The 231,424-nt window shown below is 39.4% G+C and overlaps 28 protein-coding genes, 2 long non-coding RNA genes, 6 other non-coding genes and 1 pseudogene across 56 annotated transcripts; 12 read left to right on the top strand and 25 right to left on the bottom strand.

Annotated features, from left to right (window-relative positions):
• The first annotated feature begins 4,528 nt into the window (after positions 1-4,528).
• Positions 4,529-16,857, top strand: LOC103997112 (uncharacterized). 2 transcript variants are annotated; one of them, XM_009418257.3, is made up of 14 exons: positions 4,529-4,887; positions 6,478-6,639; positions 8,939-9,004; positions 9,209-9,352; positions 9,481-9,594; positions 9,689-9,790; positions 9,863-10,048; positions 11,831-11,920; positions 12,012-12,146; positions 13,796-13,918; positions 14,266-14,351; positions 14,657-15,269; positions 15,389-15,466; positions 15,552-16,857. In XM_009418257.3, exons 1-14 carry the CDS (start codon positions 4,603-4,605, stop codon positions 16,596-16,598), a joined length of 3,231 nt encoding a protein of 1,076 aa, XP_009416532.2. In that variant the 5' UTR covers positions 4,529-4,602; the 3' UTR covers positions 16,599-16,857. The 2 variants fall into 2 exon arrangements, with proteins under 2 accessions (XP_009416532.2, XP_064938221.1); XM_065082149.1 differs by having other exon boundaries at positions 4,758-4,887; positions 6,485-6,639.
• Positions 16,858-17,035: 178 nt separating this feature from the next.
• LOC135592603 (pentatricopeptide repeat-containing protein At5g46100-like) lies at positions 17,036-18,623 on the bottom strand. Its single transcript, XM_065082150.1, has one exon. It carries the CDS (start codon positions 18,512-18,514, stop codon positions 17,063-17,065), a length of 1,452 nt encoding a protein of 483 aa, XP_064938222.1. The 5' UTR covers positions 18,515-18,623; the 3' UTR covers positions 17,036-17,062.
• Positions 18,624-22,628: 4,005 nt separating this feature from the next.
• Positions 22,629-36,791, top strand: LOC135592601 (homeobox-DDT domain protein RLT2-like). 4 transcript variants are annotated; one of them, XM_065082148.1, is made up of 19 exons: positions 22,629-23,218; positions 23,344-23,850; positions 24,376-24,449; positions 24,662-25,159; positions 25,245-25,334; positions 25,417-25,581; positions 25,659-25,881; positions 26,176-26,276; positions 26,517-26,603; positions 27,386-27,538; positions 27,638-27,793; positions 29,074-29,283; positions 29,350-30,033; positions 30,116-30,305; positions 30,387-30,646; positions 31,814-32,452; positions 32,556-32,660; positions 34,360-34,617; positions 35,509-36,791. In XM_065082148.1, the coding sequence occupies exons 1-19, from the start codon at positions 23,101-23,103 to the stop codon at positions 36,295-36,297; spliced, it is 5,307 nt and encodes a 1,768-aa protein (XP_064938220.1). In that variant the 5' UTR covers positions 22,629-23,100; the 3' UTR covers positions 36,298-36,791. The 4 variants fall into 4 exon arrangements, 3 of the variants coding, with proteins under 3 accessions (XP_064938220.1, XP_064938219.1, XP_064938218.1); XM_065082147.1 differs by having other exon boundaries at positions 30,116-30,314; XR_010479148.1 differs by having other exon boundaries at positions 22,630-23,218; positions 30,116-30,646; positions 35,509-36,418; positions 36,513-36,791.
• A 418-nt stretch (positions 36,792-37,209) lies between these two features.
• On the bottom strand, positions 37,210-38,464 carry LOC135594212 (signaling peptide TAXIMIN 2-like). The gene is made up of 3 exons (XM_065084619.1): positions 37,901-38,464; positions 37,662-37,816; positions 37,210-37,575 (listed from the first exon to the last, which is right to left on the bottom strand). Exons 1-2 carry the CDS (start codon positions 37,996-37,998, stop codon positions 37,693-37,695), a joined length of 222 nt encoding a protein of 73 aa, XP_064940691.1. The 5' UTR covers positions 37,999-38,464; the 3' UTR covers positions 37,210-37,575; positions 37,662-37,692.
• Positions 38,465-39,379: 915 nt separating this feature from the next.
• Positions 39,380-48,911, top strand: LOC135592600 (uncharacterized). Of its 2 annotated transcripts, none has more exons than XM_065082144.1 (13): positions 39,380-39,862; positions 41,087-41,199; positions 41,322-41,378; positions 41,846-41,941; positions 42,037-42,107; positions 44,257-44,299; positions 45,003-45,083; positions 45,165-45,224; positions 45,643-45,711; positions 46,475-46,572; positions 46,685-46,733; positions 46,817-46,861; positions 48,132-48,911. In XM_065082144.1, the coding sequence occupies exons 1-13, from the start codon at positions 39,538-39,540 to the stop codon at positions 48,600-48,602; spliced, it is 1,578 nt and encodes a 525-aa protein (XP_064938216.1). In that variant the 5' UTR covers positions 39,380-39,537; the 3' UTR covers positions 48,603-48,911. The 2 variants fall into 2 exon arrangements, with proteins under 2 accessions (XP_064938216.1, XP_064938217.1); XM_065082145.1 differs by having other exon boundaries at positions 39,381-39,862; positions 41,087-41,194.
• Positions 48,912-54,151: 5,240 nt separating this feature from the next.
• Positions 54,152-54,877, top strand: LOC135594477 (E3 ubiquitin-protein ligase ATL41-like). Its single transcript, XM_065084856.1, has one exon. It carries the CDS (start codon positions 54,152-54,154, stop codon positions 54,875-54,877), a length of 726 nt encoding a protein of 241 aa, XP_064940928.1.
• Positions 54,878-58,918: 4,041 nt separating this feature from the next.
• On the bottom strand, positions 58,919-63,157 carry LOC135592599 (uncharacterized). The gene is made up of 3 exons (XR_010479147.1): positions 62,989-63,157; positions 62,753-62,904; positions 58,919-59,253 (listed from the first exon to the last, which is right to left on the bottom strand). It is a non-coding gene; the product is annotated as an uncharacterized LOC135592599 (long non-coding RNA).
• A 1,049-nt stretch (positions 63,158-64,206) lies between these two features.
• LOC135592597 (basic leucine zipper 61-like) lies at positions 64,207-66,085 on the top strand. Its single transcript, XM_065082143.1, has 4 exons — positions 64,207-65,204; positions 65,296-65,386; positions 65,476-65,602; positions 65,782-66,085. Exons 1-4 carry the CDS (start codon positions 64,738-64,740, stop codon positions 65,907-65,909), a joined length of 813 nt encoding a protein of 270 aa, XP_064938215.1. The 5' UTR covers positions 64,207-64,737; the 3' UTR covers positions 65,910-66,085.
• A 142-nt stretch (positions 66,086-66,227) lies between these two features.
• On the bottom strand, positions 66,228-80,278 carry LOC135582173 (rRNA (cytosine-C(5))-methyltransferase NOP2C-like). 3 transcript variants are annotated; one of them, XR_010479146.1, is made up of 16 exons: positions 80,150-80,278; positions 79,910-80,052; positions 78,658-79,039; positions 77,133-77,280; positions 75,615-75,752; positions 75,292-75,354; positions 74,388-74,509; positions 73,087-73,327; positions 71,034-71,242; positions 68,815-68,915; positions 67,972-68,053; positions 67,710-67,774; positions 67,262-67,377; positions 66,727-67,162; positions 66,350-66,474; positions 66,228-66,270 (listed from the first exon to the last, which is right to left on the bottom strand). XR_010479146.1 is itself a non-coding variant. In XM_065082142.1 (15 exons), exons 1-14 carry the CDS (start codon positions 80,225-80,227, stop codon positions 67,263-67,265), a joined length of 1,821 nt encoding a protein of 606 aa, XP_064938214.1. In that variant the 5' UTR covers positions 80,228-80,278; the 3' UTR covers positions 66,563-67,162; position 67,262. The 3 variants fall into 3 exon arrangements, 2 of the variants coding, with proteins under 2 accessions (XP_064938214.1, XP_064938213.1); XM_065082142.1 differs by lacking the exons at positions 66,228-66,270; positions 66,350-66,474 and having other exon boundaries at positions 66,563-67,162; positions 78,658-78,849; positions 78,916-79,039; XM_065082141.1 differs by lacking the exons at positions 66,228-66,270; positions 66,350-66,474 and having other exon boundaries at positions 66,563-67,162.
• Positions 80,279-80,488: 210 nt separating this feature from the next.
• Positions 80,489-81,280, bottom strand: LOC103997102 (uncharacterized). Its single transcript, XM_009418245.3, has one exon. It carries the CDS (start codon positions 81,225-81,227, stop codon positions 80,589-80,591), a length of 639 nt encoding a protein of 212 aa, XP_009416520.3. The 5' UTR covers positions 81,228-81,280; the 3' UTR covers positions 80,489-80,588.
• Positions 81,281-83,514: 2,234 nt separating this feature from the next.
• LOC103997101 (phospho-N-acetylmuramoyl-pentapeptide-transferase homolog) lies at positions 83,515-95,855 on the bottom strand. Its single transcript, XM_009418243.3, has 8 exons — positions 95,522-95,855; positions 95,344-95,421; positions 95,022-95,245; positions 87,185-87,635; positions 86,990-87,054; positions 85,836-86,029; positions 84,446-84,654; positions 83,515-83,719 (listed from the first exon to the last, which is right to left on the bottom strand). Exons 1-8 carry the CDS (start codon positions 95,633-95,635, stop codon positions 83,537-83,539), a joined length of 1,518 nt encoding a protein of 505 aa, XP_009416518.2. The 5' UTR covers positions 95,636-95,855; the 3' UTR covers positions 83,515-83,536.
• A 5,662-nt stretch (positions 95,856-101,517) lies between these two features.
• On the top strand, positions 101,518-104,999 carry LOC135594476 (potassium channel KAT3-like). The gene is made up of 11 exons (XM_065084855.1): positions 101,518-101,881; positions 101,977-102,192; positions 102,328-102,483; positions 102,560-102,617; positions 102,700-103,017; positions 103,456-103,695; positions 103,785-103,883; positions 103,991-104,023; positions 104,107-104,292; positions 104,395-104,811; positions 104,994-104,999. The coding sequence occupies exons 1-11, from the start codon at positions 101,715-101,717 to the stop codon at positions 104,997-104,999; spliced, it is 1,896 nt and encodes a 631-aa protein (XP_064940927.1). The 5' UTR covers positions 101,518-101,714.
• Positions 105,000-105,005: 6 nt separating this feature from the next.
• On the top strand, positions 105,006-105,679 carry LOC135592596 (uncharacterized). The gene is made up of 2 exons (XR_010479144.1): positions 105,006-105,139; positions 105,363-105,679. It is a non-coding gene; the product is annotated as an uncharacterized LOC135592596 (long non-coding RNA).
• Positions 105,680-111,688: 6,009 nt separating this feature from the next.
• LOC103997097 (gibberellin 2-beta-dioxygenase 3) lies at positions 111,689-113,395 on the top strand. Its single transcript, XM_009418240.3, has 3 exons — positions 111,689-112,165; positions 112,293-112,638; positions 112,909-113,395. Exons 1-3 carry the CDS (start codon positions 111,762-111,764, stop codon positions 113,146-113,148), a joined length of 990 nt encoding a protein of 329 aa, XP_009416515.2. The 5' UTR covers positions 111,689-111,761; the 3' UTR covers positions 113,149-113,395.
• Positions 113,396-116,670: 3,275 nt separating this feature from the next.
• On the bottom strand, positions 116,671-120,384 carry LOC135592594 (interactor of constitutive active ROPs 1-like). Of its 3 annotated transcripts, none has more exons than XM_065082138.1 (4): positions 119,942-120,384; positions 119,738-119,831; positions 117,714-117,786; positions 116,671-117,637 (listed from the first exon to the last, which is right to left on the bottom strand). In XM_065082138.1, the coding sequence occupies exons 1-4, from the start codon at positions 120,012-120,014 to the stop codon at positions 116,837-116,839; spliced, it is 1,041 nt and encodes a 346-aa protein (XP_064938210.1). In that variant the 5' UTR covers positions 120,015-120,384; the 3' UTR covers positions 116,671-116,836. The 3 variants fall into 3 exon arrangements, with proteins under 3 accessions (XP_064938210.1, XP_064938212.1, XP_064938211.1); XM_065082140.1 differs by having other exon boundaries at positions 119,738-119,817; positions 119,942-120,381; XM_065082139.1 differs by having other exon boundaries at positions 116,671-117,786; positions 119,738-119,817; positions 119,942-120,381.
• A 4,277-nt stretch (positions 120,385-124,661) lies between these two features.
• On the bottom strand, positions 124,662-128,859 carry LOC103997095 (ubiquitin-conjugating enzyme E2 36). Of its 2 annotated transcripts, XM_009418238.3 has the most exons (8): positions 128,697-128,859; positions 128,479-128,506; positions 128,213-128,299; positions 127,310-127,368; positions 125,841-125,882; positions 125,694-125,767; positions 125,149-125,246; positions 124,662-125,004 (listed from the first exon to the last, which is right to left on the bottom strand). In XM_009418238.3, exons 1-8 carry the CDS (start codon positions 128,730-128,732, stop codon positions 124,967-124,969), a joined length of 462 nt encoding a protein of 153 aa, XP_009416513.1. In that variant the 5' UTR covers positions 128,733-128,859; the 3' UTR covers positions 124,662-124,966. The 2 variants fall into 2 exon arrangements, with proteins under 2 accessions (XP_009416513.1, XP_064938209.1); XM_065082137.1 differs by lacking the exon at positions 128,479-128,506 and having other exon boundaries at positions 128,697-128,820.
• A 787-nt stretch (positions 128,860-129,646) lies between these two features.
• On the bottom strand, positions 129,647-134,023 carry LOC103997094 (14-3-3 protein 9). 2 transcript variants are annotated; one of them, XM_009418236.3, is made up of 7 exons: positions 133,826-134,023; positions 133,416-133,722; positions 133,240-133,327; positions 131,883-131,992; positions 131,657-131,805; positions 130,106-130,167; positions 129,647-129,937 (listed from the first exon to the last, which is right to left on the bottom strand). In XM_009418236.3, exons 1-7 carry the CDS (start codon positions 133,896-133,898, stop codon positions 129,935-129,937), a joined length of 792 nt encoding a protein of 263 aa, XP_009416511.2. In that variant the 5' UTR covers positions 133,899-134,023; the 3' UTR covers positions 129,647-129,934. The 2 variants fall into 2 exon arrangements, with proteins under 2 accessions (XP_009416511.2, XP_009416512.2); XM_009418237.3 differs by having other exon boundaries at positions 130,106-130,164.
• A 2,535-nt stretch (positions 134,024-136,558) lies between these two features.
• On the bottom strand, positions 136,559-137,990 carry LOC103997093 (uncharacterized). Its single transcript, XR_010479143.1, has 2 exons — positions 137,326-137,990; positions 136,559-137,241 (listed from the first exon to the last, which is right to left on the bottom strand). It is a non-coding gene; the product is annotated as an uncharacterized LOC103997093 (transcript).
• A 290-nt stretch (positions 137,991-138,280) lies between these two features.
• On the bottom strand, positions 138,281-146,560 carry LOC103997092 (phosphoenolpyruvate carboxylase 2). The gene is made up of 10 exons (XM_009418234.2): positions 146,140-146,560; positions 145,179-145,570; positions 144,518-144,602; positions 144,122-144,344; positions 143,871-143,974; positions 143,657-143,744; positions 142,119-142,273; positions 140,902-141,900; positions 139,854-140,240; positions 138,281-139,152 (listed from the first exon to the last, which is right to left on the bottom strand). The coding sequence occupies exons 1-10, from the start codon at positions 146,299-146,301 to the stop codon at positions 138,856-138,858; spliced, it is 2,892 nt and encodes a 963-aa protein (XP_009416509.2). The 5' UTR covers positions 146,302-146,560; the 3' UTR covers positions 138,281-138,855.
• A 1,598-nt stretch (positions 146,561-148,158) lies between these two features.
• On the bottom strand, positions 148,159-152,986 carry LOC103997091 (trihelix transcription factor ENAP1). Its single transcript, XM_009418232.3, has 2 exons — positions 151,744-152,986; positions 148,159-148,460 (listed from the first exon to the last, which is right to left on the bottom strand). The coding sequence occupies exons 1-2, from the start codon at positions 152,624-152,626 to the stop codon at positions 148,447-148,449; spliced, it is 897 nt and encodes a 298-aa protein (XP_009416507.2). The 5' UTR covers positions 152,627-152,986; the 3' UTR covers positions 148,159-148,446.
• Positions 152,987-153,491: 505 nt separating this feature from the next.
• On the bottom strand, positions 153,492-154,686 carry LOC135592592 (uncharacterized; annotated as a pseudogene).
• A 767-nt stretch (positions 154,687-155,453) lies between these two features.
• On the top strand, positions 155,454-160,245 carry LOC103997090 (uncharacterized). 5 transcript variants are annotated; one of them, XR_010479142.1, is made up of 5 exons: positions 155,454-157,027; positions 157,115-157,975; positions 158,052-158,169; positions 159,842-159,897; positions 160,054-160,245. XR_010479142.1 is itself a non-coding variant. In XM_018818290.2 (3 exons), exons 1-3 carry the CDS (start codon positions 155,930-155,932, stop codon positions 158,088-158,090), a joined length of 1,998 nt encoding a protein of 665 aa, XP_018673835.2. In that variant the 5' UTR covers positions 155,454-155,929; the 3' UTR covers positions 158,091-158,505. The 5 variants fall into 5 exon arrangements, 1 of the variants encoding a protein (XP_018673835.2); XR_010479141.1 differs by having other exon boundaries at positions 159,842-160,245; XR_001975605.2 differs by lacking the exons at positions 159,842-159,897; positions 160,054-160,245 and adding an exon at positions 158,234-158,505.
• A 2,134-nt stretch (positions 160,246-162,379) lies between these two features.
• On the bottom strand, positions 162,380-166,485 carry LOC135592591 (CBL-interacting protein kinase 19-like). Its single transcript, XM_065082132.1, has 2 exons — positions 164,678-166,485; positions 162,380-162,731 (listed from the first exon to the last, which is right to left on the bottom strand). Exon 1 carries the CDS (start codon positions 166,113-166,115, stop codon positions 164,682-164,684), a length of 1,434 nt encoding a protein of 477 aa, XP_064938204.1. The 5' UTR covers positions 166,116-166,485; the 3' UTR covers positions 162,380-162,731; positions 164,678-164,681.
• A 5,708-nt stretch (positions 166,486-172,193) lies between these two features.
• On the top strand, positions 172,194-178,256 carry LOC135582138 (shaggy-related protein kinase eta). 4 transcript variants are annotated; one of them, XM_065082134.1, is made up of 12 exons: positions 172,194-172,561; positions 173,529-173,615; positions 173,708-173,767; positions 173,842-174,114; positions 174,189-174,263; positions 174,443-174,499; positions 175,769-175,909; positions 175,999-176,049; positions 176,137-176,232; positions 176,958-177,041; positions 177,227-177,328; positions 177,960-178,256. In XM_065082134.1, the coding sequence occupies exons 1-12, from the start codon at positions 172,448-172,450 to the stop codon at positions 178,053-178,055; spliced, it is 1,236 nt and encodes a 411-aa protein (XP_064938206.1). In that variant the 5' UTR covers positions 172,194-172,447; the 3' UTR covers positions 178,056-178,256. The 4 variants fall into 4 exon arrangements, with proteins under 4 accessions (XP_064938206.1, XP_064938207.1, XP_064938205.1 ...); XM_065082135.1 differs by having other exon boundaries at positions 174,189-174,267; positions 174,447-174,499; positions 177,943-178,256; XM_065082133.1 differs by having other exon boundaries at positions 172,196-172,561; positions 174,189-174,267; positions 174,447-174,499.
• Positions 178,257-178,737: 481 nt separating this feature from the next.
• TRNAY-GUA (transfer RNA tyrosine (anticodon GUA)) lies at positions 178,738-178,823 on the bottom strand. Its single transcript is given in 2 exon segments — positions 178,738-178,773; positions 178,787-178,823. It is a non-coding gene; the product is annotated as a tRNA-Tyr (tRNA).
• A 139-nt stretch (positions 178,824-178,962) lies between these two features.
• TRNAY-GUA (transfer RNA tyrosine (anticodon GUA)) lies at positions 178,963-179,048 on the bottom strand. Its single transcript is given in 2 exon segments — positions 178,963-178,998; positions 179,012-179,048. It is a non-coding gene; the product is annotated as a tRNA-Tyr (tRNA).
• Positions 179,049-179,187: 139 nt separating this feature from the next.
• On the bottom strand, positions 179,188-179,273 carry TRNAY-GUA (transfer RNA tyrosine (anticodon GUA)). The gene is given in 2 exon segments: positions 179,188-179,223; positions 179,237-179,273. It is a non-coding gene; the product is annotated as a tRNA-Tyr (tRNA).
• A 139-nt stretch (positions 179,274-179,412) lies between these two features.
• Positions 179,413-179,498, bottom strand: TRNAY-GUA (transfer RNA tyrosine (anticodon GUA)). The gene is given in 2 exon segments: positions 179,413-179,448; positions 179,462-179,498. It is a non-coding gene; the product is annotated as a tRNA-Tyr (tRNA).
• An 80-nt stretch (positions 179,499-179,578) lies between these two features.
• Positions 179,579-179,664, bottom strand: TRNAY-GUA (transfer RNA tyrosine (anticodon GUA)). The gene is given in 2 exon segments: positions 179,579-179,614; positions 179,628-179,664. It is a non-coding gene; the product is annotated as a tRNA-Tyr (tRNA).
• A 1,067-nt stretch (positions 179,665-180,731) lies between these two features.
• LOC135594211 (probable protein ABIL5) lies at positions 180,732-183,276 on the bottom strand. Its single transcript, XM_065084618.1, has 8 exons — positions 183,150-183,276; positions 182,981-183,063; positions 182,757-182,904; positions 182,270-182,369; positions 181,985-182,024; positions 181,690-181,817; positions 181,319-181,407; positions 180,732-180,975 (listed from the first exon to the last, which is right to left on the bottom strand). Exons 1-8 carry the CDS (start codon positions 183,258-183,260, stop codon positions 180,880-180,882), a joined length of 795 nt encoding a protein of 264 aa, XP_064940690.1. The 5' UTR covers positions 183,261-183,276; the 3' UTR covers positions 180,732-180,879.
• A 1,550-nt stretch (positions 183,277-184,826) lies between these two features.
• Positions 184,827-192,279, bottom strand: LOC135592589 (protein tesmin/TSO1-like CXC 5). Its single transcript, XM_065082131.1, has 8 exons — positions 191,832-192,279; positions 190,997-191,104; positions 189,142-189,319; positions 188,195-188,551; positions 187,756-187,850; positions 187,546-187,640; positions 185,653-186,054; positions 184,827-185,228 (listed from the first exon to the last, which is right to left on the bottom strand). The coding sequence occupies exons 1-8, from the start codon at positions 192,065-192,067 to the stop codon at positions 185,011-185,013; spliced, it is 1,689 nt and encodes a 562-aa protein (XP_064938203.1). The 5' UTR covers positions 192,068-192,279; the 3' UTR covers positions 184,827-185,010.
• Positions 192,280-194,413: 2,134 nt separating this feature from the next.
• LOC135594210 (rac-like GTP-binding protein 2) lies at positions 194,414-196,910 on the bottom strand. Its single transcript, XM_065084617.1, has 8 exons — positions 196,495-196,910; positions 196,158-196,245; positions 195,957-196,066; positions 195,548-195,611; positions 195,391-195,455; positions 195,229-195,294; positions 194,999-195,105; positions 194,414-194,666 (listed from the first exon to the last, which is right to left on the bottom strand). Exons 1-8 carry the CDS (start codon positions 196,591-196,593, stop codon positions 194,633-194,635), a joined length of 633 nt encoding a protein of 210 aa, XP_064940689.1. The 5' UTR covers positions 196,594-196,910; the 3' UTR covers positions 194,414-194,632.
• A 538-nt stretch (positions 196,911-197,448) lies between these two features.
• Positions 197,449-199,607, bottom strand: LOC135592588 (protein NRT1/ PTR FAMILY 1.2-like). Of its 2 annotated transcripts, XM_065082129.1 has the most exons (4): positions 199,468-199,607; positions 199,168-199,385; positions 198,551-199,101; positions 197,449-198,475 (listed from the first exon to the last, which is right to left on the bottom strand). In XM_065082129.1, the coding sequence occupies exons 1-4, from the start codon at positions 199,547-199,549 to the stop codon at positions 197,572-197,574; spliced, it is 1,755 nt and encodes a 584-aa protein (XP_064938201.1). In that variant the 5' UTR covers positions 199,550-199,607; the 3' UTR covers positions 197,449-197,571. The 2 variants fall into 2 exon arrangements, with proteins under 2 accessions (XP_064938201.1, XP_064938200.1); XM_065082128.1 differs by having other exon boundaries at positions 197,449-199,101.
• Positions 199,608-206,491: 6,884 nt separating this feature from the next.
• Positions 206,492-209,862, top strand: LOC135582131 (auxin-responsive protein IAA21-like). 2 transcript variants are annotated; one of them, XM_065082126.1, is made up of 5 exons: positions 206,492-207,043; positions 208,064-208,293; positions 208,576-208,717; positions 209,118-209,179; positions 209,501-209,862. In XM_065082126.1, exons 1-5 carry the CDS (start codon positions 206,691-206,693, stop codon positions 209,536-209,538), a joined length of 825 nt encoding a protein of 274 aa, XP_064938198.1. In that variant the 5' UTR covers positions 206,492-206,690; the 3' UTR covers positions 209,539-209,862. The 2 variants fall into 2 exon arrangements, with proteins under 2 accessions (XP_064938198.1, XP_064938199.1); XM_065082127.1 differs by having other exon boundaries at positions 206,498-207,043; positions 209,470-209,597.
• Positions 209,863-211,526: 1,664 nt separating this feature from the next.
• LOC135592586 (uncharacterized) lies at positions 211,527-214,418 on the bottom strand. The gene is made up of 4 exons (XM_065082125.1): positions 214,016-214,418; positions 213,179-213,623; positions 212,768-212,883; positions 211,527-212,091 (listed from the first exon to the last, which is right to left on the bottom strand). Exons 1-4 carry the CDS (start codon positions 214,332-214,334, stop codon positions 211,673-211,675), a joined length of 1,299 nt encoding a protein of 432 aa, XP_064938197.1. The 5' UTR covers positions 214,335-214,418; the 3' UTR covers positions 211,527-211,672.
• A 4,648-nt stretch (positions 214,419-219,066) lies between these two features.
• LOC135594209 (uncharacterized) lies at positions 219,067-220,431 on the top strand. The gene is made up of 4 exons (XM_065084616.1): positions 219,067-219,321; positions 219,591-219,658; positions 219,731-219,800; positions 219,874-220,431. Exons 1-4 carry the CDS (start codon positions 219,136-219,138, stop codon positions 219,967-219,969), a joined length of 420 nt encoding a protein of 139 aa, XP_064940688.1. The 5' UTR covers positions 219,067-219,135; the 3' UTR covers positions 219,970-220,431.
• Positions 220,432-222,781: 2,350 nt separating this feature from the next.
• Positions 222,782-225,740, bottom strand: LOC103997080 (mediator of RNA polymerase II transcription subunit 22a). The gene is made up of 4 exons (XM_009418221.3): positions 224,248-225,740; positions 224,109-224,174; positions 223,797-224,037; positions 222,782-223,307 (listed from the first exon to the last, which is right to left on the bottom strand). Exons 1-3 carry the CDS (start codon positions 224,401-224,403, stop codon positions 223,798-223,800), a joined length of 462 nt encoding a protein of 153 aa, XP_009416496.2. The 5' UTR covers positions 224,404-225,740; the 3' UTR covers positions 222,782-223,307; position 223,797.
• Between the last annotated feature and the right edge of the window lie 5,684 nt (positions 225,741-231,424).

Here is a 231,424-nt window from a genome sequence, read left to right as displayed (position 1 = left end):
GAACCTTCGGACTAGTGTTTCGGCCCCGCTGAGAACCCACGTCCTATTGGCCATCACCGGTGGGCCCCGCAGGTGAAGAGACGACAGCGATGGGGGCATCGAGGTGGGTATTAACGAAAGGTGGGCACTCGAAGGAGACACAAAAGAGTGGAGGTCGGAGAAACATGAACGCTGTTCTGAGTGCAGAACGGTGACTAGCGTCGAATGAGACATACGGATGACGCGTCACTTCGCTTCCTCACAGTGAATACGGCGTTCGCTGTTGAGTACAATGGGCGGCAACAGCGAGAGCGCCCACCGGATGACCCGGGGATGGCTTTCCTCGGGGGTGACGTCAGACTACATCTCGTCGTGGGTCCCCGGGTTACCTTGCATCGATCGGATAAGACTACATACATTAAAATAGAATTAGAAGTTAGATATGTGGCCATACGGTGGTGGTTGTGAAATAATGGTAGTGCAATTAATTTAATTAGTGAAATTTAAGTTTAATTACCAAACGTTTCCAAATGAAGCCATAATTCTCCCTAATTATCAATTAATTAGCAGTACGCAATATTTAACCGTAAGGTAGGAACATTAAAGATTAAATTAGATGAGTAATCTGCTTCCTTTGATTGGGTTACCCGTTCGCGTAACATACGAGCCGGCTCTACGAAACGGTCGTTGGGCGGCCCTCGGATGAGGACGAAGTCGTACGTAGCGGAGTGTGCGCGGCCGGTCAACCAACTCCGTCGACCAAAGATAGAAGAAAAAGACTAGCGATGGCGCGTTGCCCACGTAAGCTCACGTGGGGCCCTTCAAGAAGCGTGGCGCTCACGTCGTCGTCGCGACGCGCCTCGTGCGGGACCCACCGGCCATTCTCCGGCCAGGATGCGCCGAGCGAAAGAACCTGAGTGCATCTGACGGCGACGAGCTCGTCGGCCGTGGCCTATGGCTGCTCACGTCGTCACCAGCTCATCCACCGCATCCGGTAGGCGAGATCGGTCTGACGTCTCATTTGCCGACATCGACGCCCGTCCCCAGTCATCATGGAATTGTCCCCAATCCTCTCTCTCTCTCTCTCTCTCTCTCTCTCAATAACTCTCTAAACCTCTTCATCATACCATCTCTTTGGGCATGGCATCTTCATCCGCCAATATAACATAAAAGAAAATATTTTCTAAAAATAATTAAGTTTTTATCCTTGTAAAAATTCAATTCTTTTTTTGTCGAAAGAAAAAGTTGATTTAATTATTAATGTTTTTTTAAAAAATCATAAACTATAAATGTGCGTGAACGGAAGGTTCGATTAGTGCCATCACCTACCCAAAACAGCTTCGATCTCACAAGTGGGGGTTGGGGGGGGGGGGGGGGGGGGGGGGGAGGGACCCACCGTTAAAGATGCTCTCCAACCTCCCAAGAGAGCAAAAGCTTCTTATTACGTGTACGCATGCATACCGTTTTGGAGTCGAGTGGCGGAAAACTGTGGGGAGCTCCCGACGAGGGATTCCGCTTCCAATGGCTCTCATCGGAGCGAAAGAGTTGGGAGGAAGTCTCGGGAAGGGCGTACGAGAGGGCAAATGCGACGTCCGCATCGGTGTGCGGTGGCCGTCTTTTACCTTTATCTTATTGCGAGCAGACAGGAGCGAAGGCATAACTTGGAGACAACCGGATCGCACGTCACGCCGAGTCACGTGTGGGTTGGGTCACATGTGGATGCCACATGGTAGTACGTAACGAGGATGCTGATCTTTTTTATTTTTAGCTTGTAATTTGATGGGTGTTGAGAAATATTAATTCGCATCATCGATACGTCGTGACATAATCAACGGTGAAAAACGAACGACATGATCGATAATTAGATCATCTGTGCATCGATCTAAAATAACAATTCGAAAACATATTTCATTTGGACCCTAAAAATGATAAGACAATAAATATTTAATCATATCATAAAATATCGTTATTGTTCATTAAGATTACTTCGTTGGTTGTTCGATTACTGATTTGAGCATCGAGGGATTCATCTCGAAAAACCCATGTGACGTTGATTTTCATATAGATTAATCGTGGAATAAACATCCGAGTCCCTTCGCCTCTAAGTAAGCGTTCAAATCTTCCTTTTGATAGCATTAGGCTTTCTGGATATATAAGATCGAATTATCAACTTCTAAGGGCCAATTCAAGTGCGTTACATACTTTTGATATTTTTTTTTCTAGAGCAATAACACGTGCACAAAAATATTTTACCCGATTAGGATATCAAACACTTAATGTTTATTACATCATGAGAAAATGGATCATAGATGTTTTGTTTGCGTGATAACACATCAAACACTTTGGTATTTTTTGTCACATATCATGTTTTGCTTGACTATGACGCATCAAACACTTTGATGATTATGTTCATGGTGAATAAATCGTGTGCCGAGATATGTTTTACCAAATTAAAACACTTTAAAATTTTGGATATTGATATATTGTGAAAAGATATACTTTGCATCGTTGATTTCAGCTATAGTAATAAAGAGAGAGAGAGAGAGAGAGACTCGAGCATCACTCGAAATGGGATTATAAAGGCCTCTTCAAAAGGAATGAGGCTTGCAATTGGACCGAGCTCGCCCAAACGCCGGTCCGACCGCCTGGCCCGTAGCTAGTGAAGCTCGATCTTGGTGGGCCCATCTTTGGTGGACTTGGGCTCTATCTCGGGCCGAGTCTAGCTTGGGCTGGCCCACCAGGACTGGTGTTTTATTGATGTTGAGGCATGTGTGACTTGGAGAACATACATCACCATATTCTTGTCATCTTCTTGGTTGATGGTTGGCATGTGGATTCGAAGAATAGATCAGCTTGGAAGACGTGATCGACTTAAGGGCACGACTGACATAAAAGCGTAGAGGAGCTTACTATTTAGAGCTCTTTTTTATATTATCCATAATATCTTAAAAATTAATAAACTATTATTTTATTATTTATATTTTTAAATTTTTTTGCCTACGCTATTGTCATCAACTCTCCCTACCTCCTCTTCGATCTTCGGATTATCCCATTTCATCATTTATCTTTTTTTTCTATCATTTTACATCACTTTTGATGATTAAGAAAAGAAGAATAGGAAGAAAATAATAATAATAATAATAATAATAATAATAATTACAGATAAGGAGTGAGAAGATTTTAGTAAACTGAGTTATAAAATAATGACATATATGTCTATTTATAAAATTATAACTTATAAATATTAAAAACTATTAACATGAGATTATACATAAGTAAAAAGATATTGTAAATAATAATCGTCTTAGTAAATGATCATCTTGATGGAATTGAGTTATAAATTGGGGACATATCTGTCTATTTTATAAAATAATAATTTAGAAATATTAAATTATAAAATGATCGACTTTGGAGCACTACGGACAGAAAAAGGCATTACTCTTACTATTTAGAGCTTCTTTTTTATTATTCAAAATCTCTTAAAATTTAATGAAATAATATTTTACTTTTTATAACTAATTTAATTTTTTTTATTTTACGTAAAATAATATTTTATTATTTATAACTCATTTAATTTCGACTCTCCCTGCTTCCTCTTCAATCTTCAAACCATCTCATTTCATCCTCTAGTTTTCTATAATCTTACATTATATTTGTGATTAAGAAGAGGAGGAGGAGGAGAAGAAGATTTTAGTGAAATTGAGTTATAAATAAAAGTTGTTAACATGAGATTATAAATAACCAAAAATAGATTGTAAATAGTAATCTTTTTAGTAAATGATCACTTTGATAGAACTGAGTTATAAATAGAGGATATATTTATGTTATAAATGGTAACTTAGGAATATTAATAGTTATTAACATGAGATTATAAATAACTAAAAAATATTTTAAATTATAATTTTCTTAGTAAATAGTCACTTTGATCGAGACATAATCGTACTGATGATATTTGTACTTACGACATGACAAACCTGAAAATATGACTTACTCGTAAAAAATAGAGTCATTTTAAATATACAATCAAATCGAAGATAATTAAAATATTACTGACTCGAAGGTAAAAGATTTGATAATGCTCTAAATATACGTTAGACCAATCTAATGACATCGAGGGAGTGTCCAACTTAAGAACACCATCAACTTTAGAATGTGATCATATTAAAGATATAATTATTTTAAAGATATGATGAGAAAGTAATTATTTTGATTGAAATATCGGTCTTACAATGGTATTTACAAGTCAACTAAATTATGAGCACCTTCAAATCTATATATCAATCTAATTTAAGTGGACAAAAATAGACGTGACATCGGGAATCATACATGAATGATCTAAAACTTGGAACAAGCACGTAATTAGGTTCATTAATCTTGAATCTAAATCAATTTCAGAACGACGCTTGTGATCGATCGCTACGTTGGCCAATAAAGAACATTATATCGGGGGAAGTAACTAATACATGCCATTTATAACGGGCATTATAAACCGGTACGCCGCTTCGAAGAAACGCGACGTTGTGATATACGAATAGATGTGATACGAACACGAGACTCTCCGTCTTCTTCGTCGCGAAGAAAAGAGAGAGAGAGAGAGAGAGCAGTGGAGGCGAGAGAAGAAAGATGATGCAGTTGCTCGGTTTCCGCGGGGGATCGGCGGCCTCCTCCTCTTCGTCGTCGTCGAAGGAGGAGCCATCGCCAACATCCGACCCTCGGAACCCTAGCCCGAGTCTCGCGGCCGCTGCCTCCGGGCTCGGTCGGCCCATCCGCCTCGTATACTGCGACGAAAAGGGCAAGTTCCGGATGAACCCGGAGGCCGTCGCCGCCCTCCAGCTCGTCAAGGGCCCCATTGGCGTCATCTCCGTCTGCGGTCGAGCCCGCCAGGGCAAGAGCTTCATCCTCAATCAGGTGCGTATCTCCCAATTTCCTCCTGTAAACTTGTTCCTCCCCGCCGATCGACTGTAGGGTTTATTTTCTTTCAAGTTGGACCGGTTAAAGATGGCTAATTGATCGTTAATGTTGGTGATGCTTCCTTGTTCCAGTAGGTTATCCCCCTCGGGGAACTTCTAGAGGGATAGGCGTCCTGAGAATCTTGCTTTAGTTTGGTCGGAGCGATGACTTGTTTGGCTTCTCATGTGCAACTTTAATAGCCAAATGATGGTATCTGATGATAGGGTTTGCCAAAAACATGATACCCTAATGAAATAGTTGAAATGCGTTCAAATTCTCGTAGTGCAAATGAGGTTCTTGCTTTTGGGGAATACTACATGTTGTATAAAATCGTTACATGTGATAAGCCTTGAGAATGTCCCCGAAATTTCAGATATGCTAGGTCGATAACAAAGAAAGTAGTTGGTTTTGCAAAGATCCAAATGGGATGCTGATGAACCATTAAAGGATATTTGGATGAACAATAAGGTAAAACTGCTGGATGGAAAGGTAAGTTGACGAGCCAATAAGTGGTTGGTCCCTTGAAAAACTGTTTTTGAGAAATCTAGAAAGTTTAGCCAAGAAATTATGAGTGTCAGTTTGTTGCTATTTCAATTGTCCAGGGAGGTGTATTAGTTCATGTGGTGTAATTGACATAGGATCCATAAATCAGACACATACTGGTTTCTGCAGCTGGGCTTTGGCTTCATGACAAGAATAAATATGAAAATAACAGTGTCAATGATGACACCTAAAAAGCCTTTGTGTACTAAGATTCACAAGAAGGCCACATATTAGGATAATGGTCTGCTAGCAAGAATATTGGTTGCAGTGGTCTAGAGAAAGCAAATATTCTGAAATTGACCATTGGGAATATAAAGTGGATTTTGTTATTATAGGTCGACACAGTTCGAGCATAATATATGTATGTTTTTCTGGAATGCCCATGTCAAAGGGACCATAATTGGATTTGTTTTATCATTAGACCAAAAGCAGACACAATGCCACTATAGATTGGGAGGACATTGAAGCACGATAACATTTGGGGAGCAAGTGATTATTCTATAGAGTGTCAGTCATCCTAGACATTTATACAGAAAGATGGCAACATATGTAGCACAGATGCACAATATACCATTGTGCTTAAAAATTTCTCATGAACTATGTTTTGAGTTGATCTGTCTTTTGAGTATAGAGTTTGTTTCACCATTTCTCTGTCTTTTGGATCCTTCACTGCTTATCCTGCTTCCTTGGTCTATGTCCATAAAAGCTACAATGATTCTATTTTATGCATTAGATTTTTCTTCTCCTAACGTCATATCCAGTTTGTCATAACTCATTTACATATAAGGTCCTTTTACTTCTGCATTTTTAGTTTTAATCTTATATGCAGGAATCATGGATGATTTACTAATGTTTGTTTGCTTTGTCGAGTAAAAGATCACTGTAGTTTGATCCTGTATATTTTTTTAATTGCATTTAGTTTCTTATGATTTTTTCTGGGTTCTAAATTTATAACTTCTGTGTGATTGTTTTGTTTAAAAAATAACAATCATTTGTTGTTGGTAGCTTCTAGGGAGAAACAGTGGATTTCAAGTTGCTTCCACCCATCGACCTTGCACTAAAGGGCTTTGGATGTGGAGCGCACCATTAAAGCGTACTGCTCTTGATGGAACTGAATACAATCTTTTGCTACTGGACAGTGAAGGAATTGATGCCTATGATCAAACGGTTAGTTTGATCTCCTTGCCTTTTGCTCATTGTGATGTTTATATCTAGTTCATATGTACCTTATTCCTGAAAAAAGTACAAAATTTTCATTTGGTCTTTGTTGGCTTGCCATTAATGCTTAACAATTTATTTCTGATCTAAATTTGCTACATAAGTTATTAAAAGACTATAGCAATTGTACCCCTTTAAATTGACTAATTATCTCTTTTGATTTTGACGTTGCATTGCTCAGTGCTTCAACCTCATGGTAGTTTGAGAGGCGGCAGGGCTGCAATTAGGCTCATAGTTATCTTGAAAATTTTATGTTTGAAATTTTGGGTCTTATTTATGACCCTATATTTTTATTTTTGAATTATTTCGATCCTGCTCTCACCAATCCAGTCTTACTGATGTCGATCACATTATCCATGGTTGATTTTGATCTCAATATCAGTTCTGCTAATTTTGATTGTGACAATATAAGCCTTCATTAACATGTAACTTGTGGTTTTTTTGTGGAATGAGGATGAGGGGCAAAGGATGGTTATGGCAAATTTTAGTAATATCCACCAAAATTGGGAAATTTTCATTCAAATTTTACAGGAAGAGGCAAATAATGGTTATGCCTGTTGAAATGTTGAAACTCGTACCTCTCTCGACAAGTTAAATAACCGAGAAACATTCCTATGTTGAAAATCTACTCAAATTTCAGGCCAAAATTTACCCTTGTCTAAATTATGCAAAGATATTAAAGGATAAAAATATACCTTGATTGCTTCATTTTTTCCCTTTCTCCTCGACCCAGATCACGAAATCCTCTGTTGTGCATTTTGTACTCCTCTCTACTCCGTATTCACATTGTCTTCCCCTTTGATTGGACTGCTCTTTACAACTTCACCTAATTGGACTGCATGTCTGGCTTCTACATCTTTCTTTCATAACTGAACACCACATCCTTTTCCATTACATCTCCAACTCTTCTTTTCTCTCATAACATGCAGGCAGCAAAATCTTTCTAAGCAACATATCTGTTAGTCTGATGACAAACAACAAATTCCTAACAGTACTATTACATATTTGTTAATTTTCAGGTTCTTATAATATACAGAGTTTCAAGAATTTGAAGTACCTTTATTGGTGTTTTTCGAGGGATATGCATGTTAAATTCTCTCCATGATGTAAACCATGTAATAGTAGTGATGATGATACTAGGACCTGATTACCTGAATTTAATATAGATGCGATTCCAACATTGACCGAGACCCAAAATTTCATGAATTTGTATGAGTATAAATTTGGGCCATTCGACACTTTGGGTTTGGGTTTAAGAAAGTCCCCAAATCCAATCATATTATACTTAATTTGGTAATGACAAGTGCTTTTATTTTTTTAATTACAGAAATCTATAAAAAATTAACTGGTTTTGTATTTTTAGTGATTTCTCCGTCGGAGTTTTGGGGCATATTCAAGGTGTCTTTATGTTCTACTTATTGTGTCTCGCAATAATTTTCTTTTCTTCTGCATTCTCTGACATATTCAGTGTTTATTGCCTTTCAATCATTGCAAGTTTGTTTGACCTTTTTTTCTTCATAACTTGTGATTTTTACAACGTGGACTTGATACAAACTTCCATTTGAATTTCACTTAATTATGTCGCAAAAATGAATTAATTATTTTATTATTTTGCTCTTATCATTCGAACATATTTTGGGCCTTGTCCCATTCACATGTACGTGACCAGATTGAGACAACCCAATAATAAAATGTGCACGGTACAAGTCGAATATTGTACTGCTCAGGCTGGATTGAGATTTAGACTAGGTACCCAGCCTGATATATACATTCTGTTGCAGATAATTATCAACAAAAATTGGGGCCAAAGAGGTCCTTTTGTTACTTGGGTTTGGACTGTTGTTTTTTATTTTCTATAATATGTATGGATGAACAATTAAAGCAAAGGCTCCGGCGTGCATAAATCCAGACTTTATTAGGATATCTATGTAAATTGATACTGGGGAGGAACAAATATGTAATTAGCCAATCAAAGAAGATATATATGAAGAAAATTATCTTTTTTGGTGGACACCATTTCCATGTGCAGTAAGTATATTACAAGAACAGGGGCAACAAAGTTTTTTGGCATAATCTTGCTTTGTACATGTAAGGGTGGTTTTGTCTTAAAGCAATAAATGAAAATACTTTTATTGCCATGAACCTCTTGTAGCTTTCTTCTAGATTATGCATTTCTTCTTCCTTGCTATATGCACTAAATCTTTTGTTGACTTTGTCATATGGTTTGATTTTTTTTTGCTCTTGGCAGGGAACATATAGTACAAAGATATTCTCTCTCGCTGTTCTATTGTCAAGCTTGTTTGTCTATAACCAGGTAAAACTTGTGTTGCATTGAGTTCTATTTTACAAAATTTTGAATTAGAATAATCTAGAATAGGATTGGAAATTTAGAATCTGCTTAAGCTTGTCATTTGCGCTTGTGTAAACTTATCATTGTACCTCGTGCCATGTTGCTAATTGTTGACTAATTATACACTTAATGGTCATCTGTTTTTGTTTTTTCCTTTTGATTCTTCAGATGGGTGGTATTGATGAAGCTGCACTTGACCGTCTATCACTTGTCACTGAAATGACTAAACATATACGAGTCAGAGCCTCCGGTGGAAAGACCTCAGCATCTGAGCTTGGACAATTTTCTCCAGTATTTGTGTGGTTATTGAGGGTAATCGCATGTCATTATTTTTAATCTTATGCAGATGGTTTTCCTATTTCTTGTTGGTATTTAAATTTATCCTACTTAAGTCGATTGTATGTGGTCACCTAATTGATCAGAAAACAACTATTCCACAGGACTTCTATTTAGAATTAGCAGAGGATAATAGAAAGATCACTGCACGCGAGTATCTAGAAATAGCCTTGAGATCTATGCAAGGTGGAGGTAGAGATTTGTTAGCTAAGAATGAGGTTTGTTGCAGCCTACTGCCTGCTTAGTTACATTGACTCAGACCGCACCATTGCATGTATCAGTAATAAGCAACTTTTTTATTTCAATTGATAGATTCGAGAGTCGATTCGTGCTTTATTCCCTGATAGAGAATGTTTTACGCTTGTGCGGCCACTGAACAATGAAAATGATCTCCAACGTCTTGATCAAATCCCTGTGAGTATCCTTTCCACATATTATTTATCAGTTCAAATATACTTAAAATACTAATTTCTTTTTTTTATGCAGTTGGATAGATTAAGATCAGAATTTAGATCAGGCTTAGATGCATTAGTGAAATACATTTTCGAGCGGACCAGACCAAAACAAGTAGGTGCAACTGTAATGACAGGCCCCATTCTTGCTGGTATCACACAGTCATACTTGGATGCTATCAACAATGGTGCCGTGCCTACTATATCTTCTTCTTGGCAGGTTAGTCTTCTCGAGTATCAGAATATTGGTTGAGTTTTAAGTTAACGATGGCTAAATATTTATAATGTTTGGAAGCAACTCTTGATTGTGAGAGAATAATAGCTTTTCTGTGGAAGCATTGATTGTTTGGAGCCACATTTCATTGAATTAAATTTTTGCTACACAGAGCCTAGCAATGTATAGCTGTAAAAAGAAAACAAGAAAGTTTAATAATTTTGGACTTTTGGGTGGGGCTTCAGGAAAGCTGATATTTTCTTTGAATCTAGAGATATAGCAATACTATTTGTCTTCAATGTGCTCATTCCACAGATTGTAGTAATCAATCATGCTGTTTTTCTCTATAAATATCGCATTCATGTTAAAAGAAACAAATTGACTTAACTGCATATATTACTTCAGTGACTTAGTCATGACTAAGTTCTGAAGGCCCACTATTTCAATGTAGGCACTTTTAACCATGTGGCTGAAGATGCTTAAGCTTGTGCTACTATTAGTAAGGTCGTCTACTCTTATATGATAGTTATGTTTCCCCAATTCATATGTGGGATTAATTGGGGTGTCATAATCTTTCCAATTCAAATGCTCATGGTCTCATCAAGTTATCTTCACACAGCCTAAAATAGTTCACTAGTAAATTGCATGAGAGGCATATAACTAAGCAGTGACTTAGTTGTATCATGCTTTTTGATCTTTCCAATCTGGGACCATTCACTGCATGTAGTCCTGGGTTCATATACAGGTCACATTGATACATGGTATTTATTGGTCTAGCCAAGACCAATGTACGAAATGGTTTGATACGAGTAATACTTATTCTTTTTTTCTTTTTCAATGATAAAAAATGGTATGAGTTTTTATACTGCTCGAAATACCAATAGTGGATCAGTCTGGAAATGTGTTGAAAGTGGTATCCGATCAGTATTGAGAACCATGGCCTGATGGGTCTGTAGCAACATGACCTGAAATTCTTAAGCCCCTGTTGTTAGTAGTGAGCCCATCTAGCTTGCATAGTGTCACAACCTTCCCACTTCTGGTGTAGGACTACGCATCACAACCATTTCTGGTTCTGATTTGTTTTGTTCATTACTAACACCAGCTGTGCTAATTGCTAAATGATATTAATTACATTTCTCTGCTGATCGAATTTTACTTATTGAATGGTGTTTTATAATTTGATAATGTTATTCTGTTTATGTGGATATCGACAGGGTAGGTATTACTTGTGGTTGTTCCTTTTTTAGGTTAGAGAACCTTTTGCACTACATGTGTTTACTATTGAGGGGTTTATATTACCGTTCCCAGTCCCTTCCCTTCCCTATGCGGGAAAAAAAGGCAGAAAAAATAACAGAAAAATCACATTAAAGCGGTTGGTGTGGGTTGTTTGTGTGTGTGTGTGTGTGTTTTGCTTCCAGCTAAGTTAAGAAAACTGACTTCAAGTTAGCCTTTTTCTTCAAGTGTTCAGAAATAAAGGTTGATGTGAGTTAAGCACTTATGTGGAACTCGATGACTCTGGTGTGTATAATATTTAACTTGGAATCTAGATTATTGAATCATTCTTTTTCTCAACCAACATGTTGGCTTGGTAATAACAGTGAACTTGTTATATTCACTCTGAAGCTCTTTCATATTATGCCAAGTAGAGCACATCAAAGAATTAAAATAGAGTGTTTGATTGCTATTGTGAATTTTCTTGAAGTTCCCATTTTGTACCTTGTTGTGATTTGAGAGTCTCTTGAATTTTTATTGTGATTTGAGAGTCTCTTGACATTTTTGATCTTGCAGAGTGTTGAAGAAGCGGAATGTCGTAAAGCTTATGATGCTGCTGCTGAGATCTATAAGTCCTCCTTTGATCGCTCAAAGCCAGCAGAGGAGGTATAGAATATAAATCAATATCTTTCTTACTTGCTGTAAGAATACTTCATTGTCATCAGTTCTAATTGCACTGACTTTTTAAGTACTTTAGACTGTCTTAAGAGAAGCACATCAAGATGCTGTTGAAAAAGCTCTCAATGCATTCAATTCTTGTGCCGTGGGGAGTGGATTAGCACGTCAGAATTATGAGAAACTTTTGCTCAATTTTTTCAGAAAGACTTTTGAGGTGAGTGCCAATCTCGTTATTAAAATTGTTGGTCATTTAGTGGAGTAGATAGCAGCACCTTGTCTACCAACATTCTGTATTCTACTGTTTCTTTTTTTCAATGTATTTCCCACTGAGCTTTTTGCAATTTCTGCCTGTTCCATGACATATACCTATTGGAGTTTTCCTCATTCTCTTTGATTTGAGAGAATTGATGTAATGAATAGACCAAAATTCTATCAGCTGACCCTAAAGTTGTACTTCTATGATCAGTGAAAGTTGTTAATATCATTGGTGTCCTGTTCATCAATGGGAATTGCTAAGAGATGCAATTGAATTATTAGAGTATCTTCATGATTAGCTTGTGAAGAAAAGCATACAAACAGATATTTCCTGACTGCCATTCCATCTCTTTTCTAGTTCTTTATTATCCTTAATCCTTTGAAAAGTTGGTGTTAGTTTTAGTTTCAGCTAAAAGTAAAGAAAATCAGAGATATACACTATTTTGAGATGATATATGGTTACATGTGTATGTATTGTTATTTTATATATACTTTAGAGATAAAAAATCAAATGGAATATACTTACCATCATGCTATAGTTTTTGTGGTAATGTAGCTGGGTTGTCAAAAATCTTTTAGAAGATATTATAGTTGCAAGGGATGAAATTTCAGATTTATGATGTACAAATGACTAGTTGTAAATAATTATACAAGTAACACGATTACCAAATTTAAATTTTAAATTACTGTCTTTTTTTAATTGACCGATATCAGATGTTTGCATTTTTGTTAGATATGGAAGGTTCTTATACTTCTTGACATCACAATCCATAGGTTATTGATTAGACTCATCACTCATTAGGATGGCCCATTTTGCAGTTAAAAGAGATTAGCTTGTGTTAGAGTGTTGCCTCGAACAAGTTCTTCGCTATATGAGGTGGACAAGAAACCTCCGGAGAGCTACTATAAATACTGCTGAACTAATCTAACTTTATTAACAATAAAAAGGGAGAAAACAGTAGTCCCAATGTGAACCTTAAGTTCATAAAAGAATGTTTATTTCAGGGTTGCTAGTGCCTTGTAACTAATGTACTAAAATAATCTAGGATTGTCCATCAAATCACAGGCATATAGTCCCCCTGGCTGTCTCAGATAGGCTCAACAAACCCATCCATATGGACAGTGACTGTCCATATGGTCTGTATATTATCTGTAAGAATTGGACATCCTGGCCTCTTTGGATCAGAAGAAGGTTGCCTAGCCTTTCTTGCTTCTTTTGGTGCAGTCCTAGTGGAATTAGGGTGCTTGTTTTCTTCCAGTTTGCTGCAGGCTGCTGTAATCTATCGTATTTGCATTGGAACCTCTGCTAATTGGTTCAGGAGTCTCCTTTGATCTTGTTATGGCTGGTCAACAGCACGCTGCACATTTCCAAAGAAAAGACAGAGTAATTAGGCTCTAATAGGAAATTTGGTGGTCAAATTATTCTGCCATAATGTTTAAAAAATAAATACTAATTAAATGATTCATATGATTGGAAACTTCTAATGATCATTAAGTGATTTTAACCACTCAATAAATTGTGTGCCTATTGAGTGATTGTTATTTGTTCAAAAGCCTTCTTTTTTTGTGTTCGTTCTGATCGCTGATTGCTTTGCTACTGTTGTACAGGAGTACAAAAGGACTGCTTTCTTAGAAGCGGATTTGCAATGCTCTAAAGTAATCCAAAGCATGGAAACAAACTTACGAGCAGCTTGCCATGCTCCTGATGCCAAACTCAGTGATGTGATTCAGGTAAGCCAAATTGTCTTGGAACAAGCATGGAAACTTGACAATATAGTACACAAGAAGCAAAACATGTTTTGTTACATTACAGAAACATTTGTTTTGTCATAAGCATGGTCACTGTTGTCCTTGTTGGGCACATTATAGGTATTTTGTTTGCTAACCATCCTTCTCTTCAGTTCTGTTTATGCATTTAGATCTTGTCTTCTCTTGCGTTGTATGGTTCCATGTAGTTTCCGATGCCCTCACCATAATTTTTTTTGCCTAATAAGTTGGTCCATTATTAAACTAAAAGTTTTCCTTTATCTTTAAATATAATATGTGATGAGTGGTTGTTTACTTGGATGCCACTGCAGCTCTTGGACCGTTTGCTAGTTAACTTTGAGAGTTCTGCCCATGGTCCGGGAAAATGGAAAAAGTTGGCCACATTTCTGCAACAGAGGTTTGTCCTTTTCAACTCTTGCAATGTGGCATGTGTTTCAGAATATGATGTCAGAGTTTTAATGGTTTTCTAGCTTGTACCTGATCGCATTACTGGTTACATCAGGCTGGTTATATCGTCTTTTATCAAGTTCTTATAATTGTTACATAATTATTGTTTTAGTTCTACATGTAACAATCTTTACCTGATTCATTTTCATGTTGATCCATAGTATGGATCATGATGCAAGTCCTACAGTTCCAATTTTAGTTTAGATTACTGAAAATAAGTACAGTCACATTCAGTCTAGCCTCTTCCTTCTACAGTTTGGAGGGATCAATTTCAGACCTCTTCAGAAAGCAATTGAATCATGTTGAATCAGAAAGGAATTCTCTGAAGTCTAAATGCCGATTAAGTGAGGATAAATTGGCTTTGTTTATTAAGCAACTTGAGGCTAATGAAAAGCACAGATCTGAATATTTGAAACGCTATGAGGATGCTATCAGTGACAAGGAAAAGATCTCGAAAGATTACTCTGGTCGCATTGCTGATTTGCAGAGCAAATATAGCAAGTTAGAGGAACGCTGCTTGAGTTTATCAAATGCTTTGGAACTTGCTAAACATGAATCCTCTAATTGGAAAAATAAGTACAACGAGAGCATGGCGGATCAAAAGGCTGAGGAAGACAAGTTCAAAGCTCAAATTGCAGTTCTGGAAGCCAGGATAGGTGCTGCTGAAGGTAGGTTAGCTGCTGTTCGTGAACAGGTAGCATCCTCCCAGGAAGAAGCATCGGAGTGGAAGCGGAAATATGATGTAGCAGTTGGAGATGCTAAAACTGCTTTGGAGAGGGCAGCAGTAGCACAGGAACGCACTAATAAGAAGGTACAAGCCAGGGAAGATACTCTAAGAACTGAATTTGCTGAGCAACTAGCAACTAAGGTATTCCAAGTTCTCTGCATGTGTTTATGTGTCTATGATATATTTATCTGATATGTATATATATTTTCATCAGTATGCTTTTTATTCACAGTATCCTTTTGTTGACTATAATTATACAGGACAAAGAAATTATAAACTTGACTGCAAAGGTTGACCAGTCTGAGAATCAATCAAATAGTTTGCTTCTAAGATTGGAGGTAAGTTATGTCATCGAAGGTTGATTTTTTTTTTTTCTTATTGGAAATTGGTTGTTGTATTGTGCTAAAGGTTACTTACATGCAGGCTGCTGAGTCGGAACTGAAACGCCGGGAGTCTGAGTCTTCAGTTTTGAAAGATGAAATCCAAGGTTTACTAGAAAACTTGGATTCTGTTAAAACCATGGCCCAGACACATGAGAGACAAGTCAAAATTCTAGAACAAGAAAATAATCATCTCCAGGAGAAGTATCTTTCTGAAAGCAAGAAATTCGATGAAGCAGACAGGAGGTGCAAGGACGCAGAAAGGGATGCAAAGAAAGGAACTGAGTTGGCTGACACTGCTCGTGCAGAAGTAGTGGCAGCTCAGAAGGAGAAGAATGAAGCCCAAAGGTTGGCAATGGAAAGATTGGCATTTATTGAAAAAGCTGAGAGACAGGTTGAGAGCTTGGAAAGAGAGAGGAATAAGTTGATTGATGAAACTGAGGCGCTTCGTCGATCAGAAATCGATGCGATTGCAAAGGTTGCGTCACTTGAGCACAGAGTGGAAGAGCGAGAAAAGGAAATAGAGGAGATGTTGAGTGAGAACAACGAGCAGAGGTCCAACACAGTCCAAGTTTTGGAAAGTCTTCTGGCAACTGAACGAGCAGCTCGCGCAGAGGCCAATAAGAGGGCAGAGGCCTTGTCCCTGCAGCTACAACTAACTCAAGGCAAACTAGATTCTCTCCAACAGGAGCTGACGTCTATTCGGCTCAATGAAAGTGCACTTGATACCAAGATGAAGAGTGCTCGTGGGAAACGTCCGAGGGTGGATGACAACATAGGCACTGAGTCAGTCCATGATATGGACACTGGTGAAGAAGTTGCCAAGGGTAGAAAGCGATCCAAGAGTACCACAAGCCCGTTCAACTATTCTCAGATGGAAGATGGTGGTTCAGTTTTTAGAGGGGAACAAGATAATAATCAGAGTCAGGCAAATCAAGAATCTGAGACAGAAGATTACAGAAGGTTTACGGTTGTGAAGCTTAAACAAGAGCTTACAAAGTATGGATTCGGTGCACAATTGTTGGAGCTGAGGAATCCCAACAAAAAGGATATTATTGCATTGTACGAGAAGCATGTCCTTGGTAAGTAGCTGTTTGTCAACCCCCACAATATTTTTCTTATTTTGACCCTTTCAGTGTGATGTGCTTTCAGAAAAATTGCCTCTTAGCTTGCTTGATTCTTATTATTTATCTGTCAGATTTGGTGTAGATGTATCCTTAGAGGTAGATTCCACATCTTCCTTTTCCCCTTCATTCGAATGTAACACAGGTACTCATCTTAACAGACAACAATTAGTCTGAAAAATAGATGAGCCATGTTAACTACTGTCTCTACTGTCTGCTTTTTCACACGCTCAGTTGCACACTATTATTTTGGTCGAAAGAAGCTTTATGTACGGTTCACATTTAGAAGAATTCCTGTCAATAACGTTGAACTATTTATGTTCACTGTTTCACGACATACCTTATGGTATCCCAGACATGTACAATTTCCTGGCAGATAACTTGGTAGTGAGTGCATCGGATGTGACTCAAATTACTTTTTATTAAGACCTCAAAGAGCTACACCCACCACCAGCCCATCCAAGAAAACCTCAGCTGCTTCCCTCACATTTCTCCTTTCCCAGTAACCACCAATCACAACACCCCATGTCTCCCTGGTAGGAACGCAACCTTCAAGCAACATCTCGCTGACAACCCGTGCTGCCTTGTGCACATCTCCCTTCTTGCTGTAACAATCTACCAGATGATGGAATGTGTCCGGTTCAGTAGAAATACCCCTGCTCTTCATGCTCTGATGCACCCGTAAAGCCCTGCTTGAATCACCAACAGCGCACAACCCCACCACAACTGTGTTGTTAATCCTCACATGGAGATTCCAGGTGACGCGGTTCGGTGTGATCCCACTGAGCACCATCTCGTCGAGGTAATTTGCGGCTTCCTGGGCACGGCCAGACTCGCACAACCCATCGATGAGCTTGCCATACAATCCTACATCTGGCTTTTTCCCCTGCAGTCTCATCCTATCTAAGATCTCCAATGCCTCCCCAAGCCTTCCTTCTTTACACAGCCCATTAATCAGCGCAGAATAGGTGATGGCGTTCGGCTGGCATCGGTCCGAGACCATCCGATCCAGCAAAGTGACGGCCTTTAGCGACCGTCCGCCCTTGCAGAGGCCGTCGACCAATGAACTGTACGTGAACACATTCGGCTTAATCCCTATCTTAGTCATTTCGTCGAACATCTCTATTGCTTCGTCTAGCGAGCCAGAGCGGCACATCCCGTGGATCAAAGTAGTGTAGGTGACAACGGTCGGCGAGCAGTCCTTGTCACTCATTTCCTTCAACAGCTGCTTGGCTTCGCCGATCCTGCCATGCTTGCAGAGCCCGTCGATCACAGTGTTGTAACTGCAAGAATCGGGCGGACACCCGCGATCGGGCAGCCTGCGGAACACTCGGAGGGCCGCGTCCACGTCTGCGCCGCTGCCGGCGTCGGTGCAATGGGCCTTGAGGAGGACGTTGTAGGAGGCGACGGAGGGCGGGACGCCGGCTGCCCTCATGCCGGCGAAGAGGCGGCTAGCCAGGTCTAGGCGGTTGTGGGCGACGAGGACGGCGAGGAGGGCGGTGTAGGAGCGGTTGGAGGGCCGGAGGAGGAGGAGGCGGGGGGCGTCGTGGAAGAGGCGGAGGGCGTCGAGGGGGCGGCGGGCGCGGCCGTGGGCGCGTATGAGGGCAGCGAAGACGGGCTCCGGGGGCGGGTGGCCCAGCTCGGCGGGGACGCGGGCGAGGACCGAGAAGGCGGTGGGGAGGAGGCCGGCGGCGGCGAGGCGGGCGGACATGTGGGCGAAGGTGGCGGCGTCGTGGCGGAAGCCGGAGGGGTATTCGGCGGTGGCGGAGTCGAAGATGAGGAGGGCCTTGCGGACATCGGACTCGGCACGGATCAGCCGGAGGACCTGCGCGTTGGTGATCTCTTTCGTCCACCGGATGGCCGATGCTTGGCCGCGCGCCATCTGCTACGAATCCCCCACTTCGCTACGACGCACGCTCGGTATCACCTCTTTGCAACGAGTTTAAGACGATAGTCTTCTTTATATGTTAAATCATGCGACCAACACAAGTAAGGGGTAATTATATACTCCTCATATGTAGTTAGATCTAAATGATATTTTTTTTATATTTAAAAATTTTATATTAGAATCAACATAGATATATGAAATTGAAACATCTAATTTTTTTTATCCTAATATCATTAATGTTATCGATAAAAATATGAAAATAATTCATAAAAAAATAATTTTAATGTTCTAGTTAATTTTATGTTTTTTTGTCATATAACGATCGTTGCGTCGCTAAGGGTCCCAGATTATTGTTGTAAGTGAGAAGGAAGAACGGTGATGAAATGTGAGACAAACAAAGATTTACATCATCCTCTTCTTCCTCTTCTTTTATTATCGCTTTTCATCCTAATCTACCACAGTAACTCACAACAGTTGCTCGTGGTACAGCACTATCATCTGTTACTATTATAAAAATATAGAAATAATTTTTTTACCCATCATTCTTATACTTTCGTCTATAAAACTGATTATGTTAAGGTAAATAGAGCTATATTTTTTAGTTTCATAATTATAAGATTTTTAATATAATTTTTTTTTTAAATATAGAGATTGGGATGTTAAAAGGTTTAACTACATTGGCTAATATATAATTAATCCAAAAGTAACGTGCAATATATAAATATGTAACATTAATCATGTTATACCACATCCTTCGTATTAAATAATATTATTCATTATATGATGGTGTACTCTCTTCTTGGGTATGAGTGCTTTTATTCTATTCATAAGCTTATGACGATTGATGTAGTAGTATTTTTTCACATGTTATACACATTTATCCTATTAAGAAACTATCTCATCATCACATTTGATGACCTATTAATTATAAAAAATATTATAATATTATTGAGATGTATATTCATAAACAATTAAGTTTCATTTCATAGATAATAAAAATTAAAATAATTATTTAAGATAATATAAAAATATGTTTAGGATATCTATTGATATGGTAATAAGTATATGTGAAATGATTATATTTATTAAGTAGAGGAATATCTTAAAAAATTAATATAAACTATAAATAATAACTTAAATATTTTTAAATTAATAAAATATATATTTTTTTACGAATCTCAACGATAACAAAAGTTTCATTTAGTCGATTAGAAATAGTTTGAAACTCGACTTTGTTATTATTATTATAATATATATATATATATATATATATATATATATAAAACCTTAGCAATGATATAATATCATTAAGGCTGAATTCTTCGTAAATGTTTATGACTTTTTTTTGGGTGGTATAGCATCGCATATTTTAAAATTTCTCACATATTATTTTATTTTAAATGATCATTTTTCTGGTATCAATCATTGTCCTCTATCACATCTCTATCTTATCGACGACTCTCCTTTGCCTTATGCCGAGTAGTCTTGCCAATTGATCCTCGTTACCCATCGTGGTTGATCACAACCCTTATTGGTTATTCCCCTCCCTCCTCTTAATTGCTTGTGTCTTTATACATAAGTTGACAAATATGAGAGCGATAAGTCGAACGACTAAGCACGATTAGGACTAAGGTTGTGATATAAATTTTTTAAAATTACGAGAGCAAAGTAACGTTTTTGGTATATCTCATGACATTCTATAGGAAAAAAACTCAAAGTTATGATTTTTTTAGAATTCTTTTCACATATAATATCATGTATCATATTTATTTATTTATTTATTTATCTTTTGATTCGTGTGTGCATGTAGTTGAAATGATTTATAATGATAAAGCCATATGAATCAATATTCTATCATATAAATAATAAATGTGGTAAAAAAATGCTTAATATATGACACCAAATGTCTCATTTCTCGGCACCTTAATGAGCCAACGTCTCATTTTACAAAGACCGCTTCCAATTTGTATCACTCTCCACACTACCATATCATCACGTCAACAAAAACAAAAATAAAATGCATCATGTATACTAGCATATCATCACGTCAACAAAACAAAATGAAAATGATTCATACTTGGTATACGATACTTTGTATCGTGATGAACTCTTAGTAGCGCTTTTAATTTAGACTATTCATCTGATAATATACTCTCCATATCAACAAAAACTCAATGGGTCAATGCCTTTGAGAGTCAACTAGAAAACAATAGCTCGGATCTGATTTGGCCGCACAAATATATTTTTAGATGATAATACATATCGCGAAAAATATTTCTATGAGAGAGTCAATGATCAACATCTACGAATTGTTTGATATATATACATATATATATATATATATATATATGTACATATATATATATATATACATGTACATGTACATATATATATATATATGTACATATACATGTACATATATATATATATATGTACATGTACATATATATATATATATGTACATGTACATATATATATATATATGTACATGTACATATATATATATATATATATATATATATATACATATATATATATATATATATACATATATATATATATATATATATATATATATATATATATATATATATATATATATATATATATATATATATATATATATATATATATATATATATATATATATATATATATAAACAATCAAATGGTGGCAACTTTTGATTTGTATATTTTACATTTGACTGAACTCCCAATCATCGGAAACATTTGCAAACTAATTCATAATCCTTCAGCTAATTATCCAACTAAATCCAATTTATTAGGATCCAATTAGACTATCATTCGGTGCGATTGCTTAGATTTAACAATTTGAATTCTACATAATTGGCCATCGAATCATTTACTAAACTCCATCCAACATCTCTAACATTGGTAGCAAAAGCTTATTGTTAGCTTCGTATTCAAACTTTGGTATTTGGTTATTTGCCTTCATCTGATCGACACACATCAGATCACTCGCTTGAGTGTCTGTGTTAGATCTATGCTCAACACACAAGTCAATTGGATTCACCATGCGTTGAATTATAATATGTACTCAAGATGTGAATCCAATTGGATTCAATTGACTATAATATGTACGAAACAATGTATCCGATGAATTATATATCATAATTTTGGTGAGATATATACCAAAAACAATGAGCATCCCTATGCGATGCAACATCGTCTCTCTCTTTATTCCTCATTCATATCTTTCTTTTTCGTTTTGCATAGTCTTGATTTCATCCCAAATAAATTAATCAATAATCATAGTCTGCTTTGACTTACATTATTATTTTATTCAACTAAAATCGAATTAATTATCACATGCATCTATTTATTAATTATAACTAAATTAATTTCAGTTCCTAATATAATCTTATCAAATATTTGATGTATTAGCATGAAAATGAAGCACCGTGATGGCAACATGGTAGGGGGTGACCTCATATGTGGGATGATTCGAAGATTAAAGGAGACAAAGAGATAAACATATTATATATATGATAAATTCATGAAAAAAACTATTTTGAGAGATTTCCATACAACACTTTCATTTCTAAAAATTCCGACAAAACACCCATTCTTTTATAAAAAAAAAATTTACCCTTTATAGTTAGTACGATCGATAATCTTTCTCATCGTCTGTATCATCATCTTAGAAGAGAAAGCTTTGGATTATAAGTAAAAACATACCAGTAGCGGATAAGAAAGATCATCGATGATAAAGGAAAAAAAAAAAGATGATGATGAATTTTATAATATCATTAATTTAATAAAATTATAAATTTTATAAAAAAAGTGTTAACTAAAAGGTATTAAAAAATAAAGAATTATTTTCGAAAATTTACCCTATACAGAACAAATTTCCGAAAAAGGTTCATATATTCCTGCGCCACGTCACTGATGCGCAGGTAAACTTCGAGCGGCGCCAAAGTGGGTCCCAAACCGAGACCTCACCGAGACAGCGAGCACGCTCCGTACCGCACCGAGGGGTGTAACGGAAACAGACGCCACACGACACACCCGCCGAAATCACGCCCCCGAACCGAAACGAGCGCAAACAAAAGCAGCAGGCAATAACGGTGCGAAGAACAAAACTCAACCCCCCCACACCCCAAATCATAACCCCACGATCGCTCCCCTCCCTCCCTCTCTCTCTCTCGTTCGCTTTACGATCGCCTCATGTTTGATTATTCTTTCCCCCAAACAACAAAGAGAAAAAGGAGAGTACAGAACAGAAGACATGGGGGGTTCCATCTGTTCCACGCCAATCCCAAATCAAACTTGCATTTATTTCTCCCAATTCCCCGTCTTCTATTTATCTTTTATTCCATCTCTCGTGTTTCTCTTCTTATTATTATTCTCCCCCAAATCTCACCGCACATCGCTTCCTTTCTTTTCTGTTCTTCCTTTTTTCCACGGCTGCTTTTTATTTTTTTTCGGGTTTTCCTTCGCACCTTTTTTTGTTTTTCGGTTGCGTGCTATAAATTAATGCGAGGCGGAACGAATTAGTTTTATCTTTTGTTCTTCGCCTCCGTGGAAAGGAACCCTTTTGTTCGATCTAGGGTTAGGAGATGGAGGTCGGGGATGGAAAGCAGGAGACGCCGCCGCCGGCGGAGGGCGGAGACAAGCCGCCCAAACGCAAGATGAAGACCCCTTACCAATTGGAGATCCTCGAGAACACCTACACCGGTTTGTTTTATCCCACTTCGGGTTTCCGGGTCTCTGATCGGTCTCGGACGGGCGTCGATCGGTGTCGATATGTGATTTATATCGTTGTGATTCTTTTGTGTGTGTTTGTTCTTTTTTGGTGTCAGTGGAGGCGTATCCGTCGGAGGCGCTGCGGGCTGAGCTTTCGGTGAAGACTGGCCTCTCGGATCGGCAGCTCCAGATGTGGTTCTGTCATCGGAGGCTCAAGGACCGGAAGGTTCAGTCGGCGAGGAAACGGCGGAGGGAGGCGGATTCATTGCCGCCGACGCCACCGCCGCCGGTGCTGCCTCCCCAGAATGATATGTTGTCCTCGGAGTCCGGGGGCCTTGGGTTGAGCTCGAGCCCCTACGGTAGCAGCGGGGAGTCGAGGAGGGCAGTTACTAGGACGGCGGCGGCTGTCTCGAGGATTGGTACAGAGATGTCAGCTGTTGGAAGACGGTATTATGACGCCCTGTTGCCGCCTCCGCCAACTCACCTCGCCCATCTGGCCGTGATGGAGTGCCAGATACTTGCGTCGGTGGAAGCGCAGCTCGGGGAGCCACTGAGGCCGGATGGGCCGGTCCTCGGTGTTGAGTTTGATCCACTGCCACCTGGTGCTTTTGGGGTGCCAATAGGTATTACTAGACATGATTGTGATACCAAAATATCATCTTCTGCTATGGTCATGTTATCTTGTTGGTGCATATGTTATATATTTTTGCAACCAGCATTTTAGTTCTGGCATAGGTATTTTCACTGTCCTGAGTCGCTCCATTCCAAGTATTGGGGAGTTGCTGGAGCCAGAAGTGTGTACAGGTGATTTAGGTGGTGAAAAGGGTCTGAATAATAATAGTGCAGGTTAACATAACTATAATTTTGGGAGATGACTTGGAGTGGTGGTTGTGCCGGAGAATGTGAAATTGTAAACAAATGGTGGGCAAAAGATGTATCAGTGACCCAAAATATGGTTCTGATTATGCTGAGCTTTTCTGGATGGCACTTTTGTCGACTTCACCACATTAAGCGCCTCTTTCTCTATTGAAGCTTTTTCTTTGCTAAGTATCTGTGTGTTAGTAATTATGTTTAGTTATATATGCTTCGCCCATTGTCGTACTTTTCTTTAAATTCTGCTACTCATTCTTCTAAAAATTTTTCAACAGAGACACCAACTCAAGAACAGCAGCCTGTGTGGCCCCATGGTGGCCATATGTTTGAGAGACATGATACAAAGATGGTAAATATTTTTTGTCCCTTACTGTGGCCTAATGGAAGTCCTGTTGCAAATCGACACCAGTTCTTTACTTTTTTTGTGCCTTGTGATTTTTGACATCTAACTAGTTTTATTAAGTGTTGACCCTATATCGCAGTATAAATTTGATTTGTTCTTTACAGTATGGTCCTCCAGTGTTAACTTATACAATGGTTGTGAATCTTACTGCTTTGTAGGCATCAAGTTTCTTGTCTAGCATGGAACATCGTTTACCAAGTTCATCTAAAGGGAAGAGAAAAACTGCAGTAGGGGCTTCCCATACAGTGTGTCTGCAGATGGGTCCTAGAGCTCTTCATGAATATCAGTTTATCCCCAAGCAGCCAAGTGTCCGGTCAGAGGCACTTGACAGGGTCTCCCTGTCTCATTATCTTGAGTCTTCATCAGATGCTCCGAATACCAAGATGACATCTTTACCTTCAGGGGGAAGGTACTTGCATGTAAATGACCACGAGGGACCAAGCTATACTTTTCAAGGTCAAAATTTGAGTGCTGACCTCTTGACTCAAGAAGGCAGGCAACAAGCTTTTCCTTCGGTCTCAGTGGAGTATGACAATTCTCTTGACGGTAACTCCTTTCCAGATCCTGCAACTGATGCTCAGTTTGGTATGGGTGAAGTCCCTGGACTCGAAAACCCATATTTGTCATCTTATAGGAGATTGGACAGAAAACGTAAGGTATGTACAACACGTTAATCAGTGCAGCTTTGTGCTTAATTTTCTTCAGATAATTGTTGTGATAATGTATTTTTGCCATATGCAGAGTGATGAAGTAAGGATTGCTAAGGAGGTGGAAGCCCATGAGAAGCGGATTAGGAAGGAGATCGAGAAACAAGATATCTTGAGGCGAAAGGTGCTTCTTTATTGTTTAAACTTCAAAATTTCTCTTTGGTATGTTCAGTATCCAGTATTAAAACAAAATTATCAATCTTTAGAGAGAAGAACAAATGCAGAGGGAAATGGAGAGACATGAACGGGAAAGAAGAAAAGAAGAAGAACGGGTGATGCGTGAAAGGCAGCGGGAAGAAGAGAAGTTCCAACGTGAACAGAGGCGTGAAAATGAACGCAGGGAGAAGTTTTTGCTCAAGGAATCCTGTAGAGTAGGTTCCATAAAAATTGTTCTACCATTTTTTTCATGATTCAAATAGTTTGCTAAAACTTTTCTGGGTGAGCTCAGGCTGAGAAGCTGAGGCAGAAAGAAGAACTGAGACGTGAGAAGGAGGCAGCAAGACTGAAAGCTGCTCGTGAGAGAGCCACTGCCCGCAGAATCGCAAAGGAATATATGGAGCTTATTGAGGATGAGCGCTTGGAGTTGTTGGAGCTTGCTGCAGCAAATAAAGGATTCTCCTCGATCTTTGCTCTTGACAGTGAAACTTTGCAACAACTTGATTCATTCAGGAGTATGGTTCTCTTTACCTAATCAGTTTAGTTCTAGAAATCTGCATTATATGACTCATTGTTTCTTGTGTACATGATATTTCACAGTTTGTTAGTATGTGTTTCATTAATCGTAAAAAATCTACCTATATGATTCCGTGTTGGTTGAACTAGATATTGAGCAATTTGTTGGTAAATGTTGTAGAATTGCTACTGCAACAACTTTATTCTTGGATAACTTCATAGAAGTTGGTCATATTGAGTTTAATGTCCATTATGATAAAAAAAATAGTAAATTATGTAAGTTTTGACTGCAGGTAAGTTGACTGCATTTCCACCAAGTTCTGTAAGACTGAAAAGGCCGTTTGAGATTCAACCTTGGGCAGATTCTGACGAGAAGATAGCTAACCTTCTTATGGTGCATTTTCTACTCTTTTCATTTTTATAATCTGTTATCATTCCATTACAATGCTATATTTTCCCCTTGTGCTATATCTTCTGCATGGTTTGTGTTTTATCTGACAATTATGATTTTTCTGAAGTTTCAAGCTTATAGAATTCCCTTTTTTTTTTTTTTTTTTCATTTACTCCTTTCTATAATAGTTCCATTTTAAATTCCCCTAACACATCTACTTTATGCTGTTGGTTGGAATTTTAGGTTTGGAAGTTTTTAATCACTTTTGCTGATGTACTTGGTCTTTGGCCATTCACTCTTGATGAGTTTGTGCAATCTCTCCATGATTATGTGAGTGCTCTCATACTTTCACTTTATCTGAACCTAGAAATCTCATGTTCTGTATTTGGTGGAATAATTTTGTCTGGGAAATGCTATATATGACCTTGTATTGGAATTCTAGCTCTTGTGGGAGTCCAATCTGAGCTTATTTTTCATTTTCTGATGATTTCAGTTCTTGGACGAATAATTTTTTGGATAGTCAGAGCCATTCTCTTTATGTAAAACCAACTTTTTAGTGATTTGAATTTCTTTACAACAAACTTTTTAGCTTGGTCAGTATATCTGACTCACCAACTGCTTGTGGTCTTCTCCTGCCTGCCTTGTATGAATCTCACACACACTTTACATATTAATGAACTAAGATGGTTTATAGGAACTGGAATAATTGGGGGAGGACTTATATTTCAAAGCCTATGTGTTTGAAATGATGATAGATTGTAGAATTAGAAATAGCTAACACTATTTATTTGTGCAAGTGGTAGATACTCTGGTGAAATGAGGGAGACTGAGACTTCACTTTTCATAAATGCAATTTCATTGATATGTCTTGCCAGGAGCAAAAAAATAACAAAGTATGTACAGAGGATGAGAGTTAATAAATCTGCATCAACAATGTAGTTTGCTAAAAATTGTGGAAGTTTGATAACCAATAGCCTAAAAATCAGTCATATGGATTCAACTAAGCTGCAGATTCTGAAATGCTTATCATGCTAACCATGACCATTATAAAGAACCATGAGAATCAGCTTTACCTTTTCTCTTGTGCTGAAGATCTCCAATAATTTTCATAGGATTCAAGACTTCTGGGAGAAGTACACGTTGCTCTACTTAAATCCATCATCAAGGACATCGAGGATGTTGCGAGGACTCCTGCTAGCACACTTGGGGCTAGTCAAAGTTGCACTGTGAATCCAGGAGGTGGTCATCCACAGATTGTTGAGGGGGTGTGTGCTCTCTCACCTCAATTTCAAACTTTTTGAATACTGCTTTCTAGTTGTGACGTCGTTCATCTCATATACCCATGATCTGCTTACATTTGCTAGGCACATGCATGGGGTTTTAACATTCACAGTTGGCAGCGCTATTTGAATTACTTAACATGGCCTGAGATACTGCGACAATTTGCTTTATCGGCTGGATTTGGGCCACAACTGAAGAAAAGAAACGTGGAACGTGTACATTTCCGGAACGAGAATGAGGTGCCTATTTTGCTGCATGAACTTTGAAAATAAAATGCTACATCCATATAAGCTAATCACTATGTTTGATGGAGTTAGTTTGATTGTTGTTATTTCTATGACATTTGGTTCGTTCCCTAGATATTATTTTTTAAAATAATTTCCTTTCATTATATTTAGATGCAAGACATTGATCCTTCCAGATCCTGCATTGGTGGGAGTTTGCTGCATTGGATACTTTTTTTTTTTTTAATTTTTTTCCATTATATTAAAATGCTTACAAGGCACTATAACAAAGAAAATAAAGATTTGCAGATGTGCATGGAATTAATGAGATTCAATGTAGTAAAATACTGGAGTACTTAGTTTATTGGAAACAGATGGTTGAAGCATGTTTGACTTAAACTGGAAGAGCTTCCATAAACAGTTATTTTTCCTTCTGAAACCATTTTTTACATGGTCATGCTAGGCTTATGAGGAGGGACCTAAACAACTTATTTCTTTAAGTTTTTACTGCTTTAATGGCAGAGCAGGGAAGAACTCTTTAGTGCATATTTATTTCTTCATTTGTTTTCCTGCTGTCCTTTACACTGCTTGCCATAGCCAGTCATTGCCATTCTCGAGGACAAATTTCTGCTTGAGGTAGTTTGCAACATAGTTGGTGCAACAAACTTTCTGTTGTTTTGCAGTCAATTGCATCAGTTTTTTAGCTGCCCTTGGAGGTACAATAGTTATGACTGACCTGGTCTCACCTGGACTGCCAGCAGCCACGATGCACACTTGCTACCTGCCTCAGGTGGTCCTTTATCGTCTAGGAATTAGGAAGAAAAATTAGGCTTGTCTCATTTATTATTCGCCAAGTTCTGTTCTCTAATCCAAAATATAAATAACCTTCTTTGTTACTTCCAATCATGATATCTAGAAAATCCAAAAAAAAATCTTTTTTTGTTTGTTCTTATTCTAGTAAAAATATAACTGCTAAAATGTGTCTCTTTCCTTAAATTACTATGTATTAATGATGTAATTATATATGAAACTTTTTGCTTAAGGCATTGACTCTTTGATAATATACAATGTTATATATCCAATAGGTAATAATAGTTGAACATTTTGCTATTTGGTGAACTGTCTCTGTGGAAATATTAGCAGCTTATGCAGCTGGTACTTTTCTTATATGTTGTCACTTGTTTCTATTACCAAGCTCATGTTTTGGTTATCATTTGAGTAGTTTCACCGATCCAAAGATGCTATAGCAGTATCTTTGGTGTGACTAATAAAAGTGTTAAGCAATTTCTATTCAGGGTAATGATGGTGAGAACATTATTTCGACTTTACGGAATGGCTTGGCAGCTGAAAATGCTGTTGCTATATTGAAAGTAAGGGGATTTACTCATCGACGTAAATCTCGGCATCGTTTGACTCCTGGAACAGTCAAGTTTGCTGCTTTTCATGTTCTTTCTCTTGAGGGAAGCAAAGGCCTTACAATACTAGAAGTTGCAGATAAGATTCAGGTAAATGTGTTTTTTTAGTTTTGTTTCTTGTTCTTAATTTGCTTAAGCCACTTATGTCATCATCAGAAATCTGGATTAAGGGATCTAACCACAAGCAAGACACCAGAGGCATCTATTTCTGCAGCATTATCCCGAGACACAAAACTTTTTGAGAGAACTGCTCCTTCAACATATTGTGTAAGATCCCCTTACAGGAAAGATCCTGCTGATGCAGATGCTGTGATATCTGCTGCTCGGGAAAAGATACAAGTATTTCATAGTGCAATTTCAGACTCTGAGGAAGCTGAGAAGGATGCAGAAGATGTAGATGATGCTGAAAGAGATGAAGATTCAGAAGGTGATGCTGCTGCTGAACCTGAAGTTGATGATGGTGGCAGTGATGCAAAAGTGGATAAGCATGATCCTTTGACAAGCGAGTTAGAACATTCTAGGACCTTGAATTTGTTAGGAAAGGAAAAAGGGGGAGCAATTGTCAATGCGGGAAAAGGTCCTCAAATGCCTTCAGAGAACACGAAACCATTAAGCACTTCGGGTGTTCCCCAACTTCCTGACATCAATTTAAACTGCCGTGAAGCAGGCAATGGTGATATGGAGGACACAGAGATTGATGAAAGCAACTTTGGTGAACCATGGGTTCAGGGATTATCAGAAGGCGATTATTCTGAATTGACCGTGGAAGAGTGCCTAAATGCCCTTGTTGCTTTGGTAGGAGTGGCAACCGAAGGAAATTTGATACGCGCTATTCTTGAGGTACTAATGGGATAGTCTTGTGTCATGTTCTTTATTATTCCTTTTGTCTTGTCTTCATTGAACTGATCCAAGGACTTAACAGGAACGATTGGAAGCTGCAAATGCTCTGAAGAAACAAATGTGGGCAGAGGCACAGCTTGATAAAAGACGGTTTAGAGAAGAATATTCTAACAGATTACAAGGTACAGCTTTTGGTGGATATAAAGTCGAGGCAACTCTAACTTATGGTGCAGGAGAGGAAAGTCAAACTCCACTAGACGGTGTTGATAAGGGTAACAATGGTAATCTAGATGCAATTAGCAATGAGCAATTTCTTGAAACAAATCAGGTTAATCTTGGTAATATGTCTATAGGACAACAATTTACCAGTCCAGATGTTCTTCCAGTTCAACACTATGGATATGCTATTGAAAAGTCACGTTCCCAGTTGAAATCATTTATTGGTTACAAGGCAGAGCAACTCCATGTTTACCGGTCATTGCCCCTAGGTCAAGACCGCAGGCAAAATCGCTATTGGCAATTTACAACATCTTCTTCGCCAAATGATCCTGGTTCTGGGAGGATTTTTTTTGAATCCAAAGATTGCCATTGGCTGCTTATTGATTCAGAAGAGGTAGATGTGTCTCCAACTTCTTCTTTAATCGATAAATCCTTATGAAATTTCCTGACAAATGTAAGACCTTTTGTTATTTCATGAATCTGTGAAGCTATTGATGTAAGATATATACGTCTGGAACAGTTGATACAGCTATTATACACATTCTGCTACTTAGTGTACAAACACAAATGGGAAAATATTTTATCTTCAAAACTGAAACCCAATAAATAATTGCCATCAGCAATATATAGGTTCAGTTAAGTATCACAGATTGCATTGGTAGGGCAGCCTTGCAGTCCATACGAGATATGATTTATCAAGTATGCTGACATTCTGAAAAGAATCAATGATATTGGCAAAATTTTGTAGGTTGATACAATATTCACTTAGGTTTTGAATTTATATGTCTACCTAGTCTTTTGGATACCATGCATTAATTCCAGTTACAGGCACTGTAATAGATGAAGTTGCATATTAGATTGCTCGGGTGGTATAGTAGCTTCTAGGCCCAGGACAATCTCTTCTAAGATAGATTTAAGCTGGTTGAATTTTACGATTTACCAAAGATTTTCATTTTTTAGGATATCACTTGTTACTAACAGAGGAACTGATTAGCAAAGGTTAAATATTTATTCTTATTATTTTTTAAATAAGCAGAATATTATCCTTGTCTGTTTTGCTTTCTGGGAGATAAGAAAGGATCCAAAACTTTGGAAGTCAGACAAATTCAATAGTGAATAATATTTTCTAATTTTGGTCAAAAAGAGTATTATTTGCAATAGTTGGTGTATATAACTTTGATATAATAGCAAAGTTATTTTGGTCTAAAAATATCAAGATGGTGTGTAGTGTGTACAAGTTATTTGTTAAAAAAACCTTTTTTAACAAATAACTCCATGTTTACCTTTTTGTTAATTGTGTTTGTGCACTATCATTGTGCCCATTCTCCTTACATATTATTTTACACAAAAATAATTTTTTATTTTAAATTTTTTAATGAATTTCTAAGATTTCAATGTGATTGCAAAGAATCTTTTGATGCATGATTATATTCACCAGTTTATTTTTAGTGGCTTCTCTGTCTATACTGTCAGATAAATTTCAGTTTGGACATTACACTTATCAGTTTCAGAAGTTCTTTAAGGTCCTAATGACTGAGATTTTTGTCTTCATTGCATGCAGGCATTTGATGCTCTTTTAGCTACTCTAGATACACGTGGGATTAGGGAATCACATTTGCATTCCATGTTGCAAAGAATAGAGACAACTTTTAAAGAGGCAATCAGAAGGAATAAGAAAGCTTTCAAGTCCTCATTGTTAGTTAGAGATCATGTTAAAACAGTGCTGACCAGAACAGCATCAAGTCCAGACTGCAGTGTGGAACTTGACAGTCCTAGCAGTACCCTCTGTTGTCTTGCTTCTGATGGCTTGGAGAATTCAGCATCTTTCAGAATTGAACTTGGGCAGAATGAATTTGAGAAAAGTGCTGCTCTGAGGAGATACCAAGGTTTATTCAGATGGATGTGGAAGGAATGCTATAATCCTTGCATTTTATATGCAATGAAATATGGGAAGAAAAGATGCTCCGAGCTACTTCATACTTGTGATTCTTGCTTCCAGTCCTTTTTAGCTGAAGAAAAGCATTGCCCTTCTTGCCACAAGACATTCAAGACCTTTCATAACCCTGATGCAAATTTTGCAGAGCATGTGGCTCTGTGTGAACAGAAAAGAAAATCAGATCCTGGTTGGAAGCTCCAAGTCTCTGACTCCTCTCTTCCGATAGGGATTAGATTGTTGAAGGCACAGTTGTCCATGATTGAGGTAGGAAACCGTATTCAAGCCATAAATCTTTTTTACCTTCTTTTCATTTCACATCATTGAAACTGTTTTAATTTTGTTCTGCAAATTTTGCTAATTTTGACAGGTTTCAATTCCAGCAGAAGCTCTTCAGGCTTTTTGGACGGAGGGATATAGGAAATCCTGGGGTGTGAAATTGCACTCTTCATCATCTGCTGAGGAGCTATTTCAGGTATTGACATGTTTGATACATTATCAACATAATTGTTTTCCTCAGTAGAATATGACCAATTGGCCTTATATGTAGATCAAAACAAACAATTACATGAAACAATGACTTCTACAGTTCTATTAGTTCAATTTTTGTCATTGAAGCTCTATTTAAGTTATAATCTGCCTTTCTTTAGAAGTTGAACTTTAATAAACAATTTTTCCATTTGTCCCAAGTGAAGTAATGAATTGGTTGGTCATCGGTGCATATGATTTGGTATTGTGATTAATGAAAAGATAAGATTCTAAGTTCTCTTTTTTCATTGAACTGGAGTGAATTCTTACTGTTATAATCATTGTAAATGACCCTCGAAGTTGCTGAGAAGCAGAAGCATGAAACTTGTCTTTTTACAGAATTTCCAAAAAACTATGTTCACCATTGTGTTCTATGAAGCAGGGTCACTTCAAAATGCTTGTCATGTTCATGTTGTGTTCTGTGTGTCTGGTGTTTGTCTTCTTTAAAATCTATCATGTACTTGTGTTATCTACACCTATATTAACTTGATTATTCTATATATATATTCCACTAGTTCTGTCTGCATAAAGCTTCTCGATGTGTAAAATACCTGCAAATTATGTATTTTGGCCGGGCTTTTTAACTCGCTATTAGTGTGATAATGTCCTTTATGTTTTACATGTGCATCTGAAGTGTATTGTCAGTTATGCTTGTTAAGCTTATATATGATAGATTGTCTAAATTGTTCAAAAGATATCTTGTTGTATAAAACTATAATTCCAAAATCTATTGATTTATTGTTGTACCAAAGCCATGTCATGTTTTACTTTCTAGGGTTTGTCATGTTGACATGCTCACATGTCATGTCTTGACATTCTTTAGCTTTAAAGCTTTGCTTGTGCTATTAGTTTATTATACTGGGGTGAGATCCAACTGAGACCCTTAGCAAGATAGCACAGTGGTAGCATGTTGCCACTCCAAGCTGCTACTCCATTTAAACTTGATTATGAACCAATTCTGATCATTTGAGGGACCAAATTCATCAGACTGTTCTGTTGGGTCAAATCATCCTTTATCAACAGGGTGAAGGTTGGCCTTATTATCAGTACATTGAATGGAAGGATGGAAACTATTTTAGAAAGAGTGGTTTGTATTGTACAGTTTTGAGCATCGTATTCAGTGGACATGGGTTGACGCTCCCTGGTTGTATACTAGACTAGTAAATGCTTGAAGAATCTATAAACCTAGTTCATTCTTCATGTGGCCCCAGGCGCATTACATCCAAGGACAAGTAAGACTTGAAATAGAATGGGTTGTGATGATCTGGAGTTCTAACTTCAACTGAGACGGGCTAGATTCAGTTGAGCTGTTAATATCCACATCAATATTATTGATGTTCCTTACAGTGAAAATTCTGAAGGACAGGGCATCATGACTATGATTTTGCTTATCTGAGCATGGAGTTCTGATATTTTTTCTGTTGAAGCACATGAATCGTCATGTGGTGGGCTTGTTGCTTAAACAACTTGGTGCTGCCTGATTTTGAAATGCGGTATTCGTGGTGTCAAATCTTCTTTATCACATTTGTTTTAATTGTTGAATGTTATAATAATCTGCAGTGCACATTTGTTTTCTAGTCTCTATATGCTATTTTCTTAATGATAAAATTCAGAGCTTATCTATACCCTGTGTTGTCTGCTTTCAGATTCTGACTTTGTTGGAGGGTGCAATAAGAAGAGATTTTCTGTCATCAAATTTCGAAACAACAACTGAACTGCTGAGTTACAACACTCCTGGAGTTTATACTGACAATGGTGCTTCTCACTCGGGATCAGTTCCTGTACTACCATGGATGCCTGATACTTCAGCAGCTGTGGCGTTAAGGCTGTTAGATCTTGATTCTTCAATTTCTTATATGCTGCACCGGAAGCTGGAGTCTCATAAAGAAAAAGGAGACTGTACTGTAAGTTATCTTTCTCCCTTTCTTTTTTGTTATTTCTGGGAATTTTTTTATCTTAATCTGCAATCTTGATAATATGTGGACTTGAATGAGGGAAGAGTTACTGTTTCTGAACCATAGACTTTAGTTGGTAAAATGGAGCTTTATGTCCTGCCAACCATAAAACTTGGATTGTTTTTCAATTGTTTGATTCTCAGACATAAAATGTAAGGTCAATAAGTTACTTTAAGAGCGAGGAGAAAAATGTAATAAGTCTGTATTATGTGTATTTTTTCAATTAAATTAGACACTCTTCTTTATTTTCTCCATCTTAACCTTTTGTAATTATGTAGATATGATGTTGATAATCTGCTTATCAAAATGTGCTGAATGTTGATAATCCGCTGGTCTATATATTCTCTCTGGAGAAAATTTGTTCCTATTGAAGTCAACCTTTAATCTGTTGGATTTTTCCTTTGTCTATAATATGACATGTTAGGTTTAGTTTGCTATCATGGTTCCATTGCAGGTTATTCACTGGTCTCGTTTGCTTATACTTCTTTGTGATCATATTATCATTATCATTGTTCATGCATTGTAGTTGTTAAACAAACAATTATATGTCTGGACAAAAAATAATTTCAGTAACTTGATGTTCATGTGATCGAGAATGCTAAAAGAAATGGATATTTTAGTAACTAATAGGAAATGAATGTCTTACTATTCTATAGTCATGATTTTCATCTATTAACTTGTCAAGAAGATGCTATTTTCTTGTACCCAGAAAAAAATTGGTTGTGATGATGGAGGGAAAAAAATGTTATTATTATTTCTCTATCATTTGTTCTAAGTGGAAATTTTGTATCATTTTCCTGTCTTGGTTGCTTTTCATGGTTTTAAAACATCTTTCTGCAGAAACTTCAATCACGGTATGTCGTTGTCCACAAAATGCAAGAGGTAGAGCCAATGGACACAGCTGGATACGATGATCATGAAGGGAGGTGGCGTGATTCTGTTAGTGGATGCAGGGGTCGAGGCAGAGGCAGTGATGGTAAGAGAGGGCGGGGCCGTGGGCAAGGAGGGAGAAGGTTGAGAGGAAGTGGAAGCTCCTCAAGATCGGAGCTTAGGACCGAAAATATTGATAGTTTTGAGAAGGCCACAAGGAAGTACACCAGAAGAGGTCGTGGCCGTGGTCGAGGCTGTGGTCGAGGTCGTGGCCGTGGTCGCCGATCCAGTAGGCCTAGGCAAAGTTCGGAGAATTGGGTAGATACAGTTGATAAAGGTTCTCTTTTGGGCAGCTTTATAATTGCAAATACCAGCACTGATCAGGCTAGAATTGAGGTGTCCCCTGAGAGTGCAGGTGAAGAGTGGGCTATAGGTGAAACTGGAACGGCATATGTTGAAGATGATGCTAGTGCAGGTTCAGAATCCGAAGAAAATGGTCAAGCTTCAGGAGAAGATTATGATGATCAGGTAATATACTCTGCTAGGGATGACCATGCTGCCAGCAAGCCTGTAGGGCTAATTGATGATGAATCTGAAGGAGACAGGGAGAGGGATGAAGAGGGTGATGAGGATGATGTGGATTATGATGGGAACGACTTGGATGATCATATGGACGAGGATGAGATTGGAGACACTGCAGAGAGAAACACAGACGAAGATGATGGTGCATCATCATTTTCTTCGGAGTACAGTGATTAGGGGGACAAGACTTGTTGGGGCAGGGAGCAGTCCTGATACTGATTCAAAGCTTTCTCACAGACTTATATAACAAAATGCATCCACTGGAAAGAGTGATGGAGTTCACCATTGATTTTATCAGGCAGGTTCCTCAGGCCAAACTATTGGGTGACTGCACCATCCAAAAGTTCTTCATATAGTGTTTTAATATTCCATGGTTTTTTTTTTTCCTATAGAATTTTGCTTTTGTATCACCTCGAAGATCTTGACGTCAGGACCAACTTGGATTGACGGTTCAGCAAGGAAACAAGGGCGATCCCATTCCTACCATGGTGCTTTTTCGAATTTCATTATCTTGTACAAATGGTGACTATATACGTAGTTGATCCAATTTTTTCTTTTTTTCTTTCTTTTTGGGCCAAGTACAAGTGATCAGGCCATACAGCAACTGCTGGGACGTATGTATAACATGTGTATACAAGATACAAGCAAGTAAATGTCGTTGTTGGTAATTTTGACCTGGTGTTATGGAGCAGTTGCATACCTTCTGCTAACTTGTACTAACGTGGTATAAATCTGTTCCAGGTGGAGCACGCAAGTTCTCTTATAGTGTTATGACAAACTAAACATTGAGACCTGTGATTGATGTGTGGAGGAAGTGCCAATTCTAGTGTTGTGTCAAAGAGCGAAATTGGAGCTCTTTCAGTAGTTGGAGAATTAACATTATGTATACTTGAGGTTGTCCTCTGCGTCATCGACGTAACATTATGGAATCTGGAGCGCATTAAATAAACTTCTCCATGCTACGTCAGACAACAACCTTCTTAAGGATAAAGAAATCCAGTTAGTATTGCATGTAATTAAATAAACAGGCGGTATGTACACCAATCGGACTTAAAATTCTTCAGCGATCCAACCACATGTACGTCGTAGATATCTTCGTTGCAGCAGCAATCTTAAAACTAGTCGCACTCTCAAAGTCGGTCCTCGGATTGTGGCCCCAGCTCATTTTGGTACATATTTGATCTAAATAATTATGCTAGTATAATTTAGCTAGTACTGGTCATTCCTTTACGACGGTAAACATACAAGGAAGACACATGAACAATCAATCAGTCTGAACCCATGCATCTTACATACTGATATCTGATACCAAATACTTAAATCTTAGATTGCACAACCGGCGGCATCCATCACTGCTTCTCACAAATTCTATAATCCGAGTGTCGACGTAATCAGCTCATTGCCATGCAACAACACCACTTTTGAAGGCCAGCACTTTCCATATCGATCTCACACCTACACAGTATTCAACACTGATCAAATCAATCACAGAAGAAGACATTAAGAAGCAGCGTCCTTAGGAGACATGGATGGAGGCGTACGTATGAATATAGGCGACTCCAGAAAGAGCCGTTAGCAGGGAATCTGATCGACGAAGCACCGTATCACCGTGAAGGGCAGCTGTATGAGATCCATCGCCAGATTGGCCACGGCCGCGCAGCAGCAGCAGCACGGGCACACGCAGCTCAGCACCGACCTGAGATGCAAACACAAAGCGAAAGCCCTGAGAAGAGGCTTCTGAGAACACAAGGCATCGATGGTCGAAGGAGACGCCACCGACCCGACCAGCCAAACGGCGACCCCGACGATGGAAATGGCCAACGAGAGGACGGCGAACGGCAAGCCTATCAAGAACGCCAAAGGCCTGCACTCTTCCATGCCTTTCCTCCTTTCCCTCTCTCCCTCTCCCTCTTTTCTCTCTTCTTCTGTCCTCTGGGTGTCCTGTCCGTTGGTTCTCCTTAATTTCCTTCCGCCTCTCTAATCCCTCTCTCTCTTTCTATGGGGGTTGGTTTCTCCTTTATTTAGGAGTCGTCTTAGTGGAGGCACGTCTGACCCGCACTCGACCTGTATCTGGCTCGATCTTATCGGAATTGGATCGGAACGAGACCAGGAGATTATCCTAATCTGTTCCTGAAGAGGTTTCCAACGATATCGACGGCTGGTTTAGGAGCGCCAACCGCCGACGAATGAGTTATGGCTGTAGTCACGCTTATTTTTGGCCCTGGAAAGATTTCCTGCACCAGCTCGTGGAGACGACAGTGCCGGTCCGATGAGGCGCTCGGCGATCCTGGTGGGGCCAAGGCGCCGGCCCGGGCCTTGTGGAGGACGATCTAAGAATCGAACACCTTGGTCATGAGAGCGTGGCGGGGCGTCCCACTGTCGGTGTAAACATTTAAGCTATGGCCTCGGGGCCGACGCGACTTGGTTCGGACCAGAATGAAGGGAATCTTTCTGGGACGATCCTTGAGACCGCTGAAGACCGACTACGGTAGTTCGATCGCGAAGGGGTCACCGTTTCCTCCGGGAGGGGGCTCCTCGCCTGACCGTTTAGTGGGAAGCCTCCGTCTTCTCACCTGCACACAGGTCGAGTCAGGAGAGCTTGGCCCGACCCCTCTGACGATTAAGTTAGTTGATAGTCACAGGGGGTTTTTGTCTTTCTTTTCCTCCTTCTCCCTTTCCTCTAATAAACGCGAGGATGTTTATAGGGGAGGTTATCGTTACCTAATGTGCCCGCTTGTAGGGGCAGGATCGTACTCCTGGTAGTGTCTGACACCGGTTGGGGTTGGCGTGGCGTGCAAGGCCGGGCTCGCGCAGGATGCTAATGTGCCTCGGTCAGCGTTCCGATCCGTGTTGACCAGGTACTGTCAGGTTAACAGAGTCACGTGACGTCATCTGCGACAGCTGTCGTCAACCCGAGTCTAATCACCATTATTACCCTCATCACCCACCTCCGTGAACACCGACCTCTCTTCGCATCACCTGCTCCGACTTATTGTTGCGTCATCGGCACGTCCCCACCGAAACCCTAACCCCAGTGAGCAGGCAAAAACCGCGACCGCAAGGTTATTATATGTTATGGACCGACACTGTGTGCTTGCGTTCCATTTGTGTGCGTTATCTCGCGGAACAGCTTACGCCTCAACAACTCAAATAATATATATATATATATATATATATATATATGTATATATGTATATATATATATGTATATATATATGTATATATATATATGTATATATATATTGTCCGACCCGTCGTGGGGGGTCCTATTGCAGACGGTCCACTTCTTCTCTGATCGTACCCTAAAAGCCGGTGACACTAAGAGGGCGCCGAAGCCCTCCTTCCTCCCACGACCTCCGCCGAATCTCAAGTCTAACCCCTTTGGTTTCCTCGCCTTCGAAGAAAGCGGGCGTCGCAATGGAGGAGAGCGAGGGCTTCTTGTACGACACCTTCGGCACCCTCGGCTTCACCGTCGAGTCCGACCCCGACCTCGCCCAGTCGTATGAGGTTTTTCGGAACCACGTCACCTCGTCGGCCGACTCTTTCGCCGAGATCCCCGCCACCGACTACTTCTCCCTCGACGTGGCCACCGCTTCCCCTTCCGCGGACGAGCTCCCCGGGCCACTTGAGACCCCTCCGCCGGCCTCTGTGCCTCGGGGTGGTGACGGTGGCCGGGCCTCCGAGCTTGCTTGGTTTCGCTCCGGCAGCCGCTTCAAGAGCCCCATGCTTCAGCTCCACAAGGGTAAAGCCTCCTAACGTCTGAAAGGGCTAAGCCGGGGCTCTGCCTCGTATTTTTCTCTCACTTCGATTACGTTTTCCACTTTGAACTGATCGATCGAATTGTTTATTGCGCTTTTGTGTTTTTGTTTTTTCTTTGCTTCTGTTCTTTAACGGTTTTCTTGATCTTTCTTTCCTTGAACTTTCTGTTAATCGACTGGGGTTTTTTTTATGTTTCATGGTGAATTTTCGGATAACAAAATTTGATTCTGCTTAGTGTATATATTAAAATTCATGGAAGCTAGAAAGTATGACAAATAAATATCATGGGGTAATCGATTATTTTGTTTATGAATAGTAAAATTGCGATTTGAAGTGAATATTTTACTAGTCATAAATTCAATTGCCCATTTAATTAATGTTCAGAAGCCGTCAAAAAAAATTACGATGACAATGATTGCATAGTACTAAACTATATTTAATTCGGTTACATCCCTTTTCCTTTCTTCATATTTGATTTAATAACACATTTAGGAGTTCATTCACCGAAAAGAAAATACATGGCAGTTCACTACTGAAAAATCACTTCAGGAGTATTTTTACCAACATTGTCCTAATCCACTAGTTATCCATCAAACTAGGTAACCCAATCCCTATCATATTTCAGATGCCTCGGATTCAAATAATCAACAGTGGTCCCGTGGCAAAACGTCTTGTTTTTTGCAAATACTTAGAGGTCATGTCAATTGTCGGTTTTTCATCTTTTGGATTGACTAGCCATTATCAGATTTGGATATTTGTAGTTCCATATGCACATGCTTGTCTTTTGCACATTGCCTTGGACATTAAAATCATTAGATATCGTGCATGTGAACTATGTCAATCATCCCGGTTGCCTCCCGACATCAATAGGTACTGTGGTAGTATGTCTAACACATGATTATATCTGATAAGATTCAGTTGTAAAAACAAATTGTCATGATAGGTAGTTCAAAATTGATCTCTTGACCTTCTGTTTCATCTTGGAAATTTTGGTAGTTAATGATTCCAAGTTTCCAACTTTGTTTTGTGAAATGAATCTCTCTATATTGTGGGTATGGGTCATGTGTGTCTACAGGCTTTCAGTTTCTCGAGTAGGTCAATTGGGGTACCTAGCCTTCTGGTCTGTTTATTAACTCTGTCAGTTTTAGCATTATTTTTTATAATCTATGCCTGGAAAATTTATTTAAAGTTGTTCTGGTTGTTGCAGAGATCCTTGATTTTTGTCACTTCATCTCACCAACCCCAGACGAACAAGCCTCACGTAATGCTGCTGTGCAATGTATATTTGACATTGTCAAACATATCTGGCCACATTGTAAAGTATATTGATTTCGGTCCCTTTCCAGGCTGTAGTGTAGCTTGTAATTTGGTTCTTGTCTGAACATTGTATCTAGTTCTGGATATCTATTAATTGTTTCATTTTCATTTTTCTTGTTGTCTAGGTGGAAGTTTTTGGATCATTCAGGACAGGGCTCTACTTACCAACCAGTGACATTGATGCAAGTCTTTGACCTCCATAATTGCTTCTTCAGTGAATATCTTCTAATTTCTGATTGATTCCATATGGTGCTTCAGTGAATATCTTCAAATTACTTTAGTTGATTTGATATTTGAGGATCTTGTTCTTCACTTTTGGAAACACTTAGCTTCTTCAGGACTTGGTTTTCCTGAGATTAAATATCTGGCTGCATAAACTATCATCATAACTACCTCACACAATATTTTCTCCAATGGAGAGACTAATGCTTATATATCCTGGCCTAATTTATAACTGATAGTGATCATATTGCACACTTCATTTATTGATTATTATGTCCTCGAAAACCATATTAACTTTGTGGTGGATGATTTTTTTTTGTGAGAATATCATGTAAGCATGATACTTTTGAGTTTTGATGATAATGTGTGTAGGTTTGATGCATTTGGCGATAATATGTTTTTTGACTGCCTGTCTTAACCGTTGTAGGTTGTGATTTTGGAGTCAGAGGTGAAGACACCACAAATTGGTCTTTATGCTCTTGCTAGAGCATTATCTCAGAGAGGTGTTGTTATAAAAATGCAGGTAACAACTGTTACTAATACTTTTATTGGTTATTGTAGATTGAGTAGAGGTCTCAGTTCAGCATCATTACAAAAAATGTTTTGGTATTTCCTTAGGTTATAGCAAAGGCTCGTGTCCCAATTATAAAATTTGTGGAGAAGAGAAGTGGTATAGCTTTTGATATCAGGTTCAAGCTTCTCTTAGACTTATGATGTTTGAAGAGTTCTAAAATTTCGGCTTGCTGTTTTTCCTATTTCTTTTATGATCATATTTACTTGCATTTTGAAAGTTCTTGCCTTTGGTTATGACTGTTATCCGCTTTGTTAGTATGCTCTTTTTCATCAGTACTTATGACACTCTTTTCCTTACAAGTTGCAAATAGCTGGAGCATGAAAGAATGATATTTATCAATCAAAAGGAAACATAAATTTTTCTCATGTTTCACTGCAGCCTTTTTTTGGGTATGCTGTAAATCCTAGGGAAATTTACCAAGACAAGCGATTGGTTTTGAAAATGACCAAACAGAAACTCAGTTTGTAAAATTGCCAAGGGGTGCCTCATCTTGAGTGATGTTACAGTTTGCTTTTGTTTTTTGAGTTCTTTTTTTCTCCCTCATTTTTTATTTGACTAAAAAAAGGTGGCACTTAGGAGAAATGTGCACTGTTTGGTAATTTTTGATAACTGAAGGTCATGGTGATTATTTGGAAAACTAATCATCCTGGATCTTTAATGCCCCAATTATATTAAAAATTAATTAAAATGTTAAGCCATGCTAGCTTTATCCCTTTCTTAGACTGAATACGAGAAATGTCTTGGTGATGCCTACTGAGTTAGATTTATGTGCTTTTTAGAATAGATGTCAGATTTGCACTGTTGCACGTGTTGTGGTAAATGGATGTATCATATTGAAGCTGGGCCATGATGCAGACCTGATTTTGTCTTAATTATTAACTGGGAATTATAACAGAAGATTCATGTGAAATTATAAGTAATTAGTTGCTGATATGAAGTCTAGAAATGGAATGATATCATTTTTTTGTTATAGTTGTACAGCAAACTGATCTACCAATTTAAGTGAAAGAGAACTAATTGGTTCTTAAGATGGAGAATTTAGTACAGTTCAATGTTATTTGTGAGGAAGAAGTAAGAAATATTGATGGGATGGAGAAGTTTAAGATAATCTAAGACAGTATTCAAATTGCTCCTAGTTAGGATTTTCTGCTAGAGGCTTTCCTTGGATTAATGACAGGGTAGTCAACTAACTTGAATCAAGGAGGAAATAGTTATTGTAATAGTTCTATGCTATTTGTCACCACTCTGTGGTGAACTAATTCTGAAGGAGGTTTTGGATAGAAATTTTTTTGAAAGATGGCATCCCTGATTTTCTTAAGCGACAGAATTTCTTTGGTTTCTTGTCAATCCTTGACAGGAGAAACAATTCTCCTTATTTGCCATGATTTTTTATCATATATTGTTTTCAATCTAGACAAATTCAATTAGTCAGAAACTCTCATTTCTAGGTTAGTTTAAGCTTTAGCTGAGCTCAGCTTTTCTTCTTTTCCTAATGAACGATCCCGGTTCTTGGTAGATATGAGATGCCACTCAATGTAATTTCATCCCCTTGAATGCCTAGGATGTTTTTATGTCAAAACTTATTCCATGTGAAAGAAATCATCTACTAGTGTTAGAGAGTTAGGAAAAGCAAAATGGTTATAACAGAACATATGATTATGATCATTCTAAACTAAGATGATGCCATTTCTTGTCGTCCAGTATTTTGTTCATTTACTGCATATCATACACTACATATGACAGTTCTACATTTTTTATGGTCATTTCAACTTGATTTAAGTATAACTACATAAGCATAGCATTCTGCTATTTCCATCTTGTGGTTAACCATGCCATTTGTTGTGTGTCCAACTCAAGTCTGCTATCGTTATCATGATGAATCAACTATTGGTTTTTTTGCATCTAAAACTTGGTGCATTCATGTTTTAAGTTGTCACAATAGTGAACAATCTAATATTTTTTATACTAGAATTGCTCACCTTCGAATTCTTGTGGATTTCCACAACATTCTCAATGGTTCTTCTTGTTTTTGCTAGTATACATGTATTAGAATATGCATATCAGAGCTCAGATTTTTAATAGCACCGATCCCATTATTGTTTAGGATCTATTTTCAGATGTGTTATCATATATGTCAATTAAATTTTATGCCTCGAAGCCTAAATTATTTTCTATTTTACCAGTTGTAGTTGTTCCCCATTTCTTTTTCTCAATTATGGCAGACTAATACTGGAATTTTTTTTAAAATCTTGTTCTCCTTTCAGTTTTGATGTGGATAGTGGACCTAGGGCTGCTGATTTTATCAAGGTAATAGAATAGACTATTTACTTAAACATTATCTGTGTTTACTATTTATAATGAATGGATTTTTTGGTAAATCCTGCATATCTGTAACTGGAGGAGCGACTGAAGGGAAGAACTTTGGTTAGAGCAAAAGAAAATAGTTTGCATTTTTTGGTGTTTTATGTTGTTGATACCTAGAAACACTGGTTTGCCTGACAATAGGTAGCTATCGTGAGGAAGTTGGTACAGAATACATGAAGAAATTTAAGATCAAAATCTAGTGGCCAAGAGGTGCTTATTGCTTTATCATAGAGTTGTGTACCATTAGTTTATCTCATTGTTTTTTAACATGTAAGAGTGTGGTGTCAAAGTCGCTGTCAAAAGTTATTCTGGTACATCTAAAAACCTTTAGCGTCCTTAAGATATAATGTCTGAAGAATTCCTATTCTATCTGTTTGACTTGAGATTTAGGATGTCTTGAAGAAATTTTCAGGTCATCATTTTAGAGATAAATCTCCAGCTTCCTTTAGTTACATATTTCCTTTCTAACTGATAAAAAATTTAGCAATGAAAAAATTGCATGAACTACTAAACCAATCCATGTCCTCATTATGGACTATGTAGCTTAATGATGCGTTACAAACAGATAGCAGTCTTCCAGTGAATATTCATAGTCTTATATTGGAATCCATGTGTCGCATACTAAGCTTCTTGTTTGATCTTTCAGGCAGCTGTGCAAAAAATACCTCCATTACGACCATTGTGTATGGTTCTGAAAGTCTTTCTGCATCAAAGAGAACTGAATGAGGTTTTGTCTCATCACTGCCAGTCTTGCTCATTGGTTTTCAAAAGGCCCATGTCTTAAACACCTCTTTCGTACTGTTTGCAGGTTTATTCTGGTGGTATTGGTTCCTATGCACTTCTTGTGATGTTAATAGTATTTTTAGAGGTAAGGAGATGCTTTTATATAAAGAATGTGATGCTTTTTTTTGTTGCTATTTTGCTTGATCAGACGTGTGCTTGTGTGTGTGTTTTCCACAATTATTCTGGTTGTAATATAATTAGTTGACCATCACATTTTTAGAAGCTATCCTGTATTTAAGTTGAACGAACCTGATATATTATAATTCTCATATTCCTCTGTTCTTTTATAATAGATTTCTAAATTTTCATAAAGGAATTATCTGTATTTGTTCTATAATTTTGTTCTTTGTCACTCGACACAGACCATCCATTTTGTAGTTATACTTGCCCGTCATAGATAGAGACATTTACTTCTATAGCCCTGTCTTACTGTCATGTTAAATCCTTTCCAATATTTTGCTGCTGAAATTTTGTATTCCTGCATTGGGCATTCATGTTTGCAGATGCATTGGAGAGGACAAGATTCACGGGATTACCGCCAACCTAGGGAACACAATTTGGGTATTCTTTTGGTATAATTCTTGCTATTTTGTACTGTTAATGGGTTTTGTGAAACTTGCATTTTGATGAATTTTGAGGTCATGAATATGACAAACCTGGTACCAAAATTATTAGGAATGTAACATTGTTCCTTTCTAGATAAATTACACTAAGTACCATGTCTTTGTCCCTCTGGGAAGCAATGGATGGTTGCCTGAAAGATTTTGTCCACCTAAGAAATTTTTTCTAAGGTGGTAAAGAAAGTGAGCTACAAGGAGAGTGTCGTGTAATTGGGAGCTTCCTCCTCGGAGTATATCGAATGTAATTAAGAATGTATTTTATCTCGTAGGAAGAGAAGAAGAGGTTAATCAAGTTGTAGATTGGTTGGCAAATTGTGACAGGTCAAACAAAGTTGATAAGTTTAAAGAGGGAGATGTTTCTTGGATCTTGCTTCTTTAGTTATGCTCTAATGCCAGGGGTGATGCTTGTTCTTACCTCAGCTAATCTTTGCCCTTTGTTTTTTGGTTAAAAGAAATAAGCTCTACCAATCAGCAAAATTTAAGTATATTAATAAAGTGTAAAACTTTAGTGGGCATGTTTAATTTGATGACAAGCTTCAGAGAATGAGTATCCAAAATCTACCATCAGGCTGAATGAGACTACTACAATGTTGCAAAAGATTATATCGGATCTAGGCAGAAATGAATGCAAATGAGTACCAATGAATGAGAATGTTGTCATGATTTTCCCTATTTAACGTTTCCTTTCTCGTCTTTATTTCATGTTTCTTGGCAGGTTGGCTTCTTTGATTTTTTTGGGCGAAAATTAAACAGTTGGGATGTTGGTATATCTTGCAACTCCAAAAGTTTGTTTTTCGTAAAGAATGATAAAGGGTATGGTAAATTCTTTCAATAAAATGAAGTTATATCGGTGTAATTTTCTTCTTGCATAATTATAGTGTTAGATAATGTTTGTTGATCTTTTTTTCCCTCGTGTAATTTACAGATTTATGAACTTAGATAAACCGTATCTGCTCTCCATTGAGGATCCCCAGGTGTGGTTTTATCTGGTTTAATTTATGTTATTTGGTAAGGCCAGTTGTATTAATGAATATTTAATGCATTTTAATGTATTTAGGCACCGGACAATGACATTGGGAGGAACTCTTACAACTACTATAAAGCAAGTGTTCTCTACTTTACCTTGTCTCTTGATTTTTCGCTCTACAGCAATAATTCGGAATGCTTTGGTAATTTTTGTGCTGCACATTGAGAATCTTGCATCTCTGTCTAAGCTTTTGCTACATGTTTTACCTGTTTCTTTTAAATAGTTCATAGTGAATAGTGGTTCATTTGTGCTTTGAGTAGTTAGGGCACACCTAGTCCCATGATGTATTTTCATTAAAGTATTTCAAATGGCCACACTTTTGGCTAGCATTAGATGTTGGTTTTCTTGTTGCATTTTCGTGGGCATAGTTAAGACTGAGTACAGGCTTGAGAGTTTTACATCAATTAAGGGCAGATTCCTTTTTTTTTTCAGGTACTTTTTTGCTCTATTTTTGTACTTTTGAGTTTCTAATGGAGTTAAAAAATTATATCAGAGGCCTCAGATCTAATGGAGTGCAAATTGGATAAGAACTTAAGCATGTAAACATGGAGTGTCACATAATTGCATTTGTATCGAGTTGTATGAATTCCACTGAGAGCTTAGACTTGGCGTTATTTAGCTCCACATGTTTTGGCAATATGTGTGACCAATTAGCACACCCCACAGAACTCATGGTCAGTCCAATGCCTCTTCCTCTTGATGCTGCACATGGGGCATTAGATCAATTCCAAGGCACCTTATTAGCATATAGCAGTATTCTCGAGGGCACACATTCTGAGTACCTCCAACCTGTATCGCATCTTGACATTTGTACTTTATGAATGACAATGCATATAAACTGAAAAGCCACATCATCAAAGGAAATTTTATCTGCTATGCCTAAAATCCTATAAAATGAAATGTTCTTGATAGTTGTGCTTATGCATTACATGCTACAAAAATTTGACAAACTAGATGGCATGTGCGCCAAGACTTTTTTTGGTGTGTGATTATTGAGCACCTATATCATTGGATGATTTTATATTGGTTTTGGATATACACTGCATTGAGGGTTTTCCTAATCTACATGGTTGCATTGCTTGTATTGCTAAATTGCTAACATTATGACATTAAGTGAACATCGAAAAGGTCTTTCAATGTAAGTTTTAATCTAATCCAGACATAGAGCACTCATTCTTTATTGTCATATTATTCTGTTGCATGCTGTGTCAGTTTCGTAGATTTCTTTACTACCCTATTTCTGTGTATTTGTGTGCAGCTTATTCTAATTATCGAACACTGTCTGAGGCTTTTTAACAACGCTTAGTAACTCTGGCTAAACTTCCGATCATTTCAAATGCTGCAGGTTAGGTCTGCTTTTGCAATGGCTTATTCTACATTAACAGATGCCAAAGCCATCATGCGGTTGGGCCCACAAAGGAGCATTTTGGGAACTATAATTAGGCCAGATCCTCTGCTTCTAGATCGGAAAGGTGGAAACAGTGGACAACTCACCTTTAATAACGTACTCTCTGGGGCAGGTGAGCCGGTGGCTCAGCGGTTCGAGAATGGGGATGATGTTGTGTATAACTGGCAGTTGGTGGATGATGAACCCCTGCCCAGAGAGAAACTGAACGTCGAGGACGGCAGTGTGTTGTCTTCAAAGAGGATATCAAAGTCTAGGCGTAGATTAGGTAGGAGTGAAATGCCGGAAGTTTTTGATAGCAAGCATGAAGAGACGAGCATCGAGTGTGGAAGTGTAGTGAAGCGGATCAAGCATGGAAGTGTAGTGAAGCGGAGGAAAGGATCTCACCATAGAGATGTTTTTGGCAAATGATCCCCTTGAATGCTGAGTCCAGAGTTTTCAGGCATCACATGTTGCAGGTGTCAATACGGTTGCCTCGTTGGCAGAAGCATCTTAGCTGCTGCTCGTTAACGATTGGTCGGAGTTCATTAGATGGACAAAGTTCAATTAATCAGGGAAGCATCTTGCATCTTGCCATGTGGCAGCGCCACTTGGGAGAACTTTTTTATTTATTTATTTCTCAGTGTTTTTATTTCAGTGTTTATCAATTTGAACACGCAAGTGGTTGAAAGTTTTGGCCATGAAATAGAAAATGTGGTTGTTGGGTCATTATAAAATTAATTTTATTTATCCAAAAATCGTTCAGTGCTTTGTATGAGCAAAGACAATCTTCATTGTGTCATCATTTATTTTTCGTTTTCATAACGTGTATAAACAAGGATATCAAGTTTTCTATGGATAAAATTAATTATTATCGGCTTAATCATGGTTGAAGTTATGCCTTCCTAATGAAAAGATTGTCAAGAGCGGTGCTCGGGAAGGCGACCGTGGTGGCTTTTTACCTCCGCTGCCGATCCAGCAAGTGCTGGAGGCGCGTGGCCGGGGGATCATCACCGCCTCCGGTGCAAACCCCTCGGTGAAATCCTCGACAAGCCAGCCCATGATCTAGAGGGAGACTTTCTTGGACAGTTCTCTGGTCAGAGGAATGGTTGATTGGAGTGTTCTCATTCTTCTGGTCGAGAAATTCCATGCTTCAATGCTTTTCTTCTTCGGTGCAGCTGACTAATGTAACCTTTTTTATATTTTCATAAATCCGTAAAAGCAATCCCCCCCTTTTCGTCGAGAAAACAAGAGAATTATTTTATGCTGGCAGACATGAATAAAACCTTTCGTGCAATCCCCCTCGTCAGTCATAATGCTTTCGTGTTCATAAAAGACCAGTGGGTCTGCTATCGCGTGCAGTCACTCGTTTCGTAATGTTGCATAAACACCCATTGAGTTTACTGTGTTCCAAATAAATCAACCTTCGTTCTCAAACAAAAGTCATCTCTTCATTTCTCTGAATTTGCCACAGAGTTGGAGTGGGGGGGAGCGACGTGAGTAGTGCGGGTGAAAGGAAGAGGGAGGGACCGGGAGGACCAGATCCGCACCACCACCGTTAGCCCGCTTGAGCTCTCGTCGTCTTTCTGCTTTCAAAAATTATATTGAGCACATATCGATTATAAAAATCTCAATATAATTTTTAAAATATAAAATCGAAATATCGAAATAATTAATTATAAAAATAAAATATAATTAGCCGTACAATAATACCCATAAATAACGAAAGAAATCAGCAAACGATCAACCAGACCTTTGAAGACGTGGGAAACAACGACGAGAGCTCAAGCGGGCTAACGGTGGTGGTGCGGATCTGGTCCTCCCGGTATCTCCCTCTTCCTCTCACCCGCACTCATCACCTCGCTCCCCCACTCCAACTCCCAAATCGAGCTTCGCCCTCCGGTCACGCCCTCCGCCGTGTTCTCAGCCCCGTGTTCGCAGTCACCGACACAATGCAGCAGCCGTGCTTCCTCGGTGCACACGAACCCGACGCATAGGAGCAAGCATAGCGCAAGTTTGATCCCCATCGCCATGCCACGCCCTACGAGTAAGAGACAATGAATCAACGCCATCTCCATCGATATTTAAGAGAAACATTTGCGCAATTAAATTCCATTCTTTTGCAGCGTCTTCTGATGGGTCATACTTATGACTTAATACAGTGGCCGCGAACAAAGATCCCCCACATTGTAGCTGTCGGATGACCTCTCGGCATGGCAGGAGCCATCTGATGCCTCTTCACAGGCTGCTTCGATTGCCACTAATGAGCTCGAAGGTGCCGTCGATAACGCCACCCCGCCGCATGCCAAACTGCCTACGCACGATGGCCGCTGATCATTTGCCTCACCAGCACACCTACATGAATCAGCATGCTAATTGATGCGCAGAATTCAAAATGCGCACTCGAAACGCATGATCAGTTATTTTTGTAGCTGTTGGGTCCAAAACCTCAATTCGATCGGAACGGTACGGTGGCCACTAATTCACCCACCGATCCGTATAATAAAAACAACACCAACAAAGTCATAAGCCTTAATTATTTAGAATGGAATCAACTAATCACTGCAATCCACAAATTTCAAAACAAGTAAGATCAAGAAAGGCGTGATAGGAGATTAGAGCTCAATACATATTGGATTCCAAGATTTTTTTTTACTGGAAATTCCACCATAATTGTGGCCACTCCTAAAGAAGACAGCATAAACGGTGATCATGGATGCTAATCAAACGGCCAGCGTTTGTCAGAATCAGCCAATTATTGACCGAGATTGTACGTCAGACTAAATACCCCACACCGAGAGCGCGAAACATATCTGAAAGCTATGCATGCGTTGATGGAATCTTGAAGCGAATGCCGATTGATTCAGAGATGTCCCTATAGAAAAGGTGGATCTCGCGCAGGAGCCACTACCGGAATCCCTTGCGGAGAGACACGCCGGAATCCCTTGCGGCCGGGGCATTCTGAGCTCTTCTTTCCAGAGGGCTTACATCGTCGATCGCTTGGCGCGGCTGCGCAAGATGGGAGGCGGCGCCGATCTGGGGAGAAGGCAGGTTGCGGAAGAGGTGGGTGATGTCTTCGAGGGGCACCCGCCTCCTGCACTTCTGCAGCTTTCTGCACGGCTTGTCGAAGGAGACGCTCAAAGCACAGCAAGAAAGGGCGACCGGGGCTGTCGAGATCGAGGAAGGGGCGTTCTCCACGATTTGAGGGATGTGGAGGGCCATTGCCAGAGAGCAAGAGATGGATCGATGGATGGATGCGGGAGGCGACTTTTGGGGGGCCGAGCGGGGAGGAAGAGGAGAGGGGTATTTGTAGAGGCGGTGTAGGAGGGAAATTTGTATTCGAATATTGGATTTGTTTGGTAGTAGCGAAGCGAAAGGATTCGCAGTAGGTGAGTCCGACTCGGCTGAACCGGAACGGATGCGAGTGGAATTTCGAATCCCGAGTCGGCCCGCCACAGCAGCCTGCGCCACGGAGTCGCAGTTTCAAGTGCCATCTTCTCGCTCCCGCCATGGACCGCCACAAAATATGCGCCACAGGACATCAGGTAGGCACGTCATCCTGCCACGCGTCTTCGACGATGAGGTACGTTTCTCGAAGATTAAATCCCTTCTATTACATGAAGCTGAATACGGACATTCGTATTTGAAGTCTCAAAATATGTCGACAGCGACATTAATAGTTTAATATTATAATATAATTATTTATTTATTAACTTAACGATTAAGGTTCGAGTCATATAAACTATCTACAAATTATTTGTGGAATAGAATTTATATATCTATATATATTACCTTAATATGTAAAAACAATATTAATATTACAATCTATTAATTCCTCTTCTCGCATTTTGCATTTGGCTACTTAGATTTATAAAGTATAGCTGAGACAGAAAGATAATTTATTTTGTTATTTTATATGCTTACGTGACTCGTATTAGCTAAAATTATATTTCAATTAGATAGTGATAAACTTGTATCGATCGGTTCTAACGTCAAGTTATCTGTTTAACTAGCCAAAAATAATATTTTTTTTATTAATATTATTTCATATAAAGATTAAATCATTAAATGAGATATGATCTATCGATTTATATTTTTAACACTCCATCCGAAGAGGTTTGAACTGATCTGAGATAAACTTTTTCTTAATGCGTGACCTAATGTCAACTTAATTATTTGTACTAATGTCATTTGATCTAATGGGTTGGAGCCATGAAAAGCCAAATGCTCCGTGTCATGGCTCCGTTACCACTCTCTAATTGAAATGTCAACCTTCAATGACGCTAAATGTTCCGTTAAAAAGGTTGTTCAAGGACTTGATTCCCCAGAACGAGGAGGTGGTCCGGCTCAGGGATCAACTGACGCAGGCGGCAGCTGGTGCCTGCATAGAGGACAGAGACGACTGCTCTCCAGCCATCTGGTGAGACAGTCGCCATGGAAGACGTGCATGCACGGCATTCGCGTCACCTCCATTCCCCCTTCGAACTCCTCGAAGCATATCATGCAGCTGCTCTCTCGAACGTCGCCTCCTCCATCCTCGTACCTCAGCGCCTGCAGCTTCGCGATCGAATCCGACGAGGCTGGCACGCCGCCAAACCGTCCGTCCCCGCCGAGGCCGTAGTCGAAAGAATGTTCCTCCTCGCCCCAGACGTTGATGGACAATGCGTCGATCTCCATCTCGATCCCTCTGCCCGAGCCCAAGGCGAGCTCGACTAGGTCGTCGGATAAGGAGATGAAATCCTCCTCCACGAACTGAGCTACGGAGAAATCTCCACCGTATACGTTTATATGGGAGAGGAGTAAGGAGACGGCACGACGGCGAGATTCTTGGTGGAGCAACTCGCTGAGCTCGAACTGGAAGTAGCGGCAGGGGGAGGGTGGCTCCACCGTGACTCCCCCTCTGAAGAAGTGCAGCGCGGAGCAGCGGAGCTTGATCACCACCGGAACCGATGACCCGTGCGACGGTGGCAGCGCCTGCATCCCCTCCATTAAAGCAACGCTGGAAAACCAAAACACATCGGCAGTGTGAACCACCATCGTCGCCTTGCCTTCGCCTTCGCCTTCGCCTTCTCGTCGTGCTTCTTCTGTGTGCGTGTGTAGGGGAGCAGGCTTTAATAGACATAAATGCTTTCCGAATTCAAACAGGTTTAGGATATCCTGAGAGGCAATCCTAATTTACATCGGAGAAATAAGTGTCCGAGTTAGGGTCCGAAAAGGTGTAGCTGATGGACAGTTGCAGTGACATTACCCAAAGTTTTCGGTCAACATTTCTGTATATTTTTCTACCTTTACAATTGAACGCACTCGGATGATCTACCTTTCTTTATATTTCTGTCATTCGAGTTCTGGCATTAATGATTTTATACTGAATTGACATGTTTGTAGTATTTGGATTAGCCCGTAAGATGCAAAATGAGTGAAGGAATCGTTCCAAGCATGAACGATGATGTGATAGTGCCGAATGCACCCCACGCCACGGAAGGATGCATGACTCGCTACGTCGTTTACCGGCTATATGTTCGGTACATCGAGTCTACCCTCCCTAAAACTTCTCCTCCATCTATCTTTCCGTAAGGAATTTGGTCGAACATAAAAGCGAGCCGCCGTACGCTATCCATCGCTCTCGATCCACGTATACCAATTCGTTAAGAGTTCGCATCGTTTGCCACCGTCGCCCGTTCCGCCCTCCGCACGTCTCCTCTCTACTCCACGAATCACATCATACACGATTCTCCATTCCTCGATTAGTCTCCAATAATGTCATAAATTAGACTCGGTCAAAATGATCAGAAGACAATTCTGGTGCTTTGAAATATGAGAAGTTTCATAGAGAAGTTAGTCAACAAACTCATTATTTCTGTCGAAGTATTTAATTCAGATTTGGGTGGGTGTTAAGTTAGAATCTGCAACAAGGAGGCGAGCATTAGGAGGAGGACTCGGGCACCTCCACACCCGCCATAGCCACCACCAACAGGGCCGCCATGTCTAACAGCGTTCCCTCCCCCGAGTGGTTTGTCTACGACGAGAACAAGGACAGCTACGACCTCAACACAAGGATTCTGGCCACCGCCGTCATCTGCCTGACATCCGTTGTTGTCCTCGTTGTCTTCCTCCACCTCTACGTCCGCCACGTCCTCCTCCGCCGGCATCGCGCCAGCCTCCTCCTCCGCTTCTATGCGAACAACCCCGCCCACGACGATCCGGCCAACGTGGGGCTCGACCCCTCCGCCATCGCCGCCCTCCCGACGCATTCTTATCGAGTCATAATCAAGCAAGGAGAAGGCGGCGGCGGTAGCAAAGACGACGGGAGCTGCGCGGAGTGCGCCATTTGTTTGAGCGCCGTGGAGGAAGGGGAGACGGTGAGGACGCTGCCCAGCTGCAAGCACCTGTTCCACGTCGGCTGCATCGACATGTGGCTGGGCTCCCACTCCACCTGCCCGGTGTGTCGCACGGCGGTGGAGCCTCCGCCGGCCGCCACACCCGACGTCAGCGAGCCATCCACCGTTCCACCTCCAAGAGCGGCGTCGCAGGACTCCTCGGGAGCCGCTGCGGCTGCGGCGTCCCAGGAAGGCTCCTCCTCGGGATCCAAGGACTCGGGATCGGCTTCCTCGCGATTGGGTTCGTCGTTCAGGAGGATGTTGAGTTGGGATAGGTCAACAGGGAGAAGAGCTCAAGGGGAAGCGATGGAAGACCTGGAGAGACAGTAAAAGCTTCTTAATTTTACCTCTCTTTTCTGGGTCGAATCTTTTTTTGCATCAACGGATAACTACTATTGGTGGGTGAGTGGGCCCTTCCAATATGAACCAGAGTCTCGAGTTTCAAAGTAGTTGGTATCACGACACGCCACGTTTCTCGTCCATGACTTGACTCACGTGGCACGGTTGTTACAATGTTGACTTGGTGGGAAGCCCGGTTGCCCCTTCCTCCACTGTCGTGATTGCGTACATTTCCAGTTGCGTCTCTCGCTTCGGGTTTACTTATTATGCTCGACGATGTTTAATGCAATAGGTTGTATTGTCTTTGGGGAGCACCACGCATTAAACCATCAACGAATGTGAAGATTAAAGCACATACTACCAAATATCAAGGCTTATCAAGTAGTTTGTACGTGCTAGACATGGAGAAACTTGTCACGTTGTACTTTGATTGCATCTGAATGTTGATGATGAAGCCCTTAACTCTCATATTATGTCAGCTTGAAAGTCAAACTGCTAGATGTTTCGATTAACTAATCCCGCTGTAACCCAACCTAACCTACGGACCAATCAAAATTATGTTCAGATTAGACTACGCTCCGGTTGGTTTAGGCTGACGGCCTGGTTCGCACATCAGGCAAATTAGAGTCAATGTGATTTGGGCTCCACACAGCTAAAATATTAGAAGTTGGGTTGTTCAGGCTACGTCGTGTCGGAGTCGAACACAAGACTCCAAAGACACGGCCTAATCCTACCCAATGTTAGGTCGGATTAGGAAGATTCTGCTTGCACTCAACTCTGATTGGTAGTCAAATCCTCTTGGTTGGGCGAGAGTTACTTGATTAGTCAGGATTTGAGTCACGAGGTACGTCGGGAGACGAAGCCCATGAACGGGGTTAATTATGAGTCAAATCGGCAGTTGAACACTTCGGTGCTTAATTCGGTGTTGGCATTTTCAATAGTTTTCGTTGGTTACGGTTCCGAGTGGCATGAATGTTTGTTTTGACGAGTGTTACGACCGGTGTTACGACGCTTGGTGTGTTGGTATCTTTGTTTATAGCGTTGGGGTGATGATCGACGTGGGATGTACGCGAGATGCGGTTATGGTTCCCCTCCCCCAATTCTCTGCTTCCGCTCACTTCTCTCCTTCCCTCCTCGCTGTTCCTCCTCCTCCAACAAACCATTGCTCCTCTCGCCGCCTCCTAACAAACATTGATCGCCGACGTCTCATCGTCGAACTCTCGCGACGGCGGCAGCTCGTTCAGGTTCGCTTTCTCTTACGTTTCCTTGATGCGGATTTGGTTGGTTTCTCGAATCCTGTGTTGTTCTTGGGGGCAGGGAGTGGACATCGGCAACAGGCGTTGCGGTTCCCCATTCTTGCCACCTACCGAATATCTCGCCCGAACTCTTGAAACCCCGCTTGAACCCCCAAGATCGGATGTATCGCGTCCGGATGTTCCCCCCGATGGCAGCATCTCGATCAGTTTCGCTTCCTCTTCCCTTTCTTGACTGTGATTTGGTGCGTTTCTTGAATCCCGAAATGTTCTTGGGAACCCAAGATCCGATGTATCGCGTCGGGATGCTCCCCCGATGGCAGCATCTCGATCAGTTTCGCCTCCTCTTCCCTTTCTTGACTGTGATTCGGTGGGTTTCTTGAATCCCGAGATGTTCTTGGGAGCATATATATTTGAGGACCAAGAAACGATGTAATTACGCCACTCGCTGCCTCCTGAAGGCCCATCGAAACCCTCGAAACCTCACCAGCATTAGGTTGATCAAATTTACTTTCTCTTCCCTGTTGAATATATCGGTTTCGTGAATTCTTACATGTTCTTGGAGCAGATATTTGAGGGACTGGTGCTTGCCAGGAAATGATACTGCCGGCTGTACGCGATGGCGATGAATCCGATAGAGGTTTGCGTTGATTGCCTGGACGTGGATCCGACCTGCCAGATGGATGCAGCATGAATAGTGTCTTCTTTGGAATCTTGTTGAAGGTAATCACATATTCTGTAATTTTATTGTCTAGGCAAATTTATTCTTGTGATGGATACTGGAGCTAGTCGTTCTAAAGCAGACCTTCAATGATAGAAGTGAAAGGCCATATATGTCGAAGAATTCGAGGGTGATTAGGTTAAGTTTTGTTGTCAAGTGGTCCACATTGGATTTGGCCGATCCAGTGATTAGCTATGAATTAAAGTCATGCTTCCGAGTGATCAGCATCTCTAGATTTGATGTGTTATAGGTCAGTATCAAAGAGCTTGTGATTTGTGCTATCACCCATTAATGCAGTGCTTGAACAAATTACTGATCATCTTTTGATTTCTGTTTTTCAGTAGTAAAATCATTATCCTTGACCTTAGCATCTGAAAAATAGATTACTAACCTTCTTTTATCATGTAAATGTACTTCATAGGTTATTATAATTAGTGTCAGACTGATATTTAAGACCATGTTTAATGTTGCCTAGGTTTGGTTGGGTCGATTATGTCGATCGACTGAAAATTTTTTGTTGTTCACAATAACAGAATACTAACCTGCTTCTATCATGTAAATGTGCTGCATAAGTTATTATAATTAATGTCAGACTGATGTTTAAGACCTTGGTTAAAGCTGCCTAGATCTGATTGGATCGATTAAGTCAATCGAGTTAGAACTTTCCTTGTTCACAGTTGATTACATGGATGATGATTTGGTAAAGATATTGGCACAAAACAGGCTTGCTAGGTTGGTGAATCAGGGCTGGCTTTGCTCAATATTTTTAAGATTTAGAATGGGTCAGTTCAGGATGAGCTTCACTTATCAGATTTAGGTTGTGTCCATCCTTGAACCTTGTAGACCCATATTGAATCGTAATGTCCATACCTCAGCTGCCTCCATAGACCGGTAAATGACCAGACTGCTTTGGAGAATGAAAACAGTTACTATGGTCTCTGGGATAAATATCCGAAAAGTCATTCATCGTGACAGCACAGCATTTCCAGAATTTATATGCAACTATGAAAAACAGAGACTTAGTTTCATTTACCCCAAAGAAGACCTTTGAGAAGAAAAGTAATGGTATGAGCAGGTATCATCCCAGGGGGTAATGAGATGTACAACTGTGATTCTTTGCATATTAAAAGTCTGTTTATGTTTGAGAAGAATATTCTATGTTACTATCATCTTTCATATTTAACTCAACATAGAAGCCACTTAACCATCTTATACCTGCTGATTTTTGTTGGTCTGAAGAACAATCAATGTTATACATTCCTTATTTTCGATCCACTTAACCAGATTTTTGTTGGTCTGAAGAACATTCAACGTTATATCCTCCTTATTTTCGATCATTTTCATGATCTTGATGTTATACCTTCCAGTTTGATGTTACAGCTGTTATCTTTGTTATAGGTTTTTTTAGCATATTTGCAGAGTTGATAAAGCGAACTGGCAAGGACAAGGCTTTTGAGCCTCATCCTGTCTGTGATCCGGGCTTTTGCTACGAGGGGAGAACTTGATATTGCCAAAAGGCTAAATGTAACGTAATCAGGTTTTGTTGGTTCAACTTCTCCTTTGGTTTAAGGAGGTACTGCTGAGCTTCTGATGGAGGCAATAAATGACCAGGTACTGACTCTTTCCTAAAACAAAGAATCTTTAAATTACTTTATTTCATTATTTCAGTTGAATGAACAAATATCACACGTGCATAGCGACTGTTGACAGGCAAAGCTTCATGAAGTCAGATAACACTTAATATAACGCTTCTTGATATGATATGAATTAATTTTAGAAAATATTTTTGAAGTATTAGAATTTCTATTTGATTTTACACAATTAATTATAATGCGGTGCTGGTAAAGAAAAGTAGATAAATTAGAAAGCGTATTTGTTTTCTCTTTAACTCTTCGTCCTTGACAAAAGGTATTTATGATACAAAACAATTAGAATAAAATCTTGACCTTTGTGTGATAATTCTAATATATTTTGATCATCCTAATAAACCGACCATCCACTTTGATCTAATATATTTTGGTTGTGGACTCATAAAACTATAATTATGATCATAAAATCTATCAAATAAACATTTAAAATTTGTGTATATATGTCAGAAATTTACAAAATGGCATTTCCATTTTTCCTTGAATCCAGAATGGTTTTTCCTGGATATTGAAAATGATGTATGAACAAGATGTTAATCGTAAATAATTCTGAAAAAAATTCAGCACAATCTGCGTTCTTTTTTATTGCTTTGCCTTCTTGACCAGAAAAAGTTTTGCTGCTGCAGATTGCACTCAACATCAAGCTTGTCACTTTCGAAAGGATGTCTCGAGTTCGTACGAAACAGCTACAACTCGAGTTCGTGGCTGGAAATTACGAACTCCAAAAAGCCGTGGCAGAGCTCACATCTGCAAAGATTGATAATTCAAATTCTCATTCGAGAAGTTTTTAAGAATAAACAATCTAAAACAATAAAAAACAAGAAGAAATTGACAGTTTTCGTTGGCAGTAAAGTTAGTGTATCTGTTGACCAGCAAACTCAGATGAAACTGACCCAACCAAACCAAAAGTCAGCATCTCCTCCAAAATATGTTGACCAGCAAACTCAGAAATTTTGTATGAAATTTCTTTTTATATCCTATAAGCCTTTAAGCAAAATTGTATCCTTTAAGCAAAACAATTAAAAAAAATGTGTAATCAAAATGATATTCCACATATCAAACAAAATTGTAACCGTGGTGGTTTTCTTTTTTAGCAGTCACTTAACAGAACTATGTTTACTTATTTATAAATTTAATGCAAAATGTCAAAAGCCATAGTACAAAATCATATTATGATAACACAAAATGAAATTATATAATTATGATAACACAAAACTATGAATTAACAGGGAAAAAAATGACAGCATAAAAAAATTTAAGCTCCAATTGACAGCAAACTAACCTTCTGTTCTACTTCAGGAATCAACCACAATTTTTGTTGGCACCAAGAGTGCAGAATAAACTGGTTGTTTTTTATCTAAGGTTGTTTGATTTAAACTGTCAGTCTCTTTCCCAATGCTCACATCCACTCATTTAAGACTAAATGTGTTATATTTATATATACTCTTTTTTAATTTGAACCATTTAAGACTAAATAAAATCGAATATCATTGCTAGTACACACTCCTAAAAGTGAACAGATACATTAAACTACGGATGCTTAATTATTTAATTAGCAAAGTCACCTGTTTTAAACTACGGATGCTTACTCTGAACCATGCTCTTCTTTCCCAGCATATTCTTCTTTTCGAAAAGTGAACACATACATCAAAAATAAGACTACATGTGTCTAATCAGTTCACATACATCAAACACATGCCACAATTTATTTGATCCAAGCAAATCAGAGTTTACAAAAGTTCTTTTCAACCATTTCTTATGGGCTTCAATGAGTTAATAATCTTTAACAATATTTTCCACAAACTCAAAACATTGCAGGTGTACACATTATTTAAACCATGGAAATCTTTTCTTTTTTTTTTAAGCATCCGGTCTCAGTGGTGCATGCATTTTAATTAAATTTCAAGCCCAGGTTTCCAAACATCAACTTGTTTCATCCACCAATATTAACTATGGGTAAACATCAAATGTTGCAAAAAGTAGATATTATCATCACTGAAACCTAAAATTGAAATTGTCGGCCAAGGACATCGACATCCAATAATTGCAACTTAGAACAATCATTTTTATAATTTTAGAAAAAAATTAAAATCAGTGAAACAGAGACATTAACAATTTCCTAAGTGCACAGCCAACAGACTTCATCTGGTTGAGAGAAGTTTGTTCTACAAAAGTTTATAAATTAGGTCTCCGATTTTGCTTCTAACACTGGCTTGCTGAATGAAATTCAATGCACAAAAAAAAGACAAATCAATTTAGAGGATGAGTCAGAGGCTCAGAGTTCGACCCAAACAACTTAATCCTATACGCTGGAGCGAACCGGTAATTTCAGTTGAATATATATATAATGTGTTACAGTAAAGTAAACATTGGAGGATGGCCACAGCTTACATCCACAATAAAAACAATAGCAAAACTGGAGCTCATTAACTTCAAATTCTTCATAATAGAATATCATACACTTAATTATTTTCTTATAAATTCCATGCAAAAGTAAACATATGAAGCCCTTTCCAGTCCTGGACATTTTTAAAGTCTCATAGAGAGGATGCATGTTGGAGATGCTAATTGTAAGAAAGATATCTGAAAAAAACCATCATAACTTAATATATGGCATTTAAAACATGGTCTCAAATACAAGTCAGTCTTTGTTTTCTTTTTTCTTTTAATATTTTTTCTTATAAAACTTGTCATCTATTAATTAGTACCTCAACCGGTGTAATAATGATGGTTAGTTAATAATCTTTAACAATATTTTCCACAAACTCAAAACATTGCAGGTGTACACATTATTTAAACCATGGAAATCTTTTCTTTTTTTTTTAAGCATCCGGTCTCAGTGGTGCATGCATTTTAATTAAATTTCAAGCCCAGGTTTCCAAACATCAACTTGTTTCATCCACCAATATTAACTATGGGTAAACATCAAATGTTGCAAAAAGTAGATATTATCATCACTGAAACCTAAAATTGAAATTGTCGGCCAAGGACATCGACATCCAATAATTGCAACTTAGAACAATCATTTTTATAATTTTAGAAAAAAATTAAAATCAGTGAAACAGAGACATTAACAATTTCCTAAGTGCACAGCCAACAGACTTCATCTGGTTGAGAGAAGTTTGTTCTACAAAAGTTTATAAATTAGGTCTCCGATTTTGCTTCTAACACTGGCTTGCTGAATGAAATTCAATGCACAAAAAAAAGACAAATCAATTTAGAGGATGAGTCAGAGGCTCAGAGTTCGACCCAAACAACTTAATCCTATACGCTGGAGCGAACCGGTAATTTCAGTTGAATATATATATAATGTGTTACAGTAAAGTAAACATTGGAGGATGGCCACAGCTTACATCCACAATAAAAACAATAGCAAAACTGGAGCTCATTAACTTCAAATTCTTCATAATAGAATATCATACACTTAATTATTTTCTTATAAATTCCATGCAAAAGTAAACATATGAAGCCCTTTCCAGTCCTGGACATTTTTAAAGTCTCATAGAGAGGATGCATGTTGGAGATGCTAATTGTAAGAAAGATATCTGAAAAAAACCATCATAACTTAATATATGGCATTTAAAACATGGTCTCAAATACAAGTCAGTCTTTGTTTTCTTTTTTCTTTTAATATTTTTTCTTATAAAACTTGTCATCTATTAATTAGTACCTCAACCGGTGTAATAATGTGTCGAGACCAGCACTTGATCAATATCTAAAACCATGCTTAAAACCGCTATAGTGTAATCAAAGTGGCTAGATATCAGGATCTTTTAGGTGATCACCAAGAAGAAAGACACAACCATTTGTCGATTTCACAACTAAAAGCCATTGGCATATATGTAGCCAAGAATGTCCAGTTTCCTCTTTAACATTCCTTTACTTGCATTTCATGAGTCTTTACCATCAAAAGACCAAACCAACAAGTCCGGGATCTCTTTTCTTCCTCTTGCATGTAACCAGATCTATCTATGTCAATACGCCTCGTCACCTCAATGCTGATGTATCAATCGAATTTCCTTCTAAGTGGTTTATCCCATAGCACTTCAAAGCATAGTAAAACAAAAACATAATAGAATACATTCCAGATCCCATAGCACGGAAAGTTAGTGGAGAAAACTAGAATCAAGAAACAGAGAAAAGATTGAACTCCACATAAATCTTTAGCAGGTGCAAAACGCAAACCACAAATGACACTAAGATTTCAACCCCAGGAAATAGAAGTATCGGGATCAAAAGAATTTACCGTGGGGAGGAGGATAATCCAAAGCCTCTGCCACTTGAAATGAGGCAAGACGATCTTGGAGTCCTCTGTGAGCTCCGATCTTGATCTATGCAAGGGTTACGATCATGGAGTCCTCGGTGACCGCGGCGAGCATATCTTCTCGGGATCCCATTCTGATCTACGCCAAAGAAGCAGACACATCACAGATCAAGAAGAGTCAAGAGATCAAGAAAGTGTTAGGGTTACGATGGATCGACCTTGAAGGGGATGGGCTTATCCAATTGGAGCCGGAAGGGAACGGCTCCGGTGGTGGTCTCCGCCTCAACCACTTCCCCTTCTTGAGATCGACGGAGATAACAGAAACGGCGGAAGCCGTTCTTGAGAGGTGAGGAAGGCAACAGGAGAGGGGGTTTCGGAGGACGTCATCGTTCGATGAGCCTTATATAGTGGCCGGGATTCGGATTGGGTTCTGCCAATGTCGGTTAAGTTATGGGTTTCGTACGACTCAACACACGAACGACCGGGTCCTTATCAGCGTTGTTCGAATTGAGCCCGATAAGGCTCCAATCTCGGCTGGCTTATGGCGCTGACGACCGAACGAGCGGATCCTTCCTTACCAGGGTGTCTGGGTTCGGGTTAAGCCCGATAAGGCTTGTGCCGGATCGGGTTCCTCCAATATATATATATATATATATACACACATACACGTGAAGTAAGCAAGCAAAAGGCAGAACAGCCGAGCAAATTGTCTTGTGTGTTGTCATTGTTTGATCTATAAACAACCCCCATTTCCAAGAACGCAGATTAGGTCTACAATACCATGCATCGGCAATCGACCATCATTACTGCATGATAATGGAACGGGACCCCAAACAGTGCTTCTGACAAACACCATGTTCATCTTGCTCAGAGCTGCTGTTCTGAACCAGTTTCTTTTTCACCTTCTCCTTCCTTACCTGTGACTTAGCGTTTAGATTCGACATAGTGGGGTTGTCCAGCCTCGTGTAGTGTTTCCTCTTTGCCCATTCTCGTCCACTTATCCCATTTAATTTCTTTTTGACCATATGGTGGAGATGGAGCCCAGATGTAGTGGAAGGTTTTCCCAAAGTATGAAAGATTTTGATGGCCACCTTTTCCCTTCACCTTGTCCATGTAAACTTCTCCATGCCACCAACTCGTTCATCCACATGCCTCTCTGACACACTGTGTACCGCCAGAATGGTTTACATGCATAATGGATTCTCCAGATCTTGGAACATCCAAGGATGCATTGTCTTCTATTCTTTATAGTGTTGAACCTGAGAGCGGGCGCAGATGGCCAACAAGACGGCCTGAAACTGCCAAAGAAAACCAGGGAGACGAGATAGAGATGCTGCTGTGATGGAGAAGGGAAGAAGAGGAAGGAGCGAGGGGACACAAAGGGCTGTTGCATGTGAGAGACACATTTAAGGAGGGCGTGCATGGCGAGCTGTGCACATGGGAAGGCATGATTGGGCTCGACGTCTACCACATGCTCCTGCTCTTCCATCATTTAGTTCCACTTCTGAAACAGCTCAACGTATTGAGAGTCGCTTAACGTGTGTAATGGGTATTTTGGTTTCATAGAGGTCCAAAATGTACGGTCACATCAGCACGTGGTGGTTGCTGATTCCCTAACTCGATTCAGCTACTGCTGCGACTTCCCTGCAACACCGTTGATCTCCAACTCCGTTCCATTCTCTCCCTTCTCTTCGGTTTCTTCTTCTCTCTCTAACAGCTGGTGCTAGCTGTCTTTCCTTCTCTTCCATTGTCATGTCACTTTCTCCTCCAAATCCTCCCCTCCTCCCCCAACCCAGCAGAGCTAACTTAACCTGTCACCACCACCTCCAACTCCATAACATAGCTCAAGCGAGAGAGAGAGAGAGAGAGAGAGAGAGAGAGAAAGACTCATTGTCTTAATGATGAGTGCTATCCTCAACAAGGTGATGTTATAGCTAGCAATCATTCGGTGCTATACATAGAGAGCAATGGCACAGCTCCCTCCAAAGATCCCCAACAACATGTACCCAAACTGGCCTAACCTTGCTCCGCTCCTGACAACCCCGCCGCCGCCACCAGCTCCTAGATCTCAACCCTCCTGGGTCGACGAGTTCCTCGACTTCTCCTCCGCCAAGCGCGGCCACCACCGCCGCTCCGTCAGCGACTCTATCGCCTTCCTCGAGCAGCCCCTCGCGGGCGAGGGAGGCGACTTCGACCGCCTAGACGACGACCAGCTCATGTGCATCTTCTCCGACGACGTGCCCCCGTCGTCTCTGTCGGGCGCCGTCCCGGCCTCCTCGTCGTCCACGCCGTCGGACCACAGCAGCATGAACGACGACAAACTGGCCGAGCAGCAGCCGAAGAACGAGTCGGAGGAGGCGCAGAGCGCGTGCAAGGCGGAGCCACAGCAGGCCGCGGGGACGGACACAGCCGTCGATCCCAAGAGGGTGAAGAGGTATGTAAATGCACCGATGCATTCACCCCATCTCGACTCTTACCGTGCTAGCCACGAACATTGACTGCTGCAACACATGCATCGAACTTAGGATCTTAGCGAACCGGCAGTCGGCGCAGAGGTCGCGGGTGAGGAAGCTTCAGTACATTTCGGAGCTGGAGCGCAGCGTGACGACGTTGCAGGTAGCTTTCTTCCTCGGAATTCTCAGTTTTCAGTTCTCGGAGTCTTCTGACTCGGATGGCATTTATCGACGCTGGGCGTGGAAACGAAGACCGAAGTCTCTGCGCTGTCTCCTCGGATCGCGTTCCTCGATCACCAACGGTCGCTTCTCACGCTGGGCAATAGCCACCTGAAGCAGCGCATTGCAGCATTGGCGCAGGACGGTATATTTAAGGACGGTAAGTTCTTGCTTCCTTGGTGTAAATGTGATTAGAATTCAACCCAACCGGAATGTAATTATTTGAGAGCCTCAAATAATTAGCAAAGTATGTTATATATATATATATATATATATATAACATACTTTGCTATATATTTTGATCTTTTATATAAAGCCTAAGTTATTTAAACACCGCAGCGCACCAAGAAGCGTTGAAGAAGGAGATCGAGAGACTTAGACAAGTCTATCATCAGCAAAATCTAAAGAAAATGGCACCTCCTTCGTCAGAACCAGCCATGAGCGCAGAAAAGGAGTTGCTCAGCTGACACAAAGCAGTGATCGCAGCGTGCATCGATTTGGAACCCCGAAGATGAAACCCTGAGGTTTTGGTGGTTCTGCAGGATCTTTTTCTTCTTTGTGCATCCCATTTGATCCATTGTTTTCCTCCTCTAATCAAAAAGAACAAAAACATGATGAAAGGCAAACAGATGAAGCCTTCGGATGTTGGAGCTGCCAGTGTTGCGAGGTTTGTGTCGGAGCGTGTGGTGTATAATTATTGAGCACTGTGATATGTTGATTGCATGTGTTGGAAACGTATGCTGGTCACTACTCGATCGATAAATCTGATGGTACCCAGATAAAAATAGTGACAACCGATGTTCTCGGAAGGAGGAACCCATAAGTTGTCTGCACATTCAACTCTCAGAATTATACTTTTATGTAATATTTAACAATGATATTTCCTCCCCAGACGAGAGTAACGTACCTGCAACGATTTGCTTAAAGCTGCTTTTAATTGAAGATGATACACATGCTTCGTTGGAAACTGTCTTCAGAATATACTATTCTTCCTGGTTTCAAGCTGCCGTAATGCACATGATCCCTCCGCAGCTATGCAAATAACGAAGATATTTATGTTCTTTTCCAAACTGATCAACAAATTAACTTGCACTTATTTCAACATAATTACTAGTTGAGATAAAAAAAAATTATCAATACATTATGTGGCATCCCGAATAATCTCTTTTGTTAGGTCAGAAGCCAATTCATGTCACAAGGAGCTTCTTAAAGTCAAAAAGAGACTACAAATGGAGAAATTGCGACTGAAAAAGAGAGAATTCTTATTGAAAATGTCCTACCAACCTGTGAGACATCCAGATGACAAATGAGTTGATGAGAGAATGAATACCATGTTTTGAGCTTCAGCTGCGGCAAGGATAGCGTTTTTATAGATCAAACTCATCCTGTGCGGCGAACAAAGATAGAAGTCGGAGCAAAATGAAAGATTTCAAGCATTGGTTCTGTTGCAGTGGTGCACTAGCGTCTCATACTGACATGGTACACAAGACCGTAATAGAAGAGAATCTGTGCATAGACGTCTGGTATATCTGGTGAGTTGACCTTCCTGGCATCGAGTTTCCCAGCAAAATTATCTCAGATTTAACTTACAAGTCAACTTGATCCGATGACCAAATATAATAAACTCTTTTTTGTTATCACAGAAGTTGTGCAAGCTGCACTGGTCTTATCCATTGGTGTGGATGCCCATGCTGCACATCTTACACACGGGTGATTGTTCCTGACAAGAAAGGAATAATCATTAGCGAAGCATATTTTTAACGAATAAAAATATGAGATGCTCTAGATGGAATTGTCTCACATGATGCTCTACATGTACCTTAGAAGTCTTTCTCACCAACAACAAATTTTGCGATAAAGAAACCAATGGTATCGAGCGAAGATGATGGATCGAACCTCTGGACAAGTTCAGATTCGTTTTCTGTTAGCCATTCCCTGTGAATGAAGAATTTCAGACCTAATTAGAAGCTGAAAAAATGTTTTATTAAAGTAAAACCATTTCAACTTCACAAGATATTTGCTGCATCTTCCAGGAATTGTGTGAAAAAGAAAAAAAAACACATTTCAATTTCACTTACAATGATGATGGTGGCAGGCAGACAAGGAAAACATATATCCATACTACTGGAATTTAGTCATTCAGATTATTCACTACCTCAGGTAACTGAATTTTATCAAAGCTAAAGAGCTAGTTTGCTGATCAAAATTTTTAACATGCAAATGATTTAGACAGAAATAGAGCAGAAGAGAACAGAGAAGAAACTTACTCAACATATTTCCCACCAAACAGATCACAACGGCCAACTATACCAGGTCCTCCAATTTTTGGGTGCTACAATTTAATTAAAAGAATCAATAAAGATATACGCACAATTATCAGAAGTGACTGGCACTCATTCGCCAACTAATAAGCAAGTTCATCAATGATAGCCAAAGGCTCTAAATAGTAACCCTTGTCAAAAGAAAATAGGAGAGTCTGAGACCATAGTTATAGTACACTAAAGAATTAATGCAAATACTGGATCTTACTTGTGATGCCAGAGAGAGAAATTTGTATTTATCTAGAGCATATCGAACCAAAGCTTCATTCTCCCCTGGGTTTATCGTACACCTATAAGAACAAAGATTAATGTTGACAGCAGAATTTGAAATATTGCTCACTGCATTTAAAAAGAGCATTACAACACCTTGTACTGAAAATAATGATTTGATAACCCCGACAAATATTTAAAATATTTCAAACAAATATTGCTGCAAACAGTGATCATATGGATATCAAGAAAAGGGAAAAAAAGAAAAATAATCTCAAAGTTATTAGTATTGGGAACACTATAATATCTGAAAGAAAAAGGGGTCTAGGAAAGGTGTCAGGATCTGAACTATCTCATGCCTAGAATAGACAAATACTTGACATTTGCCATTATCCCACCATCATAGCATCATCAGCATCATTGCCACATAATCCTTGGGAATAAGAAACAAAGATGTAAATTATTCTCCATTATATAGCTGAAGCATTAGTTGGCTGATAATGGAATATTTTAAAAATCAGCAATATGGCCCGTGTTAGACAAGAAAGTTCACTTATAATATACAGCTAGCCGCTGGTCTATACACTTTTAATCAATGGGGTAATATTGATATGTGTTGTAGTTTCTTAATAGCATGATTTTCCTAGCAGAGTCTATAAATGAGAAAGGTTTTATACACATAATTTTTCCACTAATTGACAATATGATAATTTTTTTATAGCTAGAAGTTTAACATGCTAAAATTTGCTTAAAGGTTTTATCTTGAGATCCAGAAATCTTTTTTGGTAAAAAAACCACAGCAGTCATTGCCAAGTAGGATATTAAAGAAAAAACTACTCACGTAGAATATACTATCACTCCTCCAGGACGAACAAGTTGTACAGCTTGGTCAAACATCCTCCTCTGATACTTTCCATGATTTCTTAAAGATTCCATGGTCTCCTGGCATTATAAATCATGTCAAGACTTACTCTGAAAACAAAAACATAAGAAAATCAACAAAAACTATGTTTCATGGATAATTTGCAGTTTTATCTTAGCATTTGCAGCTCCGCCTATGTGTCTCTTACAAAAATTCTCATCATCTTAGAGATATGCCACTGTTTGCCACGGAAACTATCCTGACCCAGTCACATGTTGCAATATATTCCTAGCACACCATGGTTGTTGATGTCATTAAATTTATGACCCAAGAATATCATGGACAACCATTTGTGGATAATTGAAATTAATTCTAGCTCATATTTCCAAGTACTTCCATGAATCATTTTTAAGTTGTCCTGATAATTTTCAGTACATGAAATTGAGCAGATGAAAAGTCAATAACCCCACCCATTGGATCAACTGAATGGATTTATGGTGATGACACAAGAATCTTGATGTTAAGTATACAAGTAGATCAAGAATAAGAAAATATCAAATAAATGGACAGCAATGTAATAATGCAAGAAGGCAATGTAATAACTTTTCAAAAAAAGATGCCTCCTTATCTTTTTTTTAGCACTTGAGAATATGCCTCCTTATCCTTAGCACTTACAATTATTTCTCCCCTAATTAATGAGAGAAAGGTAACATTTAACTTATATTGAGATGACAACATAAACTAACAAGAGATCAGTGAGAGAAAAGATAAAAACAAATTATAAAGCAAAGTTCGTCGTATCAGCTGATTCTAATATGAAACGATGTACCATGCAAGGCCGCCTCAATATTAATTGATTCATTGCTCCTATCAGCTGAATTGAGTGGACCTGAGCACGGTTGGCTGATTTTGCTAATTTAAGCTCATGCTTAAGGAAAAAACAGGACAAAAGAGTGAAAAGGCGCCAAAAGAAGCACATGGCAGCAATAGGACACGAAGGAGACAGTGGAGGAAAGGTAAAATGGCATATAATTGTAAATCTAAAACAAAGGAGATGTTGGTATTATTTAATTTGCATTTGCTGCAACTATCGGATATCATCTACGATCACTATTGCAATATTCACTGTCTACCGAAAATAATCTAGTGGAGATAAAGGATCAGTTGGAAGAAAAACTAAGCACCTATTCTGGTATATCAGGAGGCATAAAGTATAAGGAATAAGAACAGCACTTCTCCCAGTGCAGAATACTGAATCATCTCATCCAGTTATGAAAGCAGTCTATGTCATTGTATGGAGAAGAAAAACTTTTGCATGGGTACCAGAAAGTAAAAAATGATCTATTTTCCAACATGTTAAACACAGCAAAAGTTGCTTATATCTTCAACTTTAATAATGAGTGAATATAATTTGAGAGTTAAGACATTGAATAAGAAGAAAAATACAGTGAAAACCATGACATTTTGTGATTTATGTAACAACGACAAGGAAAGTCTGGTGAATGAAGCTTCAGCTATTGCAGAGGACTACGAGAGACAATGTCCGTGACCTTATAACCCAGGTTACTAAGGAGCAACCTTACCACAGTGCGTTCCAGCATCACAATAGAATTTTCCCATAAATCTACAAAATATCAGTAATAGATCCAAAACATACGACCAATACAAAGTATAAACTAAAGAATTAATCATCTCATGCCCTAGAGGAACTGAAGTGAAAAGACCAATTAATCATTCTTGACACCAAGAAAAGATAAAAGGTATCTTATGTCAAATTATCAAACTGTGGTTATATGTCTGATTTTCTTTAGTATGGCTGTATAGTAGAATACCACAAATTGTAAGCACCTCAGTTACTCAGATGCCATTATATTCTAGAAACTATGATCTTAATTAGGAGTCTAACTGAGATGCCCCTTACCAACGATAAAAGACTGGTGTTTTGACACCAAAAATCACCAGACAAAATGGTAAGATAAAAAAAAGAAAATTACTACTAGTATGTAGCTAGGATTCTGTTTCATGCTGTGCCTTATCATGGAACTTCTACCACATTGAAGATACTGATAAGTCTCAGAGCCCATTTCTATGTGGTCACAACCACAGTAGAACATAAATAATAGACCCAAAGCTGCGTAAGTGGGATCAAGCTTGCTGAAGCAGCAATTCTCTGATATAGCATTTACTGAAAATCTTACCTCCCCAGCAAACAGTCGAGGTCTCAAGCCCAGGGCAGAACATGGAGCGTCAAGAAGAACACGATCAAAACTGTTAGGCATGAAGCCTTTTGAAGTTTCCACCCTACCACCCAAGGACTGATTTCTTCCTGGTCCATTTCTCTGTCGTGGTGCATTCTTCCTTTTGGCAGCATTGCTGAGATGTCTTCCATCTGTCTTTCCATTACTGACTACAAAATAAAATTGATTTGGTTATAAATGTTAGATGGAAATGAGGTCTGTTAACTATGGTCATTGGAAATCTATTGATGACAATTTATAAGTTCAGCAAGTAGAACCACACTAGCCCATTGGTCTAAAAACACACACACCGTACATAAATGAGTTAAAAAACAGTACTTGAACAATTTGGATTACCAACAAAGATCTTTTTTCAGCCATTGAACTTTTTTTCTGATAGCATCTTTAGATGACTATATAAATAATATTTTCTTTTACCATTTCAACTAATTCTGTTTTAGCCTTCAGCTTCCTCTCCAAATATCTCTAATCTGAATCATTTCACCTAGCCTTCTCCTATGGAATTTACAAGACTTATATGGGCACATAGGAAGCACCTTATACAATTCCCTTCATTTAATTCTTGGTATTAACAGTAATTTTTCATGTACACAATTAACAAAGCATGTATATCCTATAAGAACCATTCAGATTCAAACCACTAATGCGACTTTGGTTGCATAAAAACAAGAACCACCTAATGGTAGGAAATGAACATCATCAAGTGATTGATCAAAATGCTCAATTTTCTTGTAAAAATTTGCAACAAAGAACAAGAATCTGCTCCAGTAATCTAGCAAGCTAAAATATATTTAGAATAACTGAAAAATGGGAGTGTTTGTTGCTAACTATCATCATAAGTCCACCTATTATTACCAAGGACTACAATACCCAATGATACCGCCCGTATTGAGCGGTACCGTTGATCTAGCCCTGTATCAGACGATACGGGGCTGTATCGGGCAGTAACGGTCGAAAATTCGACCGTTACCGCCCGAAATAGGTCGGTAAAAGTCGATTTCTACCGTCGCTGCCCGCTACCGGGTGGTATCAGCCTGGCTACGGTGAGGGAAGAAGAAGCGTCAAGGGAGAAGAGGGATACCGGGTGGTATCCGGCGCCGCCCTCCCTCAACAATCCCGATCCAGAAGATAACAAAGATGCAACAGCTCGACTTCTTCTTCGCTACGTTCTTGGCCGAAGGCTGGAGACGTCTGCGGCCTTTGATGTCTTCACCGAACGTCGCAGATGAGGAGAAGACCGTGTTCTTCTCCTCGTCTGATGCAACGAGAAGAAAAGGAGGCAACGTTGCCGAGGCAACGTTGCCGAGGCAACAAACGCCTCTTTCTTTATTTTTTTATATTATTTTTATATTTTTTATATATTAATTTTTATATTATATATATACGTATCGAGCGGTATGCCCTATGTACCGCTCGGTATGCTCGTACCATACCGTACCGAGCAAAGCTCAATACGCCGGTACGTTACGAAATTATGAACCATGATTATTACCTGCATGCACAGAACACGAGTCACATCAGCAAGAAACAGTGTTGCATTTCTTGTGTGATTCCAAAGCAATCCAGCTCACCAACTGAACAATTTAAGAGCAAGTTCACACTAAGGGTGTTTAGCAAGCAAGAAGCATACACAACAACCAAGATAACACATGGAGGAATATACAGTCTGTCCTCTGGGCAGATATCACCAGTAAACAGGCTAAAGAGGATATCCAAATGCCAGAGAAGATGATACGATGCTCAAAAGGTAAGTATTTTCCTCATTGTTTGCCCTTTAGATTTTTCACATCTAAAACCAGATTGTGTTTTCCTTGGTATATAAAATCATTCAGAAGATATTTACATTAAAGATCAATAAATAACACAAGTAGCTCTTTCTTAGACCACAATCATGAACAATGAATAATTCTCCATGCATATAGCTGATGACTTGTGCACATGTTGGAAAACAAAAGAACAAGCTCCTATGCCTTACGTGTTTGATAGTTTTTACCTGTTTCTGATGGTGTAGCATTGATGCTGCATTTTTCCATCTCAATGTTGATCTTAACATCTGTAGAAAAACTAGATAAGCATGAATTTACTGCTGCAATGTCTGGTTCATCATTGTTGGAATCTGTTTTCTCAGAATACAACATTCCATTAGTCCTTTGCACAGATTTAAGTGCATCTAGCTTATATGCCTTTATACAAGTTAAATCCATCTCAGCAGCCAATTTCAAAACATCCATTACCTGAAAGCAATATATGCATGTTATGCTTGGAGATACTATTGATTACAAATATATCGAAAGAGAGGATACAAGGAAAGGTTAGCTTACGAAATCAACAGGTACCATAAAATACATGATATGCAATGATGTACGGCAGTCATCCTTACACTATCATCTAATGGAGGTAAAAATCTGCCCATTTGGAACTCTGTTGATAGGTCAATCAGTTCTAGTATATAACAAATATAGCTCAGTTATATCCTCATGTTGGCTGTCAAACAAACACAGATTGTTCCATTAAAATCATTGGCAGATCCTAGCCAATAATCATAAGTAATAAGGTCCATGCTAGCTATCATTGGTGTGAGCTCCTTGAACCACAAGGAATTGTCTGATTGGGCCCTGCACGGTTCAGAATAGACCCCAAAGGCATCTCTAGAAGAAGAGTCACCTTTGACCCTTTATTAGGGCTTGGTTCCAACCAATATAGCAACCAAATATAGTCTTATGAGGCCCCTGGATTGGGAGCCAGGCCTCTTCTAACCTATATTTTTTAACATCTTGGTAACCTCCATATATGCTACGAAAGGAGTTATATGGCAAGTTAACCAACAAGATGTCACAACACACAATAGTTACTCAATTACTCACTTACTCCCTTACAAAACAAAAAAAGAAGGCATAATCAGTCCATGTGGGTCCCACCATTATGGGTCTGAGGAGGGTTAATGTTTGGAGTCTTACATCTAAATATAGAGAAGAGTTTCCATTTTCATGACTCGAACCCAATGTCCTCCCTTATGCAACAGATTAAAGAAAAAACCTCTAAGGAGCAGCAAGGGCACGAGGACCCCGGCACTGCAGGGTCCAAGAGATTTAGATTTTGGTGTCCACATACGTGTTTCTATGATCTAATCTATGATGGCCAAGTTGCCACTGAACTAAGTTCATGAACTCGAATATAAACCCTTTTGTGAATGGTTCCAATGCAGGCTTATCTACAGTACCAGGTTGCTACTAGACATGGTCTAAACTGAAATCAATAGTTAATGGTTCAAGAATTAAAAAAAACAGATTTTACCTTATTATGAGATCTATCAGTAGCAACAACCTCTCCGTTGTCCCTCATAAGAATTGCAATCGCAGTCGTTTTCCCTCCAGGAGCAGCACACATATCCAAAATTCTTTCACCTTCTCTGGGATCTAAGAAACAGAAACATTATCTCAGAAGACTTAGAATTAAGGTATCCAACAACACAGGCACTATAAGAAATATCATAAAATACAAAATATAGTAAATATGTAATAACCAGAGACAATGTGTTGAACCATAAACATAAATAATTTGAAGTAACTCATAATATACTGTTGCCATCTGGCTATCATGACTCCTTCCAAAAAGAATGAAAAATTGCTACTTTAATTTATTTCGGCACCATTAAGAAATCCATAGGTAACATATGCAAACACTTAACTCCATAGGAAATGAAAATTTCAAAATTGATTGCAGCAAAACAGATTATTTTTGTACATATTTCATCTGCAATTTTTTAGAAAACCAACCAAGTTATAACAATCATTCCAATACGTACTATAATGCATCAAACAGATAAAGGTTACACAAATAAATAAATAAACCATCGGGTAGCTTTAAAAAGAAACATCATCCATACATAAGATATTGCATGAAACTTAATAATATCTAAGAGACAAATTACTATTTTAATAAGGAACTATATTTCTATTTTGATTACGCTATCTTCAGCCAGTAATAGATACTTAATATAATATATCTTCACAGTGAAATGCTTATTTAGAGAAATGCAGTCAACCCAGTATATGCACTTGAAGAAAATTATCTAGGAAAAAAAAATCAACAACACAAAATATGTTAGTAAAAACTAAAATAATTATAAAAATGCGAAATTAACACACAAAAAAAAAAAGCAAAGAGGAAGCATTGACAAACTTGACATTATTCATACCTAGGACATAAGCTGTAACGATGCTGGGCAAGTTTTGAAGAAAGATTTCGCCCTCAAGTACATCTAGCAAGAGAGATAGACAATCAAAGTCACTAAAAAATTTATGCTTCATACATAGGCAGTTAAGTCAAAAAATTGTGCTTCAGATATGAGCAGTTATATTTACTGCTGGATAGGGAAATTTTAAGTTTTTGATCATGTAGAAAGACTGCCAGATGAAATCCAATATTCTGATAAAATGCTAAATGACATAAGCTTAGAAGATAAGAAAGTTAGCTGCTAAAGAAACATTATACAAAAGTTTCATCACTGTGAATGCATACCATAAAAGGATGGAAGCTTGTATACCCTGTTAGTCATCTCCACAGCAATCCCTTCAGAAACACGGAACATAGAAGCCCTTGACAATGAAGTAGTACCTTGACCAATATACAGGCCATTTCTTTCATGATAATGGGGATCTATCATATTTTTATTGGCAATGAATTAGAGTCGATTTGAAGCATTAATGGCATCTTGAAGAAAAATACAACTAAAAACAGTAAAATTACAAGCCTAAACCATTAGAAAGAGAAAATCAACAAGTGCATAATGAAGTTCACTAAAATTTATTAGGTCTCCAGTTCAAGTCAATCCCTGGAGCAAGTTCCAGATTTGCTGAAAGAACTATTTTCCCAGGAGAAAAGGAAGCCTACAAAATTATGTACCCCTGACCAAGTGTTAAATTTAGTTTGCTGTTATCCTTCATTAGAGCCAAGACAATTAATCAGAAACAAAACAATAGCATCAAAGCGCTTTATAGAGTCTTGGCTCTTGGCTTGCATAATGCATATTATCATTAAAGCCAATAAAACAAGAAGATAAGACAAAAAGGATGTCCTAACAAAGAGAATATTTGCAATTATTTCTAAAGTTCAATCTATAAGTATTATTCGGATGCTAAGATCAGACCAACAAGAGAACCAAGTAAAAAATCTTTCTTTCCTTAAAATAAGAAATGGATTTGGCATGCACTTAGCAACATTGTTGTTGCTTTGGAAACATTGATGACAAACAAGTGTCTACGATTGATTCGGTCAAACAAAATACTAAGTTCAGACCCTATATCCTGAGCCCACTGAGGTCTTATTTCTGATTGGTTATGGCAAGAAAAGGCTGATCAAACTGCATCTCGATTTTCCATGATGCCTCATAATTACATATGGCCTGTCAAACCAAGATTTTTTTTTCAAAAAACCAAGAATGATAATAATAACATGGGACAATTTCTAGATGAATGAAGCGGGCCCACAATTTGGCACAATTATGCATCTGAAGCTATAGGCAACTTCCGCAACACTCCCAAACACAGAATAACTAACAGAGCTCTGACGCCTAGATTTTTTTATTTGTTGTTACGTAGAACAAGGAAAATGTGTTTTGACATTGTCCATTAGAAAATAACTAACAATTAGAGACATCTTCATCTATATGTAAAGAAAAGAATGTGGGCACTGAACAAAAGATATGCTTTTAGCATATTATGTTAAAGAATAAGTTTACGATTAAAAAGTAATTTATTAAATTCCAAAATAAACAAATCAAGGATTTTAAAACTGGTCCAAACACAGTTTCAGCAACCCATCAAATTGGTAAGGTATTGATGTACTGGTCATATCTAGCTTGCACCACTGGTATCATTTAATAAATAATAAAAATAATTCAAATTAATGGCATTTTGCTAGTATCAAGCTATACATTTCAACATTACTACTTGGTCAGGCCAGTAAATACCAGCCAATACATGCTGGTTTGACCAGTATCTAAAGCTTTGCTTTAAACTATCAAAAGATAGAGCTTACCTGATTCCAACCCTTGTAGGACAGTACCACGTGTAAAACCAACACCCCATCCACCATCAGACATACGCTGCTCAACAGCTACTGAGACTGCAATTACATCCCCTTTTTCAACATGTGCACTGCAAGCCAGAACACCAGGGACATATACCTGTGGATAAACCATTATACTCCAACTGCTTGAATTCATAAATTTCCTATAAAGTACATTTCGATTCCAAACCATCACAAACTTTGAAATGCTTTAAACAAAGGAGGGCTGCAGCCAAGTATGGGAATTTCAGAACTAGAGTAAGCATTAAGTACATCTAAAATGTGCAAAGCACGAGGGAAAATACATCTGAGTTGAAACAGATTTATCATAGGCTGCATAACCCACCAACATATTATAACATTATTACCAGCAATCAGTTTTAGCAAAGAAGTGATCGCTAGATGAGTAACTTGAAGAGAAAAAGACAAAGTTCTATCCAGTAAAGATGGCCTAGAAAATTCAAAGGTAAAGAATTTTAAAACATTGAATCTGTTGTCCAATATGAAAAGGAAAAAAAAAACAGTACATAGAACTACACTAAAACATGGAGTGGCCGATGGGAATTACTTAACATGCATGTGAAATCATACGTGAATTGGCAGTGAAAAAACAACAATTCCAAAAAGTTAATTTGGCACAGATGAATATCTAAAGCTGCATTTCGAGAAATTAGTGATTAGGATGGTACTGATCACAGTATCCAAGAGAAAAATCAATTGACGTGGCTCATTTATGTACAAAGAATATCTGTAAATCCATCTGTACAAAAAGATTAATTTACTAGAGGAGAAAGTAAAGATGGAGATAGAATGCAAAAGAATCACTAGGTCTTTGGATCAATGAGGAGATACAATAAAAAAACATGACGATGGCAGATGGGAAAGATCAAGTTTGTTACAACTTCGGAAAAGGGGATAGGATATCATACTGGCTTGTGAAGCATGTCATCAAGAATAGTTTCACCTGCAAGTTCCTCATTTAAAGTTCAACTACAGAACAAACCAATAAGTACCCATATGTAGATCGAGTAGAAATTAAATATCAGAAACCATCACCAATAATCAAGTAATACCCCTGATCATTGAAAAACCCTAGCAGTGTAGCTGAAGCTGGCTAAAAGAGTTGGCTTGACCAATAAGTATAAATATACAAATATAAAACAAGTAAAAATTTTCAAATAAAGTATAAATTTCTCAGACCACCACGACCGAAGTTGAATTAGAACTTACACATGTTGAACAGATACCAGAGGAAGAATCAACAGGAAATGGAGAGAGCTAACAAGATATAGGAGGAACAGAATCACAAGTAATAAAGAACATGAAGCAGATTGTGGTTACAATTCTTGAAAGAGTAAAAAACCATTTTAATGCAATGAACATCATGATTTAACACTGATAGAATGAAAGCAATTAAACAAGTAATACATATGACAAATTATTAATTGACAAGAACAAGCACATTGCTAACACTGCAACCATATTCAGAAAGTACCTGTGCTCCACGAAGAACTGCCTCAGCACATTTGCGACTCACAATTACTTCTTTCATGGGTTGGCAAGGTTGAATACCATACTGAAGCATATGTGGTCCCGAACCTTTAACAAACACAACATTATCAAGACCAGGATAAGGACACTTACAAATGGAAGGGCTTTCTGATGTTCCAATAGGAGTATCATTATCCTGAAGCAACCTTGAGTCAATCACATTACGGATAGAAGAATCCAACAAACTTCCTTCTTTTGGTACCTCATCTCCTTCAGCAGCATTTTCAAGCCTTTTCTCATTGAGAATGGCAATTAGCTTCCTTATAACTGCCTCACTTGTAGATTTCAGAGTATTCACACGAATGCAAGAGTAGGAAGAAGGGTGCCTAAACAAAATAAACTGTCAGTTGTTCATCTTCTGAAGAAGTATTATGCCTAGTCGAGCACAAGACCAGTAATAATGAAGAAAAAATAATGTCCAAACGTATCAAGATGACTATAAAAAAAGCGCACAGGGAAACTCCAAAGAACTTGGAGACATATTAAAGCACAAGTTCTCAAGTGTTAAGCATAAAGGGGAACTAATCTGCCAGGAGATCTTTGTAGTATTAAAGAATCAGTAGAACTCTCTACAAGATCAAAAACAAAAGGGCATGTCTCTCACATTTGCAACTCCTCTCATGATGATACGGGCAACCCTACTAATCAAGCAGGCTTCCTGGTGGCGAGAAATGACACCATATTCTAACACCGGAATACATAAGATAGTGACTAATAATGAAGGCAGTTGTTGAAATGAATCGAGTGAAAAATCTCCTTGAAATATGTTAATAAATTTCTCCAAACCAGATGAAGGCAGATGTGATCACTCTAAAAGAAACTGGCATTATGTAAAGGAAAATCTCAGAGTGAATGCTCATAGAAAAGATCTAACGTAATCATATTCTACCTAGCAACCTTCAATTACATAAAACCCACGGGAAATAGAGAAGAATGGAAGATAATACTAATTCTGAAACAAATAAGTTACAAGAAAGACATGGTCTAACGGTATCAAGATTCAAGATAATTGGTCATTGTAAAGGACACACAAGAACAAAATCTTCCTTTACTAATCAATCTTGAACTAGGGTTGCTAGTTTGGCATGTGATTGACAATCGCCTCGGGTTTATAATATCGTGCATTCCAATATCCCTACACAACTGTATGCTCGGAAAGCGCAGGGAGATGATATGGAAGGAGACGAAGAAGTTACGTTAGGGATTTGGAGATCCGGGGGAAGTGGTCTGCTCCGTAGGCCGCGTTAAAGTACTCCTCGACTTCTGGGTTCCATCGAAGTGTGGGGTTGTAGATGTAACGCTCCGGCGGCGGAAGAGAAAAAGATGAAGGAGAATCCATCTGGAAGGAAACTACATCTTCTTGACCGCCATCGATCGAAGAAAGAATACAAGAAGAAGAAGAGAGAAACGAGTAGGATTTGAGGACAGCGAGAAACCTGGAGAGAGGGGGCGGCGCTTGTCAGGTTCCGGCGGCGAAGGAGCAACGGCGAGGAAGCGGCCCTCGCTTTCTTCATTCAAAAGGGAAACCGACAAGGCTTTCTTGATTGCGCCTGCGTATTAGGGCTTTTCTTTTGTTGGGCCAAATGGGCCCGATAATTGAAAGCCCATTTTTTATTCACAACATTTCCCTAAGCTATCGAGAATAATCTCCTGACCGTTCGATGCGAGTGAATGGTTCAGATTTTTGCTAGCGATTAAAAGTCCATCGTTTTATCGAAAATGATCTCCTAACCGTCCGATGCGATTGAATAGTTGCTTTGTTATACCAAAACGACTGCAAAATAGGAGACGACCCCTTCTGATTTATTTGCTACTCTGCTGTAATGTAAGACATATACATATGGTTTTACATGTACGTAAGAGTCTAACTCGTCTTTACTCCCACAGGGATGTGTACTGCTCGCTGTAGTACGAAGTCGAGTGACATCTTGCTTCGCCATGACCCACCACCCCGACCTGGTCGCTGATGCACTCGTCGGCATACCAATCGACCAGGTCACTGCATGGAGATCCCACGCCCGCCGCCTCCATCTCCACCCAGCCAAAGGGGTCCTCGACGAGGTACGTCGACGACGTCGAGCAGCCATGGCTGTCAGGACCTGATAGAATGTCGTCCAGTCTGCAGTCCTCGCAGTCCTCGTGGTGGTGACCCGACTCCAGCATCGTATCGCCATTGCTGCAACCCGCTACCGAACCGGCGGCGGCGGCGGCAGCAGCGGAGATCTCGGCTTCGAGAGACCGGATCACCGGCCCGAGCCTGTCGTCGTCGGCCTCTTCCCCGTGTTTGTCGTCCGACAGCTCCATCTGAAGGGTGCCATCGATCTCCGTCAGCACGTCCAACGTTGCATCGTCAAGGGCCGCCTCCCACGGCTCTCTATCACCGGCTGCTTCCATATGAGCACAGAAGGATGAGAAAGGAGATGAGGCGAGCCTGCTGGTGATGACATGACAAGGTTCCATTAGGTTATATAATGCTTGTAGTGGAAGCGTCATGGATAACTTCGCCAGTGGCATGCCTAAAGTGATGACCACCTAACTCGCTCGCTACCCCTCCCTCTCTCTCTCTCTCTCTCTCTCTCTCTCTCTCCCATGCGGAGAGATGGATGGAGAGCCTGACTCACCAATCCAACCGGCCTTTCCAGCTAAGCTAAAGCATAGGTGGGTTTCGGAGCACATGAAACATGAGTAGCAGGCATCATGAGGCACAGACATAAACGAGTACGTGGGGCTCAGCGAATGAATAGATAAGAAAGAGGATGCAGCGCTCTTCTTCAGAACAGTCAATGATTCGAAAGAAATCATATAAGAAAAGGGGCAAAGTGTTTTCAAGAGAATATGGATAAGATTGTTGAGTTGCTGCATGGAAAAAAATATGGCAGTCATTTTATCTTGAGTTGTGACTGCACCCAACATAACAACAGCACATGAAGATGTTGGGAGGGTGGGGGGAGTTGAGGACATGTTCCAATGTCCTACGCATCTCTGAGAGATGAGACATGAACCCACCACCATCCCATTCACAGCCGCCCATTTGGGAGTCTCCATCACATGCGGCTCGCTCGTCTACTGTCATACTTGCGTAGTCAAGTGACTGCTCTCATCTCGGTGATGAAACAGTATGAGTTGAAAGCCCTGCATGAAGCGTCAACACATTTAGCATGATAGTTTGCCCGATGTGATGTGGATGCAATTATGATCAGAATCATGGCATACAACATAATTAGGAGCAATCATAGCTGCAGATCTCGAAAGAAAACTTCCATTCAACACCGATTTAAAAACACGTTGAGCATTAGAAAGGATGTAAAAAATAAAGACGTCATGTCCTTTTCCTGACTGCAAAACGTATTACTTGGAACAAAAAAAAAAAACAACAACAAATTTAGCAGTACTGTGGTAGTGGTTGGTTGCTTTGATAGCTTTTCATCCTATTAGATAGGAAGGCATATTAGAACAGTTGATCCTTGCTGTGTGATTAAGTAAATTATAGGTCCAAATGAGTGGTAGATGCGGTTACAGTAGTGGTTGGTGGAAGAGAATCCAACAGCTTAATCTAAGCGTTGTATCAGAACATCACCAAAGGAAGAAATTGAATTTGACAGTCAAATTTTAATTTGAGATGGGATAACAGGTTGTAACAAGGGATTGAAACAACTGATATGGTTCCTGGAGATTACATAAGCTTTCTCACCGGATTAAGCGTCGCGTCAAATCTTCTACCCTTTGCTTTTTCCTCTTTTATTGTTTCGTCGTCTTTATTTATTTATTTTTTTCTTTCTTTTTCATGAGATTATCTCTAACCATGTTCTTCAAAATAAGCATTTTTCTTTGTAACAACAGTTTCCTGTGACTCGAATTGATGTTGCACGTTTTGGTGCATGCTGAAGGGACTGTCCTTGCAAAACTCAAGAGTGGAAGAAGAATCAATCCTGTTTTTAAAGGTCAAAAAATAAAAAGGGGTCATGAAACAATTAACAGACATGAGCAGCGGGGGCCGACAACCATATATGACGGCCAGTTAACAACGACCAGCCGACAACGATGCGGAGTCGGCATCTTGGTCTGGAAGAATGCTATACCCCTTACCTGTTGTTTATGTTGTTTGGGAAAACACGCATCGCACTGCTACGAACGTGTCTGGATGCTGTCCCCACCGTAGATGCGCAGTTATCTAGCGAGTCTAAAATGTCAAAAGAGGCAAGTAAAGACAATACCACTTTGGACGCGGTCACATCAAGGATGCTGATTCTTCCAAATCCTGAATCAACAAGGCACAATAGCCGAGAAAGAATACAAAACTATTTGATTCAACGAATGGAGGAAAGGCAGCATTGCTTGGTGTTCGAAGGCCAGCTCAACTTTTGGGATGTGGTGAGCCCGCCAATGTTCAGCACACAGTTTCTGGGCAGCCCTGCTCTTGGCTTTCAGCATAACCAGCCAACGGCGACCGGATGGATGACCTTTACATCGTTGTGTAAGAGGTAAGTATTCACTCAAAGCTCACCACAATGTATCATCTTTACATCCACCAAGGATCAAAATGGATGACCTTTTGAAAAAGAAAATGTTTTAGCCAACTACTAGGCGAAATTATGTCATCCAATTATTTACAGGAGACAACCTCTGTGAATCTGCTTTTATCTCTTATCTGCATCTTGCCTACAAACTGATCTCTCCTCACTGCTCATTTTGAAATGGCCAGACAGGATTTGCTACAAAACTTGTCTAGTATAAAGGCCATCTTGGACCACATAGCTTACCATGAATTAGCTCTGAGCCAAAACAATTACAGATGACAAGATACCTGAAGAAAAATTTGCACTTCAAGCTGAAAATAATCCAACATATCCAGCAAAAATTGCCAAGATGAATGATAACACATATGCACCGGCAACAATTATTGGTTCACTAATTCCACACAATTCAAAGTGATGGTGGATAGGTGCCATCAGAAAGATGCGCCTTCTAGTCCCATACAAGACTTCTGTGGCCTTCTTGAAGAGAACCTGCAGAAAATAACATGCTTAGAATGATGCAATAATTTAGAAACAGGCATGGGATGACAACAATGCTTTCCATCACTCTCAGAATGAAGGTATGTCCCCCGAGTGCAAGAAAGATACAGCATCGAATGCGGTCAAATGTCTACCGCTGGATATTTCCCAAGGAGAACTATCTTAACTGAGTTTGTTTATCATATGAAACTGTCATGATCTGACTGGCGAGGATCAGTTTATTTTTCTCATTGTAACAGGTTAATGTATTCAAGCTAAACATAGTTATTTCACTTGTGCTAGAAGAGAATTATAATGATGGCCCAAAATTAATATAGGCCTAAGTGATCTATTAAATTAGTATAGGCCTGAACAACATGGTCCAAAATGTTTAAATTGGCAGTAGTATACCTACCTAGCATCATAAACTAGCTCAAACCTTATCCCACTTGTAGTGTGTGACAAAACTTGTACTAGAAGAACAATGATATTTCATGAAGACATTAACACAATCTCCTCAAAACAGATAAAAGTGTTACATCCTTCTGTAAATAAGTAGATGAATCAAATCCTAGAGATGTTACGTTTAATGACAAACAGCACTAACAGGAAAAGATGTGGACAACATCAATGGGAGACAGCCATATACTAAAATCACAGGGCCATCGTATTCCATAACTATGCTAATATTGAGAGTTGATAATGCATCAGATAAACGTCAAGCTTAAATCAGCATACCTGCACTATGACTGATAGAACTTCCACCAAAAAGGTACCAGAAGCTATGAATAACGGAAAGAACATTCCTGACAAAGCAGCCATTGCAGCTAATGCACCGCCCAGTGCCAAAGATCCAGTGTCTCCCATAAAAATGGAAGCCTTGTATCTGTTATGAAATAGAAATCCTACACAGGCTCCAGCCATTGAAGATCCAAAAACTGCAAGATCTGTTGGGTGATGAAACAGTAAAAATATTGTTAGCTTTTTGGAACCTAATAAGAAGATAGTATTATAAAAATGGTCAATGCATGAGGCACCCACCAATGTGGACAAGAGGTGGGGTCATGACTTCTAACTTGAATCCTAGTCACTAAACTTGTAAAGAAGTAACCTCACAATTGAGTTATATTGAATTTAAATCCTCTAATCACAATCCAAACATGTTTTCACAAGTTGGCCAAATTGGCCCACTGGCTCAAAAACCCAAAAACAATGGATCTTTAAATACTTAGGTCGACTTGCTAAACCCACAATATTAGTAGTAGTAAGCCCATCAAACTTTATCAATGTAACTGACCTCCCTTTTCTATTTTCAGACTAACTGAGAAATCATACTCATAAGCTTGACGTCTTCATCAGGACCCAATAACAAACACATCCCTTACGTGGCATGTGAGGCTCATTATCCAGTGGTGGTTATGTCATCATTTCTACAGATAGCTCTTTCTTTCTTTGAGTCACTTACCATACACGCATACTACTAGGTCCTATTAGGTCCAGTCTAATATCAATTGTCATTGTCACAACCCAATCCGAAAAACCAAACCCACCAGTAAAAATATGATTATAGTGGGTCATCAAGCATGTGGCTAAACATATGTTGCAGGTATATAAGCCCATCAAGTCTTATAGACCAACATAGCCCACTTTCCGCTTTTGATATGGAGTTACCACATGTCTATTTGTTGAAGAAATCAAGTCATAGACATGAGAGCCAAATTGAATGTTAAATCAGCAGCTATGGTCTCATTTACGTGTAATGCTCTGTGGGCATATCTTTTTTAAGCGTTAATGTACAATAAAATGCAAGGTGCATTTATCAAAGAAAAAAAACAAGACACTAGAGCACTAACACTAGAAGTCTTAATTGCAAGTCGAACAAAAACTTCTCCTTGAGCTATAATTTATAGCAAGGGGGATTGATCAAGAGAACGAGCATGCACAACAATGACCATAAATTTGCATTGAAGAATATTGCATGCACCTGAACAATGTATATAGACAAAAATTTTGTATAAAATAGGTAGTACAGAATAGTATTACATTTGTTCACGAAAAGAGAGATATGCAAACTTCGGATAAGTGTCACAAACATCATTGACATTAAATTGCCAGTTATTATACTTACCAGGACATATTGCAAGGACAGCTACAGACATCCCTATAAAGGCCAATGCAGCGCACCCGCCAGCCAAGCCATCAAGTCCATCAGTCAAGTTAACACCGTTAGTCATTGAGGCAAAACAGAATACCGTCAATACTAGATAGAACTTCCCCAGATACATTATTCCCATTGGAGGAGGAAGAGGAACCAAAAATTTCCTTCAATCAAACATCAGGAAAGTAAAAAAAGAATCAGGATATACACTATATCTGACATAACAGGATGTGGTATTCATCATCACAAGGTTTGGGGAGAAAAGAACAAAAGAAGGATGTGTGAGGAATAAAGATATAGCAAAGGAAACAACCCTAGCTTCCTGCAAAAGTATCACTAGTGTCCATTTTGAAAGCAATCAAAATCCAATATCCATGCTATATGAGAAGCAAATAAGCACAGTGCAGCACAGAAGTTGTATCATGTTTGTTTGGAAAGAATTAGTTGCTTCAGAAGAAGAATAGATTAAATTTTATTCAATTGGTGGATGACATCTTAAACCACAACTCATAGACTTCACAACAGAACTCCTACCTTACAGAAGGGATATGATCTAAATTTTATCTCGATGATGGAGTATAAATGAAAGCAACTGACTATTCACAATTAACTTCATTCTTTCAAGATTCTTACAGCATGATGCTTGCTAAAAGAACCAGAAAATATGTAGATTATTATCATTTAGGATTCTCATATACAAGTTATTGTCTTCTTAAGTTACCCTCAATACCATCTCAAATGGTCAAACCATGCAACAAATCAGTAACACATCTGTATGTAAACCAAATCATTCTCCATCCACATCCATCAATATCAAAGTTTAAAGGAAGAATTAATAACATTGACAAGGAAACACAGATCTAAACAGGTGGGGTAGTGGATCGATGGAATATCATGCTATGACTAATTGTGCCAGTTGATTGGTTGAATTGGCCATATTTATTGCAGTTATCTATGATTTTTTTTGGGCATAACTGGACTAATTATAATCCCAGTTCTAATAATCTTATTAAATGCGAAAAGACTTTATGCAGTATAAGCAATAAGAGTAAGAAAAAGGGAAGTAATCAGATCATTGTTCACCACCCAAACATGATGATCTTGTTGGTTACAAGAAACTATACATGTTGTATGGTGTTGATATATGTGCCGAGTCCAACCAAAAGGAAAACCATGTTGCAGCAATTACCTGTCAACAGCCCCAACAAACATAATCAGATAAAAGCATCTGGGAACTGACATCATTTGTACACTATATATGATGCGTGTGATTTCTTTTGATGCAAAAGTCATACAAATATAGAGATGGAGAATTGTACCTGCAAACCTAATTTTGCCCAGCCTGGCAAGCCATAATTATGACTCTTAATACAACTTAGAAGATCATCAAGCAATCCAATTGCTGCAAATGCAATAGTGGCGACTGCTGCTCCAGAAACAGCAGTAGACCTTTCACCAGCTTTGATACTAGCAACAATGATACCGATAGGTATGAAAAATAACCCACCCATTGTTGGGGTTCCCCTTTTAGACGTATGAGAAGCTGGCCCTTCCTTCCGAAGGACCTGATGAATCCTCATGCTATCAACGATAGGGACAAAAATAAATCCAGCAAATGCTGACAAAGCTGCTGATAGTGTGAAAGGGTGTGTTAAGAAAAATGGTTCCAAGGGCATCCTCACAATCCGCCATGAACACCAATCAAAGAATAAAAGGAACACAAGCAGGAAAGCTACCAAACTCATGCTGATTAAAATTCCCTTTTGTGTTCTGACAATGGAAGAATCAACAAAACCAAAGTCAGCAATCGAGGAAAAGAGTGCTGTGGATGCCTATTCAGAATAAACAATTACTTTGATGCATTGGAAAAGATTTTTCTTGATAAAAGCATAGGAAATATTATACAAATATCTACATAAGTGTAAAGAATTTCATGTTGCCAAAGATAAACAAAAATATGGTGCTCATAAATGTTTTGTTTTGTTGTTTTTATTTTGGGCATTGTTTATGTCAAAAGTGTATGCAACTACTTACAATCCATCATCTAACTTTTAGATGTTCAGTTGTATCTTAAATTGTAAGCTATCATCAAATACTATTTGTTACGTCATGATGTGTGATTTCTTACTATGTAGGTCTTTTACATCACACAGCGTCTTAATGTATATTTACATTATATCATATTAATTTTCCTGTCAATTCTATTGAATCTTTTCAATTTTAATCATATGCCTATGCGCTAACTTTAGTGTATAAATGATGCAACCGTGCCCGACCTCACTGACAACCCCAACCAAAAAGAAACAAAAAACATGTTAGCTCCATTACTGCAAATCACTATATGTTCAGTTGGTTTGCAAGTAGAAAGTTGCTCACTTGAAATGCATATTTTGGGACAAAAGATGTGACACAAGAAATCATAAATTTATACTTTCTAGTATTTGCACCAATATAGTAGATGAAGATCATCAAGACACCTGGAGGTGAGAACCAAGAATGAGTACCAGGAAGAACATCCTTATAAGTGCATAAATAGTAAAATGCATAAAAGTTTATAAATTTTGCCATTTTCAGAGAAAAAATATAAAGGAAAAGGTGCACAAGAAATTACAAAAGTTTCATTTCTAGAAAAGGATCATTAGAGGAAATCAACAAAAGCATGCACAAATGTAATGTACAAAGTAGTCAATGAGAAGACATCCTAGTGATAAAGGCACAACATGCAGAGTAAAAAAGTCATAAGTTCTATAATAAATGTCACGTACGCATGTAATGTAATATTTGAATGGAACGAGTAGTTTTCTTTAGAAACCAAAAATGTGCACAAAACATTGCAAGTATTGTACTTATCATATATACTAAAGATGGCAATGCGACTCATGCTCATGGTACAGCCAAATATGGTCGGGTAACAAGTCAGGTGAAGTGAGGCACACCGAGTAGTTTGCTAAAAATAACTTGATGCCCAGTCTAAATGTCAAATAGAAGTAGTGAAAATAAATTGCATGCTACAAGATGTTATGATCTATAAAACAGATAATGCCTGTTATGGCAAATGTTGTAACGGTTATTATTAAATATCTTATTTAATAATAACGTAATCGTTCTTATTAAGATTCATAATTCATTATCATGAATTTCTTTATTTATTATGGTTTAAATGATTTCAGTTTCTTATTCTTTATGTATGAAACCGTTATTATTAAATTAAATATTTAATATCATTAAGTTCTTCATTATGGTCCAAACGTTACAAATTTGAATTAATTCTTGAACGTTATGAGTTGGTGATGATAAATGTTCTTGATGGGAGAACATCTATATATACATGAGGATTTTGGTCCCTTGGCTCAATCATCTCTTTGAAGCGAAAGGCTTTCTTACACCATCTAAAGCGAGAGTTCTGAGCCGAGAAGAACCAAAGTTCAAGAAGAAACCTCTGCAGAAATTCTTGGCGACAATGGCTGGAGGTACGCTATTTCGTTTCCGCATTAGTTTTATTGTGTTTCTATTACAATGATTTAGAAACACAAGTTGGCTTCATTAAAATTTCTTACATTTGGTATCAGAGCCGAATGACCTCTGCCTTGAAAAAGTTTTCATTTTTATGCCATGAAAATGATTTGATTTTGGTTTCTTCTTGGAAACTTCTTGATATATTTTATTGAAAATCATGAGGAAATATCATTTTCAACATTTTTAGTCGGTAAAATGCTCATATTATGTATGCATATTTAGTTATATTAAATTATGTTTATGAGCAAATTTTTTATGTTTAAAATGTCTAGTGATCCATATAATCTTAATTAATTAAGAATTAGCCACAGCATCCTTAATTAATTAAAATTATATATAAAGTTAAAATAAGGATCACATAAGTAACTAGACATCATATTGTGATTGATTATATTTCGTATAATAATTGTTATCCCACAGGATCTTTTATTATATTTAATATAATTAATCAGGATAAAATATCAGATTATTTTCATAATTTACCCACAGGGATTATGAATTGGAATATAATTTGATAGTTTTATCATAAAGATCATTTGAATCTATTTGAATTAAAAATTTAGCCCACAGGCAATTTTTATGTCATGAGATTCATATTTTTGGCATGTTTCACATTGGTAAAACATGTAATTTAGTCTATTAAGCTTCAAATTTTGACATAAGCATGTTTGATTTTATGCAGTTTCTCAAACTGTTAATTTCTCTGATATTCGATGTGATATTCCCGAACTTAGTGGTGATAACTATAAGATATGGAAGGAGAGGGTTCTCCTCCATTTAGGGTGGATGGATATTGATTATGCTATTAGAAAAGACGAACCACCTATAGTCATTGATACCAGCACTCTAACCGAGATCGCGTTATATGAGCGATGGGAGCGATCCAATCGGCTCAGCGTGATGTTTATCAAAACTAAGATAACTGCTGGCATACGTGGTTATGTTGACCAGCATGAAAATGTCCGAGAATTGCTAAAGGCTATCGATGAACAATTCATCACTTCGGATAAGGCACTAGCAAGCACCCTTATAATGAAATTTTCATCCCTTAGACTCACCAACATAAAGGGTGTGCGTGAGCACATAATGTAAATGCGAGATATTGCGGCTCAACTTAAGAAACTTGAGGTTAATATATCAGAATCCTTCCTGGTGCACTATATTCTGAACACCCTTCCACCTCAATATAGCCCTTTTAAAATTTCATACAATACACATAAGGACAAATGGTCAATTAATGAATTAATGACCATGTGTGTTCAAGAAGAAGAGAGGCTAGTAATGGAATTGGGTGAGAGTGCATTGATGGTAACCACTCGAGGGAAGAACAAAACTGACAAACATCAAGCCAATCAAAAAGCTTATCAGCAGGGAAAAGGTAAAATACCACCCCAAGCTGATATCAAGAAAGAAGCAAGGTGTTTCTTTTGTAAAAGAAAGGGACACATGAAGAAGGAATGTACGAAATTCCAACAATGGCTTGAAAAGAAAGGTAAACCAACCTCATATGTATGTTATGAATCTAATATGGTCAATGTTAATATTAACACCTGGTGGATTGACTCTGGATCAACAATCCATATTGCAAACTCTTTGCAGGGTATGCAAAACCTAAGGAAGCCAGTGGGAAGTGAGCAAAGCATCTTATCAGGAAATAAGATGGGCTCACATGTGGAAGCAATTGAAACATGCATTTTAACTTTAAGTAGTGCTTTTGTTTTAAAATTGGAAAGAACCTTTTATGTACCAAGTTTCTCACGAAACTTAATTTCTGTTTCCAGACTCGTACCATTTAGATATTCCTTTAATTTTAAAGACACATCATTTCGTTTATTATATAAATCTGATTGTGTTGGGAATGGTATTTTGTCTGACGGTCTTTACCGTATTTTATTACAAAATGATAATACTCAAGGTTCAATGCATGTTCACGCTGGCATTAAGAGGTGTAATATTAATGAGGACTCCTCTATATTATGGCATCGGAGATTAGGACATATCTCCATAGAGAGAATTAAAAGATTAGTTAAAGATGGGGTACTTAGTACTCTTGATTTTACTAATTTTAAGACTTGTGTGGACTGTATTAAAGGAAAACAGACCAATAAGTCCAAAATGGGTGCTAATGGGAGTTCAAACTTATTAGAAATAATTCATACTGATATATGTTGTCCAGACATGGACATACATGGTCAGAAATACTTCATCTCCTTTATAGATGATTACTCACGATATATGTATATATATTTGCTTCATAATAAAAATGAAGCATTGGATGCCTTCAAAGTCTTTAAGGCTGAAGTTAAGAACCAATGTGGTAAGCAAATTAAAATTGTGAGATCAGATAGGGGTGGAGAATATTATGGTAGATATACTGAAAATGGACAAGCACCTGGTCCTTTTGCTAAGTTTCTTCAAGAACATGGGATTATTGCCCAATACACTATGCCTGGTTCTCCAGACCAGAATGGTGTTGCAGAAAGAAGAAACCGAACATTATTGGACATGGTGCGGAGTATGCTTAGCAACTCCAATCTTCCTAAGTTCTTGTGGACTGAAGCATTAAAAACGGCTGTGTATATATTAAACCGAGTTCGAACCAAGGCTGTCCAAAAGACACCATTTGAACTATGGAAAGGTTGGAAACCAAGTTTGCGACATATGCGCGTTTGGGGATGTCCGTCTGAAGTTAGGATATATAATCCACAAGAGAAGAAACTGGACCCGAGGACTATTAGTGGGTATTTCATTGGATATGCCGAAAAGTCCAAAGGTTACAAGTTCTATTGTCCATCTCACACAACTAGGATTGTGGAATCAAGAAACGCTAAATTTCTTGAGGATGATGTGATTAGTGGGAGCGATCATTTCAGGAACATAGTTTCCGCACATGATCATATAGAATCTCAACCTTCCACATCAAATGATAGATTGGTTATAGTGCATAGCACTCCTCAAGTACAAACTAGTGCTGAACAACCAATCATTGAAATTCCACAAGTTGTTGATAGTATTCTAATAGATCAAGCAGTTCAGGAATTACAACAAGCTCCTGAACAACTAGTTGAACCACAAGTTCCTCAAGGAACCATTGGTACAACATTAAGAAGATCTACTAGAAATAAAAGATCAGCAATTCCTAGTGATTATGTTGTATATTTACAAGAATCTGACTATAATATTGGAGCCAAAAATGATCCTGAAACATTTTCACAAGCCATGAGTTGCAAAAGGTCAAATTTGTGGCATGATGCTATGAAAGAAGAGATGAATTTCATGATGAGCAATGGAGTCTGGGATCTTGTAGAGTTGCCTAATGAAGCAAAGGCCATTGGTTGTAAATGAGTCTTTAAAACTAAGAAAGATTCGTTAGGCAACATTGAGAGATACAAGGCAAGACTTGTTGCAAAGGGATTTACTCAAAAAAAGGGAATCGATTATACGGAGACATTTTCTCCTGTATCTAAGAAAGATTCTCTGCGTATTATTTTAGCATTAGTTGCTCATTTTGACCTTGAGTTGCAACAAATGGATGTGAAAACAGCATTTCTTAATGGAGATCTAGAGGAAGAGGTTTATATGAAACAACCTGAAGGTTTCTCCTCTAGTGTTGGTGAGCACTTGGTTTGCAAGCTTAGGAAGTCTATATACGGCTTAAAACAAGCCTCCCGCCAATGGTATTTTAAATTTCATGAAGTGATTTCTTCATTCGGATTTGTTGAAAATCTCATGGATCAATGCATATACCAGAAGGTTAGTGGGAGTAAAATATGTTTTCTTGTTTTATACGTAGATGATATTTTGCTTGCAACCAATGATAAGGATTTGCTGCATGAGGTGAAACAATTTCTTTCTAAAAATTTTGACATGAAGGATATGGGTGAAGCATCTTATGTCATTGGCATTAAGATCTATAGAGATAGACCTCGAGACATTTTAGGTCTATCACAAGAAACCTATATTGATAAACTTTTAGAAAGATTTCGGATGAAGGATTGTTCACCAAATGTTGCTCCCATTGTGAAAGGTGATAGGTTCAATTTGAACCAATGCCCAAAGAACAATTTTGAAAGGGAATCAATGAAAAACATCCCATATGCTTCTGTCGTAGGAAGCCTTATGTATGCTCAGGTCTGTACTAGACCTGATATTGCATTTATTGTGGGGATGCTAGGTCGATATCAGAGTAATCCAGGTATGGACCACTGGAGAGCTGCAAAGAAAGTGATGAGGTATCTACAAGGAACCAAAGATTACATGCTTATGTATAGACATACAGACAATCTGGATGTGATTGGTTACTCAGATTCAGACTTCGCCGGTTGTGTTGATTCTCGTAAATCAACATCAGGATATATTTTTATGATGGCCGGTGGAGCTATTTCTTGGAGAAGCGCTAAGCAGACCTTGACTGCTACTTCTACCATGAAAGCTGAGTTTGTCTCCTGCTTTGAGGCTACTTCACATGGTGTATGGCTTAAGAGTTTCATTTCTGGGCTTTTAGAATCATAGATTCTATTTCTAGGCCATTAAGAATTTTCTGTGACAATTCAGCTGCTGTCTTTATTGCTAAAAACAATAAAAGTGGAAGTCGAAGTAAACACATCGACATTAAGTATTTAGCCATAAGAGAACGTGTAAAAGAAAAGAAAGTGGTCATTGAGCACATTAGCACTGAATTGATGATTGCTGATCCTTTGACTAAAGGCATGCCACCTCTAAAATTCAAGGATCATGTAAAGAAAATGGGACTTAGTTCCACTTTGTAATGATATTGAAACTCTTATATATTGTGAAATTTTCTCATTTATGTGCATATTATTTTGAGAAAATAAATTGTTGTTGGACCAAGAATAAACATAAGGTTTATTCATAAAGTAATATTACCACATTAAGATTAAGAAACTAAATACATCGTGATACATGGATGATAATACTCGCTCTTAGAGGACTTATCGCTATGATTCATGTATTTATTTCTTAAGAAAGTTGTTCGAGAAAGATTAATTCAAATTATTAAGATAAACGTATGGACCAAGTGGGAGAATGTAACGGTTATTATTAAATATCTTATTTAATAATAACGTAATCGTTCTTATTAAGATTCATAATTCATTATCATGAATTTCTTTATTTATTATGGTTTAAATGATTTCAGTTTCTTATTCTTTATGTATGAAACCGTTATTATTAAATTAAATATTTAATATCATTAAGTTCTTCATTATGGTCCAAACGTTACAAATTTGAATTAATTCTTGAACGTTATGAGTTGGTGATGATAAATGTTCTTGATGGGAGAACATCTATATATACATGAGGATTTTGGTCCCTTGGCTCAATCATCTCTTTGAAGCGAAAGGCTTTCTTACACCATCTAAAGCGAGAGTTCTGAGCCGAGAAGAACCAAAGTTCAAGAAGAAACCTCTGCAGAAATTCTTGGCGACAATGGCTGGAGGTACGCTATTTCGTTTCCGCATTAGTTTTATTGTGTTTCTATTACAATGATTTAGAAACACAAGTTGGCTTCATTAAAATTTCTTACAAATGTATCTCCTGCCAATCCATTTGCCAACCATTAAAAACTTCAGAAGATTACTTCAAGAATTCGTTCCAGAGCTCTTAATCAGAAACACGCACCTTTTCTTCCTCCGCCCTCGAAGGGTTGCAAAACGGTGGGCGGCCACAGTTATAGAAGAATCGGGAGTTTCAAAACGTTCCTTGTTCGATCTCAATTCGACATCAGCGGTAGGTTGAACAATAAGGTCTGCGTCGCTGTCTTCGTCCTCGCTTGAAGCTAGATACGACGAATTCCCCCCGGAAACCCCGTTGCTGTCTTCCATAAGCGTGGGAAGGCCCGAATCCTGAAACGCAAATCAAGCATGGAAATAAGATTGGCCTTCGATTCAGGACGAAATAGAACCCTAAATTACCAATAAACGGAAGAAGAAATAGGAAAAACCTCATCAAAAGAGAAAGCAAACGGAACAAATGACCGTCGTAGCCAGCACCTCTGCCCATCGAATCTGAATCCACGTCGCTACACGAGAGAAAAAGCGGAAAATCGAATTCAGGAAGATTCAAACGAATCAATAGCTAAAAGCAATCAGAGACGAAATAGGCGAGCGCGGAATACTAACAGGAAAGATGGATGGGAAGCTGGCAGAAGAAATCCGCACTCTCGTCGACGCGGGCGAAGCGGAGATGCTTAGGGTTTGATGAAACCCGAGGAGGACGAGACGGGTAGAGCACATGAGGAGGATGGCACCGAGGAATCGATCGGAACGGAGCAATGGAGTCGAAAGGGGGCGGAGAAATAAATGACGTCGGGGTATTTATAGGCCAAAATAAAGTCCTCCGCATTTGCACCTCTCCGCAGCATCGAAAACGCAAAGCCGGAGCGAACAGCGACCTTCTTCTGTTGGCGACAAAGAGAGATACAAGTGACGCATCATCGAATGGACGGCGGCCCGCGGTTGATTTGATGTGTTCGGAATCGCTCGTCCGGTAATAACGTGAAATCCACGGGTCTCGCTTTCCTTCGCAGCGTGATCTGCGTTAAAGATCTGCAGGGATTAGGATTTTTTTTCTCGTGCTATCATCCGTCTGAATCAGATTTTCTATGGCCGTGCGGGTTTAGGGATTCGTTATATCAATTTAGCATTCTGATTCTTAGGTATAATTTTTTTATATTAATTTTTTATAATTATAAAATTAAAATATCTATGTCGAAATAGAAAAAATAATAATTTAAATATTTTAATTGATGATGATGATAAATAACATTTGTGATGATGGACGATGTATGTGAGGATAAGAAGAACGATGACAAAATATGTGGGTATCGTTGGGGGATGATATATGTAATTTTAATATTTTATCATCACGTCAATTGATGATGACGAATGATGTATATATATATATATATATATATATATATATCAGTAAAGTTACAAGTGACTATATTAGAATTAGATAACAAGAATAAATACAGAGTAATTCTTATCTCTCTTGTCTTTTCTCATCAACAATAATCACTCATGAGTCTCAATGATATCATCGTCCATCACTATAACGAATAAATTTTTATTTATTTATTTTTTAATATATTTTTATCGATAAGATCAATAATATTATGATAAATGAGTCTAGAGTTTCAGTTTAATAACTATAGTAATTTTAATATAAAAATTTAAAATATAAAAACAGAGATAGAACATCTAACTAATATGAAATTAGCTGGGAGTTTTGGCGATACAAGAAGGAAGAGAGATGATGATGGATTTTTTAGTGTCTGGCTACTGTGGCCTCGTGCTTGACTGTGTCACATCTATGATCCATGACATATGGCCGATATAATTGGATAGAATTAATTCTGAAACATAAATTACGAGAATATTATGTGACTGTGGGGAGTGACAAAGATTGCCTGGCAATGCAACCGGCGAAAAGGAAGTCAGACTGATCGAATCAGCCGAGTGGAGTTTCTTGGCTGACGTGTCCGGTCAAAGACGGACGGGAAACCAACGCACGTGGACCCCGATCGTCCCCGGTTCCCGCAAACTTTTAGGGGGTGATTCGGTCCGGCCGAGCAGAAGTGTCCGTTTTCAAGGAACTTTTGGGCCTCAGATGGATCCTACAAGTGGGCCCATTATGCGAAGCCCGCCGCAACCCGGTGTTACGGGTTGGAAACGTGCGTTCCATCGGTAGCTTTTGTTTCACTTTTGAACCCTTTCAGCAAAAAAACTAATATATTGACATTGTTGAATCACTTACTCGATGAATAACTGTTCCGTACTTATATTAAATTGCTTTTTTGGAGACAAATGGATAAGAGCAAAAACATGGAAGAAGTCGATTGAGACCACTCAAATTCCCAGCAAGTGCGTGCTTCAACGATGAAACATAATTTAGCTCAAGCTTGTTCGAGCTGGGGATGAGCAACCCAAAAAAAAAAGCGCTTCAAAAAAAAGAACGTGATTGCTATATTTGACCAACAAAAACAAGATTAAGTGATTCAGAGAACATGAAGTGCTCACACCGTCCACAAAAGAGAAGAGGGGCAGGACTTGACTTAGGAAGTTGACTTAGGAAGAACAGTCCCATTGTGCATAGTCGAAACAGAGTTGGGAATGCGCTTCAATTATTGCACGAACTAACCAAAATAAAGTTTCTAATGGAAGGTGAGTGAGTGACGCACCTGTCAAACTTAATGGCGACATTTTGTAGGGCTCCATGGACCACATGATAACTTGGGTCAGCTCCCCCACTTTACTTCCAAAATCACTCAAAAAGTGGAAAGATTAGATGCATCCTGTCATCTAGTTGAAGTCTTCTTCCCATAGTCAACAAAAAGAACCCAACTTCTCAGCGTTTGGATGGTCAAAAACCTGACTCCTCTTCTTGAGAACTCCTTCCTTGCGCTGTACCTGCTCTTTCCACTGCCCGATTCTTAAAGAAGTGGAAGAGCCAGAGCTGCTGGCATTGGCCCATGACAGAGAGAAGGCGACACAGATTTGGCATCGCACTGTATCGCAGTTCACTCACATTTGGCTCTCCGGTATCCACCGAGGCTGGCTTCACTCCATAATGCACCGTATAAGACTCGTAGCACAACTTGACAAGCACTGTGTTGGTGCTCCACTATGGCTCTTGGCCCAAGCACCAGTTACCATATCCAAATCACAGAACAACGATGGGGGTAAGACTCCGCACAAAACAGAACCGGGTGCGGCTCACCGACTCGATCCGTCTAAACGAACCGGTGAAGCTCGTCGTTTCTCGGTCCCGCTGTGGGTGGGGAAACCTTGAAATCTCGCCCCCACCGATACGGAGTCCAAGCTGGTGAGACGATCTTATCAGCTGACGCAACGAGACAAGAATGCCATGACGGAGCACATGTGCCATGTGGCCGACGCAGTGACATGGATGTTGTAGTCTTCTGCCATGGAGGTAAAACATTATATTAATCACAAATGCATAAGAAAATGGAGTAATAGAATAAATAGAGATGACACAAGACCATCCAATTAGAACTCATCTGCGAAGCTTCATGGTCGAGCTCCATTGTAGAAGGCCTGCGGAGACATCCACGGAGTCGTCCAATCAACAGCATTTCTAATTTTCATAAAGGAAGGAATCTCTCTGTTCGTAGTATATATTAATATCTGGGAATAGGAGAAAATGGCTCGAAGTGATATATGACTATCCTTGAAAATTTTCACGGGTGATGTGGTTTCCGACCACATAAAATAATGGCTTTTGTCCCTCTCATAAACTTGACAGGTCACTGTGGGATGCTGGGTGGGAGCCGGCATTACCTCACATGTGGTGGGCTCCGCAAGCCTGATCTGTGAAAGAACGCATAGGAAGAGAAAGCCCTTTGCACGCTTAGCCTTTTCTGATTGTTCTAGTGGTGAAGTGTCCAGTAGCTATCTGATGGTGAATGGTTGTCGCTGGGACACACCTGCCATGCATCTTGCTTGAGATACTTTGTAAGAGAATCAAGAATATCTGTATATACAAAGTGTCAGCATAAAATCTATAATCATGATAAAAAAAAAAAAATTATATTAAAATTAAAATCAAATAAAATTAGATATAATAATATTACGATACGTTGTATCTTTACAAGTGTCTCATCTTCTCTTATCTTCCTATCTTTTCACAGAATCATCTAGATTGATGAATTAGGGAGATTGAGAGAAAAACTTTAATCTCTCAACTGCATTCAGATGCGTCTTATTTAGTCCCTAAAGATCCTGTCTATTTATAAGCAAGAGCAGAGGGTTATGATAGGTTATTAGGAAAATTTCTCCCATAAATATTATCTCCAAAGAAATCCTATTTTAACATAATTTTTTTTTTCTATTAACCAATAATCATAATCAAAATCCAATCATATCTATAATATATCATACCTAATTAAATAGAACCACATAATAACAAAAGATTAAAACTTGAGAGATACCAAACTCAAGATCAATAGTGACGCCCTCCTGTCAAAGAAAGAAGTGCGTCGATTAGTTCCTTAGAACTATCTCATAATTGTGGTGTTAGTAGCATATGACTAAACAAAATCATGGTTAACCATCTCAGCATCTTGCAACTGAAACATGAAGCTTCCTGATGTACAAAAGCAATGCATGATAACGATGAACCAGACTCTTAGGTCAATGTAATCATGAAATATGTAAGAATCTGAACACATGATAAAGTTGTATCTCCAATAATTTTCGAAGAGGAAAACCACAAGCATCAAGATGGCTCGGGTGGGCAAAGCCTTACTTGCTGGACCACCTTGATCGGAGTCTTGCCCTTCTTTTACTGTCAGATAGACAACAACTGAAATAATTGATGATGCTGCACTTCATCACGCTACTGCACAAAAACGTATGCCCGAGGAAAGAGCAGCAGAAATGAAAACGTGTTGTTCATGATGAAGTTGAAACTGAATGATGAGGAAGAGCATTAGACCAGTAAAGTAACTAAACCTTGCAGCGGTTGTGACTTGTAATCAAATGCTTACCACTTACCACGATGTTCATCTCACACCATAATGACAGAGGACATAAAACAAAATGTTGAACAATAATATTCATTTTTGGAATAGATTATCCATCAACCAATGAACAATAACAAAAGAACCAATGGAGCAGTGGGCTAATCCTTAAGGTCATAGCACCACCTTTCAATTATGTGGTCCGGTTCGCTTGGAGGGACCCTGAGATGGGACATGAGAGGACGTGAGCTAACCAAAGAATTGAAGAGATCCCAATTTATTGCCCAGAGCATCAAAAAAATAAGGGACTTACACTAACTAGTGATGGAGGTTACAGCTAAAAGGATCAACCAACCAGTGTGTGGATCAGGGATCCTGAGATATGGCATTTGAGATGTATCCTCTATGGTAGCTTCTTGGATTGTCCAATTAGGAGAGGAAGTAGGGAACATAAAACTGTTGACATGGTCCAGAGCTCCATAGTGCTGCATGTGTGCTTGACCTGTGCAGGAAAGAACTCAAACAGTGCATATGAATGCTGTCGTCCGTCTGCTTTTGCCGATAGACAGAACATCCTCAACAATAGGCTGTGTGACTAGAATGGATGTCCTGTTCTTTACGCCTTAATCATCCAGTCATGGCACCCACCGCAAGTTTCGACACCCGAATCATTCTACATCATCCACACATTCATCATGAACAGATACATCTACCCGAAGACTGGATCACATGGTATTCATTGAGCAAAAATTCATCCGATAGGGTCGGGATTGAAGTTATGTGATAACCGGTTGCTGGCATATTACATTGGTTTCCTTTGAGTTGCTACATAAGCTGACTTCATCTTCAAAATGCTGAATCAATGAAGTGCTACCTACACATTCATCATGAACAGATACATCTACCCGAAGACTGGATCACATGGTATTCATTGAGCAAAAATTCATCCGATAGGGTCGGGATTGAAGTTATGTGATAACCGGTTGCTGGCATATTACATTGGTTTCCTTTGAGTTGCTACATAAGCTGACTTCATCTTCAAAATGCTGAATCAATGAAGTGCTACCTTGCATGGGATCACAAGTATGGATAGTGATCCATGGCCAATGCTAGAAAACAATAAAACTTGGCTAGGTTCAGTCTCTTCATCCTTCTGTTTGCCATCAGAATGCAACACCATAATGCCAAGAAGAATGACATGGTTCTTGGGGAAAAGTACACCAAGAAGAGAGAATATAGTCTTCCTGGTCAGAACCTTGTTTTGGTTATAACCATCCATCAGGATCAGATGAATAGCTCTACAGAATTTCTTGGCCACAACACATTGACTAGACATGCATAATCTGAAACAGTTGTACCACAGACATGATTAAGGAACCATAAAATGGCGATCACATTGTTAACGGAAGGTTTAAAAAGTGGAGTTATATTCCATAGTTGACACCACAGTGCCTCTATATGGTTCAGACAAACACTTTCCAGAGACTTTGAAGAATTCCATATAACAGACATGTAACTGAAGCCACCACACCACATACTTTGTAAGCTTCCCATAAGCCTCCACCCATTGTTTCCAGAAAATCAATGTCCTGACTTTGTAGATTCATCATGCAATCGTTTCTCTTTCCCCTAATGATTAGATCCAGGTAAACTCCTTTCTTATGCCCTTTTGCCATTTTCCTCATTTAACCCCTTGCCTTGCAGTTATCAATCAGCCCATTTAATCAAGGACATCGGATAGACAGCAACATTCACTACCTTGTATATATAAGACCACTCCCAAGTCCCAACCACTGAACATCAAACAACAAACGCATCACACTGCAACCATAATGTTCTCTTGCACGAACTACTTCCAGCACTTCTGCAGCAATGGCTTCCAATTGGAAAGCAAAGGATACAGTTTACATGATGACCTTTTGCCATCACTTGGAGCAACCATAAACCATAGAATCAAGCTCAGGAAGCACATTGTTTCGCCATATGATCCTCATTACAGGTATACTAACCCATCAGTCTCATTATTTTCTCACATTTTCATTTTTCAACAATCAAGCAGTTTATTTCTTCTCTCTTTTCACTATTTCTTCTTAGGCTATGGGAGATGTTTCTGATGGTCCTGGTTCTCTACTCAGCTTGGATCTGCCCATTTGAGTTTGCATTCCTACATTACTTGCCAAGCACAATGTTTCTTGTGGATAACATAGTCAATAGCTTCTTTGCAATTGACATTGCACTCACCTTCTTTGTTGCTTTCGTCGACCATAAATCCTATCTCCTTGTTGACGAACCAAAGAGAATAGCAGTCAGGTTAGCATTTGAACTATAATTTGTCTCCTATTTCTTCAAAAGTACTCATAAATATTTCATTATTTTGTATAATTTCTTCATAAGCCTTATAATGCTAAAGATGCTGTTTGAGCTTCATACAGTCTAACTTAACAGGTACCTATCCACATGGTTCATTTTTGATGCATGTTCAACATTTCCGTTCCAAACAATCAGCTTCTTCTTCAACAGACATGGTAATAGCCTTGGCTTCAAACTTCTAAGTATCCTCAGACTATGGCGTTTGCATCGTGTCGGTTCCTTGTTTGCCAGGTCTGTATCTTCTCCATATTGTAGTATATCTATCACCGATAAAAGAACGGAAATGACTTAGTTTTTCTTTCATCAGACTTGAGAAGGATATTCGGTTCAATTATTTCTGGACACGGTGTGCAAAGCTTTTCTCTGTAAGCTTCCAGCATATATTCACTTTATCTTGTCTCAAACAGCTGCACAAGTTCTTAGTACAATAACTTTTTTGTACTACAGGTAACTCTATTCGCAGTTCACTTTTCTGGATGCTTTTACTATATGATTGCCGATCGATACCCTGACCCAAAAAGAACCTGGATAGGTGCAGTGATACCAAACTTCAGGGAAGATAATCTGTGGATCAGATATGTAACAGCAATATACTGGTCAATTACAACACTAACGACTACAGGTTATGGTGACTTGCATGCTGAAAACACAAGAGAGATGCTATTTGATATTTTCTACATGTTCTTCAATCTGGGTTTGACAGCTTACCTCATTGGAAACATGACGAACCTTGTTGTCCATGGGACCAGTCGCACAAAAACCTTTGTATGTCCTTTTCTCTCCGAGATCATAACAGCTCACTTATTTTGCTATTCAGTAGTAGCCCCAAGACCTACTTATTTATTGGAATATGCAAATACAAATATATATTTTATACATCACGCATGCATCATGAATACTTGCGAGGTACCATTAGAATTCCATAGACCAAGAACATAAAACATGATGTCTGATTATCTAGTTGCCCAAGTCTTTCTGAGGGAACTAATCTTTGTTCACAGTTTCTGGCTTTTGCATTTTATCATAATAGAAAAAGGATTTCTGCTTGTTAAGTTTTATTTCATTAATAGGACAAAAATGCACAGTCATCTTGGCAAAGGGTTAAGAAAATTATTAAAACAATTTGAAGAACAATATGCCACAACTATTTTTAACAGAGGATTTGGATATCACATTCTCATAACTGTTCATTTTGAACTTCAGAGGGACACGTTTCAGGCTGCTTCCGAATTTGTATCAAGAAATAAGCTACCAAGACATGTAAAAGAACAAATGTTATCGCACATATGTTTAAAGTTCAAAACAGAGGAACTCAAACAGCAAGAGACTATTGAAGGCTTGCCAAAGGCTATTCGCTCAAGCATAGCTGAGTGTCTGTTCTATCCCATTGTTGAAAAAGTATACCTTTTTCAAGGGGCCTCCTTCAATCTCATTTTCCAGTTGGTGAGGCTTTTAATTCTAAGTGATCAATTTTAACCCTAGGCAGGTCAAAAATATGCATTGTGCTGATGAGATCATCGTTAAATTAATAGGTGACAGAAATGCAAGCTGACTATTTTCCACCAAAGGAAGACGTGATACTGCAGAATGAAGCTCTAACAGATCTATATATAATAGTATCAGGAGCAGTGGTTAGTACAACTGTCTCCATTGCACTGTATACTTCAGTCTGTCACATATTTGCTTGCAGGAATTCCCACAATTTACGACTATTTTTTTGGCTGACTTATTGTTGCAGGAGATGAGAGCATATGTGGATGGAGTGGAAAAAGTAAGACACATGGGAAGCATACCGATACCATCTAAGCATGTCAAATATTCATAATAAAAGGTTTGATCATTTACAATCTTCAGGTTCAAGGGAGGCTTATTGCAGGGGAAGTATTTGGGGAGATAGGAGTTCTATGTCATGTACCACAACCATTCACCATAAGAACCACTGAACTTGCACAAATCCTCAGACTGCAAAGTGCTGTATTTTTCAACATTATTCGAGAAAGCAGACAGGAAGCAACTATTGTCATGAGAAATCTTTTCCAGGTAAATCCAATAATTGACCAACATTGCTTAACTAAATAAATAAAATATTTCTCTTTTGTGGTAGAAATAGGAGCTGATGTTACTCTACATTATATCTTACAGAAGTTAAGGCTACATGAAAAATTATACCCTGGGACACTGCAAAAAGATCCAGGAGCGCTAATGAAGGAATGGCTTGCCACAGGACCTCTGAACACAAATGGGGAGCATGCACAAGGTGGAGATGATTATCAAGTTTGGAAGCTACATACACTAGAACAGATGGATGATGGAAACCTACTATACAAGGCAGAAAAGAATACGGATATCAGCACATTTAATGAGCTTCCAATTGGTCACACCAATCCAAAAGAAAACTATGCAGATCAAAAGAATAGGTTCCATAAGGCTGGATGGGAAGTACACAACGAAATCACCAGCATGTTCCTCGAACGAGATGCAAGTATAGGAAAAGTTGATAGTACCAGGTGGACCCAAAATGGTATGATTGAGAAACGTGAGAAAAAGGGTACATCTGAGGTTTTATCAAGTAATGGAAGTAAGAAGAAATTCACTGGAGTACATGAACAGGGATCTCTCAGAATGAAAGCATGTGATGGTGGAAACAACTTTAAGAACCATGGCAGCAGGGAAACGAGATTCTGGTATGGTTATTCTAATATCAGCAATATGTTGATAACTTCTTGTTCAGAAAATGGCAGCCATGATTCTGAGAACAATATCATGAAACAAACTAGCAAAAGAGTGATCATTCACATGCATTCTCAAAAGCAAAATCCAGCAAGACAGATAATTTCCAAGATGATAAACTTACCTAGCACTATGGAGGAGCTCCTCAGGATTGGTGGTAAGTATTTCCTTTTTACCCAATTTAAAGAAGAGCAAAATAATAACAAAAATCTACAACTGCTAGGAGAAAGGGGCTAGTATTAGTTTCAATATTATGTTGATTCATTTTGATAAACAGAAATAAAATGGACAAGTTTCAGAAAGAAACCTAAATTGTGAGACAGAAACAATTCATGTGTCATATACTTCACTGTTGTAATCATGTCTTGCAAAAGTTGCAGGTGAAAAGTTTGTGGGACATCATCCTACAAAAGTAATCAACGAAGAGAATGCAGAAATTGATGACATTAGCATTATTCATGATGGGGACCATTTATATCTCCTAGAGGTTTAAGAGTAACAACAGGACTGTCAGAGAGGCTATGTCCTAACCAAGATTTGAAGGCCAACACATCATTCCCTCACATTTGAATGTGTAAATTTGAATGTTGATGATAAACACTAGATCATGCCAGTCTACAATGACATTTTCTTTGATTCCAGAAACTAATTGGATGGCCAGTAATAGACTACATGAACTGTGCTTGGTTCTTGAACATGACCCCAGACCAAGAAAAATCATACCCAAAAAACAAAAACAAAATTATCAAATTTAACAGTAATTCAAATAAGATAAGTTACTTTTGGTCACTTCTGAATAAAGGCAAAACTTTTTATCCAAATATTTAACATCAGAGACTGGCACAAAAATATTCTAAGTGAAGACTATGAAGAAAGTCAATTAACAATTTCACATCATAAAATAATTGGAGCTCATCTAGAATTACAAAGGAACATTAGGATGCCTTGATCGTTAAACTGACTAGAAAAGCAGATTGATTACACGAGCACTTTACTGTCAACAAATTAACCAACATACACATATTAAATGCAAACTTTTCATTCAGATATTATAATGTTGTTGAAACTGCTGCAAATAAAATGCTGGGTGATTCCTACCTATATCATCATTCATGCATATGTCCACGCATGCATATGCTTGTATAGACATATAATATTCATATGTAGCCAACAACATCTACCGAATGCACAGCAGATCTAATTACAAATAATTGTATTATAAACATTATTTGGAGTTGGTTTCTTGTTATTAAATAATTAAGTTGATCAAGAGATAACTTTACACTTGAGAATGCGGGTGAAATGGTCATTAAAAAGCAGAAATATGTGCATGTAGTCACATACAATCATAGATCCATTATTATATTTATTAACAGATACACAGCAAATTCAAAGAGGACACAGTGACAGTCCACAATTACCCATTCTAAAGACAAAATTGGGTTCTGATATGATTTGATTAGGAGACATCCTTATATGTAATATACCAAATAGGCTAAGGCATAAATATGCTAATTAAAATTTTCAATAACAGAAGTTTAAGCTATTACACTATATATTAATTCCATATATTTAGCCTCTATATTCTGCAATAAATTTGTGTTGTAAGTCTTTATATTATTCAATATAGAAAAAAGAGTAACGGTTTTTGCTAATCTTAAATCGTTCCTTGAGATTTTTTTAAAAATGAAATTTAGTTATAGCAAAGTACCCTAAGAAACAAGGATAATGATAGTATAGCCGTAGTAAAGCATAAATATCTTTCCAACTGAATGACTTTGTTAAGGATTAGACTTCCTTCCTGGTCATGGATTAGACTTTGTTAAGGATTAGACTTCATGGTCATGTTCCTCTTGACTTTGTCAATCATTCTTCTATCTCAGTGACCTCCTTCCTGCACCATAGCTTGAATTGACTAGCGGTGCATGGAGCTTCTCTCATATATCACCAAACTGTTGGAACTTGAAGGGGGAAAAACCCAAATTCCTCTTCATTGTTCGGGATTTTAGTCCCACATCGGGATTGAGGGTTTTCTCCCTCCAAAAAAGCTAAGGAGTTTAGGACAATGCTTTCACACCTCCGGGTTCCTTTTCTAGACTCCCTATTTCAATTTCGACACATTTAAGATTTAATCGGAGGTTATTTTAGTATTATTACTCCAACACAAACAACTTCACATGATCTTTCCATAATTTTGATTGTTGAAGATCACAAATGCAGTTCAGAAACTTCACCAACAGGTTGGTTTAGTATAAGCTGCTTTAACAGTGAAGAATTCTTCCTTCAAAAGAGAAAAAAAGAGCTAAAATAAAAAAGTTCGGTCATATCTGGTTTAACATTTGATGAGGTGACAGATGTACGACTAACATAGTAAGCAATTATCAAGAAAAACTGAATTATCTAACTCAACAATTTGAATTTTACCTTTGGAACTTAAACTCTCGATGATTTTTCTTTCTTAAATTACTCATAGTAGTTAAGGCATGGATTGTTTACTATCACTCTGCCAAGCCAACAAGAAAACATTGATAAAATTGAATCATACGCAGTCCGTTTATGATTGAATGATAAAACATTTAGGTATATCTTACAAGAATAATTAAGACAGGATGGAGATTCACCGAGAGAAAGATGATTGTAACTTGGTCCATACGAATCAATTCTTGTTCTGTGATGTCTGCTGCTTTTAAGCAAAAATATTAAGAAGGACAATTGCCAGAATAAGCAAACTGAAAGAAAGCAAGGAGGAGAAAGAAATAAGCAACACACTGCGTAGAAACTTGCCATTGATTGCAGAAGAAAGTAACACAAATTTCTCACTTCCGAAACAGATTTCAATCAATCTAATGTACGAAGAAAAGCACAAATTCTACCAGGTATCAGAACAGCATTCGACAAAAGTTTCTAGATGGGGCATCGATTTGATTGCTTAAAGCCTACATAGAACATAAACCAGAGAACTCGTAGCAGCTCTACTTCTACAGCATTCACAAAAGCCAACCCTAACTCTGGATTCCAGATATTAACAAGAACATGTCGATGAATAACAAACGAATTGGTCGCAGAACATTTATCATGTAACGATTCAGATTCCGCACACGAACTCTGAGAACGCATAACAATTACCTCGAGTCTTGGGCGTCGCGATCGACCCCAGTTTCCGTTGCGAGTCGGGTCGAAGCCTTGTAGGATTTATATGCCTCTTCAAACGGACTTATCCCGCAACGAATCAACCCAATAGTGACTTTTATTGGGCGTCCTCTATTGGGTCGGTCCATTACTTGAGGATCTCGTGCAACGCCCGGACAAAATTGTTCTAAAACAAAGGCTAAGTTGGGATCTTTTCCAAGGTATCCTATGTTTAAACTGATGACATCATTCTGGTGGATCCCATCGATGTTACCAAGAAGGCAGGAAACACAATTTTCTATCTCACAAACACGTGGAGCCCAACGCAAGTGACACCTCGTCTCTCTCGAGGCCCGGGAATCATGTTTCCCGTGTGACGCGTGGCAGGCGATCTCCGCCCATCGTTACCTCCAGCCCAAAGTATTCAAACCCACTCGAGCGCCACGGCACGCTTCTTCTTCAACGATTAGTTCAACTGTCGTTTGCTCCTCCGTCGTACCACCACTGGATGCAAGCCACGCGTACAAGTATTAACGGCTACTTCACTCCACTTGGGGCGTTCGAAAGTTTTCGAACCTTCCCCTTACCCAACGGCTATTTCCTCCTCTCATCAATCAAAATGCCCCCCATCCTCTCTCTCTATAAATACCTCCCAAGCCTTCACACCATCCATCAGAAGCCGAGCCATCTCTCCCTCCCTGTCTCCCTCTTTCTGCCTCTAGTGTTGGTGAGAAATGGAAGCAGGAATGAAGCTGTCCTCGAAGGTGCCTCTGCTTCTCCTTCTACTCGTATCGGTCATAGTAATAGCCAGCGCGCAGGAAGCTCCGGCACCAGCACCGACCGCGGAGAGCGGATCGACTGCAGGAGTCCCGGGTCTCTGCGTGCTGGTTCTTACCACCATGGCTTCTCTATCCGCTGCCTTTGCTCGCTGAGTGCCATCATCTCATGGCCTATAATTCCAGTGATACCGCTGCGACTATACTATGGGCGGGGTTGTGTTTGGGTGTGTATGCGCTGCTCTGTGTATGAATTATTTGATCCTCGGATGTCATTTGGTTTAATGCAGATGATCTCAATCTCAAAATTAATACTCACATTGGAAGTTGGGCTTAGTCCAAGAAACATATTAAAAAGGTGATGGAGTCTCAGTTTCTACTTCCGCTTCCTTTCAATCAATTTAATGGAAGAAAGTAGCTAAACATCGATATACTTGATTGACCATGTTCATGGAAGTATCCTTCAAACTTTCTACAAAGGGTCATCTTTTCTTCCTGAATCAAGGTCTCGGTCTGCCAATATTGGCCAACTTCCATGTCCGGGCTGTCTACCACTAATGACTAACTCATTCGTGGGTCAACCTAAGCTTCAGAAAGTGCAATGCACTATAGCTTTTGAAGTCGATTCATATCCAGGCCACATCCATCCTCTTTTTGGGTCAAATCCTGCTGTCTCTCTCTATGCACTTGCTTGTATGTTGGAAGAAGATTTCGTTGTGATCGTGAAATGGATATCTTCCATGTCCACTGCAACTCGATCAGAGATTATCAAGCTATTCGTTGTTAGAGAACAGGAAAGAGAGTGAGGATATCTTCCATACAAGTGCATGGATATCTTCCAATAAGCTTTTGTTGTGACGTGAAATGGATATCTTCCATGTCCACTACAACTCTTATCAGAGATTCTCAGGCTATTTCGTTGTTAGAGAACGGGAAAGATGAAAAGAGACTGAGGTGGTGGTATTGTATCATCACTGACATCATCTCCAATAAGAAACAACTTTTGCATCGTTAACCGAGTGAACGAGTCTTCCGCCGATGATGCCCTACTTTTGCTAGATCCTTCTTAGTCACTAAATCCTTTTCTAATGCTTGTCCATAAGGTAGCTACAGGATGCCATGACTTCAGATTATGGCGAATGGTTGAGAAGACGTGCATCCAACGAAGACGAATTGGGTGATTGATTGCAACATGCAGTGAATGGAATGATTTGTGATGTTCAACGTTGCACATAGGAAAGACACGTACGAGAAGTAAAAGCAAAAGCATTGGAAGTAATTAGATACTTGACCACGCCACTTTCTGCTTCCTAAATCGCCTTTGGTTTAGGATTAAACAATAAATAATCGAACTAAATTCCCTCGATCTTCTTTATTTGAAGGCTAATCTAGCTTACAAAGTCCCGTGAATGAATGCTTCGTTGATATATTGTATTGTGAGCGTGCATGTTGCTGCTGTTCCTGGGGAGATTCCTGGTCAAACAAGAACAAACACCTTCCTCGTTCACTTTGACTTCGGCCCATAAAAGGCAGAAGAAGAGGATTAGAAGGAATACCATCCTACCCATGCATCCCACTGACGTACACCACCGTCGACGCTCAACCAGACCCTTCTCTGTCATCCATGTGGCCAATCACATTGACGCAGTTATCGCACCAAGTTGGTCCAATTAATCTACTGAAAGTTGTCGAGTGCCTCGATGTGTGTTGCCTATCTAGTGGTCTAGCGGACGACTTCGCCCTGTGATGGAGTTATCACACGACAACACTTACGTACCTAATTGATGCGAGAGAAGGCAATGATTCTTGTTGCCTCCAATAATCTACGTAAAAGGAAAGCCCGCTGCAGACTTCGTTGCGTGGAAGTCATTGCCATGCACGATGCGGGGTGGTCCCACTTTCTTCGAGACTCCCACTTGATAGCGATGCACGCTGTTGAGATCCTCACGTTGTGCTCTGCGCCGGACTCCATCACTGACTGGGGACACCCGTTCCATAAAAGAAGCTAGATTGACTTTGAATTCTATTAACGTTGTTGATCGATAGCTTTCCATGAGTATATGATGGAGTGTATATATGTAAGAGAGAGAGAGAGAGAGAGAGAGAGAGAGAGAGAAGAATCTTTTATAGATAGGAATTCCCTTCCCGTTCATACACACCCTTACTGATGTTTGGGAAGACGTACACTCATGTAGTTCTAGTTGTTTAATAGCTTTGACATGAACATTGGAACATTCCTTGCTCTATAGATCGACATCTCTCTCTCTCTCTCTCTCTCTCTCGGTGCCGGCCTTTACAGTGCCTTGGAAGAGGCACACGTGAACAGTTGGTAAGTTGACTGACACTCTAATTCCGTGTAATCCAATTTGCTAGCTTTTGACCACAAACACAGCGTTTTGTGGACATTAGATTCAACACCTAATCTTACCAACTGCATAAGCGTGTATTGAATTAGAACCCGGAGCTGGCGTGGCGATGGTTTTCAACAATGACAGGGTAAGAGAGTCGTGATTCCAAATCAAATGACAGTTGAGATGAATCCTTCAAACTACTATCAATTATATGATATTTATTTTTAATATGTAGACTTGGTATTTTTCATCTTTTCGTAAAATTGGTTTTGTGATGTTTACTAAATAGTTAACATAAATGAAAAATAGGAATAGGATGGAAATGGCTTTGCATGGAAATTGCACTCCAAACCCCCTGCTTGGATGTCACCTACCACTCCATGCAGGTGTGCAAGCCTGGTCTCGACAGGTGGTATCTTTTGGGCTATATAAAGAAAGCCAAGCAAACCCGCTCTCATGCAAACTTTTCCCCTGGTTCCAACTCGAACACCGTCCTCTGTTCTTCCTCTGTTCTCTCACCGCCATGGTGGTTTTAGCTAACCCGGCCCTCGATGAAATACCCCTCGTCAGGCCTCAGAAACACGGGGCTTTCTTCTCCGCCATCCCTGTCGTTGACCTGTCGAGGCCTTTCTCGGCAGAAGCTCTCGTCAAGGCCTGCGAAGACGTGGGTTTCGTCAAGGTCATCAACCACAACGTTCCCATGGACGTCGTGCAAAGGTTGGAGGCCGAGACTGTCAAGTTCTTCGAGATGCCCCAGGTGTTCAAGGAGACGTCCGGTCCTGCCGACCCTTTCGGCTATGGGAACAAGAGAATTGGTCCTAATGGTGATGTCGGCCTGGTGGAGTACCTGCTTTTTGGCATCACCTCCAAGCCCTTGTCATACACGTCAATGTCCTTCCTCGAAGAACCCTCAGCGTGCTTGTTCGGGTAAGAACAGCAAGGGTAAACGATGTTCTGTTTTCAGAGTATCTCTTTTTGATCTTATACGAACAAGACGACTAGTTGCCAAGCACTGTTTCCTGCTCTGGTTGTTGATCCATGGACCATATCGCAGCCCTGCTTTGAGCGAATACTTGGTAGCTGTGAAGAAGTTGGCTTCTGACGTGCTTGAACTGATAGCCGAAGGGCTAAAGATCGAACCAAGAGATCTTCTTAACGGGCTGGTGACGGATGAACAAAGTGATGGACTCTTTCGGCTGAATCACTATCCCAGATGCCCTCTGCTAGAAAGACTCGATCGCAGTTGGACCGGCTTCGGAGAGCACACAGACCCACAGATCATATCGGTCTTAAGATCGAACAACACCACAGGCCTGCAGATATCACTGAAGAATGGGAGCTGGGTCTCGGTCCCACCCGACCAGGAATCCTTCTTCATCGTCGTCGGTGACTGCCTACAGGTGAGAATCTATCATCCTGTCGCTTCAGTAAGGAAACAGCATTCACATCTATGTTGTGTAATCCAAGCCGGGTTTTGCTTCCTCCGGTGATCTTAGTTCCGTCTTTGCTTCGCTTCGGTAAGGAAACAGCATTCACATCTAGGTTGTGCAATCCAAGCGGGGTTTTGCTTACTCCGGAGAGCTTAGTTCCATCTTTGCTTGCTGTAACTCTGTGGTATCAGCAATATGACTGTAATTCTTGATAGCATCTCAACATGGCTGGCAATACAGGTTCTGACGAACGGGAGGTTCAAGAGTGTGAGGCACAGGGTGTTGGCCAACGGTTGCAAGTCCAGGGTCTCGATGATCTACTTCTTTGGGCCACCTCCCGCAGGGAAGATTGCACCATTGTCACAGCTGATGGGAGAGGGGGAGCAGAGCAAGTACAAGGAGTTCACATGGGCGGAGTACAAGAAGGCTGCCTATAAATCAAGGCTGGGGGACAACAGGCTCGGGCAGTTCGAGAAGTAGGAGGAGGCTACTGATGGCTCGCCGACGCATGCGGACTGCTGGCTTTCCTGCTCTTAGCTTTTTTAGTCGGTCAAAGGCGGACTGGCGTACATGACCTTCCTCTTCCCTCTTGCTTTTCTACCCAAATTTAGTAACAAAAATGTTCCCTTGTTTCTAAAGCCTTCTCATGTACAGAGAACCAACCTCCTCTCTCGCTATCTATCTAATATAGAAACAAAAATAAAGAAGAATTACTGTTCTCACCTAAGTATCGAGAGACTTGGAACACATTGTTTTATATGTTGTGAAGGGGAGATGAGTCGAATGAATCAATCAGATCTTGGAACAGCATGGTTAAGTCACCGATAAATGTGCCTATTTAAGGTACATATTGCCTTTACTCTCTCCATCTGTCTACATATCTGTCTCTATCTCTCCATCTCTGTCTGTCTATCTACCCATCCAGTCAAATTACTGACATAAAAGCTGGCAGTAGTGCCATGAAGCAGGCTATATATAAAAGAGGTGCAGTTGCCTCTCCACATGGCTCACGAGCGATGATCCTTGTGGGAGACAGGCGTCGTACAGGAACAAGGCATGGTTTCGCCTCCGGGGGATGCTGTGCAGCAGCAAGTCGGCCGGGGAGCCGCTGGGCCATGCTTAGACCAGACACCTCAATAAATATGGTGGTGGTTAGGGTTCAAAGGTTGAGGGAGCCCCCCCAAACCATTTATGAGACCTTCATTAACGCTCAGATCAAACTTAGCTCGAGGAGATGCAGATAAAACAGACCCTCACGACTTGTCGTCACCTCGAACAGCAATACAAATGCTGGTCTCACTTGATCAGCCCGATAGGCTTCATACTACTCTCTCCCATAAACACGTTATAGGGCTTGTGCTAGAGGCGAAGTGATCTCGCATGAGCTTTCTCCCACTCTACCTTCGATCTCCTAATTTCATGCAGCCAGTGGAAATGCATGAATAACGTATTTTGTTTCCATACAATCTTTGCGAGTGTTGGCCAATAATCAAAAGACTTCATGCAATGCCTTCTTAAATCTTAGTTAATGTTACGATCTGCTACGGTTTGCAGCTTCAAAACGCATCACAGAAGGTTTGACGAACGACATGAACAGTTGATCCACTTGCACCTCCAATTGCACCACAACATGTCAATAATTGTCTTTATTTTTTGATTGATTGCACTGGGTATAATAGTATTGAGCAGCAAGTTGCAATTCCAAACATTGATTGCGAGAGGAGATGCAGTATATAATCTGTAGCTTTCTTATCCATGAGACTAATGTGAAGCATGACCACCAATTACAATATCATATGACGAAATGTGAACTAATTCATTGCTCAGATCGAGCTACATTGCAATTTGATGTCTTTCCCTCGATTGCCCCAATCAATTTGCACACTGGTGGTCACATACACGTCTCCTATCCGCCTTTGTAAGCGTGTGACGTACCACAGTTTGCATGGATCGTAACATCCAGATCAATGTCGTCTGTAAATATTACTGTCTGCCACGAACCACAACTCATGCATGCAAGCTTCCAGTTGACCGCATAGGTGCATGCCTGGTTAATATTTGTATTTTTTTGGGGTGCTAAATCTCGTCGTTACAGATACAAATGTTAACTCAAGAGATCGATATTGCATGGCATAAACAACAGGCATGCACCAGCTATATATGCCTCGGATGGTAACTTCCATTGCTGAGAAAGAAGGGCCAAACTCGAAAGAAATCGCGTTCCATCTCTGCATCACAATAATTGGAGACAGGGTGGCTTGCCATGTCGAGGTACCTCCTTTTCATGCTGCAAATGCATTCGAGAACGTCAACCTCTGAATGCAATTGAAAGCACTCGAGTTGGTTGTGCAGTTTTTGACTTGCTGTGAACGAAGACTCGGCACAGTTCGCCTACGCTTGCTTGTCCTCCTCAACAAAGAATGAGCTCGATGTCATGCCCATGCTCACGTTTCTGTCCCCGAGAGCGACGGCCATGGTGCAGCGAGCAGTGGCTGAGCAATCACCCCGTCCTCCTCCTCCTCTGCTTTCAAAGGCGAGAATGTACTCAATGTCGTGCCCATGTTCACGTTCCTGTCGCCGAAAGGTACAGCCACGGTGAACCAGGAAATGGCCAAGCGATCGAACACCTCTATCTCTCTCACTCGCTTTACTGTATTCTCTCGGTCCAATACATGCGTGAGGATTGAAGAAACCAGTCGCTGTAGCCCGGGCAGCTTCGTGGCTGAAAAGATTCAAAGAGAGGGGAGGTGATGGGGTCGTAATTGGGACGGACGGCAGCCAATTGCAGGTTCCATTTTCACAGTGTGTTTGAACCTTCCTTTTTACCAACTTTTGCAGGTGGAGTGTCACCAAATTCTTTGACATGGAACGAGTGTTGTGATGGTGCCACGCCCAAGCCTTTAGAATAAGATGGTCGCAGGATCTGATTTGAGTATCGTGACCCCATTTATCGAAGGCCATCAAATATTCATATCAATATCCATTTTATTTGTTGTATTAACCAAAAATTAAAAATTAGGAAATGATTTAAATATGACAGAAGCAGCAGGGTGGAAGTATTATTTTAAGGGCGTATCAAAAAATTATTAGTAAACTTAATAAATTTAGTTGATAAAGATCTTGATAATTAATCGTAAGGTCGTATGTTTAAATCATGCATTCATCATTTATTTAAAAAAAAAGGATGAACTTTGTGACCTAATCAACATGGGGGCAGCTCAAATCCTGCTTTGGTCATTTTTTTTTACAAACAAAAATCAAATTAAAATATTAAATTAATTAATTTATTATTTGATTTTTTTTTTAACTTTTGAATCCCTTTCATCTCACACTCCTTTAGTTTTATCATGGACTTAGATTTGGATTTCACATGAATCATTGTAGGATGGGCCTTATAGCTTGATCCATATGAAGCTTGAAAGATCCACCAAAAGACCTCCATGACTTACTTTTGAAAAAAATATACATATAAAAATTAAAATAATAAATTAATTAGTTTAATATTTGATGTTTTAACTTTTGAATATCTTTCATCTCACACTCTTTAGTTTACCATATGGATTTGGATTTAGATTCCAGATGAATCATAAAAAAGATGCTTAAAAGATTTATTAAAATATATCTTAGAAGATTTTAATAGTTTATTGTAATGTTATGAACTTTAATCTTGCATTACTTACTTACCTTCGCCAAAAAAAAAATCAAAATTAAAGTGATAAATTGATCAATTTAATATTTGATTTTCTAGCATTTTGAATCTCTTTCATCTCTTAGTTTATCATGGACTTAGGATTTTGATTCTAGATAACTAATAAAATGATGGGCATTACGGCCTAATTCACATGAGGCATGAAAGATCCACTAAAATATATCTTAAAAAAATCACTAAAATATATCTTTAAAGATCCACTAAATATATCATATACATTTGTAAAAAAAAAGGGATATATATCAAAATTAAAATAATAAACTTTTGAAGCATTTTTATGAATCCAATCTCACAGCCCAAAACTTTTGAAGTAAAATAAATATGTAACCTATGCTTATCATTCGATCCATTTCAGTATTCAAATTAGACGTGTCTGAGAGATCACAATGGCTTGGTAGTATTTTACTTGGCTCAACAACAGCAACAGAACAAATCTAAAGACTAAACCATGAGCTGCAGTTAATCCATCCCACTTACTGGTTCTGCTTGCCTCTGCTGCGCCACCTTCTTCCACAGGTCGCCAAGCATTCCAAATCCGGCCGCCTTCCGTCTTCCTCCAACCACCCCATCCTCCTCCAATTCGCCTGCCATAAGCGGCCAACCCCATCGGACATACGCACCATGGTGTTTGTCCATGGCGGCTCCGTCCCCGGCAGCCAGCAATGCTGTTGCTGCCTCCGCCGCCTTTCGCCATTGCCCGGTTTGCACTCTCAGCTTCTTCATCTCCACCTCCAGTGCCGCCTTTGCTCCCGCCACTGCCGCCAACTGCTCCGCCAGGTGTGCTGCTTTTTTTTTGCTCCCCTCCAGCTCCTCTTCCATCGACCTTATCTTCACCTTCAGCTCCTCTTCCTTTCTTCGTGTAGCTACAGCGAGGTGTGCGTCATCTTCTTCACCTCTCCTCTCAAAGATCATACTCTCTTCCAGTATAAATGTCACTTCTTCCTCCTCCTCCTCCTCATGTTCGTTCTGCTCTTGGACTGGTTCGGTTGGCTCTACCACTTCGAGAACATCATCGTTCGGCTCCGGCTTCGACTCGGGCTCAGATGTCTGTTCGAGCACCAGGGAAAGAGGAAGCGTCTCTCTGTCTACCTCAGAGGTTCGGGTCACGGTAGAGACCTGCTTCTTGGCCTTCTCGAGAGCTTGTTCGGCATCAACCATGGCGACTTCAGCGGAGGCCAACCGGTCTCTGAACTTGTTGAGCTCTTCCTGAGCTCTGCCCACCTTGGTCTTCAGATCTGCCATCCTACTATCTTGCTTCCTCTGCAGGAGAAGAACATTTGGACAGAGAGAGGAAGTGCAACAGAATCGAGACTGATGAATGCAGGAGGACATATACCTCATCCTCCAGCTCGGGGCTGCGTTCGGCAACCATTCCGCGGACTTCCACCTCTTGCTTACAACAGCGTCGACTAAAAAGACATGATTAGAGCAACACCATCAGCATCAAGATGCGCGAAGACTAACAGGAGATGCACATTCCAGAGATCCAATTCAAACTTCGAAATCTACCAACAGATTGGAGATATGAGAAGCAGTTATGTAGCTGCCAGTGAGACTTGAGAGAGCGTCTTCTCCAGGTGGTCACCTCATAGGAACAGTAGTAGATCTGCACGTGAATGGCCATGCTCATAGGAAGGCCACCCGCAGTGATATCACGCGATGATCCGTGTTGTTGTGTGACGGGTTGACAAACCAAGGTGAGAACTTTGGATGTCAAGAAACAGGACAAAATGGTCTCAAATGATTGAATCGGTGACAGCTTTCGTGATTTCTTCTCGAATGACAATTGATGAATTATTAGGCCGGGTTCAATTTCACTCGAATCGGACATGACGAGTCTGAACCGATCGGACCAGCTTGATTTGGTCTTGATTGGCCTGAACCGATCGCAAATAGTCTGAATCGATAAAACCGGACCAAATTTGGCTTGGGCCAAACTCGATCGGCCTGAGCCGATCGTCGAGCCGGGGTCAATCTGGTCGAGTCGGACCCTGGTCCCGGCCCAGCATAACTATTTATCTTATGAATAATTGGACCAAACGACATAATATATCGTTATTTAAATAAATACAAAAAAGCATTAGGAAAAGGGAGTCGTTGACGGGTATAAATAGTTAAAGAGGTGGGCTTAGAAAAAGGTCAGGGATTTTTATTATTTATTATTTTTGTTTTTCATTTAAATTAGAAATAATTAGACGATACTTTATTTGTGGTATTAAGATAGGAAATATATGAAAAATATGTCAAATTGGACTATTAAAAGTCATAAAATAAATAAAAATAATAACACGCCGAGTTATATAGATTAATGCTCAAACCCTATAAATCGTATAATAATCCTTGAAAAAAACAATGACATACTTGTTCTTATACTATTTTAGGGATGTCGTTACTAAATTATAAACGGAGAGATGCTATTGAATGTAGGACAAGATTTTAAACAAATATCTCTAAAAATTAATTTTATTTTATGCTTGAAAGATCAATGATAGAAGCTATTTATTTATTAAAATAATTAATAAAAAAAATATATGAAGAAAAAAAATTTATACATAAATTTTATTGACTTAAAAAAATGAACGATAGGGTTCATAAAGATTTATTATGGTAGGTTTTAAAAAATATATATTCACTAATTATATTTATGTTATTAAAAATATGTATGATAATTTAGCTATCATTGTTAGAACATGAGGAGTGTGTTTATTGAATTTTTTATTAGCATAGGTAATGACATTAGGAGTCTTGTGCGATCATACCTTTCAACTTCTAAATAGTTGGGACTTATGATTTTATTGTTATTATTATTATAGAGAAGTTCCAAATAAAAGATAAATTATCCAAAAATTCTCCTATCAGAAGCTGTTTGTATGTGAGGAATTATATGATCTGCATAAACTTAGAGGTGCCTAATGGAAGTAATTGGCGGCATTAGAAGGGCAATATGGTCAGCCAGCTGAGAGCAGATCAATAATGAAGATCATGGAGCAGTGAAGGAATTGCATATAGAACCACACAACTTTCTCAATAGTTAACATGTTGATGCAACAATAACATACCGATCTTATGATGGTAATATTTATTTGAAGAAATCTATGATAATATCCCAGTTTATGCATTTATGCTGAAATGTTCAAGAGGTGATAATATGAATTCCCAGAATTCCAAAGGAAGAAAAAGAATGCAAAGGAAAAGGGTTAAAAGGTGATTTCATTCTGAGCTTCTCATAGAAGGATGCTTCGTAAGAAACACAGATTAAGGAGGAGAAGAATGATAGATAGATGTTAGTCATGAGAAAAGGATCGGTGAAAGCAAACGAAAAGAGAAAGGGGACACAGCAGCAGCATCAAGTCAACTCACCTCTCAAATGGATTTCCCGACGACGATTCCTCAAACCCTTCGGCCACTACTTCTCCTGCGACGACACTCTCCAACGGGAACTGCGAGCGAGCGGCTTAGTAGAGGAGAAGAAAGGCTTAGGAAGAAAGGAAGGAAGGAAGAGGAAACAGCAGAGGCAAAGAGTTGGGATCACCAAAACAATGGGATCCACTGCTGGTTACTTACTGAGAACAGTGATGAGTTCACTCATCCCTCGAGCAGCAGCAGCGGTGTAGAGAGTTAACCACCGTCTTCTCATACAAAGACGCTTGCTCTGTTATGCACCCACCGGGGTGGGTGTTGACTTCGATCCTACTCCGCTGCTTGAACCATGGTTTGCCATCTCCATCTCCGGTGCTAGTTTTGATTACTAGACATCAGCATGCGTCTTGCAGGTGATGGAATAAATATCGCTCAACTTGTGAATCACCAACTAAGATCCAGAGAGCGACGTGCATGAGAGGAGGGAGGATTCCCGTGAGTCAATAACTTAGAGCAGCATCAGCTCGTCGACGAGGAACGGCCTCCTTTCTTGCGCTCCACAATGTTAAAAAGCTGCGGTCTTTCATTAGTTGGAGCAGTTAGATCTGCATTTGCGGTGGGTGGTTGATGATGAGGTTTCTCCGGAGAAAGCTACCAAAAAGGTGGAGAGACAACTTTTATATCGACTGCTAGCTTAATATGACAAAACCTTTTTCCTGTCGAGTGGTGGAGTCCAGCTGAAAGAGTCATGGAGTAATGAAGCGTAGCGATCTTTGTTCCGTTCCTCTGCTTCTCGCATACCGTGGATCACTATATGTTGGAGAACAGTAGTGTGCGTGTCTAAACTTTGTTGTCCTCGAAGGAAGAAAGATTCGAAGAAGGTGGAGGCCAGATCAAGTCGAGACAAGAGGAAGCCTCGGCACATTGCAGTAACTCCTTTGGATCCACGATAAGGTCTTGCGACACACAACTGTGGCACGAACAAAACAGGGCAAAGGATGTCCGGATCGAAGCATAAACTATTGAAGGAGTTGTAGTCTCGAGAGTAGCACAGCATGTGATGACAGGGAACGACGGCCCTACTCGGCTGCTACTCGCGAGGCTGGCGCAGTACAACCACCCAAGGTCGGTACTGCCATGGAAGCGTCACCATGGCGCACCAACTAGTGATGATGATGATGTGAACCGTGGACTTCAGCATTAAAATCCCAAAAGAAATATTGCTGAGGATTGGAGCTTTGAAAAGGAGTCGGGACAGACGGCACATCCACCGAGATAGAGGATTATGGTACCGTGAGACGCATTATGCTGGATTAAATAACCTTTATGTCAAGATTGAAATACGAAAATAATCTTTAACAATGTATGTCTTTTGATGTTATCCGTTGAAAGATTTTTGTTCTGTTTGATCTACGAATATCATCTTTAATCTAAAATTACTGTAAGTATGTCTTTAATCCAAAATCATACTTTCAGTCCATCTTTTTATAAACGAGAGTAGAGAATCTACGATAAGATCTTAGGAGATTTTCTCCCAAGGTTATCTCTTAAGAAATCGTTCCGTAAGTGGACTTTTATTCTATTGACAAAAGTATTTCTACGAAACCCAATTAATTATATAATACATCTTGTTCAGTTATAAAGGGTCACAAAATCTAACAACAGCAGCCTAGCGTGACCTTCGCGAGTTACACTTTGCCTACGAGACTAGAGAGTTTTCCCCGAAGGAGGGAGGGCTCGTTGATCGCTGCTTGGATTCCATCTTAACTGCTTCATTATTGAAACATAACTAAGGAGAGAGGAAGGTACTTAGCAGTGAGCCTCTCGTGGGTCAAACAATGCACATCAAAGTGGGTCAAGAGCAACCATCAGATCCTAAAATCCCGAGGACTCTTTATCACCTGTGGTAGTGTTAACCGTCCGATATAAGGGTTTTCTTCACCTATAGATCACAGATATTTGTCCGACTCGTGTTTCACCTCGTAGGAGGAATCAGTAACTTCTTACCTATCACCTTTGACCGGATTTAAATGCAGCTCTCTCCGAGACTACTGTCATAGCATCCCATTTTGAGGTTCTTTGGCTCACAAGGGCTAATTACATATTTTAGTCATCATAGTTTTAAAAATACTATAAATAACTTTATTCATTTTTAATGACACCATCTGTTTCTTTGACCAAATACTCTACATGAGATATCACATACCGAATTGGTGATTAAATGAAAGATAAATCCTTTATTTCACTTGCAATTCGACGGTTGGCTTTGAATGGCACTACGTCAAATCTTCACTTTTGCCTCGAATATTCGCTCATCATGCAAACATCGACAAGGTTGACAGTCGAGGTGAGCGAGGCCATGAAGAATGTCGCGCGTGTAGGATCGAATCATGACCTCTTCTAAGAGATCGTCGTGCTTTTTGATATAGTCCGAGAGCGATCATTCAGAGGTGTACTTAGCCATGAGGGGCCTTAACGAAGATGTTAAAGTCGAGGTAGGAGACGATGTTGGGGTGGTGCAGATAAAAGAGGATGGCTTGTTCTCTTCTCATGAGAGCTCGACAGACTTGACGGAGAAGAGGTGTCCAGATGTACTGCCACCGAACCATCGGTAGCGGCTCCACTACAACTATCTCGCTTGCCATGGCCTCCCCCCTCCGGACACCTCTTCTCTGTCAAGTCCATCGAGCACACTCTCTCCGTTCTCTTGAGAAGAGAGCAGGTCATCCTCTCTTCTTTGCACCACCCCAACATCGTCTCCTACCTCGGCTTCAATGTCGTTGCCGAAGCCCCTCGTGATTAGGTCCTTCACCACCTCTTCTTGGAGTATACCTCCGAAGGATCACTCTCGGAAGGACTGTATCAAGAAGCACAACGACTACCTAGAAGGGGCCGTGGTCTGGTCCTACATGTGCACATCCTTCGTGTTCTCGCTCACTTCCGTTGCCAACCTTGTTGATGTCTACTTGTTGAGTAAAGATTTGGGACAGAAGTGAATTCAACGCAGGGCAAAGTCCACGTGGGTCCATTTGTAACCGATCACATATTTATGGGTGAAATGATAAATTTATCTTGTGCAGAGAATTTCATCAAAGATATAGATAGAGCAAATTATAACATTTTCAAAATTATGTAATTGGCTCAGCTCAAAACTTTCCTCTTTATAAAATATCATATATATTTGTTTAAGGTGATTTAATCTTTTTTTATTTGATTTATTTTTGTTTGGGTTCTAAAATCGATGGTCACTAGATTTAGGTTTATTTAAAATTATAAAAAAAATTGAATAAAATGATACAACAAGTTTGAAATTACATTGGGTCACAATAATTTTGAAAATACTATAATTTTGTTAATTTTTAATGTCTTTCTTTGTTGGAATCCTCTACATATGATATCACGTGCCAAATTGGTGATTAAGTGAAGGGCAAAACATTCATTTTACCTACAAACGAGCGGTTGGCTTTGAATGACGCCACATCAACTCTTCACTTCTGCATCGAATATTCACTCAACAAGCAGACATCGACAAGGTTGACGACGGAGGTGAGTGAGGCCATGAAGGATGTCGCGCACGTAGAACCAGATCACGACCTCTTCTAAGCAATCATCATATTTTTTGAACAGTCCAAGAGCGATTCTTTTAAGGTGTACTCCCAAAAGACACCGGTGATAGAGGACTCGGCCATGAAGGGCTTTGGCAATGCTGTTGAGGTGGTGCATGGAAGAGAGAATGGCCTATTCTCTTCTCATGAGAGCTCGAGGGACTTGCGGAGAAGAGGTGTTTGGAGGTGCCACCTCCGGACCATCGGTCGTGACTCCACCGGAACTATCTTGTTTGCCATGGTCTCCTCCGAATACCTCTTCTCCGTCAAGTATGTCAAGCTCTCTCCCCACTCTCCTGATAAGAGAGTAAGCCAAGCCTCCTCCTCTCTTCTCTACACCATCCTCTCGGCTTCGACGTAGTTGCCAAAGCCTCTCATTGTCAAGTCCTTTAACCCCTCTTTTTGGAACACTCCCGAAGGATCGCTCTCAAATTATATCAAGAAGCACGATGATTGCCTAGAAGAGGTCGTGATCCGATCTTATTTCGACATCCTTAATTGCCTTACTCACTTCCACTGCCAACTTTGTTAATATATGCTTGCTGAGTGAATATTTGAGGTAAGTGAAGATTCGATACAAGCCAAAGTCCACGCAAGGCCATTCAAAACCAATTACCCATTTGTGGGTGAAATGATAAGGTCTATCCTTTACCTAATCACCAAGACAACACAATATATCACATGCAAAGAATTTCATCAAAGAAATAGATGGCACAAATTACATATTTTTAAAATTATGAAGATCTAATATAATTTTTAAAAATCCAGAAACCAATGCTAAAAGGGGCAACTCCAAGGAAAAACATGTAATTAGCCCAACTCAAACTTTCCTCTTTATGGAATACCAAGCATATTCTTTTAAGGTGATTTATTTTTTTCCATTTGATTTAATTTTTTTAGGTTTTAAAACTGATGGTTACCAGATTTAGTTTTATTTAAAATAGTAAAAAACCTTCTGATAAATGATATAACAAGTCTGAAATATATTTATTTAAAGCAATAAAAAATTTTAAAAAATAATAAAATAGCATCATTCACGGTGAAAACTCTATACGGAAAACTTCATTACTGGAGACTATGGTTGGCAAGCGATCTACTTGGCTCATGCTACCAAGGGAATCATAAAGGATTGCCATAAAGCATTGGAGGTTGGAGAGATAATAGGATTTTTGCCATTTTGTTTGAGGGCTATAAAGAATTGCCGTACTGAGCTATTCATTTCAAATACAACTTAGATATCCAGTTAATGAAGCCGAAGGTCAGATATTTGATTATCCAATCACATGCTTATTAATTTGCTACTTATATGTTACCGTTCCTAACTACATAACAGCCATCATGATCCATGTTATATAATAACAGCAAGAGAGCGCAAAATGTGACAACATAAGTTACACGAACACAGTCAAGAAATTAAAGGGTATGGGCATAATAAAAACCCTGCTAGCTAGAAAGAGACGTAGGAATATAACTTCATGACATAAATATATGAAGAGGTACCTTCAACTCAAGAAAATGATATACACCCTGCGATATGACAGTGTGACGGCCACCCTTTTTAACTGTCAGCAGCCGGCGTTGGACAAATAAACTTAGACATGTTATTAGAACTGCCTGAAGAGTTTTATGCCCCACTAGCATAGAGACGTGTCCATTCTTTTGCTGCATTATCAGATACAGTCCATAAAAAGAACCATGGTGAGAAGCTTAATACAGAGTCAAGACAACCTGATTTTACTATTTGCTGGGAATAATTAAGAACAACAAAAGCAAGGCACAGATGCAACAATAAGAGCATAATCTTACCAGTTTCGACAGCTTCTGCTTCATTTGTCTTCCAATGTTTTGCAATGTTTTCTGAAAGAGGGTCATCTGGGTTTGGGGCACTAAGAAGTGCTTGTATGCTGAGCATGAAAAACAATAATCATGCAAGATTAGATAAAAGAAAAATAAAAATTATGCAAAAACTGCTATCATTTTCCAAGCTGAAAAAGACAATGATTCTTATCATGATTCTATCAAGATTTACAGCAACACTATTTTCTAGTTTGAAAAGAATAAATTTAATTTGTAACAATGTCCTTGTTAGAGCTTTTTCTTTTAATTTAATGCCAAGAAAGAGTGTCGAGCTTAATATGACAAGTCCGGATAAGTCAAAAGGAATTAGGAAATCCATCAGTTTTCCATGTTTATCACCTCTTGTTCAGTTGCAACAAGTAACTAGATTTATTAACAGCATATAAAGAAAGCCAAAGAGAATCAATTAAATCAAATTCTATTGCTATTTATTATTTGGGAATATAATAATATTCTAGTGGTGTAAACACAATCAATTAAAACAATCACATTACCTAAGTAGTACTGTTCGAATTTGGAGGGCTGGACTCCATTTGTCCTTTAAAATGTCAAGGCATATTCTTCCAAGCTGCAGATGAAACTCTTGGATTATAATTGTTTTTCTGTGAGAAAGATAAAAGGGAAGAAATGCAACGCCTTGCCTTGTCAATGTTGGGATGATAAATTTTGGTGAGAAAACGGACCTGTTTCAAACTCAATGAAAAAATAATAGACGGATTAGTTAGATAGATTAAAGAAGCACCGACAGACAAAGACTGTCAGGAGCATGAAACACCTATATACAGGTAGTATAATTTATGTTGTCCTGCCATGTTGTCACGGACAAACTTCTAAACAAGGTGTTTGATGTAATGCTTATGTATGTCCGTGTCGTTTGGCATGTTCATGCCTTGTACAAAATGTAAAGGGGCGGCCGAAGGCTTAATAGTCCCATTTTAGTTGGGTTGGTGGCCTCTTTAGGCTTGTAAATAAAGTTGTGTCATGTAGACACGTGCGAGAGCTTTTCGGTCTGTAATGGACCATTTTACCCTTTGTTGTGCCACTGTTCAGAGCTTGTAAAGTCTGTTTGTAATTTGCATTGTCTATGAAGTGTTTTTCGGACATGTCTGCTTGTGGATCCCGATTGAGGCGTTCTTTTTAACCCGTTCTCTCTTTGATTGGTCCTAAGGGACAATGGGAGGCTTCGGGGAGGCTGACCTTTGCGGACGGACGCGCGAGGGTGCCGCACGACTTAGGCAAAACCAGCTAAGTTCGTGTCAATGTGGCAAGAAGAAATAAAGCCCAGTGCCAAAAGAGGACAAGACTACAAAGATAATACATTTAAACAGAATAGATGATTTTGTAATCCGTGGTCATGGATGGCAGGAGAAAAATGAAACTAAAAAAAAAGAAAAATAAAATGTGGCTTTTGTTTGTAACTTATAGATCAACTTCAGAATTAAGACTAGTAAACTTCCAAGTTCCAACTACTATTTAGAACATTATATTTTAAAAAATAAAATATATGTGCTGAAAACATGAGTGCATATGCAAATAGAGGGAGAGAGGGAGGAAGGGGGAGGTAACGAAGAGGTGAAACTATCAGCTTCTTGGATGTCCATTTATTCATAACTCACAAGTTCAAACTTCCTACCAATCAAAATGTCAGCAGCAAAACACAAGGATGAGGAATTGATAGCTGGCCCTCATTTCAAGAACTTAAACTCAACCAGTAAAATTAGTTTCATAACACAGCAATATCAGCAAAGAGGATTTTCAGAATGCACCATTTATTTTTTTTCTTTTGAGCTTTTGGATTAGTTAGAATTTTGATGCAGTTCCTAAAGGCTTAGGAGTATGCATGCAGCCATAGTTTGGTAATTTTATACCAAAGCTTGCTGTAGAATAGTTTCAGCTTGGTGCTGTATTGAAAAAGCAAACCAAATAAGAGAAAAAAAACACTTGGACATTGGCGACTAATTAATTATACATAGATTATCAGCCTTCTGTTTTGGTTAAAGTGTGAATGAAAAACTTCCAAAAATGTAACCGAGAAAGAATATAGGAAAAGAACCAAGACAATCGCCTTACCATTACATGATGGGCATGACATTAGCTAGTGTTATCTTACCTTTGGGGCAGCCATTGGATATTCCTCAGGCAAAAACAACTCGAGCTTGAAAACCCCTCCTGTGTAAAGGTAAAAGAAAAATAAAGTGACTACTTCAGGACAGAATCCATAGAAGATCAAAATATTTATAAATATTTGCTAACAGAAAAGACCTTTTTTTTTTTTTTCAATTTATCGTCCTTAAATTATAAGCACAATTAGATAAATTAAATGCCCTGTGGTTTGAATTGTGAAATTGATAAGCTGTGCGGTAATGCAAATGCCAAGATGATATCCTAGTTTCATTCAAACCTTTCACTTCCGACTTCAACTCTAGATGCTACATGTCCTACATGGTATCACCCCTGGTACTAAGAATGGTGAGCTCTTAGAATATTGGTTCCAAATCCAAATCAGTTGGCATTAGAGATCATTCCTTAAAGATAATGGAGAAATTAGGTTTATGGGATATGGACTAATTGATTCATGTAGCCGACCCAAAATAGTTGAAACTTATGGCTTTGGTATAGTTGGATATGGACTAATTGATCTTGAATAATAAGAGTAATTTCAATTGATATCAGAGCAAAAGTACTTACAACAAATGAAATTACATGTAGAAAAAATCATTTGCAACTGAGACGGTTTCGCAAGATACACATCTATACACTGCAGTAAGTATTCATAAGCTAGACAAAGATTTAATCGCCAATATGCATCAACGAGAAAGCCAATGCCTATTTACAACTGCAGCCATACACAAGTGATTGGATACTTTACAACTCACACTCCATATCTCTAAGGCACGTTACTTCCATCAGTTTGAAAAAGAAGAAGGCGATAATCACCTAGCACTTATTTCTCATAAAATTATGCGTGAAAGATCAACAAAAGGATCCATGCTATCATTAGCAAAGTAGTCACCTTCATACGGAGACTGAGTTGGCCCAAGGATCATCACATTGAAGTAGCGCATGTTATCCTCGGACGGAGATGCACTTATGCCAGGAGCTGCCACAAACAAAGCAACGCATGAGCCAAAACCCTAACACAACAAGCAATCCCGGGATCGAAAACCTAAATCCAACACCCTGGTGTTCAAAATCTGACCACCTTGACTTGAAATTGAAGACCAAAAAACCAATTATAATGTGCAAGAAACATCCCAAAGAAGTAACACAAAATAGTACCTGGTTCGCTAAGAAGACGCTGCGTTTCCTGTCCGACCAAAAAGGATCAAGTAGCCAAGATGAGTTAAACCAAACCAGTAAGTTCCCAAGAGAAAAAGAGATCAAAACCCCATCTCTTCGTGGATCGGGATCTTGACAAATCGGAGAGTAGACGAAGAAAAAAATGAAGAAACCACGGTGACAAAATCGAATCAGAAGCTCTCCGATCGAGGGCTTACCTTGATGATCCGTCGAGGGAGGTTGCTGTTTGCCATCGGGACGATGATCTCTCTCTCTCTCTCTCTCTCTCTTACCGATCTAGACCTTCACTCTCGTATGGAAAGCCCCCGGCAAAAGAAAAAGGGCACGGCCTCATGTCGCTCGAGTGGAATGGCTTTATATATAGCCTTCTCTCCCGGCTAAAATTAATTTCTTCTTGTAGTATTCCAAAGTGGTTAATTTTTATAAACGTGAATAATAAAAATACTTGACCGTGTAATTCAAATTCGGTTCCGCGTGTAAACCTTTTTGGGCTTCTATGACTCTAGTAGAAGTTTCCGGAATCCTGGCAAATCTGTTGGAGTTGGCAGTTAACCACTCGAGCGGACACTGCTTGGCAATTGCTTAAATGACAAATTTGGAGAACATAAAAGTGAATCATATACAAGTAGTATGTAAAGATGGTCGGATAGGGTTGAGGGGGAGCATGCACCATTCTTTTACCAAAAAGTTTCAGCATCTCCCCTGCCAGCTTAGTGGACGAATCATCAGCAGGCACATGGCTTTCAGGTAGGATAGTAGTGGATGGCCACCGTGACAAAGTTCCTTCGCAGATCACATCGTCCAAGAGGAACCTTCCGGGATTCCTTCAAACGGTCAATCGATAGACCACCTGGGTAAGCAAGGAAGAGCAAGCGTTTCCCTACGCTACCAGCCAGCCCCTGTTTTGAGAAGGCTGTAACATGGGTTGCGAGTTTTATGCTCCTATGTGAAACACTAGGTAAGATGAACCTAAAATATCGACTCTGGTCTCCTACAACATGGAAAAGGTTGACCCACACAGAATAGGCACACATCCGCTTGACCCTGCACCTCGACATTGTTGAACAATGATACTATTGTCTCTTAGTGCATTATTACATTAATCTAGCGGAAGAAACTAAGGCAACAGATCCACCACAACTGATCATTGCAGAAAACAAAAAACATTGATTCAGCAACAGGGAACGCTCATGACATCACATCTCTTTAGGCAGCCACCAAACAGATCAAACACTATAACATGATAGTACCCGGACTAGACACGGAAGCAACAAGATCTTCAACCTCCAAGTTCAGATAAATTTCCTAATTCAAGTCGATTAAAATGAGTACAGGAACCAATAACAGATAATCTAAAAACTAGACCAACCGGAATTCAAATGATAAGAACAGCTTCCAAATAGTCATCCACTGGGCGTACCCAGTTCGGGCATCCTCACTGCAAAACATTTTTCAATATTGAAGGTTAGAATTCTTGGAATAATATCAGATTCAGCAGCAACTCATCTCATGCCCCTGAATAGTGCATATAACTATGCCATGGATGTGGTTTACCACGATGGTGCCGGGCAGGCACGAATTGAGATTAACATATACAGAAACCAACCTCTGCATCTTCGACTGCACCAGGCTTGCCATTACTTTCCTTTGTAGGATCTTCTATTGCTGCTTAAATCAGGGGAAAACATTAAAATTGATTTAGACTTTTCTGGATGAAACCCAACAAAGTCGTAAGCAAATACTGATGTGAAAAATTAAAATGGTTGCTTTAGTAATTTATTATACAAATTACCAAGAAACAAGCTCTGTTTAACCAATTATATCGTGTTTCATACAAGATTAAAGAGTGGAAAATTTGCAGGGTTCATAAATTATTCAATCTCCAAATAATGTTCAGCACATGACCCGAGCATGCAACACTTGGTTAAAAACTAACATTGCAGTGAAGAAAATGGTTCGGGTATATTTGGCTGTGGGAAAGCATAGGGAAAATTCCAGATTCAATCAAGCAGCCATATAGTCCAATTTGGTGGGGATTTTGCATGGTATTTAAAAAAAATAACTCCAGGATGTATCAACTCATACAAACTCAACTGCAATTTTCTTCTTTATTTCTCCCCAATCAATGGTTCATTTGTGACTTCAAATGCTAATCAAGTTGGAGTCTTGTAAGTTATAACATGTTATGATCCAGATGATGAATTAATTAGAACTCTTGAATTAGCTACCCAAGAACTCAATTATCTCTTACCAATCGTTTCATCCTCATCAGACCTCTTTCTGGGCTTTTTTTGTTACCACCTTTTAACTCTCTACATGTTGGCCTATGTCATATTATAACAACTACAAGCACGAACCCACCTCCATGAGAGCTTTGGATTACTACTCCTATGAAGTAGGACCATTGCTTGCATCACTATCACTCCATAATCAAGGGTATAATTCAAATTATTCTAAAAAACAAACAAGTATGATAAAAGAATCTAAAGTCCAACACAAGCAACATTCATTGTTTTAGAACATGAATCTTTTTAAGAGAATAACTAGGGATTTCAACAATCAAAGAAATAGCAAACCTTCTTCAGCGATATGATTGACACACAAGAACATAATGTTTGGAAACCAATTTCTTTGGTAATGACATATTAATACGTTTTAATGCTTGATAATAAAAATAAAAAGTTGAGATAATCTGAACCTAGATTAAGTTCTTTGCATTGCGTCGGAGGAATTTTTCACCTATAATGGGAATAGTTAAGCAACTAGCCACAACCAAACATGCCAATGTGGCCATCAGCCACAAAGTTGACAGATGCTGGATCAGAAACTAAGAAGCATATTTTATCCATTAAGGACAATCTCACAGCATATTTTGATCTTTTACAGTAACACTAGAGACAAGCAAGACATTGAGGCATCCATCAGTCCTAGACAATCCCAAGAATCTCTTGTGCACTTCTAAATTGAACCTAAGTCCATCTCAAGAATTTCTTATGCTCTTCTTATTCTAAATTGATTTAAGCTAAAGCCATATTACTACAAAGCTTTCCTTGCAAAAAGATAGCAAATCAATCAACTAAAACAAAATTAACCTATCCCAAAAGCATGTTCTTTCAGATGCCAGCAAAAATAACCTTTGTAATCAGTTAAATATTACCTCCATCTTCAGGGATGTCAGATGTCCATAAGGTAAGGTTATCCCTCAATAGTTGCATAATCAATGTGCTGTCCTTGTATGATTCTTCACTCAGTGTGTCAAGCTCAGAAATAGCTTCATCAAAGGCTTGTTTTGCAAGGTGGCAAGCCCTGAGTTTAGAGAAGTCATTTGAAGAATCAGATAATGAGCATACATCTAACGTGCTGTTCTATAGGATGTGGCATACCGTTCAGGTGAGTTCATGATCTCATAATAAAATACAGAGAAATTCAATGCTAATCCCAATCGAATTGGATGAGTAGGAGCGAGATCTGCCTCGGCTGTACTTGTGGCTGCCTGCAACGCGATACAGGTAATACTACTTCAGCAAAAAGAGACAAGCTTATTAGAGCAACATCAAATTCACTGGGCATAAGAAAAATAATCCAAAACATCCATGAGATCAAAAACTTCTCTCCTGCAAAGCAACATGAAACAATATAAAAAATAAAAGAAGACTTGAGAGGAAATACATAATACATATATGTCCTAAAGGGCAGTCCACGAGCCATAAAGCCATATTACAGCTGAGATGGTAGAACTTAATAATGTACTTCAGTGCAAACTTGTGCATGCATCAGATATACCTCCAACAGTTTAAAATCACAAATCTAGACTTCAAAAACCATGTGAATGTTTTTAACTACCCACAATTACCACCTCTGAAGCTCGCAAGAATTACACTGTGATAATTAGTTATATACGATAGAGAGGTACGTAGTTCCTGCTCCTCATTTAGCTCCATCAATTTAACCATAGTAATGAACATGAATTAACTGAAGACAAAATTTCAAACCCAAATGCAAATTTGAGCAACAACGACGACATATGCAAGCTTCAGTTTCTTGAATATAACAAGGTTAAATAGTAGTCATACCCTTCTGAGAAATTAAAATGTTACTGCAATCATCAACTACTGAAAGGGATCCAACAAGCAACTAACTACAAGTCCCTCAGATAAAAGAAATAATCCTCAGCCATCAATATCGCTAAAGAGAAAACAGAAAAGTGATTAATGTCGATCTTATTCAAAAATAGTGATATTTTTTAACCCTCTTGGTCCACAAGGAAAACAAAACACAAGGGAACCACCACAAAATATATAGGTAAAAAAAGAGTAAAGTCAGCCTGCGGCTGACAAGTTCATTAAAACATGATGTTTACATAGTAAATCATGATGAAGATAACAACTCGGTACCACTGTCTACTGTCATTCATTAATGTATAACTACTCTGTTTAAGCATGCATGTTGTAATCAATGCGAATGCGACGAATAACGGGAGCTTGAACTACTGCAAAATGAGCACACACAAGAATGATGTTATATTATCATGAGATATTCTGGTAAAAAATTCTGCTAAATTATCGGATAGAATCATACAATAACAACAGTTCTAATGGAAACGGAACAATGGTTTTGGAGGAAGCAGATTCTAATAATGCAAAATGCTTACTAATTGGAAATACAAATGTTCTCCAACGGGGCAGTCAAACCAAATCGTAAGATACAAATGTGGGAAAGGCAAATAAAAGAATCTTGGACCTGATACGCTGTTAGAGACTGTTCTGCTACTTCTTTCCTCTCATTCCCAGCCTTGAACTCCGCCAGGTAACGATAGTAATCGGCCTTCCTGCGATCGAACCATGACGTGACTTCAGACCAAAAAAGAACAGAAGGACCAGCAAAACAACATGTAGACGATTTCAGATCTGACTCACATCTTATAGTAGAATACAGAGGATTCCCCGGCCGACGACGAAGGGATGAGGTGCTCATCGATCAGGGTAACAATATCAGTGCAGATGTTCGAGAGCTCCAACTCCACCTTCTGCCGGTACTCCTTGATGTTCTTGACATGGTGCTCGTTCCCTCTCGACTCCTCTTTCTGCTCGATCGAAGAGAGGATCCTCCAGGAAGCCCTCCGTGCGCCGACCACGTTCTTGTAGCCCACCGAGAGCAGGTTCCTCTCCTCCACGGTGAGCTCCACGTCGAGCTTCGCGACCTTCTTCATCGCATCCACCATCTCTGCCACGAGCAACACGGATCGGATCGAGGGACGGCAAAATCCCTCACCATGGGAAGAGATGGGAACCCTACGGATCGAGATCAGAGGGAAGCAAACACATACCGTCGTAGCGCTCGGCTTGCTCTGCGAGCTTGGCGATGTAGACGAAGTTCTCGCGCTCCTTCTGCGACGCCATTTCCGATCCACTCGGGGCTCTTCCCCTCGATCTCTCCCTCCTCTCCCTTGATGCTCGCTTCGGTGTCGAGAAACCAACAGGAGGACAGGGGAGGAAAGGACGGCGATGAAGTGTCTGAGCAGGTGCGGCAGCGGGGCTATTTATGGCAATTGACAGCGGTAACTTTTAGGATTGACCGGGGGATGGGATCGGGATGGACGGATTAGTTGAACCAAATCCCGTATATGATTAAATAAGATAAGATAAAATAAAATAAAAAGTCATAATAATAAAAAGGTGTAAATTTTCCACAATTGCGAGGTAATTAAAATTTAAAATAAAAATCACAAATAAATTTACTAAAAAATCAAAATAAAAAAAATATATATGAAAAGGTGAAATCCCGAAAAGATCATTAGATTTGGTTTTTTTTTTCTTCCCACAAAGAGATTTGGTCTTCTTTGCTTTTTGTTCACAGAGAATTTTCTTTTGTTTTTACTTTTCAATTTTATCATATATGTTTTCCCCCCTTTTTTTTTTTACTTTGTTTGGCCCATTAGATTTGATCCATGGGTTCAATTCAATAAATTCCATATTGGTTCAAATAAGACTGAAAATACTACTAATAATGCATGCATTATTATTCCTCGTGTTGTTTTTTTCTTAGTTGAGCCCATAGATTAAATTAAAATTTTAGCTAAAATATTAAAAGCTTTAAAATAATTTAGAATACTTGTCAAAATTAATTTCAAGATAATTTAGTGTACCTTTCAATTTTAATATTATTTTGAAAATCAAATATGTATTAAACATTGTTTATAGGTTTTTATAATTTTTAATACGAATTCATGTTTTTCTGCTTTTTTTTTATGCTTCTTGGTTTTTGTTATTAAGAATACTTTGGCGAGAAAGGTAATCGGTTATAAGAAGGTGAATGGCCATATTTACATTGCTTCGAGTAGATGACTAATTACGTGTTACCTTGTATGCTTCAATCATATTAGTATTGCGATCCCTATTCTTAAAAAATTTATATTATGATCCTTATAGTTCTAAAAGTGAAATAAATAATCTCATTTATCTTAACATTATTAATTGTATTAACGAAAACACAACATGTGAGACTGGATTAATACAAAAATGATAGAAAAAATATAAATTTAATATATTTTTTTTCTGTTTTCAACAAGTGAGATATTAAAATTATCTTTTTATCGCTAAAATCGTTGAAAATGAATTAGATAATGAAATTATCTTCTTGCTTATCATTTTCATATCGATCCGACACGTGATGTCATGTATTGTATTTTTATTAATATAGCTGACGATGTTAGAAAAACAAGATTATTTACTTTATTTTTAAAATTATAAAAAAAAAATATAAAATTTTAAAGTACAGAAACTATGATATCAATCAAGTAAAAGAACGAATATATAATTAGCATTAGAGTAGAAGGGTTATCATTTCTTGAGGTTTATGATTGATTGGGAAAAAGCCTATGACGTGAGGTTGTTTAATAGAAGAAAGTCTTCCTAAAGGTGTCTCTCTCGTAGTTTGTGTATTTAGTTCGGACACTACATGACTTCTTCTTCCTACTTTGGTATAGTCTTAAACAGTCAACACACGCATGAATCATGTGTTAATAATACATGGATAAGTTCTTTTTGTGAGCCACCAAACTATAAAGTAGAGCAGCATCAGGCATCACTTATCTTTCTATGGTTCCACATTGTCTCTAAGAAACGTGTATGCATGGAGGTTATGGGGCAATCGAGGCTGCATGAGATTAAAGTATAATTGACCCATTGGAAAAATATCAGTGCACATCTTAGATGGGTTCGAACCCATACTGACTGAAACAACAAAATCATAACAAATGACACGACCACAATATCATAAGAATGCCAAAAATATTATTCTTGGTAGGAAAGCTTATGTTCCTCTTCAATGCAAGGCATGATGTTTATAGTTCCAGACTATGGCTTCATGCACTTGGATTCATGTTGTCATAACTGCGTATGCTTCTTATTTAATGGACGTATACGTGTATGAAATACTACTTTTGTCTGATCTATGGATTTTGTGCACGTACTCGAACACTCGACACCCATTTCATTCGTCAATGTCATATTCGGACGTTTGTGTTCGTGCAATAAGAGTTTCAATACAACTCTAACTCTCTGTCTTCTCACGTGCAAGCAAGTAGCGGATAGGCATGCCGTCAGTCATCATCCGACTAATTAAGGACGGCTTATATTAAATGCGCATGATGATGGTTGACGACAACAATTTTATGATCCAATCGTGCTGTACATAAATGACATTTCATGCGTGCATCATAAAAAGGAGCACTGTTAATGGCAGTCAAAGCAGATGACGCGTTTGTTTGGTCGGTCAACGAAGCTATCTATCTGTTCAAAGTTGACTTTATTGAAGGTACAGATGCAACTGTGATCGCTTTGCCGTCCACTACAGATTTGGCATATCAACAATTATGAGTCGAGTTGTTTCTGAGGTGTATGCAACTCCTTTTTGTTTCTCCTGTTGTTACGTGACATGGGAAAGGCTGGTCAACCTTTCCTTTGACCTTTTACTGGAAGGAAGAACTTGGTTGAGTCCTAAGCATCTTACTGAATTGTGAGATGGGCTTTGGTTAATGGTGAGTCTGTACAAAAGAAGCTTTTCATGGCGAAGTAAAGGAGATGTCCATTTCCACGGTTGGTTAAAAGATCACAAACATACAGACATCCTTTGGCTGTGGGAGCCGTACACTGTGACTCGAGGAGTAGATCCTCGAGAGTCAACGAGGTCCACGATTGTGCGTGCGGTCAACTATCGCCGGGGCCTCTGGTGTCAGGAGCCAGCGATCCATCGCCGCCGCCCCGTCAGAGTAGCCAGACGGCTGGCACACCAGGACGCAGACAGAAGGGATGGATGCGGTTGATGCGGCGGCGGAGGAGGCTCCTATGCGGTGTGCGGGGCGACCCCTCCGGCGGCCAGCGCCGACGGGAACGTTTCTGCGGAGGGTGCCGCCGGCTGTCCAGTAGCGGTGGCAGGCCTTGCAGAAGTGGCGCGGCTGGTTGACGTTGTAGTTGTTGAAGTAGCAGAACCTGGTCTCCTTGCTCTTGCACCTCGGGCACGGCAGCGCCGCCGCCTCTTCCTGCGCCTCCACCCGCTTCTCCTCTTCCTCCTTGGCTTGTCTGTCCCCCTTTTGGATCACCGTCCCGAAAAGTTTGAAGCTTACTGCTTCCTCTACTTCTGCCATCAGTTGGATTTGTTGTAGTGTTAGGCCGAGAGAGAGAGATAGAGTTGTAGTGTTTGGTTGAGAGGGATAGGGGGAGCAAGGAGAAGTGGAGAGCAATACTGCAGAGGTGACACATAAATGGTTATGGATTAGCCAAAGAAAGCAGAAAGAAGAGTACTCAAAAGAAAAGCAAAAGGAGTGACTTTGTCAAACAAGACTTGTAGTTTGGTGTGAGGGAATTGTTCTTCTCCATTCCCTTTGTAAGGTAATGGAATGGGCTTCTACTACATATAGAGGAAAGGGCTGTGTGGAATGGACATTTCCTGAGGGGGAATTTAAGATATCCGAAATGGGTATAACTCTGTTTTTGGCTTTTTATCTCGATCTTCGTCTGAAGACTATCTCCGATGACTTCTCGACGTCTTGTTATATCGATCTCATCTCATCTCATCCTATCTTGGTTAAACATGAGAGCTTACAATTGCATCATCGCAACACCTATGTATGACATGACCCTTTTTTGCGAGTTGTGACCAAGTCTTAGTTGGCTACGATCACCTCAGGAAGCGTGTTTAGCACAACTAGCCAGCTCAAAGGAAACATCCTATGGGCTTCTTCCCAACCTCCTTACTGGGTCGAGAACCAAAAAGTCGACAACCAGCAACCTCAACTTGAAAGGTGTATAGTGACTTATTCTGGAGTTTCTTTTGGAGAAAGAAAAAGTTGGGCAAAACATTTGAATAGTGTAAGACTGGGGATTATTAATATGGTTCCATTTGGACAAGCAAAAGCAAGATAAGTATGTGAAAAGTGCAAGTTGAGGAGTAGGGTAAGCAATTGCACTCGAGAACCATTGACTATAGGCATTTCTCACCTAGCAAAGTGCATCCAAGTGGTCATCCTCACAAGGGGATATGCATCTTGTGACAATCACCACATATTCTTCTTCACTCACACGATGGCTCCTGCAAATATGAAAGGGTGAGCAAAGGATAAGATCGAGTAGGGAGGAAAAGAGAGAGCAAATAAAACAAACAGGAATAGAATCAAAGTGTACTCGCAAAGAAAGGCTTTTTTAAGATGTTAATTATGATGAACGAGCACTTGTCACAATATAGAATCGAGCTTGGTTTTGATGAGAGAGAAGAGAAACACGGATTGAAGCATCAAGAAAACACATTTAGAGCAACTTCCTAAACCAGTTATCAATCAATACATAAAAGATAGGCAGCAACAACTACTCGTGAATACTGTGAACAGCTGACACAGGCAAAGCAGAAATATTCCAGTTATTCTAATCACAGTCTCTGACCAACTTAGAACGATGGCTTTAGTCCCTGGAGCACCTGTAAGGTGTAATGCAAGAGCGGAAGAATGAAAGTTAACAGAAACCTCAGTTCTGACATCATCCCAGGAAATGTATCAATCTGAGAAGCAGACCAAGAACATCTGATTAAATCATATAGACAAACAGTGCAACATATCAGAATGCCCCAGTGTGGAAGATTGGAAACATGAAAGCTCTTGGAGAGAATTAATTTTGCCATCAGCTTCCCGAACAAGGCTTATTTCTTGCCATTAGTAATCAGGTGGCAAAGCTGAAAGTGTTTCAGAACTACTGGTTGCTGTCTTCGGGAACCACAAAAGCAGCAACGCTGCCATGGCAAAAATTAGCTACATAAAATAACAGTAGTTTGCGATGCTTTATTGAGGAGATACGCAGAGCACATAATTCAACCAGTGTTCTGCAGTCCAGCAGCAATACCCTTCATCGTCAAAATGAGGGTGTCCTCTAACCCAGGGGCGTATTCGCTGCTTGGATTAAGCTTCACCAGTTCTGCAGCTGGTTTGCTGGACTCTGTTATCTCCTTTGAGAGATGAGGTCTCACAGTAACATGGTACGAAGGGTCTCTGATCCTCTTCAAAGTGTAAGCTTGGCAGGCATTCAAAGTTGTAATGTAGGCATCACGCAAGCGTAGTCTCTGCTTCAGATATGGATCCCCTTCTAAAAGATCTTTGTGACCAGCAACCTAGAATGAATAATTGCAGTAGCCTTTTCAGAACTAAGCATTTGAAAATTGATAACATAAACAATGAACTCGTAACCTTTTCTTGAAACATATTTCGAGATGATATTTCCCGAAAGGACGGACATATTAGTCATAACAGTCTCATATATGATAGTTATGCTTGAACACGCATATAAAGGGACTCTTAACTAAAGTTGACTATATAAAAGCACCTACGATCGTATAAGACATGCTGATAACAAGAGCAATCCAAGGATACTTTAGCAAACATTTGATGTGGTAGAATTACCGTGATCTCTTTCCTGGATGCTTGAAAGGAAAACTTACTTCGGTATGCTACCCAACCTTCCTCTAAAATGCATTCCATATATCTTTTTAATTCAAAGTTAAACTAATAAGAAGGATGACGTTAAAAGGAATTAAAAATCTTACTCCGAGTATAATTTCCCCTTGGTGTATTCGAAGTCATTAAGTATAACTGCTAATATTGGATAAAGTAATTTCCCTTTTTCTGAAAATATCATCTCACCATGGAAAATAAGCTTCAAACTGATGTATATTTAGTTGTAGATCAGATTGATTGGATGCATATAGATTAAAACCAACAATGACAATTTAAAGCAATCAAAACATCTTAACTTTTTGTAACAATCACAATGATCCGACTTGCAATTAAAATAAAGGTTGATGAGAGAATTTGCCTGAAGAAGAAGGCGCTTTGTTTCTTCATAGTTGGCTCTAAGTTGCTCCCCAAATTTCCACAAATCTTGAGAAACCAATAGTTTGTCATACAAAGCAGCAATTCCAGGATCTCCCTTAGCAAAAACCATCTCAACCAAATCAATTGTGACTCTGAAAAATGGCCATTTGTTGTACATCTCTTGAAGAGTATGAAGATTCCTGATATCTTTTTGCATAACATGCTTGAATGCTGCACCAAAACCAAGCCACACTGGTAGGTGAAACCGTGTTTGTGTCCATGCAAAGATCCATGGAATTGCACGTAGTGATTCGATGCCCCCGCTGGGCTTTCGTTTCGATGGCCTGCTGCCAATATTCATCCTACCATACTCCAGCTCAGGTGTAGCCTGAAAAATATAGCAGCAATTACAATATGAAGAGGGAGAAGAAAGGGGGGAGGTGTCCTATCAGGAGGATTGACAACTGAGGCCTCAGTCCATTAGGTAAAAGCTAATTATAGAAGCTTTAAATTGAAGATCAAAATTTTAGTAAACATCATCTAACAATTAAAGAACCCAAAACAAGCATCATGTAACCTGTGGACCTTTTTGTGTGTTCAATGAGCCAAAGACATACATGGAATGCAAAGGTATTTGCTAACTAAAATATGAAAATTAAAAATCAAAATCATTGATCTCATTCATAATCTTTCAAATAATACAAACACGGTACAACTTTTTTAATTTCTATATGTTAATTAAATATGCATGTACTTGTTAGTTGTTACAGAACAGCAGACGGATGATCTTTTTAATTCAAAAGATCTACAATGTCAATGATCATGTTCACCAGTCTTTGATACTCAATTTAGAGCCTCCACACACACATATACACACAAACAAAAAAGAAGTATCATTTCAAAGGTAGATGTAGTTTTTCCATAAAAGTATTGTCATGGTTATCCAGGTACTGAAACTATGGTGGGGAACTGTAATTTACACATGCTAGCTACAGGCTCAATGAATCATTTTTAAGGAATATTTCAAATAAAAAAGCTAGATTACTTACCAGGCGGAAATATTCAACAAAACGTGGTTCTCGGAAGACAATAGATCGATATTCCTCTGTGGCGACAACAGCCATTTCGTCCATCAAAGCCCGCCATTCTGGCTTTGGGGATATAGGGGGATGCATTCCATGCTCAAGAGTAGCAGCTGTGAAACGTTGGAGTGTCCTGAAGCACAAATGTTCTTCCCCAAAAGACTGCTCGATGACTTCACCTTGAACGGTAACCCGAAGAGACCCATGAACTGTGTCAGGTGGCTGAGATAGTATAGCAAGATGAGTAGGACCACCACCTCTTCCAACAGTTCCCCCACGCCCATGAAACATCATCAGTTTCACTCCATAATCCTTTGCAACTTTTATGAGCTCCTCTTGAGCTTTATATAACTGCCAAGCTGCAGAAAATCGCCCAGCATCCTTCCCTGAGTCCGAATATCCAATCATGACTTCCTGCTTCCCACAGATCCTGTTCTTGTACCAATCTATCGAGAAGAGTCGGGCTAAAGCTGCAGGAGCAGCCTCAAGATCTGCAAGTTTTTCAAACAATGGGACGACTCTCAATGGCTTTTTCACATGGCACTCACGTTGCAACAGCTCAACAGCCAAAACATCTGATGGAGCAGTCGCCATTGATATTATATAAGCCCCAAAGTTGTCCGAAGGAAGTTCTGCTATGACATGGAGAGTATCTAACACGTCAGAAATTTCATCAGTCTTGGGTAAGTCAGGGCCAAACAACGGGCGTTTTCCATTAAGTTCAGACAACAGCCATTCCTGGCGTTGCTCCTCAGGCCAGTCACGGTAGGAACCGATTCCCAGATGTTTAGTGATAGCATCAATAACATCAGTATGCCTGTCAGATTCTTGCCTAATATCAAGCCTGACAAGAGACAGACCAAAGGTCGACACTTGGCGCAAAAAGTCAAGAAGGCTACCATCAGCAATAGGCCTATCACCACAATCACAGAGTGACCTATAGCAGAGTTCAAGAGGCTCCAAAAACTGCAAAATGGCCAGTGAAAAATTAAAACAGACCATTAACAGGATGTAGCATAAATGCAGTGAAATATAAGTCCTCTTAGCCATATTCCAAGTCTTGTTTCCAGCAGATGTGTGGAACAAAATCTACTTCAAAAGATGAAGCTCCAGATACATCTTATAAGATAGAAAGATTCAACAACTCTATCAGAGATAAAATGAATACGGCTACATCACAATACCTCCTCCACATCAGTGAAAGTTGCTTCCTCAGGAATGTCAGAATATCCATTGGAAAGTAAATGGCGGGAGCGCTCACGTGTGTTGTATAATTTATCTCTCACGCCGCTGAGTATAACACGATAAGGCTCACTTGAAGGAACTTGCTTCCAGAACTCTGTGTTCGAAAGACAATGGAAAGTGAGTAACACATTAATTGATGTCCATATGTTTTTAAATTCATAAAAGCATTTGTCTCTAATATGATCAACATAAATGATATATGAGATCATTGTACAGAATCAAATATAAAGCCTTCGCTTGGACATATTAGCCATCGAATAAATGCAAATGGATTCTAAGCTACCAAAAAGGGCTCAGAGGAATAAATCAGTAAACTGTTAAGGTAGTATATACAATGTAGTTACTTGGAATGTTGAATATTCAAGATCAGTGTACAAATGCCAATACTGGGTTTGCCAATTAACCTTGCTTCATGGTAAATCCAACTTCTTCCCCCTCGCCTACTCATCTAGCTATCGCGTTGCCTCCGTCTTTGCCAACTCACAACAACTACAACCGAATGAGAACAATTTTAGTCTAAGCACCCTCCTCTATTGCATACCATACCCTTACATCTTGAATCATTCAATTCACTGGTAAGGATGATGAGAAGCAAACTAAATCTAAAGCTCATCAATTTTTCAGATGTTTGGGTTGACTTATATTAAACCCTCCATTTACATAATTTTTCATATGTTAGTGCTTATGTTGTTTTGAACTTTCCTTAAATGGATTCAAGTAGAAATGTTTGATACACATTTCATTTATAAGTTTAACAGTAATTCCTAATCGATCCACCCAATCATATATTTCCCGTCAAGTCAATATGCAAAAGAAAACCACTCATGACTCCTTGTAGATGATCTTGCTACAGGACAGCCTCAAAAGGACCTTGAACTTGCATGGCACAAATTCCCCTTTCATGTTTTACCATTATTTTTCCCTTTCTTACTTACCTTTGGTTCCTTCCTTTACAAATGTTGGCACATCTACTTTATCTAAACCACTAAAATTTCATGATGAGATCTTATCCATAAAAAAACAGTAATCAATTTGCTGGTAATTACGATTTCCTATTTTCGAAAGTAGATCGAGACATGTCTTGGATGTACGAAGAAAATCAAGACTTCATATGTTGTATTTATGAGCACCACATGCTATTAGGATCATTTTGGAGAAAATAAAGTGACATGCTAAATTACAGAAATTATGGGGAAAAACCATGCTTCAGAAGAAACGAAGAGATCATTGAGGGCAGCGGGAAACCCACCTAGGAACAGACCATAAGCAAACTCATTAAGATGCCTTGGATCTTCACAAATGATGCTGATTAAATTTGAATCTTGAAATATGATTTTAGTTCTTTTTTTTCAGATTTCTCAGAAAATGGAGCCAAGTCAACATATGTCAAACAAAATAAGTTACGAATACGGCTACAAGGAAATAGAAACTATGCATATCTAAAGCGTCAGACCATAACAAAGCAAAGTGAAGATACCTATATAGTGTTTTGCATCCTTTTTTGAGGAACGGTGTAGTTCATCTGCACGTACTTGCAGTTCTGTATTGCAGCGCCACATAGACAGCTACAAGAAAATATTAAGTCACTGATGTATAAATCAGGAAATCAACAATATCTAATATATAACTTTCTGATTCACAAGGATGCAAAGGAAATTTCCGATAACCACAATGAGGAAACAATTTAGTACCTCAAACATTAGATCCTCAATCTGTGAATAGTACAAATTTGCAGCCATCATTCTAGCCAACAAGCATACATCTCTTGTTACTTCTGGAGTAACTCTAGGATTTCCTGCATGCATAAAGAAGCATTATAACATTATAAGTATCCCTTTCTAATTACATAATTATGTATTTTGTGAAAAGAAAAAATGGTCCTAGATAAGTAATTATTAACCAAATGAAGGTTTTTTTTAGAAATAAGGGAGATGATCAATACCATCACGATCCCCACCCATCCAAGAAGAAAACTGAATAAGAGGGGCATTATAAGGCACACGTTCATTTATCCCAATGTTCTTCAATGCTGTATCAACACGACGTAAGAATTTAGGGACACCCTTCCATATGGTTTCATGGAAATAGCTCATCCCAGCCCGCATTTCATCTTGAGGCGTTGGAGGAGTTCTTCGGATTTCATCAGTCCTAAATGCTGCTTGAATCTACACAAAATCAAACCAATTGAAAAGCAGAACAGTAAGTACATAAGAGGAGTTGGAAAGGGAGTGATATTAGAATGCAGCTTCAGGCTCAAGGAAAAAAACAATTAGGATCTAGATTGATAATATGCAATGGTTCATGACTGAAATTAAGTGCACATGTTGTGAAGAATTACCTCTCTCTGAAGGGCCTCATCAAGCTCCTGCTTGTCGTCAGGGGTAATATCTTTGGCATACAACTGAGTTAAACAAGTCCTTATCCTGAATAAAATGTCCAGTATGAATAAAAAACTGTCCCTTTTTCAGAAGATGGCACCTATTCTTACATTACAATTCCATTTGCTGGTTAAAATTCCGGGGAATGGTACACAAAAGGCATCTCTAAGACTTTCAAAGAAACATCTATCAAATCTCTGCCTCTTAGAGACATTGTCAGGATTAAAACACAAGTATGTTACACTTGCAGAGAAATTTGTAAAGTACAATAGTTCTTTGATAATAAAAATTGTATATGTTGGAGATAGGAAGCAAATATTGTCCAGTTTTACCTGGGATAGTAAGGGCAAAAGAAACTGACATGTGCCCGAAAATGACTCACCTTCGATGCTGGTATGTATTGTTAAAGAAAGACTTATGTCAAAAAGAGTACAGGAAGAAAAGGAAAATGGGAAACCAAAAAAACATAAGAAAATGATTATGCATAATTTTCAGGTATTTATACCACAAACAGACCAGGTCAATCAATGCATCTACACCGGTAATTAAAAATTGAAAAAATTTAGAATTATATGTGCAGGAGGCATTTGGCAAGCAGATGATTATCAATAAATAGCAAACCTGGCATGCTTCTGAAGCAAGGATCTTCTGACTGACTGAGTTGGATGTGCAGTCAAAACCAGATCGACTGTCTGGTTTTTCAGAGCATCAAAAACCTCTTCTTTGGACTTCTTTAGCTGCATCACGAGACGCTTGAGTGTTTCTTCTATGTCAGATTCAGTAATTGCAGAATTTTCATCAGCAAAATCTCCTTTTTTTAGCTTGATCCTCCTACGATAGGCAATCTGCACCTCCTCAGCCAAGTTGGCCAAGTTAAGCATGTGTGAGAATGATTTGGTGACCACAATTGTGTCACCCGCATCCAAACTAGTCAGCACATTCCCCAGCTCCACCAGCTTCTCAGGATCATGCTTCCCTTCATATTCAGCAGACAGCTCATACAAATCTTGAACCTGACAGCATACGACAGCCCCGGGTTAACCAGTAGTTTCGATTTGCAAAAAATTAACAGTCAATTAGCTCCCTCAGAATTCAAGAAAGATGGCATCAAATAATGAAAGCAAAATATCAAAATTGAGAGAATAACAAAGCTAAGACGAGCTTCAAATCTTCGCGTCTAATAATTACTTAAAATCACGATCAAATGACAAGGATCACGACAATATCCTTGCGTGCATTGGAACTGGCATTAGCATTTCCCCAACATCAGCCAGACAAATCTTGAATCAAGCTAAATAAATTTATTTAGAAGTTAAAAATCAGATACAAAATCACTCGAAATTCAAAAAGTCAATCCACCAACCATTTAACGGAAAGGGAAAACAAGATCCGATTCCTCCACAAATAAATGACGGATCAACAAAAGTACCATCGGACACAATACTCATCAAGCCAGTCGACCCGACCAACGGCCGTTTCCCTCAGGAATCCTCTCATTTTATCGTTCACGTCAAATCCATGGCAAAGATCGAATGAAATTATGAAGGTCAGATAACAGCGAATAGGAGCAGAGTTCGTATACCGTTTCTCTGATATCACCGCCATGCAGATCTTGAAGGATGTCGAGGAACCGATCCAAAAGGAGGGCGTCGTACTCGACCAACTTGTCGTCCTCGGAGACCTTCCCGGGGGCGAGAAGCCTCATGTGGGCATCAATGGATGCCATCTTCTCCACTCGAGACATCGCCGCGACCAATCTATCAGAACCTCGGCTTCCTGTCAATAAACAACCGTAGATCTCCAAACAAATAGCCACGGGACAAGGAGCAACGATGGGCACGAGAAAGCCGCCTTCGAAGCCCTAGATTTCTTCTCCACTCTTCGAGAGGGGAGTGAGGAGAAGCCCGTGAAGGAAGAGCAGGGGAAGGGTGGGAGAAGGCGACGGCGTGGGCTTTCGCGGGGGTCTATTTATAATGAACGAACCACCTTTTGCTGTCTCTCCTCTACCGTTTCGTTGCCAGTTAGCTTTACTCGCTGTTTCCTCACGACGAAATCCTACGCGCGCTTTATACGCACCAGACACGTTTATTCTATCCTTTTACAGTTTGAATGATTTTCCAATATACATAATATATATTAATTAAAGAGATTTATATGGCACTATAAATTAAAAGTGGTATGTGATTTCTTGATTTGTGATAGTAGTTATGATGTAAGGTGATGGTGGATGGCATGCTCTCTTATCCGACCGACATCATGAAACATGGGGCGGCATGGTTTGATAGCTTATCATTCCTCTCATTAAATTACGTAGGGGTCGTTGTTCTCATCTCCGAAACATGTTGTCTTGATGATGCCAAGCTGCACTATACGATCGGTATTATTTATCATCACTATTTCCTCAAGTAGTGAAAACCACTCATTTGTTAGTCAACTGAGGTGGCGTCACTAGCGCAATAATGCAACAAAGAAAAGAAGGGAGGCGAATGGGAATCACAAGCGTGACTCATGATGTTTCACTTCTCGATAATTGGTCTAAATAATTATTATGATACTAAATCATATGCATTGGACCAACTCTTATTATTATTATTATTATTATTATTATCTAACCATCTCCGATGCCTATAGTGTTAAACTTCAAGAGCAGGTTTTCAGGTATCAGATTCCTTGCAGGAACAATAGGATATCATGAAGCTAAGGAACGTCTTATCAAAAGAAGCCAACTAGCATATGCTTTAATGTCTCTATTTCAAGGCTTGCAGATGCACCAAAGGAATTAAATATATGAAGGCAAAGCCAGCTTTTTTTGGTCTTTATACTTGCAGAAGGCAGGCAACGTTGACAAGCACCCTCTGCAGCATGGTCTCCACCGAAGCATCTATTGATTGCACTTGTTGTGCCACTTGGTTATTCTAATTGCACGGAAAAGATAGCAGCGGAAGACAACTTTTCTTCCCACCAGATTAGGAAATGGAAACTTCAATAGAAAATGTTTCTCGATGTGTGATGCAGAAGGCTCAGACAAAACAGGTGTAGCCAGAGAGATATGGCCAAACCCATGTTGTCTCATTATGATGGATGGATAGGTGATTCCACCAAACTTTAGATATTGATGATATGTGGCTCTAAATAAAAGGTCGAGGACAGCATTCCACATGAGTTTTGCTTTTCCCCGGGAATTGCTGCAACAGCATTTTGTTTAGTCAAGAGAGAGAGAGAGAGAGAGAGAGAGAGAGAGAAGCACACAATAGGTACATGATTGACGTAAAATAAGTGCAGGTGCATGTTGCTCCCACTACTTTAGCTCGAACGGGATCAGTGCATGAAAGAAGAGCAATTATATTAGTAGTTATATTTTGTGGCCTTGCTGCAATCATTAATTCAAACAGTCGAGACCAACGATAACATGAACATAACTAGACACATCATACTATGTCTTAGTATCAAAACTGAAGGAATTCCTCGATTGTTCATCCAAAAACAAGAAAGGAACAAGAAGAAGAATACGTTGAGATGTAGATGACTCACAGCCAGATTGGTGTAAAAGCAGCATCGAGCGAGCAACGATGACGAGCTTTGTGTTCATAACCCCATGCAATCATGCGAATAAGAATATTTATGTTCTGGAATCTCGACAGACACAATGTTTCACAATGCATCAACTTCTACCTCTTCTGCCACCTAACTAATGAAAGGGTTTTAGAGTCACTGATATTTGGGCCCACAAACAAAACACAATGGTGTCATGTCAACTTACAGAACCAGCTACTAACTCTTTAGGAATACTGGTAGTGTTATGTCAAACGTGTCATCCAATTCAGGATGAAGATGGAGTTGCATGGGTTCGGCATGCATCCAAGTAGTGGCACAACTCACTGACTGCGATCTACATGTAACCGTCTGCAACATGAGAAGTACAAGAAATATCAGATCAGAACCGCTGGTCAAGCAGAATTACAAGAAAGGAAAATCAATGAGAGCTCGGACTTTAATCAGTAATCATAACAATCTAAATCATTAAAAGACATGGTACAACAATGTTCTGTCTTATTTCTCTCAACATCAGGAAAACAATATACTTTTCTCAACATTGTATGACAAAATTTTGACAATTACAAGAAAAAACTAGGATTTTTCGAATTTGGAATCCAGCTCTCTCTTGGAGGCAGAATAAGCTGCCTGCAAAGCACGACACCGTTCTTTGGCAAGCAACAGCATGGGGAATTAATATTATACATTCTGTTACTCGAGATCTTGCAGAAACGTTTGGTTTGAGTCAACAATCATAAAGAACCATAGCTACTAAGAGAGTAAGAATGATGTCTTCTCAAATGTGTTGTATCCGAGATACATACATTACAACAGCAGGAACGATTTATCTAAATATTATAAGAATCTATGGACACAAAATAAAGTAAGGTGATTTGTTTACTAAAGTGAGCTAGACTGATAAATAAAAGTCATCAACATGTCCTTAACAGAGGACAACTCCCCCAACATATAGATATACAAAATATCATATAACTTAGAATGAGAAAATAAGAGACATGTTCAATTTTGTGATTTCCAAATATCACACTGATCAGTAAAGGAAATGCTACAGCTAAGATGCAGGCAGTGCATGGACAAAAATTCAAATACAAGTTGACAATAGTTTTATGGAGCAGTGGCGAAAAGTATAGGGCTAACTGAACCTATCCCTCTAAATCATAGCAAGAGACTTATTATATTGTTTAGCTCCACAAAGCTATTGCTGGCTATTGTATTATTTGGCTTCACAAAACTTTTGTGATGAATATGAAATTAAGTACGGTCTGCCTTGCTGGTTCACACCAATGTACCGACCAACCATTGGTACAATACATACCAACCTATACCAAGGTATCGACACACTGTACAATGAAATGTATTAACAGATCAGTATGTACCACCTATACCAGCCCTCTATCAGACCGGTATGTACCACGTATACCGGGCGGTACACTATGGTATAACGAACCTTGAAATTGAAAACCATGAAAATATTCCAAAGTAAGAAACCTCTACAAAAGTAAATGGGTATTGTGAAAGCATGGTAGAAATAACAATGCTACATTATTAAATAATGAGTTATTATTGCTTCGTAAGGCTAGAACCCTAGAACCACTTCACAGTATGCCTACATTAGGAGGAACATTGCAGGAACAGGTATTCAGCACAGAACCACATCCATCATGAACTAGTCTGTGTTGAAAGTCATGTTTATATTATGAGGTTTTAGATGAATACATCTAAAACAAGCTAGATACCAGCAGTTTTGGCTCTTGGTTAGGATTATAACAAGAAAAGGAGAGTTGCACAAACTTGCATTCAAGAAGTGGAGCTAATATTGGCAATCTAGGAAGAAGTTCTATAAAAGCATCCTATTGATCTGATTAATAGAATTTGCCACATAGTGAAGGCATGACAAGAAGCAGATACAACTCAGAAAAGCAACTATTCTAATTTCAAGTCCTAAGAATTCAATTATTGAATGCAGTTAAACCAACTGGGAGCCAGTTGACACATTTAGTAAACTGTTTACTGTGTTGATTGCATAGTCTAAACCAAAACATAAGAGGATTTATAATAGCAAAAAAATCCAAAAAAAAATCTAAATATAAACACTTGAAGAACAATGTCGTGGCCAAAAATCAAGGAGATAAGCTGAAAGAAGTGCAGGGTGCCTCCAGTTATTCACTCAAAATGCACTATTTCAGGTTGGCCCATGACAGATCAATTCATCAACAGAAATAACAGACCTTCATAGTCCTACTCAGGCTTAACCTGATATGCAAATTTCAATATTTTTCTCATCCAATGCAGATGGACTTTAAACTAATTAATCAGACAATTCCTCATAAGCATATACAGCAATACTGTTGGTGTGAATGTAAATTATATTGGTCTTGAAGCCATTTTATTATCATTGGTTCCAAATTGGACAAACCTAATCATGCCTCCTCATAGAACATACATATACATGTCTCAGAAAAATATGAGGGGAAAATTCATTTAAGATAGCAAACTTGATGAATCTTAGCTTCTTCTTTTCCTATAGTTCATTTTTTTTATCACAATCCAGTTCTATCTGACATCCATCATCTACATGTTACTAAAGAGATTGGCAATCAGAGACCAAGGTAGGCACTGAAAAAATTTAGCTGGAAATACACTCCAGTTTTGTTTAGCTCGTCAGATGGAAGGAAGCTAGAAATATGTTGATATGATTAAGCACATCAACAACAACCATGTACTTCTTACTATGGTGTATTTAACAAATTGTAGCCGACTATTTATCTCTTTGCTCTGTCATTTTTTGCAAATAAAAAAGCTCAGTTCGTAGAGACCAGCAAACATGACATTTGAATTATCAAATGCTCTTCTAAGAGTGCTTATGCAGCATAATGGCATGAATAAATCAAGTCTGCAGTTATAAAACTGAAGTAAAACATTTCTACATACAAATGCTGTTCTGCCATTCCGACTTGGAACTTTATAATCTCTTATCCAGCCTAAGAACAAGTAAATAATGTGGGTCTGTTGTCTTCTAAAGTCATTCTGAGTAACTTTAACCTCTCACTCACACCATTCTCAGCTCCAAACAAGAAGAAAAGACAATATGCTAAATCAGATTGTCCATGAATTTCGTCACTCCTTTACATTGTTGCCTTATCTTTCGATTCCTCCTAGCTCTGACCGACAATATCAGATTGCTAGAGGATACTACATATTTCATAAGATCAAATGAGAGCTTACTTAAAACTAGATATCTTATGACATCATATGCTAAATTGTGATAAGTTCAATCCTGTTACACTCATGCTAAAAGGTGAGTCGAGGGGCTTAAGTTGCTAACTTAATGAATTATATATGAAGATATCATGGATACAAAACGAACATAAGGCTAAAAGGAAAGCCAATCAATATGCATCAAGTGGTCTTCTTTCCATAATAGCTCCATCCCAAACTCATCCGTAGACAACCTTCACATATAACTAATGTGTCTTGACACAAACGACAATTAGAGGATCAAAAGAGAAATGGAATAAGAAAATACTCTTAATTAGCGAAAAAAAAACAAAATTGATTCACGATCTACCCTAGCAATCAAACAAGCAAGAATGGAAACAGGGTAAGAAGAGGAAAGATCCAGCTGGGTTACCAGTATCTGATCGCTTAGCACGCTTAATCTTTGCAAGCTGGACCTGTGAATCCATAAAGATCTGCATCCGCTGGAACTCCAGCTCCTTGGAGAACTCCATCCGCTTCTTCTCCAGCTCCATCATCTGCCGCTGCTTCGCACCCTCCACCCTCTCATACATCTCAGCGAACCTTTCTATCGCCCTCGCCAGCTCACGGATTCCATCTCCCTCCTTGTCCCGAGCCCTTCTCCAACCCCGTGCAGACCTGGATGACGAACCAGAAGGCGACCCCATATCGTCGTCCTCGTCATCGTCATCATCTTCTGCCGCTGCTGCAGCAGCGGCCGCCCGCCGAAAGATCGAGTCGTCCACGGAGAAGGCAGTGGCCGCCGGGCGCTTCTCCCTCAGGTCCAACGGCCGGACGGCCGCGGCGGCAGCAACCGGCAAGGGGAAACCCTTGCGGTGGTAGGGGAGTGGCACGGCTAGCGGAGGCGAGCGGGAAGGCTTCTTCGCCAGCGCAGCGGCGGCAGCGGCTGACGATCCGATGAGGGTGTCAAGGCGGGAGAAGAAGGGCCACTGGCTGGCGGCGGCAGCGAGGCCCCCTCCGGTGACGATCCGGGCCTTCTCGATCTTGTACTTTTTCTTGAGGGTGTCGATCCGATTCTTGCACTGGACGTCGGTGCGCGGCGGGCGGCGGCCGGACGCGCCGCGGCGAGAGTTGACAGCGTCAGCGACCTCCTGCCAATGCTTCTGGCGGAGGTTGCCGCGGTTGAGCTCTAGGTAGCGGTCGCCCCAGGCGTCCACCAGCTCCGATGTTTCGCCCTCGCTCCAGCAGTCCTCCCGGTACGGCAGCGCCGGGTTCGGCGGCCGCGACGGTGCCGTCTCCCTCCCCTCCATCATCATCGATCACCCAAATCTACCTCAGATCCAGCCCTAATCCCTGGCCTTCTCTATTTTTCTCTCCCCCTCCCTTGTCGTGTTGTCGACGGAAAGAGAGGAGGGGGAAAGGGGGCGAAATAAAAGAGGGGGTGAGAGAGAGCGGCGAGAAGGGGACGCCGGCTGGCGAGGGGTGGCACGTGAGGGGCATGCGAGGAAAGGGGGGGTTGGAAGTCGCCGGGGGGCGAGACGCGTGCGCCGACGTGTGAGGGGATGGCGTCAGTGATGGACGGGGCGCGGGGTCCATCGTGGCGACGGGGCATCACCGCCGTTGGTTTTGGGGGGCGGGCGCGGGTGTCGTTGACGGGGGAAATAATGGAGAGGGGCGGGCGGGCGGGGGACGGAAGAATTATTTTTCGGTCGCGGAGAGGAGGGGATAAGGACGAGGCACACCGGGGACAGGCGGTGGCGTACAAGATTACGCAATTACCCCCGGAAGAAGGGGAAGGAGACGGGAGGGAAGAGCGTCGACGACGCAGGAGACGGAGGGGGTAGAGTCGGAAACTGGGGGTTAGATGAACTCGAGAGCCTCGGTTGCGTCGCCTGTCGCCACGCGCACGCACGGAGAGAAGGTGGAGGGGCTTGAGCTGTTACTTTCTCGCCGTTCGTTGTGGGTGGGTTATGGGGTTGGTGAAGGGGGTGGGCGTTTGGTCCGGTCGTCGGCTTGTTTTGGGGTCGCGGACGACACCGCAGGAGGGAAAGGCGCGGAAAGCCACCGAAGAGAGACGAGACACGGGACATCAAGGACCAGCGGGCCCCACCGTTCTGAGACCGCACGTGAGCAACTGCTGCCATCTGTTATAAATGGTAGTTAATGAGTTCTTACATTATCCACATTCATTCTGACATAAGCAACTGCTTGGACACGCTTTTACCGGGCTAGTTTGGGTCTTCTAATTGCCTTTACTGTCAAAGCAATTGATCGTTCATGTCGGTCATCCATGAAGGAGATGGGAACGAAAGACGAACGTAAGAGAAGCCGAGTAAGTGTATCTTTCTATGGACAACTATCACCTCATGAAGAAGCCCAAAAAACGCTTGATGAAAGAGAGATAAGAAATTAAGCAAGAGAGCGGCATGTTTAGAGCTCATTTGAACCCTCAGAGACGCTGGCCAAGTGCAGTCGCCACATCCCAGCTCTTCCTCGCCGCAAGTCCCGATAGCTCGACACCTTCTCCGAAAGGATCTCCGACAGATACCTCTCGTTAAGAAGCACGGCCGTATCGGTTGCAGTCACATTACTCTCTCCTCTTTCTTCCTCCTCCTCCTCGTCGCCGTTGCATCAGACCGGGCCTTCTCCGGCGCCGGCAACGCCACAGGCACGAGAAAGTATATCTTCCCTCTCTCGAGATCAGCATTCGGCGGCAGTGTCATGACTTTCGGTGCTTCGACGCCGCCCAATAACGCCGAGAGCGGCGGCTTCCGGAGAACATTACTTCGGGAACGCCTGCATGATGTCACCTGCGGTAACCGCGCCGCTGATCTCCTACACGCGGCCGCTCACGTGCACGATCCGAATCACGTCGAGCGTGCCGCATGGGAGGATGCAGGAGACGCAGCACCTGATGGCGTCCCTCGTGACCATCTCAGTGTGTACTCTCCTCGCCCCTTCCTTCTCGACTGCCCTATAACTCCGTCTACGATTCAGTGCAGTAGAAAGCAGAGAAAGGAAGCCAGAAAGGAAAGAAATGGATGCGAGAGAGGTAATCCTTTTCATGGTTTCATAGTTGGAAGGATGAGCTTCGTGACTGTTCTTCTGCATTCATCGGTTAGTGCGAGTCCGGGATAAACCTCCTCTGACCAGTCTACAATGGTGCGCGGACGAAGACCGCTCACGTCGCTTGCTGCGTCTGCATGCTGAACATGGTCGGCAGCCACCGTGAGGACCGCAAAGCGACCGCATGAGGACCGCAAAACGTGCCGGCAAATGGACTGGCTCGAGTCGATATGTGGAGCAACGTCGGCCAACTCAGCCACCATGACAAATACAGCTTGTGCTTTTGGTCCCATGGATGTGGCCAAACCAATTCGTCGAACCCCTGCCGAGACACAGTAAATGATGAGTGAAAGGCTCTGTTTTAACCGTACGTGATCGACAAACGCTACGTTAAATTATGATCTGATCATGCTTTGAGATGCGTGGGCCGAATCTTGTGATGCCACCGCGTTCTTCGACCCGGAACACGGTTCGACCCAATAGCACGTGGTCCGGGCTGAGACGTTTGGGTAAGGCTCCTGAGGTTGACCCAACCACGGTAGGCAAACACGTAAACCTGAGAACTATTAATTGTCAACGGTCAACGGTGACCAGCAGCCCGCGACCGACAAGAGTAACTATACGATGACACGATTGCTTCATCCGACGCCGAGGTCCGCGTGATGTGCTCCTTTAATTGCCCTTCTATCATTAGCTCATATGCACCTTCTCAGCATATCGGATTTATTATAATATCATGATTTAATTTAATCTAGATTAAGGTATTCATTTATTAGATTAAATACAAATACTAAATCGGGTTCGAGACATATTGGTATACGGTTTAATTATTAAGCAAGAATGCACTTGGCTACGTTAATCTTTGACCAATAATTAATGACACTAGTTAACTTCTTAAGCAACATGCTGACACACGATCCGAAGACTATATTCTTGAAGCCAAACCATTCGTGGCACGAAAAAGGAAAGGCAGCTAACGCACGTCCTGTGGAATCCACCGACAGTAATTCACCCTCAGCGGTGGCACCAGAGGAGAGCCACGTAGGCTGAGAAGGGTTTGGGGATAGAAATGTGGGAAACGGAGTAGTGGGGCGGTCGTCTTCATCGCTACCAGAAGTTTACGATTAGTTCCACGAACACTTCACAGTAGATCGCTCACTTCCTCGATTTCTACCGGCAGCGCTTTCGGCTTGCTCGTTCTCGACGTGTCTCGTATAAGGAAGAGGTGGGAGAGAAGAAAGCCCATATTTCGCTTCCATCTCAAACAATTCCTCGCCCCCTTTCCCTTCTCCTTTTCTTTTCTTTCCCCCTCGTTGTCGAGTCCTGAACGATTCCTTCTCCCCTTTCGTCTTTTTTCTTTTGTTTCTTTTGATGTATGTTTGAGATTTGGGGAAGGAATTTTTGATGTTTTAGACGATTGCAAAGGTTATCTGATCTAGCGGACGGTTTCCTTGAAACAGCGGAATGATTTGGTGATAGTTTGGCCGCTCTGTTGGGGTAGGATCGATAGGGTGGAGAAGGATTAGGGTTCGGATACCGGTCGTTGCGTAGAGATGCTGAAGAATCTGATGGAGGACAAGAAGATCGACTTGGATGCCCCGCTCCTCTCCGTCCGGAGATTCTCAGCGGGAGCGGTGGCGGCGTCTTCTCCGACTCCGCCCGTATCCAATGGGGAGGAGGGCGATCAACGGCCTCCGCCGCCGAGAAGGTCGTCGTTGCCTTTCTATAAGTCGGATTTGAAGTCGGGCCCCGTGCGTGTCCCTGGCGTCGTCCCCTTCGTCTGGGAACAGACGCCCGGCCAGCCCAAGGACGGGTCGGTTCGCTCCTCCAATGTGAAACCTCTGGTGGCGCCAAAGCCGCCGCCTGGCAATAGCGTCCGAACTCGTAAAGCTGTGACCTTTGCCTCTGATTATGTCACTGCCAGATCCTCCGAGTCCCCTAAAGACGATCCTAAGATTGTAGAGGGAGAGAATGTGGACAAGGAAGAGAAGGTAGGGAAGAAGCCAGAACACCAGCCCGTTCTGGCGGTGGACAACCGCGAAGAAGAAGTAGAAGAATATGACGATGACAATGATGCCTTCTCCGATGCGCTTGATACGCTATCACGAACCGACTCCATGTTCATGAATTGCAGTGTCAGTGGCCTCAGTGGAGTCCCAGAAGCAGCCAAGCTCTCAGGCAGGTTTCCGAAGGACCCCCCAGTCCGGGACTTCATGTTGGAGAGGTTCTTGCCCGCTGCCCAGGCCATGGCTTGCGAATCACCTCAGTACGCCTTCAGGAAAGCAACTGCCCCTCCACGAGAGGCTATAAAGCCTGCCGATAGGGTCCTAATTAGCGATAATAGGAGGCCTGCTCCTATTCCTTACCAGAACAAGCCTGATTACGTACCGCATTATGCTAAGGAGCTAGAACAAGTGGATAGCTATGATGATGATGAGGAAGATGAGGAATACTATCAGGATGCTGGCAATTTGTCATCGAAAGCTTGTGGTTTGCTTCCAAAGTTTTGTTTAAAGAGTTCCTTTTGTCTTCTAAATCCTGTTCCAGTTATGAAGGTACAACGACACCTGCGCAGGCCACCAAGGGGGAGAACTGGAAACCCCCAGATAAGAAACATGCATCCCTTGTCTCATAGTCGAGTTGAAGAGGAGGTAAATTATTAGTATATATATGGGATTTCTTTTGAATTTTTTTTCACCTATTATTAATCATTGTGATTTTGCCATTTTCATGTTTAGCCTTCATGGGGAGCTGTTTTTAGGCACAAATTGGAGCAGGAACATCAAGCACAAGTGGCAGAACTGAGTAGATTCAGGAGTGAATCCGATTCCCTGACACCTGATGGCTCCTCTCCCTATCAACATTCAGTAACATCTCCTTATCAGAGTGAAGGCCCTCCAACATCACTTCATGAAGAGAAGGGTCCTCTTGGAGTTGTAAGCAGAGAAAGCAAGAGTAGTAAGGCTGATGGTTCTGATGTGGGTGAGAAAGTCGTTGAGGTCCACTGGGAAATAAATCATAGCAGCCGATTGGGTTCAGGCACCATGAGCCCTGCACTGGAGAAAACTCTTTATGTGGATGTAGAGAATAGGCTGGGATCTTCAGATTCAAAGTCAAGTTCTTTCAATACTGTCAAAGACACTAGAAGTATGACGAGCTCCGGTGAGGTTGGTACAGAAAGTAAGAGAATGGAAGAAAGTTTAGTTGCCAAAGTTCATGAAAGGGATGCATTGCATCCGGAAGTCTGCAATGTTGCTGAGCCTGTTTTACCTTTCACTTTAAAAAAATTGAATCATGGGTATATAAATGGTGATACTGACCTCAAACATGGTTACAAAGATAGTGATCCACCAAATCTGAAGAGTAACCAAAATCCTTTGCAGTCACTCCTGCCTCCACCATTGCCTAAATCACCATCTGAGTCCTGGCTCTCTCGTACATTGCCTTCTGTTGCATCAAAAAATCCAGCTCCCCAGTCATTACTAGGCATTCAACTTCATCCTAGGAAACAAACCTTGCATGTATCCTCAATTGATGTGATTCAAGAAACAACTATTAAACCTTCGAAACCACGACATCGCCAGATTCGGTTTGCTGAGGTATTCCTTTCTGAATAGATCTATATTTATGATCTAATTGAGATTTCATAATTGCTTAATCAGTCTATCCTTCTAGGTGTTGGCAAAACCTGAATCTCCAAAGTCAGAAATTTGAGTTGTGAACTTACTCTTACTCACACAAGCACACTCATGTTCTACTGCAACTGTGAACCCAGATGATGAGAAGCTAAAAGGTAAACATAATTTAATTTTGACTGGATGTTTCATTCCTTTATATTTAACTATTTATAGTTATAGGTGGCTTGGGCTCTTCTTGGCTCCCTTCGGTAATCTCAAGTGCACTTGCCATGTTGTTTCCCTGCTTATGCTGCATGTAATTTGAGCTATAGCTAGTTAGCAATATTTAATTTATTGCACAATTTAATGAAAATGATGACTCAGCAATTGTCTTTATCATAGGTTAATCAAATTGTACTATAGTGCAATAAGCATGTTGTTGTAAGTCAGTTGCAAGTTGCAACTGGGTGTACACATTATGAATGTAATGTAATATTATATGTTTTGATGGATTGATTGTGTATTATTAAGCATTCTATTGATAGACATATGATTTATTCTTTTCACCTTTGATGTAGACTATTTGCTCAGTAATGATGTGTGATGGAGAATTTTAATTTTTTGGCTGGTCAGTGTTAAAGAAATCTTATAGCTGATCATCACATATCAGTTGCCAAGAATCATGAACAATTCTTGGGCTTGCTTAAGCAACAGAAATAAGTACATTGTTTTGAACAATAACCCATGTTATCCATGATAGCAGATGCAAGTTCAAACGATCAGTTTCTTGGTAATTGGACATGCGTCAAGTATAACGTTTTTTATTTATAAGCTCTTGAGGATCCTTGGATATTTTGTCGGTTTTTTCAAATAGCAAATGCTTTGTAGACCATCAAGAAGAAAAAATGCGAAGGAAGATTGAGGTTTTAGTATGTGTTTTACGTCTATCTATGAGGGAATCTGTTCAGAGTCATACCAGGTTAGTATTATTTTTAGTACTAACCTGTAAGATGTCTTATGTTGTGGTTCACTAGAATTCTGAAAGAAAGCAGCACAAATTGTATATTGATGAAGTTTATGATCTCATATCTCATTTGACCACAAAGAGAGCCTGGTTTTTGGATGCATCATGCAGTCTGAATTAGATTCCATAAGCTTGCTGAAAGCCCTTCATTGTCAGATTTTTTGTAAGAGCTGCTTCTCATAGATTTTGTCTATGTAGACATGTTGCTAATGTACCAGCATCTTCCTTGTGTATCAGCTATATTTGCTCTGTGGATCTACGTATCAGTTCTGACCAGCCGATTAGACCTTAAATGTTTCTGTTGGACTGATGAATTGTATTTAGAAATAACATGATCATATATGATAAGAAGATATCAATTGGCCAATGGATGAATTCATGTCATCTGTCTCCTTGATGTTTCAAGGAACATCCAAGTAGCCGATACTAGGGTCAAGTGCATCTACATGAAAGAGTGCAAATGAAGGTAACACAAAAAGATTATACTCTATAGAGTAGCTCTTTAGATTCTGAAGAGGATGATTTCTAAAGCAAGGGAGTGACAATTAGGATTCATTATGCAATCAATGGTATTAATATGGATAAAATGTTTCTCTGGACCAATAGTTTGTCTCTTACGAAATTCTCCATTCAGTAAAAAAAAGAAAAACAGGTCGCAAGTTAGTATATTGTGCTGCAGTCTGGACTAGTATTGTTTACTTTCTTCAATTTTCATCTATTCTCTTGTATTCCATTTTATTTTTTATTCTTTTTGTGAATCTTGCAGTTTAGTGCTTATTTTCCCCTTTCATTTTTTAATGTTGGTAGCATTTGATTGTGGCTAGTGAAGGAGTTCCTTTCAAAGATACTGTGATGTTACAAATTTGAGCTGAGAAGGCAGGTGGGCTGCATGTCAAAGAAGATGTGCTTACCATTGTGGTTGTTATTTTATTAAAATTTTGATCAATTGTCTACAATTTGGTTTCCGTTTTCAGTTCAATGAGGCAGTTAAGTTTCCTTTTCTAAATTTTTCTTGGTTTCTTTAATTTCACATCAGGTCTTGGATCATAGAACAGATGAGCTAAAAGAAGGATTTTATGATTGGCATGATTAAGGGGTCATGATGTGTCAATGGTTTGTCTTTTGTTTGAGTGTAGAAAATGGCCTTAACAAAATAATAACTTAATTGGATGCATCGATCCAATTTCTTTTTTCAAGAATTTATATGCACTGGAAATGGTTTCTAGGAGATGAATCTTTTCTTCTGTTTTTCGAAAACAGACTCAACTGTTGGTTGGTGTGATGAAGCCATATCATCTAATTTTTGCTGTATTTTAAGTCAAGGATCAACCTTGTTGTGCTGCCCCATATGCAGTAGGTGCTCTCTGAGAAATTGTCATAGGGTGTGGTATCAGCCTGTTCAATGTAAGATTCAAGTTCTGCATGGACCAGTAACAGAAATGACATGGCACACCATAGGTGAGTGTACTACTGTGTCATGTGCAATTTTTGCAGCATCTGCCTGTGCCACGGTGAGGCAGTTCATGATTAAAATGATGTTACAATTGTGTCATCTCTTTAAAATGGATTGTCTGAGTTCAGTAAGGGACAACTGTTTGTAGATTAGTCATTACAAAATGTTGGATTTGTATTGATGAATTTGCTAGAGTAAATGATCTGATGGGCTGTATACTTATGCAGCTTCTGATGTTAACTACAATGCGATATATCAGTTACCTGATTATGAATTTGTTAGTTGTTCCTTGATCGGAAGGTGTTCCTAAAATAGTCCTATAATTATTCATTTAAGGTTGGTGCCTTAGAGGTATGTCAATGTTGGTTCTGTCTATGAGTTGAGAGGTTAGAGGCACTGAGGATGGGAAATGTTTTCCAAAGGCTTGACACAGAACTCCATCTTGAGTCTTGTGAAAACTGGTTTGAGTTAGTAAAAGAATTCTTTCAGCAACATCCCTATGCACAAGTCAGTCTAATATTGTTGTAGTGACCTCCTATTGCTACATATGGCAATATCATTAGGACAAACCATTATAATCATATTCTTTTCTGCCATTGTTCTATTTTCCACTTGATATAAATTAGCCACAAATCCAGTGACCTGTTGAATTAATATAAAAGCCTAGGCAGTGGTTGCAAAGATGAGTGGCCTTTCTGTGCAATGCATATGGCACTTCTATCTTGTCTCCATTTAGGTTGGATTTGATGTCAACTCTTTGTTTCTTCAGGTGAATATAGGGCAACCTTTTGTCATCATGGCAGATGTTTTTCTGAGCCAATTATGTCATGTCTCTTCCTGCAATCTTGTGGTTTCAGTTCCTTTAGAATAATACATTTGCAAGTTATCTAGAAAATTTCTGCTTGCAAAAAGGTGCTTCAATTTCTATATTGAAGCTCTAGGTTGACCTATACCCGCCACATATATTTCTTTCTTGAGGTGTGCATTCTGCAAGAACACTTCAGAGCAGCAGAGGTGTTTGATCATCAATTTCTGGTTTTGGTAGATATACTAGATGGACTGATTGTTCTATGCAAGTATTCTGAAGTTTGTTACTATTAAAAGTGAGATTGTGTCCGGATGTAGTGTCCTCGTGCCAGTTAGATATATAATGGTGGGCATGGGCATGCATGATTAGTGGAATATGAGGTTTGGTTCAATGGTCGGTGGAAGTCCATTGGCTGCTTGTGAGCATTAGGATTTTTATTCACATCATGCTTGTCAAGGGAAGACGTCTCACTTAAGTAATGCAGTGACATGAGACCTAACTTTGTCCTCTTTGATAGTTCCTTTGTCTACAGGTTTATTAGGTAGACGGGGCATTTCATCATTCGCATCACAAGCACCGAATCATGCGGATGGTGACGCATGGCATGTTTTCAGGTAAGCAGTATCAAGTCTTTTTGATGTAGTGTTTTCCCTGATTTGCCTGCTCTCGTAGGAAGTCCACTGGTCATGTGGGGGATGATTTGTTGCAGTTTGTCTGTCTTCTTCAATAATTCGGTAGTTGCTAATTTTTTGAGTCTTTAAATAAGAACATGAATTTTCATATGAAGTAATTCCAGCTGCAATTTGGTTCCTAAATCTTAAACAAAACAAATAACCAAAAGAAAATAATAATAATAATCAGTGTTCCCCTGTTGCTGTTTTCTTTTTCTTCAATGCATAGTGTATTAAGTTATTGGAGTTTATTTATTAGCCTTTTGTTTTTCCATGTCTTCAGATATATCTTATGTTTCTGTTTAATTTCTTAACCTTTTTTAAATATCTTATTCATGACATAGCTATCAGAAACTTGTTGTTGGTTCTTGTTTTTGACTTAGACAGCATGGAATTATATCCAAAGTAGACAAAAAGATGATACAATTATCAGATATAAAATCCTTACACTAAGAATACTTCGGATTTACATAGATTGATGCAATCAGCATTAATAGCAAAAGAAACACTCATTAAAAAAAGAATTATCAAGGCATTCTCCGCATATGAATGAATTAGAATTAGCATCACAAGGATTGATTATACCACATTATAACATCATACGAGTAGTATTCCCAAAGCTTGGTAGTTCTTTGATATGGAGAGCTCGTTCCGACGGGGTAACTCAAAATGGGTCACCTGAACGGCCTGTGCTCGAGTTCGAATGAATGGGTAACTCATAAAACCTCACCAGCTACACGCAACCCAAGCTCTGAGATTGAAAGGCCTTCAATAAACATTTCCTGAATATAACAGAATGAAGTTATTTAGAAGTCCGTAATTATCTAATATTAAATAGTAAGTTAAGAAGATGGGAAATAGTTGGATAAGAAGATAACATACACTGTCAGATTTATTTTCGAAGAAAAAAATCTATTGTAGACAAGAATGACACAGATACATTCTCCATACAACCTGTCACTTTGTTCTGATTCTTTCAGATGCACTCAAGCAACACAAAAGAATTATACTCTCGACACCAAGGAATCTATAGCAAGAGTATAATGATTTAATGGGTGTTTCTGATGGAATGAACTTCATACACTCATGCAATAACCCGTATGGCTCTCAAAAGTAAAATCTTTTAACTGAGATAAACTCTTTCTGCATATTTCCACTGCCTTAATGATGCATTTTGTCCACAAAAGAGCAGATAATATAAGCAAAAGGCCAACTGATCGGGGGCTGTTCTGTCTTTTGCTTGCTGAAGCAACTTGTTTAAGTAGCAATTGAATGTTATTACTTTTCTTGCTCATTTCCTATGCCAAGTTATACAATCACTACAAACATACAATCTCATTAAGACATTAATGTTGTACAAGTTGGAAGAAAAAAATTGTACTCTCTAACTTGTATGTTCAAAAATCCATAGGTCTACTAACTATATACAAAGTTCCCTCATTTAATTTAGAAATTGTGACACTCAAAATAACCAGTGTTGAACCTTTGAGAGGAATCCTGTGAGCCCAGCATAACTGTATAGCTCATAGCTTAAAAGAGTCATGAGATAAATGAAATAACTAGGACAGTTCAAATTATCAAGTCTAGAATGCAATCAAGTATTAACAATATATTCATTAAAAAAAACATAAGGAAATATAAACCCTATTTGAACAATCAAAATATGCACAAGTTTTCTCACTGGTTTGTGTTACCATGTTGTGCCTAAACACAAGAAAAGCCATGTGTTGCTTCTGAAAGAATAACCAGAAATATGTGTGATTAGGATGATGTTTCTTTTCCATTAATGTTATCATATCTGTGTAGTTGGGTCACAGAACAGAGTCACAATACTACATAAAAATCATGATAATGTTTAAGTGTGTGTTTCCTTGTCCACATGTGTCCTAGCATAATCACTAATGTCCAAGAAGAAACAACATTGAAGAGATGCCTTTTGCCAGGAACCTCTCCCTAATGTTTTAATAGAATACTGATTACTTTTCAGTTAAGAAACCATGTTTCTTGATGGTGGCAATGCATTTACTATGAATCTTTTTTTTTTTTTTTATCAACTTCAAAAGCTTGGAGCTTTTATTCTTTCATGTTTTCAATAACCAAAAACTCCCCAGATAACCACTTGAGTTTTGCATGTTCATGTAGCTACTTCTCATCCCCAGAACTACACTGGTTTTACCAATTCCAAGATTGTACTCATGTTAAGTCATAACCATTGGGAACAGTCTGGCTAAACAAAAGAAGTGGAATCTCTGAGCTCTAATACTTTATTGTGAAACCAAAATCAAATAAGATATTAAGCTAGCTTATTCATAAAATTCCAATTGATTTTCTAGGCTGTCATTTGGGATCTGCCATATGATTTACAAAGGACTTGTCCAATTACAAGGAAACTGAGTTCTTCAACTAAAGTATAGTTATAAAGTTAAATCATTTTGTTTTTGTTTTTTGGTGTGTGAAGAAATAAGTCACTATCTCAACAACCATAGAAAAGTTTAGAAAAATGAAAATGCACATGATATGATCACATATATAAGCTACAGATCCTGACTTTTATCATTTAAATTTAAAGGTACTCTGGTCATGCACATATTGCAGTTTCCTTCGTCTTTGTTTAATTTCTCACACTAAGATCAAGTTGAGACAGGAATCAAATGTAGTAGCAGAGTAAACAGCAAATCTGTGGGATCTACTGTAAAGAACGTTGTAAGTGAGAAGAAGAGGAATTTACCTTTTTAATTAGGGCACTGTTGAGAAGCAGCTTTGGTTGCGTGGATCGACTCGTAGACGAGGTGCCGCAACCCAGGTTTCAGCTCCTTGTTGCAGAACTCCTCGTATGCCTCCCTTTCTCCTGCTTTCTTCTTCACCTCGACCACTACAATTGATGGTGTGAGCTCGAATATCTCGGCTGCAATTGTCAATGGCCCCCTCTCCCCTTCTCTCGTGCCTTCCAAGCTCACTCGACAATCCTTCCTCCTCACTGTGAAACTCACCACCTTGGCGATCTCCTCCAACTTCGATATAATGATGGGTACGGGCTCCTTGGACAGGAACCTGGTCTCCTCCCCGGTCTCTTCGAACAACCCTGAGAGGTCGAATCCCCTGGAGAAGGATATTATGTCGAATGCATTGAGACTTGGCGGCCTCGGCATCCCCTGCCGCGCCGCCCGCCTGTCATCGGACAATGCCGAGGGGCAGGAGACAACCGAGCAGTCGGATTCGGTTTCCCACGCGGTTGTGGCTTCGCTCTGTTCATCGATCTGCAGCAGGGGATCGTCCAGGGTGTGTAGCTGGTCGTCGTCCATGTAGAATTGGACATGGCGGAAGCCTTTCTTGAACCACTTATCCTCCATGATCTCCGGGATCGTGATCCGGGTCCGGGAGTTGGTGTCGAGCAGGCGGCGTAGAAGCCGGACGAGGTCCTGCGAGAACCACCGCGGGCACCTGAAATCGCCTTTGTAGATCTTTCTGTACATCGCCACGATATTGCGGTCGTGGAACGGGAGGTATCCGGCCATCAACACGAAGAGGATAACGCCGCATGACCAGATGTCGACCTTGGAGCCGTCGTAGCCCCTCCTCGACAGCACTTCCGGCGCGACATACGCTGGTGTCCCGCAGAAGGTATGTAGCAGGCCGTCGCCGCCTCGGCTCTGCTCGGCGACGGCCGACAGCCCGAAGTCGGAGACCTTGAGGTCGCCGTTCTCGTCGACCAGCAGGTTCTCGGGCTTGAGGTCGCGGTGGAAGACGCCGCGGGCGTGGCAGAAGGCCACGGCGGAGATGAGCTGCTGGAAGTAGCGGCGGGCGGTGTCTTCCCGGAGCCGGCCCTTGGCGACGCGGGAGAAGAGCTCGCCGCCGCGGACGTACTCCATGACGAAGTAGATCTTGGTCTTGGTGGCCATGACCTCGAAGAGCTCCACGATGTAAGGGTGGCGAACGCGGCGGAGGATGGCGATCTCCCGCTTGATGTGCGCGACGAGCCCCCACCTGACGATCTTCTCCTTGTCAAGAGCCTTGATCGCCACGAGCTCGTCGGTGCGGACGTTGCGAGCGACGTAGACCTTGGCGAAGGTCCCGGCGCCGAGGAGCTTCCCCACCTCGAAGCGTCCGAGGAGGATCTTGGGCTCCTTCCTCGCCCGCTTATCCGGCTGGTTTCTGGCTGCTGCCATGGATACGGAGGCTCTGATCCTCCAATGGCGACCTCGAAGCTCTCTTCTTCCCTGTTTGTCTTGGGAGCTCGTACTCCGATGGGGAAAGGAATCTGGGGAGTAAAGCAAATAGAACAATAGAATGGGAAATGGGAAATGGTGGAAGTCGGGGGTGGTACATATAGAGGCGTTGGCGGTGACTTTGCGAGGGAGAAGAAGAAGGCGACGGCCGATTCGATTCGGAAGGGACGGAAAAGAAGCAGTCGTCGGACGCTCCTCGACGACCGTTAACGGCTCAATACTTGGTGCAAGCTTATTTCATCGCCGCACGAACATTTCCGTTGGACCCCACTGACGGGTGAGCACTGGGGGACGCGTGCGTAGGTTACGAGTGGCGGGAGGAGGTTAGTCTCGTCGTTGCTCAAGTCGTTGCTCGAGCAGTAACTAAAGTCGCGGGTGGCGCGAAACTCCACAAAGCCACGAAATCGTGGTCGACGTCTCCTTTTGCGGTGGAAGAGCTGAAGACGGTTAGGTAATTAGATTATTTTTATTGTGGGTTCAATTAATTTTTGTCCTTATCTATTTGATTAGATGAATTGGCCTCGACTCATTTGTGTTCTCTTTTCTTTATTTAATTATCCCTTATCTACTATTGAATGGAAATTGGATCTCAGGGTTGAATTTTTGTAGAGAAACATATAAATTATTTTGTGGATTGGATTATGGGATACAGAAGAAAAATATATTTTAATTTCATATTATACGTTACAATGTCCATGGATCATGTTCATGTGTTTTCTCGTATAATATTGAGGCACATCATCAAAATAGAGATGTCCTTGTAAAGGAGTTGACGAAGGATATGTTGATTGTAACTATTCAATTAGGTAAGATGCTATGATCCTATTTAATTAAGTAAAATATATTATAAATTTAATTAAATTAATTATTAGTCAATAGAAAGAAAGTCCTTGATTATTATGTATTAAATTTTTTATTTTATTATTTATAGGGTATGTGAATCTAAAAATATAAAAAGAATGATAAAAAAAGATGAGAAAACGAGTATAGTTCAATCGATATCTTTACAACTTTCGAACCCGATGATGATCCGTTTATATATCAGATAAATTTTTTTAATAATATTTAAAAATATCATCTTGAAAAAGTATGATAGGATCCATATAACTTTAGTAACTAAGATATTGAGGCACACCTCAAAATAGAGATGTCGACGAAGGATATGTTGATTGTGACACTATTCAATTAGGTAAGATAGTGTGATTCTATTCAATTAAGTAATATATATTATAAATATAATTAAAATAAGTATTAATTAATAGAAAAAATATATGATTATGTATTAAAGTTTCTATTTTATTATTTATAATGGTCTATGAATCATAAAAGAAGAATAAGAAGAATGATAAGAAAAGATGAATCTAATTCGATGGATATTTCGGACCGATGATGATGATGATCCATTTATATATCAAATAAATTTTTTAATAATATTAAAAAAAATATAATCTTCATTTTGATCTATCGTTATTTGATTTTTATACTGATAGATGCTTAATTCGTTAGAAAATATTTTATGTATCACAATTTATATGTTTTTCTAATAAATTAACTTTTTGAAATTTTTTTTTTCTTTCATGAAACTAGTTGGTTTGCAGAGAATTCCACATCTCATCAAGCTTTTATTAAATAGAAATGCCACTCTTATGACTCATACAATTTCTAGATGATCATGAAATGTCATCTGTCCATTTGTACAACATACTTTTATGAAAGATATTTCTGATAACATAGCAATTCATTACAACTACCGTCTTATTAGTTCAAATCCAGCTCATCTTTCGATTGCATTAATTAAAATCGAGTCAAACACAGATGAATACGACGAGCTTCCAATCGATAAGACTCGTTGCTTGTACATCGAGTATGATCAAATATAATACGCATTCGTTCTTCTCAAACGAAGTAGGTGACATCAATCTAATGTGGATCTGATTTGGCGTGACATAAATTATTAACCTCTTAATGTACCAAAATAATTCTCATTTCAATAGACGTGCAAAAACGTTGATGCGGTGGACACGCAAAGCTACAACAAATTGGCTGAAAAATGTAAAGAATATTAAGAGAAATAAAGCACGTACGACATGGTGGAAGAAACGATGTGAAGTTGACGGTGATCCGTTGATGTTGACTTCGCATCATCCACCTTTTATTTTTGGATAAGGTAGCATATACTCTCTAAATAAAATACACGTTATGTATTTGTACTTGTTGAATACGTGGATACCACGAGGATACACGTGTAAAAAAAGACTTCATAATTATTTTACAGTTCATAAATATTATATTTTTTTATAAACTATATGTTGAAAAAAAAAGTTGTTGGCTTATCAATTCAATATAATCTGGACTCGTATGTATAGGATTCTCTAAAGTACTTTTGATATGGAAACACCGAGAGTTCTGATTGAGTTCGAGAGAGATTTTATGATCCAATGTCCAAATTAGTAAACTGAAATATACAAGTGTAGATGGGAGTGGTAAAAAAAGAATCACGTTAGTATTTATGTGACTTTATAATACATTTGAAAAATATAAACACCAATTGACATTAGAGTAATTTAGATGATAATATTCCTTTAATTTTTTAGATATATATATTTTAGTTCAAGCTTAGTGTTGTTAAGTGTGGTTAGCAGTAAGCGACGGAGTCGATTAGGTCCGTTTTGATGCTTTTGTGGTTTTATCGGTTCAATCTTAGCTCGTTCGACATACAAGCGGACTCGGGTCATGTCTTGATGTCACTGTCGTATTCGGCTTCTCGGATTCTTATGGTGTTGGGTCCAATGCGAGATTGAATTGTGTTTGATTTGATCGATCGGATCTTGAATATTGACCCGATATCATTCATTGATGACCCGTTCGGAGATCGAACCGGTTTAGCTCGACCAAATGCTGAATTAGAACCCGAACCCGTCTCGATCCTCCTCGAGTCGATCGCACGCACGTCTTTTGTACTTGGGCGAGACGGAAGAGGAGGAAGAGAAGGATGATGAAGACGAGACGGCTTTGGAGGCGCCACGAGCGACATTGCGGCGATGGCATGAGTTACGAAACCCTTTGGAGCCCGGTCGCTCGGATCCCTACGCCGCCGCTTTCCGCGATGCTACGGTCTTCGCCCTTCCCCGTCATCTCCCTTTCTCCTCTGCCGGGCAGCAGCTGTGCATCGTGGATCACGCGGATGCTGAGACCGCCTACGTCAACCGAGCCGGAGGTGATGTTTAGGTTTCTTGATTTGTTCGTTTTTCAGTTCAAGATTCTTGAATCTGTTCAAGCAAATTAGCTATTCTCTCTGTCCGTGTTCTTGATTATGTTTCTATTTTGCCTATTCAATCACAATATTTTTTCTGGCTGCACATGGAATTGCTTTATCCTCTACATTATGGGCTTTGGGGATTCGGGTGGATTTGAAACTATACCTTTTCTTGATTCGTGAAACGTGGGACTTGACAGGATGATAAAAATCTTAAGCAGTGGTAGAATTGGCAGTTTTATGGTTGGAGCCGAGGTTAAAGTTCAGGAGCTTACTATTTAGAGCCCTTCTTTACTATTGACAACCTCTTACTATTCATAATCCTTTAAAAACTTAATAAAATAATATTTAATTATTTACAGCCTCTCTAATTCCGATTTTATCATTTTCTTTTTTTCCCTTCCCCAAATCCCCCATGATCACCACTTGTGCACCCTGCCGCTGATCGTCGCCTCCCAGCTCATGCTCCCCGTCGATCGATTGTTCCCCCCCCAGCCCGCGCTCGCTGTCCCTTGACACTGTCATATGAGGAAGAAGATGAGGAGGAGGAGGAAGAAGGAGAGGAGAAGAATAAGAGAGGGGGATGAAGAAGAGGGTATTTATGTCTAATGGGATTGACTACCCTTTCTACAACGAAGTATCTAAATTACCCTTTTTCTAATTTATGCAAAATCACCGCAAAGTTTCCTTTTCACATATTTTCCTGTCCAAATGAAGTATTTGATAGACATGTCAAAGTATTTGATAATTGAAAGATAAATATATGGTTATATAGGGTCGATTTAGGAGGCTAACTGTGTAAGGACAAGGAAATATGACAAAAAATATTGGGTATTAAGAAAGCTCCTGCTGTCTCATATTCCAAAATATTGACTATTAAGAAAGCACCCGTTGATAGAACACCGCCAGGACCTAGTCATGTATTATGCTGATGGATGTTATTGAATCTGTGACTGAAGTTGCTCCGGTTGAATGTGTTGATTAGCATAGTTGGTAAAGACTTTAACAGTTCATCTTTAGATCCTAGGCTCGAATCTCATATTTGTCACTTATCCTTTGTAAAAGAAAAAAAAAGAAAAGATTACTCAGGTTGAAGCTGCAAAAAATGATACTTAAAGCTGCAAAAGGGTGGTTCGTTAAGTAGGTTTCTTCATCTCCATCAGCTGAATGCCCTAAGGAGCTTCCTCGACCTAAGATTTACCTTTTCCAGTTTGCCTTTGTTACTTTTTTTTCTAGATAACTATTGAACCATATAATGTTAATGTCAGATTTCTTTATCGTTTTTATCCTGATATGTGCTACTATGTTGTGCCATTGGGCAAACTGTTGCTTACTGTTTGTCTAATATGCATAATAGCGCATGATGTCTGCAGTCATCCAATTGATAAATTGATGAAAGTTCAGTGTAATTTAGTACTGCATATATAATTTTGTTTATTTACTAGAAATATTTGTCTACTCAACAAAATGTTGTATTGATAGAAGTGACAAAGAGAAAGTGACTAGGAACATATATGAAGCAGCAGACCCATAATAATAAGGATGATTTTGATGACTATAAGGAATTTTTACATATCCTCCTGCATTCATGTAACTTTCTACAGTTTTTCACGTGTTTCTATCATCTCACTTTGTATCGTTTTATGGGGTTACTTCAGGAAAAGATAAACGAGTTCCTTGTGTATAAGAGGGCAGCAAAAAGTTTCAGAGCTGATTTGTGTAACAGGAAGGATTCTTTGGGACTTGCTTCACTAAAGATGTTTCTGACCCTCTTGGATATGACAAAAGTGACTAGGTTGATGAAATTGGTCATTGACAGTGCCTTTGATCTTTCATCCGTGCATAAGAAGGCTCTCTATTCTGAGTTGCAGACGGCAAAATAGAGGAGAAGCAGAGATAAAGAAGTCTGGTGTCAGAAAGTTTGACAAAAGATCATGACGCATTCAAAGTTACTGGAGATTTCGGAGAGGTGCTTGATCAATCTTCAACATTTATGGTCAAATCACTCCTATCAGTAGAAACAATCTTCAACGGTGAAACTTGTCTCTGTGCCATTGCTGATTCTTCCTACTTTTGATGGTCAAACAAGAAAGTTTAATATTCTCACTCTCTCTTTAGGAAATTTATGCCTGAGACCAATTTGTCGCTTTGCAGGAACAAATGTACTTCTTGTACCTCTCTTTTACCCAGTCTATTGGGCAGATACAGGTATTACAGCAAAGGGCAGTGCTCCATGTAGATGCCAAATGTTATAGCTACCCAAGATGATTGATGAAGATCTCCTTTAAAGTGCAAGATTCTTCAAGATGATTAATCAAGAGCTACCCAAGGTGACCGAAGAAGAGCTCCTCAAGCATAAGATTCTTAGTGTATAATCCTGGTGGTCTTCACTTTCATATGTTGTCTGGTGCCAACATGAGATGCAAATGTTTCATCTGCAGTCAGATCACCACCACTCCTACCTGTTGGGGGTATCCAAAGAGTCTGAACTTTATTATCGAGGCTGGACTGTACTAAATTTTGTTTTAGTTCTTAGTATACATTCGGCGTATCTCCCAATTTCCACAGTGGAATGCTTGTTGCAAGTATGGTTGGATTAGCTTATGAGCAGATAGGCTTCGGATGTTGGTGGTCGGACTTTTAGTCGGGTTTGACTGGAATCATAGCCCGACCCAATTTGTCCACGCAAATATTTCTATGCTGGTCAACACGTTGACCGTGTTCTTGCGATTACAACATTTTAGTAGATTTCTGATGATAAGAATAGTTGTGTTGGAAGTCTTGTTCAGGAAGGTTGGGTGGTGGTAGTGGCAAAATGTGTCATTCACATTTGTTCCTGTATGGAACTATAATGGCTTGAGAGAATCGTTGGAATTTTCCGTAGTCTGCTGCCTACGTTGGACCGTCTTAAGTGGCAACCAACCCAGGGAGGGAGAGCGAGAGAGAAAGAGAGAGAGAGAGAGAGGTGCAGATCATAAGATCGCCGATTCCCGTCTGCATCATAAAAGCGTCCCACATGGCTTCGCTGCCGCTGGGACCTCACCATCCCCCACCACCGCCCGGCCACGCCGCCGCCGCCGCCTCCCTGAACCTCGCGCCACCTCCCCGTACGGAATTGGCCGACAACAAGGTCTCCCCCTTCTCCCTCCCCCATCTAACCTCCTTTCCTCCTTTTACTTTGGGATTTCTTTGCAATCAGCGCAAAAGGCGATGTGCGCAGAAATTCCCTTCGTCGGAGCGGACCGCTATGGCATGTGGAGAGAATTCTTCGTGTTTTTGGATTTTCTGGGGATAATATCTGATCTTTTTCGGGGTTCTACTTGTTAGAGGATCTTTCAGTGTTGCTCTTGCGAATCTTGATGACAAATTAGGTTTCAGCTAGGCCGATAAATTAGTGGAATTCTTGTTATTTTCCCCCTCGTTATGTGGTCGGCGTTTTCTTGTTTTTCCTGTTAACAAGCTGCAAGATTTGTTCTTCTACTTCTGCTTTTTCGGCGGCGCTTTATTTGTTTCGTGTTTTCTGTGGATTTGTTGGTGTAATCACATTCGGGATTTTGTCTTCTGATCTTCTCCTTCTGAGCCCCTTATATGTTTTCTTTAGGGTTTAGAAAGTCTTCTTTCATGATTTACTGCTTGTATTATGGTTAGTGTTATTCCTCTGATTCTGTTCTTTCACGTGGAAAAATCCTTCTGTACCATTGATGTTCTTGATCGTCCGGTTGCTTGTTATTCGTACTGTCTATAGTTTGCTTGACTAGAATGTTTCTAATTTATTCCCACGAAACGCTTCTGTGGTGTTTTTCTTGTCTGATCTGCAAACTTTCACCTATTTGTTGATCTTTTTCAAGATCTTGCTTGTCCTTTCAGTTTTCCTTCACAGTCTTAACGTGCCTCCTTGTTGTAAGCTCGGCTGGCGCTTTTTGTCAGCATAGTCCCTGTACTTTTGTTCACGTTGGACATATCATATACATGTTGCCTGTTGGAATATGATTTTTCTTGCAATTAAATTTGCAGCTGCTTCGTTTTATTTATTTTCTTTTATATTAAATGAATTGTTAGCAGTTTCCATTTAACCAATTTCCAACAATTTAGCACAGCAAGCATCTGTTGTCGAGGGGAATGAACCAGTAACTGGTCATATCATCTCCACCACCATCGGAGGCAAGAATGGCGAACCAAAGCAGGTTAGAAGCCAAAGGCACTATGTATGATGATATACCAAGTGCGACTTGCTGTTTTAATTCACATGTTATGATGCCTTTTACTTGGCATGCAGACCCTTAGTTATATGGCAGAGCGTGTTGTGGGGACGGGCTCATTCGGAATTGTCTTCCAGGTTTTGTGTTAAGACATTTTTATAGATGTGGTACCAGTTTATGCTCTAGATTCAAATGTGGTTATTTGTGGCAGGCCAAATGTTTGGAAACGAGAGAAACAGTTGCAATAAAGAAGGTTTTACAGGACAAAAGATACAAAAATCGTGAACTTCAATTGATGCGCACAATGGCTCATCCAAATGTTATCTCTCTAAAGCATTGTTTCTTCTCATCCACAAGTAGAGATGAGCTTTTCCTTAACCTAGTTATGGAATATGTGCCTGAATCTCTTTATGGTGTCCTAAGGCATTATAGCAATGTGAATCAGAGGATGCCACTCATCTTTGTGAAGTTGTATACATATCAGGTATTTTTGCTGGTTTTCTTCCTTATATTTCTATATGATATTCATTCGAATGTTTAGTTGAATTATCTGTGCAGATATTTAGAGGTCTGGCTTATATCCATACTGTTCCAGGAGTTTGTCATAGAGATTTGAAGCCACAAAATATTCTCGTAGGTGTCCATTACTTAAACTATCGAGAAGCTGTTAAATTTTTTATTTTTTTGGTGAAACTGTCTTTTCTCTTTACATTCAATAGGTGTCCATAAGTTAAATTATTGAGAAGCTGTTATATTTGTTCTTTTTTTTGGGAAAAGTCTTTTCCTTTTACATTCAATTGTGCATTCTGCAGGTAGATCCCCTCACTCACCAAGTCAAGCTATGTGATTTTGGAAGTGCAAAAGTTCTGGTATGTTTTGCTTGTAACATAATTTATGGCTTTTTGCTTTTCAATTCTGGACATTTTTTGGTGTATCAAGTTGGTTAGGTAATTATGATTAGTGATGACCCCTCCTGATTGAAATATGCCTACCACCATTCCACATCTAAAATCTAACAATAAGAGAATGGATCCTTAAATGGTTAATCTTGTACCTGAAAAAAAAACTTGGTAACAGATGAGTTGCTTATGGGTTCCCCATTAAGTTGATGAAATGGAAATGCACCCAGAATTTTCTTAGTATGTATCAAGGTTTAGTTCTTTTAAGATACCTAAACAAAAATATGCAATTATCAGAGGAACACAAATGCCCAAAAATTAAGACAATTGGTGCTGTACTAAAACTTTCTTTTTCTGCCTAAGTCACACCTTTTCTTTTTTCCAGATGGAGAGGCATCATGTAAAATAAATGGATATGTGTTTCTAACTGTAAACTGATTGTGTAGGTCAACATAAGAATTCGGGGTCTTGAACTGTCTGAGTCATTCCAGTCTCCCACCCTGTACCATTGCCACTTAGTTTCATTCTGAAGGGGAACATGCATTTATTGAGTAATAATCAAGATGAGTAATCTTATATAACCATATGAATTGTTAAATCAACACTCTGCTTATTAGGTGGTATATTCTGAAGATCATTATGATGATATATCCATGAACATCTTGTCTGGCTATTGGATTTCGTACATAAACATTTTGAGTGTTTGATGCGGGTAACTTGAGTTCTTGTCCTTTGCTTTCTTCTTTCTAGCTGTTTTGAGATTGAAAAGAAACGTACAAGAAATATCTGCACTGGCTTCAGCAGATACTGCATTATTGTCATGGTTGTGTGAAATGATTAGATGAGGCATTGCATTTTCATGTTTCACCTCATACCAGATGTAGATGTTTTTAGCTTATATTTGTTTGTATTTCCCTTGGCATATTTTTTATTGTCAAGCAAATTAATTCTGTTGAAACTCTTGTGGGAGTAAGACTATGTATATTGACCCCCAAATTCCATTGGTGAGAGCTTGTATGTTGGATTGCCCTTTTTCAAATGGTTCCAGGTCAATCATGTAATGCCCCTTGCTTATTCCGGAATATAACGCTTAGCTTTAGAATTTCTGCAACACTTGTATATTCAACATTGTACTTAATTAGCAGAGTATCTTGCACTTATACAGTACTATTCTTGGATACATTCTTTTCTGGTTTCTAATGTCACCCTCATTTTCTGTTAATTGAACTCTTATACCAGGTTAAGGGTGAAGCAAACATATCTTACATTTGTTCTCGCTATTACCGTGCTCCAGAGCTTATTTTTGGCGCAACAGAATATACAACATCCATAGATATATGGTCAGCAGGTTGTGTTCTTGCTGAGTTACTACTTGGCCAGGTAAGCATTATTATAATCTAATGTCATATGACAAATTTTTTAAGATTGTAAATTTAATGTAGCATGACAGAATTTTAATCATTTGTCAGCCATTATTTCCTGGAGACAGTGCTGTCAATCAGCTTGTTGAGATAATCAAGGTTTGATTTCGTGGTCTGCATGGTTATTAACTAATTTGGGATTCTTCTGATCATGTGTAAAATAGGAGATGAGTTGCTTTTCTGTAGGTTCTTGGAACTCCAACCCGTGAGGAAATTCGGTGCATGAATCCTGGCTACACAGAGTTCAGATTTCCACAGATAAAAGCTCATCCATGGCATAAGGTAGGTTCACCCTTTTTCAAATGACTGTATGGCTTTATTTTGTGTAATCTATCTTATCGAATATCATGATATTCAGAACAAAGGTGCTAGCATATCACTATGGTTAAATTTTAACTTTGAATGAACTGTATGATTTGTGAGCTAGCTTTGCATTTCATCAATATTGATTTCTATATCACAGGATCAGCAGAAGTAAGCTAGCCAAGGCTGGAGAATCAGTTACAAGTCTTTGATCTCCTAGGCTATTCTGAAACTGTTTCAGAACCTTATGCAAATCTGGGCATTTCTTTGAGCATGCAGAACAACTATTTTGGTTATTTCCTATATTTTGAGTTTGCCAGAGATATGCATCATCCCTTGAATCCCATGCCAAAAACATTTCATAAGCTACTAAAATGTTTATTGGGCGCCCTTTAGATTGTAAAACTGTGGTTTTCCTCCTCTATATTTGACTTCAGCGAGATGCAAATGTATGGTTGGCATGTCTTTGCCAAATTAATTGGTCACGTAGCTACTATCATCTTTGTCCTGTATATCGAAGTCCGTCTTTGATCATGGAAAAATTGGCAACCATCCAACTTGGTTCAGTAGTTCACAGAGCCAAATAATTCAGATTCACCATCAACATTTCTTGAAAGCGTTCTCTATTGTCTTATTTAGACAGTTTGTTGCAACTGTGCATATTTAATGTAAGTGTTAGAACTATAATAAATTGTGATTTTCAGATTTTCCACAAGCGAATGCCGCCAGAAGCGATAGATCTTACGTCACGCCTCCTCCAATACTCCCCAAGTTTTCGTTGCACTGCAGTAAGTACTCCACTTCTAAGTTACAAAATAACTTACAGCTATCTACTGGATTAGAATTTAAACTGGATTATAATCGGATCTGGAAATTTGTAATTGTGAAATCCTTGATCATTTTGATACATGCATAGTAGAGCGAAGTTCCGTTGTTTTTTCTCTGCTCTTTCTCAACTTGATCTTTTGTCTAGTTGGAAGCATGCACCCATCCCTTCTTTGATGAACTGCGAGAACCCAATGCACGATTGCCAAATGGTCGCCCTCTTCCTCCTCTTTATAACTTTAAACAAGAAGTAAGCATCTAACTTTTTTGAATTCATGTCCATAATTTTTTTTTTCCCACGTGATACTTTTTTTCCTTCACTGAACATAATGCATAAAATGCTAAAAATAAAAAGAAATCTGAATGCTGCATATATTTGTTTTACATTTACATGTTACACACTGCACTATGTTGTATGTGCTTTGCTGTTTACAGCATAGATGCAACACCAATCTTTATATATCACATGTCATGCATGGATGCATTCACTTGTAGACACGGCGAGAAGTAATCTTTATATATCACACCGCATGCATGCAAGAAGGTATCTTCCAGTCATGTTCGGGTCTGATTGGTGATTGCATGGAAGAGTTATAATTTAGAAAAAATTTTGTTTCAACTGATGTGGAGTTTGTTAGCTTTGACAATTGGGAGTTTGATGAGGTGGAGAAATTTGGATTAATCTTCGATACCTGTGAAATTAATTTTTGTGGCCCATTGACATCGATGATATCGCTTGAAGGGATTGTAAGACAAGGGTTGGGATCCAAAACGACAGGAGACCTAGGGTTCTGGTTGTTTATCTGCAGATATTAGAAATTAAGCAATTTGAAAATGCATGAAACCGGTAGACATAATGGCCAGTTTTTTTATCTTCGCAGTTAGCTGGAGCATCACCAGATCTCATCAACAAGCTGATTCCAGAACATGCCAGGCGTCAATCTGGTTTCAGTTGCTTGCATATGGCTGGAACATGAGTTGGAAACACTGTTGCGGTGTTTTTTTTTTTTTCAGTAATGAAAATCTGGGGAAAAGATGAATCAGCATAGTGGGAACTGATGAAAGGTAGCTTATCTATTCAGTCTCGGGAACATGGATGTAATTTGATGGTGCTGGGTGTTGAGATGTATGACCGGTCACAAAGGTGTGGTTCAAGATTTCTCTGCGGTGTTTGGTCCTTTTTTCCTTGCAGCAGCTTGGTTCCTAGGCTATATATATTTTTCACTACGCCGGAGGATACATGCCGGTGTGTAAATGTGCTACCTACCTACCTACCTACCTACCTACCTACCTACCTAACCCAGTGTTTTGCGGGTGCGGAACTGGAAAAATCGGAAATCTACGTAACACGCTCATTAATACGGCTTTTGCTTCTTGCATGTCTCGTGTTTTTTTTTTTCTAACTTGGTGGTGGATGGTGTTTTTTTCTAACAATATTTTAAAAAAAAATCTAATAATATATAATCGAAATTATATAGATATTCTTTTGAACCGCTGGTAATCCGACCTGATGGTGTACGATGTTTTTTCCAACAATATTTAAAAAACATGTTCATCGGTACTAAAAGAAATATAAGACCAAATCCTATCTAAAAGCGATGATTAGAAAATTATATACTATATTAAACATACGATGTTAATAAAAAAGATTATAAAAACTCCGACCTGCCGGATTCGAACCAGCGACCTAAGGATTTATCTGCGACCACTACAGTCCTCCGCTCTACCAACTGAGCTAAGGTCGGTTGTTTTTTCCAACAATATTTAAAAAACATGTTCATCGGTACTAAAAGAAATATAAGACCAAATCCTATCTAAAAGCGATGATTAGAAAATTATATACTATATTAAACATACGATGTTAATAAAAAAGATTATAAAAACTCCGACCTGCCGGATTCGAACCAGCGACCTAAGGATTTATCTGCGACCACTACAGTCCTCCGCTCTACCAACTGAGCTAAGGTCGGTTGTTTTTTCCAACAATATTTAAAAAACATGTTCATCGGTACTAAAAGAAATATAAGACCAAATCCTATCTAAAAGCGATGATTAGAAAATTATATACTATATTAAACATACGATGTTAATAAAAAAGATTATAAAAACTCCGACCTGCCGGATTCGAACCAGCGACCTAAGGATTTATCTGCGACCACTACAGTCCTCCGCTCTACCAACTGAGCTAAGGTCGGTTGTTTTTTCCAACAATATTTAAAAAACATGTTCATCGGTACTAAAAGAAATATAAGACCAAATCCTATCTAAAAGCGATGATTAGAAAATTATATACTATATTAAACATACGATGTTAATAAAAAAGATTATAAAAACTCCGACCTACCGGATTCGAACCAGCGACCTAAGGATTTATCTGTGATCACTACAGTCCTCCGCTCTACCAACTGAACTAAGGTCGGTTGTTGAAATGTTTATCAATTTAATGATCATATATATATCTAAGGTAAACATACGATATTAATAAAAATACTATAAAAACTCCGACCTGCCGGATTCGAACCAGCGACCTAAGGATTTATCTGTGACCACTACAGTCCTCCGCTCTACCAACTGAGCTAAGGTCGGTTATTGAAATATTTATCAATTTAATAATCATATATAATATATATCGGAGGTAAGGGGTCCGCACATCAGTTTATATGGTGGTTCGGGTCTAATAACCTTTGAGCTTTTCCGGTTCAAATCCAAGAATCGTTCCCAGGAATCGAGAAATCCCCAGTCCTGGCGATGGTGCAGCCGGAGAAGATGAGGACCTCGACGTCTTCGCCTACGACATGGTTGCGGATCGTGTGGCCGACTTTGGACGGTGCCGGCAAACTCTGGGACGTCGTGTTGTTGGCGGACGGCGATCAAAGCTAAAGCTGGCCTTTGATGGCGTAGGAGAGCACGTCCATGACCCTTCCTCGTTTCGCAAGAAAATGGCTCCATTGCCAGGTAAAATCTTTGGAGATTGTCATTTAAGTAAAGATTGATAGTTAACATTTGACTATTCCTGACTTAAATAATCCTTTGTTGCAGAGAAAGAGTATGATAGATACATCAGTTTGTTGGACATAGATCTTGAATAGTTGACTATAGCTCAGTAAACATAGTTTGAATCATCAATTATACCTTCATGTTGTCTTCAGCCTGACATCTTAAGAATATGTATAAATTTTTTCATTGGATTATTGCACATCATTAAACAACTTGAACAGGTTATTCTCAGAATGCAATAAACTGAAATAAGTTACCAAGTTATATCATGGGGATTTGCTATATTTTGCCAATTCCATGTTTCATTTGGATTATTGAATTCCCAAATGATCTTTCTTTTGTCATTGCCAATGATGCCTAGTCAATATAGCCTGTTAATGAAGTTAAAAACAAAGGACTTCTACAACTTAGGTTCATCATTTACTCAAGTAGTTTTCTCCTCCTAGAGATTGCAAATAATGCTGAACTATGATTTACCTATAATGGATGGATGGCTCCAATGTACAATATTTTGGATCAACTTTCTTTGTTTTGGTGATGCGGAAAGGTCATATTAAAGGATTCTACAAACAAGAAATATGGTTAGAAGACCTGATTTTCTTGAGGATTTTTTAGCCACAACCCATCTGACACTTGACAAAATCAATGCCACAACCCATTCAAGATGCTAAACATTCACAACCTGTGTCACACTTAGAAGAACATAGGCAGCTGATGGCTTCTAATTAAATGCAAAATTATAGGACCACAAGTAAAATTGATGTTTAAATAAGGGATCGAGTAGCGATATCCATAATGCACTTTTTATATCTTTCTTTTATTAAATCGCAAGAATGACAAAAAGTTGTCTATTTGCACGGGCTTCTTTTTTTGATTGACACCTTCCAGCATATATAGATCCTGCATGGAATTCGACAATCATTATGAATATAACTTTGAGAAAACTGTATATCCTTCTTGTGGTAAACAAACATAACAACAACACAAACTAATCAAGCATAAGTCAGTTCTGCATGAAGATACAGTTCCTGCAAAATGTGTGCATTTGTTAGAGATGACTGGACATGGATTTCTCTGACTACATGAACACCATTTAGGCTCGATGTTTTCTGCATCTAAGTATTAAGCATGTACTAAATCTTGATCTAATAAACTACTTCCAGTTGTAGTTTATGAATTAGAAAATATTAGTTCTCGTTCTGAGGAGAAGCCATTGAACTGATAAAGGTGCTTATAGAATTACCTCTGACTTGCAACTAAATGAAGAATTACGTGGTTTTGAGAGCATGGATGGTCCTTCTAGAACTGGAACTGCTTTAGCAAGCTCTACTCCTGTCAGAAATAATCAAGTGCGTTAAGGTCACACCTTTGGAGGGAATTAACTTTAATGATATAACAAATGCTATTAGGAAAAGTAGGTAACTTAGTAGTCTGACTCTATGCTAGAGTGGCAAATTAATCAATTAACTCTGGAACTAGTATCAGAAATTTTGTGCAGGAGCTAAAACATGCTTTCAGGTCACCGAGATTTTCAAAACAAGTGAACGAGTCATTTCCTAGAGGTTAAAATGGGGAAACTAGCAGACCTGATATTTCACTAGATAGCTTACTTACCCGAAATCGTTCCATTGCTTGCCGGCATGAAATGAGTACCAGCTTGGGAACCCAAGAAATGTTCCGTCACTGATGAATGGTCTTTGGTGATAGGAACTTCAGCTGGTTGAGAATTTGTCCCCTCAGTCCTGTTTGTCTATATTGAATTAGATGCCATGCATGATAAAATATTGTTTAGAGCACACCAGGTTCGATACTAATGAGATGAACCTTGGGCCCTGTGCTCAAATTTCTCTTAAGAAAATAAAGAAAGGTATAACGAAATATAAACTAAGAGGAGGGAAACAAACACAACCTGGAGAGATCATCACTTGACTTCCCAATACACTGGGCCGCTGTTCCAAAGGAAGTATCAATAGATAAAGAGTGTGTGTCGAATCAATGAACAAAAGTAGGCTGTTTAATTATTTAATAGAAAACATTTTTTTCGGTAAGTTTAAGTAAATGAACTTTTCTTTTGTTATCCATTATGATACTATAAAACAATGTTTTTTTTTTCTGGTATATAGTAAAAATATTGAAAATCCTGTGTTTAAGTGTTAGAATTTGGGATCCATCTAACAAGGATAAAAGATGGTACCTGGTGAAACATAATGCTGGTGTTGTCGAGGGAACTTGATGCTTAGTTGCATGCTAGACAATTCGAGACTTGTAGCATAGTGTTGACAGGTGAGAAGTCTCTGTAGCCATGATGACCATTAGATGTGTATTTCATAAATTTTCCTCAAAGACATAACATTTCTTGACATAAAAGAAGAAGGCATACAGAATACAGTAGAAAAGTGTCTGCAAAAACAAAATTTCGACACTGCATAGTCTCAAGGAAATTATAAAAGCATGACATCATTGTATCATCTGTGTTAGACTACTACTACTGTTGTGATGTTTGGGCTGTTTCTTTTAAGTGTGTGTGTGTGTGTGTGTGTGTTTTAAGCCAATTCTTTGTCTCTGCTAAGCAAATCGAGAAAGATCCTCTTGCGTCATAAATGACCGCATCAAGGAAGATAGATCAACTACTACTAACAAGATGACCTCCTGTTTTGTTTTCCAGGGGGGAACAATCTGACCTGCTTCAAGCAATCAATCCTTTGCTCTGTCTGCACAACCACGGCATTGGCAAGGGGACTCTGCTCCAGCTTGGAGGAGACATTTCCTAAATGGTCGACGACTGCCACCATGGCTTCACATATATAGCTCTTTGTACCCTCCAAAATCCTACTCATGTCGCAACACAACATCACCAAAGAAGGTTCTTCTGTGGACTGAAAAGAAAGAGGGGGAAACAACTCACATTTTCTTGTGCTCGGACTTGGAAAACGCAGTCTCGCAGTAATCCGCTGCATGGTGGAGCTGTGAGCGCAGGTCCTTCAACTCCTGGAGTCAGCAACGTAAAAGGAGACTCACATTAACTGGAGCAATCTACGGGTGACACAAAGGAAGAGGAACGCAAGGTTCCGAACCAGTAGAGCATGGTGGAAACGCTCTTCCTCGCTCTCGTACTCCCTGTACTGAGTCGATGGCACTTTGGAAATGACGGTTGTCGACACCTTGGTATCTTTGCCTTCCTCCATCAACCTGTAAGGCGGCAGCAGCAGCAGCAACAGCAGCAGCAGATGGTGGATGCTTTGAGAAGAAGATGACGAGACGTTCCCAGTCGCGTGATCACTTACTTGCCTTCGAATCTATTTTCCACGAAGCTACGGACAAACAAGTCAAGTAAGTACCATATCACACCTCGATTTATGTGCACTTTTATCATAGTATCAGTGTATGATCGAGATTAATATATTCTCTACCACCACCATAGAGAAACATCAAACACTTGGCAACCTTCCATTTGGCCGCCCTCTAGTTGTGGTTGGTAGGGATAATTTGGACGTGGGGATGACAATGGGATGTACACTTGAATTCTTGTGCTAACGCATATTAACTATCAGTGTTTAAGCCTTCAATCACATGAATGATGAGGATGCAGATGACAGCACATTGTCCTTTGGAATTTGGACATCTGGAATGGGTCCATGAATTCCATTCAAACAAGCATGTCATTATTGTCCTTCATGTAATGGGTCCAGCAACCCCCATTTAAACCAGCATGTTCCCAAGCACTAACAAAATTTTGTTCTCCAGCTTTTTTGTCCCCCCTGCGGGATGGGGATGACCATTTTTTTTTCTTCTTTTTTTCCAATTCGGATTTGGATCTATCAAGGAATTTTTTTATAAAAAAAATCAAACTAAGAACTTGCTGATTGCAAAATTTTATGAGTCAAAATAGCTTGTGATGATATCATTAACCTTTTATATTAATAAATTAATAAAAGTAATTATGTTTCGATAATAATTATTAGATCGAATGTGTCAACTAGTTTGGCCGGTAAAAACATCGATAGTATATCGTAAAGTCCTGAGCTTCAATTTAGTTTTTGTCACTTATTTTTTTATTAATAATAATAATATTATTATTATTATTATTATTTATTATATCGAGCGAATGGCTAGATTGAAAAAAACCAAGAACTAAGATCTTCAATCAATTCGATTTTACAAATTAGATTGTTGATGCTACAAAAAGTGGGCTGACTTTTTTTGCTTTCTCTGCCCCATTTTTTTTCGTGATGTATTGGATGGATTCATTTAGATTGCGTCCTCCTTTTTCTTTTTTTTCTTAAATTGGATCCATCGAACCCTCTGGTTTTTTTTAAAAATATAAATAATATCTGTCTTCTCTATAAACGGATAAACCAGCCTGTATTTTAACCAAACTCGACGAGTTGTTTTGCTATTCCCAAAGCTTCTCCAGCAAGGTGTGGATCCCTATACTGATCGGTCCTCTGTCATGAGAAACCAGGCACAGAATATTTCTTAAACAGATACCTGAAATATAACAAATGGTCAAACATCAACAAAAATCATACCAATGATAATATGCCCAAACCAATGAGAGCATAAACCAAGAACTAATCCTGCCCATCTTGTGTTTTGGCTTGACATCGGTATGTTGAGAAATGACAATTACTACCGTAAGTTACAAGTGCACGCACTCCATGGACAGAAGGATCAATTTGTAGAGCAATTAGTGAAAGGCAAAATAATCACACAATAATCACCCATGCCACCTCCGATACACCATAGCACGATGGATAAAATATTTATAAATTGCACTTAAAATGAGTTAAAAAATTGTAAAGGATTCAGTCTACTGTAAATAATAGACTGAGTTACAGTATAAGCTTCCAGCAGCATATCCATGCTGTCAGAGTGTTAGAGAATTAATCAGAAATGAGTTCTGAGAGTAGCTATATTTTCTTTTCGCTTACTCGTTCACATCTCTGGTTTCTCAATCTTAGGTTTGATATCTCCATTCCCTATGATTTGTTGTTCAATCGGAGGATACTTATTAGAATTAGGGGGGACCAGTTTCACTGTCTGAGATTTCTCCGCGGCAGCCGGCACTGCACCTCTGGCAACACCATTTGGAGCTGATACCATATGACACGGCGACACTTCACACTTTGATGACATGGATGAGTATTTCTCTTCTGCATAAATCAGATAAGAATGTATTAGTGCCAGAATATGTAATGCAACAACACAAGGAAGCAGATTCTTGTAATCGACTTGGTCTGAATAAATAAAATCATTATAAGGTCTTTTTTTTTGTTATCCAGAGAAAATGTTTTCTCATTATGACACTAAGACTGCATGTGTCAGTTCGGTTCGGGAAAAAGACCCTTTTTCAACTCGTATATTCGCACATGACAATCCTTCGACTCATACTACCAGACACCCAAATCGGCTAACTGGAGGTAACTAACAGATCACACACATTTCAGAAATGAAGAAATACAGATGAAAGCACAAAATGTCCATGTATCTATCATCCTGAGATAACACAATCAATGGTACTTCAAATTAACTAAACATATTTGATAAAATAATAACTCATGGAAAAAAAATGTTTACCTTTCATTCGTCCATAGGTGACTAACTTGAGGAGATAGTCTCTGAACTCCGTTAATACACACCTCTCTTGCTCCGCATAGACTTCTGATGTGTTGTGGTTGTTGGAAGATCTTGGAGTTGTACCAGTAGCTTGAGATGTCATAAAAACCGTGTCTTGCTCATCACACAACAGTGCCAGTGTTCCAGGAGACATTGGCCTTCCACCCTTCTGTTCATCTCCACAGTCAGATTCAGACTCTTCCATGCTAGTCTTTTCTGCAGGAATTCCACTAGAATGCTCATCGACTGATGCTTTCTGCATATCAGCATCTTTCTGTCTCTGATCTATTTCTTGTTCTGATGGTACAAGAGAGCTTTCAACTTGGCTTTCCTTCTCTGCTAACTTCTCCTGAACTTTTCTGTCTGAATATTTAATTCAGAAAATAAATATATTAGAAACAAATGTTAATGAGTTAAATCAGTACTCAAAACATTAACAGACGAGGGCAGCATTCAGTGAACAAAAGCAGCATTAATAGTTAGCAAACGAAAATTTTTAGAGAGTAGAAATTTGTCAGTATCAAAATAGCTGAGGCCAAAAATTTTTGTTAGAGATCTCTTAGATTCTAATATTCATTAAACTCCAAATAATTAATTATTTACTAAAAATATTCTGCATGATATTGCAAGTGACATGGCATGCACATTTTCGAGAGAGTTCCATCCTATTTCTGCAACATTATGATTTAAATCTGCAATTATAAAAAATTACATCCCACACTCGAGTTATCCAAACTAACTAAATCCTGCCCTTTGTGACAAACTTCTGTTAGCCAAAAGGATAAGCTTATGAAATTATTTTACCATTTAAATGTTTACATTGACAATTCAAATAATAAAGATACTTCTTTCATAATTACAGATAAAATCTTCGTGCTGTTACTACCAGTGTCCTTTTTCCTTCCACTCTTCCCCCTCTTTCTCTGGCCCTCGTGTTTTCCTCCTCACTTCCACCAATCCACTTTGTCTTCATCTACCCAAATTGCTTTCACACATCATACAATCCATTTCCATGAGGCAGTCTACTTGTGTTCAGTGGCTTTTCAAGGAAGGCATTTAAATGGTGTTTTCCATAACTGAAAGCATTTAATGAAATATGAGGATATCTCATGTTGTTAACATGAGGGTAATTTCGTAATTCCATTGATCAAATCTCTTCGGCAAATATCAGATGGGAGGTGGAGCTTAATTAGTTTGGAAAATACAAGATGTTGCATGTAAACTCAGATAAGAAAAGGTCTGACTTGTTATTTTGGGGAGAACACGGCATGAAATGGGAATTTTCTACCGGTTACCACTGTTCTAGCAGCTACTCAATAAGCACATGCACAACCTTCCGTTTCCATGTGTTATCCATTCAATTAAATATTAGATATATACCTAAAGAACAATGACTTTCTGATGGTTGAATTCTTAGAAATAGGAGTAAAAATATTATGATGATTTCAAGACATATATTGGTTACTCAGTTTTCAGAAGCCACTAGTATGATCAGAATAAAGATATCAAAAGAATCAACATCAGTCCAGATGGTCAACATCTAGAAAATGTAAAGAAAGATAGGATCATAACCATTTGCTTTTACAGAGTCATCAGAAAAAAAAGATTATAATGAAAAAAAAATTTGAGATGGAATGAACAAGAAATATATGCTTCGAATTTGCTGCTTTATATATAAATATATTAAACACATTTCGTTATATTGGTTAACAATTTCTTGAGGTATGAAAGCTAAAAATGGAGGTGTTTGCAGGTATAGCTTTTTCTATTCTGTGAAACAATACTCCTCCAGTTGAGTCCCTTATTACAGTATATGCTATTGCAAACTGTCGATCTATATATTATCACACATACCAGCAAATGTCTTGGCAACCTCTCCAGATACCATCACCAAGAGCTTGCAGAGATCCCTAATGTGCTCCGGTTGGACTACGTCTGCTAGTAGAGACCTTCAGATGACCAACAGTAAGTTAAATCTTAATGCATAGAACACTACAGTTTAAAAGCTCTACATTCAAAATAGACCAAATAAAAGAATAAGAAAAGTGAAAGATAGATCTGTACCTGTAAGTGACCTTAGTAGATGCCATTGGAGCAGTATTAATAGCACTAGCTGCAGGAGTGGAAGCAGAACAAGAGGCTGGTGATGAAGTCCTAGCCTGATAAGTATAGGATGTTCCAGTAATGTTATTTCTTCAATGTCAAATAATAAAGCACAGATTGATCAATCACGTCAAATTTAAGTCAAAAGAGTTGTAATAGACTGTGGTTTCATCTCTTTCAATGCTTATAATCAAGTGAAAATGTCAAATTAGAAGAGCCTCTGTGACAAAGCAAATTAACGTAGATCTTGCATGTACAATAATCCAAAGTTGTCAAACTAACAATGCAATGCGGAATTATAAAGAGAATATTAAATTTTTTACTAATACTTTTATACAGATTTCAGGGAGATACCAAGTACAAAGTATTCTTTATAATGTTGTGCATATCAGAAAATTACCTGTGGAAGTTGTGTAAGCCTTTTAGTGGGTTGATCCTTTATTGATGCACCAAAGAAGAGCTCCTGGTTCTTCCTCTTCCTAGATGCTGAAGGAGACATGAATGCTGATGGGCCAATGGCCCCATTTAGGGATGCATTGGCTGCCTGCTGCATATAAAGAGCGCTTCCATGATCACCACGGAAGAGAGCCTTCCTCTCTTCACTCCCTTCGAAGTTCTTACAATCCATACATTTACAATTATCAGAACAGAGAATGTTGGCTTGGAAGCATTCACAGTATTTTTTTAGGCACCCAGACTTCTTACAATGGCATCCTTTATTATGTTTTCCCACCAAAGGAAGTTCTCCTGCCTCATCCTAACACATATAAGCATGTTGATATTAGAATTTGGCAAACAATTGCTATATATATATGTGTGTGTGTATTTATATGATGAAGTTCAGAGAATCTTGAACATTTATCTTTTCTTGTCATCACTTTAAACAATAATAATGAATTTTATAATAATAAAGATGATAGCTAGCTGGTTCAAAAATGTCAATATATACTAATCTAAACCTGAGATTCCATATAAGATATGCATATAAGGCAAAATATGAAACATGGAAATTACTAGGCATGGATATAAAGGATTTGTACCAGTTAAAGAGTCAGCAGCCAAATATTTAGTAATTATCATCAAGAGCAAGCAAGACAACACAAACATTTAAGATGCTTATACGCCATTGTGCTAAATTGATAACCAGTAGTTCTGCCAATTCCTTAGGAGATTTCAAATTCACCAAGATATGTCGTCACCGCAGGTCAGAATTGCTACAAGATATCATGTAAGACAGGATGACTAACTCAAAAAAAAAAGTGCCAGACATGCTTAATAGGCATGCACCTTGTGAAAGAAACCGAATAAGAAATCAGAATTTGTTTTAATAGAAGATTGAGTACATACCCTGCCATCCCGTGATGCATGTGGGCTACTGCCAATCTTAGGCCTAAAGGCATTAGGATTGCGCTCTAGAGTAGCTTCAACAGCCTCATGTCTCGCAGCTTCATTCTCAACATTGTTACAGCAGTTTGAACAGTTGCAGCCATCACAATAAACTCCCGATGCAAAGCACTCACAATACCTAAGTGTGCAATAATGAAAGAACATAAGTACAATGAGCAAGTTTAGGAAGAATATGAAAATACAGCCATATGATCGAGTACTTAATTGCAAAGCTAAGTTCAACACCGAATGACTGAATCAGTATGAATCTTTATAACCACAAAATTTGGTATACTTCACACTGACACTTCCATGTGAGCATTGAATGCTCTAGATGAATAATTGAAACAAGTCAATTCAAAATCGACATGAATTTTTCTACCAACTAATATTTGAATATTTCTTCACTGAGAATTTAATGTGATCATCCCTAGCATAGTCAACCAGCCTCTTGTTCTGTTGCATACTTGTAGTTGTGGAGCCAATAGGCAAAACACTTTCTTTATTCAGTGTGCAAAACAAGATTCACTTCAGAGAAGCAGGTAAATAACCAACTTTTTTCTGCTAGTGTAAGCCTTTTCAAGAATTAGCACAGAGAGCTTTTCCTCGCTTTTTCATTCATCATTACTCATTGTGACACTAATGATTAGCTTACTCTTGATTTTGAAACTTTAGATAGGGATAATGAATTTGACGGAATAATTCCATCAACCACCATTACATTAATTTCCTGAAAATCATTCATAAATCAGCTATTGCCATAGGTTTATCAGAAAACAAGCTATTGCCATCCCAAAGTTTGATTTGTGACAGTCCTATATGCTTGTACTTTTATATTTGACCAATCTTACAAACACAAACCCACTTGTATATGAAACTAGTATCAACCAAGTTATTCAACAACCAAATTGTATGTCTCAGTCATCAAAAGCATGTGTTGCATTAATATAATATCATAATTCCTGTACTTCCATAAGTTTAGGATGTCAATTTCTCACCGGAAGGAGTCGGACAGGAAAGTACTGTCCTTAATTCACCAAAGCTACAAGAGATTTGCTGTTAATTCCTATTGCAAAAAAAAAGAATCAAGTATGATATCCCAGGGTGTTATTGTTAATTCCTTTGGCAGCAAAAGAATCAAGTATGAAATTCCAGGGTAATGTAAAGGAAGGCTCTCATTTTCATATTAGGTTGCTGTTTAGGTAGTTCAACCATAAAGAATAAACTGTTCTGAAAGGAGCTATCCTCATGGACGGTGGTCTATTAGAGCTCACTTATGTTTTGCCATTTACCAACAGATGAGCAAGTTTTGAACTGGGAGCAAGTCTTTATGCCAACTTGATCATGCACTTGAAACTTTACAGTAGAGGCAACTGCAAAGACTGAGATTCTTTATTCATCTCCAGAAACATTTCGAGTCAAGATAACTGACTTTGGCAGATAACAACTGGTGCATGAAGTATTTGCAAAACTAAGATGCCTTATGAAACAATACTTCTTAGGAGTCTTCTAGAGGAGAGGGATTGAAGGATAATGGAAACAAGAATGCTAGTTCCTTATAATGATTATTACAGATTTCATAATTTTGGATCCTATTCTGCCAAGAGACACTGTTTATGGCATGTGACATCTGTCACGTGTGTATGCCTAGGATTATAGATGATATTGAAGAAATAAATGGCAAACAATTATTAGCACATCACAAGTAGCATGTATTTAGTGTGAAGTAATAATGCAATTAGTAACAGCATGGGGCACATATGATACTTCTAAGTAAGCTGACAAAAGTTACATAACAAAAGGTTATTTCACCTACAGCTTCAAGCATTTTGAGTGTTTGCAGTTGCAGTTCTTTTTTCTTGTTGGTGTACCATCTTTTGCATCATATAACAGTCGTGGTCGTGACTTGGGTGATTCTGTCTTGCTGAAATGGATCATAGTAAAATTGTGAGTCAATCCCTTGCAGTTAGTAAATATAACAAATGTAGACATCAAGTAAATACAAAAGCTTATCTACTGCCGAGTAATCCTCAAGAATGGTAACAGGTACATTACCACGATTCTTATGTCACTGTAAACAATCTGAATACAATTCTATAAGCAATAGATTCTCGGCATGTTCAATACCAGAGTACCTGAGAATAAATTTTGATGCATGACCGGGGCACATTTTACATATTAGTCACTGACAATTATGACAGACAAGAAGCAGAAGACCAAAAAGAAAGAGGAAATCTATTAAATTCAACCAATTGAAACACTAATCACATGAGGTAAAAATGCAATTTCCCTCTTCTAATATATCATCATTCTTGACAAGTTTCAATACAGGACGTCTCCAAGTATAACAAGATTTAAATTCGTAGTGTAAAGTGAAAGAGACTTAAAGGGCAAAACAACAACCGAAAATAGCAAAATAAAATCTTTCTTGGGTCATTTTCGAATTTGAAATGAGTTCAAAAACGGGGTCTCAAAATGAGAGCACAGCAGAAACATTTTCGCATAAAGAGGGAAAAGTCTCATGATGATGCCTTTGATATAAAAATTAGGAAAAATCTCAAAATCGATGCACCGAAACCTAACCTAAAATTTGAAAAGAGGTTGCCCGACTCCTAAAAGATTTCAAGAATCAGATAAAACCCGTTACTCACGCGGCTACGGCAATTGAGGAAATTGCGGGTCGCGATATTGGCAGAGAAGCCGGCACGGGCCGCGGCGGTGGCGGCGGCGGCTGCTGCGGTTGCTGCGGCGGATCGATAGACACCGATACAGCCGCGGAAGAGGAAGCTCCGCCGTAAGCCGCAGCCGTGAAATCCAGATGCCGGACGAGCTTTCTCGGAGGGAAATCAGACGGCGCCGATGCAGCCGGCTGACCGCTTTGCTCCATTGGAACCCGTCAATCGCCGATCCAAGAATCGATTCAAGAAGAACGCCAGAAATTTCCCTCCGAATTCCACCTCTTCTGGAGGAATCCGAACCCCCTATGGGTTCCGAACAAGTGGATACCGCCTCAGATCGGGCGTTCGAGAACTTCGAGGTCGCCGCTGAATCTGGGAACAAAGGAAAGGCCCGCGGCGGCGCGGATATCTCCAGCGTCGGAGAAGGAATCGAGCGGCGGCGACCTACCGAGAGGAGCGGCGGCGGCGGGAGATGGCCGAGGAGGAGGATGCGGGGTGGGATTCTTGTTGGGGTGAGGGAAAATTTTCGAGCACGAGGAGAGGAAGAGGGGGAGGGGAGGTGGAAACGAAAGCCTCTTCTCGTTCTCTCTCCCTCTCTGCTTTTGAAATCAAATTATAATATTTGACGGTCGGATCGGCGTCCATTAAAAGATCGGACGGCTGTGTCCTCTTGGAGAGATCAAGTGGTCCAAATTCATAGGGTTCGAGATGTGGGCCGTCCGATTGGATTGGGGACAGCCTTTCCGGTTTATTAATTGATAACTTGGGATGTTAATTTCAGATCAATTTATATCGTGCCAAATCGAATTCCATCGTATTGAATTTGACTAGCTTTAATCAGAGGATGTACATTAAATCTATTTAAGGAACATATTATTCATCTCCAGTCCGAGCCTGTCTCATCCACTTGATCTCAACAATTTCATTTGAACGTTCTTTTCACCATTCTGCAAATGTAATTAAGTATATACTCGTTGTGTATGTTATATATGTTTTTTGATGGACGTTTAAGTCAAGCTGTGGCCGATTGTGATGCAATGGATGAATCCTCACTCTATGGACGCTACGAACGCATCACACTGGATCACCGTCAGCGGTGGAGCCTACGCTTCGGACCAATCGTATGCGGTGTTCCAACTTCGTGTCACTCAGTGAGAGTCTTTTCTGCGGCAACAGATTATATATTGGATAAGACAGTCATCTATGACCGCTGGAGCCCACACGTGGGGCAAGCAACACTTTGATCTTGATCTTTATGCCTTTGTACTTAGTGGCCCCATAAAGGAACTGGGCCACTCTGGAGCCCACAAGTGGGACCCCGTTCCGCTGACGCATCAATAGCATTACCAATCATATGGTAATCTTTGAATATAATTCGTCATGCGCCATGTCAGCTTTATGCTTACGGTTGTAAAATCGCAAGTATTTGAGGTTGGTTATATTAATGTTTTTACATCATTAAATTTCATAAAATATAATATTTTTAGTTAAATTAAAAAAATATTTAATTTTTTTTATTTATAGTTTATAATAAGATTTTTTAAGTCCAATTATCAATATTATTATTTTATTATATCCTCAATTATCCTTTTATCATTGTTTCTTCATATCTCTCTCAATTAGTATCAGACGATCAAACCAATGATATAAAATTAATGTATGTCCTATATCATGATGACATAGGTCATGCAAGAGACTATCATGATTCAAAGGGTCATGAACTCAAGGGAATTTATTGGTCATGAAATTGTCTCGATTCTAGATTCCAACCCTGTACAACTCACTTTCTTGAGACAGCAAGCAGATTGCAGAAGCTGTAGATTCTCTTGTAAAGAAGTTTGAGATGGGGCCAATCTGCGAGACGTGATTGTGTAACTTGAGACTGCGTTGTCAATCTAAACCCTGCTGACTTTAGTCTTCCCAATGAAGACAATGCTTACATGCGAGGAAGTGAAGATCTTAGCTCAGACTCATCATGATGGTGAAGTAGCAGTTGGTAAAGCTCAGCGTTCTAAAGGCGCTATGGGAAGCACAGATGCTTTACATTTCAAGCTTTAAGCTCTTCTGCAGGAATTCGGCTGGCGGTCTGACCTATCTTTGGATGAATGTGTGATTGTATACATATGACCAAGAATGTGCTTTGCCTTTATCTGCCTTCGGCTGTGTCTTAAAATAGCTTTGAAAGCATGTGATGATGTTGATGGTGGAAAAGGTTCAGTAGTTTCAGGACTGAATCAGTTTTGTTTATTTTAAGCTGTTCGATGATGTTTCAATACAAGCAGGAAATATTATTGTAAGGGCAGAAGCGTACAAATGTTCTGACTGTAAGTGATAATGTATATATAGATGAGTTAACATGCATGACAAGTTGTATGTAATTTTGTTCTCAGTTTGTCATGTTGAATCTTCATATAATTAAAGCAAACTTTTGGGTATTGTGGCCAAGAGTGATACAATGGCATTGCACAGGGATTGCAGCTAACTTTTTAGATACTGCAGCTCTTTTTTGAAAGCCTACTTCCCATGTTTACTGAATTCTGGCATTAAACCAAGACTGTGGCTAATAAGAGATTAAAGTCTGCATCGAAAATGGCTAATAAGAGATTAACATTGCAATACTAAGTGTACAGATAATTCACTTGTTACGGAAACTAGAGATGAGCTGATTCCTTAGAAAAGCATGGGAACCTGCAGTTCCCTCTCTATCGACCCGAAGAACAATATTAGTCGGCACTTTCGGTGAACTCAAGACCAAGGTGAGTTTCTTGTCCATTCTAGGTAGTGCATGTGCCTCCACACACCAAGTTCCTGCAGAAGTATTCTGGGATCAATTGTGTTGCAGCACAAGGATGGCAAGAGGAAATCTATAGCGAGTATGTAAAATTTCTTGTAAGTGATGAAGGGTAGTATTATAACATTCGTCGAATTCTTTCATTTTGCTTAACAAGTAAATATTTGATGTGAATTAAATGAGCAAATGTGATTAACAGGGTTCCAGTGTTAGAAAAAACAAACATTTCTGAAGATGTTACTTTCAAGATCTAAGAGTTTGAGAAAAAGAATGGAATCGAATGTAGACACTAATGTATAATAACACAACCATTGATGAATGGACGAGGGATATGTAGTCAGCTACTTACGCCATTAGACAACCGGGGCTTCTTTTACTTTTCTTCTTGGCGACCTCCTTCCTTCGTGGAGGTTGAAGAACTACCTTGATTGCAGTATCAAAGACTGCCTTGATGTTCTAACCAATCCGAAGCAAAGAATAAGACACACAATTATTACTAAGTTATCATGGTTTACAAAAAAACATTGCAGCGGCAATAGTACCGACGACTAATAGTCTAGTATTTTCTGTTTGACACACCTGTTGAGTCTTAGAGCTGCACTCGATATATGCAGCAGCACCAATTTGTTTCCTGAGTTCTTCGCCCTGGAACGATGGCAATGTATTGTTTGGCCTCAAAACAAGCAATAAATTTCAGATGGAAGAAAGATGGTGCAAAAGCTCAATGCAAAATCTATGTACCTGAGCTGGAGTTATGGTAGTTGCACCTGGATGATCAGCAAGATATGCTTTGTCTTCGCGAAGATCTGTAGTTTATCAGATACCAAGGTGATTAATATTCTCAAAGAGCTAATTGCATACATCAATTAAGATGGTGGAACTCAAGATGGCTGCGAACCTAGTTTTGTTCCAACAAGAACAATAGGAATATTTGGTACGAAGCGGCGAAGCTCGGGCATCCACTGGTTAACAAAAGAACAATTACAAGTTTCGTGAATACACTAGTCGATTAGGAGTATCATTGCAACAACGAGTTCCTAAAGTTGTGAAACGAGGAATCAAAAGTCTGAAAACAAATCAAGTCACCATGATAATTCGATCCAGAGACCGATTAGAAAAATAAGATTATAGCTGTACTTATTCTTGAATAAAACATATACATAATCCAAATTTTAACATTCAAACAAAGAAACATAATTTGGATAAAAACAGGTAAAAGATAATTTTCAGCTCGAAGTTGCTAATAGGGCTACCAATGTCTGCAACTTAAATGTAAACGGAATGATGAATTGGCACTTAATTATAACCTTCTTGAGAACATTCTCATAGCTTGCCCTGCTAATTAGAGAGAAAGCCAAAACAAATATATCAGCCCCTCTATAGCTCAGTGGCCTCAATCTGCTGTAGTCTTCTTGTCCTGCAAAGGGAAGTGAAACCATATAGAGTCATTCAACAAAAATTTGCAGATCTAGTTGGAACAACTGAGGAGATGTGGAAGATCATGAAACCTGCAGTGTCCCACAATCCTAAGTTGACAATGCTGCCATCGACAGAGACATTAGCGCTGAAGTTATCAAACACAGTAGGGATGTAGTCCTGCAAAGAACCACAACATCACACAAAACCGGAACAGAATAACTACAGAAAGAAAAGAAAGGAAGTCTATGAATGAAGAACAAATGTAGAAGATCCTGATTCCTATTCTCTGGTTCTAAAGAGGGATACTGATACAGATCATTGACAAGAACAAAAATAAGAGAAATGAAGAAGAACAGAACAATCAGAATCAAGAGAGCAAAGGATGAAGCCTTGTGGTTGCTAAAGCAAAGGGGAAGTGATACATACAGTGGGGAACTTGTTGCTGGTGTAGCAGATGAGCATACAAGTCTTCCCCACAGCTCCATCCCCAACAGTCACACACTTGATGAACTTTGTGGCGCTCATCCTCGCTCCGGCTCCGGCTAGCTATCAGGTGGTGGTGGAGAGCAAAGAAGAAGAAGAAACACGCTATAAACGGAGGCAGACAGCGAGGAGGGAGTTGCTTCGCTTGGAAGGCAGGAGAAGCAAACCGATAAGGTAAAGGACAACAAGGGATGGCAGAAGAGCAGCAGGAGATAAGCTGTGGGCGAGAGGAGAGCTGCTGATCACGATCTTGGGAACTCGGGAAAGAAGAGGACAAGGGCAGTGGAGTTTTTGGTGCGAGCAGGAGATGAGATGTAGCTCTCGGAGTTACATTAGAAGCTGGTCTCCGGTCCTTTTTCTTCTTACGAGGCCACCCATTCTTTTACTTAAACATGCAACGAAACCGACATGTAAATCCAGTAATTCCAACGCGTGATCTATTTCCAAGTCACGACCGTGACACCGGTGCTCCACGAAAACACGGATTACCCTTCGTTGTACCCACTCGCCCATTGATTGGTATGAGGGATGCGTAGGAAACGAAGGTAACGAGGGAAGGCTCGGAGGTCTAGAAGCTTGCACGTCCTCTTCCACGACGAGGAAGTGGGATTCAATTTTCGAATCCGACGTCTCGGATCCGACCGTTTGGGTCGGGCGAGCCGCTGTTGTGGTTGCACCTGCAGCGTCTCTTTTCGCTGCACGAGCTCTGCTGACACGGTAATGAATCGCTGCGCTCACCGGGTTTGGTGCCGTCGCCACCAACCAAGTCAAATGGAGCACCGCCCACCTCGGCGGCGTACCCAATGCCCATGATGCCAGTCTCGAGCAGTAAACACGTTCTCATCGACATTGTTTGGCTTCGGGTGGTGCATTAAATAACTTGGCTGCAGCTTCATCTCCGCCACAAGATTTGGCGTTTATAGATGAAATGTTTTTTAGGTTGCTGACAGAAATCTAGCTCAATTAATAAGTTAAATGGATCTAATTTACGAGCGGTAAACACGTTTCTTTGGTTGCACATCAAACAGCGACTGGTACTTCTCTGGCAGAGTGCAGGTCTTGTTTCATCTGTGAGTCGTCGTCCCAGAACTTATCCTGTCCTTCCTCGCCATAAATTAGACTACAGGCCATGAAATAGAAGATGTTTACGATGCCAAGTAGTGTAAGAATCCAGTAGTAGTAGTCGAGGTGGCCCTTGTTGATGTTCCTGTCGAGCCAGCTCGCGCCACCATCTGCTCCACTGATCTTGTTGACGAGCGCCGTGATGACACTGCTCACCAAGTTCCCAAACCCCAGTCCAAGCGTCAACAGCGACACGGCAACGCTCGCCATGCTTCTGGGGAACTCGGAGTAGTAGAACTCGAGCTGCCCGATGAGGTTGAGGGCCTCTGCTAAACCAGTCAGGCAATTCTGTGGCACCAGCCACATGGCCGACATGTTCACCATCCCTTGTGGATCATCAGCGAGTCCTTGTTCGATGGCCCTTCTGCGGCGAGCGCCCTCCGTGACGGCCGCCGCCGCCGTGGCCATGCATGACAGTACCTGGCCGATTCCCATCCGCTGTCTGAGGCTGAACCCACGAGGTCTCCCCGTGATCTTCGACAGCGGGGGAACCACCAGCCGGTCGTAGATGGCCACCCAAAGCGTCAGAGTGATGATGGAGAACACAACGAAGGAGCCCGCCGGGATTTGGAACTTCGACCCGATGTGGCGGTCCATGGTGCCCGCTTGCAGCACCGGGAACGAGTACTGGCTGATGACAACGGCAACCATGATGCTGGACGACCAAATAGGCAGCACTCGCACCACCGACTTGAGGACTTCCACCTGCTCCACCGTGCACAAGTTCCAGGCGTTTGATGCTGTTCCGTCGGGATTCAGATCCTTCTCCTGATTTCTGATGACACAAGCTTTGTTCAAGAACCTGCAGAAGTTCCAGCGGATGATGCACGCATGCGTACTTCGGGTAATCATCAAAGTCTGATGATGAACGTGGTACCTCAGTTTCTTGGTTGGAACGGTGAGTTTGGAGCCCTTCTTGTTGTGGAACCGCACATGGTTGGTGTCCGGAGGCAAGAATATATGCCGGTTCTTGAGACTCACGACGATGACTTGTGCAAGTCCGGCTAAAATGCTTTTATTTGCCTTGAACTTGATGTAGAAAGGAGATCCCAGAAGAAACAGGGCTGCAGAGATTGCCATGAGCACGACAGGAACACCAAACCCGACCGCCCAGCCTTTGTGATCTTGCACGTACACGATGACCGTCACCGCGACGATGATGGAGATGCCGACCGACGCGTAGTACCAGTTGAAGAAGGTCTGCAGGGTCCTCTCGTTCTGAGGCGCGCCCTTCTGGTCCAATTGGTCCGCACCGAAGGCAAGAGAGCACGGCCGGACGCTACCTGATCCCACCGACATGACGGCGAAAGCGGCAAACAGGAAAGCGAGCTGCGACGAGGTGGGCGACGCGCAGTCGTCGTTCGCGTGGCCGCAAGAAGGAGGCTGCGCCCCAGGAACCACCGCTGTGAGCCAAAGAAGCGCCATGCCCTTGAACGAGAACGCGAGACATGGTTAATGCTGTTTCGTACGAGAAAGCCGAGATGATGGACTTACAATTAGGCTGACGAAGGACCCAATTGCGATCACTCGGAAACGACCAAGAAAAGAATCCGACAAAAAAGCCCCAAAGATCGGTGTGAAGTTGGATGCTGCTCCCCATATGAAGAGGACAATGGCACCAGCAGCAGGGGACATGTTATACGTCTTCGTCAGGTAGACGATCATGTTTGCATGGAGCCCAAAGCTCGCAACTTTCTCGAGGATCTCATTTGCTGCATGAGGAAAGCTGAAGTGTGAGAACTAGGAATCCATTTTGCTTCATACAAACTGTAGTGTGAAGGTAAGAACTCTTACCCATGATACATGGGAGAGTCTTTAGGCCACCCTTCCCCTTCAATGGCATTGGAGCTTCCTCCTCTGCTACAGGAGCTTGCATCTTTCTCTGCCCGGAGGAAGATAAACCAGTGGCGAATTACTCATATTGTGGAATATATAGGACTGCCGTCTGCAAAACCCGTCTTTCCCCTCTCTTTTCTCCATATAATATTGCACATATTGGATCTTTGTTGATTCATCCAGTCTCTAGAAATTCCACTGGGCGACCGAGGCGAGATGAGCAATGTTTTTGCCTCTACCGGGTGAACAAACCAAGAGAGACAAAAGTCTCTTAACTTGGGGTTCATCGCCTTGCAGGCATCAGGTTGATTTCTCGGACACAATAACAAACGAATCGAGTGACAACAAGATGCAGCATCAGACCCACAGTCGGGCAGCTCAATGATTCGTCCTGCAAAGCCATGGCAGACATGCAGTCTTCAGGTAACTGGACAGATTTCTAGCTTCTGACGCAGCATCAGATAACAATGAAATGAATTGGACGACGACTTCGACAGCATTCTCGACTGCCAAATTGGTGAACACGGCAGCAGCATGCTGGGATTGGAAAGATCCGCCTCCCGAAACAGCTCTGAAAGCTATGGACGGAAGTCCTCTGCTGCAAGCAGGCAACGAGTGCAACAGCTGCGCTCTCGATATCCAACGTGGTGGCGTTGAACTTGGAATGCAAAAAGTGCTTGCAGGCCATGTTGCTCAAGAGATTACCACTGCATCTCCTTGTCACCAACACCACCACAGGACTCCTCGGTAGGCATACGTAAAGTTGACACACCCTCTTCGACTTCAGGCCCTGTAAGTACAGAAACCCTGTGTTTCATCAACTCCTCAAACCCATGTTCATTCATTAAGATGAATGAAACAATCAAGTCTCGTATACCAATCATACCTCAAGCTGCTTTGAAAGTGCGTAGTACTTGTTGTCGACAGCAACCCAGAAGACATGTCTGACTTCCGGGACTCCATGGACAGGAAAGATCTCCTCTGGTTGGTACCAGACTCTGTTGAGGAGACTTCCATAGGCAACTCCAGTTTCAGTAACATTGCTGTATTCTCAGAAATCCAAGTAACCAAATTTCCTGGTATAGTCTCCGTTGGATTCCAGTCCTAACTCATCATTCGGTCCATCACCATAAAGCTGTTCCAGGAAATGTTCTTCTAAAACATTAGCACTCAAAAATAATGCTAGTTTACCAAGAATAGCTGATTGTAATGCATCAAGAAGGCATATTCTGCTTAGTAAAACCTCAACAATAAAATTAAATCTGATTCAACTAACAAAATAAAAAGAATTAATTTTAGAATTCACCCAAAATCATATTTTACAGTATCCTAAGAAATGATTCTAAACCTTCACGTAAGTGTGTGATTAAATTCATTCTCTTCCAAGGATAAGACAGATTCCTCTTTTACCGATACCACAGCATCATCAGAAAAAAAAAAACCCAGAAGAATAAAAAATATTCTTTATGGAAAATAAAAGAATCTTAAAAGTGAGAAGAGAAGTTTTTTTTTCTTTTTTGTATGTCAAAACAAGCGACAGATCCAAGAATCTATGATTGCTAGGTTATAATAATGATCATAATGCTAATATAACGTTGATGTATGATCATTGCCAATATCGTCAATTAAATCAAGAAAAAGTAACTGACATGATTAAAGAAATAATGGACACAATTAAAAAAAAAATTAATAAAATAATAAATAATAAATCTCTAAAATATTATGCAGCGCTTACTGCAAACAAAATTGAGATCATTAAGAATAATTTAGAAACACATGTATTTGCTTATCCTTTGAATAGGTTCAGCAGCAACTGAGTACTGAGACCAGCATTCAGCTGCACCAAGAATAAAAGTCAAAATAATAACTGGTTTGCGGAGAAGGGGAGTGTTCCCTACTGTGAGATGACTATTGTCATGGATGGCTTACGGATTGCTGCTAAGGATAAAGTCAGTATAATTCATGTTGAGTAAGACTTGGAGATACTAGCGTGGATCCTATGAAAGACAGTTCTCACTCCTTGGATAATAAGAAACTACATTGAAGATATCTGACATGTTCTCAGGGTTTTGATTCCTTTCTTGTATCTCATGTATATAAGGAAGGGGATGAGACTGCCAATTAGCTAGTAACATATGTTAGAATAACCAGAGAGATATTTTTTTAGAGAAGTGTGACCCTGTCAGCTGATCAGTTTTGTGCGTTTTGATCTACAGAGTTGTTTTCTGCAGCTTAGTTAAAAAAATTTTACTTTGCAAGAAAAACCAGTAAATGAGTGTTGAATGAGTGCAGAAACTTGATGTAATCTGCAAACTCATACCATGCTGAGTCCAGTCATTACGACTATCACCTTTTCCTTTCCAATACTTCCAAACCGGAATCTTCTACCTTCAAAAGCAACAAAATGGATGTCAACAGATGGATCAATCTGCAGAACATGGGGGACAGAATTTACGAGACAGTGAATAGGTATTCTCCTACTGAATCAAAGCATCCAAAAATACATGAACGCATGCATCATTTACTTGCCTGAAACATCCAAGTAAGGGAGCTGTGGATCCTGGACGAAGCCAGTGAGACTGCAGAAGAGGTGCCATCTCATAGGCACTGATGATCTTTACCTTTCTCGCTTTGCTCTTTGGTATTTCACCGTTCGACCTTCTTGTGCCGGTAGATATAAGCACGAGCAGAGCTCGGAGGAGGAGAATAATCTTGCAAGAATCCATCTTTTCCTCACAAGCAGCGGCGGCGGCGGTGGCACAATGGAAGCAGAGACCTGGAACCTTAAAGGATCAGGTTACTGATCCAAGCATGGACGATTTGGGGCGAGGTTAATGTAACGCATCAATCTGCAATGTCGTTTTCCCCTCTCTCTGGGGATGGGTTCGGTGTCTTTTTCTCGAGTTGCCCTCAAGAAGCTGCTGCCGCTCCTTTTTGTTCCCAGCACGCCGACGCCTTGCCCTTCTCATAGCGTCAGGTAACCTTTAAGTCGCCTGTTCACTTACAGAAGAATCCGCCGCCGGAAGCCATGGAACGCGCCGCGCATGATCAGGCAGCCTATGGATTCCAAGACCAAACTCGCTTGTCTCCGGCCTCACTAAAGCAGCCCGTGCGCATGGCTCCCGTTGTTAGCGTTGCGTTCGACGTGAGCTTATCAGGCGGACACACACACACACATGATCAGGAAGCCTATGGATTCCAAGACCCAACTCGCTTGTCTCCGGCCTCACTAAGCCCGTGGGCCGACAGCCGCGTACTCACCGCTGCGCATGGCTCCCTTTGTTAGCGTATATATATATATATATATATGAATGAGCCACATCTCATTGCTATAATAGCAGAAGATGGCACATATAATGAATCAAATAAATTCAACTCTATTGGCCAAACCGAACGACATGCATCATTTGTTTGCTTAAATTATTATTTTCACATGTCCAATCAAGCAAAATGCTGATGTAAAGCGACTATAATTTTAATTGGAAAATGATTTAGCATTACAGATTTAGGATACAAGAAGAAATTTCTGTTGCTTCTCTTCAAAATCCATCCAACAGACAATGGTAACCTCATCAGTCATGACACCATCTAAAAATGTGGCTGATTCAGTGACAATGGTCGGACGTGGACTTTTCAGTGAGTGTTGCCACAAGAAATGACACTTGAAGTAGACCTGCCAAAAGAAATCAGAGCAAAGAAACGAAGACAAATCGATCGGAGAGCAAAGTCAAAGGCAGGCAGGCAGGCAGGCCAGGAAGAACAAGAGAACAGAGTATATCGATCAGAAATCAAAGTCAACTTCAAAGTAATCAAATCCGTATACTAATACAGTAGCGACCTGCTACCAGTGAGTGTAGATGAAGGAACGGAACGAGACGAAATATGGAGGTATCTTGTCACATCATAGTTCTTGCAGCAACAAGGATTTGCCATGCATCAGTTCCGATACACCTTCTTTCTGGGAACTCCTTTTTTGCTCGTCTCGATAGAATCTTTCATGACTTTATCGTTGTTGTTTCAGAGCGGCGCAGAGAAAGAGAGAGAGAGAGAGAGGATTAGCTGGTTTTGTCCCTGCTGGGGGAGTGAGGTAGAGACCTTTGCAGGAACAAGCTGAGGCAAGGAAAATGTCAAATTACTGGAAGTAGTAGAGTAGAGCAGATGCAGAGCCGAAGCCCGTCTCTCCACAATCTGCAGCCTGTAAAAGATGACTAGCTTTCTCTCAGGTGTTGACCGAAACAGGCCAAGGATGTGGACTCCTCGGTAAGGTGAAGCCATCGGTTTCCCCACTGTTTCCGCCACTGGTGCTTGTTCTGACAACGAGTGGCATCAAGGAGCACAGACCTGAGCTCCGAATCGAGCCGAATCATACAGCAAAACCTTCAAGATCTTAGCTTTCAAACATTGGAAGGTTTCATAAACGTTCTCTGTGTTCTTGTTCTTGATTCTCTACTTGACGGTGTTGCCACTGCAGAGAGCCTCATGAACGCCTGCAGCTGCATCCTTCGTACAGGGATCCATGTGCAGTGGTTGGTGTCTCCATCTCGGTGGTTCTGCCTCGTACGTTTCTGGTTGAACACACTCGCTCTATCAAGCAGTGGCGATGTACTCTTTTGCTGTAATTGGTGTACTTTCTGCCGTAATTTCATCATGCTTTACGGTCTCGTTAAGTACCAATAAGTACGTGAAGTGCCACTTCTGAAGGTTTTGAGGTGCATTGCTACCTTTGCCGTGTTGTTTTCTGAACTGAAGTTTTATTTAGCAGTTTGATTAGCATTGACAGTCCCACTAAATTTTGATTAGATTATAACAAATTTATAGGATTCATCTAACACGTTCGACATGCCAAATACTTTTGACTATGCGGCTCGATTGATTAGACAACCATTAGCATGAATGATTTGGGAGCATATAAAGTATGGCAGTCTAACTCTCTCGAAAGGTGGTAGAGATCCCCCGTGCTCTATAGATGATGATGACGATGTTTGAGACCTTGGAATAATGACAGTCTGCATCTCCCTTAGTTACTGGTCTCCCAGGCGAAGACGACGACGACGACGACGATGATGATGAAGGTTGTGTTGGGTGTCGAGGTCACATCACCTGATGCATGGTTTAAGCCTCGGGTGGAGTATGATGGCACGTCGTACCAACAAAGCATTGTTTTCCGACCACTCCATTATCCTCGGAAGGTAATGGGCATATTGACTCTGCTGCTTAGTCAATATACACTTGTCTCAGAATCAATTAAGAGATAATTGACTCAAAAATCTTAATTATCGTTGGCAGTGGTGACGGATATTATTTTGGTGGTGGGTTGTGATTAGAACCACGGTATGGTATGACAAGCTTGGCAGGCAAAATGACAAGAACAGCCTCGAGGCAACAGCAAGCGGATCCATGGTAATGTACGGCCAAGATCCTCCGATGCCCCACCCGACGCCGGTGATCACCCACCCTCCTTCCCTCCCTCCCTCCCTCCCTCCCCCACCTACGTACTTGGCCATGCAATCACTGGATCCCAATAAAATCTGTCCGCTTCTATGCCGATTCGTTGATCATAGCCAACCCATCCATCCACACCGTTCACTAAAACTCGTCTCTCTCCTTCTCACATCCTCATGTGGGAATTACTGCGAAAAATATTCTATCTTTTTCTTTTTTGGGTTTTTGTTTATGGTGCTTACATCGAAAACAACATCTTTAGAAGAAGGAGCCATACCAACAGCAAACGAACAAAGAAAGAAACAGTGATCGAACTCAGGTGAACGCACATCGATCTCTGCATGTAAAGACAGATCCAGGTTGTGCTCGTGATTGATCTGCCAGTGCGTAAGTATGGTTGCACTGTCAACGCCGACTCCAACAGCGAAGGGAAGGGTGGGTGTGGCTCCCCCACCCAATACAGCTAGCGCGACGTCCCGAGACTCTCACATGATCGATCCACTGAATCCCTCTCGCCACTGTCCGTTTGTGCAGGATACGAATGGAACACTCCATCTACATGGTGACATTTTGGTGGGGTCTTCCTCTCCTCTCTTTATTAGGTCCCGGTACACGCATTCATCAGTCTCCGCTGCCGCCACCAGTTGGCCTCTTCATCCGTCCACTAAATTGCCTATTGAATCCAATGCGTCAAGACTGTAGCCAAGTCAAATCCAATAATATTATTGTGTATATTAGATAAATATTTTTGTTATTAAAAGAGCGAGGGGGAAATAAAACAATATTCCTTTCTTGGATTCCAGGCGGTCAAATTCCGGTCAACCGTACGCAGTCAATTGACCCTCGAAGCATTGCTGTCGCCGGCGGGATCCGAGTAGCGTCCGAACATGAACCCCACCAAGCCGCTTCCCCCTCTCCCCCCAAACAGCGACGGCCAGAATGCTCCTATCGTCTCTCGACAACCGACCTTCCGTGGCTTACTCGGCAGCACTCGACTGGAAAGCCCGCTGTCTCGTGCCGGGATGTCGTCCTCCGAGGCGTGAAGGAAAAGGGTGACGTGGCGAGATCAAGCGCACGCAGCAGGGGCTTTCCGCGGACGGCGAGCCGTTCGATGCTTCGAAAACACAATAATGACGGATGATGCAGGCGTGGGGTGGCCACCCGCAGGTGGTGTCGCCATCCCCACCCCTCCCCTCTGCGTATTAACTTCTCCTTTTCTCGGCATTGTAGTTAGGAAGGTGTCATTATTGACCCCAACATGACACTCGGCTGCTGGTAATGGTTTGGTGGCGAGAAGAGAAGTCACAGTCGGCACATATCTTGAGGCGCTGCTGCTGGAGCACGAGAGGTTCCCCAGATAAGAGAGAATACAGGAACAGTGAGGTTTACGGTGAGAAATGAGGAAAGAGACGTGGAGTTTTTGCTGGCAGCAATCCTGTCGGGAACTTTCAATCCCCTGTCGGTAGGTTTGCGGTCCCGACGCGTAAAGTCTTCCAACACCCAACCATTAAAAACCACGCAAATATCGCCTCCTCAATTCGCTTGTCATTATACTTCTCGTTTCTTCGTCGTTTTTGGCCTCGCCCATTGTTTCCCTCTCATGATTGCGTCGAGCTTAACTAAGTCTACTCAGCAAAAACAAGCACTTTTCTTGAGCGCTAGCTATACAAGGAGGAGGAGGAATCTTTGCCTGCTGCTCGCACGCCCGCCGCTGGCACTTCTTCTTCCATCTTCGTTCGATGACACCGCCGTTGGAGCACGACTACCTTGGCCTGCCGGAGAGCCCCGGCGAGGTCTCGGGCAACCTCAAGGACACGGAGCTCCGGCTTGGGCTCCCGGGCTCGGAGTCGCCCGAGAGATTCGATGGAGGGGGCGCCGGGCTGACGCTGGGGCTTCCCAAGAACTTCGTCTCCGGCGCCAAGAGGGGGTTCTCGGACGCCATCGACGGGCCCGACGCGTGGGTGCTTCCCGGGGTGAAGGGGTCTGAGGAAGAACGGGGGAAGGGCGGGGAGAAGGCCAATGGGAAGCTTTTGGGGCCGCCCAGCGTGGGGAAGGATGATGGTGGAGCGGCAAAGGTGGCGCCTTCGCCCAAGTAAGCCTGTTTTCGCTTTTTGGTAGCTGCCTTGGTAGATCACGGTGAACCAAATGCGCATGTTTTGCAGTTCTTCTTGTTCATTTTTGGGGCATTTGTGGCCGAGATGTTGCTGGTGAAGTTTGATAAGCCAAAGTTAGAATCTTTATCTATTCAATTAAGATTAGTTGTTCCTAATTGTTTTGATCCAGTAAATAAAAGCTTGCTATCGACTACTGCTATCTTTTTACATGTTGCAGCTTTGTTTGTCAATTTGGGTATGTGAATGCTGGTGTAGAACATAAATGCATGACTCGGATGCATTCACAAGTACCCAATCCTTAATGCTTCCTACGCAGAATTGACAACATAAAAAACATCTCTTGTGAGCCTTAGACTAGCAATTTCGGTGGTCTTGGTTTAGAACTATCCAAATAAGTTGGAACTATTGCAATGTTTTATGGTGCTTAAATCGAGATAGAACAGCTTCAACTGTGAAGTTATATCACACAATATGTCCTTTAATTCATTACATCTATTTCCACTGTCCATTATGTTCTGTTTTGATGTACAAGAAGTGTGTTGCCACTCATATAGTCATACGTCCGAGTGCTATGCCATGGAGTTTGGTTAGAAAGTGCTCAGGCTTATTGCTTATGTAACATAGTACCTCGACTCCTTCAGTATTGGTTATTTGTTGTTCCACTGTATTTTAGTGCATCAAAATCTGGCGCATTGTATGCTTTGATCTTCTTTTTTCCCAAGAAATTTCATGCTTACTAATCATCGTAGAATTTTTTTTCCTCTTGTTTCTTCTGCTAGATGAAGACTTTGTTTCCCGTTTTACCTTTGAAAAAAAAAATTCTTATATAGCTGTGTTATTTCCCGGCGAACTCTAGGCATTGATAACTCATGCCGCCCCATTTTTCGGCGTTGTGCAACCGTTGCTTGCCATCGTCTTGTCTGATGAGCTTCATGCTTTGATCAATGTCCTGGTCTCCCACTTTCTTCGGGATTGTCTAAGCATAATATGTGTCACAGGGCACAAGTTGTTGGTTGGCCACCTATCCGGAGTTACAGAAAGAATACAATGGCTGCAAACCCATCCAAGAACAAGGATGATGCCAAAGGGAAACAAGGGTTGGAATGCCTCTATGTCAAGGTCAGCATGGATGGAGCTCCATACCTTAGAAAAGTCGACCTCAAAACGTACTCCAACTATAAGGAGCTCTCGCTGGCTCTTGAGAAGATGTTTACTTGCTTTACCATCGGTAAGATCTTTTGGTTTATGATGCACACAGACTTAGCTTTTTCATCTTTGTGCTTTTCTTGGGAAAAAAAAGCCTCCCATTGCTTGCTATGTATCAGAATAGGATTCTTTAGCTTTAGTGATATTGACAGCATTTAACATTTTATCCCTAGCTTCTTTGTGATGTTAGAAACTAATAAAAAGACTTGTATCGAGTGATTCAACCATGTGCTTTATTTTTTGTTCTTAAATCACTATACATGACCAAAAGATTTTTCATATTTTTTGTATTTGTGGTTTTCAGGTCAGTGTGGTTCATATGGAATGACTGGCAGAGAGATACTGACCGAGGGTAGAGTCATGGATCTTCTTCAAGGATCTGAGTATGTTCTTACCTATGAGGACAAAGATGGTGATTGGATGCTTGTCGGCGATGTTCCCTGGGAGTAAGTAAAATGCTAAGCAGACTTATAAACTAATCTAGTTGTCAAAAAGGACAATTACCTCAAATGTGATTATGTCCTCCTTTTCAATTTCTTTCTCGGCGATAGTGTCTTAGAAAGTTAACATCCGCAGACCAAAACATTAGCCCTCAATAGGATCTTACAGTTGCAATAGTTCAACTTGTGAAACCAACGATGGCAAAGTGGAAGTAAGCATTATGCTTTCATACGACAGATTTATTATATGACAGATCCAATATATGGTTTGGATCATGTCGCATTGACTCACCTCTTCCTTCTTCCGCTATTTATCAGGCTGTTCTAGTTCAGTTTCTACCAATGATCATTAATGGAGACCTTTTTTTCTTATTTGACTACTGATTGTATGTGTTTGCCATCGCAGAATGTTTACTGATTCTTGTAGGAGGCTGAGGATTATGAAGGGTTCAGATGCAATTGGAATTGGTATGTGTGGATACCATTTTATTGTCTTGCAAATTTTCCTGCTATTAAGTTCTTCGTAAACAAATTGTTGATGAATCCACTCTTAGTGCTATCTTTTTCTCTTTATTGTCACAATTTCCTGATCGACACTGAGTTTCTTTTAAAGGCTTCCAAATATATGATCACTATAGTTTTCTTTTTTGACATAAAGGGACGTCTTTAAGCAAATGACCGATGTAGGCTAGTAGACCTACCGTCGAGTCTGTTGTCCTCTCCTTACATGATACTTACACAAATCCTTGTCACACCAGTTGTGTTTGATGGTGTGTAATATTGTTGCAGCCCCAAGGGCCATGGAGAAGTCCAAGAGCCGGAATTAGCAGCCGTTTCAGCCTCTTTCGGTTGGGTGCATGCAGACCAAATGGCTGCTAGTGGCCTGGAAGAGAACATGAAAGCTACATGTTATTATCGTTCTCTCGCTTTTATTGTGGTTTGTCATAGTGTAGTTTCACTTGTAGTTGACTTGATATTATCTGAGAGCCTTGCTGTTGGTAGATACTGTTGGTCTGTCGTCTGTCATCGAAGTTTTAGATGTGTGCTTGTCATTTTTCTTTAAACGTCTATGGATTGAGCTCTCTGTTTTATGTGTCGTCAGTGGCGTCCGAATCATATTGAAAAGCCTCATATGCAAATTTCCAGCTCTATGGTCTCTGTGTATCTGGTCGATCCGATGAAAGCTCAAACTTCTTGCAATTTTAATTTTAAGTGGGTTATTTCCTGAAAATGTCCTTTTTATGTACTTTTATTTTTCACTTTTTTTTATTTGGTGGTCCTATTTTTTTAATATAAATAATGTTCATCGTCATTTTCCCACCCTTCACCCAATCGTGAGGCCCTCTCACCTTTTGTCACATCGATCGTCAAGCCCTCCCCAATGCATCGCCTTTCCCTCGTCATCGTTATTTGACCCTCAGTTTCATAATTTTCATGAAAGGAGGTTATGAGGGTTGAGGGCAAGAAGGTGGTCACAATGGGGCTTCCTCTCTCTCCTTGTCAGGCATTGCTTGCGTGAGTCCACTCGTCACTTTGCCTCTTAAGTGTCGTCACCTTCGAATAGGAGAAGGCATAGAGGTGAAGAAGGATGACGAAGGGGAACTTGGTGGTGCAACCATAATGAAAAGAGGTAATATGGGTGCGTGAGGTTGGTGACGAATTGGGCGATTTAGATGGGACTATATTGGACAATGAAAGAGTAACCAACTTGTGACATGTAGCATAGGTTGGGTACCGAGTGGCATCGTATTATGCCCGAATGAACTTCATGGATTTCTAGTCAAAGAAGATCTATAATCCCAGCACTTAGACCATTGGTGACTACCACATGCAAGACGATGGTAGTAGCACTCAAGGGGGCGAATCGACAAGTGAATTCATGCGGGTAACACCTAACACGGTAGACCATGTGAGAGTAAAGGGAGGGGAAGCCCTATCGTGATCACCTCCTTCCCCTTAGCCTACTTTCTCACAACCCTTGCAGTATCCTCTCATGGAAACAACAAAATCAAGGGCTAGGCGAGATAATGAGGGAAGAGGAAAAAACAATACATGAGGAGGGCTCGACGATCGATAAGGTGAAAGAAACTAGACGATGGGAGATATTAGAAGTATTATAAAAAGTAAATGATACCAAATGAAAAAGATACTTATTATTCGTAACTCACTATTTACTATTCATGAACCCTTCCTATTAATAATCTTTTAAAAATAAAAAAATATTATTTTATTATTTATAACTCTAGTATTATCGATTTTATACTTGTTTTTTTTTTTTTTTAACTTTCTCACATCTCTTTATTTCATCTCGCTTAGGAGAAGAAAAAAATGAAGTATTTGCCTCTATTTGTAAATGGATAATTTATAAATATTAAAAATTTTATAAATGGGGTTATAGATAGTCAAGAAAGGATTGTAAATAAAAATCTCCATGAAAAAAAAAAAAATCCTTACACACCTAAACAGAGGGATGTTTTTCATAAACCGCAGATTTTAATTTAGTAGCCTCAAAAGTTTAGATGGAGAAACACTGGACACTTGATGTTTTGTCGAGTCTTTTCAGAAGCTCTGCTGGTGTTTACACACCTCTCACCTAATTTGCCTCTCCTGAGAGAGAGCCGGTTTAAGTAGGATTAAATCGTGTAAATGGTAAGATTCTTCGTCAGACTTGGATGAGAAGGTGGATCCTATATTTGTTCTACTATTTCCCACATAAAATATATATACAAAAAAAAAAAGGCAACCTAACCAAGGAGCAACAATTACCTTCCCGAGCACAATTCTATATACTCCAACCGGCATACTCCAGTGCAAATGCATCAAACACAACGAGCAAAGATATTTACACACTGTAAAGTTCTACAAGCGACAACTGCAAACCGAGTCACAATAGAGAAAACAGGTTAAAAGAGTCCCAAGTGCAGCGCATTGAAACGACACCTGACATTTTGCACATACGATCTAAGACGAGGCAGATATTTGAACGTATACCATTTGGGTATATCCATTGAACACTGAAGTTCCAAGTCTTGCCAGGCCGAGCCTTTGGAATAAGCCAAACCTTCCATCTTCGATTATTGGATCAGAAGCACGGGCAGGGTCATATCTGGTTTGGTGAGTGAGCGAGGGACCAGCAACTGGTGGGAGCTCCCAGTACACATCCAAGGCCGATTCCACAAACCTGCTGTTTTGAAAATGTTCGTCATAGGAGATTGCCTTGTTGCTATGGTTAAAATCATCTCTCATATAACCCCGAACACCCCACCATTCTTCATCACCGCCGCATAGTTCATCTCTGTCCACAGCCTTCTCCCAGAACTTCTTCCTTTTCATCCTTATTCGTGCTTCATCACTATCTCTGAAACAGCTATGCCCACCTCCTACATCAAACAAAGCGGAATATTGGCAAAAGTTGAAACTTTTCTGAGCTACTCTTATCAAAATACAAATACAAGAAGGAGAATGCTTTCAGTATCCAGAAATTAAAGACAAAACAGAGTTAACAGTTGAAACTTGAGTGCAAACCATCCCACATGTCGATCTTACAGTGCAGATTGACGGTAGAGAATATGGACGCATGGCAAGTTAGATATACATATCACTAAGATGTACAAAATCTACTTGAGTTTCCAGTGTCAAGTTTCATGATCCTGAAGATTATTATATAATCACAGAGAATGGAAAATTACTTTTGAAATGTTGTTTCATCGACCTAGTTAAAACTAAAGATGAGAAGACAATAATCTAAGGCACTAAATAACGCAACACTTGGTTCTTCTACAAAAAGAATCAAGGGGAAAAAAGAACAATTAAAACTTAAAGAAAGAGCATGGTTCTGTCCTAAAGCAAAAAAAAAAAATGACAGGTAGATACTTAGCTAATAACTTGGATAAGTTCATAACAAGGTAGATACTTATCCAAGCTGACGATGAGTTGGATGCATCACAGGGAGCAAGAATCTAGGTAACATTGATCATAAAAAAAAATACATGTATAGCAGCATGCAAGAATGCACATAAACAGGAATCACAGGATCAGGGATGTGAGCACTCGCACCTCTAATGTAGTCCTGATCACATATCTGTCTTAGTGAGTAATGGTCTCCGGTTCCAGTGTCATAGTTATCCTCAAATATAAGATGCAGGAAGCCAGCTTTTAAAGCCTGTTTCAATCTGTCCAAGCAATAACGAGAGCATCAATTAGATCTTTAATATCAGCTGTCAAAGAATAGAAGTTTGTCGATGTATCTCATACTCTTCTAAATCATCAATATTTCATGTTGATGAAGATTACCGGAAAGACTACAGTAAATGACAATAAAGAAGGTATAAATTCCTAAAATAAACAGAAATGTTAAAAGCACCATAAAAGAAAGTAAAATATATAGAAAGAGTAGTGTTCATGAATATATCCAGAGATGGATGAGCCCTTCAAAGTTAATCAAGAAGTATAGGGAGATTCTCTTACCTTTTCAGTTCATTCTGGTGATCATCAAAGAATACGAGAACCCTACTAAGATCAGAAATCCCATGTTTCTTCATCACGCTCGCCCAATCAACGCTGCCAAAATCCACAAAATCCTTCCCAGCAAAGTAGGTGCAGTTCCCATCAACGTAGGCTGGCCCCTTCTTCAAGTACTTCTCCGGGTGCCGGGGCGACAGCGATATTATCCGCGTCTCCGGCATGGCCTGCCGCAGGACCCACGTAGAGTGGCCCTTAAAGGCGCCACTTTCTATCATCAAATCTGGCTTAAGCCATCGCGCCATGAACCACAGACCGAAGCTGTGGTCGAACCCCATGCCGTACATGTTGTTCTTGATTGGACGAGTCTCGTAGATCGGCACGAACTCTTCCAAGCCTTTGAGCAAGTCCTTCCGAGTCCACTCTACTGCTTTCCCTTGTTTCGATCTGCCTTTTGCCAACAAACAAGAATTAAAAGACAATGCCATCGACCATCACATCACATGTAATGTAGTCCTTTCAATTCTACCGAGAAACTAGATCTAAAGACTGAAATCGCGGACGAGATTACTCGTAACCAGCTACATCCATTCAGAATCAAGATAGAGTAACACCAATCTTGCAAGAAAAGCAGATCGCCGCGATCCCATACAATTAAAGAACCAAGAAACCTTCACAAAGGCAAGTAACTCTCCAAGATCTTGGAAAACCCTAACCACTCTTCGGACTCCGAACAGTCAAAGATTTTATCAGATTTGTTTATATCAGAAGCGACCATCAAGAAACCAAAGCCTCCGAAGTCCCAAAGAACAACTGCGTGCGAAAAAGAACGAGAGGGCTTACACCAGGGCACGCCGAGGGATCCGAAATCGGAGGCGAGGCCGTCCAGGGTGGCCCCGAAGAGTGCGGTGCGGGCAAGGGAATCGTACGGCGAGACGCAGACGACGGGGCGCGAGATGAGAAAGGAGGCGGCGGTAGCGAGGAGGATGAGGAGGAAGATCAAGACGGCGGCGCACTGGCCGGAGAGGGCGGCACTCGCGTGCTTGGAGACCCTGGTGGCGAAGGGGGTGGTGTTCTTCCTCGTCTTCGACTCGTCGCCGTTCTCCTCGACCTCCTCGGGGTCCGGAGGGGACCGCCGAGACGACAGCACGCTCTCTTGCATTCCCCCTCTCCCGCTTTCCCAAACTCTTTCTGCGGGCACGACGCACACGGCGCGTATTCTTCTCTTCCCTACTTTGCTGTGCTCTGTGGAGTGAGGAACATAGCAGTTTACGGGACAAGTTTTTGGGCTTTAATGGGCTAGACGTGAGTAATAGAATATATTTGGGCCTAAATGGGCCATAATGGGCCGAATCAAGTTTTTCTTTATTTTGGATGAATTAAAGCCCTCATTTTGAAATCCTATATTCCTAAAACGTTCTAATTTTATTATTTTATAAAGTATTTTTAGATTAACAGAGATATTTATATACAAATACTTTTTTTTAAGGAACAATCATTCATTTTATAATACAAACTAATTATCGCCCTTGGTAGGATTTTAAATAAGTATTAATTATTTAGAAAAAAAGAACATATAAAAAAAATTGACTTCTATGTCGATCATAATATTTTTAATATGATTATAGTATTTTTATTATCTTCGCAAAATATTATAATTCTATACAATACAACTAGATCGATTAATCTTTTTATTCAATAAACTAAAAATATATATTATTAGATTATCAAAGCACAAAAAAAACTCTTCTAGCATCGAAGTGAAACAATAAAGCCAATTGAGATGCCAACTCCACTCTTAAAAAAATAGTTATTTTCTCTCCCGTAATCACTTCATTTTGTTTCCTACGAACAATAAGAGAACTTGGTAATAGAATGGATCGTAACCTTAGACGAATCCAATACAAAAAATAGGGGATTGTTTTCGAATACCCAATAGGCATTTTTAGGACTAAAGGAGAGAGAAAACACTGATGGAAAAATAATTAAAATAGCATCTCTATATATATATATATATATATATATATATATATTTGGTGAATCTTTACGCCGTGGTCGAGGTGTCAGCATGGCTTGGTCTAGTCCCAGATGCACAAAGTTGCCCATGTGAATGCTCGGGTCACATCAACGTTGGGTCGGGTTGGGTCCAAGTGTCGTCTCCTGAGTGCGGTTCTCCCTCGACAGGTTGTTGTTGCTTCATTGTCGATTCTTGCATAAAGGTCGAGGTCGGGAGGGGGATTTTCTGACTCGACGCATCTGAAGTTTAAGTCATTGTTGAGTGGAGTTAGGGGGAGTTGAGTGTTCGAACCCCCCCTGATCAAGGAGGGTTAGCTTTTATACCTGCATGGATGAGTTGGTTATACATGGTTAATTAATTGCGGTCGGCTTAAGCTTCTGTGCGAGCGCCAATCGACTTGTACGGATTGGCATCGCCTTAAGCTTTTTGGAACGACTATACCATGATGATGTAGAGAATGACGAGCAGCTGCCCGCCACATGTGTGCTACGCGTCACATCGGACTTGAAGGCTTGTCTAGGTCCACGTGGGCGATACCATATATATATATATATATATATATATATATATATATATATATATATATATATATATATATATATATATATAATTTCAAACCCCTACCGTAGACAACAACGTGATGTCGAAGCATATAAATTATACAACCTCGAAGAAAGTCATTCCTCGATGCTGTACAGTGGTAGAGCTGTTTACAATATACCTAACATACCGTACTAATCTGTTTGCTCGGACTATAACTATACATATAAATGTCGGTGCATTATTATGTAATCGAGTCTTTGAGATTTGAGTCTCATGTACGCATGTCATGAGATCATCAAAATGTCCTTCTCGCGACTCTTTCTATTACCATCGAACATTATAATATCTTTGTAGTCGTTTGCATCGCATACAATATAATATATTATGATGATCTTAATTTCTCCAACGTCACTGCATCTTCCATTGCTTCGACCTAGAACGTAGACATGCAACGCACCGAGATGGATGGAGACATCGTCGTACGTCGTGATGCACGCAATCACATCCATCACAAGCAATCACGCACCCCCCCCCCCCCCTACACTTAGTTCTAGCCAAGTATGTAGTTAATTGAAGATTGACATTAATCGATGGGTCGTCAACGACTTGGAATTCAATCGCGATCGATATTAATGAGCTATCAAATTGGGTCTACATAATGGAGCATGCCATCCACGTTCGCATTTTGATATGTTTGTCGACGCTTGTCTCCGTGTGGAGGAATCCACTCCCAAATTGCGTGTGTGTTTTGGACTCCTTTGAACGGTCCACATCTTTGAATCGACATCACATCACACATAGGAAGATCTCAAGATACTTATATATTGACCCAACGTTTATCTTAAGATCCTAAAAGCATACAAAATGCCCATACATAAACTCGGACCGATGATTTGTACAATAATATATTTAATCTTACGAGTGATTATTAGGTGAATATTATGGAATAACTAAGTGATTTAGGTATAATGATTGATTGATTGATTTGAAGGAATTAGATATTCTTTGAGACGAGGAATGCTTGTGGATCATCCGATTCGATCGGCATCATGTGGGCATAATCTTCATTCGGTGCTCAATGTCTCGTCTTTCCAACGCACCGAGATTTGATCCTCTTTAAAATTAGCCATTCATCACCTCATGTCATATAGAACATACAATAATGCATGTTGCTCTATTTCAATTGGCATCGTCGCCATGAGGTCAAAGGTCAAGCCGACCACTTTGTATCTGTTTTCCTATGGAAAATAAACATTAAATTCATATAACACACATTATATGAATATCGATAACGTAAATTAAATTCATATAATACACATTATATTTTATAAATAACAAGTTATGAGGATAAGATTTGATTCTTAAATCTTACTATCAAATAATTCAAGTTTTTATCAACTAAATTAGCTTGCGTTCTTGATAATAATTTGAATCGCAAAGGAACCATGACATGTAATTCTAGTCTCAATTAACTCGGCATTTTATGCTTCCACATGTAATGGTCATCCTCTCGGTATTGTATGAATGTATAATACACGCAAGTGATGATCATCTCCTCATAGTAATAGACTTTAGAAAGACCCAATGAATACCCTATACTTTATTATGGTAACCCACTGTGATGGTACGATTATAGAATCGAATTTAGCAAATTGAGAATCTAACTTTTTGATTTATTATGTGGAGAATCTCATGGCAAAGTTGATGTGAGGAAGAAAGATTTGTATACAAGTGGTATATCAGAGATCCAATTATCTTGAAAAGTATTAATGATTACAAAATTACCTATAAATTTAGAAAATCCTCCTCACATGTTCCATAGGCATAGATAGGCTGTATAGAATACAATATAAGCATTTAGTATTTTATTTAGTATTAGCAATAATTTAGTATGTTATTTAGTATTAGATGTCACCCAAGTGTGACATCTTAGAGGAAAGTGCTACACACACAATAACATGGTCTATATCATCCATCATGATGTTGGACCCAACCTTAATGTAATGCCCATTCATATATATTATATACTTTTAATATGTCTCGAAATTGAGTTAAATACGCTATGTAGTATTGGATGAAAAAATAATACTTAAAATTTTTGATAAATCATGATCGGTACGAATCTCATGAGAAATTATTAGAGGTTTTATTTTTAGGACTCTTCCGATAATTTATCGAGAATCTTTATGCTCGTATGTTCGATAAATAATAATATATCAAAATTGATTATATATAAACTTTTACCTCCCATTCTTTCTTACTTTTGTTATCGTTGAGAGAATTGTATCTTACACATTATATATAAATAACTAAAAGATTGTATATAATTTTTTTTATCTCTTCTATCAGCTAATTATTTATCGTTATTACCATATAGATAGTTATGGATCCTCCTAAATTGTTATTGCATCTTATCATACTAATCCAACTCATCATTGAAGGAAGCTCCTATCAAACACATTTACTAAAATTAGTGAATTGCTCATGAACACAAAATCATCAAAATTTTCCTGTAAAATCCAAATCAAAACATTCGCTTTCCATTCATGCGACATCTTAGATTCGATACGAGGAAATCCAATCCTCTATAAGATTTTCTTTTTACAATAAAAGTTTATCTTATCAAACGTCCGTATCTAATGAACCTCATCAAACGTGCATTAATTATATTTGTCTACAAGAAACCAAATTCATATACGGATTTAAGGATGTCAACGACGAACACCAAAGTATACCTCGTGATAGCAATTATTACTGCAACATTCCGTGTCTTCTTTTAATACAAATTTAATCCAAGTTTTCATTGGTTAAATGAGAAATATCTATTGATGACACATTTTTAAGGGAAAGAGAGATGGTGGCAAGATATCCTCTAATTTAAAATTTATTATATGCATTCTCAGAGAATGATTTATACCGAAAATTACTTAATATGACAAGATGTTAAATATGTGTTACACTATTTTAGTGGGTATCTACGTAAATATAGGAAGGAGATCCATTGCACCTTTTATTAGACACATCATTTGGTAAATCTATATTTTCTGTTGGAGAGAATCTAAGTTTGTAATTTGGGTGAGATAATAGCCTTTTGACATATCTATGAGTGTAGAATATATTTTCGGTGATTGGGTTTGGATACGACTATTGGTTAGGTGATCAAGAGACTATGGATCGAGAATAAAATAGTCGCGGGACACACAAGTAATGCACGGCAAAGCAAATAAGATCGCCCCGAATCCACATAAATATGAGCTTTCGACTCTTTAAATGCGTGTTGGCGACGCATCTTTTTCACTCTTGGACTCTTTGTTTGCTATTCTTCTTCCTCCTCCTGTCTTCTCTTCTTGTCGATAGAGGCGTGCTGTGGTTTAGGTTTGAAGAGTGGGGGGGGGGGGAGGGGATGGAGAGCAAGTCCTTAAGTTTGGGATTGGGAAGTGGAAGGTGTGGCTCCTCCAAGAGGGGCAGAAGGAGCAACTCGGAGAAGGCAAAGCGACCCCAAAGAGGACTTGGGGTGGCTCAACTGGAGAAGATCAGATTGCAAGGTCAACTGAACCAACATGTTTCGATCCACAATAATCTCTGCATGGTAATCTCGATATAGTCTTTTGTACTTTTCTTCAAGTATCTCTATTCACCTCTATCGGTCTCTCGTTAAACTATTATATCTTTTTGAAGATTCGGAGTAACAATCTATGTGTTTTCGGAATAAACTAAGAAAAAAAGTTAGATTTAGTAAATAAAAAATAAGAACAATTTATAGATTCATCGTATGTATGTTTTTAATCTTTGGATGGTGTTTTGTTTATAATCATTTATAGATGATTGCACTAGTAATTTCTATTATCACGGTTGTAGGAGGAATACGACGACGATGGAAAAAGAAATATTATCGATTGCGACGAACATTGGTTTGATACAATCCGGTGTGTGATCTATTTTGATTATATATTTTTTTCTATTTTTTTCAGTGATTTTACTATAGTCTCATCCGACAGGAGATCACGATCGAATGTACCTCTCGTGACGTTACCTCTGATCGAACAATTGCTCGAGCAGTCCATTAAGGTTGTCTTGATTTCTTTTAGTATCTCATTGTATTCTAAAATCTTTTCTGACGAAAGATTTATTTATCGTACAGGACTACTCGACGCAAAAGAAGCATTCGATCATCCACAAGTATGATCCAAATGAGGCCGTAGAAGAACTAGATTTGGAGCTTAAACTCTCACTCTAAATGCTTGCAAGACTTTTTTTGGACTTGTTCGTATTCCTTCCTATCAAAGTCTTGTTCGGCTTACCGAAATTATTTCCAACAAAAATGGCTTATTGCACCACAAATATGAATGTATTAGTCTCACAGAACGAGTGATGTTGTGGAGAGCACAGATGCAACGTTGAGTGCCGTAAGTAGGCACGATGTCTGTGAAGTGGAGGAAGCTTTCTCTGACTCGGTTAAGCGGCAGACAAAGGTGCAGTCAATCATTTGCTCCTTCTTTTAAGTTACCTTATCGAGTGAGGCCAGTAAGTGAGAGGTCAATTTACGAACAGTAAGAGCCTCGTGATACACTTGTAGGGTTTTAGGTGGTCTGCAGATAATGCACGCACAGTTCGTCTTGTTTGAGTCGTGTCATCGGTAGGACAGACTACTGGTTAACGTATATCTTTAACCTCGATCACTTACTTGATCAGCGTTTCATTCGCTCTCGTCGTCTTATCAATACTCTCTCTCTCTCTCTCTCTCTCTCTCTCTCTCTCTCTCCTTCACGCCGAGAAGAACACACGCAAAAAGGAGTCTTTTCTTAGATACTATAGATTGGATTATTCTGGAGACCTTTAGGAGTTTTTTCTTAGATACTTTAGATGAATTCTGTAGGAAGGATTAGTGCAGGTTGCTATCTTAACATCTTTAGGAGTTCCTATTTTGTGAAAAGAGTTTGACGTCGGCCATCCTATATAGCTTTTATACGATCTTGAAGTGTATTTAGAATAAAAGACCAAGTAACTATTTAGTAGATTACATCGATACTTTCACATATTAAGTAGGAGACTTTTTTTTTTTTTTTTCTCTCTCATGGGATCTTAATTATCAATGCTTAGAACCATCAAATTAAATGTGAATAATCTGATTATATACATATTTCAAATAAAATTTATCTTTTTCATATTACTATCTCTAGAGTCAATAATTTTCTATGAGGAATTATTGAATTCAATCATTTGCTAGTATTGATTAATTATTTTATACCCATATCGCATAAAGATATTCAAATTGGATAAGTGATCGATTTCTAGGTTTCGTCGTAAATATAAATGGTTACTTTTAATTATGTAAATCAATAATTCAAACCGCACTCAAAGGTAGAACATTTCCCATAATATAATTCAGTTTATTTTGAAGACGGAGATTATGCATTCAAGTAAGAAAAAAATCTCAGTGAATTAAGATATATTACTGTAAATAATCCATGAGTTTTTTTTTCTTTTTTTCTAGTGAATCTTTAGAGAAATGGTGAGAATTTTTTTTTCAATGTATATATGAGAGACAGCAGCATAAGGGGAATTTGTGTTTGAGCTGATTAACTCGATGAGTATGATGAAAAATTTAGTTTTCTTGTAAGAATGTCGAACCATATTAATTTTGTATTGATTTTCTCGTATATTACTTACTTATTGATCTTTTGATTTCTGTTTCTTTCTTCCCCAACATTATTCTTTTATCGTTTTCATGCAGGAAGTTTATGTCTATTGTTCATGTATTCTGAATCCTTTTATTATCTATTATATCGTCTTTTGCTCCATATCATGAGCATATATGCTGTTCCGGTAATCGTTCTATTGTTTCTTCTATACCTTACTAAAGGAGAACAACATCGATAAGCTCTATCATTTCCTTTGGTTTAGTCAATCAGCTCACATAGTACACATGTATCAGATGGATACTGACCATATAGACCAAGAGCTAACCCTGGTTACTTTGTGGAAGGAACATCATTAATCTTTGATGTTGATAGTACAACCTCTCGATGCACGTTTGTCGACGCTTTATCCATCATCTTAAAAGGTGAACTAGATTGGGATATGGAGCCCACTCCAAAAATCTTCTCCCTTCCCTCATAATTAACATTTAGTGCGTTGCACACGAGAGATTAAAAGCAATATCATCATGACACATCAGACAAGTGGATCATATGGTTTAGCATGATGATGTTAATAGTGATGCCCAAATGTTTCGACCGACTCCCCCTATTCGAGTAATGGTTGACTTTGCTAAATGTCAATTAGGATTGGAGACATCTATAAAAGAGCCTCAGGTATGTTGGGTCAAACCAAAAGAAAGGGAAAAAGGTGTTATGCAACAGTATGATAGGCACCCAAAGTTTGTAGATGCTTGAGCTTGTACAGTGAAACTCTCTTACCTTATAATGGAATATCAAGCTTCCACTGGTAGAGAAATGGAAAAAGTAATTCCTAGTATGAAGAAAAGAGAATATATGAACACCCGAAAACACAGGAAAGCCCATAAAAAGGACACTCTTATAAAGCTAAATGGTCGCAAACTTAAGAAATTTCATTCATGGAAGCATTCGAAATCTCTAAAAGCAAGTTTCGACAACACATGCAGAGATCGGAATGTTGATAAATCTACTCAGAAGCAACATCGAACAAGAAGATATGTGGCAATACGATCTTAACACACGAGAAACTCGTATCGCGGGAGTAACAGAACACCATCTCAATGTTGATAAACCTACTCAGAAGCAACATCGAACAAGAAGATATGTGGTAACACAATCTTAATACTGGAGAAACTCGTATCACCAGGAGTAACAAAACACTGTCTCGATGTTGATAAACCTACTCAAAAGCAACATTGAACAAGCAGATATGTGGAAAAACTATCTTAATACATGAGAAACTCGTCTCAACTTGCTCGCATGATGTGCTAAGTTAACTAGGTGATTTGGAAATCAATCATATGAGGTATTTCAAGTGGCACACATGCCCTCCTCCAAAACAGATGTATCATCAACATAAAGAACAAACAATTGACAGCAATTCACGTCGTTTCTGTGATTTAAAGAACAAACAACCTACCTCAACTTACATATTTTCCATCATCTTTTAGCCATATAATTAAATGTCTGTACCTACTGACTAGTGCTGTTTTGCATATCCCAATTCACATCATCTCAGTGATTTTACTGAACCAACCATCTGAGAACATCCGATAAGCTCGCCTATCTATATGGAGGCAGTCCTCCGAATCGCTGTGATGATCTAAGAACAATGAGAAACTATCAGGCCTTTCCATGACTTAGTCTCTGAACATTCTGAACAGGAGACTCGGATTATCCGACCAAACTATTATATCGGATCATGAGAGAAAGCAAACATCGATCAGAATATAAAGGACAGCATAATGATTTGTTGAAGTTGGTCATCCAATGGATATGGCAAGCATGCAACGAATTCGACCTTCCACCAAATTGTTGTCTTGCATGAAACATATTATCGCTTTAGGCTCTGATCCCAACTTACAATTCACTACAAACGTCTTGTGCAGTTTTCACTCTGCAGCCATGAAATAGAAAAATGATCTGTAAATCTACAAAATGTGCCAACTTTATCATATTGTGCTACATATGAATGTCTATCACATAGTCTGAAACTAAATGAAAGAATCATGTAATAAATGGACAAAAGGAAGATAAACTTTCCATAGCATTTCTTCTGAATTTTCAGAAATGAAACAAGATATGAATCAGAAATATGTTCCCCTGCTTTTTCAACAAATAATTCAGCTCTATACGAACAAACTATACCTTTTATTCACAGTCACAAGAAACAGTATATAAACTGGAACTGATCGTAGCATTTTGTTCATATACCAAACTGAGCCACATCAAGCATTCAAGCAAAATCCAAAACCAAGTGAAGACAACAAAGGCAGGGAGATAAAGGTGTTGCTTTGGACCTCATGAGCCACATCAAGCATTCAAGCAAAATCCAAAACCAAGTGAAGAAAACAAAGGCAGGGAGATAAAAGGTGTTGCTTCGGACCTCATGGGCCATCGCTTGGGCTCGTCCTCAGGACCGACGAGTAGTAGTGCGCCTCCAGCTCCTTGAGGCTGGCCGCGGCCTGCTCCCCGACCCTCTCAAGAAGCCGCTCCGAACCCTCCTCCAGCCGGTTGAATTCGGCGATCCGCCGGTCCACGTTCTCGTTCAGCGAGCCGAACCCCGAAAAGATCGCCGTCTGCTTCAGCTCCGACACCAGATTCCTCAACGACTCAGCCGCTTGAACCTGCCATCGAAATCTAACACGATGAAAACAAGAAATCGAACGGGAAGGAGCAGAGAAGAAGGGTTTCCGACCATCCTTGCGGCCCGGATCTCCATCTGGAACGCTTCCTGCGAGTTGCGAACCGGCGGGTCGTTGACCTAAAATCAAGAGGCCGAAGGGTGAGCGACAGATCGACAACAGGGGGATGATTACGGAACGAAAGATAGAAACCCTAGCGAGGTTGACGAGCTGATTAAAGTTGTCGACGATATTGGTCACGTCGGTGTCGGCCCTCTGCAGCAGGGTCTTCTGCTTCTGCGCCGCCGCGGCCGCTGCCGCCGCCGTCGGGCCGCCTCCTCCGCCGCCTCCTCCCGCGGCTTTGTTCATCCTTTTGGGTGGAAGGCTACTTGCGAACCGTCGCCCCACGCAAAGCTATATCACTATGACGGCCTATCATGGCCCAATTAATTGTCATTCCTATGTAAGGCCTATTAGCCCAATAACTATCGACATAAATATGATAAGCACGACAATTGAGGGTCATTAATGCCTCTATAAATCACATATAAAACATTCGTACGATTTCAGTGCAATTCATAATATATTCTGACACAGATCGAGAAACCATAGCGAGAAGTTTTTGATCGCAATTTGCATCTCCATTTCATGTCCTTTACAGCGCTAGATTCGCAACAAGCTCTGCTTCCCTCTGCAGCTCCCTGAGAACCTTCACGACCTCACCCAACACCGCCGCCGGCTCGTCGGACTCTCCCATGCCCACCATCGCAGCCAACACCTCAATCTTCTTCCTCACGGCCTCCACGTTAAGGAGATCGGCGATGGTGTCGTCATCACCGATCGTGGAGCCTTTTAGTGGATTAGGTGATCCTTCTTGTGCGAGTGGCTCGACTCCGTCGAGATTCTGAAGGTGGTGCCCTGTTTCCGGTGGGAAGGAGGTGAAGGCGCAGCCTGAGAGGTCGAGGAAGGCATATGTAGTTGCCGATGGTTCCATGGTCACAGGAGTGCTAGCAGAAGAGAGGAGAAATAGAGATAGAGAGTAAAAGCTAGTAGGAAAGTAATTAATGATACGTTTCAAGGCGGGCTTTTAGGAAGACATGGTGGACGACAGCTAATCTCTCCCTGTACTGAGCGAGAGGAAGAAGAAAGGGAATGGGACCGCAACATCGGCTGCTGAGAAGCTATATATATTAAGGTCCGGTAATGGAGGTTGATTCATCCATGTGGAAATCCAGCCACCGTTTCCGGGAAACATGTTCCCCGTTCGAGGGGATTTCCTCTGTGTTGCTGTTCCCAATGCGGGGTGTACGTGAAGGGGAGTAGCCACGAAGGGGGGCGAAGAAGGCGAGGCTTTGTGTTCTGGTGGCGGGGCACTCGAGTGGGTGAGCACGTACGTCAAACGACGGTCGAAGCCCGTGCTTCTCCGCGGGCCCGACGAAGAAGGCGAAAGGGGCGGGGCGCGTGCAGGCGGTGGCGGAGGAGGAGACACGGGTGAGTGGCGACGCACGCACGCACGCGAAGCCCGGTCTCTGCAAGAGTGTGCGACGGGGGGAGAGGGCGACGCGCGCGTGGGTGCGTTGGGAGGCCGCCGTGGAGAGAGGGTGTCGTACGACTGTTCCCTCTGCTGACCCCATTGACGCGCACCGAAGTCAAGAAAAGGTCGCGTGAGTTCCCCGTCTTCCCACTCCACTCTTCGTTCGACCTTCTTCTTCGTCTCCATGGCTGATGACCTCAACGTAGCATCATGCAATTACAACTCATCAGTGCTTTAAGAAGAGCGCATCATCTTGATTATGCTTTAAGATTAGTGCATCGTCTTGATTAGTGCTTTATGTCAATTGTGTCGAATAGTTATGACATTTTCATAACTATAATATACTATAATGCGGAATTTGAGGCTATAAAGAAATATTCCAATGGCCACCTATAACAATGCAACAACGAAGTGTTTGAAATGGTCACGGAAACAAAAAGGTCCAATGATGTTTTCACCTCGATCCACACACACAACGTTATCTTTAATTTGGACAAGGAAACAAAAAGATGCAATGATCTCTTATCCTTCCTCCTCATTCCAATAGCGATTGATTTGTCACGCTCGATCAAACCGAGTGAGGAAAAGGATCGAACGATGGCGAGAGATGTGCGATTTGATTTGAGGTTGCACCTGAGATCATAACAAGCTTCCATGGCCAAATCCAATAGCCACACAAATTACAAGTGCTTATCGGTAGCTTCTCCGAGCATCCGAGGTGATTAAACCGTGGAGTGCCTCCCCGATCCCCATCCCTTATCCTTCTCCTTCATCATTTCTTTTTTTGATAATTTCTTTTTTTATTATTAAAGCTTATAAATATATTATGTTCTTTAAAAATTTTAAATTATTATTAATTATTTCTATTTCCTCTCATCATCAAATTATTATTATTCATGAATGAAAATATTTAATTTTATATTATTTTCTATCAACTTCATACATCTAATATTTAGATTCATAAAATATGATTGATCGAATATTATCTTATAAAAAATTATTTTTATCAAATTAATATAAATACGATAACAACAAAATCATATGTTTCGATTATTTAGAATCGATTATATAGATCTTTTATCGTCATTGAGATATACAAAGAATCATATGTTTAGTTGGGTTCAAAGTATTTAAATTTTTATTTATAGTTTTTGTTAAGTCTTTTTACATCTTCTGATATATTTTTTTTTCGTATAACTAAAATTAATTATTTTATCTTTCATGACTTTCACATGCAAGATGAATAGATGGTAGAGTGCCCCTCCAACCCTCATCCCTTATCCTCCTCGTTCATGACTTTTCTCTTGCATAATAAATCGAGACAAAAAAAATTAAGAGTATATAAGACAAAGAATGATAGCTCCACCCGAGGGGATGCTTTCGATGTTTCCTTCTTTGTTATTAAAGTTTATAAATATGTTATGTTCTTTAAAATTTTAAATTATTATTAATGGTTTCTATTTCCTCTCGTTAATAAAAATATTTAATTTTATATTATTTTCTAATAACTTCATGCATCTAAGATTTAGATTCATAAAATATGATTGATCGAATGATTATTTTATAAAAAAATTATTTTTAAAAAATCAAATTAACCCTAAATATAAAAATAACAAAACCGTAAGTTTTAATTATTTAGAATTGATTACATGCCCTTATTGAGTTATGTAAAAATTCATATGTTTAGTGAATTTTATAATATTTAAATTCTTATTTATAGTTTCTATTAAAATCATTTTAGATGTTCCTTTACCTCTCGTAGTATAACTGACATCAATTATTTTATCTCTTTTAACTATTACATTTTTTTTTTCTAACCATTACATCGGAAGGTCTCCTCAGCATATGTTTATACTATCTTAAACAATTTTTTTCTCATATTATTCTTTATCAAAACGATACTTAATTGTTCACAAATAAATATTCTTTCTATCTTTTCTATTAATTTCATATATCTATCTCAACATTCTCATATTTGTATTACAAGTTTTTTGTGTATGTTTTTTTCTTAGTTATTCAACACTTAGATCTATAAAATATTGTTGGTCTCACAACTAACTTATATATTTTTTTTTTTAATCTCAAAGGTATCTAACAATTATATAAGACTTCTGATATCCCTTGTCATTTTAACCATCATATTTTTCACTCTATGAATAATAGCTTCATCGATCTCTTCATCTTGTTGAATGATTGATCCAAAATGTCTATAACTTTAACTTAAAGAGATTTTTTATCTATCTAATTTAATTATATTCTCTAATTTATTTTTAGATTATATAAAATTATATTATATATGTTCAGTCTTATTATTACTTAACTTATACTTACTTCAACTTGAGCTTCCGAGATAATATGATCGGTAAATAATATATACTATAGAGATTTATCATTTAAGTGACTAATAAATTTATTCGTGTGAAAAAATAACAACTTAATATGAATCTTTTAGGTTACCCAATAATCATATAGAAAAAGATATTATAATTTATTATGTAGCAAGGAATCTTTGAGGTACGGCAAATGGTATTTTGGGTCAATGCAACAACGATGTGTTTTAAATAGACACGGAAACAAAAAAGGTGCAACGACCTTTTCACTTCATTCCGACAACGTTGTGTTTTGATTTGGACAAGGAAATAAAAAGGATGCAATGATCATTTTAACCTCCTTTTCAACGGCGATGACCATATGTCATATAAATCGATATTTTGTATTTGGATTTCGATTTATACGACATATTTAGTGATTTTATTTTGTCTTGTTTTACTGATTGGGCTGTTTTGTTTGATTGTAGGCAAATATTTTTCATATATATTGAGACTTTGGTGTAATCAAACTAAAATCTATATAAAGTTCTAATGTCTCAATTAATTGGTTTGACTACATGAATAATTTGTAAAAGTATTAGTAATGATTTCTAGAATAATATTTTTTATCTCTTCTCTCAATTAATTATTCACAAATGAAAATATTTATTTATATATATATATATTATTTCTTGACATCTTTTCACATGCATCTCAATATTTCTTTTTAATCTTCTAAATATTCAGCTTTATAAAATATGATTGGCCAAATAATCATTTTATAAAAAAATTACTTTTATGGAATTGGTTTGTGTAGTAAATAAAATTGGACAAGATGTTTCCAAAAAACTGTTTTTAATATAGATAATCTTCCCACTATGATATATAGATAGCTCTCTAGAAAATAATAAATAATATTTATAAAAAATATAAATTTAATAAATAATATTATACTAAAATTTTATAGTCCTTTAGTCTTCAGCATATATGAGTTTATATAGACATGGAAAAGAAGGTAAAACTCTATTTCAATTGTGACGAATAGTTATGATATTTTTTAACATCGTGACACGTTAAATTAAAATTTTAAGTTATAAGTACTTTTCATAATCATTCCGCCTCATTCTTTTTCTTTTTTTTTATGCTAAATTTCTTGTATAGAACGAACTTTGGCACCCGATGATATATAAAACCAAGATTATAATATACTATAATGTGGAATTTGGGGCTATGAAGTAATATTCCAATGCCACCTATAACAATGCAACAACGATGTGTTTGAAATGGTCACGGAAACAAAAAGGTGGTGCAATGGTGTTTTCACCTCCATCCACACAACGCTATCTTTTATTTGGACAAGGAAACAAAAAGATGCAATGATCTCTTATCCTTCCTCCTCATTCCAACAGCGATTTGTCACGCTCAATCAAACCGAGTGAGGAAAAGGATCGAATGATGGCCGGAGATATGCGATTTGAGGTCACACCTGAGATCATAACAAGCTTCTCCAAGCATCCGAGGTGATTACACCGTGGAGTGCCTCTCCAACCCCCATCCCTTATCCTCCTCCTTCCTAACTTCTTTCTTTTGCTTTTTCATTTTTTGTTATTAAAGTTTATAAATATGTTATGTTTTGTTCTTTAATTTTTTTTATTATTATTAATTTATATTTCCACTTATCATCAACCATTATTTACGAATAAAAATATTTAATTTTAAATTATTTTATAACAACTTGATACATCTAATATTTATATTTATAAAATATGATTGATCGAATGATTATCTTATAAAATATTTATTTTTATCAAATTGATACCAAATGCAACAACAATAAAGTCGTAAGTGTCAATTATTTAGAATCGACTACATAGATCTTTTATTACCATTGAGATATGCAAAAAGTTATATGTTTAGTTAAGTTCAGAATATTTAAAAATTTTATATTTTTTTATTAAATTTTTTTTTTATCTTCTTCTATCTCTCATCGTGTAATTGATATCAATAAATTATTTAATCTCTTTTGACTATCATATTCGAAGGTCTCATCAACATATGTCCACATCATTTTAACGATTTTCTTTCATATTATTCTTCATGGAAGTGATACTTAGTTGTTCACGAATTAATATATTTTTTTATTAACTTCATATATCTATCTCAATATTTCTCATCTCTATAGCAAAAGCTCTTTGTATATATTTTTTCTTAGTTGTTCAACACTCGGATCTATAAAGTATTGTTGGTCTCACAACTAACTTATAAAATATTTTTAATTAATATCAAAATATCCAATAATTATATAAGACTTTTGATATCATTTTAACCATTTTATTTTTTTACTCTATGAATAATAGCTTCATCAATCTCTCTATATTGTTGAATAATTGATTCAAAATGAGACTTTTTATCCATCTAATTTAACTATATTTTTTTAATATATTATTAGAATAACTAAATTATATTTTATATATTTAGTCTTAGTCCTACTAAATCTAAGACATTTAGTTTCTAAGACTTTATCTTTATAGTTCAAGCGTATAATTAATTCAACCTAAGTTTTCATCAATCAAAATAATATCATCAACAAATAATAGAGATTTATCATTTAAACAACTAATAAATTTATTTATTATTAATATGAAAAAATAATAAGAATCCTTTAGATTACCTAATAATCATATTAAAAAAAGAATATTATAATTTACTATGTAGCGAGGAATCATTGTGCTTCGACAAATGATATTTTGGGTCAATGCAACAACGATGTGTTTTAAATTGACACGGAAAAAAAAAAGTGCGACGACTTTTTTCACCTCTTTACGACAACGTTGTCTTTTGATTTGGACAAGGAAACAAAAAGATGCAATGGTCATTTTAACCTCCTTTTCAACAGCGATGATGTCCCTCTCTAGCTTGGACCAAAGTGAGGAGAAGGATAAATGGAAGGTTGCCAAAGTGAGACGAGCACTCCTGAGATCATAGCCCAACAAGCTTCCATTGGCCAACCCAATACAGCCACATAAATTATGACTACTTGTTTCTTGGTTGCTTCCCCAAAGCATCCAAGGTGATAAGACCATGAAGTTGCCTCTCCAACCCTTATCCTCCTCGTCCATGACTTCTCTCTCTCTCTCTCTCTCTCTCACACACACACCACGGATTGAAACGAAGAAATTAAGACCGACGACAGAGAAAGATAGCTTCACCCATCCATAAGGGATCGTTCGTTCTATGGATGATGGTATCAATGATAAGTACATTATGAAAATATAAACAAAACGTATATTATGATGACATGACAAATACCTTATCATCTTATGGTAACATATAGTGGACGCGTCGATCACCCGAGGCCACATCAATCGCACGCAGCTGGTTGACGACAAATTGTTTGGGTAGCATGTCAGCACCATGTGACGATACATGACAGATGCTTCGATCGCCTGAGCCCATCGATGATCACACATGATCGTGTCAACGTATCTCTAGTCTAGATTGAGCCGGTCAAGGAACGTATTGGACACGTTGCCATTAGTTTGATTAA

Source organism: Musa acuminata, chromosome BXJ1-9, assembly GCF_036884655.1.
Source record: "Musa acuminata AAA Group cultivar baxijiao chromosome BXJ1-9, Cavendish_Baxijiao_AAA, whole genome shotgun sequence".
Classification (NCBI taxonomy): Eukaryota; Viridiplantae; Streptophyta; class Magnoliopsida; order Zingiberales; family Musaceae; genus Musa; species Musa acuminata.
This window is presented reverse-complemented; position numbering and strand designations above follow the sequence as displayed.

Coding starts and splice junctions, on each gene's coding strand:
- LOC103997112 (XM_009418257.3), top strand. CDS start 4,603: ATGATGCAGTTGCTCGGTTTCCGCGGGGGATCGGCGGCCTCCTCCTCT. Junction 6,640..8,938: donor TTGATGCCTATGATCAAACG/GTTAGTTTGATC, acceptor TGCTCTTGGCAG/GGAACATATAGTACAAAGAT. Junction 9,005..9,208: donor GCTTGTTTGTCTATAACCAG/GTAAAACTTGTG, acceptor TTGATTCTTCAG/ATGGGTGGTATTGATGAAGC.
- LOC135592603 (XM_065082150.1), bottom strand. CDS start 18,514: ATGGCGCGCGGCCAAGCATCGGCCATCCGGTGGACGAAAGAGATCACC.
- LOC135592601 (XM_065082146.1), top strand. CDS start 23,101: ATGGAGGTCGGGGATGGAAAGCAGGAGACGCCGCCGCCGGCGGAGGGC. Junction 26,604..27,385: donor TGCAATCTCTCCATGATTAT/GTGAGTGCTCTC, acceptor TAATTTTCATAG/GATTCAAGACTTCTGGGAGA. Junction 32,453..32,555: donor CACAGTTGTCCATGATTGAG/GTAGGAAACCGT, acceptor TAATTTTGACAG/GTTTCAATTCCAGCAGAAGC.
- LOC135594212 (XM_065084619.1), bottom strand. CDS start 37,998: ATGGAAGAGTGCAGGCCTTTGGCGTTCTTGATAGGCTTGCCGTTCGCC. Junction 37,817..37,900: donor GTCGCCGTTTGGCTGGTCGG/GTCGGTGGCGTC, acceptor TTTGCATCTCAG/GTCGGTGCTGAGCTGCGTGT.
- LOC135592600 (XM_065082144.1), top strand. CDS start 39,538: ATGGAGGAGAGCGAGGGCTTCTTGTACGACACCTTCGGCACCCTCGGC. Junction 46,573..46,684: donor TTCGTAAAGAATGATAAAGG/GTATGGTAAATT, acceptor TGTAATTTACAG/ATTTATGAACTTAGATAAAC. Junction 46,862..48,131: donor ACTCTTACAACTACTATAAA/GCAAGTGTTCTC, acceptor CAAATGCTGCAG/GTTAGGTCTGCTTTTGCAAT.
- LOC135594477 (XM_065084856.1), top strand. CDS start 54,152: ATGTCTAACAGCGTTCCCTCCCCCGAGTGGTTTGTCTACGACGAGAAC.
- LOC135592597 (XM_065082143.1), top strand. CDS start 64,738: ATGGCACAGCTCCCTCCAAAGATCCCCAACAACATGTACCCAAACTGG. Junction 65,387..65,475: donor GCAGCGTGACGACGTTGCAG/GTAGCTTTCTTC, acceptor GTGGAAACGAAG/ACCGAAGTCTCTGCGCTGTC. Junction 65,603..65,781: donor GGACGGTATATTTAAGGACG/GTAAGTTCTTGC, acceptor TAAACACCGCAG/CGCACCAAGAAGCGTTGAAG.
- LOC135582173 (XM_065082141.1), bottom strand. CDS start 80,227: ATGAAGAAAGCGAGGGCCGCTTCCTCGCCGTTGCTCCTTCGCCGCCGG. Junction 79,040..79,909: donor CGGATCTCCAAATCCCTAAC/GTAACTTCTTCG, acceptor TATTTTGTTTAG/GCACCCTTCTTCCTACTCTT. Junction 67,775..67,971: donor TTCTCTCTCTGGCATCACAA/GTAAGATCCAGT, acceptor ATTAAATTGTAG/CACCCAAAAATTGGAGGACC.
- LOC103997102 (XM_009418245.3), bottom strand. CDS start 81,227: ATGCCACTGGCGAAGTTATCCATGACGCTTCCACTACAAGCATTATAT.
- LOC103997101 (XM_009418243.3), bottom strand. CDS start 95,635: ATGTGCTCTACCCGTCTCGTCCTCCTCGGGTTTCATCAAACCCTAAGC. Junction 95,422..95,521: donor GCTTCCCATCCATCTTTCCT/GTTAGTATTCCG, acceptor TCTCTCGTGTAG/CGACGTGGATTCAGATTCGA. Junction 84,655..85,835: donor TGTCCTTGCAATATGTCCTG/GTAAGTATAATA, acceptor ATCACCCAACAG/ATCTTGCAGTTTTTGGATCT.
- LOC135594476 (XM_065084855.1), top strand. CDS start 101,715: ATGTTCTCTTGCACGAACTACTTCCAGCACTTCTGCAGCAATGGCTTC. Junction 102,618..102,699: donor GGTGTGCAAAGCTTTTCTCT/GTAAGCTTCCAG, acceptor TTTGTACTACAG/GTAACTCTATTCGCAGTTCA. Junction 104,024..104,106: donor ATGTGGATGGAGTGGAAAAA/GTAAGACACATG, acceptor TACAATCTTCAG/GTTCAAGGGAGGCTTATTGC.
- LOC103997097 (XM_009418240.3), top strand. CDS start 111,762: ATGGTGGTTTTAGCTAACCCGGCCCTCGATGAAATACCCCTCGTCAGG. Junction 112,166..112,292: donor CCCTCAGCGTGCTTGTTCGG/GTAAGAACAGCA, acceptor ACCATATCGCAG/CCCTGCTTTGAGCGAATACT. Junction 112,639..112,908: donor TCGTCGGTGACTGCCTACAG/GTGAGAATCTAT, acceptor CTGGCAATACAG/GTTCTGACGAACGGGAGGTT.
- LOC135592594 (XM_065082138.1), bottom strand. CDS start 120,014: ATGAGAAGACGGTGGTTAACTCTCTACACCGCTGCTGCTGCTCGAGGG. Junction 117,787..119,737: donor TCGGGAAATCCATTTGAGAG/GTGAGTTGACTT, acceptor ATGTCTTTTTAG/TCGACGCTGTTGTAAGCAAG. Junction 117,638..117,713: donor GCCCCGAGCTGGAGGATGAG/GTATATGTCCTC, acceptor CTTCTCCTGCAG/AGGAAGCAAGATAGTAGGAT.
- LOC103997095 (XM_009418238.3), bottom strand. CDS start 128,732: ATGGCAAACAGCAACCTCCCTCGACGGATCATCAAG. Junction 125,883..127,309: donor ATCCAATGGCTGCCCCAAAG/GTAAGATAACAC, acceptor AGTTTGAAACAG/GTCCGTTTTCTCACCAAAAT. Junction 125,005..125,148: donor AGCAGAAGCTGTCGAAACTG/GTAAGATTATGC, acceptor CTGATAATGCAG/CAAAAGAATGGACACGTCTC.
- LOC103997094 (XM_009418236.3), bottom strand. CDS start 133,898: ATGGCGTCGCAGAAGGAGCGCGAGAACTTCGTCTACATCGCCAAGCTC. Junction 133,723..133,825: donor GCAAGCCGAGCGCTACGACG/GTATGTGTTTGC, acceptor TGCTCGTGGCAG/AGATGGTGGATGCGATGAAG. Junction 131,993..133,239: donor AGTCTCTAACAGCGTATCAG/GTCCAAGATTCT, acceptor ATCGCGTTGCAG/GCAGCCACAAGTACAGCCGA.
- LOC103997092 (XM_009418234.2), bottom strand. CDS start 146,301: ATGTCTCGAGTGGAGAAGATGGCATCCATTGATGCCCACATGAGGCTT. Junction 144,345..144,517: donor ATGAGGCCCTTCAGAGAGAG/GTAATTCTTCAC, acceptor GATTTTGTGTAG/ATTCAAGCAGCATTTAGGAC. Junction 140,241..140,901: donor TTGTTGAATATTTCCGCCTG/GTAAGTAATCTA, acceptor TATATTTTTCAG/GCTACACCTGAGCTGGAGTA.
- LOC103997091 (XM_009418232.3), bottom strand. CDS start 152,626: ATGATGATGGAGGGGAGGGAGACGGCACCGTCGCGGCCGCCGAACCCG.
- LOC103997090 (XM_018818290.2), top strand. CDS start 155,930: ATGCTGAAGAATCTGATGGAGGACAAGAAGATCGACTTGGATGCCCCG. Junction 157,028..157,114: donor ATAGTCGAGTTGAAGAGGAG/GTAAATTATTAG, acceptor TTTCATGTTTAG/CCTTCATGGGGAGCTGTTTT. Junction 157,976..158,051: donor GCCAGATTCGGTTTGCTGAG/GTATTCCTTTCT, acceptor CTATCCTTCTAG/GTGTTGGCAAAACCTGAATC.
- LOC135592591 (XM_065082132.1), bottom strand. CDS start 166,115: ATGGCAGCAGCCAGAAACCAGCCGGATAAGCGGGCGAGGAAGGAGCCC.
- LOC135582138 (XM_065082134.1), top strand. CDS start 172,448: ATGGCTTCGCTGCCGCTGGGACCTCACCATCCCCCACCACCGCCCGGC. Junction 173,768..173,841: donor CATTCGGAATTGTCTTCCAG/GTTTTGTGTTAA, acceptor TATTTGTGGCAG/GCCAAATGTTTGGAAACGAG. Junction 174,500..175,768: donor TTGGAAGTGCAAAAGTTCTG/GTATGTTTTGCT, acceptor CTCTTATACCAG/GTTAAGGGTGAAGCAAACAT.
- LOC135594211 (XM_065084618.1), bottom strand. CDS start 183,260: ATGGAGGAAGGCAAAGATACCAAGGTGTCGACAACCGTCATTTCCAAA. Junction 182,905..182,980: donor AAGTCCGAGCACAAGAAAAT/GTGAGTTGTTTC, acceptor CGACATGAGTAG/GATTTTGGAGGGTACAAAGA. Junction 182,370..182,756: donor GGATTGATTGCTTGAAGCAG/GTCAGATTGTTC, acceptor TCATGGCTACAG/AGACTTCTCACCTGTCAACA.
- LOC135592589 (XM_065082131.1), bottom strand. CDS start 192,067: ATGGAGCAAAGCGGTCAGCCGGCTGCATCGGCGCCGTCTGATTTCCCT. Junction 189,320..190,996: donor CACTCAAAATGCTTGAAGCT/GTAGGTGAAATA, acceptor TTGCACACTTAG/GTATTGTGAGTGCTTTGCAT. Junction 185,229..185,652: donor CACCTATGGACGAATGAAAG/GTAAACATTTTT, acceptor TGATTTATGCAG/AAGAGAAATACTCATCCATG.
- LOC135594210 (XM_065084617.1), bottom strand. CDS start 196,593: ATGAGCGCCACAAAGTTCATCAAGTGTGTGACTGTTGGGGATGGAGCT. Junction 196,067..196,157: donor AGGATTGTGGGACACTGCAG/GTTTCATGATCT, acceptor TTCCCTTTGCAG/GACAAGAAGACTACAGCAGA. Junction 195,612..195,956: donor ATGAGAATGTTCTCAAGAAG/GTTATAATTAAG, acceptor TTTGTTAACCAG/TGGATGCCCGAGCTTCGCCG.
- LOC135592588 (XM_065082128.1), bottom strand. CDS start 199,549: ATGCAAGCTCCTGTAGCAGAGGAGGAAGCTCCAATGCCATTGAAGGGG. Junction 199,386..199,467: donor GACTCTCCCATGTATCATGG/GTAAGAGTTCTT, acceptor TTCCTCATGCAG/CAAATGAGATCCTCGAGAAA. Junction 199,102..199,167: donor GGTCCTTCGTCAGCCTAATT/GTAAGTCCATCA, acceptor TTCTCGTTCAAG/GGCATGGCGCTTCTTTGGCT.
- LOC135582131 (XM_065082126.1), top strand. CDS start 206,691: ATGACACCGCCGTTGGAGCACGACTACCTTGGCCTGCCGGAGAGCCCC. Junction 208,294..208,575: donor GTTTACTTGCTTTACCATCG/GTAAGATCTTTT, acceptor TGTGGTTTTCAG/GTCAGTGTGGTTCATATGGA. Junction 208,718..209,117: donor GTCGGCGATGTTCCCTGGGA/GTAAGTAAAATG, acceptor TTGCCATCGCAG/AATGTTTACTGATTCTTGTA.
- LOC135592586 (XM_065082125.1), bottom strand. CDS start 214,334: ATGCAAGAGAGCGTGCTGTCGTCTCGGCGGTCCCCTCCGGACCCCGAG. Junction 213,624..214,015: donor ATCCCTCGGCGTGCCCTGGT/GTAAGCCCTCTC, acceptor TGTTGGCAAAAG/GCAGATCGAAACAAGGGAAA. Junction 212,092..212,767: donor TGATCAGGACTACATTAGAG/GTGCGAGTGCTC, acceptor TGTTTGATGTAG/GAGGTGGGCATAGCTGTTTC.
- LOC135594209 (XM_065084616.1), top strand. CDS start 219,136: ATGGAGAGCAAGTCCTTAAGTTTGGGATTGGGAAGTGGAAGGTGTGGC. Junction 219,322..219,590: donor TCCACAATAATCTCTGCATG/GTAATCTCGATA, acceptor TCACGGTTGTAG/GAGGAATACGACGACGATGG. Junction 219,801..219,873: donor TGCTCGAGCAGTCCATTAAG/GTTGTCTTGATT, acceptor TTTATCGTACAG/GACTACTCGACGCAAAAGAA.
- LOC103997080 (XM_009418221.3), bottom strand. CDS start 224,403: ATGAACAAAGCCGCGGGAGGAGGCGGCGGAGGAGGCGGCCCGACGGCG. Junction 224,175..224,247: donor AGCTCGTCAACCTCGCTAGG/GTTTCTATCTTT, acceptor TCTTGATTTTAG/GTCAACGACCCGCCGGTTCG. Junction 224,038..224,108: donor AGATCCGGGCCGCAAGGATG/GTCGGAAACCCT, acceptor TTTCGATGGCAG/GTTCAAGCGGCTGAGTCGTT.